General features: G+C 40.4%; 1 protein-coding gene and 1 non-coding gene across 4 annotated transcripts; one reads left to right on the top strand and one right to left on the bottom strand.

Annotated features, from left to right (window-relative positions):
* The first annotated feature begins 55181 nt into the window (after window positions 1-55181).
* On the top strand, window positions 55182-270375 carry ITGA8 (integrin subunit alpha 8). 3 transcript variants are annotated; one of them, XM_033208788.1, is made up of 30 exons: window positions 55182-55467; window positions 56133-56266; window positions 86083-86183; window positions 89976-90099; window positions 95863-95924; window positions 97016-97061; window positions 102144-102269; window positions 103246-103290; window positions 108339-108382; window positions 110209-110265; window positions 114019-114071; window positions 122733-122938; window positions 126929-127120; window positions 155204-155249; window positions 157995-158102; window positions 163147-163202; window positions 163606-163760; window positions 165014-165151; window positions 165645-165712; window positions 167073-167220; window positions 174271-174363; window positions 180556-180635; window positions 186171-186251; window positions 197396-197501; window positions 200612-200770; window positions 215322-215450; window positions 224835-224948; window positions 239552-239653; window positions 250594-250716; window positions 270157-270375. In XM_033208788.1, exons 1-30 carry the CDS (start codon window positions 55259-55261, stop codon window positions 270199-270201), a joined length of 3150 nt encoding a protein of 1049 aa, XP_033064679.1. In that variant the 5' UTR covers window positions 55182-55258; the 3' UTR covers window positions 270202-270375. The 3 variants fall into 3 exon arrangements, with proteins under 3 accessions (XP_033064679.1, XP_033064677.1, XP_033064680.1); XM_033208786.1 differs by lacking the exon at window positions 270157-270375 and adding an exon at window positions 252762-254235; XM_033208789.1 differs by lacking the exons at window positions 250594-250716; window positions 270157-270375 and adding an exon at window positions 246512-246897.
* On the bottom strand, window positions 143348-143511 carry LOC117082931. Its single transcript, XR_004436852.1, has one exon. It is a non-coding gene; the product is annotated as a U1 spliceosomal RNA (small nuclear RNA).
* Window positions 270376-281690: the final 11315 nt, after the last annotated feature.

The raw sequence follows: 281690 nt of genomic DNA, 5'->3' as shown, positions 1-281690 counted from the left end.
ACATTTCAGAACTGAACGTCACCTTCAATAGTATAGTTCCTGTGTAAATTTCTGTTTGGGTTTTGTTTTCTTTCATTCACAATTACAATATAATTAAGCATAGGTAAAGGCATGAGATTTTGTGTATAACTTTCGGTGACATTCTGTTCAGGAGTGTGGTACTACCTACTAAACTTACAGCTTTCAAATGTCAATATTTTGGTCTAGTCTTGGCTACTTCCAAATCTGTATAAAATATATTATGCTTGAATTAGTTTCTCAAAACTCTGGTTTAATAATCCCATATTCCATAAGGATTACACAGAATCATAGATTTTCTCATAAACATCAAGCCTACGAAATAGAATGGTCTTAACGTTGTTACTTAACAAATTATCCCAAAACTTTATGGCATAAAACAACTATGTTATTAAATGTACAAATTCTTTGCTCAGGAATCCAAATGGGGCAAGGTGGGGATGCATGGCTTGTCTGCTTCAGTCAGCAGCCAGGGGCTAGAATTATCTGAAGCTGTCTCTACTCACATGGCAGTCATGACTGGACCTTAGCTTGGTGTCATTGCTATAGAACAGTATATTAAACAACCACAGGGACATTTCCTTTCCACATGCACTTGGGCTGCTTTCCAAACTAGATTATATGCTGGCAGTAAAGTCTAGAAAATCTCAAAAGCTTGGAAATTAAGTGACACACTAATGAATAACCAAAGGGTCAAAGAGAAATGGCAGTGGAAATTAGAACATACTCTCTACTGAGTGTTAATGAAAATATGACATAGCAAAAATAAATATATAGCATTAAATACTATATATTAGAAAAGTAAAACGTTTGAAAATTGGGAACCTAAGCTTTTATCTCAATAACAAACCCAAGATAAGATGAAGTAAATCATAAAAGAATATCCATATACAAAAGAATGAATGTGGACCCTTACCTCACACCATTTGCAAAAAGTAACTTAAAATGATTGATTATTTATCTAATTATAAAAGCTGAAACTATAAAATCCCTAGAAGAAAACAAAGGAGTAAATCTTCATGACCTTGGGTTAGGTAGTGGTTTCTTAGCTAAGATACAAAACACAAATGACAGCAAAGATAAATTGGACTTAAAAACTTGTGTGTCTGGCCGGGCGCGGTGGCTCAAGCCTGTAATCCCAGCACTTTGGGAGGCCGAGACGGGCGGATCACGAGGTCAGGAGATCGAGACCATCCTGGCTAACATGGTGAAACCCCGTCTCTACTAAAAATACAAAAAAAAAACTAGCCGGGCGAGGTGGCAGGCGCCTGTAGTCCCAGCTACTTGGGAGGCTGAGGCAGGAGAATGGCGTAAACCCGGGAGGTGGAGCTTGCAGTGAGCTGAGATCCGGCCACTGCACTCCAGTCCGGGAGACAAAGCGAGACTCCGCCTCAAAAAAAAAAAAAAAAAAAAAAAAAAAAAAACTTGTGTGTGTCAAAGGACACCCTCAAGAAAGTGACATGACAACCCATAGAATGGGGAAAATATTTGTAAATTATATTAAGAAATTTGAATACAGCATATATAAACTGACAACAAAAAAATACTTTTAAATAGACAAATGATATGAAGAGATTTTCCCCCAAAGAAGATTGGTCCTTAGAGAAATACCAATGAAAACCATGAGATATCACATCCTAGTCATTGGGATGACTAAAATAAAAAAAATCTACAAAAGCAAGTGTTGATGAAGATGGGGAGAAATTGGAACTTTCATACATTGCTGGCGGGGATGTAAAATGGTGAAGACATGTCAGATTCAGTTTTGTAGCTGCTCAAAAAAATACAGAGATGGCACATGCCTCACTAATCCCAACTCCTAGGTATATAACCAAGAGAAATGATGAAAATATATTCACGAAACTTTTTGTGAATGTTCATACCTGTATTATTTCATAATAACCACAAAGTGGAAACAACCTGTTGATCAGCTAATAGATGGATAAACAAATGTAGTATAGGTGGTCTCCAACTTACAATGATTCAACTTAGCAATTTTTCAACTCTTACAATGGGTTTATCAGGGTATTAAATGCATTTTTGACATGATATTTTTGACTGATTATGGATTTATCAGGACATAACCCCACAGTAAGTCAAAGAGCATCTGTATATATATACAATGGAACCTTAATTGGCATTTAAAAAGAATGAATTACTGACACAGGCTACAACATAGAAGACCCTTAACAACATCATGCTACGTGGAAGAAGCCAGTCACAAAGGCTGTGTGCCTGATTCCATTTATGTGGAATGTCCAGAATAGGCAAACATAGTGGATTTGCAGGAGCTGGAGGGGGGACAGAGTAGGTTAACAGGATTGAGGAGTGACTGCTAATGGGTATGGAATTCCTTTTTGGGGTAATGCAATGTTCTAAAATTAGATTATAGTGAGAGTTGTACCACTCTGAATATACTAAAAACCACTTAATTGTGAGAATAAAAGATAAATGGGGAAACCAATGAAATAGAAAATAGATACATAATGGAAAAAAAGTCAGCAAATCCAAAACTTAGGTCTCTGAAAAAAATCAATATAATTGATAAATTTAACAAGATAAGAAAAAATGAGAAAGCATTAGCATCAGGAACAAAAAGGGAAATATTAAGTTATCTTTAATATTAAGGGATATTAAAATAATTGGAGGAGATTGTGAGCTGTCTTATGCCAAATTAAATTTAAAAATTCAGATCAGACAATTTGAAAAAAGCAGAAGCAGAACTGACACAAGAAATTCTGTATGTCTTAAAGAAATGTAATCAATAATTTAAAAACTTTCCTCAAAGAAAACTCCCTGGCCTGGATGGCTTCACTAACAAATGCTTTCAAACACTTAAAGAAAAAATAATACCAATTTTAAATGCTCCCAGGAAATAGAAGGAATAACTTTGTAATTCCGGTTATGAATCCAGAATGACCCTAATATAATACTAAAACCTGACGAAGACATTAAAAGAAAGAAAAATTATAGACAAATATTTCCCATGATCATGGGAACAAAAATCCTATACAAATATGAAACATGAATAAATTATATAGACATGTATGTCTGTATATATAATACATCATGACAGTGAGGAGTATGGCAGAAGTGATAAGTTGGTTTAATATTAAAAATAAGCATTTTTCACATTAACAGGAGAAAAGTCATGATTCAACAGAGGCAGAAAAAGCATTTGATATATAATATATTTAAAATTTGTTTATGATTTTTTTAATCTCAGTAAACTTAGACTAGAAGGGAGCTTTTTTAATATGATAAAGAATGTTTAGGAAAAAAACACATTCTTAATGGTAAAATATTAAATGCTTTCTCCCCCAAGTTCAGGATCATGACAACTATGTCATTTCACCTCTTCTGTACAGCACTGTCCTGTGGAAGTTCTGGCCAGTGCAATAAGGCAATCAAAAGAAATAAAATATCAAACAATTAGAAAAATGTTAACGTGTCATCATTGATAGATAACATGATTAATAGATATACATACACAAATGCTTAGAATTCATAAGTAAATTCAGCCAGTTGCTGGATATAAGGTCAATATACAAAAACTATTTTTATAGACATGAAACAGGCAATGAGAAAAAATTGTAACCGTTTTTTGTAGCATCAAAAAACCCCACATACCTAGGAATATGAATTCATACAATGGACAATTACATATTATATAACCACTGCCGAGATAAAGATAGGGAATATTTCCTTCCCTCTCCTAGTCAATATCACCTGAAAAAGTAACACTATTCTGACTGCCATTGTCATAGGTCAATGTCGCTGTTCTTGACTTTCATATAATTAGAATAACACACATACTCTTTTGTATCAGGCTTTTTTGTTTGTTTGTTTTTGGCTTATGTATCTGAAATTCTCCCACCTTTTGCATGCATCAGATTATTTCTTATTAATATGTAGTTATCCATTGTATGAATTCATCATACTATTTGGGATATGTTGATGGATATTTATCATTTCCAGTTTGGGGTTATTATGGAGAAAATAGCCCCAAACATTTGTAATATACGACTTTTGGTGAATGTAGCATTCGTTTGTGTTGATTACAAACTCAGGGGTGAAATTGTTGAGTCATAAGGGAGGTACAGGTGTATTCAACTTCAGCTGATATGACTAAATAAATGTGCCAAAAATATTGCATCAAGTTATGCTCCCATCAGCAATATGAGAGTTCCTGTTTTTCCACATTGTCAGCAACACTTTGTATTATTACTCCTTTTAATTTTAGCTGATTTGGCTGAAGGTGCGGTAATACCTCATTGTAGTTTTAATTTGCATTTCCTTGCTGGATAATTAAGTGCCATTTCAATGCTTACAGATCATATGGATCTCTTTTTTTGTGAAATACTAATTCGAGTCTCTTGCCCATTTTTACATTTGGTTGCCTTTTTCTTTTTGATTGGTAGGAGTTCTTTATATATTCTGAATATAAGTCCTTTGTTTTATATACATGAAGTGGAGATATCTTTTTCTGGTCTCTGTATTGCCTTTTTACTCTCTTAATGTTGTATTTTAATGAACAAATTCTCAATAAGGTCCTATTTATCATCCTTTTATGAATAGTATTTTTGTGTATCTTTTTAAAGAAATCTGACTACTGCAAAGTCACAAATTTTCCTAATTTTTAGAAGCTTATGGTTTTATTTTCACATTAGCTCTATTATCCATTTTAAATTAGATTTCTGTATATGAAATAAGACAAGTCTAGGCTCATTATTTTCAAATAAACACTGATCAACAATATTTATCAACAAGACTAACCTTCTATTTCATTGTAGTGGAGCCTTTGTTAAAAATCAGGTGTGTTTGCGAGTCTGTTCCTGAACCATTTTGTTCCACTGGTTCGTCTCTCCTTGTACACACACCACATATAATTACTGCAACTATACAAAATCTTGAAATCTGACAAATTAATTTCTCCAACTTTGTTTTTCTACTTCAAGATTATCTTGGCTACTTTCAGTCCCTTTCACTGTCTATATAAATTGGAGAATCAGATAATCAAAGCCACCAAAACAAAACAAAACAAAAAAAACACTAATGAGATTCTAATTAGGATTTCATTGAATTTAAATCTCAATTCAGGAAGAACTGACTCTTTGTGATATTGAGTCTTCCAGTCTATGAGCGTGGTGTATTACTCCATTTATTTACTGCTTTGTCCCTTAGCAATGCTCTCTAGTTTTCAGTGTAGAAAGTTGCACATCACTCACTGAATTTATTCCTAATCAGGGTTTCCACTAAACTGCCACTGAGGTGCCTGTTTCTGATTAGTGAACACCTGAAGTGGGGACCTCACTGGCAGTTTAGCAAGGAAGAGTGAGGGCATGGATTTAGGGTAATCATGGCTACAGTGAGCCACAATTGCACCACCGCACTCCAGCCTGGGCAACAGAGCAAGACCCTGTCTCAAAAAAAAAAAAAAAAAAAAACTATATGCAAATTTAAAAGAATTGTAGGGTCAAGAGGTGGTTTCAGGGAGACAACATGTAAAGTGTCGCCTTACACAATCACTGAGAGCAGGTTGCGATAAAGAGATACCTGATGGGCAGGAAGCATAAATCGATGGGGACGGGACAGTCAAAGAAATAGAAAAACACAAAACATAAAAACAAAAAAGGCAATAAAAAAAAGTCACACTGTAATAAATGTCAGCATGAGCTCCCCCAGTTTGTCAAGTATTACTTTCTCAGTCTTTAAGTTATAAGTATAGATACCATTTCTTTCAGTGCCTTTGAGTCAGTAAATAGGTTTGCTCCGTGGCCTTTCCACAAAGGCCCTGTTTTGTAAATGGGGCACCTGAAATGCAGAAAATGAATGCCCATAACCACACAATCAGAACATGGCAGTGCTAAGACGCGAGGCCGGCTGGACGGCCGCTGTGCTCTGACCCCCGGGTTCTTGTGAACCACGGTGTGGTGCCAAGCCATGAGGACAGTCAACGTCACCCATACCTTCAACAATCAGGCAATTTTGCAAGGCACGAAGCAATGAAGACCAGACCAAAGGTGAGACACATCTCACCACTTCCTTCCTAGTATGAATTTAGGTGATTCACTGAACCCTTCCATAAACAGAATGGAGTTGAAAATAGTATTCATCTTCATTCATTCACAAGAATTAATTGAACATGGCTGTATGTACTAAATAAGATATTAAGCATAAATCATGCTAGCTCATATTAGCTGGTCAACAAATGTTTGTTCTGTCTGCCAGTCTCTTCCTCATGAAGTGGATAGAAAGGGGAAGACATGTATGTTACCACATGTACCTAGGAGACACTTCCAACTGCATACAAAATTTACACCAGCTCAATCTATGGAAAATCAGTTTCAATTTAACAGAAGAAAAATACATACGTGGCTCACTGACATGTAACATAGTACTTACCATGTCAGGTTATATAACTTAATTTCCTAAGCATGAAAAAGATCTGCTCTGAAGGAATTTTGATCTGAGTATAAAACCAAAAGTACAAATATTTTTTCACTATGTTCTGAACCAGAGTTAATATTAAACATCTATACTGAAGAACACCAACTCATCCTGTCAACACATTGTTTATACATTTATATATGCAATAATTTTTTTCCTGTCAATTACACTTCTTGTTCGCACTAATGTTACAATATTAAATCAATTGACTAATTATAAACAAATATTTTGAATCAGAAAGCAAATGTGAGCGATTTCCAGCTGCCTTGTGGAATTAAAACATTTTGTCTATAAATATATCTATACTCGTGGTGAAACTTAATAGAAGAAATATGTCCCATTAAAAATCACACTGCTCTGGAAAAGCAACACAACATAATAGTGTTTCTTTTTATTTACTGCAATTCCTATATAGTCTCATTTACTTACTGTCACACCTTTTTAATCCACTTATTTTTACAATTTCAAGAAAATTGATACTATCTTTTCCTAGCTGATAGAGTCCTGAAATCCTAATTGAAATATACAGTATTTCTTTACAAGAGCCTGAGGCTAGAAGTTAGCATAGTAGACGACTCTGAGGTCAGAGTGGATCCCTGACAGACAGAAGTCCTAGCCACGCAGTCTTGGACAAGTAAGTTCCAGAATAAAATATTCAAGCTCTCCAACAATCCAGCATTTTAGGGAATGGGGCAATGAGGGCAACAGTTTCCAGCATATTTCTTCTTTTTTTTTTTTTTTTTTTTTTTTTTTTTTTTTTTTTTTTGAGACAGAGTTTCACTCTTGCCGCCCAGGCTGGAGTCCTATGGTGCGATCTCGGCTCACTGCAACCTCCACCTCCCGGGTTTAAGCGATTCTCCTGCCTCAGCCTCTCGGGTATCTTGGGATTACAGGAACGCACCACCATGCCCGGCTAATTTTGTATTTTTAGTAGAGATGGGGTTTCTCCATGTTGGTCAGGCTGGTCTCGAACTCCTGACCTCAGGTGATCCACCCTTCTTGGCCTCCCAAAGTGCTGGGATTACAGGTGTGAGCCACCACACCCAGCCTCCAGCATATTTCTAAAAATGGGTTTGTGGTCTCACAACATTAACAAGCACTGCAGTAAGTTTGGAGCCTTTCAGATACAGCAACCAGAGCTTTTTACATCTGTAGTTCTAGTAACACTTTATGAAACAAAATTGGGACTCAATAGTGGTGTGTTGAATGGTTATTTAATATTAACACCCACTTGTTATCCATTATAATCTTCATTCACTGAAGGAAATTTTCAGGAACTGATTTTTCTATCAAACTCTGGGGTTATGAGTTTTCCTATCCTGGGTAAATGTAACAGCTGGAATAACCCTGGATAGGAGAAGACATGGAATGAAAGTAACATACTAAGACACAACTGACCCCAGCTCCCATATACCCAAAAATGACAATATTGGGTGATTCAAATGAATCTTCATTGGTGAGATTCTCGGGGTTTGTTGCAAGATTGGTCAAAACGTCTGTCAATGAGATAGGAAAGACTGCTTTAGGTGAAAGGGTGCTGTCTCTCTCCTAATAGCGAGCCAAACCTTGAGACTCTGGTTTGGCTACAGCGGGGTTTGATCACAGTGGAGCAGGATGACTCGGGGCCCATGACCGACTTCCATGGAGGACAGGAGGTGAGCGTGAGCCTAACTGGTACCCAGATGTCTCGGGAGGACACCGAGGAAAGGAGGTGAGGATTGGCAGGAAAGGAAGAGGGAGAAGGCCAAATGCAAACACCTAGTTAAATATTTTTAAGAAGAAACAGTATCATAACCAGGACAGGCAACATCAAAGGTAGTTAGGAGCCAAAACCAGACAGCCCCAAAGAGGTGGAATTGGAGATGGGAGAATTTCCAAGCAGCAGGGAGGAGGGGGCTATCTAGAAAGGGAGACTGAGGGTACCAGGTAGAGCTCATGCTGCATCCCTGCTACACAGATGAGACAGTAAAATCCAGAAGTGAAGGCCCCAGTAAGTAGCAACACTGGACCTACTTGTCCTTGAGCCCAGTGCAAGGCAAGACCAATGAGTAGAGAGTCCACGGTCTTCATAGGCAAAACACGGAGGAGATTATACTTTTCCTTCTGCAGTCAGTTCCCTGCCTCCTGGACGTGCAGTATTCTAACTGGGACAGGGTGAAGTGGCTTACACCTGGAATCCCAGCACTTTCAGAGGCCAAGGTGGGCAGATGGCTTGAGGTCAGGAGTTTGAGACCAACCTGGGCAACATGGCAAAACCCCATCTCTACTAAAATTATAAAAATTAGCTAGGCATGGTGGTGCATGCCTGTAATCCCAGCCACTCAGGAGACTGAGGCAGGAGAATTGCTTGAACCTGGGAGGTGGAGATTGCAGTAAGCAAGATCATGCCATTGCACTCCAGCCTGGGTGACAGAGCGAGGCTCTCTTAAAAAAAAAAAAAGTCCTAATTGGTTTTTTTGATTCAGCTCTGCTTCTTGGTTCATGAGCCAGGGTCCTACCTCCCTTTCTTTGTGTAAGAAAATGAGACAGGAAAAAGGAGGAGCAGAGAGGGCCTTTCTGGGGTTGTCACCTTTGCACAAGTATAATATTCATGGTGAGAGACCACACCTTCCTTCCACATCCTGGGTTTGGGAGCCAGTGGGTTGCCTCCCTTCCCTGAAACTAAGTGAGTGATGCATCAAAAGAAACACTTTTTGAGACAGTGGGTGTTTGCAAGAATAAGAGACCTTCTTAGACAGCAGATAAGGGGGTATGCCCTGCTGAACAGGAAGGAAGAGAATTGGAGAAGGTATGGCATGGCAGTAGGGCAGCCTGCATTTCTACTTTCTAGGGCCCCGGGGAAGGGAACCACGCTTGATTGATCTCCAGGTGGTCCAGCTGGGACAGCAGTCAATCAGAAGTCTAGTACTTCACCTATCGAAAACCTGTGCAGAAGGGAGGCCCCTCAGCACACAAACAACCTGCCCAAGTACCCACCTGAGAGAGCAGCACTTGGGAACCCACTGAACAAAGAACACCAATGGTGGCTCAGTGTTAGCCAGAAAAGAAGAGGCCACCCCCCAAGAGAGGACTACAAGACTTTCTGCTCCCAGAAAGAAGGGTGCATCGCCTTCCCTTTCCTCCCTCCTCGCCCTGGCACCTTGGAATATCAACCATGAGTGTGGGAGGTGGTTTCCTGGACCTACCCCCAGCACTTCCCTCACCCTCAATTCAAGCAGCCAAATTCCCCATTCAGGCCTGTACTAACCCAGGCAGGATGGGATATGGGGAAGCTGAGGTTGACAATGAGTTTGAAACTGATGCTTTAGATTAAATTGATTTTAATAACTTTGAGTGGAAAGGTAGGAAACCTTAGCATCATCTTTAATCTCTCTCTCCGTCCCATAAACCACCAAAAGAGGTTCTCAGTTCTACCTTCAAAGGATATCCACAATCCATCTGCTTCTCACTATCACACTGCTTCCATTCTGGTACAGCCACCTTAGCTATCACCTGAATGACTACATAAAGCCTCCCCCATTTACATTCCAGCTTCCCACCTCGCCCCCCTACGTCTATTTATTACACAGCAGACAGAATGATCCTATTAAACGCAAGTCAGATTGCGTCACTCCCCTGTTCAAAACCCTCCTGTGCTTGTCTGACACATGATCTTCACCCACCCTCATTTCTTCTCTGATTCCATTTCCAGTAACTACCCCACAAAGACATTTATATGTTCCAGCTACAACTGGCCTCTCTGCCGTTCTTCAAATCACCATGCATGTTGCCTCAGGGCCTTTGCACTTGCTTTCCCTCTTCTTAAGACTTTTCAGGTGTTTTTGTTTTTGTTTTGAGACAGAATGTTGTTCTGTCACCCAGGCTGGAATGCAGTGTTGAGATCTCGGTTCACTGCAAACTCTGTCTCCTGGGTTCAAGCGACTCTCGTGGCTCAGCCTCTCGTGTAGCTGGGATTACAGGCGTCCGCTGCCACATCTGGCTATTGAAACTCTTCATTTGGATATTCCAAGGTTCCTCCCTTTACCTCCTTTAGATTGCTTAAATGTCTCCTTCCAAAGAAGTCCACCCTGGCGATGCGATTTAAAATTGAACTTCTTCTCTCCAGGTCTCCTTCTCCTTCTTCTCCTTCTTCATCTTCCTCCTCCTCTTCCTCCTCCTGTTCTTCTTCTTCCTCTTCTTCCTTTCCTCCCCTTCCCCCTCCCCCTTCTTCTCCTTCTCCTTCTTCTCCTCCTCCTCCTTCTTCCTCTTCTTCCTTCTTTCCTCCTCCTCCTCCTCCTCACCCTTATCTACATCTGGCATGTTCTGCTAACTGGTAGAATATACATTCATGCTTTCAACTGTTTGTTTCCCAGTCCAGTCAGGAGTGTTCATATGACATGTTTTGGCCAATTAAATGCCAGAGGAAGTGATGCATGCTACCCCTAAGCAGAAGCTGCAAAGCCATCCTATGGCTTTATCACCTCTCTTCTCCCTCTGCCATCAGACCAGCACATCCCAAGGAGGGCTTTCTCCCTGACCTTGAAGGTGCTACGATGAGAGCTGCAGCCAGCCTACAAAGGCACATAATGTAAACTCATTGCTGTATTTAGGTTGCACCATCCATGAGCATGTGGCCCATCCTCATGGTGGGGAAGGCTCAATAAGAGACTAAATTGCTGGGCGCGGTGGCTCAAGCCTGTAATCCCAGCACTTTGGGAGGCCGAGGCGGGTGGATCATGAGGTCAGGAGATCAAGACCATCCTGGCTAACATGGTGAAACCCCGTCTCTACTAAAAATACAAAAAACTAGCCGGTCGCGGTGGCGGGCGCCTGTAGTCCCAGCTACTAGGAGGCTGAGGCAGGAGAATGGCGTGAACCCGGGAGGCAGAGCTTGCAGTGAGCCGAGATCGTGCCACTGCACTCCAGCCTGGGTGACACAGCGAGACTCCGTCTCAAAAAAAAAAAAAAAAGAGAGACTAAATTACCAGTTGTTTGATGGGAAAAGAATCAGAAAAAAGGAAGCTCTGCATTGTCAAAAGGACATTTACAGCAAGCTATTAATGCTGGGTGTTTTCACCATTCTCTTAAGTCACAGACTATTTCCTGCCAGGTGCAGTGGCTCATGCCTATAATCCCAGCACTTTGGGAGGCCAAGGCAGGTGGCACACTTGAGGTCAGGAGTTTGAGACCAGCCTGGACAACATAGCAAAACCCTGTCTCTACTAAAATATAGATAGATAGATAGATAGATAGATAGATAGATAGATAGATAGATAGATAGATACGCCAGGCATGATGGCGGGTGCCTGTAATCCCAACTACTTGGGAGGGTGAGGCAGGAAAATCATTTGAACCTGGGAGGCTGGGTGTGCAGTGAGCGGAGATCACACCACTGCACTCCAGCCTGGGTGTCAGACGGAGACTCCATCTCAAAAAACAAACACCACCAAAAAAACCCACAAAGAATATTTCCAGTATATAACTAATTCCAAGCTAACTCATCCACTCTTTATTATCTATATTTTCCACTAGGATATAGACTCAGTGAAAGCAAGGATGTTTCCTTGTTTTGTTCAGTACTGTATAAAATGTGTTTAACACGCAGTGGGAATTCAATAAGCATGTGTTGAATGAATTACTCCTGCGAAGAACTGGTCAAAAGAGGGGTAAAGGAAATTTAATCAAGTGTGGTTTAAGTCAGTGACCAAGAAAAAAAAAATACAAGTTAATATTTTTACCACCAGAACTGCGATCACACAATCAACAATGTATCTGTGTGCTTGGGGCAGAGTAAATGCTGCATTCAGGTTTGCTATTATGCCTGTTATCATTATCTGTTATGCCATAATTGAAATTATGGGCCGGGCGCAGTGGCTCAAGCCTGTAATCCCAGCACTTTGGGAGGCCGAGACGGGCGGATCACGAGGTCAGGAGAACGAGACCATCCTGGCTAACACGGTGAAACCCTGTCTCTACTAAAAAATACAAAAAACTAGCTGGGTGAGGTGGCGGGCGCCTGTAGTCCCAGTTACTCGGGAGGCTGAGGCAGGAGAATGGCATAAACCCGGGAGGCGGAGCTTGCAGTGAGCTGAGATCCGGCCACTGCACTCCAGCCTGGGCCACAGAGCAAGACTCCGTCTCAAAAAAAAAAAAAGAAAGAAAGAAATTATGATATAAACATCAATGATATTTTGAGAATGGAGAAGTCTTTGTCAAGGCTGGGTCCCTGTGATGGTGGAAAGTTCCAGACAGCCTTGTTTGCACAGCTGACAGCTGGCCCTGGCTGCTGACTGGGAGTTCAGCTGGCGTTGCATCCAGTGTTCTCAGTTCTTCTTCAGATGGACTTCCCCACAGCACAGAAGCTGGATTCTAGAAGGGGGCAATCCAAGAGGACAAGTCCCAAAGTGTAAGAGCCAAGCACATCTTCACTTGTATAATGTTTGCTGATGTTCCGTTGGCCAACGTTAGACACATGGCCAAGCTCAGCGTCAGTGAGGGAGGTGACCATGCCAGGACATGAGCTCTAGGGAGAACGGGTCACTGTGGGCCGCCAAAGTCACACACAGGCCATCTCGGGGAGCATCTGCACCAAAGACAGATTCAATATCCAAAATCTCAAACTTATCTCTTTACCCAATTGTGAACTAATTCAGGGGGTCCTTTCACACAGACAACTTTGCAAAAGCCAGATTTGTAAATGATAATATAAATTTCTTGAGTTTTGTTAGAAAATATGCCAAAATCTGGGCTGGGCATGTTGACTCACTCCTGTAGTCCCAGCACTTCGGGAGGCTGAGACGGGCAGATCACTTGAGGCCAGGAGTTTGAGATCAACCTGGCCAACGTGGTGAAACATCATCTCCACTAAAAATACAAAAATTAGCCAGGTGTGATAGTGTGCACCTGTAGTCCCAGCTACTCAGGAGGCTGAGGTAGGAGAATTGCTTGAACCTGGGAGGTGGAAGTTGCAGTGAGCTAAGATTGTGACACAGTCTGGGTGATAGAGCAATACTCTGAAGAAAAAAAAGGGAAGGGAAAGGGAAGGAAAATAAAAGAACTGAGAAGAAAGAAGGACAGGAGAAGAGAAGAAAAGGAAGAGAGAAGAGAAAGATAAAGAAAAGAGAGGAAGAAGGGAGGGAGGGAGGGAAAGAAAAGTAAGAAAAGAAAGAAAAAGTAAATATGCCAAGATCAAAACTCAGTACCATCTATGCACACGTGACAGATCTTCACAGTGGGTGAGGGGCAGTAAGACACCAAATTACAGGTTGTTTGGAGAGCAAATAAATAGCAAAAAGGAAACTGTGGTCAAAAGGACACTTACAGCAAGTCAGTGATGCTGGGTGTTTTCACCTTTCCCTAAGTTAAAGAATACTTCCATCTCACTCACTGAAACTCGCAATTAGAGTCGATATAAGGAGCCTCCAGTACAGCAGACAATGAAACCAGGTTTCACCTGCAAAATTTCTTCTGTAAAGATTTCATATGACCTCATGCAATCATTATGCCAGAATTAAATAGCACCAGGTAACCAGGGACACATCTTCTACTAGTTCTAGTTTAAACTGGTGGTTTCTGGAAGAAATTCAAGGATACTGGTTTCAACCACAATATGTACAGAATGCCTCACAGTTGATTAGTGACCCTAATAGCTAATCACATTCAAATCCTGATGCTGCTTCTTCACATCAGCTGCAGGGAGTGATATTTTTGCACGTGCTTCCAATTCCTAAAAGGATTGGACCCTATTCAGGCATAAAATTGAAAACAAGGCAGGGCACAGTGACTCATGCCTGTAATCCCAGCACTTTGGGAGGCTGAGGCAGGCAGATCACCTAAGGCCGGGAGTTCAAGACAAGCCTGACCAATATGGAGAAATCCCATCTCTACTGAAAATACAAAATTAGCTGGGCATGGTGGCACATGGCTGTAATCCAGCTACACGGGAGGCTGAGGCAGGAAAATTGCTTGAAACTGGGAGGTGGAGGTTGCGGTGAGCCGAGATAGTGCCATTGCACTCCAGCCTGGACAACAAGAGCAAAACTCCGTCTCAAAAAAAAAAAAAAAAACTTGAAAACAAGTGTTTAGAAACATCAGTCTGGCATCACTTATCAGATTGTTACGAAAGACCAAAGATGGAAAAATAAATTAATGGTGAGGCCCCTGACTAGGGAAGGGAAAAAGAAAAATGAACAAGCACAGGAAAGAAAGATCAACAGGATGGGGTTTGACGGTTTCACTGGATATGGGGTACAAAGAGAAGGAGGACATAAAGATGATTTCGACTTTTTTATTTCAGGGGTTGAAAATGGAATTAGGGGAAAAAATAATCTGGAATCAGAAGGAGTAGCAGGATAAGTTATTTGAGGGCCACATTCAGTTTTAAATATAGTTATTCATTCAACAGATTTTTTTTTAGCTAACATTAACTGCCAGACACAATTCTAAGCTCTAGGCTCCAGTGGCAAATGAGACAAAGTTTCTGCCTTCAGGCAGCTCATGTTGCACTGGAGAGAGGCATACTGCAACCATCTAAGCAAACAAAATAATTTCTGATAACATATAAATGCTATCAAGAAAATAAACGTTGGAAATACGACAGTGAATGGGATTGATGGGGAGGCGGTAATTGCATGACCTGGGAAAGTCAGGGAAAGCCCGAGACGGGGATGATATGAATGAACTCACTAAGGAAGCATCTCAAGGGGAGGCACTCCAGATAGAAAGAACAGCAAGTAGAAAGGCTCTAAGCTGCGAACTAGGTCTGTATGTTTGTAAGTGGGAAATAGTTTTTATTTTCATAGAAATGGTGTTTCCTGACACTGAGTGCTTCCTCCTTCATAGCGTTTCTTATGCTGCTTCCTCCTTCATAGCGTTTCTTATGCTGCTTCCTCTTTCATAGCGCTTCTTATGCTTATGAGTACCCTGCTTCCCTCAACAGACTCTCAAATGAAAATGCTGAGGGAACCAATGGCCTGAGGAGGTCTGGGGTCAGTCCAAAGACATCTCAGAGTTCAGGAGGACAGAATTCCCCGGAAGGCACCAAGAGGATGCCACACAAGACGTAACATACTTCAGCAGGTCCCTGTGCAGGGTACAAAGTGACCAGGAAGGAGAGGGAGTCTCAGCTCCCCAGAAATTCATGAACTTCTCTTTTCATTCAGGTGACATTGTGGGAAGGATGAGTGGGAGGAAACACCCTGACAGGGAATTTGAAGTTTATTAATTGAATCAATTTACCTGGAAGGAACTATTTTAAAGAGAAAAAGACCATTATCTTTACTTGTCAAATCTAAGTGTCTTTCTGGCATCTATGCGAATGGAGGCTCAAGAGTTATGAATGTTCAAGTAAAAACAATAAGGAAAACTATAATTTGTTTCCATCTTTACATTATAGTCTATTAAATTTGACGCTGTTTTATTAATAGGGCAAATTATCAACTCGAAAAGAAAAGAAAAGAAAAGAAAGTTGGAAATGAAGGAGACAAGGTAGAAGACTAGTTGAAGGATGGCAGGCAGAGGTCTGTTGACATCAGAGTTTTAGGCTACGGTGAGAAGTTTGGATTTCATTCTCATAGTTATGGGGCACCACTGGAGAACATGAAACATGAAAGTGTCAGGATCTGATTTAAAAGATCACTCTGCTCTGTGGCGGGGGGGCAGTGTAATATAAAGCACCAAAAGTGGACCCAAGATGTAAGTTAGAATGCTTCTGCAGGACTTCAGTAAGATCTGCTGGCCTGGATTACGTGCTGGCAGCAGAGGAGCTGAGCACTGTCCAATTGGTAGATAAACTTTGATAGAAGAGCCAATAGGACTTGCTGATGGACTTAAGGTGGGAGGTGAGGAAAAGAAGGTAATCTTACAAGACTGGTACCTGAAGAGCCTAAAGAGAGAGAGAGAGACAGAAAGTGAGAGGCACTGAGGGAGAGGGTAAGAAAAACACATGCAGGAGTTGAGAGACAGCAAGAGAAAGAATAGCAAGATTTTCAAGATGGGAGGGTTCTCTAGGTACCTAGAAATACAGGGATAAAAGTTAGATGAAAGGTTAGAATTGCAGATGTAAACTGGAAACTTATCAGCCTAAATGTGATGGTTCAAATGTTCATACACACTAATAGGCTAAGCGTAGACCAGGAACAGCAATTCATGGGAAGGTGGGTATTCTTATTTAGAAATTAGCAGGATGAAGGAGAGTCATAGGGCCATTCACAGAGACCAATGACCTGAGCAGGGAGAGGCCGAGGTGGACTGAAGCTGTGTAAATACAGGCACTGGGTCTCAGATGACTTCATCCACTAGCAAAGCCCATTGCAGGGCTTTGTTTGTTGGTTTGTTTAATCTGGGACTTTGAAATAACTGAGGATGCTTCAAAGGCCTTACTGATCCAGAAGGACAAGGGCTTGGAAGGGGTCATTTTTAAAAGGAAGGCTTGGCAAACTGAAAGTCTTGACATTGAAATCAATTAACAACAAGACACCAATATACACCTAGTAGAATGGACAAAGTTCAAAACATTGACATCAAATGCTGACAAGACCGTGGAGCAAACAGGAACTCTCATGCATTGCTGGTGGGTATGCAAAATGACACAACCCCTTTAGAAGACAGTTTGGTAGTTTTTTGCAAAACTAAACATACTCTTATGATACACTCCAACAATCGTGCTTCTTAGTATTTACCCAAATGAATTGAAAACTCAGGTCTACACAAAAACCCGCACGAGGATGTTTGTTCATGCTTAATTTATAATTGGCAAAACTTGTAAGCAAGCAAAATGTCTTTCAGTGAGTGAATGAATAAATGAACTCTGGTACATACATACAATTATTCACTGCTAAAGACAAATTAAGTATCAAGCCATGAAAAGATGCAGAGGAAATTTACATTCTTGAAAAGGCAAAACTATGTATACATGAAAAAGATAAGTGGTTGCCAGGAGAAAGGTGTGGGGGGAAGGATGACTAGGTACACAGAGGATTTATAGGGCAGTAAAATTATTCTGTATGATGCTACAGTGGTATAATACATTTGTCCAAATCCATACAATGCACAGCACAGAGTGAACCCTAATGTCAACTCTGGACTTTGGGGGACAATGATGTATCAGGGCAGGTTCATCGGTTGTAGTACATGGCGGATGTCCATTAGTAGGGGAGGTTATATGTGGGTGGGGACAGAGGATATATGGGAACTCTCTGTGCTTTCTGCTCAATTTTGCTATGAACCTAAAACTGCTGTAAAAATTAAATTTCATTAACGTTTTTTAAAGTGAGATGAGCAGAGAAGTAGGGTCTAAGACAAAAGGAAAGAGACCCAGAACCACAACTAGAGCCATCAGTCAGATAAGGATGGTTGCGGCAATTTGTTAGCTCAACCCCACTCTTCCAGTTGCCTAGCCACAAACCATGGCACCATCTTCATTCCTCTTCTCTCTCATATCCCTCATCCAGTCCGTCAGCAAATACCTTTGGCTGTCTTCAAAGTGAATGGAGACGCTAATCACTTCTCCCCATCTCCACCATCCAACCTCCTCCTCTTCCTCGTTTATTACAGTAGCTTCATGATGAGACTCCTGCACCCCACACTCCTTTGACTACCTAGGGTCTATGCTCAATAATGGAGCCCAGGGATCCTATTAAAACTTAGGCCAAGGTCACATCCCCACTCAAAATCCCCCAAAGTCTTCCCTTCTCACTCAGAGAAAAACCAACAACATCCTTTCATGGCCAAAAAGCATCCACAACTGTGTAGTCCTATCTCAGATCATTCCTATCAGCCTCCCCTCGCCTCCCAGCTCTTCCTATACCCCACTCACATCCCCAATTTGCTCCTCCAAGAATTCGCCAGGCATGGCCTTTGTGCTTCTCGGTCTTTCTGTCTGAAATGTTCCTCCTCAGGGCACCTATGTGAGTCACACCCTCGTTTTCTCCAGCTCTTTACACAACGCCTTCTTCTCTACTTCCAATAAAATTGCAATAGAATGCCCCCCTTCCCCCATCCCCCCACTGCCACCCACAACTACTGGCCAGGCATTTGCTATCCCCTTTACCTTGTATTATTTTTCTCCACGGCACTTTTTACTACTTGGCATTTTCTGCCTTGAATGTTTCATTATTTTATTGTGTGTCTCTCCTCCCTAGAATGTAAGTCTCAAGAGGGCAGAGGCTATGATCTACCCACTGCTGTGTCCTCAGCACCTAGTGTCCGGCACACCCCAGGCACTTGAACATTCCTTGTTGAATGAATTACTGACTGTGCAAATAGAAGAAATTTCCAAATGTTTGAAGGTGAATGTGAAAAAGAAATGGAAAAGTGAGCAATGGAGGCTGCCGGAATGTCTCCTAGCACAGTTTTACCATTTTTAGAACAAATGGCACATTCCACTATTTTATTAAGGAAGTTCCTGTCTCTTTTATTATTGTGCACTGATGGCCCAAACTGATACATGTTTTATATCTTTCATTGATATGTGACTTTTAAACCTCATTTGCTTAATGCAGTCTTTACGAACTAAATTACGTTTTTAAGGATGCATGGAGTTGATTACAAGCTCCAGCAAAGCCTGAATCATAGCTGTTTGTCTTTTAGGCTATTTTCAGATGCCTTTGCTTGTAGACTACATCTAAGTGAAAAAGCAAAACAAAACAAAACAAAAAACTCTACCCACTCTCAAAGACTTGAACAGAAAACAACTGTCATGTTTATCAAAACCTGATAAACTTTAAAAACCACTATTATTAGTTCAATAGCCAAAGCAAACTGCAAACAAGCCAGGCATGTTTTTGATAAGACATCAATTTGCTATCACTAAGAAATTATAGCAAAATGAGAACTCACCTGTCTCTTTGCTCAGTGCCTTAAAAATAAAAACAACATGAAATAGCTTCAATTACATTTACTGAACAAATAGAAAGAAAACAGCGTTAGGCTCTTATGAGCACCGCTAAACAAGAAAACCCATCTATCACTACAACTAAGCAGTGTCACTGATATTTTCATTTCTATCTTTTAATAAGTGTTGATACCATAGTTAAGGATGAAAAGGAAAACTGAAGATGAAAAAAGAAAACTGGGAATACTCCATTGAGCCACTCAAAAACAGGACCAGAATCTCAGATTTTGCAATACCCTTAAAACTGCAGCAATTTGTTTTCTGCAGTTTTGGTATCACTGTCCTCATTATCCCTTCAAACCTTCTTATGTAGCCAGAAAATAGAAGGAATCTAAGGGGAAAAAAACAGAAGAGCTCCAAACCTTCGACATGAAAGAACACTGTTCCATCCCTGTGTGGTGCTATGTAGCAATGAAACAGACAGAAGGCTAAACCTTGTCTGTTACAGCAATTAAGAGCTTTACAAGGTTAAATCCTGTTGTAGGTCTCCAAGGCCTGTCTCTATGGGAACTGCAAATCATCAACACATGACTTTGAAACATAGACTGTTTCTCCCATGGAACATCCCCAGACACATACGGTAAGGCTGAGGTGGAGGAAATCTTTCATGGCTAAAATTGTTACCTACAGGTTCATCTTTACTCTCATATTTCCTAGGGTTAAGGTTAATTTTTTAAAAAATGGAGCCTCGCTCTGTTGCCCGGGCTGGAGTGCAGTGGCACGATATTGGCTCACTGCAACCTCCACCTCCTGAGTTCAAGTGATTCTCCCTGCTTCAGCCTCCCAAGTAGCTGGGATTACAGGCGTCTGCCACCATACCCAGCTAATTTTTGTATTTTTACTAGAGACAGGGTTTTGCCGTGTTGGCCAGGCTGGTCTTGAACTCCTGACCTCAGGTGATCTGCCTGCCTTGGCCTCCCAAAGTACTGGGATTACAGGCGTGAGCCACTGCGCCTGGTCAAGTAATACTTCTTCCTCCCATCCTGTCCTTATCCTCGAGCTATAATAATTAGCATAGTGGGATACAGCTTCTGAAATAGACTGATGGAGCAGAATAGAAGGTATAGAAATGTGTTCATGTGTGTACACATGTCTGTGTCTGCATGTGTAAAATACGTGAATTTTAAAGAAAAGGGAAAAGGATTGTCAACCTGTATCCCTATGAGAAAAAAACGTAGTTAAATCCTTACCTTGTATCTTACACTAAAGTATATTCCAAATGCATGTGATACCCTAAGAATTCTGATAAAAAGTTACAAGTGACTTTTTATATGGCCTCAGGAGGGAAAAAGACTTTCTAAAGCGTCACATAAAATAGGAAAATGATATCACGCCTGTAATCCCAGCACTTCAGGAGGCCAAAGCGGGTGGATCGAGATCAGGAGATCGAGACCATCCTGGCCAACATGGTGAAACCCCGTCTCTACTAAAAATACAAAAAACAAATTAGCTGGGCATGGTGGTATGCACCTGGAGGTGTATGGTGGTATGCTACTCAGGAGGCTGAGGCAAGAGAATCACTTGAACCTAGGAGTTGGAGACTGCAGTGAGCCAACATTGCACCACTGCACTCCAGCCTGGGTGACAGAACGAGACTCTCTCATTTAAAAATAAAAATAAAAACACCATTCTAAGCCTTGGTTTCCCTCCTTTTTTATTTTTCCTTAAGAGACAAGGTCTTGCTCTGTCACCCAGGCTGGAGTGCAGTGGTGCAATCACAGCTCACTGCAACCTCAAACGACTGGGCTCAAATGATCCTCCTGCCTCAGCCTTTTGAGTAAGTGGGACTACAGGTGTGTACCACCACACCCAGGTCATTCTTTCTAGAGACTGGTTCTCAAAGACCCAAGCTGGTCTTCAACTCCTGGCCTCAAACAATTGAAGACTTGGCCTCCCAAAGTCCTCAGATTACAGGCATGAGTGCAGCAGCTGGTTTCCCTCTTGAAAACTGAGAATACTAATAAAGCATAGAAAAAGCTTAATGTTCTTTGGCCCTGCCCTTGAGTCCTCAATAAAATAATTTCACGTACTATGGTGTGGGTAAATCTGTGTGTGCACACAAGTCTGTCCATATGATCCAGTTCTCCCAGTTTACCCAACACTGTTTAGTTTTAGATCTGAAAGCCCAGTAACCCAGGACACTCCCCAGTGCTAGGCAGACTGCCACAGTTGGTCACTCTACAACACACATACATAGCCAAGGACCTGGCAAGATGTGCAGCAAGGCTTTAATGGCATTTAATTCTGGGAAAGAAGAGTTATTGATTTTTATTTTTTTATTTTTATTTTTTTGAGACGGAGTCTCACTCTGTCACCCAGGCTGGAGTACAGTGGCACAATCTCAGCTCACTACAACCTCCGCCTCCCCAATTCTCCTACCTCAGCCTTCCCAGTGGCTGGGATTACAGGCGCCCGCCACCATACCCGGCTAATTTTTTGTATTTTTAGTAGAGACGGGGTTTCACCATGTTTTAATCTCCTGGCCTCGTGATCCGTCCACCTCGGCCTCCCAAAGTGCTGGGATTACAGGCGTAAGCCACAGCGCCTGGCCGATTTCTTTTCTTTTTTATGCTTAGTTGTATATTCTAATTTTTCCATAAATATTTGTGATTTTATAATAAAAATACATTTCTCTCAATTGGACCTTAAAAAATGGAATATGGTCAGGCATATTCCAAATACCCAGTCTTGGGTATTTCTTTATAGCAGTGTGAGAACCGACTAATACATCCACATTCCCTTCCCCTGAAAACAATAGTTCTAGGCCAGGCGCGGTGGCTAACGCCTGTAATCCCAGCACTTTGGGAGGCTGAGGTGGGAGGATCACCTTAGGTCAAGAGTTCGAGACCAGCCTGACCAATATGGAGAAATCTGTCTCTACTAAAAATACAAAATTAGCCAGGCACAGTGGCACATGCCTGTAATCCCAGCTACTGGAGAGGCTGAGGCAGAAGAATTGCTTGAACCCAGGAGGCAGAGGTCACAGTGAGCTGAGATCCTACCACTGCATTCCAGCCTGGGAAACAAGAGCAAAACTCTGCTTCAGGGAAAAAAAAAAAAAAAAAAAAAGGAATACGGGTTTGCAACTATTAACATGTGTAGAAAACTTTCCCAAATATTGACTGTTATATTATGTATTATATACTATATTATGTATAATATATATTATATATTGTATATTATATATTACTATATATAACATAATATGGATTATATATATTATATATAATAGCTAATTATGCTAATAGGATATATAATATATAGCATTATAATTAGCTATTATATTAGCAATGCAGCCAATTTGATAAAATCTTCTGCCCCCCAAGACATGACAGGGTCTTAATTTGCCAGTGCTCCAGAAGTTCTACCTGGGCGTATGTTTTGCACTTTCATGCCTTGACAATTGTCATTGGAAATACAATATAAGTGTTTAACGAATAGCGACTCACGGCATTGTATTAGCATATGTTTTTGGTGCTGTCAGTAAAAATGGGAGATTCTCCATGAATCTGTTCCGTTCAGTAGAATTACATGTGTGATGTCACAACTTCAAAGACTTACTGACATGTTTCAAATTTGTCCATTGGCTGCCAAGATTATCTAATTATGGTAGCAAGGTGGCAGCATAATGACAGATGCGATTTATACTTAAATTGAGACTTTTAAACTTTTTATGTATTTCACTTTCTTAAAATATGAACCATTCTTAATTTAAATATACATGTTGAACTGGGAGGGGTCGGGGAAGAAGGGGAGTTGCCGAAGAACTTTAGTGAGAAACAAAGGATGTTTGTTTATTCTTTCAGGACACAGCTCATGAGAGCTGCCAGCTGTGTACAGGACAGATGTGGTGGGGGGGCAAACTGAAGGGCAGGCAGCCTTGTCCTGTGACTAGGAAAACCTTCTCAGTTCACACAAAGATTCACAGTACCACTGAGATTGTCTCTCAATTCCTTATTTTGTGCCAGCAAGCTGTTAACGGCTTGACTAAAGTCTTTCCAGTGACTGTATTTTTGAATGCTTCCACATGAACCCCAGAATGTCTCAGTTGTGAAAAGAAATAACTTATTGGCTGGGCGCGGTGGCTCATGCCTGTAATCCCAGCAAGTAGGTAGGCCGAAGCAGGCGGATCACCTGAGGTCAGGAGTTCAAGACCAGCCTGACCAACATGGTGAAACCCTGTCTCTTCTAAAAGTACAAAATCAGGCGGGCATGGTGGTGCCCACCTGTAATCCCAGTAACTCCGGAGGCGGAGGCAGGAGAATCGATTGAACCCGGGAGGTGGAGCTTGCAGTGAGCTGAGATCACGCCACTGCACTCCAGCCTGGACAACAAGGGCGAAACTCAATCTCAAAAAAAAGAAAAAGAAAAAAAAGAAGAAACTTATTATGTAACACCAAAAGAAAAAAATATAAGACAGGCTCTCATAACCTATCTCTGTCTTAGAACTAAGCTATACACACAAGCAGCTGCTATCCAGAACTTCATGAGAACAGATGTAGCTCAGCCCTATTCAGAACCCAGGACCTCTGATTTCAATGGCTCACCTATCTTACAAGAGACAACTCAGCCATAATTCCAGATGCATTCAAAATCCTATTTTTTTTTTCTTTTGAAACAGGGTCTCACTCTGTTGCCCAGGCTGGAGTACAGTGGCACAATCACAGCCCAGTGCAGTACGGGGCTTAGGTGATCCTCCTGCCTCAGCCTCCTGAGTAGCTGGGGCCACAGGCAGGCACCACCACACTCTGCTAATTTTTGTATTTTTTGTAGGGATGGGATTTTGCCATGTTGCTCAGGCTGCTCTCAAACTCCTGGGCTCAAGTACTTCACCTACCTCATCCTCCCAAAGTACTGGGATTAGTGACATGAGCCACCACCCCCAGCCCCAAATCCCATCTTTTGAATCTAGCACAGTGTTCATTTACCTGTTATGGCCTTGGTCTCCTCTAGAGAACTGTCTTTGCTTCTCATTGTTGGCCTTATTATGCAGGCCACATCAAATATCCGTGATCACGTTACTGCTACAGAAACTCCTCCTCTCTGTCTTCGCTGGAGACAGAGTTTCTTTTCAGCAACCGCAGCTAATCAAAAACAAATTGAGCTTTGGGCTTTATTGCTTTCCAAAACAAAACAAAACAAGGTGGGGTGGGGGCACAGTGGCTCACGCCTGTAATCCCAGCACTTTGGGAGGCCAAGGCAGGCAGATCACTTGAGGTCAGGAGCTTGAGATCAGCCCGTCCAACATGGTGAAACCTTGTCTCTACTAAAAATATAAAAGTTAGCAGGGCATGGTGGTGCATGCCTATAATCCCAGCTACTTGGGAGGCTGAAGCAGGTGAACTGCTTGAATCCAGAAGGCGGAGATTGCAGTGAGCAGGGGTGGCACCTCTGCACTCCAGCCTGGGTAACAGAATGAGCCTCTGTCTCAAAGAAAAGAAAGAAAAGCAAAACAAAACAAACAAAAAAACGCCAAGCCACACACCAGAAAAGCCTCCTCTTCTAATACCAAAAATGCATCTCCTAAGTTGTCCCTTTTTCTCACTTGCTCACCCAGCCTTCAGTCCCCTCCAAATGCAAATGAAAAAGAATGCCACCAGGTAAGATATTTTTTAAGAATTCATGTAAAACTTATTTTCCACCCACTGTTATCATTTTTATAGAGCTGCCTGATATGGAAAAATCACTTCAAGAAAATACAGTCTTCTGATAATAGCGCTACAGGAGAAAGTAAGTCACACAAGTCCTTGAAGATACATACAGGCTGGCAGCAAGCAGACTTCTCCATGAACTGGTGGTAGAAAGTATGGTGGAAAATAAGCAGTCACATGGATCAATCAGTCCATAAAACCTGTACCGACAGGGACGGGCTGGGGCTCAGGCCAAACTCTAGAACCCAAGACGGAGCAATGCACGAGTCCATGAGCATAGTAGTTGACCTCTTATCAAAAAGACTCACAAACTCAGCTCATTAACTCAGAGCCAGCTTCCAACTTCTCAGAGTTTCTGAGTGTTGGCAGTGGTGTCAAGGTTCTTTTGACGGTCACCCAGGTGTGGTGGCTCATGCCTGAAAGCCTAGCACTATCGGAGGTCAAATCAGGAGGATCGCTTGAGCCCATGAGTTTGAGACCAGCCTGGGCCAGATAGCAGGACCCCACCTCTACTTAAAAAAATAAAAATAAAAATAGTGGGGCATGGTGTCGCACCCTTGTAGTCACAGCTACTCGGAGGCTAAGGTGGAAGGATTGCTTGAGCCCAGGAGGTTGAGGCTGTAGTGAGCCATGATCACACCATTGCACTCAAGCCTGGGTGACAGAGTGAGACCTTATCTCAAAAAAAAATAAAGGATCCTTTTGAGGTTCCAGGTACTTAATCTTTCCTCTCTCATTCCTTTCATTTCCAGGTATTTCCTTTCTGTTACATTACGCCACCATAAGACCCAGCTGTCCCACCAACTTTCCTGCCCTCTACCTCCTCCTACACCTGCTACCCTATCTTCACAAACTATTACTGGCTCTGCAGTGATTACATTATATTTATTGTTTTGATCACATGGAATTGATTATGGGTTGTAGAGATATTTTTTATGTACTCTTTATCCTCCTCATCAAACAACCTTAGCCTCTAATTACGAACAGCAGCAGCAACTCTCCTCTTCATCCTCCTGTTAACCACGCCTCCTGCAGGCCTGCCACATAGCCCACAGTGAGTGGATGGTGAGAATACTTCAAACTGTTTCATTCCCGGCCACAGGGAGTATCACAGCAGCATAGAGGAAAATCCATTTTCAACTCAGACTGCAAGCAAGCAGCAGTTGCACCCACCAGAGCTGTGTAAAACAACTGCACACAGTATGTTCACTGGGCAAAGAGATCCTTCTTGTCCACAGAGAATAAAGCTTGTAAAGAGAACCCAAGCAGAAGTTCATCTAGATAGGGAAAGACAGAGAAATGCAACATTCACTTGAAGAGAATATAGCCAGCATTTTGCATAACACCTTGGGAAAAAAATTTTTTCTTGAAAATCAACAGGTAAAGATTCATGACTTATACACTGTGCTAAAAACAATTACATCAGAAAAGACCAGTTCCTTTCTGTGCTTAGTCATGTGGACTTTGAAGGGGGAAAATAAAAGATATCACAGCACAGCTGGTGCAGAACAAAGCCCAGGGCCTGGAGAAAGAAGATTCCACGCAAGAGTCTGAGCCCACTCCAGTGAATACCCTCACAGGTTGATGAATGAGGAAGAACTGAACATGGTTACAGCCATCCAGCAGATGCCTCTTATTGCTTTGAGTGGCAGATCTGGAAAAATCTACAGGAAATTGCATATGGTTCTCATTTGGGATATGAACTCAGTCATTCTCAAGAAATCCTTCCATTGCATTTGTCAGATGCTCTCCCTGATATCCTTTTGCTGTGTCCCCACTCAAGTGTCATCTTGAATCATAGCTCCCATAATTCCCACATGTGATGGGAGGGACCTGGTGGGAGATAATGGAACCATGGGGGCAGTTCTCCCCATATTGTTCTCATGCAGTGAATAAGTCTCATGATATCTGACGGTTTCATAAGGGGAAACCCGTTTCACTCAGTTCTCATTTTCTCTCTTGCTTTCTGCCATGTAAGATGTGTGTTTCGCCTTCTGCCATGATTGTAAGACCTCCTAGCCACGTGGAACTGTGAGTTCATTAAACCTCTTTTTCTCTATAAATTTCCCAGTCTCAGGTATGTCTTTATCAGCAGCATGAAAACAGACTAATATACTCCCCCTCCTGAGGGCTGAGGAGTCCCTCCCTGTCATTGACTCCCTCTAGAAGCCTCTGATTACCCAACCAGCACATCTTACCTAAAAACACAGAAACCCCTGAACCCATCACATTTACCTCTATCTTTGTGTAGAGAGGGCACTAGTGATGTTTGCATATTTCATAGCATCTCTATGTATTGATATTTATTTGATCCCCTATTTGAAGTAAAAGGTTACAGCAGATACTATGAAGAAACAAAGTTTAGGGAGCGCATTGTTGCCATCAAAGATCTAACAATCTGGTCAGATGAAAGAAGATGAAAAGTCATAAATTAAAATGATGCAGCAATTAAGAAAGAGCTCAGGACTGGTGGTCACAGCTTGGGAAATTGAGGGGAAGACTCCCACTGGGATTAAGTGTTCTTCTGTAGCTCCTTCCAAACGTTCAGGAAGGGGTATTAATTTTTCTTACTGAGTCCTTGGGGCTAGCCCCTTCACCTACTCAAAAAATTGGAGTTTGCATACGAGGCCTGAGCCATGATGTTCTTCTACTCCAGGAGGCTAGAAAGGATGTTAGGGGAAAAAGTCGCTTGACCACTGGAGACCCAGGAAGCAGCATCTTTAGATCAGAACCCTGTAGGATGGCCGATGAGAAATGCAATCCCAGGCTAGGATTGGGGACAGAGAGAGAAAATACAGGTGCGAGGGAGGCCACCATCTGGAAGCCAAGGAAACCAGGGTGGGGGCACAGAGTCTGGGAACGTTTTCTAAGTCAGAGAAAATGGCTGCAGTGAGTCGCTTTTATTAAAGGTAATTGCACCCTTGGGTTTTAGTAGGATGAATTACACAAGGGGCTCACTGAATTCAGACACCACCTCCCACCAACCAGAGAGGGATTTAGCTTCCCCCAGGTTTATGCAGGGCAGGCCCTAATGTGCCCCAGAACATTTCTGAAGTGGAAGAAGTGTTTCTTCACCTAGCTCTTTGGCCCAGTGGTTGATTTTAATGTCACTGTGTTCCCAGAACCTCTTCTAACACATACATAAGGGTTCAAGGTAGAGAAGGGAGTCCTGAGTCTTGGATGAGCATAAGTAGAATGCTTGGGGTGTAAAGACCTTGAAGATAGCATCTGTTGTTTCCTTGGAGAGTCAGAAGTTGTGGTCTTCCAGCAGCTGGCTTGGGCAAAATGTGCATTGCATCTGGAATCAAGCCAAGACTCACAAATCTCCCCCTAGTCCCCAGCACTAGTTATTGAATTCCTTATATGTATATGACGACAGCTTAATACTGACCAGCTGTTGTGGTAACAGTGGTGCCAGGGATGGCAGAGGACCAGTAGAAGTGGAAGAGTGATGGACTCCAAAGGGAGTGTTCTGGCCAGTGAACTGTGGTGAGTCATCACAACTGAATTCTGTTGGGAATACATTGAGCATTTGTCTATTTTTTAGTAAGAGGTGCTATTCTGGAGTTACCATTTGAGTATGAATTGATCCATTCCATATGGCTAATGGTGTGTATACAACAGGCAGTGAACATGTGGAACTAGACTTGGAAGTTCTAGAACAGTCGGCCGTTTGTTCTGACAACAAATCATTGGAGTCACGACTACAGACAATTGATCTCATCCTAAGTCTAAAGAATTAGAATATTTGGGTGTCAAATTATGGCACATGTACATTTTTAAAACTCAAGTGATTTTGAGGCACAGGTGAGGACGTAAGTAAGCCTCCACTGTAGAACAATGCTTTCGCAAATTGGGAGGCAAAATGAGGGCTGATTTCTGATATTATGTCGTCCATGAAGCTGAAGCCAGGTCATCCGTGGAAATGTTTTAGGCTTAGGAAATCTGTGGAAGCAGAAGACCAACTTCACAGACAAGGTGGCAGCTGTGACACAGAGATTAGTGAGAGATAAATGTACCTTTGCCATAGGACTAATGGGCAATGACTTCCACTTCTGTTTGAGATTATTTCACTTTAGGAGGTACAAGGGGAGATAAGGACAAATTTTAGTCTGTGCTCAGGTTCTTTCCCAAAGAATATTATTTGGATTATTAATATTTCTGTTGGAAGAGAATTGAGTCACAGTGAATATGTTTAAGCTTAGATATTGATAATATTTTAAAATATATAATCAATCATAGATAACCTTGTTCTGGTCACCTTGACCTAGCCAGATACACCCTGTATTCCTAAGTATTTAATTCACTAAGTTAAATGAAGTGGGATTAATAGCATTTGGATCACTACTGTTCTGACTGGATTTTAATAAGCAGGCCACTGGCTCATAAAGACTTTCTAACTGAACAAGAAGAGCTACCAGTAAAAGTGAGGTTCTGCTCTGATCACAGTGGGAGCGGAGGGACAGAAGGAGGTGAAGCGGTCGCCATGAGAAAGTAGAGTCCTTTGAGAATGGTACCCACTGCAGGGAACATGTTGAAGAGACTCCACTTCTTTAGCAGATTTTCCCATAGGGAAAGCAAGGAAAAACTGATATCCCAGCAGCAATCAAGCCAAGCACAAGGGGATTGTTAACATCATGTGCCAGCCACCTACACCCCACCCATGAAAATATCCTCCTAGGGAGCTTCGGTGAAAGACTGGATCATAGATAGTCCATTGTTGTCTCCACGTCCTTCTTTTGTTACAATTTCCAGTAAGGAGATCACATTTCATTTCAAAGTTCCCAGTGCTGAGTGCTCAATTTGATCAAGAGGAAGATGATCCAAGGGTCCAAATTCCTCTAACTATTCAATCAAGCCACAGACACGTCCACTAGATGGCAGTATGCTGAAATGTCATGACAGATACAAGGTCACCAAAAGTCTCTTTGGATCACATTCAATGTTTTAAATAGGCCCAGTGGTCAGTGGGTGCAGTGCCATGACGCAGGCCAAGTACCTGGGCTGGGGCCTCCTTGGTTGATACCTAGGGACACTCTCCCTGTTATGGTTTAGATGTTTATACCCTCCAAATCACACGCTGAAATATTATTCCCCGTGTTGGAGGTGGGGCCTGCTGGGAGGTGATTGGATCATGGGGGTAAATACCTCATGAATGCTTTGGCACCATACCCTCTTGGTGGTAAGTGAGTTCTTGCCCAATTCACCTGAGATCTGCTTGAAGAGTCTGAGGCCCTCTCCTCTTTCTCTTGCTCCCATTCTCACCATGTGATGTGCCTGCTCGCTGTCACCTTCTGCCATGACTGGAAGCTTCCTGAGGCCCTTACCAGAGGCAGATGCCGACACCATGCTTCCTGTACACCCTGCAGAACCATGACCCAAATAAACCTACTTTATCAATTACCCAGCCTCAGGTATTTCTTTATAGCAATGTAAAAATTGCCTAACACACTCTCCATCCTCTCCTCTGCACTCTCCACTTCCCATGACTGCCTTCTTATTTCAAGGCAGGGTCACTACACCTAAGCAATCTATCTGCTATCCAGAGCTACAACATCACAAAGTTTTGGGACCAAAGGACTCCCTGTGAGGATATCTTGGTGGCCCAGACATCTGTTGACCAAACAATCAGTCTTGGCACTGAGTGGGTGCCCTCATCAGCCCAGAATACCACTAAAAGCACAGGGACTCAGCAACAGGGCTCCAGAGGGATGGCTAAAAGAACTGAGTGCACACAGACCCCTAGTCTATAGGACTACCAATCTGGGCAGAATGGTAGTCATTCCTTGTGTTGGTAAAAACAAGAAAGACCAACAGTGTCATCTGTAGAAAGCCTTTGTCATCTCCAGGGTATGTTAGTCTAGGGGCTTGAATGAGAATAGAGGAACATGTGTGAGGTCTCAAAGCACTGGAGCAAAGTGTAGATTGTATAGGGTGAAGGGAAGTACAGAATCTCACACGGTTAAAACCTCATTCTGATGGCATGTTTACCTTTAAGTGCTTTGAAGCCTGTATTCCATGCTTTTGAAGGAGAAAACTTGCTTCATTTGTTTTCACAGAAATCGAATGAAGATATTTCTGGAAAAAGCCTTAGCAATATGATGAATCACATCCACTTTTATGAGTTTCACAGGAGTACACACGAGTGGGAGACAGCCCCTCTGGTTGGAGAATTTGGCAAAAAAATATATTGTTGTGACTCAATGCAGTGTGGTTAAGGTTACAGCCGTCTCTCTATTGAAAAGTGATCCCACACAGTCAGTGAAATCAGCAGCAACCGCAGACAGGTCATTGTTCGGCAACTGAGGGAGCCACTTGAAGGGGCCTCACCATACCCCAAGGGCTTTGAAATCAGGAGTTCAAGTTTGGTTCTGTTGAGCAAAACAAACCAGCTATTTATAGGACTTATCTGACTTGAAGGAAATTAGACCAGGCCTAAGAGAAATGAGACAGGTAGTGATGGATTAGATCCCGCATATGCTGTCTCCACAGTACATCCCAAATTCTTCAGGGCACAGGTTCTGTCCTGGGCTCTTCTGTGTCCTCAGTGCCTGGAACCTAACAACCTGTGCTCAGTAAACATTTGTTCACTGACTGATGGATTAAAGTCCAAAGCAATCTTCCTCAAAGTATTGATGCATATCCCATTACCGGGTATATACCCAAAGGAACCGAAATCATTCTATTATAAAGACACACACATGCATATGTTCATTGCAGTGCTATTTATAATAGCAAAGACATGGAATCCACCTAAATACTCATCAATGATAGACAGGATAAAGAAAATGTGGTACATAGACACCATGGAATACCATGTAGCCATAAAAAGAAACGAGATCATGTCTTTTGCAGGGCTGTTATCCTTAGCTAACTAAAGCAGGAACAGAGAAACAAATACAACAAGTTCTCACAAGTGCGAACTAAATGATGAGAACACGTGAACACAGAAGGGAACACATGTGGGGCCTTTTGGAGGGTGGGAGGGAGAGGATAAAGAAAAAAACAAACTAATGTGTACTAGGCTTAATGCCTGGGTGGTTAAATAATCTGTACAACAAACCCCCATGACACAAGGTTACCTATGTAACCAACCTGCACCTGTACCCCTGAACTAAATATAAAAGTTAAAACTCTAAAAAATAAAGTGAAAAATAAATAAAAGTATTAATGCATCCTCAAGTGGTTGGCAAGGAATGAGGCTATTTTGGAGGTGGTGGGGGAAATTGGACTATTCTCAGGATGACTGACTTTTAAAAATGAATTTATTTTTAAAATGGTCACCATCTGTGTAGTTTTTTCTTCTGTAACACGAGACTGAGAAATGGCTTATTTAGCACCCACACAAAGGTCAGGGACATCACAGGATAAAATGGCAGAATGGGTGGCACCCAAACTATTCATTTTCAACAGCCCGTTTCCTTCCTTGCTAAGTGACAGGAGGTCCTGGGAGATCTTGCCAGACTGTTTAACCTGCCTGGATTTCAACTCCTGGAGGGTAGAGACTGTGCATCTCATCCCCAGCACCCAGCATATTGCCTGCCACAAACCAGAGTGTGTTGAGGGAATGCTTGTTGAATGCTCATGTTCTTGATCTTCCTTGTCAAGCAAAGACATTGGAGCGTGGGGGAATTCAAGGAGGCCTTTGACAAGAGAAGGCTGGTTAAGTGAGCAAAGATTACAACAGAATATCGGAAAAAAAATTAGAGGAGAATTTAGAGGAGAAGCAGAGGATATTGACAAAGGGAAAAACACCTGAAAAGAATCACTAAGATATTGATTATGTGGAGGCAGGAAGAAGACAGAAAGCAAGCAAGAGAACCAAACCCACAACAAGTACTTATCCTACCTGGCTGTGGAACAGATTATGGAGAATAATAAAAAACGGAGACCAAGACAGTAGGTCTTTAGGGAAATTGAAAGAACAGGGAAGGTAGAGCTCCCAGTCCCAAAGAGCTCACACACCATACTTTTTCATTAACAACAACCTGTACATAGTGTCATAGAAAGAAATAATCATTAAATAATCAGGGCCGGGCATGGTGGCTCATGCCTGTAATCCCAGCACTTTCAGAGGCCAAGGCAGGTGGATTACTTGAGGTCAGGAGTTCAAGATCAGCCTGGCCAACATGGCAAAACTCCATCTCTACTAAAAACCAAAAAATTAGCTGGAAGTGGTGGTGCACACCTGTAATCCCAGCTACTCAGGAGGGTGAGGCAGGAGAATGACTTGAACCTGGGAGGCAGAGGTTGTGGTGAGCTGAGATGACACCACTGCACTCCAGCCTGGGTGACAGAGTAAGACTCCATCTCAAAATAATAATAATAAGGAATTACTATCTGATAACTTATATGTTCACATACCTTTAAATATCTGTAATATAATTATGTATTTATAACCACATTCCCCTTAATAAACTGCAAGATCATGCAATTAAAACCTCACAAGCATCATATTTAAATTTTGCTTTTGTCATCTTAAAACAAATTGAGACATTAGTGCTTTCAAATGAATATGTCCCAAAGTCATCATTATGGATGCTGCTGAAAAATCTCTAGCTTTTCTGAAAAACCATCCATCACTCTCTAACTATAACTGCACCCATAATTAATTACTACTCTGTCTTTGTAGTGAATCTTGGTTTTTCCAGGGTTATTAACATTTTGAAGAGCTGATCAAAAGGTAGGTACTCTCTCAAGAAAAAAATGTTTATATAATTGATTTCATTCTAAATGTGTTTTGCTGACATACACAAATTATACAGAAGAAGTGTACTTATGATTTTCATTAAAAAATTAAGGTGTACTTCCTAAAATAGAAATTGAATTTAGGGGCTGGGCATGGTGGCTGACGCCTGTAATCCCAGAGGCCGAGGCGGGCAGATCACCTGAGGTCAGGAGTTCGAGACCAGCCTGGCCAACATGGGGAAACCCCATCTCTTCTAAAAATACAAAAATTAGCCAGGTGCATGACTGTAATCCCAGCTACTCAGGAGGCTGAGGCAGGAGAATCACTTGAATCTGGGAGAATCACTTGAATCTGGCTGCAGTGAGCTGAGATAGTGCCACTGCACTCCAGCCTGAGAGAGCTAGACTCTGTCTCAAAAAAGAAAAAAAAAAAAAAAAAAAAGGAAGGAACTTAAGATTTATAGAAAATAAAATAAAACATTCTGCTCATATTTTGATAAGAGGATTATTCTACTACACAAAACTCTGTGGTAGTCCCCAGAATCAGAATTCTAAAGCTCACTGTGTCAAGAGTCCGGGCTTATACTCATTGGACATCACCCACAATTCTTTGAGTTGAATACATATCCCATCATTTCCTTTGCCAACGAAGTGACCTGAGGCAAGGTCTGCCTCTCTGATTTTGTCCTTGAAGGTAAGAATTTTTAAAAGGGAGATGAGTCACAAGCAGAGACCTTACAACTTATGCTGTTAGGAGCCACAGACTTTCTTGTCCCCTGACTGGCTCACACTCCCATCCCCCTCAGTGCTAGTTCCCTCCACACCTGAGTCCTTGCCTGTTTCCACTCATCAACAGCCTCCCCCACACTGCTCTAAGTAAGCTCCTGGGGGACTGCCAAGGAACGCCCAAGCTCAGTGCAGCCGGGGCAAACAACAAGCCAAGTGTGAAGTCCGAACCACTTCCCCCCAGAAGCAACCTTGACACACTGTGTTTGGGCTTTGGGCTTTATTTACTGTTTTGCTATTGAAGCCATTCTGAACAAGCAGGCTGACTTTTTGACCATCATACTTGTGCGCATCAGAAGATGTGCTCCAAGTTCCATACAACCCATAAAAACTGACTTTGGGAGAACAGTCTCTCTAGAGTCTGGGCTGTGCTTGCCTACGATGTTTTCATACACACACTCGATGTTTCATCCTCATTAGTTTTAATAGAGTTCCAGATGTATTTTATTCCTAAGGGTATAAATTTATGATTTATGTCTATCCACATCCCAAATGTCAGATACAGTAGTTAATGTTAAAAGAAATAAAAATGGAAAAAACTTCTATCCACTTCTGTTTTTTATTTATTTTTACCACTGTCAGGCCAACTTCTTTTTTGTTTTTTGTTTTTGTTTTTGACAGAGTCTTGCTCTGTTACCCAGGCTGGAGTGCAGTGGCACAATCTCGGCTCAGACTATAGATGCTTGCCACCATGACCAGCTAATTATTATCATTTTGTATTTTTAGTAGAGATGGAGTTTCACCATGTTGGTCAGGCTGGTCTCGAACTCCTGACCTCAGGTGATCTGCCCGCCTTGGCCTCCCAAAGTGACTTCTATTTTCCTAATATTTTGTTCTAGGAACAGAGCGGAAAGCTGCCAGGTTTGAGCCAACAAAGCAGATAATGAAACTGAAAACATAATGGGATGGCTCCGTTAGAGAGCTAACTCCTTGACAGGCTCTGTCTCCCCAGCTGGGTATAAGCTGAGCTTTGTTGTGCTACATCCCAACGATTCTCAATTAGCTTTGGCCTTCTGTCCTGCATAGGCTAAGATCCCATGGAACATTAAATTGGCTGTGGAAGGAATGTCCTTGGACGCGTACAGACTCCAATAGAATGCAACTTCCCATGCATTTTAAAAGCCCAATCACATCACTATTATCTTCACTCTTGATTGCTAGCTATTGAGAATAAAACTATGCTTTTAAATCTAGTGAGTAGTGTGTGATAAACTGAACACAGACAGGCCGATGTCTTCCCTCTCACATTATTATAATCTAATGGTATTCTGTGGTCCCACAAAAAGAACAAATCTTCATCACAGCAATCTGTTTGTGGTGGCAAACCTCCAAAACAGTATTGTTTGGCAAAAACAGGAGTGTTTTTAGCAACAAAATCCAAGACAACTGTACAGGACAATCTGAAACCAGCATGCTGTGGGCCAATTAAGTGAGCATCTGTTACATCTGGCCCCAAACTACTAACTCACAATCTTGATTGTCTTCATATGTGAAGCAAACAAATCACCTGGGCTATGGGTATTTTATTTTCCTTTATTATTTGTATTATTATTATTACTGTTATTGCACATAAGTCAGGGATCCCAATTTATTTGCAAATGTTCCCTGGATATTTGAAGCCCTCTGGATAATTCAGACTTTTTTTTAAAGTTTCTTGTGAGTTTATTTTCTTAAAAACCTACTTCAATATTTATGATGTATATGCTTAAATTACAAGAAATTATTTGTAATCAGATAACATGCTTTGGGGTGAAAGTATAACAAACTCCAAAATGACTTACACAAATACAGTAAAGAGTATGACTCACATAACTGAAGAGTCCAGAAGAGAGGCAGAAATTAGACATGGTTTGGTGACAACGCTGACTCCACTTACTGACACTGCTCTCACGTTCCACGCTCCTCCTGATAGCTACTGGCAGCTACTGGGGTTATGGACTTCCTCTTTCCCAACCAGGAGGAGCGGGAGCCTCACTTCTCACCATCTCTAGTTCCTATTTGAGTCTGAACCAGTCGGGGTGGTGATTTGAATGCCACGCACTGATTGGTTCATTCCTGAGGCACTGATTGGTTCATGCCTGAAGCACTAACCTTAGCCCTACCAATCATTGTGGCCAAAGGAATAGGACAGGTTGTTTGGCTTATGCCAATCAGAGCCCACCCATAGACTTGATGGTGGGTTCATCCCACCTGGATGCTCTGTAAAGGGGCAAGGAGAAAAGACGGGAAGGAGAGCTTCACCATAGAAATGAGAAAGAGAGGTGATGGACGCTACAGAAGCAGCTAGTGAATGCCTACTGCACCATTTTCCTTTAAAAAGAAAGAAAGAAACCTGCTTTTTCTTTTAGAATTTTAATAAGGAAACACTACAGATATATATTTTAAGCATCATACAATGTTTTAAGTGCAAAGAGAAACATAGGATAGTATTTATCATCCCTAAAATAACAATTTTATCAATATTATAGTGATTAGGAATCCTAGTGTTCTGGGATCCAAGTCCTTGACTTCATTTATTTTTATGTATTTGTTTTTATTTTATTATTTTTTGAGACAGAATCTTTTCTCTGTCACCCAGGCTGGAGTGCAGTGGCGTGATCTCGTCTCACTGCAACCTCCACCTCCCAGGTTCAAGCGATTCTCTTGCCTCAGCCTCCTGAGTAGCTGGGATTACGAGCACATCAGTACACCTGGATAATTTTGTATTTTTAGTAGAGATGGTGTTTTTCCATGTTGGCCAGGCTGGTCTCAAACTCCTGACTTCAGGTGATCTGCCCTCCTCAGCCTCCCAAAGTGCTGGGATTACAGGCATGAGCCATTGCGCCCTGCCTGTTTATTTGTATGTACTTGAGACAGGTTCTCACTCTGTCATCCAGACTGGAGTGCAGTGGTGCGATCATGGTTCACTGCAGCATCAATCTCTGGGGCTCAAGCAATCCTCCCACCTTAGCTTCCCAAGTAGTTGGGATTACTGCTGCACACCACCATGCCCAGCTATTTGTTTTTTGTTTTTGGTAGCGACAAGGTCTTGCTACATTTGCTACATTGCCCAGGCTGTGTCCCTGGATTTAAATGGTACCTCCATCACTTACCGATTGCATGACGTTGTGTGAGTCAGTAAACATCTCTGTGTCTCAGTAAATGAGAATAACAGTGCCTATATCATAAGGACCCCATTCAATAATGCACGTATTATTGTAAAATAATAATCCCAGCACTTTGGGAGGCCGAGGTGGGCGGATCACGAGGTCGAGAGATCAAGACCATCCTGGCTAACATGGTGAAACCCTGTCTCTACTAAAAATACAAAAAGTAGCCAGGCATGGTGGCAGATGCCTGTAGTCCCAGCTACTAAGGAGGCTGAGGCAGGAGACTCACTTGAACGTGGGAGGAGGAGGTTGCAGTGAGCTGAGATCATGCCACCGCACTCCAGCCTGGACAACAGAGCGAGACTCTGTCTCAAAAGAACAAACAAACATACAAACAACAATGACAACAACAACAAAAGGATGAACAAAAAGCAAACAAAAATAATAAATGCTCCCTGATTATTACCCATCATTAGAATGTGACCTCTCTATGGATAGGGACTTGGTCTGACTTCTTCACTGCCAGAACTTCAGTGCCTGGCACAGTGTGGCTGCTGTATAATAATGGCTAATAGTTGTGGGAAGAATGAATGAACCTCCTTTCCTCAATCTCTAACTCTCAAAATGAGAGTAAAGAAGAGGAAAGGGTTAAGGAACTCAGAGGGCAGGCGCAGCTGCAACAAGCTCTTGGTAAAAGGCCAGCACTAAAATCCAACAGGAATGGGGTTGGGAGTTGTGGATCTGCTTTGAGTGTGATTGGAATAGTGCAGCTGACAAGATCTGGAAGAGAAGAGGTAGTAGTGTTTGTTAAATCTCCCAGCATGGGCAGGTTTTCTTCTTCTTCTTCTTCTTTTTTTTTTTTTTTAACCTGAGAAGCAAAGGATCAGGATGGATCACCTGGTTTAGTAACATAATCTTAAAGTGAAAAATCTGGGAGTTTCTCTATGGGAAAAGAGAGGTGAGGGTTCAAAGGAAAAAGACAATAGAGGATTTAATTTAAAAATCTAAAAGCAAATATTGTTTTCAGGGATTTTCAGAGATACTCCACAAAAGGAGAAAGAGACTGACTACCAAAGAAGAGAGAGAGACAACCGTGGAGAAGTTTCATATGTGGCCACTGCACGTCCATCTTAAAAGATGCCTACAGGACTTCCTCATTGACACAGATAAACACACTACGTTTTCAGAAGGTCCTGCCCTCCCCCAAGCCTCCCTTTACTACCAGGCTTCTGCCAACATGTGGCAGAATATTGACTACAAGAATGCAAGCCAGGCATGTTGGCTTAAGCCTATAATCTCAGCACTTCGGGAGGCCAAACTGGGAGGATTGCTTGAACCCAGGACTTTAAGGCTAGCCTGGGCAACATCATGAGACTCTGTCTCTACAAAAAATGTTAAAATTAGCCTGGAATGGTGGTGCATGCCTGTAGTCCCAGCCCCTCAGGAGACTAAGGTGGGAGGTTCACTTGAGCTCAGGAGCTTGAGGCTTCAGTGAGCCATAATTATGCTACTACACTCCAGCCTGTGTAACAAAACGAGGCTCTGTCTTGGAGAAAGAAAAAAAAAGGATAGGACCTGCTCAATGAGAAAAAAACAAAAACAAAAACAGAAAAAAAAAAATGCAACTTTGTTCCCAAGATAAAGCAGTAAGTATTCTCTTTGGAATATTCAGAGAAACAATATAAAAGGTAAGTTATCTTGGGAGGCCGAGGTGGGTGAGTCACCTGAGGTTGGGAGTTCGAGACCAGCCTGACCAACATGGAGAAATCCCATCTTTACTAAAAATACAAATTTAGCCAGGCATGGTGACGCATGCCTGTAATCCCAGCTACTTGGGAAGCTGAGGCAAGAATCGCTTGAACCTGGGAGGTAGAGGTTGCGGTAAGCCAAGATTGTGCTATTGCACTCCAGCCTGGGCAACAAGAGCAAAACTCCTTCTCAAAAAATAAAATAAAATAAAATAAAATTTAATTTAATTTAAAAAAGATAAGTTATCTGTAAGATGTAACAACTATATAATTTAGCATCTTGCTGTAGACATTTTGCTTTAAAATCATTTTAGATTTACAGAAAACTTACAAAATATAATATAGATCATTTCTATATGTATCCTGCCTCAATATCCCCTGTTGTTAAGACCTTACATGGGTATGATACATTTGCCACTAGTAATGAACCAGAATTGGCATAGTGTTATTAACCGAAACCCATGCCTTTTCTTATTTCTCATTTCCAGGAGGGTTGGAAAAGCTCATGCCTTACTCAGACGTTGTTAGTCCTTTTTTCTGTTCTAGAATTCCATCCAGGTGACCACATAATATTTAGTCTTTTTGTTTCCTTAAGTTCCTCTGGACTGTGACAGTTTTTCAAACTTCACTTCTTTTTGATGACCTTAGTACTTTTGAAAAATACTGGTCAGATATTTTGCAATGTCTCTCAATTCATGTTTGTCTGATGTTTTTCTCTTGATTGAACTGGGGTGGTAGATTTGGGGGAGGAACACTGCAGAGGTCAAGAGCCATTCTCATCACATCGCATCTAAGGCTACATTATCAATATGACTTCTCACTGGTGATGTTAATATTCATCACATTTAGCCTCTCTCCATGGCACCCTCTTTGGAAGACAGTCCCTACTATGTATAGCTCACATTTAAGCAGTGGGGATTAATTTTCCATCTCCTTGAGGGAAAGCACCTATACAAATTTCCTCAAATTCTTCTATGTGGGAATTTATCTCTTCTCCCCCCATTTATTAATTTTTTAATGACTTATTTATATCAGTATGGATTCATGGATATCTATTTTATATTTTAGGTTACAATCCAGTTCTATATTATTTTTTGTTGTTCAAGCTGTTCCAGCTCTGGCCATTGGGAGCTCCTTTGGTTGACTCCTGTGTCCCTTTGAAATACCCCATCAGTTTGTTTCTTGAGCCCTCCCTTTTTTTCTGCATTACAAGATACACCAGGTTAAACCTGTATATTACATGCCCCAGTCCTAGAATAAGCCATTCCTCCAAGGGACCTGGATCCTGTTTTTGGAGAATGGTATTAGAAACCAAGATCAGGGTCCTGGGTGTGCTTTTTGCTACTGGAGTGTTGTTGTTTCTAGGCCCACTCAGTGGTAGCACTTTTTTTTTTTGAGACAGGGCCTCACTCTGCCATGCAGGCAGGAGTACAGTGGCATGATCATGGCTTACTGCAGCCTCAAACTCCTGGGCTTAAGCAATCCTTCCGCCTCAGCCTCCAGGGTAACTGGGACAATAGGCCAAGCATCACTGCACATGACTAAATGTTTTTCTTTTTATTTTGTGTAGAGATGGGGTTTCACTATGTTGTCCAGTCTGCTCTTGAACTCCTGTGCTCAAGTGACCCTTCCACTTTGGCCTCCCAAATTACTGGGATAATAGGTATGAACCACTGCACCCAGCTGGTAGCACTTGTTTTAATTCCCCTTATTTTGAATTTTCAAGGTCTGATGGTAGCACCTTGTCTCAAACTTACAAAACAGAAATGGAATTATCTAAAACATAGACATTCTGTGATTTACCCTTAGGTGTTGCCACTCATCAGACATGGAACCTCCTGCAAGTTGCTTAACTCCATCAAGCCAAGGGCTTATCATTTTAAAAATGAGAATACTTTAAAACATGTTAAATGATATGAGGTATATAAAGGATAAAATAAAACATCAAGCTCATGACTGATCAATATTAGCAACCCCTTAGTATAAAAGGGTCACTCATTCTTTCTTCACTTTAGACCTTTCACAAGAAATAATTGCTTTGGTAAATATGTTTCTCCACATGTAAAATCTAATGCAAGAGTCAGTTGACTTACTTATTGAGATTCTGTCCTGTATTTCAAACCAACTACAGTTTGATCATCCCAAATCTGAAAATCTGAAATCCAAAATGTTTCAATGAGTATTTCCTGTAAGTGTTGTGTTGTTGCTCAAAATATATTTTATTTTGGAGCCGTTCAGATTTCGGATTTTCAGATTTGGGATGTTCAGTCAATAAGTATAATGCAAATATTCCAAAATCTGAAAAAAACCCAAAATCCAAGACACTTCTTGTCCCAAGCATTTTAGATAAGGAATACTTAACCTGTATGGAACAATGCCACATGGGTGTATAAATGTTACTTCAAATTAAAAACATTTAAAGCTAAATTATTTTTCTAAACCAAGTCTCACATTAGGATTTTACATTTCTAATGGAAGCACAATAATTCATTCATGTTTTTCAGACTTGAAGTCTTTAGCTTTTGGTGATGTCAAACTAGATATTTCAGACTAACACTCTTGCTGTGAACAACTAGAAAATATTCACAAAGTATTTCTTCAGTGTTCTTAAAGATACTAGAGCATTTATTTGTAAGTCACTACAGAACTGTAAGGCCAATGTCCAAAGGAAGAAGGAAATTCAGAGTTAGGAGCCAATATTTGGAGTTATTTTTATCTGTAAGAAGCCTCTATGCTTCTACTGAAATAAAGCACTTGGAGATGGGGGTGGGAAGGGCTTGTGGCATTAAAGGGAGAAAAATTGTAATCCAGGGTCTTGAAAGGATTCGGTGATAAATAGCTCACACTTGGTCTATGGTCTAGGATAAACGATGAATGGGAAATAGACTGGCCCTTCCAGCAACTGAAGTCCACGTTCAAACCATCTCAATCCCTGAATATTGACTAAAGTGGTTGAATAGTATTAGTGTTCATGGCTACTTGCCAGAAATAAGTGTTAAACTCCGTCTGGAAGAAGGTGGCATCATTCTAGGCTTAAATTTTTCATACTTTTTTTCATATATGGGATCTAACATTTAATTTTTAAAATGTTTTTATGTGAAAAACACACAAGACAAGATAATGTGAACAAAACTCAAGAGAAACAAGAGAAAATACAAACATACCCTACCCCAGGATGCGCACAATAGACACAGTAGCAGACATCTTTTTTTTTTTGAGACGGAGTCTCGCTCTGTGGCCCAGCCTGGAGTGCAGTGGCCGGATCTCAACTCACTGCAAGCTCTGCCTCCCGGGTTTACGCCATTCTCCTGCCTCAGCCTCCCGAGTAGCTGGGACTACAGGCATCCGCCACCTTGCCCGGCTAGTTTTTTTGTATTTTTTAGTAGAGACGGGGTTTCACCGTGTTAGCCAGGATAGTCTCAATCTCCTGACCTTGTGATCCGCCCGTCTCAGCCTCCCAAAGTGCTGGAATTACAGGCTTGAGCCACCGCACCGGGCCAGTAGCAGACATATCTTTAGAGTAACTCCAAAAATGTTCAGTGAAATAAAAAACAATGTTTAGAATTTTGACAGAAAATTGGAACTGTAAAAATAAAATAGCCTGTGGAAATTATATTTAGGAAATGCAAACTAAAATTTAGAACTTGATGGACTGATTGAGCAGCACATTAGTCACAATTATAAAGATAAACAGAATTAGTCACAATTATAAAGATCAATCCGAAGAAAATACTGAGATAAAACACATAAATGAAAAATGTTAAAGTCAAAATATGAGCTATACTATGAGGTTGTCTAATATCTCAGTTGGATTCTCAGAAGATCAGAGAGATAATGAGACAGAAACAATGTTTGAAGAAATAATACTTGAGAATTTTTTTTGTTTGTTTTGAGATGGATCTTGCTCTGTCGCCCAGGCTGGAGTGCAGTGGCGTGATTTCAGCTCACTGCAAGCTCTGCCTCCCAGGTTCATGCCATTCTCCTGCCTCAGCCTCCCGAGTAGCTGGGACTACAGGCGCCCACCACCACGCCCGGCTAATTTTTTTTTTTGTATTTTTAGTAGAGATGGGGTTTCACCCTGTTAGCCAGGATGGTCTCCATCTCCTGACCTTATGATCCACCCACCTCGGCCCCCCAAAGTGCTGAGATTACAGGCGTGAGCCACCACGCCCAGCCAAGAGCAGCTTTTAAAAACTATGAAAGATAGTATTATCCCACAGATACAAGAAGTTCTATACCTCAAGAAGAATGAACAAAAGAAAATCACAACTAGGCACATTGTATTAAAATCACTAAACGCCAAGGGCAAAGGGAAATATTAAAAGCAGGCAGTTTTAAAAAAATTGCCTTCAAGGTCACAATTAGACTGACAGTTGACATCTTAACAACAACAACAACAACAAAATAGAAACCAGAAGGCAATAAAATGATAACTTCAAAGTGAAATCAATCAATAAATAAAAATTATCAATCCCAAATTTTATACACAGCAAAAGTGTTCGCCAAGGATGAAAGTGAAATGAAGTCATTTTCAGACAAACCAAAACCAAAGGAATTCATCATCAGTAAACTCCAACAAAGACTAAAGGAAATTCTTCAGGCAGAGGGCAAAAGACCACAAATGGAAACGCAGAAATTCAGGAAAGAATGAACAGCAAAAAAACAGAGTAAATACGCCAACAAATGTAAATAAATATTGTTTGTATAAAGTAATAATAACATCTTATGGAATTACATTTTTTGAGAATTAAAATATATGATTAAAAAAAGCATGTAAGCTGGGAGGGGATAAATGGCCTTAAAGTATTCAAAAGTCTCTGAAATTTTCTGAAAAGAAGTGAAATGTTGATTTATAGTAGAATTTAATATGAAGTAAATTTGCATCTAAAAGACTAGTAAAAAAGTGTGAAATTATAAAGCTAATGGAGGGAAAAATGAAATAATAAAAATGCCAGTATAAAAAAGGCAAGAAAAGAGAACAAAAGAATACAGAGTGAGCAGAACAAACTGAAAGTAAATAGTAAGAGAGTAGATTTAGATTTAAAATCTATTAATAACTATATTAAATGTAAATTCACCAAATAGTCCAATTAAAAGGCAAAGACTAACAGATAGGGTAAAACAATAGAATCTACCTGTTAGTTACCTAGTACAGTCACATCCAGATTAAAAGATTCAACACAAACAGCACTAAACAATACCTTATGACATAGCAATTTCATGCCTAGATATATTTCCAACCAAAATGCATGCAGATGAGTACTATGAGACATATGCATAACTGATCATAGCAGTACTATTTATAGGAATCCCCAAATGGAAACAATCCAAATGTCCATGAATGGATAAATAAATGGATAAGTTACCAAAAGGTAAATGGATAAATAAATCATGGTGTATTTACGCAATGCAGTAGTACTTATCAATATAAAATAATGAACCAGTGATACAAATAATAATATGGATGAACTTCAAAACCATTAAATAAAAGAACCAGGCCTGGTGGGGTGGCTCATGCCTGTAATCTCAACACTTTGGGAGGCCGAGACGGGTGGATCATGAGGTCAGGAGTTCGAGACCAGCCTGGCCAAGATGATGAAACCCTGTCTCTACTAATAATTCAAAAATTAGCCAGGCATGGTGATGGGTGCCTGTAATCCCAGCTACTTGGGAGGCTGAGGCAGAGGATTGCTTGAACCTGGGAGGTGGAGGTTGCAGTGAGCCGAGATTACACCACTGTACTCCAGCCTAGGCGACGGAGTAAGACTCCATCAAAAAAAAAAAAAAAAAAAACAGACACAAAGGAGGTTCATACTGTAGGATTCCATTGATATAAAGTTCAACACAGACTAAACTGAGCTATGCTTTGTATGTCAGCATAATTGAGTTTGAGGAGAAGAGAGGGAGTATGATGGGAAGTGGTAGTAGGGGAGCTTTTGGGATGCAGGGAGTATTCTATTTCTTGATTTGGGTGGTAGTTACAGGGGTATTATGCTTTGTGAGAATCCATTATGCATTATATTTATATTGTGTAATTTTCTTGTATTTGTTGTGCTTCAGGTTTTTTTTTTTTTTAAGTTTAAAATTAAAAGGAAAACACCTCTTGTTTGATCTTCCCTCTCTTTCCTGCCAGCTAGTCACAGAGCTCAGTTAAATCTTCCTTCATGGCCATCTTATCTGCCCATCTCTATTGTATTGCACCATCCTAATTCTGACCTTTATTTTTTCACATACAAATATAAGCATGTAATAACTATTTTCTATTTTTTCCTCATTCACATAACTGTCAGATTAATGTTTTAAAACATTTGTTACCCATCTGTTACCCACCGCCCCAAATACTCAAAATACTGTGGTAACCTCTCTGTAACCTGCTACAGTATTCCACCCTTATCTGCAGAGTACATATTCCAAGACTCCCCCAGTGGATGCCTGAGACCACGGATGGTACTGAACCCTATATACACTATGTTTTTTCCTATACATACACGCCAATGATAAGACTTAATTTAAAAATTAGGCACAGTAAGAGATTAAAAACAATAGTAAACAATAAAATGGGAAAATTATAACAACCTACTGTAATACAAGTTATGTGAATGTGGTCTCTCTCTCAAAATATCAGTATTTCCAAACTGCGGTTGACTGTGGGTAACTGAAACTGCATTACTGCATTACTGAAACTGCAGATAAGGGGGGACTGCTACATTACCAGAGAAGTATTAACTGAGAAGGCTTCACCAAGACAGCAGGGAACTGTACTCAAGAGTATGACAATGTCTAGGCTACGTTCTGGCAAATAGTGAGTGCTTGACCCTGGGGAAGGGCAGGTATGTGTGGACAGTCAAAAGCAAACAATAACATTATGCCATTAGCAATCCATAGCCAATTAGAAAGTTAAGTGATAATACTAGCTAACAAATTGCTTTTCCTATGGATTCTTACATAGATTTATATATTTTAATTCATTTAGTCCTCACAAATCCATGTGATATATTGTTAGCACAGGTTGAGTATCCCTTCTCTAAAATGTTTGAGGCCAGAAGAGCTTCAGATTTTGGAATTTGAGGGGGTTTGGAATATTTGTATATACATAATAAGATATTTCGAGATGAGACCCAAGTTTAAACATAAAATGCATCTATCATATACACCTTATACTCACAACCTAAAAGTGATTGTATTTTTCCTTCAGGAATATTGAATAAGCTGTGTTATACAACTGCGTTTTGACTGTGATCCATCACATGGGGTCGGGTATGGGATTTTCCACTTACAGTGCCATGTTGGGTGCTCAAAAAGTTTTCGATTTTTGAGTATTTCAGATCTGGGATTTTTAGATCAGAAATGTACCTGTAAAATGCAACCTGTGCCTGATTTTTACAAATGGGGAAACTGAGGCATAGAGATGGTAAGTAACTTCCCCAGGTTCTTACAGGTAGGTGGCAAAAGCAGGCCAGGGAATTAGGTATCTGCCTTTAGAATCCATGCTCTTAATGGTCATGCTCTTTTGCCCCTCCAAGGATGACCAGCACTGGTTTCCAAACAGAATTACACCATAACTACACTGGGCGGGATTTAGAGCTCAAGAGAGAAAGGCTCATATGTTTAGAGTTTATCTCTAAATGTAGAAATGTAGATGAGTAAGATCACACAGTGACTAAAAGCCAGACAGACCATCTTGACCTTCCTATAAAAAGAACTACAATTTGGATCTCTTCTGTCTCTGGAATTACCATCATTATGCTGATTTGGTGTGATGATAAGTAGTGGCAAATAGTTTTTCAGGAGTTTTGTAGGAAGTCACTCTAACATTCACTTTGATGAAGTCCTCCTGGCAAATGGAAAAATGGGCTAAGTTCAATCAATGTGGCTTATTTTTTTTCTTCTTCCCATAATGCTACTTGGCATCTTTTTTCTTCATGAGAATATTTTAACTTTCATCTACTGGTTTTAATTTAACTTGTCGTATTTCTATTCTTTTGCACATGAGACCAGAGGCCTTTGGGAAAAGGACCCAGTTTTTAATACATTAACACAATAAAAACAGGGGAGATCAATTTAAGTTAATTAAGTTACGTTTTAGGCAAGCTCAGTAGAAGACAGGAAATTCACTTCCAACTTTCAAGTTGTTCAAAGACTTCTAGCACTAAAAACAGGCTAAGGCATTCTTACAAGGAGAGAATTAAAATGGTCAAGGCCATTGTCCTGAATAACTTAGGAAGATGCCATCGTGGAGACTTTTACATGATAAATAAGAGGCCTTTTTACATGAGTTACACAGAGAACAAAATGCAGATGCCGCGGATGGCATATGGCATTTTATGGGGGCAGTAAATATCTTAACTTATGTATTAGTCTCTTTTCATGCTGCTAATGAAGACATACCTGAGATTGGGTAATTTATAAAGAAAAAGAGGTTTAATGGACTCACAGTTCCACGTGGCTAGGGATCCTCACAATCATGGCAGGTGAAAGGCACATCTTACATGGCGACAGGAAAGAGAGAATGAGAACCAAGTGAATGGGGAAACCCCTTATAAAACCATCAGATCTCATGAGACTTATTAATTACCACGAGAACAGTATGAGGGAAACTGCCCCATGATTCAATTATCTCTCACCGGGTCCCTCCCACGACATATAGGAATTATGAGAGCCACAATTCAAGATGAGATTTGGGTGGGGACAGTCAAACCATATCAATGTGGTTTGATGTGCTCAGATGAATTCTGCTAAGGTTGAACTTTTCTAAATCAGCAGCCCCAGACAAGCCATAGCATTCCTTGTTTTCCAGATCTGGGTAAGGAGTGTTACAATCACATGCATATATTTTTTAAGTCATGCCATGAACAGTTTGTTTTATTCTCTGGCTTATCACATGGCTTTAGTCTTCTCTGATGAAAAATATCTCATAAAGCCTCCCCCATCTTACCTCCAGCCCCATCATTCTCTCACACCACACCCCATTAGTTTCAGTCCTGGCATTTATCCATTTAATTACATTCTGTTCAGGTTGCTTGATTGTTCACCACCTAGCACCTCATTAGACTGTATGCTCCATGAAGGGAGGAACTATATCTTTTTAGTTTAATGCTGCATCACCAGTGCTTGCATGGTACGTAGGACAAAAATAGTGCCCACATTTGTTAAAAGAATAAAAACAATGAATAAGTAAATCAAAAATCAGGAAGACAAGTGAGGTTGAGCAGGACATAGTCTTTGCATGGATGACAGTGACAACTAACTTGGACTTTGTCATTAGTTGGGAAAATGTTATTTTTATTTTCATGGGACACGTTCTCCTTCCCTATCTTCCTTCCTTCCTTCTCCCTTCCTTCTTTTCCCCCTTCCTTCCTTTCCTCCTTTGCTTGCTTCCTCCCTCCCTCTCTCCCTGCCAGTGTTCCTTCATTCTTTCCTTCTTTCATTCGTGCCTGCCTTCCTTTCCTCCCTCCCTCCCTTCCTTCCTTTCTTTGTTTCTTCTTTTTTTCTTTTTCACCTAATGATTTGCAAAGATATAACAAGGAAATAAAAATCTTAATAAGTGTGGAAAAGATTAAATCAATATTTGGAAACTTTTTAATAAAAATATGTTTAAGATCCATTTGCAAGAATTATCAAAATTGTAAGGCTAAATCATTTTTCACAAGGAAGGCTTGTATTATTAATGGAAAATCCCACACACTTAAATAAGATCACAGACACTAGGGGGCAGTCCTAGACACCCTTGCGGTTCTCCTAAAGGCAAACTAAGCACAGCAACTTAGCCTGGGGTTTTAAACACACTCTTATCAATACATCAATTGTTCCAGCCTTCACCGGCTTCTGCAATTGAAGGACATCCCCACTTATTTGTAGGAGGTATAGGGTGTCTCATCTGAGTCCTGTAGCCTCCTCCAGGAGCTGAGTCAAGTGGTGTCTGGCTGCTTTAGAAGGCTATAACTCCCTGATTGTCCAGGAACCACATCTATTGCTGCTGTTGTCTGGGGTCCATGAAGGTGCCTGCAGCCCTGTGTTCACAGAGGCCTACGCTTTCAAGTCCTGGGGTGTGCAGGAGTGGGAAGAATGCCCCACTTTCCATCTTGTCCTTTTTGCCGAGGACCAGGGTGATGCTGCTCTAAACCCTAGCACTTTACGGTGACTTAGTTTTTTTGTAATAAAATAAAAACTTGGAACATTTCTGCAGGTCCCCCCTACCGCCTCCACCCTTTGCACTGGACTCAAACATGAGTCCCTTGGGGAATTGAAATTCTCAATTGCCAGACTCCTAATTTACAGCTTAGATGCTATGAGTTCCCTTCTCCTTTCAAGAGTTTCCTTTAGTCATTTTGACCAGTAGTTACTAAATGATCCAGCCCACCAACCCATCACACATGTGTAGGTCTTTCAGCATTCTGGAGTCAACTGACCCTAACTGAAACGTGTAAATCACTCAAGATCCTGACTACAAATTCAGCCCTCCCCACCCCCAAGGGCTGTGACTGTAAGGAAGATTTATCCTCAAATGTCAATGCTTTGGAAGAACATAGCTTTCCACAGTTACCTTCCCTTTGGAGGAAGAATTCTTTTTCTTTTATTTTTGTTTAAAGCAGAGCTGCTTTTCAAGGCTTGTTCTAAAAAAGAGATCAAATTGGAGTCTGGTTTTGACTAGTGGGAATTTTCCTTCAGCTAAACCAACTGTTGGCTGTGCTTGAACTCCCGCCAATACAGGGGCCAGTGCTCCAGCACTTTTAAGTTAAAAGTGGCTAATAAAATCATGAAGGAAAACCATAAAAGAGAATTACCAACAAAATCATCAAAAAGAAGAAGAAGAAAAAAAAGGTTTTACTATGGTGAAATTCACCCTTCAGGGACCGAATAGAAAATTTGCAGACATAAGCTGATGTCAGCAGAGACACCTGACACATTTAAAAGTCTTTTCCCCTCAGTAAGTTTAACCATCCAGTTTCTACTAATCAGTTGTTTCTAATATTGCAGGAAAGCTGAGTTCAGTTGCGCAAAAGAAAAATCTGAGATAACCTCAAGTATCCATTTTATAAGTAGAGACTGAAAAGCTACCAGAATGCATTTCTGGTGCATTCATTTTTAAAGCTGATGGAGCCTCCGAGCATACATTGCATTCACACTGGCTTATTCTGTAAATAGTTTAGTTAAAATATTTGAAGTGTGGTTATATTAATGAAATAATTATATTGATACTTTCACACTTCTTGATTTTAAGGCATGGTCACATCATATAAATAAATAGATTGAAACACAATCAGAAATAATTGGTCATTAAGTTATACATATTTTTGATTAAAAAGTATGCACTAACTGGTTAAATGGTCTGGCATTTCTATTTTTAAGCACTTTGTACATGGCTACAACTCAGACATCCTTTTTTTCCCCTGTGGTACTCTTTACTTGTTTATTTTTGGAAAGTTTGGGCCAAATCTGTTCCATCTTTGACCTTTGGGTTCTTTCCTTTTCTTTTTAGGGAAAGAACTATGTATACCTTTCCCAGCATGAAGCATACACACATGCTCACGGGGATGATAAACAAGTCCCAGACTTGCTTTTCTGACAAATAAATCAGTGCTGGTAGATCTTTAAAATGTCAAACTTCTCATTCAGCATGAGACCTGTCACTGTCCATGTGTTTCTTTGACAGTTCTCCAGATCTTACCAATTGGCATGGTTCCCATACGTCAGAATGATGAAATGTACAAGACACCTATTCAGACTTATCCCTTCTCTGCAATTATTGCAATTGAGTTTTTTTGGGTTTTTTTTTGTTTTTTATTTTTTCTTGTCCTGGCTTCTTGGAAGGTTTACCACTCTCCCAGGCTTTTGGCCTCCCAGGGAGGTCAAAGAGCTTAGAGTTAGTTTGCTATCTCCAAAATACCAAGGTGCAACCAAACCCTTTTCCACGACCTCTCGGAAAAGTACACAGCAGCTTTATGCCGTCTCTCAAGGACTAGTCATAGGCATGCCCAGAGGGCAGCCCAGAATAGCTTACTGCCTTTGGAAAGGTGGCTTTAAAACCTGATTCCTTATAGACCTCGTAGCATGAGGAACTGGTTTTGGCATTTGATAGGGTTAAAATAGTACCACTTACTTGCCCTGTAAACATGCATATTATTATACCTCCCCAAACTTTAATGTCCTCATCTGTAAAGCAGAAAGTGACCATATTAAGAATATAGACTTGTGTAAGTCAACAGCAAGTGTATTTTAGAACACAGGAACAATTATGTGTTCCTGTGTCAGTAAACTGATTTTTTTTTCCTTATCTACTCTATTTCTGTTGTTGTTGTTGTTGTTGTTGTTTGGAGACAGAGTCTCACTCTGTCACCCAGGCTGGAGTGCACTGGTGTGATCTTGCCTCACTGCAACCCCTACCTCCTGGATTCATGCAATTCTCCTGCCTCAGCCTCCTGAGTAGCTGGGATTACAGGCATGTGCCACCACACCTGGCTAATTTTTGTATTGTTAGTAGAGACAGGATTTCACTGTGTTGGCCAGGCTGGTCTCAAAGTCCTGGCCTCAAGTTGATCCACGTGCCTCTGCCTCCCAAAGTGCTGGGATTACAGGTGTGAACCACCACGCCCAGCCTCTCACTCTATTTTTGAACAAAAAGGCTAAAAAGGTTAAGAAATATGCCAAGGAAGTAAGCAAGTGGGTACAACAGGGGATACCCTGGTGATGTGCTTCCCTGTGCAAATCAAAGCATTGTGTGATATATAGCTAGTTCCACCTAGTAAGTCAGCACACAGGTCAGGTGCATGTCTAGGATCATTCTATCACCTTCTACCTATATAGATATTTCTCATCCACCTCAGGCCAGCTTGCAATAAGACAGATTTCCAAATTTCAGCATGCCAGTGTCAGGAAATGATTGAGTTGAAGTTATTTTTCTGACCTCAGTGTACAACACACTTGTCAACATTCCTATTTGTATGCTGTCCATGAATTCCTCATTGAAATTTACTGAAGGGAACACCACTTTGATGAACAACAGTAACTTGATCAGAGTAGCAGACTCTGCGTTCAAAGTGAATGAACTTTTAAAATGAGAAGCAAGTCTTCTACCATCTGCTCTTAAGTCTTGATCTGGAAAAGGAGTATTCAGTTAGGAAATTATCCAGATGTGACAATTTGCCAGGGAATTTTTTGATAGCTTATTTATTTGCATTATTTTTACAGGGGCAAGACAAGTTAAAGATATAACATTTAAATCAGTCTACTGAGTGGGTTCTGATGTAAGGGAGACAAAAAGTTCAGCTTTTCAGTAAGTTCAGCGATTTTTCTCTGGATAAACCCTCAAATCAATGGACAGACTGACCACTCCCTAAACTGTAATCTATATTGCTAATCCCAGGCTAGTAACTCAAATCAATGAGCCCAGCAGCTAACTTACCTTCTACTTCCCCAACCTGTTGTTCTAACCCCACTGCTACCGTTCATTATTCTTCTTTTCTAGGTAAATACCTTGAGACACCTTGAATTTTTTTTGAGATGGAGTCTCGCTCTGTTGCCCAGACTGCAACACAGTGGTGCGATCTCGGCTCACTGCAACCTCCGCCTCCAGGGATCAAGCGATTCTCCTGCCTCAGCCTCCTGAGTAGCTGGGATTGCAGGCATACACAACCATGTCCAGCTAATTTTGTGTGTGTGTGTGTGTGTGTGTGTGTGTGTGGTGTATATTTAGTACAGACAGGGTTTCACCACATTGATCAGGCTGGTCTCAAACTCCTGACCTCATGATACTCCTGCCTCTGACTCCCAAAATGCTGGGATTACAGGCATGAGCCTGTTCTTTTCTTTAGCATTTGTGTCTCCTTCCCCTGACCTCCCTTCTGTTAACCAGCTTGAGGTCCTAGCCTCCCAGTGCATCTGGGCAACAACTACTTTGCTTTCCCTTCCTTCCAACAACTACCCCCACTCCCCACCCTTAAACTTTGGGAACCCCAGGAGGTATGTCCTGTCTCTGCTCTAGAACTGGCTCCCTTTGCCTTAGTAAATGTTCTTGTTATTAAGATCCTCTTCCTGCAGACCCATCCAACCCTATTTCCCACCACTCCCTAACCCACCCCTTTTATTCCAGTCCCATGTACAACCATTTAATCTCTGTCTTTTCTAAGTATTAATACCTTCCCTGAACTTCTCCCCCCACAATGCCCAAATGTAAGCCCCCTATTCAAAATCCTGCCTAAATCTACATCTGCCACCTACATGAGGAGACTTTTACAATGTTTCAGAAACAACTTAGCTCTTCTGTCTCTAAATGTCATCGCTATTTAACCTCGGCCCCTTCCAGTTTCATGCTGACCTGTTTTGTTTAATGTTAATGAAAGACCATATGTTATGTAAGGGCATCTATACTCCTTTTCTCTTCTGTGTCCTCCCCGCTACTCGACTCTCACTTCCTCTCAGACACAGGAGACATGGGAAGAGATTGACAACACCCATGGATCAGAACTGAAGTCTGAACTCCTGTAGACTGTGAACTACACCTTCTACCCCCACAGAAAGGAAACTATAAATTCCAACATTCTTAACTTCGCCAAACTTGGTCACAATTACCCAGGATGGAGATTTACTACTAAGTCATTTAATATGCCCAAGATGCCTTTAAGAAAGATATGAATAACATCTCAAGGGCTGGGCATGTTGGCTCACCCTGAAATCCCAGCACTGTGGGAGGCTTAGGTGGGCGGATCACTTGAGTTCAGGAGTTCAAGACCAACTTGAATAACATGGTGAGAATCCCATCTCCTTGAAGAAGAAGAAGAAGAAGAAGAAGAGAAGAAGAAGGAGGAGGAGGAGGAGGAGGAGGAGGAGGAGGAGGAGAAAGAAAGAAAGAAAGAAAGAAAGAAAGAAAAGAAAGAAAGAAAGAAAGAAGAAAGAAAGAAAGAAAGAAAGAAAAAGAAAAAAGAGAAACAAAGAAAGAAAAGAAAAGAAATTTTAAAAGTCAACTCGAGGTGGCAGGATGGCTTGAGGCCAGGAGATCGAGACCAGCCTAGGCCACATGAGGAGACTCAGTGTCGTCAACAAAAAAAAATTAGAAAATTAACCAGGTGTGATGAGTCACCTGCAATACCAGCTAATCAGGAGGCTGAGGCAGGAGGATCGCTTGAGCCCAGGAGTTTGAGGTTTCAGTGAGCTATGATAGCACCATTGCACTCCAGCCTAGGTGAGAGACAGACCCTATCTCTAAAAAGAAAAAAATACATAAACAAAACAAAGTAAACCAACCAAAGAAAAACAAATCCCACACGCACACACACACACACACACACACCCAACAACAAAAACAAAAACCCTCCAGGCTTTCTTGTTTATGAGTTAGCTCTGCCAGGAGGTGGTGGACTTGGGGGAGGACAGGGTTCTTGCATTTCAACTTTAACTCTCAGTCACAGACGTGCAAAGCCATGAACGCTGAGGTCAGGCTGCAGAGGTGATGCAGAGATAATTGCTTTGTCCTCCTGGTGGTGGGGTTGCTTTTCACATTCTCCATCCAAGCTGCGCATTTGAGGGAAACTGGAGCAAGCTCTCCCTCCAAATGGGGCATTACTTCTAAAGCAATAAATAGCTTGAGGTGACAGATGCGAAACTGATTGTCCTTGAGATGGGACTGCAATAGAAATCCGGCAGCCCGAACAGGCATCCAGCGCTCCAGCCACCACCAGCGCAGCTGCCGGGGAGTCCCCAGCTCTAGACCAGCCGCGAGGAGGCGCCGCGAGAGCACTGGTCCCCGCCCGCGGCCGGAGGAGGTCTAGAGCGCCTGGGCCAGCCCACGAGCCGGGAGGGCGGCCGGGCGCGAGCAGACGCCGGGCACTGTCACCGCGGGTGCGCCGGGCGCACCGACCCGGGACGCGGGCAGCTGGAGACCGCCAGATTCCACCCGCGCCGCTAGCCCCGACGGGGTCCTCGGCTCGCGCTCCCGGGTAGCAGCCACCGGGGCGGAGGGAGATGTCGCCCGGGGCCAGCCGCGGTCCCCGAGGAAGCCGGACGCCGCTGATCGCGCCTCTCTGCTGCGCTGCGGCCGCTCTGGGGATGATGTTGTGGTCTCCTGCCTCGGAGGCGTTCAACCTGGACGTGGAAAAGCTCACGGTGTACAGCGGCCCCGAGGGCAGCTACTTCGGCTACGCTGTGGACTTCCACATACCCGACGCCCGCAGGTAAGTCTCCCGAGCTGGAGAGGTGCGCGCGGGGGCGAACGCTCTCCGGGGTCCGGTCCCAGCCGCTCTGCCGCGCAGTCCCCGCAGCCTGGGATCCCCGTCCTGCCGCCCGCCCGGGGTCTCGTCTTTCTCCACGCCACCAGCCCCTTCTCTCCCCTGCCATGCTAGATGTGCCTTGTGAACTTTGAGCTAGAGACATGCCACTTGCATAGAACACGCAAGTCCTGGGTGTTCCAGGTACCAAGACGCACGCATCCCACAAAGGAGAGAACGGGACCCAGAAGACCAAAGCCAATTAAAACCGCGACCACAGCGCGGTCTGTTTATGCAGAGCCTGTAACCACTGCGTCTGGGCGCAAGAGCTGTCGGCTACCAGCAGCTGGGCTCTGTCTTTGGCTTCCTCCCACCCCACCCCCTTCTCTCATCTCACTGTACCCACAGAGCTCCACCTAGAGAAGCAGGACCGTTTGCACTCTTGCAAACCAAGCTGCGGACCCCCATAGGTTTCCAAGAGGAAATCAAGTTTGACATTGGGTCCTCATCATAAATACGTTCCTGCCCTCCCCACCTGCCCCAGTGTCCCCGGGCAGGAGGCTACAAAGACTGTAGTGCATGAGCACACTTTTGTGGCGCCCAAAGAGTAACTTTCTCCAACTCTTTTGCAGAGCGAGTGTCTTGGTGGGGGCGCCCAAAGCCAACACCAGCCAGCCCGACATCGTGGAAGGGGGAGCGGTCTATTACTGTCCTTGGCCCGCGGAGGGGTCTGCGCAGTGCAGGCAGATACCGTTTGACACCACCAGTAAGTGACATTTGTCTTTCTAAGCTGCGGGCCTGGGTTTGGAAGAACCAGGGTCATCCCAGAGAAGAGTTCCCGCTGTCTTGGTGCGGTGCTCATTCAGCTTGTCTGATGTGTCCGTGTTGTGGCTGTGTGGGTCTCTAGAGAAATCAGTTTTTTCAACTCTGAGTTAAATGAAGGAAGATGTTTAGTGAACCCTAGAGAAAGGACACTATTTTGACCCTGAGTGTTTGGATGCATCCTGGCAACTCCTGTTTCTTTACCGTTCTGGAATGAGCATTTGCAGGGTGAGTGGATGTTTTGGAGAAATACAAAAGCTACGTCCTAACTTTGACTGTGGAGACAATTTGGTTGCTTTTCAAGGACAGATGTGGAAAAAGAGAGCTCTTTAGCGTTTCCAGTGTTCAAGCTCCGGAGGCAGGACTTAGCTGCCCCAGACCCAGACATCTCTCCGTGTTGCTGTTTAATTCTTTACAGAAAGAAAGAATTTTCTTTCAAAATATTAGACATTGGATGCAAACTAGTCCAGGCAGAGTGTGGATGGATTACATTCATTTCCAAAATCCCTAGACAGATGTTTCTTATTTAATTAAAGGGAAAATACATTTTAAACAATTCAGTCTGGTTATGTTTTCTCTAGTGTTTTCTCTTTAGAGCCTGAGAAAATAATTTAAATGCAATGCTTTCAAAAACATTAACATCGACTGCTTTAATTTTTACCACCAAAACTTTATGAATTCAAAAGGTATATATTATCAGAAAGCAAATATCTCTTTCCAGAAAAACGCGAATATATCAGCTTGAATAATGGTCCTTGATAAATAATCATTTAAAATACCTTTTGCATCACACAACTATTTTATGACATCATACTTGATTTCTTTGATTTTTAATTGTTTGATTAGTGTGTATATAGAATTTATGCAGAATATTTTCACAGAATTTCGATGAAATTGGCTGGCTGATATTTACCTGTTACTATAACTAATTTGTATCTTTTTTGTTAAAGGATAAAACAATTTCAGTCCCATAAATATGAAAATATTTCAAAGCAAAACATACTATGCAAGCATTACCTTGAATTATGACCAAATTAGGAAAGTATTTTATAAAAGCATTGGAAAATTATATTTTTATCATGCCTGTCTCTATATGGTCACAATAGCTTATCATTTTATTAAATAATTCTGTTATTTTATACCAGTTTTTATAAGCTTTTACTTTTAAATTTGAGTATTAGCAACCAGGAAGATTAAACCTTTTGCTGTTAATTTGTGACAGAAATCTTTTAATTAGTTATTTTATCAAGACTTCAGATGCTTTTTAGCTACTGCTCTCTAGTTTAAGAATAAGCTTCCTAAATCAGAAGAATTAAACATTTAAACATAAAATTAATGCCATTTTAATAATTCATACCCAAATCATTTGTATTTTTAAAAGTATTTTAAGCCCAGGCCAAATAAAGACATCATTGACATTATTTGAATTTACATTAAGGAAAGTATTTATATTTTGAGACATGGTTGATGTGTTTTCACCAAGAAGCAATTTATGGTCCTGGAAAAGAATTTAATAGTCTTCTTGTATAGTCTCATAACATATCAAATCAGGATCTGATTAGTATATTTTTCTTTTAATAAAGGAAGAATCAGTGTCTGCCCAGATAAGTTACACCTGACTTACTTTGTAAGTATTCATCCCAATAGATGTCATAGGCCAATAGATTAAAAACCAGAGAATCTAGACGTCAACTATGAATTTTAAAAAAAATTGACCACTCCTACTGAAAAATTTCAATATTAAATTACAAGAGGTAGGCCAGGCACGGTGGCTCATGCCTGTAATTACAGCACTTTGGGAGGCCGAGGCAGGTGGATCACTTGAGGTCAGGCGTTCAAGACCAGCCTGACCAACGTGGTGAAACCCCATCTCTACTAAAAATACAAAATCAGCCGGGTGTAGGGGTGGGTGCCTGTAATCCCAGCTACTTGGGAAGCTGAGGCAGGAGAATCGCTTGAACCCAGGAGGGAGAGGTTGCAGTTAGTCAAGATAGTGCTGTTGCACTCCAGCCTGGGCAACAAGAGTGAAACTCCATCTCAAAAAAAAAAAAAAAAAATTACAATAGGTAATATTTTCCAAGTTCATTCTAAAGCAATTGCTTGAAGCCTTGAATTCACTCTCCCATAGAGAACTAATGCTGAAAGATGTGCTTTAGTTTCCAGAATAGCCCACAGGAATGCACTTAACCCTTATTGTAGCTGAATTATATTTGCAGTAAATCAGTAGGGGACAAACTAGAACAATTTGGCAATTAAATAGAAAAATAATGTACAGAAAAGATCAGTGTTACTTGGAGAAAGACAATGTCCTCTTTTGTGTAGGTTAGGAAAATGTCTGGATATCTCAAAGGGCTTTAGAGATTGAAGCTGCTCATTCCACACTATGTTTTATTTTACTTCCAAATATATAGTGGTTTACTTGATAAATAGATGAATGCACTAATCCTACTATTATACTTATCAACTACAATCATAATAATTTCAGAAATCATAAATGGAACAAAGTGAGGGAAAGAAGGAGGGAGAAAAATAGATGTTCCTGAAATAATTGAACAGGAAATTTAAAAAGCAAGGCAGGAAAGGCTACACAAGTTTGTGAGAAATGAATGGTCCATGACAGAGTGAACAACGCTGTGACCTGTTAAAGACAGGGAGGTTCCACTAGGAGAGGAGAAAGGAATTGTTGGGAAAAGAAAGTTCCCCATGTCGGCCATCAGGGGGTACTGTGGGCCCAGAAACCTTGATTGCCAGTGGGAATGGCCTGAAAACGGGTGTGGGGAAGGAAGCCACCGCCAAGGCTCAGGTGTTTGCTACCAAGTGGTTGCTCACTCTCTACACTTCATCTGTGCCAATTGCTTTATCCTTATACCCTCAGACAGTGGAACTGGCAGTGGCGGCTACTTGACGCAAAGCTGTGCAAGTGAAGAAGGCACAGCAGAAGCCAGAGTAGCTATTTCCAATCAGAACATCAGCTTTGTGGACAACGTGGAATGTTAAAACCAAAGATGAGAGTTGGAAACAGACATCACTGGTTCTGGGTCCTGAAGTCAGTGTTGCCAGAGGCATCCCATTTATACATTGCTATTATGTACCAGACACTATACACACATTGTTTCTACTACATAAAACAAATCAAAACTACTATGTAAAACTCATTCTGTAAGTAAGGAAACCAACATCAAAGGTATACTCAAGACCGTACAGTGGTAAGCAGTAGAGGCAGGACTGGAATAGAGGTCTGCCCAGTTCACAGCCTTCTTCTTCACCCTGCCTTCCTTCCAGAAATCGGGAGAGGATTGACCCTGATACACTGCAAGTTCAGGATTATGACTAAGCCCCCAAGGAGCTCTGGAAGGCTATATTCACCTTCCCTCCCTCTCCTCCATTCCCCTACTCCAACAGTGGCTTTACAATTCCATTTTAAATGATTCTCCAGAGAAGGGTTGAAAAGGATAAACAGTTTTGGCAGAAGCATTGTAGAAGCAGGATTTGTCTTGGTGGGAATGGTGGGTCGCATTTGCGCCTGGTTTGCTCAGACTCCCACAGAATGCCCCTTCACGGTCTCTGATAAGCTGCCTCCTGAGTTACTCTCTGCCCAGTGCCATGAATGTATTGTTCTCCCCCCGAAAAAAGGAAGACAATTTCTCTGCTTAACTGAATAGTGGCCCCAAATTGACATCTGCATAATGGAGTGTGATGTGTCAGGCATAAATATGTATATTGCAAATATTCATCTGTCAAGTCATTGGTGACTTTCCTGGTCTTTTACCCTACTTTTACTACCACATCTGAATTCAAGACATCCTAAGTAAATTTGACCTTTCAATGAAGTTGTTTCAACTTGTTCAGGTTCCCGGGGTGTCTACAATTGGGTATTCTGCTCTGGTAACCAAGTAAATTCTCTCAGCTTAGACTCTGAGGGAGACAGCCCTATAACTGAGTCCCAGAGTCCAGTGAAGATCCTGTTCCTCCATTTATTTAAGGTCAATGTTCATTTTCTAAAAACTGCCTTTCAGTTTTTTTTTTCCATGAAATAATCATGATTTATTTTCTTTATACCTTATCATGTAACTTGATTTTTTTTTTTAACATTTCTCATGATACATACAAAAGCAGAGGAAGCTTGCACTAGCCCAGAATGTGTAATGAATGATTACCAGAAGCATATGCTGGTGGGGGAGGTGAAAAGAGTTGATAATTTTCCTGCTCTGTACAAAATCGAGGGGTTCCAAAAAAAGCACTTCTCTCGTCTCCCTTCTGTCTTTCCCTGTTTACTTCAATAGAAGAAAATTCCTCCTATCACCAAATTGATTTCTTTCACTTTTGTCTCAGGAACTCTTTAAACTATGTGCCATGTCTTAAACAGCTTAAAATACCACATCTGCCTAATTCATGCCTCTCACTTCTGTGTCTACTCCAAGGTTCCCTTTCTTCTTTCTCCTACATTTTCCAAACCAATGCATGGGTTAAAGAATATTAGGTTACAACCCTTCTGCTAAAGGGAGAATGAATGAGACAATGAAAGGGACCCTCACCTTTGGAATAATGAAGAGCGAATTGCAACATAGTTGCAAAGTATAGCACCAAGTATTTGAATGTTTGAAGGGCAAGTTGCAACATAGTTCCAAACTATAGCATACAAGTATTTGATTGTTTTAAATGCTCAAGTAAAATGTTTGAGGGAAAAGGTGATGTGTGCTAATTAATGATGATAATCATCAAAGTACTAATAATGATAGAGAAGCAATACAGCTGGGAACCAGTCACAATGAGGAGCCCACATAAAAAGCAGACAGGAAGAGGTAGGAGGTGCCATTGAGATTTGGAAATCATCTGAGAAAAACTAGCAGAATTTGCCTGGTTTCAACTTAGTAGCCCTGTGTCAAAAAAAGAAAAGAAAAGAAAAGAAAACTTAAAATGGAAGACAGTTTGGTTAGGATATTTCAGAGCTCTGGAATGACAAGGTTTTTGTTGGAATTGCGGGAGACCGGAAGCCTTTGTTTTGGGGGGGTCTGTTTCATTTTGTGTTGAGTGATCCCACAATGAGAAGCAGCTTAAAGCGTCTGGTTCTGCGACTGGCATAGGGTTTTTTTTTGATAGTGCTGGGTGTGCTCTTTTTCTCATGTGAGGGTTGGGAAACATATTGGCTGCATAAGTCTTGCCTTTCTAGCTTCCCCAGAAAGAAATCAGTTTTTGTTCAGGAACAAAGAAAAGAAAAATGTAGGTTAGAGCTACCCAAGTAAATGACACAGGAAATAACATAAATAGGACAGGACTCAGGGACAGGAGAAGTCTGTGCTCAAGTAAGTTCAGTTGGAAGGTTACAAAGGTGGGGGAAGAGGGAAGCCCAAAGATAACCTCCTCTTTTCAAGACTTCACAATGAAAGTAAGTGTTGCTACTCAGAAAAAAAGAAGCAGTGTGTGCACACACGCACACACCACAGTATTTGCAGAAATCTTCCTCTGCTATGTGCTGATCCAATTGAGTCATCAAAGGTAGTTTATAAGCTGGATGTCTTATTTATGATTCTAGAAACAATTCATGATGGCTACTATGCCTGGATATGTTGGCATGACAAAGGCAACCATCATCCCAACATTTATCTCTGTTAGTTCAGACTTCATGCAACAGAACACAACTGAACCTTGGTATGAGACGCGAGGAGGCAGCAGTCCCTACAGCCCATAGCAACTGAGGAAGCAATTAGAAAAAGGAAGTCCTTGAAACTCCAACTAGAAATGGGAAACAGATCTGCTGTATGGCTAGTTGAGCAGTACGAGCATTAGGCGCCCGTTGTTAAATCTGCAAAATTCTTTCAAGAAACTGGAAGTCTGTGTGAGGGAACAGGCTTCCAGGTTCTTGGCAGGAATATTCTATGTAGCCTCTGCAGCATGCTGGGAGAAATGGCTTGAAATTAACTTGAAATAGTCTTGAAATTATTCTGAAAGGAAAAATGCACTTTCACATTTAAGCTGACAGGTTGAGATGTACACATTCAAACTTTACCTGTTAGTGTATAACAAGTCTTGTATCTGGGAATTGCATTGATGGAGAGAGTTGCCAACTTTATAAAAAAGCTCAGCTCAAGGGTGCCCTGATGGATTCCATGCCAGTACATGAACATGGAATTTTTTTTTTTAAGATAGAGTCTGGTTCTGTCACCCAGGCCAGAGTACAGTGGCGCAATCTCAGCTCACTGCAACCTCCACCTCCCAGGTTAAAATGATTCTCCTGCCTCAGCCTCCCAAGTAGCTGGGATTACAGGTGCCCACCGCCATGCCCAGCTAATTGTGTGACTTTTTTGTTTTGTTTTGTTTTTTTTTAGTAGAGACAGGGTTTCACCATGTTGGCCAGGCTGGTCTTGAACTCCTGACCTCAAGTGATCCACCTGCCTTGGCCTCCCAAAGTGCTGGGATTACAGGCATGAGCCTCCATGCCCGGCCATTGAACACTGATTTTTGAGGAAGATAGTTGGAAGACTAATTATTGGTTTTATTAAAAAAACACTCATTCATCCTTTAACCAGCAAGCATGTTCAAAGCATTTTAAAATAATTTTTATTTTTCAAAATTCGGCTTAAATACATGTTTACAAATAACATATTTATTGCATAAAGCAAGGTGTTCCTCCATAATGCAATCCTATAATAGATTAAAGTAGTTTCAATTCTAGGTTACATGATAAGGAGATTTAAGATATGCCAACGAATTGTGACTAAGTGATTTATACTTAAAACCAAATACATTTAATACATCAGCTATGGACTGCTGTAGAATTCAGGTGGGCAGCTCTTAGATGAATGTCATTAGATGGTCTGGAAGGAGTGGAACTCCACCTCAACCCTGCTGAAAGGTCAGAGTTTAGGTCTGTGGTGTTTAGTGTATTGGCCCGCGGTTCTGCCAATTGAGAAACTTTCCTAGACTCATAAACACTGAAGAAAGTGATTCTTTACTCTTTCTTTCTTTCTTTCTTTCTTTTTTTCTTTCTTTTTTTTCTTTCTTTCTTTCTTTCGTAAAATTAAGGTATAGATTATGAAAATAAGTCTTTATAGAAGTGCTTTCCAGGCATTGGGAGTGGAAGACATGAGTTGACTCCAAAGGTGTAATAGAAGGGAATATTTTGGGTGGAGGGTTGATGGAACTTTCTGTATCTCGATTGTGGTGGTGGATACATGACTGCCTGTATTTGTCAAAACCCATGATGCTGTAGATCACCAAAAGTGGATTTTATAAATATATTTTAAAAATCTATATTAATATAATATGTAAATAAATGTATAAATAAATACAAACAAAAGGCGAAGAGAAAAATCCTTTATGGAGAATGCAAGAGAGTTATATATTTGATACGATGATTCAATGTGGTTTTGTGGCTGTTGCTCTGAGCCCGTGGGCAATAAGCTTTTAGGCTATGGGAGGATCTGATAGAACAATACCTGGGGGTGTAAAGTCACATATCCCTGAGAAGCATAGGTCACTGCTCCTAAGTAAGGCTGAATGGTTAGTCAGATCATCATGTAGGAACTTCTTTAACATTCTTTAAATAAAGGATCATACGTTCCGAATGTGTTTGATAAGAAGAGTGCGAATGCAAACACATTGCATAAGAATATCTATGCAATGACTTGTATCATTCCTATATCCTGATGAAATTCAGGCACAAAACTTCCTCACTGGTAGTCACGGAAGAGAGCTCACTTTAAACACCTGATCATAGCTATCAAAATTAGTATAATGGCACCACAGGGCATTTACTTAGAAACATTTGGTCAGTTTTATTCTTCGGCTCTGACATTTGACATATGGACACAGATTTGAATATGATATTGCAAAAAACCCTGTATCAGCCTGCCCTAATTTCCAGGACATACTGACACCAGACAGAAGGGCACACACCACTGCTACAGGAATAGGTTTATTCAAGGACCCGACCCGGCCCACACTATACGCATCTTACCCCAGGTATAGCAGTGGAAGTAAATCTCCTGTGGCCATGTTGTAGCTCTACTCCAGTTGTCTCAGTTGTCAGAGCCTGTGATTTCCCCGGATGTCTCCAGCCTATGCCTGCCCCCTCTTGCCTCACTGATTACACAACTGATCTCTTTATCACAGTGCCACACAGTACAGTACAGCTTGTCTCTCTAGAGCGCAGCAAACAACTCTTGCATACACAAATGTTGCCACACACCCTGCACCATGTCCTCCTGCCTTCTTACCCACCCAGGACATCTGATCTTCCAGAATGATTTTCTGATATTTCTGGCTTCTCTCCTTCTACAGTTCCCACCAGGATACATGTTTCGGAAATTAATTCTAAAGTAGCTACAAATCCTTTTTCAAAAAGAAAGAAAAGGGATACAACCCTAAGTAAATAATGTTTTTGAATAGCCTATATGTGGATAGTCAATCAAATTAGGGCATAAAAGCACACAATTAAATATTATATAACCATTAAAAATGAAGTCTACAAAGAAGATTAATATGAGAAGATGCTTTTGTTTCAATGGTAAATAAAAAACATAAAATTCAAAATTGTGTTTACAACTTCTTAAAGAGTATAAGAAGGAAACTGTAATGAGAAACTGTCTTTGGGAAATGTGATTAAGACTTTTCTTTCTCATGCATTTTTTTTTTCTTGTTGTCAAACCATGAACAAGTATTTATTTATTATCAGGAAAAATAATGAAAAAATTAAACACACAAAAAGTCCAGATGAAATGAGTGAGTTCACTAAAGTGCTGTAAAGATTAACAATAAAAGATCAGGCCGGGCGCAGTGGCTCACGCCTGTAATCCCAGCACTTTGGGAGGCCGAGGCGGGCGGATCACGAGGTCAGGAGATCCAGACCATCTTGGCTAACACGGTGAAACCCCGTCTCTACTAAAAATACAAAAAATCAGCCAGGTGTGGTGGCGGGCACCTGTAGTCCCAGCTACTCGGGAGGCTGAGGCAGGAGAATGGCGTGAATCCGGGAGGCGGAGCTTGCAGTGAGCCGAGATGGCACCACTGCACTCCATCCTGGGTGACAGAGCAAGGCTCCGTCTAAAATAAATAAATAAATAAATAAAAGATCAGAATTAAAGCTCTGGATTGGAAGATGGCAATCTTAGTTCTTCCCTCTCTTGTCTTGGGAGCAGATGCTTGACTGGTTTAGAAAAGCATTCATTTATATAAGGTATAGGTTCTAAAATACTAAAGACCAAGGGTATTTTCAGTAACAATATGTGTAAAAATAAGAAGATGCAGTATAAGTCTCACCTGTTTTCTTTCTAGATTATCTTTAAAGATAGAAATATAGACTTGCTCTGACATGGCAGTTTCAAGAGCTGTTTGTGTGTAGAATAGTTTTGAGTGTGTCTGAATAAGACGAGCTTGCCAGAAGTTAATTCACAATCTATTTATACTGCAATCAGTTCACAAAACTTGTTATAAGAGCCCATAGGAAAGAAATCAAGAGTGACCATAGGTCCAGATAATCCCATAGACCTTAAAATATGGAAGGCATTGGATAGAGTCAAGACATCCAGATAAACTCATGAAGTAGTATCAAAAATCATAGCATGAATTGGTGTTTAGTTCTTGCTCTGTTATGTACAATAATGAGATTTTTCTTTTCTTTAAAACATTATATATGTGTCTAGAGCATGTCTTCTGGGGTGCACCATTCTACTCAGTCCCAAGTAAGGTTTGTAAATGTTCTGTAAAGGTATGTCTGTTTACTAAGTAAAGAGTATGTCAACACACTTGCTTACAATCTCAGCTGAGCAGAGAAAAGTGAGACGTTTCAGGAAAGAGAACTGACAGAATGAAAGCTGGAGCAGTGTTTCTGAAAATCTCTTGCACATTATTCTTTTGTGCAAAAATGAACAAAAAAAAGTTTTATGTCAAATGAGTTTGCAAATGACTGCATTTGCTCCCGTTCTATGACACTTACAATGCATATTCTCTTAGAAAATGCACTAAGAATTCACAAACGAAGGCAACCTATTGGATTCATAGGATGGAACCTTTGTTGACATTCATTAGTTCCCCTCACATTTATGAGGCCAAAGCAGACCCAAATGGCTGTAGAAACACATGACCCTGTATCTTTGGTTTAAAGTATCTAAGGTTTATTTCTTGCTCACACCGTATATTCAGTGTGATTTGATAGGGAGGCTTGGCCAGTTCAAGCCACATAGGGACCCAGCTTCATGGAGATTCCTTATTGGCATGGGTCTGAGATCCCCCTAATTGGAAAAGGGTGTGTCCAATTGCACACTGTCTGTTACAGCTTCCACCTGGAATTGACATTTATTATTTGACATATTTTTTAGGCCAAACCATGCCTAGGAGGTTTGTTAGGCCAATCTGTTTAACTATGGAAAACTTTACTTATCTGCACCTATCAAAATTATATCTACCATTTTTAAAAGAGCCTGAGAAAGGAAACGAACACAAAGAGATTATCTTTGGGAAATGTGATTAAAACTGTGTGGTTTTTTTTTAATTTTATTTCGCAGGACATGTTTTTAGGACACTCAGGTAGTTCAAATACACAGTTATTTGGGGGAGACAGTCTCAACCCCTTCACCTATGAACAGACACATGGCAAGGAGAGGATGTTTTTGTGAATAGATTCAAAGATTTGAGTGAGACTTTTATACCAACACTGAGTCCCCAACCTGTTCCACCTGGTCTCCACTGGGTTTTTTTTTTTTCTCTTTTCTTTTTGTTTCTCTACTCCTGTGATAGATTATCCATTTTTTACCACCAAGATTACCTGGGAGACTGGATGATCTTCTTCCTTTCACTGTGGTTCCGCAGGTGACATATTATTAAATCATAACACACTTTAACACACTTTTACTTATTAAATGTCATCTAAGAGTGAAAAAGAGAGTTGAAAATCAAGCTTAGTGTTAGCAAACGGTAAAATTAAGTTTCAGGAGCTACTATTTGCAACACTGCACAGGCAGATGCTGTTCTTGACGTGGAAGTATGTCCACGAACAAAGCCTAAGGTCTTGCCCCTTTGGACGGGGTTCATAGTAACAGCCAGCGACAAGTGGAGGAAAAGAAAGCAAAGGTCAAGAGGACAGAGAATGGTGTGTGTGTGTGTGTGTGCGCGCGCACATTTATTTTAGCTTGAGCAGGCCATTTGCTTTCCATTGCTACTATAACAAATGACCACATGCTTAGTCGCTTTAAACAACACAAATTGATTATCTTTTTTCTTTCTTTCTTTCTTTCTTTTTTCTTTTCTTTTTTTTAAAGAAGGAATCTTACTCTGTCACGCAGGCCAGAGTGCAGTGGCATGATCTACGCTCACTGCAACCTCCATCTCCCAGGTTCAAGTAATTCTCCTGCCTCAGCCTCCCAAGTAGCTGGGATTATAGGCACCCACCACCAAGCATGGATAATTTTTGTATTTTTAATAGAGACGGGATTTCACTATGTTGGCCAGGCTGCTCTTGAACTCCTGACCTCAGGTGATCCAACTACCTTGGCCTCCCAAAGTGCTAGGATTACAGGTGTGAGCCATTGCACCTAGCCTTGATTATCTTATAGTTCTGGAAGTCAAAGCCTAAAATGGGTCTCCCTGGGCTAGCATCAAGGTGTTGGCAGAGCTGCATTCCTTCTGGAGGCTCTTGGGAGAACCTATTTATTTCCTTGCCTTTTCCAGCTCCTACAGGTGACCCACATTCCTTGGCTCAGGGCTCCTTTCCATTTTCAAAAGTAGCAAAATCTTCCACTGCCATATCTCTGGATCTCCTTTTTTGGCCCCTTCTTCTACCTGATAGTATCCTTATCATTACATCAGATCCACATGTATGATCCAAGATAATCTACCATTTTGAGGTCAGCTGATTAGCAACGTTAATTCTATTTGCAATCTCAGTCCCTCTTTGCCATGTAGCTTAATATTGTCAGTTTTGGGGATTCAGATGTAGCCCTCTTGGGCGGTATTATTTTGTGTACCACAGGTGGTCACAAGAACTTTCACTGAGGAGGTGATATCTGTGCAAGGGCCTAACTTGAGTGAGGAAAGGAGCCAGGTGGTATCCAAGGGAGACATGTTCTAGGTTGTAGGAGTGTCAGTGTTGGAGTGTGGAGATGTGGATGTGCTTGGGAAATGGAGAAAGGTTGCTGAACTAGAGAAAAGCAAGTCAAGGCAAGAGTGATAGAAAATTAGGCCAGAGGGCCAGGTATAAGCAAGATGGTATAGTATCTTCATGGCCAAGGTCAGGACTTGGGATTTTATTCTAAGAGTGGTAGGCAGCCAATAGTGGGTTTTGAGTAAGGAAGTAACATAATTTGAATCATGTTTTTTTAAAGATCAGTTTTGGTCAGCCATGGGGGCTCACATTTGTAATCCCAGCACTTTGGGAGACAAAGGCAGGAGGATCACTTGACACCAAGACTTTGAGACCAGTCTGGGCAGTGTAGCAAGATCCTATCTCTACAAAAAAAGTGTAAAAAAATTAGCAGGGGCAGTAGTGTGCACCTGTTGTCCAACTACTAGGGAGGCTGATGTGTGTGTACCACATGAGCCCAGGAGTTAGAGGCTGCAGTGAGCTCTAATTGTGTTACTGAACTCCAGCCTGACAGAGTGAGTGACAGGAGGGAAAAAAAAAGGATCAGCTTAGCTTTTGTTGAAAAATAGACTACAGACAAGGAAGAGCAGAAGCAAGCAAACAAGGAGACTAGGTAGAAGACCGTTCCCTTTCCAGTGAAAGGCAAGTATGGCTGAGATTGAGTGGTAGCAGTGAGAGCTAAGGAATGGTTGGTTTGGGGATTTATTTGGAAATGCAGTTAGTAGCTTATCATTATGTGTCAGATAAAGAGTGGAAAATAAAGAGGAAATTTTGGCCTAAGTAACTGAAGGAATAGGACTTACAGAACAGTGGGTAAAGAGCATGTCTTAGGTGAAATACCAAGGGTTGAGTCCAGATATGTGAAATTTAAGATGCTTATTAGACCTCCCAGCAGATGTCAAATGGGCACTTGAATAAATAAACCCAGAGCTCAGGCAAGATGTCTGAATACAAAGTTAATATTTAAGGCCATGACTTAGGGAGTAAGTGTGGATGAAGAGAAGACGAGGGAGGCAAAGAGAGGCCAAGAGACAAGAGCAGCAAAGAGATGAGAACAAGCTTGAGATTGAGCCCTGGAGCACCACGACATTTACAGAAACACTGGGGATTTGAGGAGGATGTGTATAAAACACAAGGAAGGAGCCACCAGTTAGGTAAAAGAAAGCCATGAAGCCAGTAAAGAAAGTCCTGTGAGGTGAAGTGAAATGAGGGTGGAAACTTGGAACATGTGATTTGACAATTGAAGGTTACTGATGACTGAAAAATCCAGTTGCAGTGGAGTGTGTCAAGAGAGAATGGGAGATGGCCAATGGAACAGAGTAAGTGTGTGTAGCCATTTTTAAAGTTTGGCTATAAATGGGACCAGAGAAATTTAATCATTAAGAAGGTATTATAGCTTGATCATAGTCTAATAGGTTCAGATGACTGTAAGAGACAGAGAGAGAGCATAGTTAGGAACAAATTTCTGAGTGGAGGGGAATAGAGGGGATTCTTATACAAATGGAAGGATTGGACTTAGAGCAGCAGAAATGCAGTTCATCTGCAGTGGAAGGAGGGCAGGCAGAGCCAGGAAATAACCGAGAATGGGCTGCTGGATTGGATGGCAGGAGGAAGAAAATGATCTTTTCTCATTGCTTACATTTTCTCATTGAAATAAGAAGCAAGGTCACCATCTATGGTTGAGGAGGTCAAAGAGAAGGTTGGGAGAAAAAGGAAATTCAAAGAGTAGTGACAGAATGGCAGAGTAAGTGGAGTCATGAAATAATAGGGATTACCAGGCAGTAAGTTGGATAAGTAACATTTTGCCTCTGCTCAGACTATAGCACGGTTGTTTGGGGTAGGATTTAAGAAGATCTCCCACAGAATAATCTCCTCTTGAGTGTTAATCTTCTCTAAGGATAAATTACAGAAACAGAAGATTTGAATTCTGCAGTGCCTATTTTGTGTAACATTGGGAATGATGACTTTAAAAAAACAAACAAACAGCAACAACAACAACAATAAAACATAATATGAACTGTTCTGTTAGGTGAATGGTTGGAACCCTTTACTATATCTTTTGGCAGCAGACATGAGATTCTCAGAAATATAAGACCATGTAAGAGGAGGTAGTGTAAATACATTTTCAAGTGTTATTGGGAGGCAAATGTATACAGCCTTCATCATGAAACCCAATCATATCCTGTATTTAAAAGCACTCCTTTGAGGTCATCTTGAAGAAATTTATGTCAGTGAGTCACCTTCCTGAGATGCCCGTGCTGAGAGGTTTTCATTACTTCTTGAAGCAAATAAACGATTGGGTACTAAATAGAAGCATGCTGTGTTCCTGGCCATCAGGAGTTGACATTGAAGCCGTACTGAGAGTACTCATTTCCCTGGCTGTACATAACTATGATAAGTGATCCTAGGTAATTATTCCAAGTGTGAAAAAAATATAGAGGTGAAAGAAAGTATGAAAGATTCAAGTATGAAGAAAGTTGAAAGAAAACCACTGTGGTTGAGAGTAGCAAAGATGATACTGGCATGGGAAGGGTTTCTTTGAGAAAGGTTGAGATTTTAGAAACAACTCTGGACAACGTAACAAGATCCTATCTCTACAAAAAAATTAGCAAGTGCAGTAGCGTGCACCTAAGAAATAGGTGCATTTGAGAAACAACTCTGACTTCAGGATAGAGAATGGGTTTGAAGGTGGCAATGCGGGGGAAGGGAGACTGGTCAGGAAGCTGTCACAGCAGTGGAGGCTAAAGAAAATGATGACCATAACTAGGAAAGTGGTGACAAGGATGGAAAGAATTGGATGGATTTGGGAGATAACAAAAGGAAGCATCAACAAGAATTGATGACTCATTGAAATTTGGGAGTGCAAGATCGGGGATCGTCAAGGATGCATTCCAAGATTCTGGCTGCGTTAATGGTGTTACCATTATATTAGGTAAAAATAATGAACAAGACAGACATCCCCTGATCTCACAATATTCAACTTTGATGGGATACTAGTGCCTGGCTCTTCTAATCTGGGCTTAAGTGCTGTAACAGCAGAAAGTGAAGAAGGCTTCAGATGTGCAAAATAAGGACTCCTATGCTTGAATGAATGGGGGACTTTTGTGTGGTAGGGGAGGATTTTCAGAGAGTACAATATGAAAGGTCGGAGCTGAAGAGTGGCTTGTGTGTGTGTGTTTGAGTGCGCCTATGCATGCATGTCTGTCTCTGGGATGGAAAGATGAGAGAAAAAACCTGCTCCAGCCTGTGTGGATGTAGTGAAGTGGGTTGTAGAAGATGAGGTCAAAGTTGTCTCGATCAATAGAATCCACTGTAACCAGCTCTGTGTTTCACACTGTTGTTTCATACTTGGGAGTTTTGTTTTTGTTTTTAGTCTGATCTGGCATAGATAACTTATCTTTTCCCTTGGAAGAGATAATTCTTTCATTTCTCAACTCCCAATTTCCCTTGCATTGTATCCAAAATATTGCTTGCATCGTATAATCCATAGGTATTTCCTGACCAAATCATACATACTACTTAGTCAATTTATATATGAAAAACATTCTGAATGAGAGTATGTGATGTGGAAAACCATTCGTATTTACTACCTAGCAAATGTCTGACGAACACTGGGTAGGCACTATGGGTTATTCAAGACAGGAAGTTAGAAATGTGATCTCTGTTCTTAAGGAAGACAGTCTAGACATGAAAATAATTACAGCGCAACATTTATGTTCTCATCCAGATCAGGAAAACTATACAATAGCCATACTGTAATACAGTCTGTACTGTTGCTGTTACAAACCCATATTTATGAAAATGATTATTAAAACTCTAAAAGTATGCATTTAACTCACTTAGCTTTATTATAGTATTTGATTATATATGAAACTGAATATTTAAATAGTGATATGAACAAATAATTTAAAAGGGAAGTTTCATGATTTCCAGGAAAGAGTAGTTTATTTCACTATGAACTAAAGGAATAGTCTAGAAGCTTCTTAAATTCTGAATGAGTTTACCAAACTGAACAGTGACTAGGTCCAGGGAGTTGGATCCTAATGGCCTTTCACTTGCTACCTTATACAATTATCTATGCAAGTTTTGTTACTTGGCACTATTTGAAAATTTTGAAACAATAATCTCAAAGAATTTCAATTTGAAAAGATAAGAGTTTTGAGCCCTACATTTTAAAACAGTCTTTTAAGGAGTGATTTGAACAAGTTGGCAAACAAGGAAATAAGGAATTTCACAAAATAAATGTCTGAAAGAAGGCCATGGAATGAGACTCAACAGGGAACAGAAAGAAAGTTAAACCAAATGGAAAGGAAGCCCAATCAATACCCAGAGCTCAGGCTGTGGGATCAAGATCTTCAGGTGGGTCGGGCGCAGTGGCTCACGCCTATAGTCCCAGCACTTTGGGAGGCCGAGGCTGGTGGATCACCTGAGGTCAGGAGTTCGAGACTAGCCTGGCCAACATGGTGAAACCCCATCTCTACCAAAAACACAAAAATTAGCTGGGCATGGTGGCGGGCACCTGTAATCCCAGCTACTCGAGAGGCTGAGGCAGGAGAATAGCTTGAACCCGGGAGGTGGAGGTTGCAGTGAGCCAAGATAGCACCATTTGCACACCAGCCTGGGTGATAAGAGTGAAATTCCATCTCAAAAAAAAAAAAAAAAAATCAAGTGTGGAAGGCAGTGTATTTATATTTGATCTTTGAGGTAAAGACAAGAAAATTATTTAATGTGAGTGTAAGCATGAACATATTTTTATATAGTATGCATACATGATAGAAATCATGAAATAATCATTTAATAAAAATAACACATCTCTCAAACATCATAAGGAAAAGTGAATTAGTGTGATATTCTTTAAAAGGTTTTCAGAGTGGTTTTGGAGTATTGGGAGCTATGCATTTGGAAGTTTAATTTTCTGTGATATAAAAATCAATCCAGATCCTTTTCTTGGATTTGTTTCTCATAGACAAGGAGTTCTCTGGCCACGGCTATTTTATTTTGAATTTTACATATGAGTATTCCCTGTTCTCGGATGCTTAGTTCCAATTAGGAACTTTTACAGCATAAATTTGACTATGATAAAAATTATAAACAAATGGTTAAGGATTTCTTTTACCCTTTTCCTGATTAAAAATGTCTGGGTAGCTCCTGCAACTGCTTTAAGAAAATTTCCAAGGAGACAAATTTAAAGTGATGACTGAAGGTTATAGGGAAACCTACTGTTTTCTCTATGGGGTCGAGGGCTTTATAAATAGTTTTTAAAAATTATCCTGTCTGCCAAAATGTTTGGTCACACCTGTGTCAATTGCAACTCTTCCTTTCCTGTCCTAGGGTGATCTCTCTTCACTTGGTGTAATTCCTCTCATTTCACTATGCTAGAAGATTAGAAAAATCTGCTTACAGCACATGTGTGAACCATATTCCACATCCCCTCAGTCCTCCTCTGAAATGCATATTCCCATGGAAAAAAAAAAAAAAGAACCAAAAGCTGCCAGTTTCAGAGAGATCACTTCAAAGGCCAGAAATGGAGGATGTGTCAAATCAATTGTATTGACACCACCCATCTAAACTCCCTGGGTTGACTTACAGATCTTTTCAGTTTATCTTTAGGTTTTCCCTTTTTCAGATCATAGATGTACTAATACTCACAGTGAAAGCTCAAATGATACAGAAATGTATTCCATGGAAATATAAAAGCCAATGACACCTGTATATTCCCTGCTTTCAAGACAACCATGACTCATAGGTTAGGGTCAGTATAGACACACACAAGCACAATAACAATCACACATACACATCCAGGCATAGAATATTTGACTTTTAAATAAAAGTGGGATCATACTGAACAATGTACCCTTGACAAACTTTTGAATGAATAGAGGGGAACTTGGTTATTCATTCAACAAACACTGATGATCTACTATGTTTTAGGCACTGTAAAATGCAGAGGTGAAGCAGACAACATCTCTGTGAAAACTAGGTATATTCTCAAAGGGTAGATGATACCTATATAAAAACATAGATTTTTAACTCCTACATAGTATTGTATACTATTGCAGTAAACATGCCAACATGATCATCTCAGATAGTGATAAGTACTATGAAGAAAATGTAAAGTGGTAATGGGGGAGTGAATGACTATGAGTAGACAGAACCAGTGGCTTAGGGCATGTGTCTCTGAGGATGTGGTACTGGAGCTATTCACGTCCTTAGCCCACTTTTTAATGGGATTGTTTATTTTTTTCTTGATGTTTGTTTGAGTTCTTTGTAGATTCCGGATATTAGTCCTTTGTTGGGTGTATGGATTTTGAAGATTTTCTCCCGCTCTGTGGGTTTTCTGTTAACTCTGCTGATTATTTCTTTTGCTGTGCAGAAGCTTTTTGGTTTAATTAAGTCCCAGCTAACTATCTTTGGTTTGGTTGCATGCTTACTGTATGCAACATCTTATTTGCATGTTTATTGCAATAGCATGCAATACTCTCATCTGAGTAATGCGAAGAAGGCAGCCAAGTGAAGCACTATGGGAAGAGTGTTCCAGGAAGAGGAAATGCAATGGCAAGACTGAAAACGCTGGGGGTGTTCACAGGACAGGAAGTTGGTGTGTCTGCAGGTTGAGGAGCGTGGGAAGGCAGGAGGCACTGAGATTGGAGAAGCAATCAGGGGCCAGACAATGTTGGCCCCTTGGACCAAGTCAGGTTTTATTATTGCAGAGGTGGAACTGCAAATCACTGAGAAGAGATTGATTGTTCAGTAAGTGCTGTGGGAGCAAGTGACTTTTCATATTGAAAGAAGAAAAATATCTCTGCCACTGTATAAACAAGAATAAATTCCGGATGGACAATAATCCCAATTAACAAAGTTAAAAGACTAGAAAAAAATTGGAAGATGATACTTGCAACATTTATGTGGGAAAGAGAATCAGTAGCCAAAAATATATGAATTATGAATCAATAAAACTAATAACTAAACAAGAAAATGAGCAAAGAATATAAAATGACACTTCACAGAAGAAAAAAGTGAATGGTCCACAAACATGAAAAGAAGATCAGCCTTACTAAAAGTCAAGAAAATGCAAATGAAAACAAAATGAGGTATCATTCCATGGTCATCTAGACTGGAAAATATTTAAAAGTCCTCCTATAATAACAAAAGTTGAGAATCCCTTACTCCCACACTGCTAGTGGACATAAAATTGTAGCTACTTTGGAGATCAGTGGGCATGTCTGATCAAATGAGTATGATCGTTCTCTATGACCCAGTAATGTCATTAGTCTGGGTGCCAGAGAGAAACCCTTGTACATAGGCACATGGAGGTGGGTATATGAATATTCAGAGCTCAGAGTAGAAGTGGGAAAAATGAAAAAAAAAAATCCATATATGTTCATATGTAAATAGACTGGATAAATAAAATGTAGACTATTATTCAATAGGATGCAATATTATACAGGAGTTAAAAAGAATGAGGTAGACTGATCTATGTATGTATGTATCTATCTATCATCTCTTTTTCTATGCATTCACTCATCTATGTTTCTACATATCTATGTATCTAGCTAACTAGCCATCTATCTATTCATGGATATTTCTCTCAAACGTAAAACTGAGGGTAAAACACAAATATAGACTGCTAAATACAGAAAATATAATGCCATTTCTTTTCTTTTCTTTTCTTTGAGACACATTGTCACTCTATCTCTCAGGCTACAGTGCAGTGGCGGGATCTCAGCTCACTGCAACCTCTGTCTCCCAGGTTCCAGTGATTCTCCTGCCTCAGCCCCCCAGTAGCTGGGACTACAGGCATGTGCCACCACGCCCAACTAATTTTTGGATTTTTAGTAGAGACAGGGTTTCACCATGTTGGCCAGGCTGGTCTCTAACTCCTGAACTCAGGTGATCTGCCTCCTGGACTCCCAAAGTGCTGGGATTACAGGCACGAGCCACTGTGCCTAGCCAAATACCATTTTTTCTTAGGCAAAAACCTTGTAATCAAGAACCCAAAAGCAAATGCATCCAAAAGAAAGATAGATAGCTGGGACTTAATTAAACTGAAAAGCCTCTGCACAGAAAAAGAAATAATCAGCAGAATTAACAGAAAACCCACAGAGCGGGAGAAAATCTTCACAATCTATACATCTGACAAAGGATTGATATCCAGAATCCACAAAGAATTCAACAAATCAGAAAGAAAAAACAATCCCATCAAAAAGTGGGCTAAAGACATGAATAGACAATTCTCAAAAGAAGATATACAAATGGCCAAGAAGCATATGTAAAAATGTTCAACATCGCTAATGATCAGGGAAATGCAAATCAAAACCACAATGTGATACTACCTCACTCCTGCAAGAATGGCTATAATTTAAAAACTTTAAAAAAATAGATGTTGGCATGGATGCTGTGAAAAGGGAACACTTTTACACTGTTGGTGGAAATGTAAACTAGTACAACCACTACAGAAAACAGTGTGGAGATTCCTTAAAGAAATAAAAGATCTACCATTTGATCCAGCAATGCCAGTACTAGATATCTACCCAGAGGAAAAGAAGCCATTATGTGAAAAAAGATACTTGCATATGTGTGTTTATAGCAGCACAACTTGCAATTGCAAAAATATGGAATCAGCCCAAATGCCCATCAATCAACGAGTGGATAAAGAAAGTATGGTATGTTTATACACCATGGAATACTACTCAGCCATAAAAATGAATGAAATAATGGCATTCTCAGCAACCTGGATGGAATTGGAGACCATTATTCTAAGTGAAGTAACTCGGAAATGGAAAACCAAACATTGTATGTCCTCACTGATAAGTGGGAGCTAAGCTATGAGGATACAAAGGCATAAGAATGATACAATGGATGTTGGGGACTCCGGTGAATGGGTGGCAGTGGGGTGAGGGATAAAAGACTACACACTGGGTACAGTGTACACTGCTTGGGTGATGGGTGTACCAAAATCTCAGAAATCGCCACTGAATAACTTATTGGTGTAACCAAACAACACCTGTTCCCCTAAAACCTATTGAAATAAAAAATAAAATGAAAAAGAAAATATAATACCATTTTTCTTTAGTTTACAAGACTGCACCAAAGACTACGCTATCAATTGTTGGCAAACTACAACTAAAACTGGCCCACCGTCTGTGTGTGCACAGCCTATATGCTGAGAGTAGTTTTTACATTTTTAAATGGCTGGAGAAATGTTTTTAAAGAATAATATTTCATGACACATAAAAGTTATATAAAATTCAATTCAATTTCCGTGTTCCTATATGAAATATGAAATTCTATTGGAACACAGCCAAGTCCAAGCCCATTCTTTCACATATTGTCTATGGGCTGCTTTTGTTACAGGGCAGAATTGAGTAGCTGTGACAAAGATTATACAGTTTGCAAAGCCTAAGACATTTATCTAGTCCTTTACAGGAAAAGCATTGTAGACCATGGCCCTATATTATTCATGGCATTATTTTTTAAATGGCCAGAAACACATACATTTAATTAATGATGGTGGTAACCTCTGGAGGGGGAGGAGGGGAGAGGAATGTAACAGGGGACAGGTGTCAAAAGGTACCATAATGTTTGTGAATCGCAATTCACAAATGTTGTCCATTCTTCACAATTATTGATTCTTCCTAGTGAGAATTACCTGTGTTTCACGTATTAAAGTCCTTATATTTCTCTGTACTTTTAAAAAGCCTCAGAAAAGCTAAAAATACATGTATCGTGTAGGTGTTTTTCTGTATCAGTGAATACAAATCTATCATATGTGTATAACAGTTGAATCTTTGTCTTATAGATAGCAGACGTTTCTTTTTGAGTCTCTTATTTATAAACATTTAAGTTGCTCCAGTTTTTGGTGTCACAAACAGTGTAAAAATATTTTCATACTATATCGTGTGTGTGTGTGCGTGTGTGTGTGTGTGTGTGTTTTAGAGACAGGAGAGTACTTACTCTGAGACTTTAGAGACAGAATACTCTTACTCTGTCACTTAGACTGGAGTACAGTTGCATGATCCTGGCTTACTTCAGACTCTACCTCCTAGGCTCAACTGATCCTCCCACCTCAGGCATGGGCCACTATACCTGGCTAATTTTTTTTTTTTTTTTTTTTTTTTTTTGGCAAGAGTTGGGGTTTTGCCATGTTGTCCAGGCTGGAGTGCAGTGGCGCTATCATAGCTCACTGTAGCCTTGAACTCCTGCCTCAAGCGATCCTCCCACCTTGGTCTCCCAAAGTGCTGGGATTATAAGCATGAGCCACTGTGTTACTATTTCCACTGAACAAAATACTGAAACAATTTTTTGATCAGAAGGAAATATACATTTAAAATTTGGATACATGGTGCCAAATGGCTGTTCCAAACTTCAGCATCAAATTATTGTCTTGAAGTAGAGCAAATATTATTAATTTGGGGCCGGATTGGTAAGTGACAAGTGGCAAATTATATTGCTTTAATTTGAGGCTCAGGTTATTTCTCTGAATTTTCTGGCTAATTTATCTTTACCTGTAATGCCTGTTCGGATCCTTAGAAATTGTTTTCTATTGAATTTTAGTCTTTTTCTCATGGATTTGGGGACTCTGACATATTCCTCCTTTTCTTGAAAAACTTTCACTTTGGTTTTCATTTGTTAGCTTTGTTAATCACCTCCTGCCACTTAGAAAACTTGAGAATGTATGCGGCCCCTATAAAAGCTTTTCTGAGCTTTTGCCTTTGCTTTCTCCATAGTTTGTGATATGCTGAGAGACTCCCTTAGGTAACTAATGGGCTCCATTGTCTCCCGGAACCACTGGTCCTTGTGCGTTCTGTGGGGTTGACAGTCCTCCCAGGGTAACCCGATGCCTTCCTTCTGCTTCAGAGGACATGCGACCCTACCCTAAATGTGTTGTCCCATGTCAGTCAACAGGTTTGGTTAGGAAAACAGAAAGCACATTGAGTGTTACAACTAGGAAGGAATTTCACGCAGAGTCTGGCAGGCTTTCATGGACGTCGGCAAGGATAGGGTGTAAAAGTCTGGAAAGTTGCTACCTGCAGATCAAGGAATGTGGAAGTTCAGGGATCACAGGACTTGATCTCTGCTGTCCAAAGGACCAAAGAGGTGATTGTCAGGAGGATATTTGGGAGCTGCTGGAAGAACATCACATCTGTCACCGCTGATGTCCACATGCTTCCTGTGGCTGTCACCAGAAAACATGGCTTCTCTTTCTTTCCCGGTTCTCAAATCTCTCCTGAGCCTCTCATTCATTCAGAATCCTGCTCATTAGAAAGTCTGAGAAATGTATTTTCCATACGTTCAGTCCTTCCCATAAAGAAAAGAGACTGGAAGGGCTGACACAGTGCTGAGTATTGACAGACATTACTTGGAAGTAGTTTTCACTAAAGGTCAGATCAAATTAAATCAAAAACATCCTCCATGCATCAAAGGTTCATTGAGCACTAGGCTGACACAGTAATGAGCAGTGTGTCAGCTTATTTGGCATGAAAGAACCTTGCTTAGAAAAGGGAAATAAGAAGTTAGGGAAAGCTCACCTTCACAGTCAACCCACACACATCTTACTTATTTGAAATTTGATTCAAATACAATGTTAGGTTCAAAGTCAGATAATTTATCGAAATAATAAAACAGAATTTTAGAAAGGTGATTTGTTGACTTCAAAGGTCAATGAGAGGACGATACACACAGATTAAAAACTCGTCTCAGTACATAGAGACCTGGGACAGTGGAATTCTGCTTTGTTATAATCCTTGGATTGGATATGAAATTAATGAAGCCCATTCATTTGTACCCTTAGTCCAGAAGAAATGTATTACTGAAAAGTAGCCCAGTTGACACTTGCAATCAAGTCATTACACAGTTCACCCTATAATGGCAGAAAAGAGATCTTGGGAATCACACAGGCAGAATTACAGAATTTTAACCAGCAAAGGAAGGTCCGGTTCTTCCTGTGGCTTCTTTTTTTCCCTAGAATTCATTTCCTTCCTCACTGAAGCCGGCTCTTCTGAAGTCCTTTTGGGATCTCCTTTAACTCTCTTTGAATTTTTGAGGCACTGGTCTTCTTTTCATGGCTTTTTTATAGTTTAGTAATTTTAAGACCACTCTAGTACTTTCTCCCTGTGTGTAACCTAAGCCACCTTGACAATGTTGAGGTGTCATAACTTCATTCCTGAGTGCCACAAGTCACTACTAACAACATATTATACTTGTATTTCTGAGAGGTTCTTTTGAATTCTTGGACTTAGGTTGAATTTCTAGGTTCCTAAGATATATATAGATATATAATAGATATAATTATTACATATTATAATATATATTAATAAATATACAAAATATTATATTCACTATATTATATATTATATCTCTATTTTTATATATTTTATAGAGATATATTGTAAATCTATAATATATTAGATATATTTGTATATGTTATAGATATATTTTATATACAATAGATGTATTATAAATATAAATATATTATATATCATATAGATATTATACATATTTTATATATAATATAGATTTTTAAAAATAAGTATATATTAAAGCCATTGACCTTCATGTAGTTGTATTGCTGCAAGATTTCTGTTGTACAACATCAACATCCCAGCTTAAGTGGGGATACCTTAAGCTGGTGATACTAAACTGTGATAACAAAACAACAGACTTATGCTGTCTTAAACTATCTTAAGCTATCTCTAATTAAGAGATTTAAAAAAAAAAAACCCTATGGATCTTCAGCTGTATCGCTACACGATTTCTGTTGTATGACTTCCCAATTTACAAAGAACTTTCATGCTCACTTATCTCACGGAATCTTCCTGACTTTATGATCACCTATGCAGGAGGAGAAGAGGAAGCTATTCTCAGCCCCTTTTTACAGAAGAAATCAAAACTGCAAAAGATTAAATGAATTGCCCAAGGTCACCTAATCATTGACGGCAAGAACCTTCAGCTTCAAATTCTATCAACTTCCAAGCTGCCTAGACATAAATAGAAATGTCTATATTTTCCAGTTTAAGCTATAAACTGTAAGATGCTGTAATGCTTTGTTAGTCATGTGCACTTTGGGTGAGGATTTCCAGAACTTGTTTTTTAAAAACATCTGGAAACATCAAAAGAATAAGATTTTTAAGAGGGAAATTCATGATTTTCTACTGACATGTCAAAATGTAAATTTTAGGTTAAGATTGAGTATGTATAATTTATTCTTTAAACAGTCTGTGATCATAAGTAAACTCCATTGAAAGTTTAATTACATGTTTGTTTTGGCCTCACTTAATAGGAATAAAAAGCTTATTTTGTAATGCATTTTTATAAAGTCAAGGAAGAAAAATAAAATGCATACCACAGGAAACACACAAATAAGATGCCCTAGTACAAATGTCTTTTGAAATTCATTAGCTATTACTGATAAAGCTCTAGTTAAAACTATGCAATTAGAACCACGTGTGAAATAGTTGAATGTGAAATCAAGAGTGAAAGAAAAGATGCATGCTTTGCTTTATTTTGTCTTATTTTATTTTATTTTATTTTATTTTATTTTAGACAGTCTCACTTTGTTGCCCAGACTGGAGTGCAGTGGCACAATCTCAGCTCACTGCAACCTCCACTTCCAGGTTCAACTAATTCTCATGTCTCAGCCTCCTGAGTAGCTGAGACTACAGATGTGCAACACTGCACCCAGCTAATGTTTGTATTGTTAGTAGAGACAGGGTTTCACCATGTTGGTCAGGCTGGTCTCGAACTCCTGGCCTCAAGTGATCCACCTGCCTTGGTCTCCCAAAGTGCTGGGATTACAGGCATGAGCCACTGCACCTGGCCGAGATGCATGCTTTTTATTAAGAACTAAAGTGTGTTATAATTGGGTTGAGTTTCTACCCAGATGGCCCCACTCATGCTGACATCTGCAAAGTGTATGTACAATTGTGTTGGGGTGTTATATACTGTGGCTGTGTAGACATGTGTTATTCAGTTAAAAACCAAGACTTTGGAGTCCTTCCTGCTGGTTCCCGCTAACACATGCTGGGAAGCCTCTGTTCTTCAGAGTAGGCAGAATCCCGTGTGTTTCACTATTGAAAAGATTTGGAAATCTTTAGAGTAGTTATAAATATATGGTCTTCAATATGAAATCAATAACTGAAGTGCAGATTCAAGGATACCAGAGTCTACACTAAGTTTGCAAGACAGTTACCTCTGAAATGCAAATCTTAAGAAAATGCTTCTTTTAAGTTGTGAAATGTCATGGTTGAATACATATTTTCATGTTATATTTATCTAATGGGAGTCATGCTCTAACTTAGACTTAATCAAAGAGAAATCCTCCTCTATATGAAAATTGGTGCTCAAGTTTTTTTTTTTAATTGACAAAAATTGTATAAGGCTGGGTACAGTGGCTCACACCTGTAATCCCAGCACTTTGGTAAGCCAAGGCGGGAAGATTGCTTGAGTTCAGGAGTTCAAGGCAAGCTTGGGCAACACAGCAAAACCCTGCCTCTACCGAAAAACAAACAAACAAACAAACAAAAAGCCCTGCATGGTGGCGTGCACATATTTCCAGCTACCTGAGAGGCTGAGGTGGGAGGATCACTTGAGCCCAGGGAAGTCGAGGCTGCAGTGAACTGTGATCATGCCACTGCATTCTAGCCTGGGTAACAGAGTGAGACTCTGTCTCAAAAAATTGTATATATTTATCGTGTACAATGTAATGTTTTGATCTATTTATACATTGTGAAATAATTAAATCAAGCTAATAAACATATTCATTACCTAGCATGGTTGCCTTTTGTGTATATGTGTGTGTATATTAAGAACATTTAAAATCTATTCTCTTGGTCAACTCTGTACAATAAATCTCTATAATTTATTCATCCCAACTGAAACTTTGTACCTTTTGACAAACATCTCCCCAATCCCTTCTGCCCTTCCCACCCTCTGGTAACTATCATTCTACTCTTTGCTTCTATGAGTCTGACTTTTTTAGATTCCACATGTAAGTGAGATCATGGTTCTGTGCCTGGCTTGTTTCAGGCACAAAATTATCTGTGCCTTAGCACGATATCCTCAGGTTCATCCAGGTTGTGGCAAATGAGACGATTTCCTCTTTTAAGGCTAAATTGTGTTCCATCATATACACACCACATTTTCTTTATTCATCTGTTGAAGGACATCTAAGATGATCCCATACCTTGGTTCTTATGAACAGTGCCACCATGAACATGGGGGTGCAGATATATTTTCAATATACTAATTCCATTTCCTTTGAATATATCCCCAGTAGTGGGATTGCTGGATCATACGGTAGTTCTATGTTTATCTGTGGTTTTGTGCCTGGCTTGTTTCAGGCACAAAATTATTCGTGCCTTAGCATGATATCATCAGGTTCATCCATGTTGTGGCAAATGAGAGGATTTCCACTTTTAAGTCACAGTGTTGACTTTGAACCCTGGAGTGGTGGACACCGGTGGCCCAGGCTCTGTGAGGCCAGGTGCAGTGGCAGCAAAGTCCTATGAATGGTAGGGTGCAGTGGTAGTTTGGACACCAGGGGACAGGGAGCAGTGCAATGTTGGCTTTGCTCCCCAGGGAGTGGGGAGCCTCAGCAGCTCACACTATGGAGGGCTGAACTCTAGCACTTAAGGGAGGTGGGTGCTGCTGCCATTTGGCCCAAAGGTTGGGTAATACAGCTCAGAGAAAGCTATGTTTCCTGGAGAGGGTGGGCAAAACACGGGCTTGAGTGCAGAATCACACCTGCTCCTCTGCACCAAAGCACCAATTCCCTGGGGCCAAAGCACAAGGTTGCTTCTGATGCCAAAGGGGTGCAGCTCCTCTGTGGGTTTGGATTCAGCTTTTCTGCTGGGCCCATGCTCTGAGTAGCTGGCAGCAGGGCACAGCAGCAATTGGGATGGGGAGGTGAAGGGCCCAGGGTGTAGGGAGCTGCAGCAGGCTGACTGGGGATTGGTGCACTGCTGTGCGTGTGTGAGGATAGTGCAATGTTGGCAGAGGCTCAAGGATGGAGGGATGCAGTGGCTAGTGGCCCCCAGAGCAGGATGCACTCTAGTAGTGACTCCTGCTTCCAGATGGCTCAGTGCAGTAACAGCTTGGGTCACAGCAGTGGGGTACAAAGTGAGCTCCATCTCTGAAGTTTCTCCGCTGTGTGAACTGCAGGTAGCTCCACAGCTGGGCTCAGGGCTTTTGAGGACTGCAGAATTCTCCCGAAGCAGACTGCAGGTGTCCATGACAGTGATGGGGCTCAGGAGGCCTCCTGCTCTTCTTTTCCCTCCTAGTTCTGAGTTCATCCTGGCTTGGGAGATGAAATGGTGGAAGCAAGACGTTTTGTTCCCCTCTCTCTGCGGCCATCCAGAGTTTCTATTCTCACAGAGTTTTTGCCATTCCCTTGCTGTACTCCAGTAATCTCCTTAAGTTAGTCTGGTTGCAATGTAGTTGTCTGTTGTTGTTTTGGTCCTTTTTTGTAAGGGAGCAAGTGTTAGGCACCGCTAGTCTTCATCTGGCCAATGCCATCTATCCTAAGTATTTTTTTAAGTGCTATTGTAAATGGGATTTTTGTATGATTTTGTGTCCTGCCATTTTACCGGATTTATCATTTTAAATAGTTTCTTAGTGAAATCTTTGGGGCATTCTATATATAAGATTATGTCATCTGCAAACAGGACAATTTAACTTCTTTTCTGATTTGGATGTCTTTTCTTTTTCTTGACCAACTGCTCTGGTTAGGACTTAGAGTTCTGTGTTGAATGGAAGTGGTGAGAGTGGGCATTTGTTCCTGATCTTAGAGGAAAAGATTTCAGCTTTTCACTGCTAAGTGTAATGTTAGCTGTGGGCATGTGATTTATGATTTTACTGCGTGTAGGTACATTCCTTCTATACTTAACTTTTTAAGAGTTTTTCTGTTGAAAGTATATTGAATTTTGTCAAATGCTTTTTCTGCATCTATTAAAATGATCATATGGTTTTTGTCCTTCATCTTATTAATGTGGGTAGTATATTTATTGATTTGCTATGTTGACATATCCTTGCATTCCAGGGATAAATCCCACTTAAACATGATCACTGATCCTTTTAATGTGCTGTTGGATTTGGGTTGCTAGTATTTTGTTGAAAATTTTTGCATTTATGTTTATTGGGGATATTAGCCTGTAATTTTCTTTTCTTATAATGCCCTTGTCTGGCTTTGGTACCAGGGTAATGCTGGCCCTTGGATTAGTTCCTTCTCTTCAATTTTTTTTTTTTTGAAACAGAGTCTTATTTTGTTGCCCAGGCTGGAGTGTAGTGGCACAATCTGAGTTCACTGCAACCCAACCTCCACCTCCTGGGTTCAAGTGATTTTCTCATCTCAGCCTCCTGAGTAGCTGGGACTACAGGCACAAGCCACCACGCCCAACTGTTTTTTTTGTTTTGTTTTGTTTTGTGGTATTTTTTGGTACAGACAGGGTTTCACCATGTTGCCCAGGCTGGTCTTGAACTCCCGGACTCAAATGATCCTCCCACTTTGGCTTCCCAAATTGCTGGAATTACAGGCGTGAGCCACCGTACCCAGCCTCTCTTCAATTTTTTTGGAGGAGTTTGAGAAGGATTTGTATTAGTTCAAGTATTTTTAATGTACAAATTTATTATGTGTTTTAATTGGCTGCCATGTTTTACAAATTATTAACTATTCATATTTTCTTTGTCAGACAACAGAAAAATCAGAGTTAATGGAACCAAAGAACATATTGAGTTTAAATCCAATCAGTGGTTTGGAGCAACAGTGAAAGCTCACAAGGGAAAAGTTGTGGTGAGTATGAGCCGTGGGCTTGTGCTGCTGCTTTGGAGTACGGTGTGCACTGCAATGTTTTAAAGCTCATGTTTAGGAAAGCTCTTTCCTATAGGAACATGTTAGACTTTCAGTGATAAGCTTGTTGGCATTTTAAAAGAAACTGAATGCTTAAAATTAAGGAATGTATTTTAGTGTTTAAAGTTATCAGAAATAAAGCCTGTTTTCCAGAAAAGCAGTTAATTATTTTCAAATATTTCAAAAACAACTAAGAAAAGTAAAAGCTAAATCTTAAAGTGGTAAAATATTATACTGCTTAAGACTGACTTAGGGACGACTTAAAATCTGACCAGAAAAATAGGACTATTCCCATAAGGAGGCTAAGTTAATCTGCTTTGGTTTCATTGATCCTTTTTCCACCGAAAGGAAAGCTGTCTTTCATAATTTTTAAACGGCTGACTGCATGAGTCTCTGAGTTCATTAATACTTTTTAAAGTAAAAACACTCATTCCCAAATAGATAATCTTTCAGCTTCAAAGTGCTATGACTTTATAATTCTATTATTTTATTGTTCTGAGCAATGATACGTGTCTAAGTTATCAAGAAGCAAATGACTGTTGAAGTAATCTGGAAGTCTTTTTTAGTTTGGGGAACTTTTCAACCTATTGGCTTTAATTTCCTTACAACAATAAAGCAATAACTTTGGCTTTTAGGATTTGTTGAAAGCTACTTGAATTATGATTTAATAAGAATAAGTATCTAAAGGAAATGCCTTACTTTATTTAGTCTGTGGTTAACCCCAAAAAGATTTTGACATAAAACAGGTAATGTATAAAGTGTATATAGTCCCCTCTAGTTAAGAAATCCAACATTTACAACATAGTTTTTGTAGGGTTGTCTTTGCATTAATACAAGTTTTACATTCCAGAATTGGTAAGAACTTTTTAAGGTGGTATATGACTTATGGGACTTGCTGTTGAAAAATTAACTCTGTGTAATAACTGTTTGGGGTTTAAAAAATCTTTTGGATAGTTTTGATTTTTTTGAATGTGTCTTGAAATTTTATCTGTAACACATAATAGTTGCATATTTATTCAGTAATTGTAGAAACCCTCAAAACAATGGAAACTAAAATAATATACCATGTTCATAATAAAAGTGATTAATTTTTGGCATGCATGCATTTTCTAAAATATGTGATGGGAAATAGGATAATACAGAGTATATTTCAAGCTAAATTTTTTCTTTGAACACTGAAACTTAGCAGATTGAACATTTAAATTCTCTCCTATATGGTGCAATTTTATAACTGCAAAATCCTGCCTCGAGAAGTATCATTTTATATATCCAGGTACCATGAGTATACACAGCAGGTTTGGGTCAAAACCTAAATATATCACATCAGTATGTTTCACATCAATGTGAAACTGAGCAGATTGAAAAAGAGTAACTTTTTAGAGCTAACATCAGACAAACACTGGAAAGCATTTTCGTGGCATGAAATGCCTTTTGGTGAAACAGAAGGTGAGGCCAGTTGGATGAGATCAAGCTACACAAGTGAATGCTTCATGATGTAGACTTCCCTGTGCTTTTGCATCCGCACCTTATGCTGAATTTATGAACCAGATAACTTGGGGAACCTAGAAGAGTTACAGAGTTTTGAGGTATTGGCCAAGACTTGACAATAGATAGAGAGGCAAAACCAAACAACTAAAGTTGTAGAAGGGTAATTTATTTGACACTAGGAGTTGTCTTTACTAAAAGTAGTTATGCATTGGTCCAAATTACCAAGGACACATTTGGAAGCACAGACCACTTTCAAACTGGGATTTTTTTTCACTTCTCTGGAATTAAGTGTGACATAATACCATCAAGTTAGAAGGCAGGCTGGCAGCTCTGTGTTCTAGGATTCTGTCTTTAGAGATGAGTATTTGGAGAATCATGTACAATATTTACAGAAGATTCAGGCAAGCAAAACGGAAGTCCAAATCATGCTAATGTTTTATACATGTTTATTTCCTCTCTTCATTCCTAACAAAATGTTATTTCATTTCCTTGAAGAGGATTTCCATACAGTGCTCTTGTTAGAATCTAAACTTCTGCAAAAGCAGCCAGATCATGTTTTTCTTGCTATTGTTTAAATCCATTTTTGCCCATAATATTCCTGATATTAAGCAAACTAATTCAGAAGCAGTTCTCTCTTTTCACCACAATGTATTCCTAAAAAGGGGGTCATAGGCAATGACATAAAGTATGTCTTATTTTCTCTAAAGCAACATTCCGAAAATGAAAAGGCATGGGTGAGGCATCAAATCAGTTTCTGATATGACAAATTATAAATCATAAAAGCAAAGATGTAACAAACAAATGCATCATCATTTGGTATTGTAAAATTATGTTTCAACTTCTATCTGATAGGCATGCATTTAATTCAACATGTTATACATCTATTAATCAAGTTTTATATGCAAACCTTCATATGTAAGTCCTGTAGGCAGTTAAATCAATTCCAAAAAAGGTTCCAAAGTGTGAGCAAATATTTGTACAGTATGCAACATTATTTAATTTACCACTCTATATGTTAGCTGGAAATAAGACCAGGACATTTGGTTTCTAATCCTTTGGTTATTTGCTACCTTAGAATGGAGAGGGCATTTATGAAATAATGTGGATAACTCTCCTTTCTCAAAAAGATTGAGGCCTTTGGCGTTTATCTCAATACATTTCTCCATAACAAGGAGGGCCAGAGACTTGAATTGCTTCACCTGTCGTGTTTCATGCCTTGAAATGCTTGCAGCTCATTAACATGCTCTCTTACTGACTTTCTGATCACCCCTGATAAAATTGCTAAAACAGGCATAAGATGCTTTTACTTTCAGTTTTGCCCTGAATAAAAACCATGAAAGGAAAAACCAAGCCAAAAACACTGTGAAAATGGAGAAGTGCATCCAGATGAAAGTCATTGTTTAAAAGTCATAAGATGCAGCTTCGGTGATAAACTAGGGGGCGTCACAAAACAGAAGTTTACTAGCTTGTTTGCATCCTTTGATTTGAAAGTCATCTTTCAAAAACAATAATTAGACACAGAAAGGAACTTGTTCTCATAAGACATCACACTGATTAATTCACTGTTTACATGATCATTTGCTTTTATGTAGGTCCAATTAAAAAGAAGAAAAGAAATATTAGTTATTTGCTTTTAGGAATCATTTTCTGCTTGCCTTTAGGGGCAGAAAAAATTTAATTTCTATGGGGTCTAGGTGCTGTGGCTCTTCCCTGTAATTCCAGCACTTTGGGAGGCTGAGACAAGAGGATTACTTAAGCCCAGGAGATTGAGACCAGTTGGAGCAACCTAGTGAGACTCTATCTCTGCGAAAAAAAAGAAAGAAAGAAAGAAAGAAAAATTAGCCAGGCATGGTGGTGTGTGCCTGTGGTCCCAGCTACTTGGGAGGCTCAGGCAAGAGGATCACGTAAGCACAGGATATTGTGGCTACAGTGAGCTGTGATCAGGCCTCTGCACTCCAGCCTGGGTGACAGAGCAAGACCTTGTCTCAAAAAAAAAAAAAAAAAAAAAATTGTCAAAAAACTCCTTTTTTTGCATGTATTTAATTTTCACCAATTCTATAGTGTATTAACATAAAAAATTACTTTTGGAAGTAATTACCTCTGATGACCAAGGTACTCATTAGCATGCTAGAGGCCAATTTATTCACCCAATAATGTAACCGTTTGTTATACCAATAAATCAAATAAAACTATAGTATGAGAAACCTACAGCAAAAATGTGTTTTTTTTGTCTTTGATGTTTCCTAGGCCTGTGCTCCTTTATATCACTGGAGAACTCTTAAACCGACACCAGAAAAGGACCCAGTTGGCACCTGCTATGTAGCAATTCAGAACTTCAGCGCCTATGCCGAGTTCTCTCCTTGCCGGAACAGTAAGCAAATTTTATTCCTTGAAAGTGACATTAGCTCAAGCACTTTTTTGTTGTAGACAGGAGTGCAGGTAGGCTCAAAACACCATTGAAAACTTACAGGGTTGCAAGGAAAAAGCTTTGGGGGTAAGTAAAGATTTCTGTCAGCCTTACAGATGTCTTGATGTGACAGCAGGTCAAAGGCGTGGAATTCTACTGATCTTCTGTGTTTTAGAACACTTCTGATTTAAGATATTTTGCAGAATTGATTGGTTCCTTATTTTAGGCCATAAGGTGTCAGTTGCTGTTCAAAATTCACGCCCCGTGTCCTAAAGAATGCTGACTCCCCACTCTACTTGTTTATTGCTGAAATGGTGTTAGCTAGCATGGTTGGACCTGGGCATATGTTCAACTTGAGATTTCTGTCTGGCTTGTGTTCTCAATGGCTGTTTCTTTCTTTACCAGCTGTGTATGCAGATTGTCTGCATGATATGCCTTTCTGCTTAAGAGGTTTAATCCTTTTTTTCAAAATGACCCTGTATACTTAGAGTTCAAGTCTCATATGGCAGTTCCAGGAATCTTGCAGCCAAGTAGTCTTTAAAGCAAACCTGGGAGTGTCATCTTTGGGGTTTTGTGTTTTGATCATTTTATCTCTGTGGAATACCCAAGACTTGGGATAGCATGATGGACGGATGGATGGATGGATGGATGGGTGGATGGATGGATGGATGGGTGGATGGGTGGATGGATAGATGGATTTATCTACTCGGAGTCCTTTAATTAACTCCTCCTCCAGTTTTCAGTGTGCCAGATAGATCACTGGGATTTGTTGATAAGCAACCTATGGATTTTCATTCTTATTCTTGATAATCCACAAGACCATACTGGAAGGAAAATGTACTAGAAAGAACATTCTAGTGACTGATTTCAGGATATTGATTTTAAAAAAAACCACTAAATCCCAAATTAGCTTGATCTCTAAACCTATAAATTTTTCTCCCTTTGCATGATGTTTCTAAAATTCAATATTAATGTAGGGAAGATAATGATCAAATGTCATAAATACATGAGAAAAAACAGATTAGTGATATTAGAGGGTTAACCAACAGGCTACTGAGATTTAGAAACCTAAAGTACTGGGAACGGAACTGTTTTGTTGTTGTTGTTGTTGTTGTTATTGTTATTTGTTTGTTTGTTTTTGAGATAGCGTCTCACTCTGTCACCCAGGCTGGAGTGCAATAGTGTGATCATGGCACAATGTTTGTGATCATGGTTCAGTGTAGCCTTGACTTCCTGGACTCAAGCAGTCGTCCCACCTCAGCCTCCCAAATAGCTGGGACCACAGGCATGTGCCACCATGCCTAGCTAATTTTTGTATTTTTTGTAGAGAAGGGTTTTTGCCTTGTTGTCCAGGGTGATCTTGAATTCCAGAGCTCATGCGATCCATCCATCTCAGCCTTTCAAAGTGCTGGGATTGCAGCCATGTGGCATCGCACCTGGCTTGAACATTTTAACTCTGATGGCTTTTAGTGAGGATTTTTAACAAGGAGAAGATTATTGCTTTCTATTTTAAAATACTGAAGTAAATCAGACACTTCTTCAGATTACAAAAAATGTCAGCTGAATGGATAGTCCATGGAATAAGGGTTTTATTTTAAATAGCTTTAAAGTAGGCGTTTTTTGTAGATCATGGGACTGAAGTATTTATTCAATGCAGGATTTCTTTTTTTTTTTTTTTTCTTTTTTCTTTTTTTTTGAGACGGAGTCTCGTTCTGTGGCCCAGGCTGGAGTGCAGTGGAGGGATCTCGGCTCACTGCAAGCTCCGCCTCCCGGTTCATGCCATTCTCCTGCCTCAGCCTCCCGAGTAGCTGGGTCTACAGGTGCCCGCCACTAGGCCCGGCTAGTTTTTTTTTTTTTTTTTTTTTTTTTTTTGTATTTTTAGTAGAGGCAGGGTTTCACTATGTTAGCCAGGATGGTCTCAATCTCCTGACCTCATGATCCACCCGACTCGGCCTCCCAAAGTGCTGGGATTACAGGCGTGAGCCACCGCACCCGGCCAGGATTTCTTAAAACACACACACACACACACACACACACATTGAGCACTAAACTAACTCTTCTATGTTTAGGGAATACAGCAAAGAACAAGAGGAAAAAAGCCCTCTGTTCAAGGAACTGGCTCTAGACAGCAAAAATGTAAAGAAATGTGTTTATGATACAATGTCAGGCAGTGAAAAGTGCTACAAAAAATACAACAAGACAAGAAAGGAGGGAGAGACCTGTGCTGGGGAAGCCAGGGGAAGAGCAGCGTTTTAGACAAGATGATAAAAAGAGATTCTTCTAGCAAATGATTATTGGAGTAGAGAGGAGAGAAACTCCCCAGACTCAGGCAACAACCAATGTGGGGCCTAGTTCGTGTCGCGTTCCATTCAAAGTGCTGTGCTCTTGGATTTATTAAGAGGTCAGTATTGTTACGCTGAAGATAAAATCCCACAAACAATATCAAAGGAAATCCAAAATATATCAGAAAAAGAATGGGAGTGGAGAGATTCATGACTGAACTTGTTTCATCAATATTTACACCTATCCATATCCTATACTCCATGCCTGTTCTGTGATATTGATCATGCGCTCACCGACAAGCGGGCTCGTTCAACGAACTACAAATAACTCTAACTAAAAAGACGAGACCATCCTTCATATGCCTTTTGCCTTGATAATGTAGGATATTCTTCCAACTGCCATCAAGGATGATCTTTATAAAACTAGTCACTCCTTGTTCTGCCTTTTCACCTGACTACCTGTGTGGGATGTGAGAGCTCACATCAAAATACACCACATGAAATGTAGACTTCTAGGGGAAAAGTTTCAGAGTGAGTTTGAACCATTCTTTTTTTATTTTTATGTTTACTTTTTTGAGGTGGAGTCTCACTCTGTCACCCAGGCTGGAGTGCAGTGGTGTGATCTTGGCTCACTGCAAGCTCTGCCCCCAGGGTTCACGCCATTCTCCTGCCTCAGCCTCCCAAGTAGCTGGGACTACAGGTGCCCGCCACCACGCCTGGCTAATTTTTGCATTTTTTTAGTAGGGACAGGGTTTCACTGTGTTAGCCAGGATGGTCTCAATCTCCTGACCTTATGATCCACCCGCCTCAGCCTCCCAAAGTGCTGGGATTACAGGCGGGAGCCACCGCGCCCGGCCTGAACCATTCTTCAAAAATGTACATTAATGCACATTTGCATCTTAAGCTGCACAGACACAGTAGGCTAATAGCTCAACAAAGATAGAATGGAGCACATGTTGAGCTGCAGAATAGCTCAATAAACTGCCATGAATTCTTTCCTCTCTGCTGTATAGCCACAGTTTTCACATCCTCCTGGTCTCCCTATTCCTACGGGTACTTCTTCCTCCTCAGATCATCTAAGAAGCAGACTTTCCGTCATGGCCAAGAAGTTCACAGATCATTAACACAAAGCCAGCTTCTTCCTGAGCATATGGATGGTCAGTATCCCAGAACAGGAAACATCAGTAGTATTATTTTCAAAAGAAAATTTAAAGAAGCACCTCATGTTACTTTTACACCACAAACCCACTCTATTGATATTGTCAGCCATTACCTGCTCATTCATATTGATCACCTGCCTATGGCTCTTATGGTCATTCATAATTCAGGGGGAGATGGTTCACACACACCCTTCCATTTGTTGGATAAGAAGTCAACAAATAGTAGCAAATTATCCACAGGCTTCCTTGGATTCCTGAGTTCACTCTAGGACGTAATTATCAAGTTCACAGATGCTCTGAAGTCCCAGGAAGAAAGATTCCTTCAACTCTCATAAATTATGATTCAACAAGGAAAAAAAAAAAAAGACTTTGTCATGGAAAGAACCTCATGCTCTATTATAATTACCACTTACAATAAACATTTGGAGCTCATTATTTTCTCAGTGTATTTTGTAAAAAACAAATGTTTTCTCTTAATTGTTTTCAGCCTGCTGTTTTAAAGCAGTACTTTCAAAGAATGGTTGTGTTTCTTCCCTTTTGAATAATTTACAATCTTAAAAATAAAAAGTCAGGGTTGAATTTAAAAGGGATTTTTAAAGGCTTGTGGATGGAAAAATATGTAAGAACATGTATATGAATACATATAGGTTCAGAGTAATATCTCATGCATTCATATATATTTCTAGATGCATATAAATATTTACACTTATGAGCTTCTAGAAAATTGCTACTCAGACATTCCAGATTATAGAGATGAGCTTTTAGGAAACTTTATAGGATTCATGACCATAAATCATGAAATGTAGTTGTGAAATAAGGAACAAATTTTGTTAAAATACAGTGCATGAGGTCAAAAAGTGTTTTTAAAAATAAAGGGAGCATCTGTAAAAAATTGATGATGACAGTGCTAAAATTAGCTAAGTAATGACCAAAGGAAAGAAAAAACCAGGAGACATTCTAAGGGAAGCTGGAAAGGCCAGGTCCATCTCAAAAAGCTTCTGAATAGGCACATGCCCAGTCATCAGTACTTCTTGTGATGACGTGTTTCCCTTCCCATCCTCTTATTTCAGTTTCCACTGAGGAATATCCTTGATAAGAAATGATTTACATGTCCAAATCTATGCAGGATTGAAATTCCCTCTACTTAATTCACTACATTTTGGCTATTTTAGGCATGTTAGGAGTTGTAGAAACTCTTTTAAAGTACAGGTTACAAGTAGTAAATTCCTGGTCCTAATGCCCTACAGACTTTTGATAATAGCCTTGAAATCATGGTGTTGGTCTGCCTATACTTTACAACTGTACCATGAGGTCCTATTGGACAATGAGTTAGTCAGTCATATTGGATGGAAAGCAAGATAAGCTACTACTAGAATTTTGTCTTTTGTGAACACTAGCATTGCAATGTCCAGTGAGACTGTGACCAGAAATGCAATTTCCCAATTTACCTAGCTTATTATAACAGGATAATTTATTTTATTATTATTTTTGTTTGAGATGGAGTCTTGCTCTGTCACCCAGGCTGGAGTGCAGTGACATGATCTCTGCTCACTGCAACCTCTGCCTCCTGGGTTCAAGCGATTCTCCTGGCTCAGTCTCCCAAGTAGCTGGGACTGCAGACATGCGCCACCATGCCCAGCTAATTTTTGTATTTTTAGTGGAGACAGGGTTTCACCATGTTTGCCAGGATGATCTCGATCTCTTGACCTCATGATCTGCCTGCCTTGGCCTCCCAAAGTGCTGGGATTACAGGTGTGAGCCACCGCGCCTGGCCATAATAGGATAATTTAAAATTAAGTTCCTATTAAAGAGCATAACAATGGAAACGCTTATTGGCGGCCCAGAAGATGACATCCACAAAGGTCATCTTGCACTGCTCCTTCTTCCTCAAGGTGTCACCTGTTGGGAATGACAGACCTGCCTTCACTCAGCACGAGGGGGCAAAGGAGAGACACATTATTGCCTCATGGGAAATTTGGAATATAGTCAAAGATAGAGATTTCTTCAAATGAACATGAGTCATAAGACCCAATATAGTAGCCAAAAGGGATGTTATTCCTGTTGATCTTACTAGAGAATCACAATGATATTTGGGGTAAGAAAATAGATGGAAATTTTTTTAATAAATTACTTGGAATACATTTAAAAAATACACATAAAACACATATTGATCATTTTTAATTTAGAAGGTTCTAGAGGAAATAACATAATATCCTGAATTGGTTATTAAAAAAATATTTCAGGAATGATGACATTATAACATGTATGTATTTTGATCATTCTAGGCAATGCTGATCCGGAAGGGCAGGGTTACTGCCAAGCAGGATTTAGTCTGGATTTTTATAAGGTGAATTATTTTGGTCTTGCAGCTTCTAATATTTAATCTGATTGCTTTTTTTTTACCCTCTGCCTCTCACTCCCACACCCCAAAGCCACCACCACCACCAAAGAAACAAAGAATCTTAAGGAACATACCTAGCTGTTTGGGCAAATTCTTTCCAAAAATATTTTCTGTTCACTTTTTATTTTCATGTAAATAACTTATGCACATAGCAGCCTATTAAATAGTAGAGAAATAGACATGATGAAAAGCAACAGCCTTTCTTCTTACCCTTTGTGGCAATAATTTTTTAAATGAAAATCCAAAAAACTCAGTAAAGAAATGTTTCTTAAAAAGATCACAGGAATCTATTCATTGTTTTTTTAACTGTAATTGACCAGTTACATTTAATATTAATATTAAAATTCACATATCATTCACAAAATTAAACAGAGATGTTCAGTAAGAATGTAGAGGGAACAGATTCTGTGGTTTTGAAAATAGTATAGAAAAATTTCATCAATGTATAAACTGTTTACTGTCTTTTATCATATTTTTTATCATTACTTTTTTGTTTTGGTATTTTCCACTGAGAGTTAAAAATATGAGGCATGAAAGGTGAGGATGTAAATTCATGAGAAAATGTTTGTATTTGCTAGTCTGGAGTGTTTGCTCTTTCTCCTGAGAAGGAGGAGGCATTGAGGATGTATGGAAAAAAATAGGCATTACTATGGCCTTGAAATAAATTGGAACAGAATTTTTTTTTTATCACTGAGCCTCAAAAGACCATGTCTGCAGAACTGCACAGCATTAAACATGTTGATATTTTGCTTGTCAGAGGCAATGCCCAAAACCAGAATTTATCTCTCTTAAGGGAGAGAGTTCAACTTACTTGAGTGAAATTAAAATTATTTAATGTGATAATACACTAAATAATTGAAAACAAAAGAGGAAGAAAATGAACTGCAGGCTTCAGATAGAAGGGTCTCTTTTAAAAATTGCTTTTTATGTGTAACAAATTGTTAGAGCAATGCTTATTAACAATGATATATCACCCTTTAAAAATGTTCAGTGTTTCTTTTCTGATTATGGTTGCTGTTGCTGTTTCTGTTTTATAGAATGGAGACCTTATTGTGGGAGGACCTGGGAGTTTCTACTGGCAAGGTATGTTCTGTTGGCAGAGCAGAAAAGCACATTTACTGTTACTAACAGAAGGATAGGCCCAGAAGTAATGTTAAATGTTTACTTTCTGTTACCTTAATTTTATATCCTTATTCATAGTTTCTCAAATGAAGCATTATTTGTTGTTTTTGCTTTTAATATTTTATTTTAATTGACAAAACAATTGCACATGTTTATGGGGAACATGTGATATTTTCATACATGTATATGATGTGTAATGATCAAATCAAGGTAATTAGCATAACCATCATCTCAAACATTGATCATTTGTGTTAGGAACATTTTTTGTTGTTGTTGTTGTTGAGACGGAGTCTGGCTCTGTCGCCCAGGCTGGAGTGCAGTGGCCAGATCTCAGCTCACTGCAAGCTCCGCCTCCCGGGTTTACGCCATTCTCCTGCCTCAGCCTCCCGAGTAGCTGGGACTACAGGCGCCTGCCACCTCGCCCGGCTAGTTTTTTGGTTTTTTTTTTGTATTTTTAGTAGAGACGGGGTTTCACCGTGTTAGCCAGGATGGTCTCGATCTCCTGACCTCATGATCCGCCCATCTCGGCCTCCCAAAGTGCTGGGATTACAGGCTTGAGCCACCGCGCCAAGGAACATTTTAAATCTCTTCTAGCTATTTGAAAATATGCAATAAATTATTGTTAACTGTAGTCACCTTATAGTGCTATAGAACATAAGAACTTATTCCCCCTACCAGGCTGTACTTTTGTGTCTGTTAACCCATCTCTGGCTATACCTGAATCTCTATTCATCCTTTCCTCTAGGAACCACTTTTCCACACTCTACTTCAGTGAAATCAATTTGTTTAGCTTCCATGTATGAGTAAGAACAAAAGCATCATTTCGATTTGTATTCTCATTTGTTTTGTTTTTGTTTTTTCTGATACAGAGTTTTGCTCTTGTTGCCCAGGATGGAGTGCAACAGCATGATCTTGACTCACTGCAACCTCCACCTCCCAGGTTCAGGCAATTCTCCTGCCTCAGCCTCCTGAGTAGCTGAAAATACAGGTGCACGCCACCATGCCCAGCTAATTTTTGAATTTTTAGTAGAGATGGGGTTTCACCATGTTGGTCAGGCTGGTCTCGAACTCTTGACCTCAGGTGATCCACCTGCCTTGGCCTCCCAAAGTGCTAGGATTACAGGCATAAACCACTGTGCCCAGCCTGTACTCTGTAATGTAAATGATATTTTTAAATACTCTTGCAACTTAACAATTCATTTCTCCATCAAGAATGTGTTGAGGCTCTGCCAAGCTCTGTGGTAGATGCTGGGGATACATTAATGAGTAAAAACACATTATTCTTACTGTCATGGAGGTTAATATCTAGAGAATAACAGGCATTAATCAAACACTCACAGGGGTACCCGAGAACCCCCAACTGTGATACACACTCCAAAGCAAAGGTATTTGGTGATGGGGCTGGGAGAAATTAGGAGGCTTTTCCAGGGTGGCTGTGGATAGGTGTGTGTTGTCCTCTGACCACTGGCTGACAGGGACCACTGGCTGACAGGGAGTGGAATACAACCTGTGCTCTGCTTACAGAGCCATGAACCCAGGTGCAGACAGCATCTGCCCAGAGAAAATGACGTCTTCTAATTCTTGCTAAGGTGCTGCATAGGCCAGCGGCAGCGCAAAGGTTAACGAACTTGGAAAGCAAGCAACCCTGAACTGAGATCTGGACCTTACGTAGGAGTTACATAGGTGAAGAGAGGAGGGACCATGTGCAGATGTTCTGTGGGAGGCAGGAGGGCAGTGTGGGTGAGAACAGAGGAAAGTCAAGGTGACCAGAGTTAAGAGAGTGAGGGAAGAAGTGCTTGGATGGTATGGAGTCCCTAATGTCACAAAAGAATGGATGATATGAAATTAACACAATAATGTTAATAGATGTTAATTTCACATCATCCATTCTTTAAGTTGAAAAAACGTTGGATACAAAGGATTTGCTGAAAATTTTCCATAGCAATGGCACATAGAAGCATTTTGTCTGAGACATAGAAATTTAAAATTTTATTCAAGTTTCACATTGCAGGCTTGCAGTCCATGCTAAGCTGTCTTGTCTTCATTCTACAAACTATGGGAAACCACTGGGAGATTTTAAGAGTTTAAATAGATGGCTTAGGCTAGAGTAAGAAGGTGTTGTTTGTCCTGAGTATAGTGACAAATTACGCAATGAGTTTAAGCATGGAGTGCTACAACTGAATTTATGTTTTGAAAAGATCATTCTGGCTGCGTTACAGAAAACAGATTGAAAGTTGGCCAAGGTAAACTATCAGCAAAGTAGTTACAAGGATATAAACTACTTTTAAGTTGATCAGGTAAACAAGCTGTATAAGTTTCAGGTAAAGATGTCTGTTTCTTAGAGCGACGATGGTACAGACTGAAAAAGAAGAGAAATTTGAGAAACACTTTGGAGGCAAACGAAGCAGCCTAAATGATGGGTTGGATATAGGGCGGTAAGGGAAGAGAGGTGGTGAGGGAATGTTTCTGATGCCTGCTACTGAATGGCTGTAGGTGGGTGCCGTTCACTGAGATAGAGAACACTGGAAGAGGACAGGTTTGGAGCGGGCTGGAGAGGGAAGAAGATGAGTTTACTTTTTGTTCTGTTGGGTATGAAAATGTTTGAAATACCTAAAGAGTTTCACATAAGTATTTCGGGCTTAAGCTCAGAAGACATCTAAAGTGAAATATAAATTTTCATCACTTGCGTACTGATTTTAACGAGGCCAGGGTATAGATGGGAGGCCTAGAGAGAGAATACCGAGAAGATTCTGTAATTTGGGCTGTAAAGTTTAGGATAGAGTAGAATCTGAGATTAATAGTTGAGGGAGGAATTTTTTTAATGGAAGAAACTTGATCATGTTTAAAAGTCATTGAGAAAGATCCAGGAGAGATAGATTTATGAAATTTTTTTTTTTTTTTTGGTGACAAGTCTCACTTTGTCACCCAGGTTGGAGTGCAGTGGTGCAATCTTGACTCACTGCAACCTCTGCCTCCTAGGTTTAAGCGATTCTCCTGCCTCAGCCTCCTGAGTAGCTGGGACTACAGGTGCATGCCACACCTGGCTAATTTTTGTATTTTTAGTAGAGACAGGGGTTCACCATGTTGGTCAGGCTGGTCTCAAACTCCTGACCTCATGATCTGCCCACCTCGGCCTCCCAAAGTTCTGGGATTACAGGTGTGAGCTACCGCACCCAGCCGATTTATGATAAAATTATATATAAACTTAATGTTAAGCTCAATTCATGCATATACAATTATAAACATCAAATAATTAACATTTTGGTATTTAAAAATTACTTCGCAAACTGTAAAACTATATCTTTTGCACAACAGATGGCTACAAAATGAAAATTATATTTATGGAAGGTTTTCTAATTCACTTGGTTTATTTCACATAATCTATTCTTTTCCTTAAACTGAAAAAATGTCTGAGACAAATGATTTGTTAAAAATTTGCCATAGCAATGGCTTATAGAAACACATGTTTGAGACATAGAATTTAAAATTTTATTCAGTTTTAACATGATAATGTTTATAGACACAGCTAAAGGAAACAGCAAAGACAGTGTGTATGTGGGATGGAGGAAAGAGAGTCTTTAGCTCTTACCCAGAGACAATTGGCAAATTCTACAGTGTTCAGAAACTCATGTGTAAATACCATTGTCTTAATAGCAGAATAGTCATTTCAGTCCCAGTCACTTGACAATATTTATGATCTGGTTTGACAGTTTTATTCTTTTGTGGTCCTCCAACAGAAAGACTGTGGGAATTATGTGTGAAATCCCAAAGACTAATTGGCTTTCAAATTGATGTTAAATGATAGTCTTTTGAAAGCATTTCTTCAGCTTTCTCCCTAAGAGCATGATCTCACACTTTTGCCTTAGATGTCCATTGTAAACATGGGAATGCATAGAAATTGCAGCGGAAATTGCTGGCTGTCTTTTAGATACTTGTCTACCCCAATGCCATATTTCAAGACTTCTGAGAGTGACTTTTGAGAGAGATTAGTCAAAGTTCTTATCATATCAATGTTGGTACCCATGGATTTCTCTTTTGCTGAATTTTGGATCTCATTGGACCTAGCTGCTTCCCATTGTTGTAATTTTATGCTCTCTCTATATTTTAGCAAGAAAAGCAGATGGCTCAAAGATTTTGTAATTCCTTCATTTAACTTAGCTGATATATTTTATTATCTATTAATCGGATACATGATTTAGATTGAACACAGTATCTATACTTTGCAAGAATACCAAAAGTTTTATTAGAATGCCAAAGGAAATGTTGGTTATAATGCCTGATATCCTACTAGCAAAACCATATGACCTTAGAGAATGCACTCTACTCTTTGGGCCTCAGTTTCTCCACCTAGAAGAAGCCGTATTTGACTAAATGATCTCAAACCTTCCTTCCAGCTGAAATATTTCAGAATAAAAATTACATCATGGCTGGGCGCCATGGCTCACACCTGTAATCCCAGCACTTTGTGAGGCTGAGGCGGGCAGATCACAAAGTCAGGAGTTTGAGACCAGCCTTGCCAATATAGTGAAACCCCGTCTCTACTATAAATACAAAAAATTAGCCATGCGTGGGGACAGGCGCCTATAGTCCCAGCTACTCAGGAGGCTGAGGCAGGATAATCGCTTGAACCTGGGAGGTGGAGGTTGCAGTGAGCTGAGATCATGCCACTGCACTCCAGCCCAGGCGACAGTGCAAGACTCTGTCTCCATGCTAAAAAAAAAAAAAAAAATTACATCACATAAATTTGGCCTACAAATTTGGCCTCCACTCTTAGATATTTTTATTATTTGGAGGTGGAATGTGTATGTTGAAAGCAGCAGGAAGACCAACAAAATATTGTAGTTCATCTCGGGTCTTCGGTCAGAATGGAAAGTTCTACCTAACCGTAACTAACTCTGCCTTGGAGTTCGAGTGGCAGGCAGGAAAATTCATCATCAAAAAAGCAAGCAATTCCACCATAGCTTTCAAGGGAATGTGTGTTTGCCCAGGGAAGGCCTGCCTCTTGCATTCATTCAGTTAATGTATTAATTTGTTTAAACACAGGGCAAGTGATCACTGCCAGTGTTGCAGATATCATTGCAAATTACTCATTCAAGGATATCCTCAGAAAACTGGCAGGAGAAAAGCAGACAGAAGTGGCTCCAGCTTCCTATGATGACAGTTACCTTGGTAAGACCCATTGCCCAAGACATTTGTGGTTTTTCAAAAGACAAGCATAGTAAATGCAGATCCAAGTTTTATCCCTGGCTTATCCGATGTTATTTGGCATCTTATACAAATGTTCTTTTATTAGAGTAGACTCGATTTTTCTTTTCTTTTTAATACTGCTATTTTTTCCAGCCACGATGTGTAATACATAACTTAAGCAGCTGTTTTCTTGGCTCCATAGCAGTCTCTTCCACGTGAACTATTTCACCAGTAGTAGAGACTACATATTAGCAAGGCTGCTACCGGTGTGACAGGGACAGCATGATAGCAGCCTTCTCTAGTTAACAGAGCCACGTAAAAGAAGTTTGAGTTGCTGAAATATTCTCAAACTGTATTATGTACAAACCACACAATGTCATTTTACCACTACTGTTTCCCACCGTTGGTATCCTAGTGGCCTATTGATTGCTTGATGAATTTGAAAAAGAAATGTAGCTATGTTTTGTCAGTGTAGCCAGCACCTCACTTTAGAGCTAAATGAAATTGTGGAAAACCATCATGAGAGGTATTAGAAAGTAGGTCTTGCTGGTGACCAAAAATAGCAAAACCTGAGCCCAAAGGAAATTTTTCAGAGTATTCTGTCTGATTATTTTCAATCAGCAGCTCTTAAAATGCAACAGCCACCATTTACACTCAAGGTGGATGATGAAGTGTCTATGCTTTTAAAAATTGACCTCAGAATCTCTCTCTTTTTTTTTTTTTTTTTTGCTATGCTACTACTTAAGTAGTAGATAATCTATTATGCATTCAAGATTTAGTATAAAAGTATTCCTTTCGGTGTGATTCATTTTTCCTTTATAGAATCTTTAATCTTTATCATATTTGTAGAGATTTCTAAATAAAGCAGTACCATAGTAGCCCTTTCACCTTTTTCTAGATATAACTAATTTGGTTAAGTCATTAAGTGTGATGAGTTTGTTTCTTTTCTTTAAAACAGGATACTCAGTTGCTGCTGGGGAGTTTACTGGGGATTCTCAGCAAGGTGAGAGACACTGTTGAGTTTAAATCACTTATAAAGCATGGGGAAATGGTAAAATGACAAAACATTTTTCTATCAATGTGATTTTATTTGCCATACAAAAGGTATGTTAATGGAATCCCAGAGTGCCTATAATATTTTGTAGAAAAAATACTTTGGTACAGCATTTTAAGTCTCAAATAATTTCATAAGAATATCAACTGTATAAAATCTAGTTAAGCAATAAAATATTAGGGCCATAGACCCATGTTATGAATGAACAATATAGATGATTAAAAGCCATGCTGTTAGTGACAGATCAAATTTGTGAAATTAAGATCCCATTTTAACTTTCATTTCTAGTGCCTCTCATATTGGACATGTCCAAAATTACTCTCCCCAGCCAACTCCAATCCAACACCCCAACCTTACTTCCTTTTTCCTCTTTGAACATACCCAAACCCCAAATAGCGAAACAAACGAATCCCTATCTCCTATATATCCCTTCTGTCCTGCCTTCTCTACTTTGCTGTGACTGTTGTCTACTGGGGCTGATGAACATGAAATAATTAACACAGAATACCTAATTAAATTATGATAAGTGCTAGAATAAAATTCTAAACATAGAGTAAGGAAAGCTTCGGTGTTAAGAAAACATTTGAATAGAGCCTGGGATGATGAGGGCGGGGTGTCAGACAGACATAGGCCAATTTCTATAGTCTAAGGTGTGTAGAAAATGGGGGTGTTCAAGGACCTCAGTTTGACTGCCATACTTTAATAGTGAAATGAGATTGGCTTCAAGAAAGGTCTGGGCTCAGATTATGACCAGTTTTACAGGTCATGGAAAGGATTCTGGGATCTATTCAACATGCAGGGGAGAAGACATGAAAGGTTTCAGCTGAGGAGTAAATATAATCCAATTATGCTTGTAATCTAAAAGAAAAAAAGAGAACAAATCACACTGGCTCCCTATGTAGATTTGATTGAGAGGAGAGTAAGGAAAAATGGTATCATATATATCACTTCTCTTCATGTCTACCTCCTTGAAGGCAAATCTATGTATTGTTATGTATTGTTCTTATTGATCTCCTTTACAAAGACTAGACCATGTGTTGCTCATATTAGACTCATATGGGAAACAGCCTGACAGAAATAAGTAGAATCTTTGGAGTCAAGATCCACATAGGTTCAAGTTCTGACTTCACAGACTCTCTATTCCTTAGGATATGACAACCTCTCTGGTTCTTATTTGCTCATCTTTAAATAACACTAATACTAACTAACTCAAAATAATGTTCTGAAGATTGCATGAGCGAATGCATGAGAAATACTTAGATGCAAGGCAATAAATGAGAACTTTTACTTAACTGGTAATATTTATTGAATGAGTCAATCATCAATCAGTATTTACCATTTTCCATCTTGTTTCATGTAAACACTGACTGCATTTCACTCACACAAGTGGTTTAATTCACAAATAATTAAGAGTAAATGAAATACGGTCACCTCTAGGAATCATCACAGATCTTTTCATAGTTTTGTGTTAAGGTATACAAAGCAGAAAATCATAAAGTTTTGCAGTTCAGGTTGAAGATCATCAGGTTTTTATTTTTCCCTTTGAAAGAACATTTTTCTTTTAGGTACAAACTAATTCATAAAGGACTTGTCCTTTCATTATGTCTTCTTCAAGGTATTAAAAGGCAGTATATTGTAATGCTTAAGAGCCTGGACTCTGGAGCCAGACCTCTTGGGTTTAAACCCTGACCTCGCTACTTACTATCTCTGTGACCTGGGAGAAGTTACTGAGCATCTTAGTGCCTCCAACTTTTTTCATTCCTAAAATAAGGATGATGATGCTAATAGTATTGTCTACTTCATAGGATTCTTGTGAGAATTAAATGAGTTAACTCTGTGTATCCATAAAACAGTGCAAGGCCTGATATCTAAAAAGCGCTGTTGGCTGTCACAAGAACCATTGAATTAGGAACCATCAAAGATAGTATTGAGTAACTAGTGCCTTAAGAACAGGTCAAATCTAAAAATCACTGAAAATTTTACAAAGGAAACTGTAAAACATGCTAAATGATTATTTCTTTAATATGGCATTAGGAGTATTGTTGGACTGGGTGTGGTGGCTCACATGCCTGTCATTCCACCACTTTGGGAGGCCAAGGTGAGAGAATTGCTTGAGCTCAGGAGTTCTATACTAGCCTGGGCAACATAGTGAGACCTCCTCTCAAAAATACAAAAATTAGCTGGGCATGGTGGCATGCACCTGTAATCCCAGCTTGGGAGGCTGGGAGGCTGAGGCAGGAGGATCGCTTGACCCTGTGAGGTCAAGGTTGAAGTAAGTCATGATTGCACCACCGCACTCCAGCCTTGGGTGACAGATTGAGACTTTGTCTAAAAAACAAAAGAGTCTTGTTGGAAAGCTCTCCAGAATAGCATTCAGTTTTGATCCAATAAAATAAATAATGATGCACAAGAGTACATTGTAGGGAAAGATGGTAGAAAACAGTAGTGATTTTCCATCAGATTGCAGAAATGGATTGGGTTTTAAGTGTTTTGAGGATATCTAAAAGGATATTTTGTATTTTGAGGATATCTAAAATATCTAAAATAAAATAAAAAGTGTTTTGAGGATATCTAAACTATTTAAAATAAAGTATCTAAAATAAAATGTCTGAAAATGGATTGTGTTTTAAGTGTTTTGAGGATATCTAAAATAAAAGCGCTATCGAGGAACATCGCAATCAGCTCACCAGATCACTACGAATCCAGGACTGTGCGTGTTCAAGATTTACTTAATTAGACAACAGGGAATAAGAATTCTATTTAAAAAAAACAGTGAGCACTTCAATGTCCTCAAGATGATGGGCTCTTAACATGGATCCTCCCACTGCTGGGTGGGACATGGATGGGCTTCACTGGATCGGAACCCCTAAAAATTACATGCAAGATTTGATTGTGTATAATTTTTCTGGTGAGAGGATCCATAGCTTTCTTCCAATTTTCATACATGTTCATGACTCAAAAAAGGTTAAGAGCCTTTGTTATCACCTTAGAGTGAGATGTAGTGAACTAAAACCCAAGAAAGTAATCTGTCCCTAAGCAAGTCCAGGAATGTAATTTGACGTGTTGGAAAGAATGTTGACTTTGCTGTCAATTTTCAACTTGTACTACTCACCAACTATGAGTTCAACAGTGATAGAACCTTTCTAAGCTGCAAATGAAGGAAATAGTTTTGCTTCTCACTAGTCAGTATGCTACTCAAGTCATGTGTTCCCAGGCCAAGGATCTAAATTTTTCCTGATTATATTGATTATTAAAAATCTTCTGGCCATGTACAGTGGCTCAGGCCTATAATCGCAACACTCTAGGAGGCCAAAGCAGACAGATGACTTGAGCGCAGGAGCTTGAGACCAGCCTGGGCACCATAGTGAGACCCTGTCTCTACAAAATAGACAAAAATTAGCCAGGCGTGGTGGCATGCACCTGTGATCCCAGCTATTCAGGAAGCTGAGGTAGGAGGATGGCTTGAGCCCAGGAGGTTGAGGCTGCAGTGAGCCATGATGATTATGCCACTACACTCCAGGCTGAGCAACAGAGTGAGACCCTGTTTAAAAAAAAAAAAAAAAAAAAAAAGTCCTTCTGAAGATTTCACCTTGAATTATCGAAAAAGAAGTCTCCTATTTTTCCTTCCAACTGAATAGTTTTTGTAGTTGAGTGACAGTTCAGACTTGCGTTAGACCCCAAGCAATTAAGCTGTCCTGATCATTTATTAAAAAATTAGGAGCATCTTTACTCAATGTTACATTTAATAACTCCTTAGAGTTGTGGTCATATGAGATTGCAGACTTCACCGTTACTGGGTGGGATGACTGATATTTTAAAAACAAAATTCCCGATGTTTGTGGGATGGGAGAAGTCATGGTTGCCATGTTTCTCAAATGGCCCAATCCTCTAGAATCTGTCCTCACCCACAGGCCTGACTCTGAAATCATTCAACCCTATTATATCTGATTGTGGTTTGCTTTTAGTGTCAGGAGAACTTAATTTATACCAAATAAAGATTATTGAAAACTGGACAGGGTACTACCAGTTCCGTCAACTTTCTGGCAGTCTATCCAGATTGCTTAGTTTTTCTGAACCCTGTTTTATGATTCAAGAGCGTGCTTCCCCTGTTCTCCTGCTGCTGTAGATGAATCATCCACGTTCCTGTCCAAGGCTCCCCTCTCTGCTTCACACCTGATCCCATTCCCTCCCTTGACTCTGAGATGGAATCAGAACTGTAATGTTTATACTAGTACAAAAGATGTCACTATAGTAAAAGCTGGAAGAATCACAGTAAGAGGTCTAACTTATAAATCGCATGCAGACCCAAGAAGCCAGGTTCATGATCTAGAGACCAAAGTGCAGAGAGACTCCCAATGAAGACATAAATGTCAAAGTATGACAAAGGGGTATGACCTCTGTTTTTCTGTTTTCTATTATCTGGAGAAGAAACAAAAGTAAACGCAAAGCCCTGGCTTCAAATTTCCAACCCTCTACACCAGCAATCTGCAATCTTTTTGGTACCAGGGACCGGTTTCACGGAAGACTATTTTTCCACAGATGTAGGGGTGAGGGATGGTTTTGGGATGAAACTGTTTCACCTCAGATCGTCAGGCATTAGTTAGATTCTGAAGAGGAGCGTGCAACCTAGATCCCTCACGTGCACAGTTCACAATAGGGTTCGCGCTCTTGTGAGAATGTAATGCCACGGCTGATCTGACAGGAGGCAGGGCTCAGGCTATAATGTGAGCAATGGGGAGTGGCTGTAAATACAGATGAAGCTTTGTTCTGGCTCACCTGAGGCTCACCTCCTACTGTGTGTGTGGCCAGGCTCCTAGCACACCACAGACAGGTACTGGTTGATGGCCTCGTGCTTGGGGACCCCTGCTCTGTTATGATAGCCACTCATTTAAAAAGCACTGTCTTTACCACTTATTTATTATATGGTGTGTGTGTGTGTGTGTGTGTGTGTGTGTGTGTGTGTAATTCCCCTTCTGAATGACTATTTTCATCCCCAGAATTGGTTGCTGGAGTTCCAAGAGGATCACAGAATTTTGGATATGTGAGTACTGAGAATGCATTATAGGAATAGGATATTTTCTTGTACAGATGTTCCTTGATGGAATTACGTTCCAATAAACCCATCATTTAAAAATCCTGTAAGTTGAGAACACATTTAATACACCTAACCCACCGAACATCATAGCTTACCTAACCTACCTTAAACATGCTCAGAACACTTACATTAGCCCACGCGTGGGCAAAAGCCTATTGTATAATAAAGTGTTCATATCTCAAGTAAGAGTATCATATCGCATATTGCTAGTCTGGGAAAAGATCAAAACTCAAAATTCAAAGTATGATTATTACAGAATGTGTATCACTTTTGAACCATTGTCAGTTGAAACATCATAATTTAAGGACCATCTGTATATGCAAAGAAATGTTTCATTTTATGCAACTTTTAAGTCTTTTAACACTTCCTTTATTAAGGAGTTCCTCCTCCCAATTCATCCTGCTTGCTTACCAATAAGGAAGGAAAACAAGCCAGATTAGATTTGTTCTCATCCATGTGCAAGACCAGCTAGGCAACTGACGGACCTAGTACAAAATGAAAACACAGGCCCCTTGTTCAAAAATTATCAAAAATTTCAGGACAGCAACAGCAGAGCATTAAACCAAGTGTGGGACCCATCTAAGCACAGGGTCCTGTGTGACTGCACAAGTCACATACCCACAAGGCTTGTCCTACCTGTGGGTATAATCTGAGAATAATTGTGGAGGATGCCATGGTTATGATCAACACCTTAATATGTCTCATACAGTAGAAATAAAAGCAATTGTTATTTCAGTTATTTTCATTAATTGCATTATTTAATTTTATTGTAAATTTAACTAATTGTAAATTTATTATTTGTTTCCTACGACTGCTATAACATAGAATCACAAACTGGCTGGCTTTAAACAACATAAATTTATTCACTCACAGTTCTAGAGGCCAGAAATCTGACATCAAATTGTGGGCAGGAAGATATTCTCACCAGAGCATCTATGATAGGAGGGTTCTCCTTGCCCCCTTGCAGCCTCTGACAGTCCCTGGCATACCTTGGCTTGTGGCAACATCCCACCAGTCTCTGCCTCCATCCTCGTGTGGCCTTCTGCCCTCTGTGTCTACATGTGTCTTCTCCTCTTTTTATAAGGACATCAGTCATCAGATTTAGAGCCTATCAAGATGATTTCATCTTGAGATCCTTAACTAATTTCATCTGCAAAGACCCTATTTCCAAATAAAGTCTTACTCTGATGTTCTGGGTAGATATGAAATTTTGGGGTGATACTATTCAAACCCGTTACTGTGAAATTAGGAAAAGCAAATAAATAAATCTGAAAGAAAACTGTATTTTAAATAAAGTTCATCTTTTGCAAAAGTATCTAGAAAGCGTCATGTTTGGCTAAGTAGAATTAAAAGGAATACTTTTGCCTTGTGGATAGCATTTTAAAACCTAATTTTTCTTGCAAAGAACCATAATGATCGATTTATAGTAGCACAAGAACAGAAATGGATTTAGACAAAAATCCTGGTTAAATCAACTGATCATCAAGTTAATTGCTCTCAATATTCTTGAATTCAACTTTTATTTCTCCAGCTCAGATTAATAAGCATGCGTTTTGTCTGAAAGCATCCTAGACTTAACCATAAAGAAAAACTTCAATTGGCTTTTTTTTTTTTTTAATAAGATCATTCTGTGGGCTTTCATTTTTGTTTTACATTTAGCTAACCATTTATCACACTTTACAAAAAAGTTTAAATGATTCAAGTTGTAGTTTTAAAAAAGGGCTCCAATTCTATGTCAAATGGTGTGACCTGTTTAATTTCTATGATTCCAGGTTTCCATCATTAACTCTACAGATATGACGTTTATTCAGAATTTCACTGGCGAACAGGTAGAGACATTTTAATATCAAATAAATAAAATCACTCTGGGTTACCAGTAGACTATAATATTGATATCAGTTATTCATCCATTCAACAAATATTTAATGAGCAGCTACTATGTACTGGAAACTGTCCTAGGCACTGAGGATGCAATCGTATGCATCAGACAGTCAGATCCCACCCAGCTCTCAGGCAGCAGTGAGGTGGCAGGGGATGGAGAGAGACAGTTCATTAACAAGCAAATAAATGTTCATAATTTCAGATTGTGAACCATGATTTAAAGAAAATAAAGCTGAGTGATATACGACGGGAGGGAGGTGGCAAGGAAGCCCTTGGATGGGGTGATCAGGGAGGCCTCTGAGGTGCCAATGTCTGGGCTGAGATGTGAATGACAAGACAGAGCCAACTATGCCATCTTATCTAGAACCTTCCAGGCAAGGGAAGGCTAACACGAAGGCTTTCAAACAAGAACTAGCCGGACATGTGTGAAGAGCAGAGTGAAGACCACAGTCTCTGTAAGCAAGAGAGATGTAGGAGCTGAGGACGGAGGGGATGGGGACTACTCATAGAAGACTGGTGGGGGAGGTGGGCGGTGTTTGGGATTAGGAATTTTTTTCTAAGAAACCGGGAAGTGGTTTTATATTAACATGAATCTTTCAATAGTCTATAAATGCCTGAAGCTTTTGATGTAAGATATGGGAAGAATGTCTCTGTAAAAAGGGCCTGAACTTCTGCAGTTGACAGATGAGACTTCCAGTTTCCACTGCACCACTCATGAACCGTGTGAGACCACAGGAAAATTACCTGACCTCTTTGAGCCGCTTTGCAAAATAAGAATAAAATGTTTCTCTTCCAAGCTCCTTTTAAGAATGAAATAAATCAAGGATTATAGATTACTTAGAAGATTCCTTGGCACATAACTCTTCAAGAAATGTTAATTCCTTTCCATCCCACTTCCGTCTCCTGTCTTTTGACTAAACAAAAGCCACTAAATTCCCATGTGCCATTAAATCTTCTATAATTTGAGATGCATGTGAATACGTGTGCTTATGATGATCACAAATGATTGCATCTCTATGTCTGTAAGATATAGATTCAGGCCTCCATGTTTGAATGCAGGACAAACCTAAAATGAACTCCTTGTGTTTGTAACTTATATGTGACTATTTACGAACAGAACTACACACTTAATTTTAAACTAAATATGAACAAACTGTGGAAGTAATACATTTAAAATTAACCATGTTAATTTAATTTGAAGAGGAGAGAAAAATCGACTGTCTGGAGAAACAAATTCCGTTCACAACTGGCTTCCCTTAGATGAAAGTACCAACTCGGTATTTAAAGAAATGTGGCTCACACCTGTAATCCCAGCAGTTTTTTTTGTTTGTTTGTTTTTGTTTGTTTGTTTTTGTTTTTTTTTTTTGTATTTTTTTAGTAGAGACGGGGTTTCACCGTGTTAGCCAGGATGGTCTCGATCTCCTGACCTTGTGATCCGCCCGTCTTGGCCTCCCAAAGTGCTGGGATTACAGGCTTGAGCTACCACACCCGGCCTGTAATCCCAGCAGTTTGGAAAGCCAAGGCAGGAGGATCGCTGAGGCCAGGAGTTCACGACCAGCCTGGGCAACATAGTGAGACCACTGTCTCTGTTGAAAAAAATATGAAGGAAGAGAAATCAGCAGATTCAAAAATAAACACAAAATGATTTTGACATCGTTTTGCTATAATTTGGGGCTTTAGTCTATTACTCTGACATTTTCAACAAAGCATTTTACATCTCCTGATGTTCTTTTGGAAGGTTTAGAGAAGTAAGACTGAGATGAGCAGGAAGTTGAATAGATATTGAACAACTATTTCAAACAACTATTCCTAAGTGTTGGTAATTAATAAGTGAATGAGAATCTAGCAATGCTTCTCCTTTGCCCAGATTTGTTTACTTTTTATCATTAGAAACTTTTTAAACATTGCTAAATTTAGCCTTTCTGTAACTTCTTCTCCTCAATACTACCTAGTTCTGTAATCCTGAACCTCAGAAGGTGATAAATGATGAAATTTCATAAATGATGAAATTCCTCTGAGTGAAGGCCACACACTGCCACATAAAGAGGAAGAATTTCACGATCTATGTTTGGAACAGAGAAAAGAGGTGCAAGAATTGAGTTGTTAATTCAATTAATGCCACTTGTTAACTCGTATATTCATTTTCTCTGCAAAGAGCATTTGGCACTTGGCACCTACTTTGGTCCAGACACTGCTCGGGAAGTTCAGATAGAACAGTAAACAGACCAAAGTCTCTGTCTCCTGGGGCACGTGCCTTCTAAGGGATTGCGTGTTCATTAAATGAGGGCATGATAGGAAGCTACGTCACCTCAAACAATGCATGGCACACTATGGAAGCAAAATTGGCAAGCTAAAACTATGGGTCAAATCTGATGAGAGTATAAATCCTGAAAAGATTATAAATCCAAAAACAGGTTTAAAAAGAAAAACTGCAGAGATAAAATAGGGGGAGGCTGGGCGCAGTGGCTCATGCCTGTAATCCCAGCACTTTGGAGGCCGAGTGGATGGATCACTGAGGTCAGGAGTTTGAGACCAGCCCGGACAACATGGTGAAACCCCATCTCTACTGAAAATACAAAAATTAGCTGGGCATGGTGGTGGGTACCTGTAATCCCAGCTACTTGGGAGGCGAAGGCAACAGAATTTCCTGAATCCAGGAGTGGAGGGGGGGTTGTAGTGAGCCAAGATCGCGCCACTGCACTCCAGCCTGGGCAACAGAGCGAGACTCTCTCTCAAAAAAAAGAAAAAAAATTAAAAATAATGTGGAGAGACTGCAGTATACTAGGTACACTCACGGAAAGGATTTCGGAGCTTTTGTTGACTATGAGTACAATACAAACTGACACCAAGATGTGGGTTCCCCCAACATGAAAACATTTTATGCTTCCTCTGAAGCAGGAAGCGTAAATCCTACCTAACTCTTCTCTTGTCGTCAGCACACTCACAAGTGTCATCTGTTTTGGTACCACATATTGTATCTCTAACACAGAGAGGTTGGATGGTGAGCCAAGTGAAAATATTTTATTTTGAGACAGGGTCTCTCTCTGTCACCCAGGTTGGAGTGCAGTTATGTGATCTCAGATCACTGCAGCCTTGAACTCCCCAGGCTCAGGAGATCCTCCCACCTCAGCCTCCCAGTTAGCTGGAACTACACATGCCACCATGCCCTGCTAATTCTGTTTTATTTTTCATAGGATGTGGTCTCACCACATTGCCAGGGTTGGTCTTGAACCCCTGGACTCAAGTGACCCTCCTGCCTAGGCCTCCCAGAGTGCTGGGATTACAGGCATGAGTTGCCGCACCTGGCCTGAAAATATTTTCATACAACATCACATGGAAGTGGAATTAGATTTCTTCTGTGAGATCTGAGATTGCAGAACTTGGTGGGATTAAGTGCTACAAGTGATGGAAGAGCCAGATTTAGCAGTGAACATTCCGACAGCTGTGTCCACCAATTAAATGGGCTGATTGTTGAACATCCCCAGAGGGTGTCCAAGCAGATGTCAGGGTTATTATGGGGAAAATTATTCATTGGGTCAGGGGTTAGGCTAAATGAGGCAAAAGGACCCTGGCAACTTCCAAGAGTCTACAAATTTAAATGCAAAAATGTACCACAATGAGATGAATCTTTCAGGAATAATGGAGACATGACTACAAAACTGACTGGACACAGAATGTCATCTCCTGATTTTCCTTTGCAGATGGCATCTTATTTTGGATATACCATTGTCGTATCAGATGTTAACAGTGATGGGTAAGTTTATAGACCTCTGTCATATACAATATGTTACAGTCATTCATAAAGATGTTATATTTTCCCTTCACAAAATATATCCTTCCTTACTGCCTCAACAAGATAGAGGCTCTCTTGTTCTCAACTTACTTGGTTCAGGACAAGGAGAAGCATCTATTAAATAATTCTCTGTCATCTGATTTTGTCCTTACGGAGATTTTCCACATCTGCTGCTTCTAGAAAAGGATTATTTTATTTCGTTTTATTTTTAATTTTATAAAGTCTTCAGTCATTCAAAATTCATAGCCATTGAGGACATTCATCTATTTCTCTTTACTCCTAGACTTTTCACCTAGCGTGTGATACGTTCACAAAACATTTGCACATAAATGGATTTTTTAATTGCTTTAAAAATGTACTATACTAGTAACAGCCATGGAGAAGATGAAATTGTTATTTTTCAGATTACAGTAGTAAATTACAGTTGAACATGGACCAAACAGCACGGTGAATTTTGGTTGTGTTCAAGTCATTACTTCAAAAATAAATAATGATTAAACAACCCTTTGACTCACTAAAAGGACCTGACAGGTAAATTAATGAATCGTTAAATTAAAAAACCATTAGATTGAGATGTATTGATTATCCACCCAAAAATATTATTGGATCATCCACCATGTTCCAAGCTTTGTTCCTGGTGCCCAGAATACACAGGTGAATAAGACAGGTAGAGTCTCTCAGGGAGCTCACGTTTTCACAGAAAGCAAATATCTGAAGAATACTTACTTTGTTCTGGGCAATGTGCTAAGCACTTTAGCTATACCTTTGCTAGATATTTTCTGTGACCTTCATATAGCTATCAATGGACTTTGTATTAATTGTGTCAAGGCATTTGACTGGAGATAAATTTCATACCTTTTGTACCTGTTGGGAAATATCTTTCTATTATTCTTTCATTGAACATAAACTTGTCGAGCATCTACTATGCACTAACAGGCACTGTTCTAGGTGCAGAGAAATCCATAACTTCATAAGATTATAGTAGAGTTAGGAAGGTTCATGTTACAGACAAAAATTAAATGAGTAATGACTACGTGAGATGGTTATAAGTACTATGGAGACAACAAAAACAAAAGGGTCGAAAGCAACCAAGTAGCTGAATACATAAACAAACTCTGGTACATCCTGATAATTTTTATTCAGTGCTAAAAAGAAATGAGCTATCAAGCCATGAAAACACACAGAGGGGCCAGGTGTGGTGGCTCATGCCTATAATCACAGCACTTTGGGAGGCTGAGGCAGGTGGATTCCTGAGGTAGGAAGGTCGAGGCCAGCCTGGCCATTGTCGTGAAACCCTGTCTCTACTAAGAATACAAAAAATTAGCCAGGCATGGTGGCGGGTGCCTGTAATCCCAGCTACTTGAGGGGCTGAGGCAGGAGAATCCCTTGAACTTGGGAGGCTGATGTTGCAGTGAGCTGTGATTGCACCATTGCACTCCAGCCTGGGCAACAGAGTGAGACTCTAACACACACACACACACACACACACACACAAAGGAACTTTAACTGAATATTGCTAAGTGAAAGATGCCAGTCTGAAACATCTACATTCTATATGATTCCAATTCTATGACATTCTGGAAGAGGCAACACTACAGCAACAGGAACAAGGCAGTGTTTCCCAGGGGTTCTGATGGAGGGAGTTATGAACAGGTGAAGAATAGGATTTTTAGGGCAGTGAAACAACTCTGTATGATACAGTAATAGTGGATATGTGTCCTCACATATTTGTTAAAACCCATGGAAGGTTTGATACCAACAGTGAATTCAATGTAAACCATGGCCTTTGGTTGATAATGACGTATGAATGTAGGCTTACTGACTGGAACGAATGTGCCCCTCTGACATGATGGTGTGGGAGGTTGCAGGTTAGGGAGAGCGTAATGGGAGAATTCTGTACTTTCTGCTCAAATTTGCTTTGAATCTAAACAATCTAAAACTGCCCTAAAAAATAAAGTCTATTCATTAAACTTGTTAAAATAGAAAGAGAGGGGAGATAGGGAGTACTTGAAGGGATGCAGTCCCCAACTGGGTAGATCATGACGGTCTTGGGGTTAAGATTCCAACTAAGGAAACACCTAAGGGAGGTGAGGACCAGCCATGGTGATCTAAGGGGGAGGGAGGAAGGAGTGTTCCCTGTGGAAGAACAAAAGGTGTGTATTCCCTGAGGCGGGAGCTCCAGGCATATTCAAGAACCAGTGGAGAGCTGTGGAGCGAGAACCCCAGGGAACTGGATCGTGAAGGTGTGCGGGTTACTGCATTTACTCCAAACCACTGCACACAGTGCACACAAACTCTGCCATGGACTAGAACAAGTCCATTTCCAACTTGTTACAACGTCCTGTGAGCCATGGGGATTCCAGGTGAGCAGTACCTGCTCAGGCTTTGTGTTATCAGCTGTGCTCTGTCTACCAGCTCTAGATGGTCACAGAGCCTTCTGGAACCCTACTACCATGCACCAGGGGAGGCAGGACAGCGGCTTGGAGGGCAGTGAAATGACTCTGTCTAAGCAACAGCAGTGGAGGGAGATGGCAGTGCTTGCACTCTGCATGTATTTCAAAGTTAGAGTTGAATGCCAATCTTATCCTGAAAGAAGTTAATTTAAAAATAAATTGCCTTCATCTTCAGTTATTTAAGTTGTAAAAATAGCTGACTTGGGAGGCCAACGTAGGCAGATCATGAGGTCAGGAAACCAAGACCATCCTGGCTAACACAGTGAAACCCCTTCTCTACTAAAAATATAAAAAATTAGCTGGGCGTGGTAGCGGGCACCTGTAGTCGCAGCTACTCGGGAGGCTAAGGCAAGAGAATGGTGTGAACCCGGGAGGCGGAGCTTTCAATGAGCTGAGATGGCACCACTGCACTCCAGCCTGGGTGACAGAGCGAGACTCCATCTCAAAAAAATAAAAAATTAAAAAAAAATTTTTAAAGTAGCTATTAGGACTGCCATTCAAGATTTCCAACTTAGGTGGACTGTAATTGTAATCACAGCCTTTTAGTCGTTTGGAAAGAAAATAGCTAAAGAACTTGAAGGCCAGACATAGCATGCCATCCAGTTTTTGTAATGATTACAAAAACAAGGTTTCTAAAAAAGCTTCAAAATCTCAAAATCAGGGCAAAAAAAAAAAAAAAAAATCCCACTGTGGCCTTTCATATATGCACAGACACATTTCTCCCCACTGACGGTCACACAAGCAGCAGGGGCTCTTCCCGTGCTGTACGGATTCACTCCGTGTGTTCTCTTCCACGGGCCACTCCTGTTTTGAATCCTCAGGACTTTGCCCAAGTTGTGCCTTATGCCCTGCAGGGCACCGTCCTTCCTGGAAACATGCGCATTCTAGTCTATAGTGAAGTTTTGTGACAATGTTTATAGTACTTTTTTTTTTTTGCCATGTGAAGGAAAAAAAATATTGTGAGAAAAGGACCTCATTGGCTTCCTGTTGATCAAAATAATATGGTAGTAACAAACACATAACTGTTTTAAAGTAATAATTTCCTTCTTGATGTTCTTAAAAATTGCTATGCATACTATTTTTTTGTTACATAGTATTTTCTGAATTCTTTAGAGCACATTGAAGGATATTTGCATTAATTTACTAACGCCATTCATAAAGGTAAAGTGTCCACAGATTCTCAGTATATCATTTGCTGTTTTTTTTTTGGTTTTTTTTGTTTTTTTTTGAGACGGAGTCTCGCTCTGTCGCCCGGGCTGGAGTGCAGTGGCCGGGTCTCAGCTCACTGCAAGCTCTGCCTCCCTGGTTTACGCCATTCTCCTGCTTCAGCCTCCCGAGTAGCTGGGACTACAGGTGACCGCCACCTCGCCCGGCTAGTTTTTTTTGTATTTTTTTAGTAGAGATGGGGTTTCACCATGTTAGCCAGGATGATCTCGATCTCCTGACCTCGTGATCCGCCCATCTCGGCCCCCCAAAGTGCTGGGATTACAGGCTTGAGCCACCGCGCCCGGCCTCATTTGCTGTTTTTAATTACTTAGATGTTATGTAAATTCAAGGTCCTGGTATATATAAGTATGCTCTGGAAGTAATTGAGACTGGCCAAAGAAAGGTGAAAGATAGACAACTCAAGTGAAGTCTGAAATTACAACAAGGATGATATATATATAATATATTTCATAGGGTTTAAAAAATCACTTGGCTAGGTCATTGCTCATGGTTCAGGAGTCAGGACTTCCCTGCAAACACACATTTATGGGATTGAACCAGACTCTCCTTTCCCCAAGCTGGAGATAGTTAAGTACATTTGTGCACAAGGCTATCTAGTGAACATTGTTGGAAAACATATATTCTTTGAAAACTAGGCAACAAAAACAAGGTCCCTAAAAGAGCTCCAAAATCTCAACATCAGGAAAAAAAAAAAAAAAAAAAAAAGACAGCGTCAGTAAGTGACCAAATAAATTAACTGGTAGAAATTTTCCCCAATACTTTTCTATTAAGAAAAATTCTCCCAGTATGATTGAATGGACAGCAAACATTTAGACTTAACAGTTGTGTGCATGCTGGTTGATGGTTAATACTATCAAGCCTGTGACAGTTTTGAAAATATAAACAAGCTGTGGAAATTATCTTCAGTTTCGCTATCTTAAGACTTCCATTACTATGAACTCTGTCAATGTAAGCTTTGTTAGGAATTTCTGAACAAACTTGTTAACAACAAATGGAGATAGTATTTTTCATCTCGTGCCTAAACAAGCAAATATGTTTTCATTTCTTATGGCTTTTGAGCCTTATAGTAGTTATACTACTTCAGAAATTCACTGAATTACAATTTAATCCATTGGATACTTTCTATACTACCATTGTTTCTAACCTCTGCAGGACCAAAAGGAGCCAAATTTAAACAGATTCTTAGTGGTTAACTTGAGAATAATTTACAGAAAAATCCAGTTGAAAGGAAACAGCTTAGGGAACTATATTTTTATGCTAGATTTAGTGCAAGTATGTTCATTCATACAGGACATATTATTATGATTGAATTAGGTAGAAAAATCTAAAAAATTAAACCATAAAGAGTTTGTAAATTAATTTCTGTAATGTAACTGAAGTGACATTAGTTACATGACTAATGTAACTATCAAACAATTAGGTTGATTTGATATCTACTATCTAGTCCACTACTCTGTATTCTTTTAATAAATAACTAAATTCTGAATATTAGTCATGAGCATTAGCATGCAACGTGTACTACTGGGGAAAATAAAGAAACAGAAAAGTTTCTATGTTAAACCAATACATGGCTTAGCCTGTTTTTTGTTGCTATAACTGAGTACCGGAGACTGGACGATTTATAAAGAAAAGAAATGTATTTCTTATACTTCTGGAGTCTGGAAGTCCTAGGTCAAGGGGCCGTCTCTGGTGAGGGCCTTCTTGCTGCTGGCAACCCTCTGCAAAGTCCTGAGGAAGTGCCAGACATCACATGTTGACAGGGGCAAGAGGTTCCAGCTCTGTATTCCATTCCTCTTCTTATAAATTCACAAGTCCATATTAGGGCTCTGCCTTGATGGCCTTACCTAATCCTAATTACCTTCTAAAAGTTTCACCTCCAAATGCCATTAATACATGCATCTGAAGATTAAGTGTCCAATACATGAAATTTGGGGGACACATTGAAAGCATAGTAACTTATGCACACTGTTGGGTTGCCTATAACATGAACCCAAGTGTGTGATTTTTTTTTGCTGCCTTCATAGTTGTGTCTTTTCCAGAGTGTCATGCAATTAGAATCATACAGGAGGTAGCCTCTTCAGATTGGTTTAACTTAACAATGTACATTTAAGGTTCCTCCATGTCTTTTGATGGCTTGATAGCTTATTTCTTTTCATTGCTGAATATTATTACATTGTGTGATGTACCACGATTTGCTTATCCAGTCACCTATTGAAGACGGTCTTGGTTGCCTCCAAGTTTGGGCAATTATTCTATGCACATTTTTGTGCATATTTTTGTTTGTATATGTTTTAAATGCATTTGAGTAACTGCCAAGGAGTATAATTTTGTGATTGTGTGGTAAGCCTTTGTTTAGCTTTGTAAGAAACTGCTAGACTCTCTTCCAAAGTGACTGTATCATTTTATATTCCCATTAGCAATTAATTACAGTTGTTCTACATCCTTGCCAATGTTTGGTGCCATCAGCATTTTGGATTTTAGCCATTCGAAGAGATGTGTAGTTGTATCTCATTGTGATTTTAATTCACAATTCCTAATGACATATTATATTGAGTGTCTACTCATAAGCTTGCTTGCCATCTATCTTTTTTGATGAGGTACCCATTCACATCTTTTGCCCAATTTTTTTTTTTTTTAAGATGGAGTCTCACTCTGTTGCCCAGGTTGGAGTCCAGTGGTGCAATCTCGGCTCACTGCAAACTCCGCCTCCTGGGTTCAAGTGATTTTCCTGCCTCAGCCTCCTGAGTAACTAGGACTACAGGCACGCACAACCATGCCTAGCTACTTTTTGTGTTTTTAGTAGAGACGGGAGTTTCACTGTATTGGCCAGGCTGGTCTCAAACTCCTGACCTCATGATCTGCCCACCTCGGCCTCCCAAAGTGCTGGGATCACAGGCATGAGCCACTGTGCCTGGCCTTGCCCAATTTTTAATTGGCTTATTTCCTTATTGTATATGACGTACATATAATATTGATTGTAACAACATATAGTATATAGTATGTGATAATGATATATGTTATTGTTACATATTTTTTCTTCATGGGGTTAATTTTTAAGAATTCTTTGTACATTTTACTTTTACAATTAAATTTGTTGGAATGCCCCTGGCACCAAGCATGTCTAGACACTCACTGTACCCTCACTCTACTCAGGGACACTTGGTTTGGCTCACACCTCCACCTGGAGAGCCCACCTCAGGATCCCACCCAGGTTCAAAGCCATCTCCTCCATGGAACCTTCCTTAGTTTCCTCCAAGCACCCAGGCTCTCCCTGGTCCAGGTTACCCAGAATTAATTTCATTGTCTCATATTATTTTTCCCAATCTGCCTTGTTTATAGTAAGATGGGTAATCATTTAACCTCATTTGTAAGTTATTAGGGAATGAATTGGTTGACCTAATAGTCATCATTGCATTAAAGCCACTTATCAAAGTACCTTAAACATAGGAAGAACACAGGATGTCTTTTGATTCAGACTGAAGACAATAGATAAATACCACAAGGAAGGCCAGAAATTGGAGAGAGGGTAGGTCAGAGTGATGTTGGAGTGTCTTGTAGACTGCTCAGATCTTAAAGAAAGTTTCTTGTTCTCAGTAACTGTTCCCACCTCATCCCTGACTTTTGATATAAACTATATTAAAGATGTATATGAGCCATTTGATATGGAATCTGTTATTAATGTATGTTATTTATACATATTACTGATTTTATGTTATTAATGTTATTGATATATCTTAATTTTTAGGTATTAATATATTGCATATGAATATAGTATTGTTTCTTGACCTTTATATTTATATAATATACTCAATTTATATAATTAATTTTATATATTTCATACATTAATGTATTAATATACATTGTTATATATCATTCATATACATGAATTATTATAACTAAATTATATTAATAACATTTTAATCAGTTTGGCAAACTTCAGCATATTACCTAATCTACATGGGCATAAAAGTCAAATGCAAATATATGTTCCTGCCTCAGGTCACTCTTGAGATTACTGCATCTGCCAAGACATTGCATCTGTAGACAAACTTTAGTAGAGGCCATTAATTTAGGTCAAATTATATATATATATATATATATATAATATATATATATATAAAAATTTTGGTTGGTGTGACTTTTAAAATTTTAAAATACAAATCATACATTATACATTTTTTAAAAATCAAAACACTTAGAAGGCTTATAGTGAAGTTTCCCGTTCTAGTCCTCTTCCTGCCCACCTGGCTCTCTGAAGGAAACACCTGTAACCACTGTTTTATTTTTTCTCCAGGTGGTTATATCTTTATCTCTAAATAATTTGCTTGAATATCTCTTGAAATTTTTTTAACCTTAAAAATTACGTATTAGGCTTTTGCTATAATCTACGTATGCAAAGAATATAAATTTTTATTTGGGCTGAGAAGTTGTTTGCTACCTTTCTAACCAGCTTGATACACCTCTCTAATCTCTGTTTTATTTAAATTGAGCTAACAAAAGGAAAGGGAAGGACAAAATTGATTTTAAACATTGCTGCATAAAAACTGAATAATTTAAATGTACAGTTATATTAATTGCAGACAAACTCTATTTTTACAAAAAGCTATTTTGTTCTTTCTCGATATGTTTTCTTTGTGTAAGTACAGGTTCTGGAAATGCACTAAAAAGCTGAAAATGGTGAAATATCTGCGGTTTTTTTTTTTAAGTAGACATTTTTAACATAGCTAAAATGTTCAGTGTGATCATTCAACAACTCTTATTTTCTTACAGCATGCGATTCCATAGACGTAACAAAACAGTGAAAGCAATCTGATGACTGTAAAATAACCCTCAGAGAAGGAAAAGTACCAATGGAAATGTACTAGTCTAGTTGATTACAAATACACCCAAAATGACTCTCCTCTCTGCCAGTGCAGTGAGCTGCTTTCTTTGTTCCTTACAGACTGGATGATGTCCTGGTTGGGGCACCTCTCTTTATGGAACGTGAATTTGAGAGCAACCCCAGAGAAGTAGGGCAAATCTACCTGTATTTGCAAGTGAGCTCCCTCCTCTTCAGAGACCCCCAGATCCTTACTGGCACTGAGACATTTGGGAGATTCGGAAGTGCTATGGCGCACTTAGGAGACCTGAACCAAGATGGATACAATGGTAATGTAAACCAAAGCGTGGAAGTCATTTATGTGTCGTCACCACTGCATAAAGGAAGCCATGCCGGTTTTAAAGTATTCAGTATGGTGTGTGTGGGTACAGTTATTATTATGACTGATTTTTAATAAACTATCACAAATCTCAAGGCAGCTTTAAGTTTATACATTTTGACTAATATAAATATTACATGGAAATTTCCCTTCTCACCTTTCTGAAAATTTTTATTTCAAATCTCACAAGATTACAATGCGACACAGAGGGAAAATCTGTAACATAATTTGCTTCAATCCTAAATGTAGTATCATTGATCTCCTTGTAGAAGACACATTCAGTTATCAGAAACTTCAGAAAAACCTCGTTAAGCACTGTCAAAACCATACTACCTCAGAGCTCAGTCTTCAGAGCTCCGAGTAATGGTTTGAGGGTATTACTACATTTTGAAAACCTCTAAATGGATTTTAAGAGACATTGGAAGGCTACAGGCACTCCAGGTTACAATAAAAATAAGTACCTTTAGGTGTCTGCGAACTTCAAAATAACATCTCAAATGTTCGACCTTAGACTTCTCTACTTATAAGTGCTGTTTACTCACAGAAATATTTCTTATTAAATTTTAAGAATTAAAACTTTAAAGCCAAAGTTAATACAGAAATAGTCCCTGCTCTGAAGTCCAAGCGATTTTCTCACGTTTGATGTTGGCGATCCTGTAATAGTTCTCAGTAGTGGCAGGAATTATTTTTAAAATTGATGTTTGGATTTGGCGACTTAAAGATAGCTAGGAAACCTTCTATATGTCAAGACAAATAAACACATGTTGATATATTAGCAAGTATCCTGGCTTCTGATTAGCCTATATGGGTTATATATAGGTTATGCTGAATTTTAATTGGCATGTAAGCTTCACCTTAGTTTCAATATTTGCAACAAAGTAGTGTTAAACTCCTAGCTTAGGCTTTAGTTTAGAATTTATGAAACCCCTCCAAGTACCCTCTCTTCAGAAAAACATACACCTTCACACAAAATTTTGCATACATTTTCAGGACTTTTAAGTTAAGAACCAAGTATAGTGAGTTTCTTGATTGAAGTCAAGGAAGTAAGAGGAACTTGCTCTAACAAAGTAGCCTTGGAAGTATTCACATCAGATTAGTATTCATTAGTATATTTGGCAAATGTTACTGTACTCACACATTCTTTGAAAAAAGTTCTCAGCAACATATGGTTAGTAATTTTTAAAGTACCATAAAACAAAGTACATGTAAAAAGCGTATGGTTGCAGGGAAATTTTTGTAAAGACAAGCTTACCTTTAAGTGACTTGCTGCTTTCTGAAGCTGCTCTATTCCTGATCACTCAAGTAAAATAAACAGTGCTAAATTATCTATGGAGTTGTCTTTTAAAATCATAGTTTCTTCTATTTGTCTTTTCTCTCAAACCTTTAATAGTATTTTTAAAAGATGAAAGAAGCATTCTAAATGACATAAATGGAGGTCCTAGCTTCTCTGAGCTTTGGTGTCCTTGAGTATATAAAGCAGGTAAAATAATGTCAAATTCACTGAGAGTAAACAAGGGGATGGGAGTCAAGGCACTGACTTAGAGAAAGTTAAGAAAGTGGTCCTTTTCACCTGACACGGGACAATATCTTTATTTTCTACAAAAATCTGAATTTTTAGATTTTTTTTTTTTTTTGAGACAGAGTCTTTCTCTGTCACCCAGGCTAGAGTACAGTGGCATGATCTTGGCTCACTGCAGCCTCACCTCCCAGGTTCAAGTAATTCTCTGCCTCAGCCTCCCGAGTAGCTGGGATTACAGGTGCCCACCACCATGCCTGGCTAATTTTTGTGTTTTTTAGTAGAGACGGGGTTTCACCATCTTGGCTAGGCTGGTCTCGAACTCCTGATCTCGTGATCCACCCACCTTGGCCTCCCAAAGTGCTGGGATTACAGGTGTGAGCTACTGTATCTGGTCTAGATAGTCTCTCTTTACTTGTTCAGAAAAAGTGGATTTATCAGTCTCATTAACGTCATGAAGACTGAGTCTCGATTTATTCAGTCTTATCCACATGTACCCAGGAAGAAAGAGGAACGGAGCGAAAAATGAAAACACATGCTGCAACCCACCGTGGGGACTAAGATGCGAATGGTGTTATTAGAACTCTTCTTCAAATACAACTGGGTACTCACGTTTATTGTTCAGGAACAATCCTGACAAAACATGTGGAAGGTAAATAGCATATCGATGTGAGTCAGGTGACACTCTCCAGGTTTCCCACTGTCCTCAACTACAGAAAGGGTCTTGCCTATTCATTCATGGGACGAAGTAATCATTAAATGAAATAATCTTTCAAAATGAGTTTTTTTCCTTTCTTTTGGAAAAAGGATCTCCTAATTACCCAGCAAACCTACCTCACCTGGTCCACCCAGCCCCAGGATCTGTGATCTGATCTGGCTCTGTCACTCACTGAGTTTCTATGTGGAACGCCTCTGGCTGTTTCTCCAATGGACGACACTCCTTCTGCCTTTGGGCCTTTGTGCAGCAGTTGCTTGGATGCTTTTCTGTCTGACTTTCACACTGTTGGTTGCTTCCTGTTTCTAGACTTCAGTTTCAGTGCCAGTCACAGAGACACATATTCTGACCACCTAATCTAAAAACAACAATCTGACCACTCTCCATCAAATCATTAGTTTTAAGACTCTTGTTCGGGCGTTATGGCTCACACCCATAATCCCAGCACTTTGGGAGGCCAAGGTGGACGGATCACTTGAGGTCAGGAGTTCGAGACCAGCCTGGACAACACGGTGAAACCCTGTTTCTACTAAAAATACAAAAATTAGCTGGGCATGGTGGAGCGTGCCTGTAGTCCCAGCTACTTGGGAGGCTGAGGCAGGAAAATCACTTGAACCTGGGAGGCGGAGTCTGCAGTGAACCAAGATCGTACCACTGCACTCCAACCTGGGCAACAGAGTGAGACTTCATCTAAAAAAAAGAAAAAAGATTCTCTACATAGCATTTATTGCTTTTGATAATTTGATTATTTTTCTCTATGCAAATTGTCTATTACCTGTACTAGAATATAAGTTTTCTAAAAGCAGGAGCTTTGAGTGTCTAATTTGCTGTTGTATTCACTACATTCAGCACATTGTAGGCTCTTTTTTTTTTTTTTTTGAGATGGAGTCTCTCTCTGTCACCCAGGCTGGAGTGCAGTGGTGTGATCTCGGCTCACTGCAAACTCTGCCTCCCCGGTACACACCGTTCTCCTGCCTCAGCCTCCCGAGGAGCTGGGACTACAGGCGCCCGGCTAATTTTTTGTATTTTTAGTAGAGATGGGGTTTTACTGTGTTAGCCAGGATGGTCTCAATCTCCTGACCTTGTGATCCACCTGCCTCGGCCTCCCAAAGTGCTGGGATTACAGGCGTGAGCCACCGCACCAGGCCCTGGAGGCTCTTAATAAATATTTGTTGGATAGATAAAAGGCAACAAATAATTTGTCATTGCAGCAGTACTACAGAATTTTCATGGAAAACATTATAAGCTCTTTAGAGTTTGATACTGCTCTTTGAGTATACTAAACTCTATTTCTGAACCATTCTTCTGTACTTAAGAAAATAAATGTCTCTATGGCCAGGCACAGTGGCTCATGCCTTTAATCCTAACATTTTGGGAGGCTGAGGTGGGGTGATCGCTTGAGACCAGGAATTCCAGACCATCCTGGGCAACAAAGCAAAGACCCATTCCTAAAAAAAAAAAAAAAAAAAAACAAAACCAACTATATATATATATTAGCCGAACACGGTGGTACGTACCTGTGGTCCCAGCTCCTAGGGAAGTTGAGGCAGGAGGATCACTTGAGTCTAGGAGTTTGGGGCTGCAGTGAGCCGTGATCCCACCACTGCACTCCAGCTTGGGTGACAGAGTGAGGTCCTGTCTCTAAAATGAATAAATGAAGAATTAAATACATATACACATAAAATATGTTTTTATGTCTGTTTTTTTAGACATTGCCATCGGCGTGCCTTTTGCAGGCAAGGATCAAAGAGGCAAAGTGCTCATTTATAATGGGAACAAAGAAGGCTTAAACACCAAGCCTTCCCAAGTTCTGCAAGGAGTGTGGGCCTCACACGCTGTCCCTTCTGGATTTGGCTTTACTTTAAGAGGAGATTCAGACATAGACAAGAATGATTACCCAGGTAAGGTTTTCTTTCTTTTCCCACGTGAGAGTCTACATCCTGAAAAGAGTCCAATTTCTGGAAAATGCATCATGCAAAGGCAGTTTTCTTCTACAGATGAGGCTGAAGCTTAAGTGTGCTACAGCCTTTTTAAAAGTATGATTCCAGAGCGACTTTCATGAGAATTTGAAGAAAGACAAACACACACTTCCTTCTCCTGTCAAGAGACAATGATAGAAAGGCAAAATGACTTAAAAATCTGCATGGTACATAAAACCTGTCAACTTCACAACCCAAGTTTTCATTTGAAACTCCTCAATACCGCAGCTTGCACTGACACAGACAGCTTGCATCCTTTCTGGAACAAACTATTTTAACCCTTTTGAGCTCATAGTTCCTATTATAGTAAGAACCTCAACATTTCTGTCATGAAGCTCATGTTTTTAAAGCATAAATATCTTCCAGCTTGGCCCATCATGGTGGCTCATGCCTGTAATCCCAGTATTTAGGAGGCCGAGGTGGGTGGATCAGTTGAGGTCAGGAGTTCGAGACCAGCCTGGTCAACATAGTAAAACCCCCGTCTCTACTAATAATACAAAAATTAGCTGGGCATGGTGGTGCATGCCTGTAGTCCCAGTTGCTCGAGAGGCTGAGATACGAGAATCACTTGAACCTGGGAGGCAGAGGTTGCAGTGAGCCGAGATCACGCCACTGCACTCCAGCCTGGGCGACAGAGTGAGACTGTGTCTCAAAAATATGTTTCTCTTCCAGCCGTATTTTGTGGTTTTCCAAAGATAGACTGAACGTTTTAAAGTGGAGAAAAAACTGATTTATGATAGGAATCGTAAACTATTCTCGATTTACCTAATTCCCCCATATTGAAGGCACATGGAAAGCCATAAGGCACAGATAATTTATGTTTTGTGCATGCTATATGAAGGTACTGATTTGTCTTAAAAGATTATTTCACTGTCCAGATTATTTAGCAGAGAACATCAGACTTCTTGGTTTTATGGTTTGATTTTCACTTTTATGTTTAAGATGGTTTCAATAACTATTTAGAAGTCATTAATAGTTAAATGACAGCTTCAATTACTTACAAAAATCTTGTCTTTTCCACCAGCCCCTCCCGTAATTGGGAATTTTCCATATGTAGAGCTATTTTTTGGTTTGGGGCAGCATTCAGTAAGCTGACTGCCTAAATATACATCATTAATTTCAGGACTTTGGCTTTCTTCTCTCCTCTGGGGTTAGACAGAAAGGATACCACAGCATAGTCTTATAAATTTGCCATAAACCTTTTATAACACTAATGGAGACGTTGTAGTGGGCTCAAAGTGGATATGGTATTATACTGTATACTAATGCTTTCTACCTGTGGCAATTTCAAGAATATCTAGTTAAATTTATTTTCTTAGGTTATATTATGCTAATCAATGGTAGTTAGTTGTTATTACTGGGGGAGGTTTGTATATAAAATATATCCAAATTTAAAATAATTCAAAAATCTAAGTCACTTATGTAATCCTACCCCAAAAATGTCAGGGTGATTAATGAAATTCAACTCCTGGGTTGCATTTTAGGTAAACAATTAGAAAGTTATTGCTATTTATTATGGTAGTCATAGATTTCCTTCCCATCCTTAGTACCAGGGAAATTGACAGAAAGGCTGTGCCTTCAATGAGGCAAAGGAAATAGAGGATGTATCCATCACATAGCCGGCCCTTCGACTTCCTTTGAAGGCTAAACATGTCCCAAATGAGAGCCAGGAAGGAGAGTAGCATGAGTCAACTTTTTTCCCCAGGAATATTCCCTTCAGGGAGAAAAAAATTAAGAGCAGCAGGAAAGGAAAAGAAAGCTCAAGTCTATGCAATGTTAGTAATCAATTACCTCTTTTTTTCTTTTTCTTTCTTTTTTTTTTTTTCTGAGACAGAGTCTCACTCTTTCCTTAGGCTGGAGTGCAGTGGCATGATCTCAGCTCACTGCAACCTCCACCTCCTGGGTTCCAGTGATCCTCCTGCCTCAGCCTCCTGAGTAGCTGGGACTACAGGCGTGCACCACCACGATCAGCTCATTTTTGTAGTTTTAATAGAGATGGCATTTTACCATGTTGGCCAAGATGGTCTCAATCTCTTGACCTCATGATCTGCCCACCTCGGCCTCCCAAAATGCTGGGATTATAGGCGGGAGCCACTGCACCCAGCCGATTACCTAATTATGTCTTTTTCTTCCCTTAACAATCAGAAATATTCACTTGAGGCCATTTGCTAGTCAACAACTTTATCTGCTCAGTCTGATGCAAATTATAATAATCAGACATGTCAGTGCAGTGCTTCTTGTCTCTGAAGTAAATGTTCTTTACTAAGGCAGTCCTGTCCATGCTGCTTGGTTGAATTCATCCGTCAAGAGAGTCTTAAGGCTTTCAGAGTTCATCTATGCATCTTAGTAGACGTATGTTCTAGCCCTAATTCTGTCTCTCAAATAGGAATATGGATGTCTTGTGATTCATGATTCTACAATATTTTTCCCTGACCTTCATCCTTTAGCAAAAAGAATGCCAGTCAAAGAAGCCTTTTTAACTTGATAGCAAGATCCCAGGACCTATAGAGAAGAAACTGCCTTATAGGCAGGTGACTAGATTCCCTTAACTAGTACAGTTGATTGAAAGCTACAGGCGTAATTCAGGAATCAGACATGTAACTCTCTTCATTTTTCTAGAAATGAATTCCACTTAGCTTTCAAAGCCTCCATTTCCACCATGGTAGAGAATGTTAATCTTGCAATCACTTCTAGGTTTAGACTTAGTCTTATTTAGGTAAATATTTACTCAGATTCAAGACCCCTTAGCCAGGCATGGTGGCATGCACCTGTAGTCCCAGCTACTCAGAGAGCTGAGGCAGGAGAACTGCTTGAACCCAGGAGGCGGAGGTTGCAGTGAGCCAATATCGTGCCACTGCACTCTAGCCTGGGCAATAGAGCGAGACTCCATCTCAGAAAAAAAAAAAAAGACTCTTTTTCTCCACCCTGTGTAGCCACCCTCTCAAGGAATGGAATAGAAAGGGGTTTACCTGTTGTCCAGTGATTGGGAAGAGCTATCTGGCTCACACCCATCATCTACTATTATTGGCTTCAGACTAAAGGGTAGCTCAGTCCCTTGTGGTCTTTGGGGCATTGCTCAAGCTTCTGTCGCTAGTTCCATTGTCTCTGTAGTGACCTCTGCTCAAAAGTTCCCTGTATCCTGGGCCCTCTTCATCTTCTGTTAGCCTCTTCAGTCCCCTTTTAACAAATGCTTCTGAGCCACTGTTAGGACTCAGACATGCACGGGTTGGGTATGCAGGTTCCCGTGATTTCCCTCAGGCTTATCTACCTAGATTTTCATTAGCTGTTGCCAGTTTCCACCCAGGCATCTCACGGCTCCAGCCCGATTGAGCTGCAGTCTTTGTTATGTTTTGCCTGGGAAGTAACAAAAGCCCTCTTTCCCCTAAAGGTAATTGGGTGGCATGCTTTCTAAACTCTCTAGTTTATTTGATAAACTCCATGTTCTAGGCCTCCATGATTGGTTTTGTGAATTTCCAAACCAGTGCTTTTTAGAACTTAAAAAGAAACAACTTTCTTTCACTCTGGGGTCCTGCTTTTTCAAATCAAAAGCACTTTGCCTTTCAATTGTGAAGTAAATGCACCTGAGAGCAATAATGTCAGCATACCCCAAAATGACCCTGGGTAGCACACACACTCCAATGTGGTTGGTAAATCCGAGCTAGGGAATCTGGGAGTGGCCATCCCAGAGATCCATTCCTTGTCTATGAGGAAGACCTGAGACCGGCGTCTGTCCCATTGAATGCGGGCCGTGGAGGGGATCGAGGTCCTTTGTTTTTGGATTAATGAAGGTTGCCAGGTGGAGGTCGTCAGTGGGAGGGTAGTAAGTGAAGATGCTTTACAAACTGCATGCCTTTTGCAAGTGGTTGCAGTTCTCTTGCCCAGCCTTCTACCCCTGGACTCTCTCCCCTGTACGTGGATCCTCAGTGAAACCTTGTGTCTCACTTGCTGGCTCTGTTTTTCAGCCTCTTGAACATGCTGCCATCCCCACTGGAGTTGATGAGGTTTGCTACAACATAGATTACTGTGCCTTCTGAGTTTCACAATCTCTTCAACAAATTGACTTCCTCCATCTGAAATCTATCTCATCATCCTTTATAAACAGGGGTTTGCAACCTTGGCTGCACATTAAAATCACCTGGAAAGCTTTAAAAAATTCTGAATGCTCAGGCCACCTTCCAAACCACTAAATTAGCCTCTCCGGGCTGGAGCACAGACTACAGTGATAGGTTTTAAGTGACCCTGGTGATTCTGGTGTGCAGCACTTTTGGAATGAGTCCTCTAGAGCAGTGTTTCCCTGCCAAGTGTGCAAACAGCTCACCTGGGTGTGTTTATCAATTGCAGATCCTGATGCAGAGATCGAGTGTGTGGGGTGAGATTCCTCACTTAAGGTGCGGCCCTTACTGCTGCCCTTCACACCACACCATGCAATGAGTTGTAGGGTGCTGAGCTTTTCCACTGGGGCTCTGAGACTCAGTGTGCATGCATGTTATCTGTGGGGCTTGTTAATAATGGCTGAATGCACAGCACCCCTTCAGATACTGTGATGACTGAGATGGGGCTGAGGGATCTGTGCCTTTACCCTGCACCCCATTTTGGGCAATACCACCCTATAATCTTGGTGGCTCTGCTTCCGGGTCTACAGCAGTCAGATGTGCTTTTCTCTTTTGCCAAGAACCAGTGTGCTAAGCCCTAGCATTTTATTTATTCTTTACAAGGGTGTCAAACCCACCAGCCGCTCTTTTCCCCAATATTACCTCTGTGTGGCTCCTGCTATGGTGATGCTTGGGCACACCCCACTCAGGAAGGGGCAGGAGCAACTTTTTTTTTTTTTTTTTAGAGATAGGATCCTTGCGCTGTCACCCAGGTTGTAGTGCAAAGGCACAAGTCATAGCTCACTGCAGCCTCAAACTCCTGGGCTCCTGTGATACTCCTACCTCAGCCTCTTAAGTAACTGGGACCACAGGTGCATACCACCATACCTGGCTAATTCTTTTATTTATTTATTTATTTATTTTTGAGACAGAGTCTGACTCTGTCACCCAGGCTGGAGTGCAGTGGCGCAATCTCGGCTCACTGCAACCTCCGCCTCCCAGGTTCAGGTCATTCTCCTGCCTCAGCCTCCCGAGTAGCTGGGACTACAGGCGCCCGTCACTACACCCGGCTAATTTTTTGTATTTTTTAATAGAGACGGGGTTTCACCGTGTTAGCCAGGATGGTCTCGATCTCCTGACCTCGTGATCCACCCGCCTTGGCCTCCCAAAGTGCTGGGATTACAGGCGTGAACCACTGTGCCCAGCCACCTGGCTAATTTTTTAATTTTTTGTAGAGACAGCGTCTTGCTATGTTGCCCAGGCTGGTCTCAAACTCCTGCCCTCAAGCAATCCTCCTGCCTCAGCCTCCCGAGGAGTTGGGATTACAAACATGAGCCACCATGCCCAGGATCCTTTTAAAATTCACTCACAGACCTGTAGGCTTTCAGCCGCCCTGTTTCAAATTCTCCATCCTAAATAGATCAGCAGCAAAATTCCAAACTTTGTCACTTTAACTGGCTACCTGCAGAATTTATGAGAAAACAAATGCAAAGGCAAACATTTAAAATGCTGAATGGAAACAAGTCAAACTACTTGGCATGATTAGGGAATGGAGCACCCCTGAGAAGCCAGGCTTACTGACAGCAATGCTTTCTGATGGGGTTATGATGGGGTTGGTTTTCACACTCTTGAGATGAACACTTCCTCCTCATTTCAGGAGCCAAAATGTTTACCAGCTCTATCTAAAAGCATGGGCAGTGTTGGCTTCCCCCAGTTTTCACTGTCTGCTGTAAAACCTTTCCTGTGCAGCCTATTAAGAAATCTACCTTTAGTAATGGCAGGGCATATACATTGCCCCATTCATAGATAGCAGCAAACACTCTTTACGTATTCTTAACACAACCTTGCTGCCTTTCACAAACAGAGGAGGGCTGATTGTGATGTTTTATGTGTACTTTTTGTGCATTATAGCTGTTTCATCTTCCAAACTGACTCAGAATAAAGGAACACAGCACCTCAAATAACCGAAAACACAGACATGTAAAAGGTGGTTTGGTCTGTATTTGTTGTCACATGATCTGTTCTGCACATTACAGATGTTCTGTATACAATCAGGACTACTTAAGTTTTCTTGTCTTCGGAGGAATGCTAGCAAAGTGCAGGCATAGAGTCTGTTATGTTGGTAATGTTTTTGCAATTATACTAATTGTTACTACTAATAATTAGGAGCCCAAAGCATGCCAGCTGCTGCACAGAGGGTAAATACAGTGTGTATTGTAATATATTATTTTGGAATCTCTCTCATGCACAGATACATATACTCAAACATCTATGTATGTGTGCATTTTTTATATGTACGATATATGTATGTACACAGAGTTTATAGGGTAAGATTGGATGACACCGCACTTCTTTTTGGAAAACATCAAACCAATTTTTAAAAAACTATATTAAAGTTAGCCGATGGGCATGGTGGCTCACACTGGTAATCCCAACACTTTGGCAGGCCGGGACAGGTGGATAACTTGAACCCAAGAGTTTGAGACCAGCCTAGGTAATGTGGCGAAACTCATGGTGGAGTATGCCTGCAGTCCCAGCTACTTGGGAGGCTGAGGTGGGAGAATCACCTGAGCCTGGGAAGTGTAGGCTATAGTGAGCTAAGATCGCACTACTGCACTCCAGCCTGGGCAACAGGAGTGAGACCCTGTCTCAAAAAAAAAAAAAAAAAGTTAAAGAGTCTGTGAGAACAGGGGAAGGAAATCTGAGTTCAGATTCCCATTGAACATTGAACACTGATTAGCGTAACACTTGAACAGTGATTTGCTTTCAGCTTTTCTTTCTTTATCTGGTGTGATGGGGCTAATAATACCTACTTCACTGAGTTGCGTGTCCATGCACTTTCTAGGGTGGCAGAGGATTTTTACAAAATGCTGTCAAATGGCTCAGAATAGGAAAGGAAACCAATTTGCTGATCATGAACAGAATATGAGCTACTTTGCCTCACAGTCACATGGAGTCCCATAAGATTTTGAGAAACTGCATTCTACGATGGTGGAAAGGGACAGCCTCTGTTTAAAATCTGATTTAGAGATAGAGTCTCACTCTATTGCCCAGGCTGGAGTACAGCATCATGATCTCGGATCACTGCAACCTCCGCCTCCCAAGTTCAAGGGATTCTCCTGCCTCAGCCTCCCAAGTAGCTGGGATTACAGGCATGCGCCACCATGCCCAGCTAATTTTTGTATTTTTCATAGAGATGGGGTTTCACCATGTTGGCCAGGCTGGTCTTGAACTGCTGACTTCAAGTGATCCACTCGCCTCGACCTTCCAAAGTGCTGGGATTACAGGTGTGAGCCACCGTGGCCAACCTCTCATTTTTCACTGTTGTGACTTACTGGTTACCAAAGGAACACTCTGCTCCCTTGCTGCCCCTTAGCCATTTAAATATATTGAAATTCATCTAAATTCGGCCTGAAGTATGGTGATGACAGTGGAAATTGAAAGGAAGGAACTAACACAACAGTGTAAATGAAAAATAGTCAAGGCTTGATAATAACTAGCAGTGATGCAAGGGAGAGGAGGTGGCAGGAGGTAAGGAAAAGGTGGATGTAAAAGATGACTCAGATTTGAATGCAGTGTACCCAAGAAAAGGATGGTCTCATGGACAGATTGGGGGATTTTGTTATGGAATATACAGATCTGATTGCAGAAATAATGTGTGGAATAATTTTCCTAACATCTACGTCAACTACCCAATACGTTCTTAGGCTTTTTACAACAAATATTGTCACTGGCACACATACATACATAGAGTCATAAGTATTTTCATTTCTAGCATCAAAATTCATTTTCTGATTCAAAATGTAGATGTGTTCAGGTCTCTATGTTGGGGTTCATTGGGAAAGTAGGATTGACCAGAGGAGTAGCCTGCATACATTAATTGAGTGAAAGCATTTTAGAGGAGAAACAGCTGTGATAGTCAGGAATTCTGAAATCCAGTGATCTGCTCTAATCCCTTTAAACGTGATTGTATAACAACACCATCTGTTAAACACATAGCCCAGGCATTGGAAGGTGGAGGAGGGGAGATACAGATTTTGTCGAGGAGCAGAAATCCTACAGGCAAGAAAAACTGAAGGAAAACATGGGCAGAAGGCCAAGACTATCACTGCCTCATCTAGGCCCCTAATATATGATTATATCATGAAGCCATTTCAGACAATTACACTCAATGAAACAAAATAACCCATTCTCTTTTCAATGAGTGCTGTGTGTGTGTGTGTGTGTGTGTTTAGTATAAGCAAACAAGTAACTCAGAACCTGCGCATGGAAGGAGGCTTTATCCAAAGGGAATAATGCATTTTAATTAAACTTTGAGCTCTTTGAAATTGTTAATTTGAAGTTTAGTTGAACTAGGTTCAAATACTATAGTCAAAGTTTATTTTTACTTCTCAAACTGCTACTCAAGTTTTATGTGAAAAGCAAAACATTACGTTCTTATTGACTAAGATATTCGTAGTTTCATGATAAACACATTAGAAATTAGAATATTAACTTTTGGGGTAAAAATATCTCATGCATGTAGATCAAATTGAAGTAATCCAACTGGGAGAGCTCTTGGACTTGAATTGAGGAGTGCTGTCAAGTAGAAACGAAAATGAGTGGAAAGTGAAAGGGCCTGAGTTCTAGAACCAGTTCTCCCACGTGTGATTTTAGTAACTCCACCTCTCTGGGTCTTGCCTTCCTCATCAAGAAGTGACAAAGGTGCAGGGAGTGCTCCTCCCAGGGTCTTTTTAACTCTACACTTCTCTGATACTATCATCCCAGATCGAGGTTTCCTGCCTTTACACAGTGCTCGGTAATATTGGGTAGATTATTAAGGATCTATATTTAAAAAGAGTTAGTGAAGGCCGGGCGCAGCGGCATACCCCTGTAATCCCAGCACTTTTGGAGGCTGAGGCGGGCAGATTATGAAGTCAAGAGATCAAGACAATCGTGGCCAATATGGTGAAACCCTGTCTCTACTAAAAATACAAAAATTAGCTGGGCATGGTGGCGCGTGCCTGTAGTACCAGCTACTCAGGAGACTGAGGTAGGAGAATCTCTTGAACCTGGGAAGTGGAGGTTGCAGTGAACCCAGATTGCACCACTGCACTCCAGCCTGGTGACAGAGCAAGACTCCGTCTCCAAAAAAAAAAAAAAAAAAAAAAAGATTTAGTGAAATTATACAAGACTTTTTTTCTCAATGTTTTCTTGGAAATCCTTTTAGACTCACAGAAAAGTTGCAAAAAAAATTGTAGACCCATATAAACTGTTCCCCCAGCCCTCCAATGATAAACATCTTATATAAACATATTACAGTGAACTATTAATGAATCAATGGACCTATTTGAAATTCTATGGAATTTCACGTTTGTTCCTCTACAGTTCTTTTTTCTAGTCCCATGATTCGATCTGGGATCCCACGTTGCACTTAGTTATATTTCCTTACTCTCTTCCAATCTGTGACCATTGATGCTGATGGTAGAATATTTGCTGATTATATGGTATTCAAGAGATTGTACTTTCAGAAATGCCATTATCCGTATACCCAACAAGTATGTGTTAAGTGCCTTCCATGTGCCTGGCACTATTCTAGATGTTGAGGATACAGCACTGAATTAAACAAAGATCCTCCTCTCATGGGCCTGAATTAAATCGAATTATAGCTCTAACACTGGCTGGATGTGTAACCTTGCCAAGTTCATCAACTTTCTGGAGTCTCAGTTTTCTCGGTGATAAAACAGGTATAATAATACCTAATAATAGTTTTTTCCTTTAAAGTTGGAGTTTGGAGGTTAAGCTAGATAATATGTATAAAGCAGTTAATGCTGTGAATAGCATCTAGTAGCAGCCACTAAATATTAGTTACAAATGACACATTGTTACTATATGCACATAACACATGCCTTTAAGGAGCAATGTAATCGTGGAGAGAAAACATCCAACAATGAACTGTAATGTAAGCAGCGGATGAGAAGGGCTTTAAGAAGGTAAAAAATAATGAAACAGTTAAAAAGAGAGAGTGCTTCTTGCTAAAGTGATAAGAGAAAGTTTCCTGAGGGAGATAAGTAGGATCCTGAGATAGGTATGACTGTGAGTGGTTATAGGGAAAAGACATCTCAGAAAGGGAACACGGCATGAGCTAAGACCCTGAGATTACATGTCAAGTGTATTCTTGCCACAATAAAAAAAAAGCAAGACTTCGCAGAACAGGGAGCACTGAATCCGGAAACAGAAGGAGTAGATGAGAAAACTGCAGGAGGCCATACGTATTCAATGTCTTATGATCATCCTCTGACCCAGATAATTTCCTACTTTTGACAAGCCTTTGTATTATCAAGGGATACAACATTGTGAATTAATGATTTGACTTAGTGATATGTGAGTGAGGGAGGAAAAAAGGGATCCACAGATTTCTAGGACTATATAATACAGGTAGAATTTAAAAGGAATTTGGTGGCTGGGCATGGTGGTTCATGCCTGTAATCTCAGCATTTTGGAAGGCCGCGGTGGGCAGATCACCTGAGGTCAAGAATTCAAGACCCCTCTGGCCAAGATGGTAAAACCCTGTCTCTACTAAAAATACAAAAATTAGCCGGGTGTGGAGGCACGCACCTGTCATCCCAGCTACTTGGAAAATTGCTTGAACCTGAGAGGCAGAGGTTGCAGTGAGCTGAGATTGTGTACCACTGCACTCCAGCCTGGGTGACAGAGCAAGAATTCATCTCAAAAAAAAGCTAAACAAAGGAATTTGGCATAAAATAATTAATGTTGACTGTTTCGGTTTTGTGTAATGAACATGTTGCCTAGTTTGTCTTTGTTAGTATGTACTGCAGAATTTTTTAACCATAACTTCTTGTATTTTTTTGATCATGCTAAAAAAGAAATTCTATATATAAGTTAAAGGAAATGCTTCCTAGTTTTTTCAAAAAGACAATTTGGAAGTGAATTTGTCCAAAATGATGGAAGCACACATGGAGAGAGGTAAAAGTGAAAGGAAGATTGGGGACAGGTAACAAAGGGCCTTGAATAGCATGTTAAGTAATTAGTTATTAGTAAAGTAATGGAAAAAGATATATGCTCTATATTCCAAAATGGTGCTTTGAGGACCTCATTCCTTAGCAATGAGCAGAATGAGTAATAATGAAAAAGAAACATGAAATCAAAAGTCATTAAAGTATCCCAGGGGAGGATAATGTGCTGAAGCAGCAAGGCCAGGGCAGCTGGAGGTGTCTGGAGAAAGGAGCCTAAAGGAGGAGGACCAGCAGGGACTATCCAGCCTCCCATCCTTCATAAGACAGCCTGGGAGCTGCTGTGCATACATCTCAAGAGATCTCACTGTCTATATATCGTTAACCTTGAAATATGCCTTTATATTCAGAGGTGTGTTAAAAATGGTTAACAACCAGCTCCCAAGGGAGAGAAGAAAAAAAAAAAAAGGCCCAGATTTGTAGCATTTACCAATTTCCGTGGTATAAATAGCCTCACCATGATTGATTTCAAGCTGTAGTGACTTCCATGTGATAAGAGTCCTACAATTGCTATCCATATCACTGAATGAACCTGAGATACCGACCTGCTTCTGCCCAGCCACTTACAAATACACTAATCTCCTGTTCGTGGGATGTCTTTCCAAGAGGGAATTACTCTTTTCAGAAATTCACAGATCCAGATTGAGAATGACCGTTGTCTACACTCACAGCTGCATTTATGAAAGCCCAAAACAAAGATTGGCTGTAGTCATTTTCAAGTCCAATTGCATAATATCTGACTTTTTTCCAGCTTTAGATTAAGATATGAAAATGTAGGAACTATCATCTCTCTCAAACAGATATTTCTATTTTGCTTAGTGTGTTGTGAAAACCTGCGATTACTTCCATCTGCCTTATTTCTGACTCACCTTTGAAAAGGCAAAATCCTACTGAAAAAGTGGGCCTTATGTACACAGCTATGTCAATGATCTTAAACGTGAAGCCAGGACTCCCTCACACACCTGAACTACATCCCTCCCCATGCTTGAATCAGGTTCTCAGATAAAACCTTTCACAAATAATAAATCCTTCTTATTTCACAATAAAATATCCTTCAGAATCCAGATTCTGTCCCAAAGCAGGCTTAAATCATGTCCCACTCACAGGTAGTAAATACAGCAAATTTCCCTCACCAGATAAAAGAGATCTAACTATATGGCTATTAGATTTTATATGCCACAAATCATTTGTCAGTTTAAGTTTGAACTAACTTCCTTCCAAATAATCAGAGACTGGGTTCTTTCTGAAACCCAGTGAATATGATAGGATATGATTTATACTTGATCTTGCTTGTAAAGATACAGTTAATAGAAATTTGCTGCTTAGCCATGGCTTTTTTTTGGAGGGGCGGCGGGGCTAGAAGTCCCATGTGCTATTAATTGTGCCACAGAGCCCACTTGGCCATGGCGGCGGCCCCTTCTTCTTCCTCCTCCTCTTCTTCTTCTTCTCCTTCTCCTTCTCCTTCTCCTTCTCCTTCTCCTTCTCCTCCTCCTCCTCCTCCTCCTCCTCCTCCTCCTCCTCCTCCTCCTCCTTCTTCTTCTTCTTCTTCTTCTTCTTCTTCTCCTCCTTCTTCTTCTTCTTCCTCCTCCTCTTCTGGGATACATGTGCAGAACATGCAGGTTTATTACATAGCTATACATGTGCCATGGTGGTTTGCTGCACCTATCAACCCATCATCTACATTAAGTATTTCTCCTAATGCTATCCCTTCCCTAGCCTCCCACCCACCAAAAGGCCCTGGTGTGTGATTTTCCCCTCTCTATGTCCACATGTTCTCATTGTTCAATTCTCACCTATGAATGAAACATGTGGTGTTTGGTTTTCTGTTCCTGTGTTAGTTTGCTGAGAATGATGACTTCCAGCTTCATCCATGTCCCTGCAAAGGACATGAACTCATCCTTTTTTATGGCTGCATAGTATTCCATGGCATATATGTGCCACATTTTATTTATCCAGTCTATCATTGATGGGCTTTTGGGTTGGTTCCAAGTCTTTGCTATTGTGAAAAGTGCCACAATAAACATATGTGTGCTTGTGTCTTTATAGTAGAATGATTTATAATCCTTTGGGTATGTACCCAGTAAAGGGATTGCTGGGTCAAATGGTATTTCTGGTTCTAGATCCTTGAAGAATCACCACACTTCCTCCACAATAGTTAAACTAATTTACACTCCTACCAACAGTGTAAAAACGTTCCTATTTCTCCACATCCTCTCCAGCATAATATTCAGAATCTATAAGGAACTTAAATAAATTTACAAGAAAAGAACAACCCCATCAAAAAGTGGGTGAAGGATATGAACAGACATATGTCTCAAAAGAAGACATTTATGCAGCTAACAAACATATGAAGAAAAACTCATTATCATGGGTCATTAGAGAAATGCCAATCAATACCACAATGAGATACCAACTCATGTCAGTTAGAATGGTGATCATTAAAAAGTCAGGCTTTTTTTTTTTTAAATAGGATATGAGGAATGGAGTATGAATTAGTTGGAGTAAATTTCTCCTGTGCTTAGAACCTCACATTATTTCTTCCCTCCCTCAGCATGTTTTTTAATATGTCACTTTAAATTTATTAATATATAAATTGAAATCCACATTTTCATATCATTCACCTGATGCATCCCTTCTGCCTCAAAGTCTCTATGTGCCCTGGCCATTTTCCCAGGAGATCACTTCCCACTTAGACCCTCAGGTCAAATGTCACTTCCTCAGGAAGCCTTCCCTGAACTGTTGTCCTTCCCCTGAAAACCAGTGATCTCAGATGGAAATTACACATGTGTGCAATTCTTTGATTTGAAGTCCTTTCTGTTCCACTAGACTGGACACTGTATTAGTTGAGACTGGGACTGGATTTGGTGTTACTCACTGCAAAATCCTAATGCCCAAGGCAGCAGCTGGCACAAAAGGCAACTTGTCGATATTTATTAAGTGAATAATTGAATGAATATGAATAAAAGAATAAATAAATAAACCAGCTTCCTTCCAGCTGCACACCTTGTATGTACATTGTTGCTCACATCTTTAACTTGCCACTGTGTTTCAGCTCTATTTAAAATCCAGTCAACTATTTTATATTTGTGCAGAATGAGAATGGAAAGATAAGCAGAGATGATGATGATGCCCTTTAAAATAAATGTTGGCATCTGTCTCCTGTTACTCCAAGTGGCAGACTGATCCTCGGTTAGCATTTAACCCTTAGCCCTAGTTCTGCCTTCACCAGTGTGAATCGAGAAAAATGACAAGTCTCAATTATTTTAAAAGGTTTATTTGCCAAAGTTAAGGATGCATTCCTGGGGACAGGTCTATGTCTCTCTCCAAACATGTTTTTTGTTTATTTGTTTTGTTTTGTTGTTGTTGTTTGTTTGAGATGAATCTTGCTGTGTCGCCAAGACTGGGGTGCAGTGGCACAATCTTGGCTCACTGCAACCTCCACCTCATGGGTTCAAGCGATTCTCCCTGCCTCAGCCTCCCAAGTAGCTGGGATTACAGGCGCACGCCACCACACCCAGCTAATTTTTGTATTTTTAGCAGAGATGGGGTTTTGCCATGTTGGCCAGGCTGATCTCAAACTCCTGACCTCAGGGGATCCACCCGCCTTGGCCTCCCAGAATGCTGGGATTCCAGGCATGAGCCACCACACCCGACGTCTGAAGACAATTTTAAGGGCTCCAAATTTAAAGGGGCAAGGGCAGAATATTGAGAAATACACAATTTTCATGTAAGAGGAGGGTAGGGAAAAAATATTCATTACTGCCTTTGTCTGGCTCAGTGAATCTGCATTTTTTTACGTGATGACATAGACAAGTGGGGCAGAGGAAAAATGCAGGGAGCCTGACTTTTACATAAGATAACATAGACGAAATGGAGCAGAAGGTGTGACAAAGACTAAATGGGCAGTGGGGGTGAATGCACCTATAAAAATAAGCTATCAATTTACATTGCCGCAGTGAAATATTAACAGAAACACCTTAGAGTGAAGATCTTGCAGCTCACTAGGAATTTCCTTGTGGGCAAAATATGGGGGAGACATGTAGCTTTTCATCTTGTTCAGAAACCAAAACGGGAGAGGCAGGTTTGTGTGACCCAGTTCCCAGCTTGACTTCTCCCTTTGGTTTCATGAGTTTGGGGTCCCAAGATTTAATTTCCTTTCTCACTGGGCCTTCAGATGCCGCTGCTGTTCAGGCTCCAAGACCAGGAGAACGAGTAGGCAGTGTGATGGAAAGAGCGCCAGAAGTCAAGAGACCCAAATTCTCTTTTGTTACCAGCTCTGCAGCCTTGCCCACACTTGCAGCTCCTTCACCTTAGCCTATCTAGCCACAAAAGAAAGGTGATCAGACCAATCCCCACCACTCAGGATTGTTGTAGAGACGATTTGCACACTGGAAAGTACTCTGCACAGTTAATTGATCCTTTTTAATTTTGAAATTTTTTGATACATAGTTATGGGGTACATGCGATATTTTGATACACACATAAAATGTGCAATGAGCAAGTCAAGGTATTTAGGATATCCATCGCCTTGAGCACGTCAGTTGTTCTTATTTTTAAACACCAATGGCCAAATGGAAGTAGTGTTACTGAGGGTCCTGATCCAGACCCCAGGAGAGGGTTCTTGGATCTCATGCAAGAATTAGAGGCGAATCCATAAAGTGAACGCAATTGTTAAGAAGCTAAAAAGAATAAAAAATGGCTACTCCATAGGCACAGCAGCAGCATATGGGCCGCTCAGCTGTTTATACTTACTGTTACTTCTTGATTATATGCTAAACAAGGGGTGGATTATTCATGAGTTTTCTGTGAAAGGAGTGGGTAATTCCCAGAACTGAGGGTTCCTCCCCTTTTTAGACCATATAGGGTAATTTTCTTACATTGCCATGGCATTTGCAAACTGTCGTAGGGCTGGTGAGAGTGTCTTAGCATGCTAATGCATTTCATTATAATTAGCATAGAATATGCGGTGAGCAGGACCAGAGGTCACTCCCATCACCATCTTGGTTTTGGTGATTTTGACCGACTTCTTTTTTTTTTTTTTTACATCAGGGAAAGTGCGAACACAGTCCCCCACTACCACAAATTATGCAGTCGAGTTTCCCACATTTGGGGAAATCGCAGGGGTCAGCACATCCGGAGTGCAATGGATAAGCCTCGCCCTGGGAAAACCACCTTCGTGATCATGGTATCTCTCCTGTTTTATCAGCAAGGTCTTGGTGACCTGTATCTTGTGCTGACCTCCCATCTCATCCTGTGTCTAAGAATGACCAACCTGGGAAAGCAGTCCAGTAGGTCTCAGCCTTATTTTACCCAGCCCCTATTCAAGATGGAGTTGCTCTGGTTCAAATGCCTCTGACAGTATGAGGCATGTAAACAAGCTCCAAGGGTGAGGGTCCAGGTTCTGCACCCCAGACCCAGGACTGTGCCATCAGATGTTGACTTGGGGAATCTGTCTCAAGCCTCCTCTGGGATGACAGATGGGAGGTTTTCAAAACAACTAATACAGCAACAAAGCCCTCTTTCATCTCTTTTGTCCTTCCTATTTGCAAGTATTGTTCATGTAATGCTCTTCTTTCTATATGCCAACCCTTTTAGATTTTCTTACTGATGTTTTCCTGCAATGACATTAATAGCTGGTTACGTGAAAACTGTCAATCCTAAGAGAAGTTCACAAGAGAGCCAGCGTAAGCCAGAAAGCTGGCGGACCAACCAGACCACAGACTAAAGAGTGAAGCAAGAGAAGCCTATTTGTGGGATGCTCAGCCCCTTTCATCCTGTTTCCTTTCTTTTCTGTACTTGAGGGCTGCTGCATACCAATTGCAGAAACTTACACTATTTCCTCTTCTCAAACATGTGAAAGGGAAGGATCTAATGACCTTATTCTCATCAGAATGTGAGTGATCCAGGGAAAGCAGGTCCCACGCAGGGACTTCAATTCAGTGAATCCTGGCCTGTGTTTGTAATATGACCCCTCAGTGAGTTGATTGATAGACTCTAAGGAGCTGGTAGGCAGGGGAGTGTCTGTGTTAAAGCCCTCTGCTGAATCCTGAGCAGTTAGGGTGGGACCTGGCTCATGCTGGAGGTTCACTGATGAGTTGTTAGATGAGGGTGCCCAGTATAGGGAACCACCAGTGTAACTGTTCTTGCCTTCCTCTTCCACCTCCCTTGCAACTCCGTCAATCGCAAGGCTGCCATCACACATCGCCACAGACTGGAGGGCTCAAACGGGGATATATTTCCTCCCAGTTCTGTAGGCTGCAAGTCCAAGATCAAGGCATCAGCAAGGTTGGTTTCCTCTAAGTCTCTCTCTTTGGCTTGTAGATGGCCATCTTCTTCCTACGTCTTCACATTGACTTCTCTCTGTGCATATGTCTGTATCTTAGCTTCCTCTTCGTATAAGGACACTGGTCCTATTGGATTAGGGCCCACCCAGATGATCTCATTTTAAACTAATTACCTCTTTAAGGACCCTACTGAAGCGGCATTGTTGTCTGGGGTCAATACCTGAGGTTCATTGTTTCATGACAAGGGAATCCAGGATGCAGATACACACAAGAACTGGATTTAGGAGCAGAGATTTGACAGGCAAAAGAAAGAGAAAGGAGACCAGACGCGATGGCTCATGCCTGTAATCCCAGCACTTTGGGAGGCCAAGGAGAGTGGATCACAAGGTCAGGAGTTTGAGACCAGCCTGGCCAACATGGTGAAAACCCGTCTCTACTAAAAACACAAAAATTAGCTAGGCATGGTGGTGAGTGCCTATAATCCCAGCTACTTAGGAGGCTGAGGCAGGAGAATCGCTTGAACCCAGGAGGCGGAGGTTGCCGTGAGCCATTGCATTCCAGCCTGGGCAACAAAGTGAGATTCTGTCTCAAAAAAAAAACAAAGAAAGAAAGAAAGAAAGAAAAGAAAAGAAAGAAAGGAGAACAGCTCTCTCTCTGGAGTGCACTGGATTTTATAGACAGGCTTGAGGAGGCAGTGTCTGATTTACATCGCGCCCAAAGATCGATTGGCCCAGGTATGATGTTTATATAAAATGCAAGGAAGCTGGCTGCCCCACCCTAATCTTATCACGCAAATGGGGTTTTTGCCTGGCTGGTGCCATGTTGCCTGTTCCTTACTGTATACCTGGCTGGCAAAGATGGAGCCACCATTTTGAACATGCCTAGTCCCAGGTAGCCTATTCCTATCGGCACAGATGCCCGCATTCACCCGTGCAAGCTTCCGGCTTGCTTGTCTATGTCCGCAGCTCGATTTTATAGGCTGTTCTTTGAAAAGAAAATGATTTGGGGGCTGCTTTTCATTAAAAGGAAAACCTTACTAAGGACTCCCGAACCTTCATATCTGCCTAAATAATTTCTTCTTAACTCCTATATCACTATCTCCTAATATAGTCACATTGTGAGGTGCTGGCAGTTAGGACTTCAACATAGGGCTTTTTGGGGGGACACAGTTCTGCCTAAAACACTCAGCGAAAGCGTCAAGTCCCATTAGATTTTTATCAATAGGAGTTTATCTGTCAGACTGGGTGTCAGGGAAGCATCTTTGTGAGCTGTCAGGCTCTTCTGGAGACTGTGAAACCCTTTCCAATAGGTAGCTACATATAAGTGACACTGGTACTGAAGAAATCTTCCTCTGGGGCTTTCAGCAATTGCACAGACGGCACACATGTTGTGATTCAGTGTGGCCATGACAAGGATAAAGTTAAATGCCTTTGATACACTGACATGAAATGTAGCAAGTGGAGGATCAAACAATTGAAAGCGGAAGGATCATTCTTGTAACCACAGGATGATAATAATATACAGAAAACTATTTTCATAAGGCAGACTCATCATTTGATATTCTGCTGTTATTTTCTGTGGGATTTTTTTTTAAAGGAAAACAATCCCCCAGTAAATGAGAATGTTGCAACATAATACCACGTTCCAACTCATAAAAGTTTTTCTTCAGAGTTCATTTGGAAGCATTTCAGACAGATTGTTAGGATTATTACTTTCTGGGATAAAATCATGATTTTTTTTTTTCAGACATTTCTTCCTCAACTCATAACCTTCCTCGCAATAATATTTTGCATGTTGCAATAAAAAAGCAAGGCAGACAGGCAACCTCTATTTTTAGATTAACACATTTGCCAAAGTCAAGGAGACTTATCTAAATGCTGAATTCCCACAGACATGAGCTGCGTTTGCAATGCCAGACACTTAAGCCAATTTCATAGCCCACTTACAAGTGAACATTGCCAGATGGATCCACCATCTGTGACCCCACCATTGGACACATTATCTCGAATCCTCTTATTTCTCTTAATATCATTGTTGTATGAAAGTGAGCCAACCTTGGATTGGTTTATGTAAACAACTATACTTGATGGCCTTAGTTTGTCTTTAAAAGATTTGGGTGCTGTGGGAAGAGGATTGGCAGGATGGGACCTGGGCAGTGATGGACAGTTCCTGGAGGAGATTCTGTAAGCTGTGGGCAGTGGTATTGCCAAGACAGGAGTCAGGCGTCTGTAGAGCTGCGTTATGAAGCTGAATGGGAGGAAGTCCAGTCTGGTGAAGCCAGGGAGAAAGCCAGAAACTGGCTGTCTCTCAGTGGAGGCACAAGGAGTCCCTAAATCTGCAGGGACAAAGCTGAGTCCAAAAGCAAAGCAGAGACCTGGATTGTACATCAAAGTGCCCAGAATGGAGTCATCAGACTCCAACAAATGTTACTGAGCTCTTGGCCTTCTCATCTAGAGAAACGTAAAGACCACCAGGGATTCAGCGATGAAGATTGACTTGTCCAATGCCATTTAGAAGCCAGTAGCAAAGTGAACTGGAGTTGAGAATTGCTAATTTTTCAGCCTCCACTTGGTAATTTTCCACCTGACATACAACACTGTGTTTCAAAGAAGTCTTCAAAGATTTTAGAGAGATTCAAAGAGAGACAATGGGCAAGTAAAAATTGGCCTGTTGAGGCACAAACTCCTGTACACATATGTTTATAGTGACTTTGCAAAAACTAAAAACAGCTCAGGGATCCCTAAGCCAGAGATGGATGAATAAACTGTGGGCCATCTACACAGTGGAATACCACTCAGCAATAAAAAATGAACTCCTGGTACACACAGCATTGTGGATGAATCTCAAATGCACTGAGCTGACTGCAAGAAGCTAGACCCAAAACGCTGTATGACTCCATTTATATGACATTCTGGAAATAGATTAGTGGAGTCCAGGGGTTAGGAGACAGGTCAGGCTTGGCTACAGAACAGCATGGGTGACACTGGGGCACTGTTGGAACTGTTCTCTGTGTTGTTGTGGAAGTAGTTACAGGTCTAGGTGCATTTATCAAAGCTCTTAACTCTGCTTACTAAAAAGGATGAAATTTATCATAGTAAAATGTATCTTTATTTATTTATTTTTATATTTATTTATTTATTGAGAGTCTCACTCTGCCGCCCTGGCTGGAGTGCAGTGCTACAATCTCGGCTCACTGCAACCTCCACCTCCTGGGTTCAAGCGATTCCCCTGCCTCAGCCTCCTGAGTAGCTGGGATTACAGGCACCTGCCACCACACCAGGCTAATTTTTGTATTTTTTGTAGAGATGGGGTTTTCCCATGTTGGTCAGGCAGGTCTTGAACTTCTGACCTCAAGTGATCCACTCACCTTGGCCTTTCAAAGTGCTGGGATTACAGGCGTGAGCCACCGTGCCTGGCCATATCTTTAATTTTTTTTTTAAAGGCTTAAGGAGAGAATAAAAACAGCAATAGATGTGCTCCTAGAAGGCAGTGGTAAAAAGGATCCCAGTGTGGGCTCAGTAGCCAGCCTGCCTGGGTTTAAACTTTGGTCTTGTGACTTTACTGTATTCGGACTCTGTACCTCATTTTTCTCATTCTAAGATGGGAATAATAAAAGTATCTTTCTCATAGGATTGTTGTATCACTTAAAGGAGGCAATTATATTGAAAATGTTTAGAATATTAGCTTTTCTTTGATCGATCTTTACGCAACTGTCCAACACATCCTCAGGATAAATTCCTAGAAGTAGAAACTAGGTCAGAGGTACACAGTCATACGTATCAACAAACTGCCTGCCAAGAAAATAATGCCCATTTATACTTCCTCAAACAGCCTATAAGTATACCTCTGCTCTCTGTCCAACAATGCCTAGTATTAATCTTTTCCAATTTACAAGGTTAAAAAATGATATTTTTATGTTTCTTTCATTTGGATTTCTTTGGTGACTAGTGAGGTTGAAGTCTTTTCATATATTTATTAGTCACAGGTATTTATTTTTATGTGAAATGCCTGTTTGTAATCTTTCTATTAGAATGTTTATAGTTTTATTATTTATTTGTATGAATTTGTTACAGATTAGGCATAATAATTAATGTTAACTTTTTTTTTTTTAACCAAGTGCCAAACATTCTTCTAGGCATTGAAAAATATTAACATTTGATCAGGCATATACATTATAAACATTTCACCCTGTGGCTTTTGTTTCTCTTTCAACCTTGCTCATGTGTTTTTTTGTTTTGTTTTGTTTTTTGCTATAGAAGTAGTTTAGATTTTAAAATTCCTTTGTGATTTCTACATTTTTGATCATGTTTAAGGAGGTCTTCTCTTTTGATTAATCATAATGTTTTTATACAACTATAAAATAAACACTTGCAAGTTTCACATTTGTTTGGAAATTCCTGGTGGCCGTTCTCATTGTCTGGAATTATTCTAAAATAGTAAATGTTTTTTAATTCCAACAACAACAACAACAAAAAAACAGGAGATGTCTGACGGCATTTTTGGCAACAGATATAAACATTAGTGTATCTATCAAGAAGATGAGGGTGAGAGGTGAGAAGAAGGAAGCAGGAAGAAGGTGACTTAGCTTAGGAAGTGTAGGTGCTTGGGTGGCCACAGAGACTGCTCCCCTGAATTGATTCTGGGTGATTCTTTTTTTGCTTTTTTTCTGTTGTTGCTTGTTTGTTTGAGATGGAGTCTTGCTCTGTCGCCCAGGATGGAGTGCAGTGGTGCAATCTCAGCTGACTGCAACCTCCACCTCCTGGGTTCAAGTGATTCTCCTGTCTCTGCCTCCCAAGTAGCTGGGATTACAGGCATGCACCACCACACCCGGCTAATTTCTGTATTTTTAGTAGAGATGGGTTTCACCACGTTGGCCAGGCTGGTCTCGAACTCCTGACCTCAGGTGATCTGCCCGCCTCGGCCTCCCAAAGTGCTGGGATTACAGGCATAAGCCACCGTGCCCAGCTATTGTTTTTTTAGTGGGGTCTCGCTGTGTTGCCTAGGCTGGAGTGCAGTGGCGCCATCATAGCTCACTGCAATCTCAAACTCCTGGGCTCAAGCGAGCCTCCTACTTCAGCCTCGGAAGTAGCTGGGACTACAGGTTGTATACCACCATGCCTGGCTGATCCTTTAATCTGATACTGTCAACTCTTCCTCATCTTCTCCTTTAACCTGACTCTTCCCTAGGAGGGTTCCACTCTCTCTCCCTTCACTGTTTCCTGCCCACCTAATCCAAACCTCAGATCCACACTCAAAACAAAGCTGATGTTTTCAAATAGAACTTCTTCCAACACTAAAATTTCCTTCCCAAATTAGTGAAATCAGACCCTGCAAACCAAACACCACTTAAAAGGCTTGGCTTTTCTTCCTCATTTAAAAATAACCATTTGCAAGAAATAAAATACGAAACTTAGGTGTAATGCATCTCCTATGACCTCACATTCTTAGGGTATTTTTTTTTTTCTTGCCAACTGATCCTGCATTCATGCTAATGTCCCCTTTTTGTTTCCTTAAAAGTACTCAGTTGTTCCATCAAAAGCCAAAAAGAAAATAAACTATGTTTCTCAGGCAATGTGAGGCAACAGCAAAGGCCTCCAGCACTTTGGGAATAGTTTTTGATTGAAAGAAAAGAACCAATTTTAATTGCCAGTTATTTCCTCCAGAAAAAAAAAAAAAAAGCCAGCTTAAGTATCTATGTATAGAGAAAGGCAAAGTTTTTTATTTGTTTGTTTTCAATTTGCCCTTAAGGCATTTATAGAAAGGAAGTAAACATAGATAATGGTATCAGACCCGTTATCTCAAGGGAGAAAAAAATCTTCCAAGTTTTAGAAATTCAAATATCAGCCCTGAAATTACTCTGTGTCCAGATTATCATTTAAATGCCTAAGCACAGAATTATGCAATATTTTAAAAATATTATTTCTGAGTATTATTTAAATATTATTTCACATGCACATATAAATATACACACTCCAGCATAAATATAAATGTATGTGTATATAAATAGAACACATATATAATAGATATGCTACATACACAAACTTCTATACTTATGTATGTATAGATGGAAGCAGTGTAGTGCTTTCCAAAACCAACCACATATTTTGAAAAGAGAAATTCATTCAAAACACAAACTAGCCAATCAATTCTGCTCCCCTGGAGAAATCTGACAATTTTAAGCTCCCGAGCATAAGTACTTCTGGCTCTTTCTAGCAGGCATAGTTCCAAGGTAGTGTCTAAAGGCAAGCATACTTTTGTGGTAGGTAACTGTTTTCTTGGCCTCTGAATAACTGTGACCACATTCTCATGGAGAAAATTGTGGCCTGTGTTGCCAGTTATTTTATTTTTCCAGAGTAGGAAAAATTCCCACCCTAAGGCACAGGAATTAAAGTTCCTAAAGGAAAAGCCCATGTCTCATTACCGTTGGGAAAGTGTCCCTCAAATTCTCACCTGTAATAACAATCTAGTTTTGATGGAGACTTTATATTACTTTCTAGGATCTGGAACGTGTGTGTGTGTGTGTGTGTGTGTGTGTGTGTATCTCAACACCTTCAAATACACATGCAAAACTCCAGCAGAATTTAGCTGCAGCTGACAGTAGTCAGTTTTAATTAATTGTCTCATTTTCTTCATCTCTAGTATCTTAATTTATTATTACTTATCCTCCCTATTTAATCAGGCATTTATGAAGTATCTGTTCTGTATCTGGCACTGTGCCTGGTAACATGCATGCCAAGGTTATTTCTTTCTTCATTTATTTCAACCCATACCATTCCGTGAGTATTTGAGGATGTGCACACATAAAGATTCCTGCCCTGGAAGGGCTTACAGTCTTATTTTCTTTGCCATTTCCAGAGAATCAATTCTTAAAATTTGCCTATTACTTATAAAATGTCTAATCTTATTAAATAAATATTTCACCTTATTTGGAGCCAAGAACAAAGTACATAATTCCTCGTGAATCAGTTTTCATAAAAGAGCTCTCCTATCTGGTGTCATGTCAACAGATATGGATTCAGGCCAGGGCCACCTGTGTTACACTTGTCTAAATATTGGGGTTTGTAATTACACAGGAAGAACAGAGCTCATGTTTCTTCAAATCAGTAGCTCTTTTTTTCTCCGATTTAGAAAAAAAAATGCACTGATTTGCTAGAAGAGACAAATGTAACAGAAAGAATACATGTAAAAATAGTTGAAAAATTGGAATTCTAATATAATTTATCATTATAATTTTAATAACTGATAAACTTAGAAATTTTGGCATCTGGCTTCAGAGATTTAAACGCTGACAAAAGAATATTTTATTCCATGAGTCATAGGTGGCCAAGGTGTACCCCTTCGCTTAACGCGTTCTTTAATTTCATGAATACAGAACTCTTTACATGACATCTGTTCGACTTATTTGAACATCAGCATGCACATGTTTTTAAATATGGAGCTCTGGAGTCAAATTCCAAGTCTAATAACTGAATCTGATTCTGTATCCATAAAACCTAAGACATCTGACAGTGGTTTTGACCTGGAGAACTTTCAGATCATTTTTTCTTTTTAAACAAGTATTATTGTGTCTTAGGTTGGGTTGCCCCAGAGCAGGCATTAAGATAAGGATGAGAAAACAAGCAGTGTATTTAAGAAATCCTGAGAAACACTGGTAAAGGTAGAGAAGAGAAACATGGAAAAGAAGAATGGAATAAAGATCATCATCAAGCTAGTTGCCACTGTGGGCAATCAGGGCCTCATCTGGCTGGGGAAAGCAAAGTCAGAGAACAGATCTCAACTATCTCACTTGACTGAGAAGGCAGCTGGGCCACTCACTTTCCAATTCCTACCTGTAATTGACTGAAAGCTCTTCCCAGAGACACTAAGCCCTCAGGGGGAGAATCATCTGCAGTCTGTCTCTGTTCACTTGTACGTGTATTAGTCAGGGTTCTCTAGAGGGACAGAACTAGTAGCATTGCTGAACATATAAAGGGGAGTTTATTAAGGAGAATTGACTCACATGATCACAAGGTGAGGCCCCACAATAGGCCGTCTGCAAGCTGAGGAGCAAGGAAGCCAGTCCGAGACCCAAAGCTGAAGAACTTGGTGTCCGATGTTCGAAGGCAGGAAGCATCCAGCATGGGAGAAAGATGGAGGCCAGAAGACTAAACCAGTCTAGTCCTTCCTTGTTCCTCTGCCTGCTTTTATGCTGGCCGTGCTGGCAGCTGCTTAGATGGTGCCCACCAGATTCAGGGTGGGTCTGCCTTTCCCAGCCCACTAACTCAAACGTTAATCTCCTTTGGCAACACCCTCACAGACACACCCAGGAACAGTACTTTGCATCCTTCAATCTGATCAAGTTGACACTCAACATCACATGTGCAAAAGGTGGATGCCAAGGGAATATGGCTATAAATCATTTTTCTATACAAATTCCATTATACCAATTTAATTCCTGAATTAGTTTCCATATGGAGTGGTCAAATAGGACCTCCTTCCACCTTTGTTTTTTGTTTTTCTATTTTCATTCCCGTTCTGCTAGAATTAACCAATTATAGTTTCAACTGTTGTGAGTTTTCTTCTGTGGCCCTGATTTCTACCAAGTTCAGTTTTCTTTTTCTCTTTTTAAATTTATTTTAGATTCAGGGGATACGTGTGCATGTTTGTCACATGAGTAGATTGCATAAACGGGTTTAGGCTTCTAGTGTACTCATCGCTCAGATATTGAACATTGGACTCTGGGTAATTCTTCAAACGTTATCTCCCTTCCTCCTTTCCCGCTTTTGGAGTCCCCAGTGGCTATCATTAGCATCTTTATGTCTATGTGTACTCATTGTTTTAGCTCCCACTTATAAGTGAGAGCATGCAATATCTGATTTTCTGTTTCTGAGTTCACTTAGGATAATGGCATCTGGTTCCATCCATGTTGCTGCAAAGGGCATGATTTCATTCACTTTTATGGCTACATAGTAATCCATGGTGTTTATGTACCATATTCTTTATCCAATCCACTGTTGATGGACACTTGGGTTGGTTCCATGGAGGCCCAGTTTGCTTATATCTAAATTTTACTCTGCAGATTTAGCCATTGTCATTTTTATTTGTGTTTGATTGCTTCTACCAGGGACAGCCATTGTAAATGAGATTGAGAAAAGTCCGCTGGGCGCGGTGGTTCACGCTTGTAATCCCAGCACTTTGGGAGGCCGAGGCAGGTGGATCACAAGGTCAAGAGATGGAGACCATCCTGGCCAACGTGGTGAAACCCCGTCTCTACAAAAAATACAAAAAATCAGCCGGACGTGGTGGCGGGCGCCTGTAATCCCAGCTATCAGGAGGATGAGGCAGGAGAATGGCGTGAACCCGGGAGGTGGAGCTTGCAGTGAGCTGAGATCGCGCCACTGCACACCAGCCTGGGCGACACAGGGAGACTCCATCTCAAAGAAAAAGAAGAAAGAAAAATTAGCAGAGCGTGCTGGCAGGCGCCTGTAGTCTCAGATACTCGGGAGGTTGAGGCAGGAGAACGGCGTGAACCCGGGAGGCAGAGCTTGCAGTGAGCCGAGATCACACCACAGCACTCCAGCCTGGGCCACACAGCAAGACTCCGTCTCAAAAAAAAAAAAAAAAAGAATAGCCAGGCATGGTGGTGTGTGCCTGTAGTACCTGCTACTCAGGAGGCTAAGGCAGCAGAATCACTTGAACCCTGGAAGCGGAGCTTGCAGTGAACCGAGATCGCGCCACTGCACTCCAGACTAGGCGACAGAGTGAGACTCCGTCTCAAAAAAAAAAAAAAAAAGAGCCAACAGTTTGACCTCTATGTTAGCCAGTCACTGAAATAATTTTGAGCATTTCCCCTTACCTAGTCTAGGATTGCTCGACCGCAGTCACCCAGGTCCACCACTTACCTACTTGTGTGAATGATGTTAGGAAATTTACAGTTTAGCCTTCTTAAGTCTCAGTTGACTCATTTGCAAAACTGTGCTACTAATAAAGACCTCCTACCTTCTTGTTAGGAATCATTCAAAGGAAATCCTTTAAAAGGACTCCTGGCATGCAGTGTTGTTCCATGTGCTATTTATTAGGATTGCTGTTGTTACTTTAGATCGTTATAATATGTTACTTATTTTATGTAGTACTGATTGCTTTGCCAGAAGTATACTCACCACCCACACTATTTGTAAAGAGCAAACGTTTGTCAAAATGGCAATCAGAATGTTCCACTTCTGGGCTAACAATCCTTCCTCATAGGGTATTTGCTGGTGAGAGTGATAACAGGAAATGTACAGTGAGCCTGGTACCTAGCAGACACTCACCACCTGACTTTCCCCTTTTCCTTCCCTGGGGGTATGTGCCTTGAACCTGGAGGATAGGAAAAGTGATGCAATAATGAGTTTCTAGAAATTGACCTTCCTAAGCACAGAGGGGTTTGAGATCTACTGATGGACGTTTTATCAAGTTGGTTATAGTGAAGCTCCAACATCCTTTCCAAAATGTCTTATGAAAGGTGTGACTTCTCTTCTAGTTTTGTGGCTCTCGTACCATCAGCATGTAGGGGTATTCTATGTGCTATTTACGATTTTGAACTTAGTAAATTTTTTCTGTACGACTCATGCATGTGTTCTGTGTTTTTGTCTTTTTAAGATTTGATTGTGGGTGCATTTGGAACAGGAAAAGTCGCTGTTTACAGGTACGTTTTTGATAGTATTCAAATGTTTTTCTCATTGTTTCAAATACATTTTCTTGTTAGTTTTACCTTAAGGAGCACATTCCAGTGATTTATTCTGGTGAATACTTAGATGCTCTTTTTAAAGTCTAGAGATATTTTTTGCCCTCACTCTTTCTTTTCTTTGCATTTTTACTCTCATACTTCATGACCAAACTTCCAGATTTTAAGAATATAATGTTAAATAAGATATGAAAATGAAGCAGATCGTATAAAATGACCCACTTTTTAGATCTTACTGTATTTGATTTATTCTCTTTGCTTTGGAAATGTATTGAAATGTTCACTTATAAATAAGCAGTGCAGGGTAGAAGAATGTTACTGTTTATCCTGGCTTCTATAATCAAACTGGACACTAAGTTAGGAAATAGAACATTCCAGGAGTTGGTAGCCTCCAAAGGCAAGTATTGAAAACAGTTCAAATACAACAGCTATGGATTCCAAGCCTGGATATTCCATATACTCACTGATTTGTAATCTTGGGCAAGTTCTTATCACTTTCAGAGTTTCAGATTTCTGATCTGTAAAAGAAGGATAAAAACAATATTTATAAGGTTACCTTTGTTCAAAGGATTCAGTGAGAATATGCATGTGGCGTACACAGAATAGTAACTGGGAGAGAGGTGGTGCTCAACTTTAGCTTCTTTAAAAAAAAAAAAAGTTTTATTGCAGGACACGGTGCCTCACGCCTATAATCCCAGCATTTTGGGCAGCCTACGTGGGCAGATCACTTGAGGTCAGGCGTTTGAGACCGGCCTAACCAACACAGCAAAACTCCATCTCTACTTAAAATACAAAAATTAGCCAGGCATGGTGGTGCACGCCTATAATCTCAGCTACTCGAGAGGCTGAGGCATGAGAATCACTTGAACCCGGGAGATGGAGGCTGTAGTGAGTAGACATTGTGCCACTGCATTCCAGCCTGGGAGACAGAGTGAGAGACTCCATCTCAAAAAAAAAAGAAAAAAAAAGGTTTTATGAGAATTCAAGACACTAGGTCAGAATATCAAGACAAAAGGCTGAGGGCTTACCTGGGTCTGCTAGGTGCGTAGTGCTAACGTAGTCGGCTCCCAGAGAGATTCTAAAGTTAGGTTTCCTCAAATAGGCAAGATTTTCTTCTTCATCAGTCCCAAGACAAACTCAAAGAGGGTTGATTTGTACCAACCATGTCCCACTTTAGGTTCTAGAGAATCAGACAGTCGAAACCCTCAAGGTGTCTGAAGTATGGGGCTTGGGTTTGCGGTGGCCGTGGAGTACACCACTCAGAGCTGCTGGAGCAGAATGGGCATAGGGCTCAGCTGCTCTGCTTCCAATCTGCCACTTTCATGCCAAGACCGTATTTTCCATGAGCTGCTCCCAGCCAACTAGCCGACACACCAAGAACACAAATGCAGGCCTGTTTTTGCAAGACATGGAACTCCTGTCATGGGCAAATTTGGATCAAGGACTCTCAATTGCCCAGGCCAGAACTTTCTTATCCAGTCCTCTGTCCTTCCCTTGATCCTCCCAGGGATCAGAACTCCCAGCCCCCTCCACTCTCTCCCCACTTTTCGTCATAGATGTTTGACCCCAGTACATCTCTTGCATATCTAGTTCCGTTTTATCATCTGCTTTTCCAAGGAGTGGAACTAACACAGTATTGAAAGCAAAATTACGTAACAAAATACAGAGAAGTGCATGAAGGAACTTAGGAGAAATCCCAGCAGGCCCATTGCTTATTGTTTAAAGCAGTGCTGTAAACCCATTCTGCCCTGAGACACAGCCCTTCCTCTTGTGGGGGGGAAACTTACCCAACATGGCTTCATTTCTCCCTGTCATTTGGGGACTTTGGCTTCCAATGATCATATCTTGGAACCAAGCTTTAAAATCTGCTCCATTTCCTTCCCCCATGATTTATTAATACTTTTTTGTTTTGTTATTCTCATCTGGGTGGCTGCAATTGAATTACTTATGCTCTATTAGTCTCTCTCCTCAAATTTGGCTACATATTAGAATTACCTGGAGAGTTTGTTTAAAATTCCGATGACTGATCCTTATCCCATAAGTTCTGGTTCAGTTGGTGTGGCAGGGCCTGGGCATAGAATTTGTTTTAAAGCCCTTTAGGTGATAATATTGTGCAGTCAGGATGGAGAACCACTTTTCTGGCTGATGTACAGAATTATTCTGCAAACCCACCTTCGTGTATTTAGCCAAATTTGGAAAGCTCAGCTTGAAAACTATCAATGGAAATTTAGAAATTATCAATGATAATTTGCAAACTTCAAGTACTCACAAAATTAAAATTACCAGTGAAAAGTTGCAGACTTCGAGTACTCACAAACACGAATGGCTGTAAGATGATGTATTTCATCAGATACGGATGTAGATATGCTAGCAGATGGCAAGCAATATTTCACAGCAATATTGCCATAATACTGGGGACCCACTTCATCAAGAAATTAGATTTGTGTATGCGACTTGGCCTGATAGACCCACAGCACTCTTTATTTGTGTTTGTGTGCCTCCAGATGTGTTTTGAGGTAATTAGCTGAGTGTGGTACCCACCTGTTCATGCAGTGGGCACAATTCTTGGCACAAATGCTGAGAATGTTGGCAATGGCCTCTGAAGTATTCTGTCTACTACTGAGTTCAGTATGCAGTGAAGTGGGCTTCTGCCTGCCTATCACCTTTGTGGTTTATTCAAACAAACCCTGCATTTTCTCCCTGCAGAGCAAGACCGGTTGTGACTGTAGATGCCCAGCTTCTGCTGCACCCAATGATTGTCAATCTTGAAAATAAAACTTGCCAGGTTCCAGACTCTATGACTTCTGCAGCCTGGTGAGTTAGTCCAGTGCTTCTCAAACTCCAATGTGAATTCACATCACCCGGGTATCTTGTGAAAAACACAGATTTGGATTCAGTAAGTCTGGGGTGGGGCCTAGATTTTGCATTTCTCGAAAAAAGCTTCAAGAGATGCTACTGCGGCTGGTCTGTGGCCCAAGTTTGAGTACCAAGGAGTTTGTCTTTCAAGAGAACCTATGATATGGTGCTGATCTTTGGCTATTGACTTACCATTCAAAGGCTACTTCTCTAATCTGCAGGCTCTAGGTGAGAGGAGAAGTGTAAAAACATTTGGAGAAATTCCCAGTGAAACAAATCTTGGAAATTGCTCTTAGATTCTTGGTGTACTAAAATAAACACTAACCAAGGTAAAAATATAACAAAATACCTACACTCTTACATTTTTGGCATATGCTTATAGATACTGCTTTTCGGGCTCATATAATGTCTTATTTATTTATTTACTTTTTGAGATGGAGTCTCGCTTTGTCACCCAGGTTGGAGGGCAGTGGCACAATCTCGGCTCACTGCAACCTCCACCTCCCAGGTTCAAGCTATTCTCATGTCTCAGCCTCCTGAGTAGCTGGGATTACAGGCACCCACCACCATGCCTGGCTAATTTTTGTATTTTTAGTAGAGACGGAGTTTCACTATGTTAGTCTGGCTGATCTCGAACTCCTGACCTCAGGTGATCTGCCTGCCTCGGCCTCCCAAAGTCCTGGGATTACAGGCATGGACCACCATGCCCAGCCGATGCCCCTTTTCTAACTAGTCAATTTACTGGGTTTTCTATGCTGACAACAGATGCCAGTTTTGTAATTCAGCATGGAACACATTATACAAGTAAAGATTTTTGTGCCATAGACTGTATTTTTGTGTCCATCATTAAGAATAGCGATTGAATTATTCCTTTTGCCTGGATGATGGAGGCTTTGCTTGGACTTTCGGAAGCTGGCTGATACAGCTTCTGAAAGTGTTCCTTCTGAATTTTGTCAGCCGTCTGATGGGAGTACAAGATGGAACTTGACTGTAACACAGTTTAAGAAAAGACCACTTAGTTTCTCAATACGTAGGTTCTCCAGGGTTAGAAGTCACTATGTTGGTTAATACCTTCAGGGTATACCCTCTGAAGGATCAACAAATCCTTGAGGTGTTTAATATTTTGCCCTTATTTTTCAGGAGACGTGGTCTAACTCAGACAGTGTTTTTGGTTTCTGAGAATGTCAGAATTGCAGAACTAACCACTCTTGACCCAGAGAAGTTATTTCCAGCCGATTTTAACATGTTGTTGATGGCCTTTTGACAGGAGTTCATACTGGAGTCAAAGCTTTTAAGGGTGGAGGGTGGGGACTTAGAGGACCCTGAAGAATTCTTTGAAAAACATCCTATTGCTGGGAGCTGGGGAGTGTGGCGGGAGAGCATCCTCTTTAACTGCTTTTGAAAAGAGTTGGAAAATGCCTTGGGCACATTTTAAAATGGTTTAAAGTCGTAAAATAGTATAATGAAAACCTGATCTGAAAAAATATGTCGGAGAGCCAGCATTTATCCTTACCCATGCATGATTAAATGAAAATGAACTCTGAGAGTTGCTACTTGTTCATGAGTATTAAAACTTCAGTATTTCCCCCAAAGAGGCTCATGTTCACACCTTCATAACAGAATGGACTTCCAAGCTGAATTCTTTTAAGCACATGTGGTACACTCTGATATAGAATGTTGTTGTTTTGAAAGAGATAATTGCTTCTAAGGGTTTTTAGTTTAATGGATATTTTTATGAGATTGAAGTTTTGGTGTTTTGTTTTGTTTTTCACCAGATTAATAGTTCTGTTTGGTTTTATGGAAAGAATATTACTTTTTAGCAAGAAAATGTCTGTCTAAATGTCTGTCTTTTCATGAGCCATTTTCTTATTGCATTTAATCATATTATTAAGTTAAAGTGCAGTTTGTTATGTGGACAAATGTATATCCCTTTACAATTATATTTGTTTCTATTGCATACATTTTTCTGGAAGAGATCTTATTTTCACATGCAAAATTTGTGAATGGTGCCTCAGAGTCTCAGAAGACAGAAAGTTAACAGCTGATTCAGTCTAGAATGTGTTTCTTTGATTCTCTTTTTTCTTTATTTTAGGAACTTAATTTAGTTTTTCCAAAATGATTGAAAGGTCTCTGTTGATTTTCTCTGCTGTTATTTGTGTCTGTATGTGATATAATCTTATGTCACACATCTGAAAACTATCACATAAACTCTACTTGGCAAACAGTTCTTCACTTCCATCGATGTGCATTTCTGTGTCTTTCAAACAGCAGTGTAGTTTTATAAAGTGACTGTCTTTAATTGGCATTTCTAAGTTAGAAAAAGTGGGGGAAAGCCAGCTCAATAAATATTAATATAATTGGCGACTAACCATTTATAAAAAGGAAAAACTAGCGCAATATTTCATTTTGGAAATGTAAATGTGAGCAATTACCCGCTTGTCCAACCTGATTTAAAAAACTTGTCAGATATGAGTGACTATGTGAAACCTGCTATTTGTTATCACTGAAATAGGATTGAAAACTGAAGAGAATGTAAAATGAATTGCTTTGTGCTTTTAAATCATGTTTCACCTTTATCTCATTTTCTCTTCATCATAGACAGCTATGAGCACAGTCACATTGCAGAACCATTATTCCAACCATGCTTGGGTTGGGACTAGCCTCAGAAGATCATGTAGTATATCACCCTGCCTTCTGGCCATATCAAAAGCACTGTCCATAAACAGTTTAATTTAGAACTTATGTAATAAGGGACCTGGGTTGATTTCATGGGTTTTTTTGCTCCAATCAGACCTATTTAGACTAACGGGCCATAGTGAAAATGACCAATATTTCTAGTTTGAAATTTTAATTCTAATTTAATCATAGTTTACAGCTTTCCCTAATGACCCAAGTATACTTTGTAATTAGCTGTAGACCTGCAAGTGATCCTAATTCTATACTCTATATGACCCATGATGTATGTGTGCTTATATATAATATAGTATATATGTTTTTCTAAATTCAGAATGAGCACATCAACGCACTACTGTAAAATCTTGAAATTTTCTTTATCGATCAGAACAGAGTGTTTGAAAAATTATGACTTGACAGACTCTTTTCCACTAAAGTGATCTATGAACTGGCAGGTTTAGATTGGAGTACTATTATTGAGAATTCAGCACATTGTAGAAGTGATATTACACTTGTATGAAAAAATGTTTAAGTCATCCAGTTGCTAATGATATTCAGATAACAGAAAGAGAGCTGAGAAAGAAACAGATTTATACTGACATGTAACTCATAAATAAATAGTAACCCTTTAGCTGATAACATCATTTATCAACCATACACCATCTCATAAGAAAAAAAAAAAAGATGTTCATTTGCATAACTTTATTCCTTTTTAAAAATTTGTTATTGCTTTTGAATTGTTTGTATTAAAAATTCTATATCTAAAATGATTTTAATATATATGTTGATAATTTCATTACAAATAGGAGTATATTTTATTGTCCTATGTCCACACAGTTAATGATGAATAGAAAAAAAGATCATTGGCCGATTTGAACATACACTCAAATACTTTCAAAAAGATTGGACACAGAAAAATTCTAATTTTGAAAGCCAGGTTTACCACAAAATTGAAAGATGTGATTAATTCTTCGTCTTTCTTGAATAATTCTAATTGAAGCAGAAGCGAGTTGGAATCAGTGATTTCTCTGGGGAAGCGGAATAAACACTTGTAATAGCATAGACATTTCAGGAAACTTTTGGCTTAATGGTATGTGGCAAATTATTTACCCTGAGGGGAGACATTGACTGAGGTCACGGTAGATAGATGAATCCCAGATGTGACACTTTTTCATTGTATTTGACACAGGAAGCTGACACAGAATTAAAGTATGATTGGGGATTATTTACTCCCTTTGAATTCTGTAGAAATACCCAAATCATACGATAGTATTTTACTGGTAAAAAGTTTATGATTGTCATTAAACCCTACTTAAGTATTTTCTTATATTTTCACTTTCCTAGAAATGAGAAAAGGCCCCATCTCTAGTGATGGCTGTTAGGGCTTGGAATTTTTCAGGGAGAGGTGAGCACATTCATTCAGCAAAGGCAGCCAGAGAGTCAGACATCTCTCATTCCATCTGTAGCCACAGACCAAAGCCAAGTGCAGATCAACCTACAAGCCAGTGCAGACATTGCCTTGAATGACAGTCATCACGCGTTCAAGGCGCAACTCCAAAGTGTCTCTCATGGACATCTGCCCTCTCTTGATTGTCTTTATTCCTGTATCATTGTGCCTACCTAGCTTGAGACAGCCATGCTAAGCTTCCTATTTCTCTTTCTCCCCTTCCTCTTCTCATCTCTACCTCCAGTCTTAGCCCAACTGTAGCAAGGTTCTGCCAAATTCCATCTCCCTCCAAGCAGAGTGAGTCTTTTAAGTTAAGCATACCATGTGCTCCATGCTTCTGAAGATTAAATCTGCATTTTTTTAGCATGACTTGCAAAGTCCTGTTCCTCACCGGTCCACCAAGCCAGCCTTGTCTCCTACAACTTTGCCATCTTGCTCAGTGCCCCGACTACACTGAATTTCTTCAGTTTTCTCAAATGGGTCTAGATTCTTACCTCCAGATTTTACCTCTAGCTATCTTCTTGCTGTGCTGCCTAATTCTTCCCTCCCTGGCACATGGAAGATACTCACTTGTATTCATTGAATAAAAGCAACAAGTAATTGATTAATTGAGCAATTGATTAAATCAGTTAACCTCCTGTACTACTTTCCAGTATTACCTTCCATGTAATGATAATGTCACTTGTCTTAATTGTATTAGTATTGAGACCAACTGGTAGAAGGGGTGGGTGTGTGTGTGCGTGTGTGTGTGTGTGTGCGTGCGCGTAATTAGAAATATATAGAGAAAATGATATTCATTATCTGGGATGAGGTAAAGGAAGGCTTCTACTTTAGATTCAAAACTTTATTAACCAATAAATTACTGACTATTATTTTCTATAGCTTTTCTTTAAGAGTATGTGCATCTGTCGCAGGCCAGAGCATTTCAAACACAATAGGTAAGCACGTTTTCATTTTTACATTCTTATACTATACTAAGAAAGTTGAACAGTAACCATTTCTCTGCACAGACCATATAAAATGAAAGAACCCTTGAGGAATACCAAGATGTCTGTTGCATATATGGAATCTTCTACATAAATATTACCTCAGTACTTGGTAATACTATTATGTATAAGAACACGTAATTATAGGGAGAATGGCAACTTTTATAAAACCATTATAAAACATTTTTAGCTTGGAGAGTATGTTATAAAATTTTTCTAGCTCATTTATCATGCTTGATCTCAACTATGAAAAATAAATGTTTCTTGAATAAGCAACTTGAAATGGAAATTCATCTCTCTGATTGAGCATTGTGTTCACTGAATACTTTTTCTCTACTTTACTTCTGTTCTTTAGTCTTAATGGCAGACGTGCAATTAGATTCCCTGAAACAGAAAGGAGCCATTAAACGAACGCTCTTCCTTGATAACCATCAGGCTCATCGTGTCTTCCCTCTTGTGATAAAACGGCAGAAATCCCACCAGTGCCAGGATTTCATCGTTTACCTTCGAGTAAGTATGCCAGAAAGACTTCTCTAGCCTCTCACCTTCATATCCGAATTCCAACCATTTTTCTCCATTTAACCATCATAGTTGTCTGCATAGACCCCCATCCGTCTGTTTTCATTTTCATAGCAGGAAACTTTATTTTAGGGTCAAATACTCTCCTCTTGACCCTGACTTCAACTAACCTGATGATGTGTTGCTATTAATTTCTAAGGCTTCTTTTCATTTTGAACAAAATCTTTATAATGGCATCGGCTCACATGGTTTTCATTTCTACCCACCTCCTCCCCAAAAAACATAAAAGTGCAACATAATTTATATGAATTTTTCTCCTATGTGAGTATGTCTTGTTAGATTTTATCAATGCACATTTCAGAGCCAACTCAGGAAAGCATTTAGACATTCAAAGCTTTTATTAGAAGTAATTTATAATTATCTTCTTTAAAGTAATGTATTTTTACAATGACTTCAAAACCTACCGAAATTTAAAAAGTAAAATTATTTATAACACAATTACCTATCTTCACCTTGCCAGTTGTGAGGTTGTGATAACTGTCTCAATTTCTCTTTTGCATTGGGGGGCTTAGTTAGCAAGGACCGTCCTAGGGAAGATCACAGATTACAATCACACTCAAGAATGAAAAGTTGGATACCTGACCCTTGATTGGCACACAATTGAAGGGTGGCATATCCACCGTGTGTTTAGTGCTTGCTATTTGGCGCTTACCCCTCCCTACTAAAGGAGTTCTGTTTCTTTTTCCAAGAGAACTTCAAATGTCCTGAAGGTGTTCTGCAGTTCATGCAGGCAAGGGCTTAAAAAGATGATGAGAGGAAGAGAATCAAGATGTTTTCTTCTTCTGAGCCCCAAGAGAGAACTCATAAATTCTGGCAACCTCACAAAAACAAAAGTCCAAATTCATGGTGGTTTTTGTGACATTTATGGTATACAACTGTAATCTTTTACTTTGCAACTTGACCAATTCTGCATGAGTTGTCGAAGGTCTGGAGAACCCAAAAATTGGCTCCAGAAGCATCTTTCAATGAAGCCGCAGCTCTAAATGATTTCATCACTGCACATATATTAGGTATGCTGGCAACTATATACCACATAAATCAGCCTGCATCTAAGCCTGCTGCAAAGATAATTATTTCATCATTCACTTTCATTGAGTAAATTCCAGTGTTGCCTGACTTTTGCAGACTGACACTTTGCAGCTATTTCATGGAGCCTCTGTTGAGTTTGTGATTATTTTTCCTAGGATGAAACTGAATTCCGAGATAAATTATCTCCAATCAACATTACTTTGAATTACAGTTTGGACGAATCCACCTTTAAGGAAGGCCTGGAAGTGAGACCAATATTGAACTACTACAGGGAAAACGTTGTTAGTGAACAGGTAAGTCCTTTGCGGTCTTTGATGGCATTTTCTCAAGCAGACTCTCTGGGATGTTGTTCTTATGGCTTTAAGATTAAAACCAGCTCCTTTCATTTTTATTTCTGCATGCAGACATGGAATATTTGGGAGTTTTCCTACCATGTTTCCTGAAACACTGCATGATTGTGTTTTTCGGAAGCCTTTCCTCTTGTGCAACCAAGATTTAATTTGTTCAAAATGTGGCTGTAATGGAAGCAATACAGCTTGTAATCCTCAAGCCATTGCCAGAGTTGCATTCTTTACAGATATTTCGGAGGGCATTGGAATTGGGCTATTATGTAAAGTGGCCTATATTGGGAGATCGCCATGAAATGTGGGCTATTGGCTTGGGTAGAGTCATGCATAGTGAGAGGAAAGCTCTGGTTCTGTTTGTGGCACCGTTCAGAATTTTCAAGAAAAAGGGTGTGATTCAGATTTTCCTGGATTGTTCCTGATGTGTGTTTATACAACACAGGCTCACATTCTGGTAGACTGTGGAGAAGACAATCTGTGTGTTCCTGACTTGAAGCTGTCAGCTAGACCGTAAGTTTAAATAACTAAACGTGTGCATTCTATGTAATGGAATTAGAGGTATTTATTTAAAGGTTCTCTGGAGAAAGTATACACTTCCAATGACCACCAAAAGTATGCTGCGTGAAATTCTTGAGCTTGGCTACACTTTGGGTTAGTCTGTGGTTTGGGTCAGTTATTTGGCATTGGTGTCAAATGACACACCCTAAGATTTTGCCTGGGCCATTTCATCTTTCAGCAAAACTGAAAAAAAAAAGTTTTTGTTGAAAGTAAACTTATTGATGGGGTGACTCGGGTTATATTTACTTGCCTCAGTCAAGTAGACAAAGGATTCGGACAGGCAGGTTCCATCTACACTTTCAACCAAACTTTTTTTTCAGCACCCCATGAGTCAAAGTCATCCTTAAAACTGTCAGAACAAAATTAATGTTAACTTACTGAACAAATAAACTTAAATAGTACTCTATGGAGTAAAGCAGAAGGTGTCACAAAATCGAAAAGAATCAAAGGGCTTCACAGTTGCCAGTAATGGACGCCCCCATTCCAGCACTGGAAATTGCACTGCATTCTGTTATGGGAAGACATAGACTAGGATGTAAAACATCCTGTGGTCAAGAAACAGATTTGTGTTCCTTTCCCTCCCGGGCACTATCTCACTGCCAGTGTTTGGAATGTACTTGGTAACTTCTCAGAGGGATTTCCCCCAGATTTCATAATTTACCAACTTCAAATGCAATCGCTTTGAGTAAGGTTAAAAAGTGCAATAGGTATTTCCAAATGTTGGTTTGATTTGCAGTTCTAAGTGAACTATGTTTCTTCAAAATACTTTGAAATCCTCTATCGGTGATTTAAGATCTTATCGTATCTGCCTACTTTTTTCCCCTCTCATTATTTCCTTTGCATTAATCTCTCCCTCTTACTTTCTAAACCACCTCTCTTCCTTTTATTCCATTGTCTGTTTTCTTCCTAATGTATGTTTTCAGTGAAGTGCTGAAGCTGCTTCATTTTGGCTTGTAAGTGAAATGTTAAATTTGCAGGAATTTTGTTGGTAGATTGTTAAATATGTTGGTAGCTTGAAACTGACCACAGTGCATGGATTTACATCACTGGAATCTGAAAATGTTATAAATCAATACTTTTTTTTTTTTTGAGAAATGGTTGTTAAACATTTACCAACACACTACTAGATGTTTTCCTGCCCTTTTTACCCAGAGATGATTATCTTGCCTCTTCCTACCATCTCTTCATGATGGTCCATCTTCTTTTTTTGCATTTACCATTTTTCTTTTCCTCCTTAATAAATCCTTAAATAAAATATTCATGAAGCCAAGAAGTAGAGTGCCTAATACTTCTTTTTAAACTGCATTTTTAGAGATAAGCATCAGGTAATCATTGGAGATGAAAATCACCTTATGCTCATAATAAATGCAAGAAATGAAGGGGAAGGAGCATATGAAGCTGAACTCTTTGTAATGATACCAGAAGAGGCAGATTATGTTGGGATCGAACGCAACAACAAGGTAATGCCTGCAAATTATTTGAAGTCAAGAGCTAGGTATATTTTTGAAGTCACGTAAATGTTAAGAAGGGCCATCTTAGCTGAGAGTTTCTTCCTCAGTAAAAGACAGTAAAATGATACCTTCTTTTGTTAAATCATCACAGCAATGAGCCATGGAGGTGGGGGGAGGCTTACACAGTGTTAATATCTTCTTTGCCGTAGTGCAAAGATAAATTGGCCAAAGATTGAGAGCTAAGGCAAAAAAGAGAACAAGACTGACTGAATGAAGAAGCTCACCAATGCGATCAAAAAGCTAAACTCCCAAGCTAATTCCCTGTCTTCACTGGCTTTTCTAGCCTTGCGTTGAGTTCTTTCAGTTGCAAGCACATGTCAGGAAGCCTGGTTTTCTTTACTGGTTAGGGAAGAAGGTCCAACCAATCCCTGCTCAGCACTGATAACAGCCTGGACTGGCACCGGAAGGGGAACAAGGTCCTTCCCCTTTCTTCTTGGTCCACCTTGTCAGAATTATGACCAGGAACAGCCTGGTCTTCCTCATTTGCCATTCCTCAATGCCACTATTTGTTTAAATGACAACAATGCTATTTATAGTCTTCCCTTTCCTTATCAGAACATGAATCTTCCCATTCAAAGCATCCTCCAGTTCTGCAGTGTCCTTAATCACTTGGTCTAGAAAACCATTATAAATACATTGTAGAATAACAGAGAAAGCTCCTCAGTGTCGAAAATATACAAACTCACAATTAAGGGTAAATCCCAAGTGTGACGTTTCCTTCACAGGGTGAGGTGTAGCGTAGGTGCTCCTTAAATACTTGCTGATAGCGTTGTTCATTTAGCTTAAATGTATTAAATGTCTACTAGTTTCCAAATACCACACCCCCTGAGGACCGCATCCATTTGAATGATTGAATAATTTGTATTGAAAACTAATTCTTCTAAAGAGATGTTAACAAACTGTTGTTGTGATGTTGGTATTTTAAAGACATTTAAAAACTTAGGGAATATAAAATTCTCTATTCACATTTCTAGTCTCATGATTTCTTTTTGTTTTAGTTGAATCCTTCTTAGTAAAAAACAAAAAATTAAAAAATCCAGATGGGTAATGATAGAGCATCTTTAACACTGGTTTAAAATCCTTATGTGTTTCTGTTGAAGAAATGTATAGGAAAAAAGAAGCTCCAAAGTCATCAGATGTTATACATTAACTATGTCCTGCTGTTTTATGTATGTTAGTCATATCTTAATAAAGTAGTTTTTTAAAAAATAGTCCTAAATTATTCTTAACTCTTCCATGTTAACAGTGAGGTTGGATAGATAGAAAAAATCATTCCATTTCTTTTCAAGAGTATTTGCAACTCTCCATTCAGCTTTCATTTCCCTGCTATTTCAAACATGAAAATCAATATAAACCCTAATTTCTCCAGTAAGTAGTTCTTATAATTAGCCCATATTCTTCTTTCTTGAATTAATTGTGTTTTTGTTTGTTTGTTTGTTTTTTGTTGTGTGTGTATGTGATTTATTTATTTATTTATTTATTTATTTATTTATTTAGAGACAGGGTCTTGCTCTGTTGCCCAGGATGGAGTGGAGCAGTGTGATCATAGCTCACAACAACCTCCAATTCCTGGGCTCAAGCAAAACCCTCATCTCAGCCTCCTGAGTAGCTAGGACTACAGGTGTGCACCACCACGCCTGGCCAATTTTTGTATTTTCTGTAGAGAGGGAATTTTGCCATGTGGCCCAGGCTGGTCTTGAACACATGAGGTCAAACGATTCACCCACCTTGGCCTTCCAAAGTGCTGATATTATAGGCACGAGCCACCCTTGCCCAGCCAATTATGTGATTTTTTTTTTAATCTTCTTCATTTCTCTATTAAAGTCACTTTAAGATAAAAATAAATAAATAAGAATAAATGAAGTAATTATATACACAACTTATAAAAATGGTGTTTAATAACCACTTTGATTTGAAGATGTCATTTCATAATAAAATCTCTACAAGCAAAAACAGAAAAATGTCGCCTACAGATACTTACATGCAGATAATGTATTAAACAAACAAAAACGAAGTTTGAGAGTGTTTTGTTTTTAATATTCTGTTTTATTTCAGTTCCCTTCTTGTCACTCCACCCCCGACTTTGCTTAACAAAGGACCTATTCTAAAGTGTTCTTTTAGCAAAACATCCAGTTTACTGTTGGTTTGGTTGCATAGAAAACACAGGAGAGCACTTAGGATTCTATCTTCGGCTGTAAACATTACAAGGGACATTATCTGTAATCTCGAATGATCCCTTCACTACTTTTTTCTCCGTCAATTTCCCTTTGGCAGAGACTTCCCTCGGTCTTTGAATTATACGTGACTAAGCCACATTCTAATTTCTTCCTTGTTTTGAAACAGTTTGAGGTTTGTGTACCTTTTGATTTCAACTCAGTTCAACTTTTTTTTTTTTTTTTTTTTTTTGAGACGGAGTCTTGCTCTGTCTCCCAGGCTGGAGTGCAGTGGCCGGATCTCAGCTCACTGCAAGCTCCGCCTCCCGGGTTCACGCCATTCTCCTGCCTCAGCCTCCCGAGAAGCTGGAACTACAGGCGCCCACCACCTCGCCCGGCTAGTTTTTTGTATTTTTAGTAGAGACGGGGTTTCACCGTGTTAGCCAGGATGGTCTCGATCTCCTGACCTTGTGATCCGCCCGTCTCGGCCTCCCAAAGTGCTGGGATTACAGGCTTGAGCCACCGTGCCCGGCCAGTTCAACATATTTTAACCATTTCTTCCTCAAGGGGAAAAGTATTAGGCATTATCTGATTGTAAGGTTGGCTATTCTTTTGTTGAAAACATTTGTCTTTTTGGAAAATGTAAATGCTTATTATCTCTTGCTCCAGAAACCTTAGTTGAGCCAGCCTTTATATTTCCTTTGGGTGATTTTTCTCCTTAATTTTTCTGTGAAAAAGGTGTATGTGTTTTACATTTATCATCATGATCATCATTATGATTGTAGTAAGATACACATAAGATATAATTTATCATTGTAGCCATTTTCAAATGTACAGTTCAGTGATATTATATTTACATGGTAGTGCCACCATCACCACTGTCCACCTCCAGACCTTTTTCATCATCCCAAACTGAACCTCTGCAACCCTTAAAAATAATTCCCCATTGTTCCTTTCCCCAAGCCCTGGTAAGCACCATTCTACTTCCTGTCTCTGTGAATTTGGTGATTCTAGGGACCTGTTATCATCTCTTCTTCAATCTCTCACAGCTGCCTCACCTTCAACATGTCTGTATCTAGACTTTTGGTCTTCCCACTCACACCCCTCTTCCTTTTTTTTTTTTTTTAGTTGAAATCTTGCTCTGTTGCCCAGGCTGGAGTGCAGTGGCATGATCTTGGCTCACTACAACCTCTGCCTCCCTGGTTCAAGTGATTCTCCGGCCTCAGCCTCCCAGCTAGCTGGGATTACAGGTGCCCACCACCACGCCTGACTAATTTTAATATTTTTAGTAGAGATCAGTTTCACCATGTTGGCTAGACTGATCTTGAACTCCTAACCTCAAGTGATCCCCCAGCCTTGGCCTCCCAAAGTGCTGAGATTACAGGTGTGAGCCACCACATCCAGTTTCCCTTTCATTTTCTGTGTATGAGAATGACACCAGCATTCCCTGGCTTCTAACACCTAAAGTGATGCCAGCCTGGATGAGGGTGATGACAGTGGCAGTTGGATGGAGAGAAGGATATGAACTAAAGAGATTCTGGACTCAGTCCATCCAACAGCCACCGTCACCACCTTCATCCAGGCTGGCATGATCTTTTGCCCAGATTATTGCAACAGTCTTCCTAGTTCATCTTGCCAACTTGTTACCTCTAACCTAGAAAAAAAATCCATCTTTCTAAATCGCGAATCTGAGCATGGCACTCTCTTCAAATCCTCACTAGCTCCCCATTGCTTTGAGGATAAGATCCAAATCCTTCAGATGACGCATGAGGCCCTTGATCATATCACTCCCACTTGCCTCCTCAGCCTCATCGCTAAATGCTGACGCTTCCAGCCAGCTTGAATTCCTTTTCCATACCTGTAATGACACGGAGAGCTTGTTCCAGCCATTTCTCCTTCCAACACACTAACTCTGCTCCCTTATCCTCTTTATCTATCTTACTTATTTTCACTTCTTTTCACTCAACCTTCAAATAATAATTGAGACAATAAAAATTGAGGCTTATTAATAACTGAGACAATAATAATTGAGGTGGCTAACATTTATTGAACAACTGCTATGAGCTGAGTAATCTTCTGAGTCCTTGAATGTATTTCATTCTTATAACAGCCTTATAGAGAAGCTGCTGTCACTATCCCTGTTTTATAGATAAGAATAAATTAAGTAACATGCCCAAGGTTATACAGCTATTATGTAGTAGAAGCAAGTTCAAAAATCAAACGTTAAGTCCAGGTCCCTGTTTGTTTTGTTTTTTGTTTTTGTTTTGTTTTGTTTTTTTGAGATGGTGTCTCGCTCTGTCATCCAGGCTGGAGTGCAGTGGCGTGATCTCAGCTCACTGCAACCTCTGCCTCCTGGGTTCAAGCAATTCTCCTGCCTCAGCCTCCCTAGTAGCTGGGATTACAGGCGCCGGCCACCATGCCTGGCTAAATTTTGTATTTTTAGCCATGTTGGCCAGGCTGCTCTCAAACTGTTGACCTCAGGTGATCCACCTGCCTCGGCCTCCCAAAGTGCTGGGATTACAGACGTCAGCCACCACCCCCGGCTGGAACCCTGTTCTTAACCACTGATATGCACTGCCCCCATCAGCTTAGATGCCACTTCCTCCAGGATGCCTTCTCTGATTGCTTGGATCTATGTGCAGGTCCTCCTTTGTCACACTATTTATTTATCCTATCGTAAAATCTCCCCAACTCTACTGCAACTGTGTGTTTCCATTGCTGTTACAATTGCTTAGAATTACTTGTTCCAGTTGTTAAAATAACTAAGAATTCAATGAGGACAAGGGGTCTTATGTGTCAGGCCTGATAAATAGTGGGTACACAGTTAATATTTTCAGTGAAAGAAGAACACTGTAAGAGCTATAAATGGATTTAAAAAAGAATGTCCCTGGAACTGCAGAGGAAAATCATCTAGAAATGTTCAGAAAAAGTTCATTGTTCCTCTTATTAAAGAGAGGAAATAACCCTTAAAAAAAGAAAAAGGGTGGAGGGGATGTGAAAGGGAGAAAAAAATTCTCTGGTTGATGTCAAAGAACTATTTCCAGAAAGCTGGGGAAAAAACTGTACATATAACTTTTAACCTTTAGGTGAGATAAAAAAAAATATATTTACTATAGAAACTAAATCCTTGAATTACATTCAAGGGACATTTGAGCAGTTATGAAAGATTTTTCTGGGTTTTGTTTTTTCTGTTTTCATGACTGAGTTAATAATCCCCACACAAAGCCTCTCTGTGTGATTAGGGGTTAGATATGGATCCTTAAGAAACTGAATACATAGTAAACCTATCTTTGAGAAGAAAGAATGTTACCACTTTTAACATAACTGTCTTTCAGGATATTTGAAGAGAGGATGTATTAAATTGTGCCTCCAAATATTAGTGATCCATTCCTTTCTCAACAACTAGGACAGATGTTTCCATGTGTCTATCTGGGGAATTCTGGGAGCAGGGTTATATACTTAGTTGCATATTTGTCTGTTTCATTGTAGCCTTCTCTTTTACAAGAAGGTGTCAGTTGTCTCTACTCTGTTGTTCCTGAACCGTCACTTACTTTGTGTCCAAGGGTGCTCTAGACATTAGGACTAGAACAGACACAAAAATCTCTCTGCCTTCTTGAAGCTTATATTCTCAAAGTGTGTGGTTTACCTACAGAATTCTTTAGCTAGATGCCTGGGGAATGTTTCATGTTTTTTGCTTGGGTTTTGGGTTTGGGTTTTTGTTAATAAAATAGAAGGAAATGGAGGATCGTTTCTGAAACTTTACATTATTTTCTTATATAAAATTTCGATAACAGAAAAAGGATAAAAAAATAAAATAAAATTTCAATAGAGCTGACAGATGGATAAATGGTCATTATATTGGGAACCCTCTTCCAAACCTATCACAGGGACTGAAATTCCCCCAAAATTTGCTCCTTTATGAAAGTCCTCGTACTGCAAGCTTATGTTTGGGAACAAGGGTGACAGATAATATACTGATGGCATATAATAAGTTAGAATGAAACAATGGAGAAGTGTAAGTAGCTATGGCTACATGCAGAATGGGACCATAGGGTTTGAGGTATGGAAAAAGAATAGGGTAGAGAGTGAGGAGTGGGTTTCTAAGCAGCTGGGAATAGCATGTGGACATGAAGAGGAGCTGGAAACCAAGGGCAACCATTCCAGAACAAATCTGTATTTCCCCTCTCATCTGCTCAACCTTGAGAATTTGACCAGTAGATAGCTCCCAGAACCTCTTCTAACTTCAGTTTGTATGAACTCTACTTGGAATAGGATATAGGGGTAGGAAAGGAAATAGGAAGTACTGCTAAATATGAAGGCATTCTCTTTACATCTGAAATAATGAAGAACGGAAGAAAGTCAATTGCATGATCTCAAAATGGGACCATAGTGTATAGAAATTGGTGTTCAAGGCAATTCTCTGGCAAATGATGATTGAATCTTATGATAATCTATACATATTACGATCATTTTGTTTTTGTAAAGCTTAATAGAATAAACTTATTTACTCATGTTTAATAATTTGTGATTTTCATGCTCTGAGTTTCCCATTAACATTAGTGAAGATATTGTCTAAACTATTTATATAAATACATATTATGCGTTGTCTTCCTTAATGAAACACAATAAATATGCTTACCCACCCAATACATTTATTTCTAAAATTTAACTTTTACTTTTCTCTCTCTACTTTCTCTTCTGAGTTAAGAGTCATCAATTACTTTTTTTGCACTGTCACCCTCCTGGGTGTTTGAGATCCAGGGGAGCTCCCAGGCCCCCAGCATGGCTTTTGTGTCAAGATGTCATTTATGCTGCCCCCTAAATCCCCTGTTCTTTCCCATTGTAGGGATTTCGACCACTGAGCTGTGAGTACAAAATGGAAAATGTAACCAGGATGGTGGTGTGTGACCTTGGGAACCCTATGGTGTCTGGAACAAATGTAAGAGAGAACCAGAAATACTGACCGATTTCCTTCTAACTGGACTTTACAGGGAACAAATGGAAAGCTCTCCGATTACCACTCAGCAACTCAGCACCTAGCAGCAACAACAAATTAGGCAGGAAATTGCCAGAGTAGTGGGATTTCACATTACAGCTTACACAGAGTGAATCGTCTCAGGCTACAAACATAGAAAGAGGCAGGCTATTCTATGCTTTCTCTTTAGACATAACTCTTGCGTGTCGTTTAGTTGCAACAAATCTATGCAGACTTTGTTTTTACTACAGATATTTTCTTTAAATACTTTTTATTTGAATTTCAAAAGAAATGCAATGTAAGTTAAAGACTTTAAAAATAACCAACTTAGGACAAAGATTTTAGCAATGGCAATTACATTAACTTTTATTTCGAATATACCTCCTATATAAATATCATTCAGAGTATCTTCACATTTAAAAAGTTATCATAACCCAGTTTTTTAATCAGCTTCACCAAGTTTATATTTTCCATTATCTTACTTTAAGAATTACACAGAAAATTGTAGTTTTATAGCAAGGAGAAAAAATAAAGATTAATAATGATCTCCAACGTGCATGTGAAAAAATAGTTCTTTGTTCTCCTCCTCCTCATCCTTTTTCTTGTACTTCTCCTTTTTGTTTCCAGGTTTAGGAAATTTCCATTTGGGATTACTTGTGGACAATAAATAAATAAATAATTATACATATTTTTTGGAGATGGAGTCTTGCTCTGTCACCTATGCTTGAGTTCAGTGGCACGATCTCAGCTCACTGCAACCTCTGCCTCCTGGGCTCAAGCGATTCTCCTGCCTCAGCCTCCTGAATAGCTGGGATTACAGGTGTCCAACAATACGCCTGGCTAATTTTTGTATTTTTAATAGAGACGGGGGTTTCACCATGTTGGCCTGGCTGGTCTCAAACTCTTGACCTCGTGATCCACCTGCCTCAACCTCCCAAAGTGCTGGGATCACAGGCCAATATGTTCATTTTATCCCATTACAGTTAAGTATATGCATGGTAACTGGTAATAAATATTACAGTAAGCAATTATTTTATGAAGTAAAGTCAGAAAAAGAATTCTGAACCCTGAAAGTATTAACAAAGCTTACATAAATTGAACATACATAGTCCTCTATACAAAATTAGATGTTTATGATTACCAGTGAAATAGCCTGTTTGAAAAAAACTTCAAGGAAAGTTATCATTATGTAGGTTTGTATTAAAACAACTTCCCAAAGTTTATTCCAAAGAGTGCTAGTCCCCTGAGAGCAGCCTTGAAAAGGGAATTCTATGGTCACTGTTGAATGTCACGTCCTTCCTTGGAAGATTCAGGTATGTATTTACATTTTTAAAGATGCTGATAAGTCTTTCAGTTAATAAACCTTTTAGCCTGATGTTTCATACTTTTGCTTGAGCATTTGAAACTTTTCTCGAGTTACAATATTATGCTAGAATGATATTTTTGCTCTTTTATGCTATAATGTTGCCTCAATCTTGGGTATTCAAAAATGTGCTGAAAGTATGGCCGGGCGCGGTGGCTCAAGCCTGTAATCCCAGCACTTTGGGAGGCCGAGACGGGCGGATCACGAGGTCAGGAGATCGAGACCATCCTGGCTAACACGGTGAAACCTCGTCTCTACTAAAAATACAAAAACTAGCCGGGCGAGGTGGCGGGCGCCTGTAGTCCCAGCTACTCAGGAGGCTGAGGCAGGAGAATGGCGTAAACCCGGGAGGCGGAGCTTGCAGTGAGCTGAGATCTGGCCACTGCACTCCAGTCCGGGCGACAGAGCGAGACTCCGCCTCAAAAAAAAAAAAAAAAAAAAAAAAGAAAGTATAGTAAACTCGCTTCATGGGGCAAAAGTAAATACATTTGTCAATGACAAGTGCATTCCTATGACAGATTATTATTGGTGATCATGGATTGATTGTCCTCTAGGTTATAAACTCAGCAGTGGGACGAGGGGAGCTTTTTAATGTTATTTTATTGAATTTTCTAAACAACCCTGTGAGTCAAGTATTTATTTTACGGATGAGGAAATTGAAGCTCAGAGAAGTTGAATGAATTGGTCAAAGCCTCACAGAGGGTAAAGGTTAGAACCAAGATTCAAACCAAGCCTTACCGCAAAGCCCGTGTTCTATCTGGTCTGCAACATGGTGAAGAGCCCTTGGATAAAAACGAATGAGTAACAGATGAGACTTTAAAATGAAGCATTGAAAGAGAGAATGGGATGTCTACACTGAGATATTAGAACATTTTTCACTATCATAGTCCTTTTATCTGGAAGCTAATGAATCGTTTTGCTAGTTTTTGAGAAAAATCCAACCACCTATTTTATTTTATTTTATTTTATTTTATTTTGAGATGGAGTTTCACACTTGTTGCCCAGGCTGAAGTGCAATGGCACGATCTTGGCTCACCACAACCTCTGCCTCCCGGGTTCAAGCGATTCTTCTGCCTCAGCCTCCCGGACAGCTGGGATTACAGGTGCATGCCAACGTGCCAGGCTAATTTTGTATTTTTAGTAGAGATGGGGTTTCTCCATGTTGGCCAGGCTGGTCTCGAACTCCTGGCCTCAGGTGATCCACCTGCCTTGGCCTTCGAAAATGCTGGAATTACAGACGTGTCCCACCAAGCCCAGCATCAATGGCCTAATTTAATATGAAGAGGGTTACCTAAGACAAAAGAGAAATGAATTGAGGTGGTAGCTAACAGTGTTAGCATTTGTAGATGATGGACCACTCATTCCTTTTTCGGTATTAGAAGTGTCACAGCTAGACCAGAGGTCATCTAAGGTTAGTCTTGAACAAAACTGGCCACCAGTATCATTCAAAGTGGAGGAAAAATGGCAGTGGTCTTAACCACAAATGTGTTTATGTGAAAGGATGTCAATTCATTTTACCAGCAAATAATCTTTACAGGGAAGTAAATTGTTTATATTCGTTTATCTCTGAGGTCTATAGAGGAAACCTAATAGCTTTCTTATCTCATTCTTTAATGCCATTAAACACATCAAATTTTATTGCATTCTGTTTTGTTATAAAACACTTTGATTTATATTCTTCTTCATTTTGCACTTTAAAAAGAATACTCTCAGTGGGTTGTGGTAAAATTCCAAATGGAAAAACAGTGCTAAAGATTTTAAAAGCATCATAAATTGCCAGGAATGTTTAGTTCTATCTAATATCTTTTGAAAATCATTTTCAAGTGACTTTGTATTTTAACTTAAGAAAATATTCAAGGTAGTATTCAGAAGTTTTACTTCTGATTTTTAAATAGTAAAGTCATTTCCATAGAGTAGCTATAGTAATATAAGATATTTATATGCCAATAAGATTCATAACAAGTTGCAAATTTTCTCATGGGAAAACTTTTTTTAAATGGTGGGGTCAATGAAAGTGCTTTAAAATCAATGCCATGAGATCTGGTGTTTGGTACTAGTTAAGGACACATGCACCTCTTACCAATATGAAATTGTCACATCTTCAATGGTCTTTGTCCCAGGCTGATTGTTCTATAATGAAAACCAACATTAGGTAGCCTCTATCGCAATACAGTAAGTTTTCTGTCACTAGAAATAAGCAAACAAAAACAAACTCTCATCTTTTGGCAATTTTGGCAATTTTTTTTTGTTTTGTTTTGAGATGGAGTCTCACTCTATTGCCCAGGCTGGAGTGCAATGGCACAATCTCGGCTCACTGCAACCTCCACCTCCCGGGTTCAAGCGATTCTCCTGCCTCTGTCTCCCGAGTAGCTGGGATTACAGGCACTTACCACTACACTCGGCTAATTTTTGTATTTTAGTAGAGACGGGGTTTCATAATGTTGGCCAGGCTGGTCTTGAACTCCTGACCTTGTGATCCACCCACCTTTGCCTCCCAAAGTGCTGGGATTACAGGAGTTAGCCACCCTTGCGCCTGGCGTCTTTTGGCAATTTTTATTGCACTGCTCCTATAAGCCAGATTCTAAGCTAGAGTCTGGCAATATAAAGATAAAAACATACAACCTTCACTCAATAAGAAACTCAAAATTAGCAGTGTCATAAGTTGAGTGGTGGAAGAGTGGTAAAAAAGGAGACAGAGTATAAAAAGGAGGACAATTTTGCCTGGTCCAGCCCATAGAATCAGAGAATGTACTGCAGGAGATATCTCCTGTCCCGAGCTTTGAGGCGTGATTTAGGAGTTCTTCAAGTAGAAAAGGCAAGTAAAAGCTAAAAGTCTTCTGAAAAAGAGAGAGGAGGCTAATAGAAAATTGCTCCTTTGGAATTATTAAAAACTTCATCTGGCCAGGTACGTTGGCTTATGCCTATAATCTCAGCACTTGGAGAGGCCAAGGCGGGTGGATCACGAGGTCAGGAGTATGAGATCAGCCTGGCCAACATGATGAAACCCCGTCTCTACTAAAAATACTGGCGTGGTGGTGCACACCTATAATCCCAGCTACTCAGGAGGATGAGGCAGGAGAATCACTTGAACCCGGGAGGTGGAGGTTGCAGTGAGCTGAGATCATGCCACTGCACTCCAACCTGGGTGACAGAGCAAGACTCTGTCTCAAAACGGTAAATAAATAAATAAATAAAATAAATAAATAAATAAAATAAATAAAATAATTCTTGCTGGGGCATAATGCCTTATAATTAAGACACAACTGGGTTTCATTACGGGCTATACCTTTTATCAACTGTGATATTTTGAGCAAGTCACACTGAAATGAGAAAATACATACCTATAGGAGTGTTTGGAGCAATGAATGATATGACAAATGTAAAGCCATTAGGACGGTACGTGATTTGAAGCACATTCGGCAAAGGCTGGTGAACTGGTGCTACTGATTTATGACAAAAGAGATGATTTATTATTAGTTCAAATTATTAGTGATTCATGTGAATGTGAGTTTTTGTTAATGGTTTGATTCTGATACTATAGTGGCTGTGACAACAGATTTGAAAGTTAGCTTGCAGGGATTTAAATTCTAGCTCTGTGGTTTATTTGCACTGCACCTGGAGCAAGGTACTTCATCTCTCTAATCCTCAGGTTGCTGCTCAATTGTATAATGTCAGCAACAACAGCCCCTACCCCAGAGTGCTTTTTGGGATTACATGAGATCACGTGTGTAAGGCATAGTACAGTGCTTGGAAGAGTAAGTAACACAATATTACAGATGTGTTAACTATTATTTTTACTTCCTTATTTATATCACCATTGAATTTATTTTCCCCATGTTTTTATCTATTTACAGGTTATGAAAATAATAAAAGCAGTTTTAAAAATTTGGAAAAATTTAAAAGGAAAAAATAATCCGTATAACTGTAACCTCAACTAGAACATATTATTCTGAAACATTTTCCTATAATACATCCACGCTCCTGTACTGTAGAAGAATTTTGTAATTTGTAGACTTTTAAAACCATAGCTGAGGAGCATTGCACATAAACATTGTAACCTTCATTCATTGTTAATCGTTATTACATTAGAAGCATTTTCCATATTGTTGCATTGACTTCACAGCTATAATTTCAATGACTACATAAATGTCCGTTAAATAGAAGCATCATAGTTTTCTAAGTCAATTTCTGGCCAGGTGTGATGGTTCATGCTTGTAATCCCAGCACTTTGGGAGGCCAAGGCAGGAGGACTGTGTGAAATCAGGAGTTCAAGACCAGACTAGACTCTGTCTCTACAAATAACAAAAAAGTTAACCAGGTGTGGTGGTGTGCACCTGTAGCCCTTGCTACTTGGGAGGCTAAGGAAGGAGGATCACTCGAGCCCAGAAGTTGAGGCTGCAGTGAGCCATGCTCACACTACTGCACTCCAGCCTGGGTGATGGAGCGAGACCCTGTCTCAGTCAATCAATCAATCAATCAATCAGTGTCTTCTCGTGTATTTGGATTATTTTCAATTTAACACACAAAAAGGTGGCAGGAGAAGAGGCAATACACAACTAAATGGAGAAAGAGAACCAATCTATACTGTAACCTGAATCTTCTGGGGCCTGCAGTTCATTGCATGACTTCTCTCGGCTCTCAGCCACCTGGGTTAGAAGCAGAACAAAGGAGAGAGTTACAGTGATCCAGGGTGGGGTTTTGCAGTAATGAATTAACAAAATATTTTGATGTTGTGTACAAGCTACTCTCATGTAATAACTTTGTGTCCTGTGTGATTTTATTTTATTTTTTAGTATTCCCTGGGCCTCCGATTTGCAGTTCCACGTCTCGAGAAAACAAACATGAGCATTAACTTCGATCTCCAAATCAGAAGGTTAGACCTTTACCTGCCTGTATTATTGACAGCACTCAACAGAAAAGAGATCTACAGTGAAATGATGCCACCTGTCAAGGTCCTTGGCCTTAAAAGCTCATCTGAAATTAGAACCCAGACTTTCACAGCTCATTTATTCTTTGTTTTCCTCAATTATTTCAGTAATTTCAACATTTTAGGGGTTTTGAAAAAGAGATTAAATTATATAGACCAAGTTATGAGATAGCAAAATTTTGTCCTGGGCACCCTCCCACCTGCTTTACTTCCACTTTTCCTCATTCCGAAGCGCATGCCTTTCCCCACCCTAACTCCATGCTCTCAGCTGGGCATCAGCTAGTCCCTGAGAACAAAATCTGTGCAAAAAAGCATAGATTTTGCATTGGCAATCCTGAAATCTCTTCAATTTCCAAGAATGAATGAATCTCTGATGGCTTACCTGTGAGCACTGTGGCAGGATGCAGGTGAGATACTCTATTTTGAGGGCAAACCCTTCTCTAGCAATGATAAGCCTAGCCATATAGGTAGCTGCCTCTCTTTTCTAAGGCTGACACTGTTTGAGAATTCAACTGTGACTTCACCTTCTTACCACCTATTCTGTTTGCTCCTTCGTGGCTGAAAGTAATATTTTGTGAAAAAGAAGACCTGAAGAAAGTAATGTGGCATTTGGACTGGGGCTTCCAGCTGTGAACTTAAACCCATTAACTGGGTGATGGAATCAGTTGAATGGCTCTAGACCCATATTAAAAGGAAATTGAATGGAAAGTAACATACAATATAATATAATATAGTATAGTATATACTAGTACAGCTTATGAAATGTTCCTTTCAATAAGTATAAATATGTGTAGTAAGATGTCTAGTGAGATGTAAATATTTTTTGTGGTCTGCAGCTTTAAAAGTTTGAAAAACACTGATATAAACAGGACATGCAAGCCTTCTGTATTTATTTATACCATGCCTGGCATGTTGAACCCTTACTCTATTAAATGAATATGAAGTCAGTATCTACAATTTGAGTCTCAAACACTAGTGTGCAAGATGGTTAATTTCTAAGTTTATCTTAATATCTTGCAAGAAGTATCATTAGGGTGTGATAACTTTTAGAATAATGACTCCATGCAATGGATTACTTTTTAAATAACTACTTCAGCAAAAGGCTTAAGATTTTTAAAAAATATATAAAGTCTGTAAGAATGTAACAGATTTGTAAAATCCACAACCCATGTCACAAATTACTCTCCCACCCCAAACTTTGTGATAGATTTCTAGGGAGGAAGGTTTTCTCAACTTACCTTAGGTGTTCATTTCTGACCTTAATGAAATCTTTCTTGAATTTAACTTAGACATTTTCTGCTGAATTTTGGGTTTTTTAAAACTAGGTAAAATTTAGTGATGGGGTATAGATGGAATGAACTCTTCCATAATATTCCTTCATTTTACCAAAAGCATGTTAAATTATTTCTTTGTATCTATAAAAATATATTAAAGGTTTAGGAAGCCCTAAATATTTTTACTTTGGAAATCTTCTGTTGATATTTCTAAGTATCTTAAGAAAATGCAACAAAAACAGAAACAAAAAAAACAGAAAACATGTCTTGGCAAAGTACCACCATCCCTCCAGACAGTAACCTGAAGTTTCTATTCCTCTCCATCATTGTCTGCGCCATTGATCCTCCACTGACATGAAGCTTTGTGTCACCTGGGGAAAGATACATCTCTCATAAAATACACAACCTTTGTATAGAAAGGAAGTCTGGTACAAAGCAAATTCATTGATATTTCCTCCTCACTCTTGGTTGAAGTTACCAAAGAGGATGGATGCAATTAGTAGTTCATCTAAGAAGCAAAAGACACTAGGTAGTGTTCTAGAGGCCTTCGCCAAGTCCATCCTGTAGATCATCATTTAAATAATGAATTCAGTAATGAAGTGTCGAATTTGCTGTAAAATAGAAATGACCACATTCTTAACATTCCCCTTCATCTAAAACAAAGGGTCATGACTGATTACATTCCATTTCTACTCATGACTATTTTAACATTACCCTAAAAAAATATAAAAATGCAGAAATGCAGAAAGAATTGAAATATACATATAGCATTAAATTCCCAAAACATACATTATAGGTATAAAAGCAAGAATACAGTGTTTGAGGCCGGGCACGGTGGATCACGTCTATAATCCCAGCATTTTGGGAGTCCAAGGCAGATGGATCACTTGAGGTCAGGAGTTCGAGACCAGCCTAGCCAACATGGTGAAACCTTTTCTCTAATTAAAGTACAGGGGCAAGCCTGTAGTCCCAGCTTCTCTGGAGGCTGAGGCTGGGGAATCGCTCGAACCCAGGAGGAGGAGGTTGCAGTGAGTCAAGATTGCGCCACTGCACTCCAGCCTGGGTGATAAGAGTGAGACCCCATCTTAAAAAAAAAAAAAGAATACAGTGTTTGAGTAACACACTGTAAAAATTCAGTTACTAGGGTATTTGAGAGCTAAGCATTTATCTGCATGGTTTGCTGGCTGACTCCAAAGCTGTAAATAAGTATGTAGATGGATGGTTTTGCATTTGGTTTAAATGTGTTTAAACCAAAAATAAATTAAACCAAATGTTCTGAAGTCTAAACTCTTACAGGCATATATTGACTGCCATGACCTGCATTTAATGAATCCCTTTTCCACAAATAGAAGTCAAGAGAGAAATGGGCTTTATATGTTAATAAACTTAAAGTATTTCCTGTTACCAAATATTTGCATTAAGCGATCTCTCCATGCCCTCACTCTACATGACATAAACATTTTCCTCCCTGTGTCCAACAGGTCTCAGATTGCAATTGCCACATACAAACAGGTCTTGGTAACCATCTCAGAGTTGCTTCCTTAGTAATGGTGAGATGAATACTGTGTTATCTTTGCTGACATTCCAAAGACCGCAGAAAGCATAGAGGGAATGTTAGAATATAGGAAATAGGAAATAGTAAGGAAAAAGAAAATAGCATCTGAGTAATAACGTGAAAAACAAGTCTATCCATAGTATATAACATAGGGTGCAGTTGTAGAGAGGAAATTCATCATTCCTTGTGTAGAACCAGCACCAACAGTTTAAATAGTTCAGCTTCCATGGCGGTGATGGATGGCTTGTTTGGATGTAGCAGTGGTATTAGTGAGGGAGCTTTCCTTTCAGGAAAGAGGTCAAGGAAGCATCCAAGTTATTTATCAAGACTGGTTCCTTTCTTACCAGGAGATTTTGCTGACACCACTGGTATGCAGTAGCGAGTGTCATGGCAAGTCTGTGTGACAAAAGATGATTTTGATTAGCCGACCAGAAGGTCTGGACTCAGAGTCTGCTGCTGTTCTTGCCGCATTTCAAAACAGCCTCTAAAAGCCTAGTGTTAGACTTGTTTTCAAGGATGATTTCAATGTTCAATGTCTATTTACATATTCACGGTATTGTGGGTAATGGGAAGTGTGTTATTTAAACCACTTGGGAAGAAAATACAATAGAATTATGCAATAACTTATATGAAACTTTGTTTTTTCATAATTCTAATTTCCACAGCTGCCAAGCAGTAGTGAACTAGAAATAGAAAAAAGTCTGGTTAATCTGTGGCACAAATATATTTAAATTTCCAAACTAAAGAATTACTCATAATATATTTGGAACCATAAAGTCTACAATAAGTAAAATTACTTAATTACTTCTTAGTGGTTAGAATTCAGAATACTGCCTTAAAAACACACACAGACATTTTTTTAGTTGACTGATCCTCCCCAGATGTGATCTTAATAAAATGGCCTGGAAACTGGGGTTCAGCCTCTGGAACAAGTCCCTTAAGCTCAGTCACGGGTTTAGTGGCGATGCTCCATTCCAGGAAATGAGCCTGACATTTGCCTGTTTATATCTTTTATGTGTGGTTGCAGTTTAAGTTGTCTTATCAGTATACACAATCGGCCAGGACTTTTCAAAAGCATCATGGGAACAATTCTGCCTCCTCCTGCTTTGAAAGCAGAATTTTATCATATCCTTTCCAGCTTTCACATTTGGAAAGCTTCAAAAGCTAGTCAGAACCTATCCCATTACCATCCTCTTGGTGCTAGAGCTTGTCCATCGAATCAGAGTGAGATTTGATGACAAAAAAAGAGGACGCCTTCTCTTCCTAACAACACCTGAGTATAAACATGACCTGTTAGTGATGATGTGGCTGTGTCTCGGTTTGCTAAAAGCTGCCTAAGTTTTTAGTGACTTCAGTAAAAGCATAATTAGGATTATAAAATGCAGATGGAAGCTGCCTTCAAAACCCAGTTACTGGTTGAGACTCTTTGTGAAGTATGTTTTATTTTCCTCATAGCACATGCATTTTGAAACCCATGCATTTTTAAAAGTTGTTTCATATCTAATTATATTTGCTGGAGAGAAAAAACCCCAGCAAACTTAAAAAATAATTTTGCCACTGTTCAAAGAAGTATTGTTAAACACACACCTTCTATCTAGACACTCTTAATGCATTTTGTAAATATCCATGTCATCTCCTAATTGCCTGTTTACGAACTGCCCAACTTCCTTCGGTCTATATTCAGGGCATTGTGGGTAATGAAAAGTGTGTAATTTAAACCGGTCTTTTAAAATACCCTCCAACTCCTTGTCCTAGTTATCTGGTGAGTATGCAGTGAATATATGCTTATTTTAATACTAACTTAAGAAATAACCCGTAAGGAAGATAAAATTGCTGCCAAGCCAATGTATGGTATGATGCATCCCAGAGCCAAACACAAATGCTGTTTTGATTATGTATTTCTCTGCATTATTCATGCCAGCTCTTCTCTTTATTAGCAAGGAAAATCAGGAGTTGGCTGTGCTGTCACTTCCTATTTAATGGGCAATGAACATGATATGCACAGAGTTGTTAAGGAATTTGTCCAAGGTAGAAGTTGCAAAATGAACTCAGTTCAATACCTTTTTGGTTTAGCCATTTTAAAAAGTGTTAGTTTTGGCCAGGCATGGTGGATCGCGCCTGTAATCCCAGCACTTTGGGAGGCTGAGGTAGGCGGATCATGAGGTAGAGAGATTGAGACCACCCTGGCCAACATGGTGAAACCCCGTCTCTACTACAAATACAAAAATTAACTGGGCGTAGTGGCATATGCCTGTAGTTCCAGCTACCTGGGAGGCTGAGGTAGGAGAATCGCTTGAACTGGGGAGTCAGAGGTTGCAGTGAGCTGAGACTGAGCCACTGCACTCCAGCCTGGCAACAGAGGGAGACTCCATCTCAAAAAAAAAAAAAAGAAGTGTTAGTGTCTCCAGATATCTATTGTATTTCCAGATAAAGTGTCTCTTCATAGACAATTGTTACATTACTATTGATCCTCAAAGATCTTAGCATTTCTCTGTAAAAATGGTTACGATTTTGGAGAATGAATACACTTGTTTCCTGAATGATCAGGTTAGTAATGTATGTTGCTCCTGTCATATACAGAATGTTTATGATCATATATTGTAATAATACATCTGAGCAGATAGATTTAAATCACATGTCCCTGTGTTTTAGTTCCAACAAGGACAATCCAGACAGCAATTTTGTGAGCCTGCAAATCAACATCACTGCTGTAACGCAGGTGGAAATAAGAGGGTAAGTAGTAAGCAACGCATTGTAATAGTATATAGCCTTCTGTATGTAGGATTAAGATAAAATACTAGTGAAAATGATGTGGAATTTTCCTGATGCATTAGAGATCACAGTTCATTTTGGATATTAATTTTCACTCTTTTCTACTGATTGTTATTAGCTTTCCATTTGAAAGCAGAGTAAACCCTAAATAATAATTAACTCCAAGAATATTAAAACAAGAAATCACTTTATGCCGGGTGTGGTGGCTCATGACTGTTATCCCAGCACTTTGGGAGGCCGAAGTGAGCAGATCACCTGAGATTAGGAGTTTGAGACCAGCCTAGCCAACATCGTGAAACCCTGTCTCTCCTAAAAATACAAAAATTAGCCAAGCGTGGTTGTGGGTACCCGTAATCCCAGCTAATCAGGGGGCTGAGGCAGGAGAATCACTTGAACCCGGGAGGCAGAGATTGCAGTGAGCCACTTCAGCCTAGGTGACAAGAGTGAAACTCCGTCTCAAACAAAAAAAAAAAAAGGAAGAAATCACTTTATTCCCCAAATTGACAGTGTAGTAATCAAACTATAAAAACCAGTTGATAAGAAGCCAGATAAAATAGACAACCATGTGATTCCCTGAAAAAAAGTCTCAATTCTCCAATAATTATTTTAGCATAATGACATTTTAGCCTTACCACGCCACATCTGGAGTTTAATAAATGACTTACTCTCAGATGCAAGGGTCGATTGGATCTATATTTTATATCTTCTTTCTTTGGTCCTATTCTTTAAGGAAGGTGCCAATAAGCAATCAATTGAGAGACAGGGGGAAAAGGGTCAAGGAAATGACAACCAGCTGCAAAATCCATGCCTGGGGAAAAAAGAAATCAGAAATGGGTTGTGTGTAGTTCTTATCTTGAATGAAGTTGGACTTCGTTGATTTTTTTTTTTTTTTCTGATGATTCTGGTTTTTCAGAACAATCACGGATTTGGCTAAAAATGTCAACTGGTATTTTGGACCAAGTTGTCACTGGGGTTCCAGAATCCTGGTTTCCTTCCTTTTCCACGGTGGTTTACAAGCTTCCGTGATGACAGCTGGTATTTCTTCAGGCAGAGCCAGTGCTGCCATGGGTCCTGCCCTGCTGTCCTGGTGCCGCTGGGGCGCCCCCTATCGGATTAGAGAATAATAGCAATGTCTAACATGTACCGTTCCTTTCTGGGTGCTACTCCAAGTTAGCCCATCTTAAAATGAACTAGTATTCTCCTTGTATAGGTGAGGGAATTGTGGCCCAAGGAGTTGAAGGTTAAACTAGAAAATGCCAAAATGTAAATATAGGCAACTGTCTCCAGAGCTCATGCTTTGAAATGATCATGCTATCTATCCTGCCTGGGATATTGTTTTTTGAAACTTATCTACATAAAATCATATTCTATGTATGTTTCTGACTTTTTTCCATTCAAACCAATGTTTTTGAGATTCATTTTAGTGCACATGCCTGTAAGTCATTCATGTCAACTGCCTGAGTGTTACATTGTAAAACTATATCATAGTTTATCTTATTTTACTTTATTTTGAGACTGGGCCTCACTCTGTCACCCAGGCTGATCTTGGCTCACTGCAACCTCCACCTCTTGGATTCAAGTGATTCTTGGGCCTCAGCCTCCTCAGTAGCTGGGATTACAGGCATGCACCATGCTTGACTAATTTTTGTATTGTTAGTAGAGACAGGGTTTCACCATGTTGACCAGGCTGGTCTCGAACTCCTGCCTTCAGGTGAATCTGCCCGCCTCAGCCTCCCAAAGTGCTAGGATGATTATAGGCCTGAGCCACCGTGCCTGGAAAAAATATACCATAATTTATTTATCTATTCTACTCTTAATGAAAATGCAAGGCTTTCATTATTTACCTTTTTGCAATTGTTTTTTGTACATATCTTCCAGTACACATGGAGAAGAATGTCAGCAGACGATATGCTTAGAAGTGGAAATTCAGGATGAGAGAATAGGCGCTATTTAACTTTATGACATAATACCAAAGTCTTTTTCAAAATGCTTATGCCAAATTACACTCCTGTAAGAAGTGGGTAAAGTTTCCGTTTCCCCACACTGTCAGCTAACTCTCAACATGATCAGGTTTTTGAGCCAGAATGGTGGATCAGAAATGGTACCTTACTTTAACTTGTAGTCCCCTGGTACCCAATACCAAAAAGAGTTTGGTGTTACATATTTTTAGTAGAGATGGGGTTTCGCCATGTTGGCCAGGCTGGTCTCGAACTCTGGACCTCAGGTGATCCACCTGCCTTGGTCTCCCAAAGTGCTGGGATTACAGGCATGAGCCACCACACCCAGCCTTTTTTGCACATAGTTCTACTAAAAGAGTTGACTTTTTCTCATTAGTGTACAGAAATTCTTTTCTATTCTAGAGTTTAGGCACTAATCCTTTATCAGTTACAAAGATTGCCAGTATCTTTCAACAGTTTATGGAGTTTGTGGGGTTTTTGAAAAGTCAGATTTATGGGAAAATAAATTACATAAAGTAAAATTCATCCTTTTTAGGTGTCTAGTTGAAGAAGTTATGACATCAAAAGAACATACAATGTAGAACAGTACCATCACTCCACATAGTTCTTTTGGACTACTTTATAATCAACCCTTCCCCACCCCGAGACCCTGGCAACCTTGGCCTATTTTCTGTCACTATAGTTTTGCCTTTTTCCATCTATAATGTCATGTAAGTCATTGAGAATGATGCTGGTTTCTTTCACCTAACCTAATGCACTTGAGAAACATCTATGTTCTTGGATGTATCAGTAGACAATTTCTTTATATATATATATATACTTTTTTTATTATTATACTTTAAGTTCTGGGATACATGTGCAGAATGTGCAGGTTTGTTACGTAGGTATACACGTGCCATAATGGCTTGCTGCACTCGTCAACCCGTCATCTACATTAGGTATTTCTCCTAACGTTCTCCTAACTCTCCACCCTCTGACAGGCCCCGCTCTGTGATGTTCCCTTCCCTATGTGCATGTGTTCTCATTGTTCAACTCCCACTTAGGAGTGAGAACATGTGGTGTTTGGTTTTCTGTTCCTGTGTTAGTTTGCTAAGAATGATGGTTTCCAGCTTCATCCATGTCCCTGCAAAAGACATGAAATCCTTTTTTTATGACTACATAGTATTCCATGGTGTATATGTGCCACATTTTCTTTATCCAGTCTATCATTGATGGGCATTTCGGTTGGTTCCAAGTCTTTGCTATGATGGTTTCTCTTTCCTGCTGAGAAGTATTCCATTGTATGGATGGACGTCCAGTGAATTGTTCATTCATTCACTCATTCGTGAACATTTGAGTTGTCTCCAGTTTGAGCTACAAAGAATAAAGCTGCTATAAGTATTCATGTGCAGATCTTTGTTGGACTATTTGCTTTCACAAATGTAATTACTGAGTTGTATGATAAGTGTATCTTTACAGGAAACTGTGCAACTGTTTTCCAGAAAGGCTATACTGTTTCCATTATTCACTCCCATCAGTCATGCATGAGAGTTGTAGTCATGCACCATTTTTGCCAGCATGTGCTTTATGTTGGTTTGTATTTTTGCCAGCATGTGCTTTATGTTGGTTTGTATTTAGTCATTCTAGTAAGCTTATAGTGTACTGCTGAGTTTTAGTTTTTAGTTTTCATTTACTTAATGACTAGCTACATTGGGCAAATTTTCAGTGCTTATTTGCCATCAATATCTCATTTTTGGTGAAGTGTCCCTTCAAATCTTTTACCCATTTATTGGGTTTTCTGTCTCCTTATTATTGAGTTGTAGAAGTTCTTTGTATATTCTGGATACAAAGCCATTTACCAAATATGTGTCCTGTGATTATTTTCTCCCAGTATACAGTTTGGATTTATATTTCCTTAATAGCGATGTTTAAGGAGCAAAAGTTTGATGAAATCCAGTTGATTAATTTTTTAATGGTTTGTGTTCTTTGTGTCCTAATTTGAAATAATGCTGTTCCAAAGTCACAAAGATTTTCACCTGTATTTTCTTCTAGGAGTTGTATGATTTCAGGTTTTACACTTGGAGCTATAATTATAAGCTAATTGTTGTATGTGGTGTGAGGTGAGGGCCCAGGGTCTTTTTTTTTTTTTTTTTTTTTTTTTTTTGAGACAAGGTGTCTCACTCTATCTCCCAGGCTGGAGTGCAGTGGTGCAATCAAAGCTCACTGCAGCCTCCAACTCCTGGGTTCAAGTGATCCTCCCACTGCAGCCTTCCAAGCAGCTGGGACTGCAGGCATGCACCACCATGCCAAGTTAATGTTTAAAAGTTTTGTGGAGATGAGCTCCCACTATATTGCCCACTCTGGTCTTGAATTCCTGGCCTCAAGCAATCTTCGTGCCTCAGCCTCCCAAAATGCTAGGATTACAGGCATGAGCCACTGTACCTGGCGCACTTTTACACATGAATACCTAATGCCATTTATTGAAAAGACCATTTTTACCCCCACTGAATTACTTTGGCACCTTTGTTGAAAATCCATTATTATATGTGAGAGTCTATTTCTGGATTTGCTATTCTCTTCTATTGATGTATGTATGTATGTATGTATGTATGTACATCTATCTTTCTAATCTATATAATAAGGCTTGAAATATAGGAATGTATCCTGAGATTTTGACAAATTCATTTGTAAATTCTAGTAGCTTTTTGTTTGCATATTTCCTAGTATCTTCTATAAAATTATGTTGTCTGCAAATAAAGACTTTTTTCTTATTTTCCCATCTGCATATGCAAAAGTTTATCCAATTATAAAGTTAGAGGGGACAGTCCCCACACAAGATCATTTGCATTTTAACTGCAAATTCAGGTGATTCCCAAAACCACCCTCAGTGTCAAAAATTCAGTAGAAGTATGCAGAACTCATTGAAAGCTATTACACTTACAGAGATTATTACAGAGAGAAGAGACATTAAAATCAGTCAAGGGAAGAAATACATACTGTGGAATCTGGAAAAGGACCAAACACAGGGCTTCCATGGTTCTCCCCTGCAGAGTTAAGGGATGTTACTTTTCTGCTATTGACATGTGACAATATGCATGGAGTATCACCTACCAGGGAAGCTCACCCAAGCCTCAGTGGTCAGAGTTTTTACTGCGGTTCTACGACATAGGCATGATTGATTGATCATCTGCCCATGTGATTGATCATCTGCCCATATAATTGATCTTAGTCTCCAAGTTGATTGACATGATGTGACCAAAGCTGCCACTCTATATCACATTGTTGGTCTTTCTGGTATGAACAACCCCCACTCTAAATCATATTGTTGGGATATCTATTGTTATTCAAGGCCCCAGGCAAGCAAAGCTATTCCTAACAGGCATACAATTCCAAGAGCTTAGGCATTACCCCCCAGAAGCTGAGGGCCAAGGCCAGACCTCTTCTTGGACAAGATTACATTATTTGTTACATAGTTATGCCTTTCTTTTTTTTTTCTTCCCTTATAGCATAGACTAGGAAAATCAGTGCACGATCAATAGAAGTGGTAAAAAGAGATATCCTTGCCTTGTTCAATTTTATAAGAACACCATTCAGCCTTTTACTATCAAGTTTGATGCCAACTGCAGGGATTTTGTAGACACCCTTGATCAAGTTGAGGATGTTCTCTCTTATTTCTACTTTTCTTGAGAATTTTTAACATGAATGTATGTTCAGTTTTTTCAAATGTTTTTTCTGTGTATATGAAGATGGTTAAATTGTTTTCCTTTTTTATCCATTAAAGTGGTGAACTGATTAATTTTTGGTTTTGAATTTTAAACCAAACTTGCATTCTGGAGAAGAAACACATTTAGTCTTGATGATTATCCTTTTTAGATATTCTGGGATTCGACTTGCTAAAATTTTATTAGTGACTTTTACATCTATGTTCCTAAGAAGTACTGATCTGTAGTTTTCCTTTCTCACAATATCTTTTGCTAATTTGGGTGTCAGGTGAGAGCTAGCTCCATAAAATGATTTGTAAGTATTCCTTCATCTGCTTTATTTTCTGGAGTAATTCATGTAGAGTTGGTATTATTTATTCCTCAAATATTTGGTAAAATTCAATGAAGACTTCTGAGTCTGGAGGGTTTTGTGGGGATTTTTTTGTAGGAAGGTTTTGAACAAGTCAACTTCATTCTTAGACATAAGGTTATTTATAATATATATTTCTATTTGAATGGGCTATAGCAGTTTCTCATTAAAGGAATTTGTCTATTTCATGTAAGTTGTTACATGTATTGACATAATGTTGTTCATAATATTCTCTCACTGCCCTTTTAATAGCTGTGGGATTTCTAGTGATGTCTTCTCCATCATTATTGAAATGGGTAGTTTATATCTTCTCCTTTTTTCTTTCTTTTTTTTTTTAACATTTTCTGATCAGTCTGGCTAGAGTTTAGTGATCTTTTCAAAGAATCCTTTTTTTGTTTTATTAATTTTTCTTTGTTTTCTTTATTTTTTCTTTTTTTTCTATTTTATTGGTTTCAGTTTTTCTTGTTATCCTTTCTCGTGCTTTCTTTGGATTTGACTTTCTCTCCCATTTCTAGTTCTTCTACGCAGAAATTTTATGTTTGACTGGAGACTTTTTTTGTATATACGCATTTAGAGGTATAAATTTAGCAGCATACCAAAATGTTGATATGTTGGGTTTTTTGTTATAACTCAGCTTAAAATATTGTCTAGTTTTCTTTGTGACTCCTTCCTTAGTCATGAGTTGACTCACTGGAAGTGACTTGTTTGGTTTACAGATATTTGGAGCTAATCTAGATGTTTTATTTTTGTTGACTTCTAATTTCATTCTCTTATCTTTTTCGATGAGAAAATTGCTATTTTTAAAAATCAGAGAAAAAAACACAAGTATTATTTTTTACTATCTTATTTTTACATCTTTTCAAAGCTTATAATTAATGTATATGAACTTTTGTCTCCTTCTTTAGGCTTAGTGTATCTTAGTTTTTCTAGCCAAAAATAAGTTGAAACTGTTTCTTAATTCCAAAATAAATTTAAAAATTGGGAAATATTTCTATTTGTTAGGACATAACTAAATCCAAGACAAGTAATGGCTGAATATAACTGTCTTTATTCTCAATATCCATTTTATGAGATTACTATTTTCAATATTACTGTCATTACTTACAGTAAAAAAAGAAGGAAATTTCTATTCACTTTTGCCAATAATCAAAATAGATCATTAAAGTTGGGTTTCTCATATGAATGTGGTTACTTTAATAGCTAGATTAATGTCCAACAATTGGCCACAGTTTATTCACTAAGACTGTGTTAAAATCCTTTTTAGCCATTTACATAGTAAAACTCTTTCCTGCAAATATGCAGCAAAACATTGGTTTCAATGTTTAATATATCAAAGAACAAACAGCTACTGTTTGAAAATCTTCCATGTTCTCTCCCGGAAATTTCTTTTTTTTTGGTCCGTGGTGTTTATTCTGATGTAATTTATCATGCTTTATTTTAAGCAGTTTTTTATCTACTTTTTCTATAATTAAAAAACAAACAAAAATGGATTTATTTATTTGAGTGGGAAAAAAATACTGAGAATTTTTCCATTTCTTTCAAAGCTAGATAACATCATCTTTAAGCAGATCTGTATGCATTTCGTGGTACAAAGGATCAGTTTAGCACATGTCTGTGAGAAGTAAACTTGGCCACAAGAGACAGCACCACATACACTGAGTTCATGAAGAGTAGTAAGATTGCAGATTTTGTAAAATAATCAAGGTTGAATGGGTATGTACTAAGAGAGACCACAAACATGAACAACTGAGGTTTGCATAGGATACTGTCCACAGCAGGTAGGGTCAAGACTGTTCCATACAATACGTGGTAGTCTTTGCTATTTGGGAATGATAGCGTTTGAAAACAAGGATTTGAAACAGGATTCACAACACACTACCAAATCCTCAGATTTGAATTTCCTGATTGTGTACATACTTCAACTTACTGAAAACCTAATTCCTTTATTCCAGAGAAATGAAAACTTAAGTTCACACAAGAATCCACAAATAGGAAGGGGGGGAGGGGTGGCATTGGGAGTTATACCTGATGTAAATGATGAGTTGATGGGTGCTGACAAGTTGATGGGTGCAGCACACCAACATGGCACAAGTATACATATGTAACAAACCTGCACGTTGTGCACATGTACCCTAGAACTTAAAGTATAATAATAATAAAAAAAGGCATCATAAGGAAAAAGAGATTAAGAAAGATGATATTCAGGCTGCAAACCTTAAAGAAAAAAAAAAAAAGAATCCATAAATAAATCTTTATAGCAGCTTTGTTAATAATGGCCAGACATTGCAAACAGCCCAAATGTCCTTTGACGGGCTGATAGTTAAACAAATTATGGTACATCCATCCCATAGAGTATCACTCAACAATAAACAGGAATGAATAATCGACAGAAGGACCTTTAGGGAAGTATGCAGAGTCAAAAAAGCCAATACCAAAAGATTGCATCCTGTATGATTCCAATTATATAACATTCTTGAAATGACAGAATTATATAAACGAGGAACAGATTAGTGGTTGCCAAGAAATATGGAGGAGATAGGGACAGAGGGAAGTGGATGTTCCTGTAAAAGGGGGTCTTTGTGGTGATAGAAGTGTTCTTGACTATGTCAATGACAATATTCTGGTTGTGATATTACATACAATATCACATTTTGGTTTTGCAAGCTGTTACAATTGGGGAAACTGCTAAATAGTACATGGAATCTCTCCATATTATTTCTTACAACTACATATGAATCTACAATTATCTCAAAATAACATTTAATTAAAAAAAAAAACTAATTCCTTGCTTCTCCCAAAATGCAGTTCTCATGTTTGTTGTTACCATTAACAGTACCCCAGTCTTCTTCCTATCTGAGGGTCTCACTGGGGTAATGTTCTAGCTTCCATCTTAGGATGGAAGGGTATGCAGTGAGGGTTGTAAGATTACCACATTGGCTGTTCATCCTAGGCAAATTACTTCAATATATTCTGTGTTGCTTGCTTTCTTCCTTCTTTCCAAAAAATTCACTTTGAAAACCATGAACACTGATTTAGTTGAGATCTTTAGAGAACCATTCTTTACCATGGTTTCTCTGGATGTGAAGTAGTCTTCAGTGGGTAAATAACTGAGTTTTGTGACCTATGCTTTTTAAATAATTTTGATATGATGTTTTGATAGATTATGTGTTTCTTCATAGACTTCTATTTGATTTTTTGTTGCAGAACTATGGCAGGAAATTTAAGTCATCTTCACTAAATACCACTGCAGCTTAGGAGCCCCGAAGGTGCATTTTATATTAGAAATAGAGTAGATGGTACTTAGGATCCGAGTTCTAGATCTCACCTGCAACTAACCCTCTACTTTCCTGTACAACAGTCTTCCTTTCATGTATAAAATGAAGGGTTTTGATGATATCATCTCCATGGTACTGGTCCAGATTCAAATACATATAATTCTATGAACCTAGGGAATTTATGACCAGTCCTGTGGATTGATAACCATAAAAACAAAAGTTTTCAGAGAAAATGTGTTCAGCTTCTGTGCTGTGTTTGTTCTCTCTGCAAAATAAATAAATAAATAAAAGTTTCCCTAGAACCTCACAATAGACAATGGATTGTGAACACAAACTGAACTCTCTGTTGCCAAGCTGAAAGCAAACTCCAGCTTTGGGTGGTGAGATTGTCAAGACAGTAATAGAAACCCAGGCTCTCTGGGCTTCTCTCTGATGAAAGGAGTCTGTCATGATTTAATCAAACCAAGTAAGAAAAGGGAACATAGCATAATGACAAACCAATATAAAGGTAGAAATGTTTGTGGTATCAGTCCAGCAAAGTTGTGCCCTGTTCTTCTCATTTAACATTGCACAGTAAGGACATATGCAAAGAGCTATGCAATTTAGCAACATTTCTGTGGGTTGTCTGTTTTTAAAATGTAGTCATTCCTAGAAAACAATGTAGTCAAATTAACTTTGACCAAAAGCATTTGAGATGTTTTCCAATCATTTGTGGTACACAGACCAAAGAGTTTATCATAATTTTCCAGATGAAGAAAGAGAGATATACAGAAATTAAATTACTTGCCCTAGGGTCAGAATATAACCCAATAAATTTTGCTAACATTTGAAGTTGCCAGAGGCCATGTTAATTATTGGATACCTTCAAAAGGGCACTATGACATCTGATTGCCAAAAGAGATGTTTTCTGTTGAGGTTACTTTTAGTTGAAAGTCTAGGAATTCTTTTAAAGACACATTTTACCTAAAAACTGCTAGAAGATATTGGTTTGTTTTGAGGACTGCCTTTCTTAAGATTTTGTAAAAATAACAACTTAGTTTGTAATCAGCTTTTTATATGAAATAATGCCATGTATTGTGTGTCATTTGTCCAATGCTCATTTTCTAGGTATAAGTTGCAGGAAAAAAAATAATCATATGTCAAGTTAATATCCTACTTCCTTGATTACACCATTTAACTCTCTGTCTCTCTCTCACACTTGAGATATCTATAAGACCACTCTATAACTCAATCACACTTTATTTTGTTCTGGCTCTGGGCCTGGCTTTCCCGGGAAGCCAAAGAAATATAGGAAGGAGGAATGTACAATGACCGCTTTTCCACTCTGGTGACTTCAACCAGAAACTGTACTTTTTCATCACTGGACATTTAACACAACACACAGCATCCTAGACTTTTTTTATCTGCAAAAAAGAGTCCCATTTCTTGATATGGCTTAAAGCAGAGATTAAATAACCGCCCCCCACCCCCACCCCACCACACACACACACACGTTCTCACATGTGAAATAGATGGATATATAGGTTTGGTTATTCATCTCAACTCAGGAACACTCTCCACTCTCTTCTTTAGTGCCCACGAGATGAGATACTATAAAATAGTTGCCCTCTGGGTTGGAGAGCCTGCAGTAGCAGTTTCAGATCCTTCACCGTGGCTGTAGTCATTCTACTGGATGTCACTTTCAATATTTTTCCCTGTAGGGAATATCTACTCAAATAAATTGAAAGCCACTTTCTTCTGCTTCTGTTAGTGTACTGTCCACTAGTAAAACATTCTTTACCTTGGCCACTGCCAGCAATTAACAGGACATTTCATGTTGCAGAGTGTCACACCCTCCGCAGATTGTTCTACCCATTCATAACTGGGAGCCAGAAGAGGAGCCCCACAAAGAGGAAGAGGTTGGACCATTGGTGGAACATATTTATGAGGTAGCCATTGTCTATGTTAAAGTTGTGTTAGGGCTTTATTCTTAAGCCCTGTGCAAATAAATTCTATGTAGCATGATTACTATTATTATTATTTTGAGACAGGGTCTTGCTGTGTCTCCCAGATTGGAGTACAGTGGTTCAGTCACAGCTCACTGCAGCCTCGACCTTCTGGGCTCAAGCAATCCTCCCATCTCAGCTTTCTGGGTAGCTGGGACTACAGGTGGACAACACCACACCTGGCTAATTTTTGTATTTTTTTCTAGAGACAGGGTTTCGCCATGTTGCCCAGGCTAGTCTCGAACTCCTGAGCTCAAGCGATCCACCCACCTGAGCCCCTCACAGTGCTAGGACTACAGTAGATAGCATTTTGAAAGACATCAACCCAAGTTCCGAGCTGTATATACCGCCTAGGTTTGTGCTGTGATGCTATCATATTGTAGTGGGGTGTAGTGGAGTGTTCTGTTGATTAATCCTAGATATAATCACTTGTTCCTTAGTATGAGAGCCATTACCTGGTGAAAATACTTTATCTTCTTATTGTTGTTATTGTTGTTGTCATTGTTGTTTTTAATTATTTCCGTTTTTAAAAATATTTGGGCAACCTAGACATAAAAATGGCTAGCTTCCTAGACATTACTTCATTTTTTCCTATATTTCAGGTATCCTTAAAACCCACCCATCTTTTAAACTGAAGGTCACCAACTAGAAGGTACCAGACAGAAAATGTTAAGAACTATTCACTATTGTGCTAATATATATAGATAGATAGATATAGATAAATATATATAGATATATAGATATAAAAGTGGCCAGGTGTGGTGGCTCATGCCTGTAATCCCAGCACTTTGGGAGGCCAAGGTAGGTGGATCATGAGGTCAAGAGATCAAGACCATCCTGGCCAACATGGTGAAACCCTATCTCTACTAAAACTACAAAAATTAACTGGGCATGGTGGCATAAGCCTGTAGTCCCAGCTACTCGAGACGCTGAGGGAGGAGAATCGCTTGACCCCGGGAGGCAGAAGTTGCAGTCAGCCGAGATCATGCCACTGCACTCCAGCCTGGCGACAGAGTGAGACTATGTCTCTAAAATAAAATAAAATAAAATAAAAGCATACATAATATATGAGATGGGAATATGGTACATAGATAAAAATAATTTTACTTTTCATCCAAAGAACCCAAATTGGAAATGAATATCTTATTCTGAGATTTTAAATAGTTCGTTGATTAGTAAAATATTTTCCAGAAGTGAACCAGTGATGCATAAAAAGGAGTTGATGTTCTTTTCCCATTTCAGGCACTAAGTTGTGAACAGGGAGAGGATCTGTTGACCCATCACCTGAAACATTTAAACTTTTTTTCAGTTAGAAGCCAACATAGATGGCTGGGCACAGTGGTCCAAGCCTGTAATCCCAGCACTTTGGGAGGCTGAGGTAGGAGAAGCACTTGAGGCCAGAAGCTCAAGACCAGCCTGGCCAACATAGCAAGGCCCAATCTCTAAAAATAATAATAAAAAAATAAATAATTTTCTAAAAAGAAACCAACATATAGCAAAGGGTTAGTTTAGTAGTTGTTCAGGTTTTTGTTTGGTATTGCTCTGCTTTTTTTTTTTTTTTTTTAAATAAAGTCAATGCTAGCAGTAAAGAGTAGTTATTCCTATTTGTTTTCAAGGAACCAGGCATGGAATTTTGGTAAAACCATGTTCCAAGGCATTCCGTTTGAGGTTCCTTCTCGACTAATGCCTTCTGTTCCTTTCCTATGTAACTCATGCCTCTAATCTAGTAATTCTGACCATGACTTTCATCTTGAGCTACAAGGGACATGAATAACATCCTCTAAGATTAACAATAAAGCCTTTTCAAAAGGGATGAACTGTTTACAAACGTGGGGAAGACGCTTCAACTCCTGGCAGCGTCAGCATGAAACGCTCCGTCATCCTCCCAACCTGTGGCCCAGATTCAGGAGTCTTGTCCAAAGCTGGATCAAAGCTTTGCTTTAAGCTCTTTTGATAGCAAAAGGATAACACAGTCTCCAAGGCCATTCTGATTAAGAACCTCACTGGAAAAAAGAAAAAAAAAAGCCGTCAAATAATAAAGTTGTGTGCGCTGGTTTCTGCTCAAGAATGGTATGAAGTATGAAAATATATTCAGACTCAATCATTCTCAGGGCAGTTCTGCTTCAAATCTTAGCATAAATGTGGATCATAAAAGTTTAGGGTAGTTACTGGTAGTGCTAAAAGCAATCATCAAATATTCCGTACACTGCTAATCCCATGACTCAAAATATACTATATCAACAGTTGCCAAACTTCTTTGATAAGATGAATTAAATAGGTCATCTAATAAGCAAAAGCAATTATCCATTGTTTTATAGATCACTATAATTTTCAGAACTGAGAAAAAAAGAAAAAGACAGAAGAAAATCCCTGCTGACTTTAAAAAGACTGTAATAAATGTAAATGCACTCGGTGTTTTGGGCAAACCATTTTGTGTCCTCCAAGTACAGGATTCACGTGTTAAAAAACGTTCATCTCTTTATGAGATGTGGCCTTTCTTGCCTTGATATTTGCTGATGGAAACAGAAGGAGCTCAGCTTTGAAACGTGCACTTGAAATGAACTGTGGTGATCATGGACCCGCCTTGTCTCTTAATGGATGGACATTGTTCCAGAGGGTGAAAGAGAGTGCATCACATATGGTTGCAATTGACAGTCAGTAGTCAAGAAAGCGGAGGCAGATTTCAATGTAAAGAGAGAATCACTAAGTTTTGAAGGCATATAATCAAAATTAAAATTTCTAGCACTACGATTACATGAACATAAATTTAAAGCCAGCATCACAGTTATCGGACGAGGGTAGTATGGTCCTCACTGAGGAAATCCACTCTTAGAGCTTCACAGATTGAAGAGTTTTCTCTAAACACCAGCCCATGATGCTTTCAGAGTGCTTCTTGCCATTTCGACTCTGAATTTCTTATTTTCCATAGTCATAGTCCAGATGAGTTAAAACCAATAATACATGCTTTTTAAAATGGGTATAGAGTATATGGAGTTTGATTTCATCTCTCTGCCTTCTGCTGTGTCATTAGATAACATGTCACTTGTTTACAGCTGCACAATATTGGACCCAGCACCATCAGTGCCGCCATCCTGGAGGTGGGCTGGCCTTTCTCTGCCCGGGATGAATTTCTTCTCTACATTTTCCATATTCAAACTCTGGGACCTCTGCAGTGCCAAACAAATCCTAATATCAATCCACAGGATATAAAGGTAGGAGTCTGGTCTAATCAGTGGTTTTGCTGATTTTATTTTTATGATATAGAAAAAATACAAACTGGGATTGTTTAAAAAAAGAACAATGAAATCATTTTAAGTTGCTTCAATGATCATTGATCAGACCTTTTCATTTTATAGTTAAAACACCAAGCTTAATTTAAAGTATTACTCCTAAAAAACTTAAATGTCTTTTAGTTTTATTGCTCATGGTGACTTGTCATTTATTTCACCCATTTTAATAGGCACCTTTTATTTTTGGCTCAATTAGCAGCACACCCAAACCAAAATCATAAATAGACATGTCATGTCTGGGAGAATTAGTATAAAAATACTATCTTTAAAGTCTTTTTGGTCTATTGCCAAATTTCGTAAGGGTCTTTGCCAAAAGAGGCTCTTCCAGCTGTAGCCCATAGCAAGTGGTGAACTGTGATAATTTGCCAAGAGCCATGAGAACTCCCAGAATGGAATGTTCTGGACCCTATTATTTAATTGAAGTTTAAAGCCGAGAGCAGTGCTTTTCAAACTTCCTTTGAATCACCTGGCTGTCTGTTAAAATGCAGGGGCTGGGGCTGGACCTCAGATTCTGCCTCTCTGCAAGCTCCCACCTCCTGTACCTGATGCCAGTCTGTGGGCCCAACTTTCATTAACAAGGAGCAAGGAGCTGATCCCATCCAGATTAACATCCAAATTTGGCTTTCATGTTTTTCTGGGAAAGAAAGAAATTAATTAGCATAAGCCCTTGAAAATGCCACATTTGTACAAAGAAAAACAAAAGACAACAACCTCTTGTAGTCAGATATTGTCCTTAGGAGAGAACTTCATGTAAGAACGAATGTTCTCCTAGTAGCTACCAGGACACGGTGTCTCTATTAAAAATGGCACAGCACAGGCTTCATGGAATGCCAATGCCACCAGCCATAACACAGCAGGTCTGCCCCTACCTCGGCCAGTGGCACTGGGTCATTGCTCATTCTGAAAGGCATTCTTTTTCAACCCAACATGCCTTCTATTCAAAGGGAAGACTAAAGGGGTTCATTAGTAAAGGACTTACAAGACAACAGCCTCCTTTATGTGAAAATAATACATAAGGCCACTTGTATTACACAAGATTCTTTAAAATACTTGCTTCCTGGAATTTTTTTTTCTCATTTCCTCTCTGCTCTTCATTGAGATGATTTAAAATTCTTTAAGGACAGCAGTTTATTGTAAAATAATATCTGCAAATGCAAATGTGTAACATTTAAATAATTAACAATTTTACATATCCTGCACTGCATTTAACATGTACTTTCAGTCATAGATTCCTTGAGCACATGATTCTGCAGAGACCTCTAACTCTTTTTTAATGTAATGTTTAGTTTATATCTGACACTATTTATATATGTTTGTATATATTATGTAACTGGTTCAATGTACACCATGTTGGTTGTGAGTTATTTGTTTTTTTGTGGCATACTGTGACTGGGATAGTACTAATAGATGACTTGTCTTAAATGTTGACAGATTCTTGCAAACCAAGCCATAGTATATACTAAGCACCTGGCGTTCCCTACTCCCCACTTATTCTTTTTTTTTTTTTCTTTGAGACGGAGTTTTGCTCTTGTTGCCCAAGCTGGAGTGCAATGGCGCCATCTTGGCTCACTGCAACGTCCGCCTCCTGTGTTCAGGCAATTCTGCTGCCTCAGTCTCCCGAGTAGCTGGGATTACAGGCACGTACCACCACGCCTGACTAATTTTTTGTATTTTTAGTGGAAATGGGGTTTCACCATGTTAGCCAGGCTGGTCTCAAACTCCTGACCTCAGGTGATCCGCCCGCCTCAGCCTCCCAAAGTGCTGGGATTACGGTTGTGAAGCACCGCACCCGGCCCGCACTTATTCTTTAATGTATAGGCTTGGAGTAAAATTCTGTCTGAGGCTAATAAATTCTGTCTGAGGCTAATAATTTCTAAAATGCAATTCAATTATTTTCCTAAAACTTTCAATCTGTGGAAATTGAATGTAAGATTTAAATACAATTTAAAGTAATATCTCCCTTAAATAACTAATCATAGCAATTTGTGAATTTTTGAAATTCTAAATTCATAGAGAAGTTGAAATGTTACTGCTTTCAGGTTCTCAAAGTACTTTCACCTATACTTAATAAATGCTCCAGAAAGTCTAAGGGAGCTTTTATTAATAGACATTAAAAAACAGATAATCAAGAGAGTTTATATTAGTGGCTATAAATAATTGAGAGCACTGGAAATTATTCTCCTCTTATGACGCTAAATAACTTTTTGGTGAAGTTGCTATTAACTTACCTGGCAATTTAATTTTTCCTAGAGAATGCAAAGATTGTCTTTTCTTGATGTGACTTGGACTTTAGTGAAAAACAAATAATCTCTTCCCCATTGTTGTCTTCAACAGAATAGACCTGAGAAATTTTTAATTTTAATAAACATTTTAGATTCAAATTAGCATGAAAATGAATTGCTGTTAAAAAAAAAATTGTGCCATAGCCAGGCACAGTGATGTGTATCTGTAGCTACTCAGAAGGCTGAGGTTGGAGGATCACGTAAGGCCAGGAGTTTGAGGTCAGCCTGGGCAACATCACAAGACTCCATCTCTTTAAAAAAATTGTATAGTTAGTTTTATTTTTAGTAAGAAGCAGACAGAGGATGGGCTTACAAAAAGGAACAGGGAGGTGGCGGAAATAACATCTGTCAAGGCAAGAATTCAATTCCAGTATCCAATCTTACTTACCGGGGAAGTGAACTGAGGTTCAATTCCTGATTATTTGGTTCTACAGTTTCTTTATAAGAAGAGTCATATAGGAGCAAGTGTCTCATAAAACAGCTGCATCTGTGAGTAGTACATGTCTACAAGTTCTTCTCCCTTTCTGAAGATGGTCCAGTCCCCACTGCACTAGCCCCCAAAATGTTGCAGGCCACCGTGGACCTGTAAGAGAGGAGCTCTCTCCCCAGCTTTCTCAAGCTGAGGGATTGGCCATTTCCTTCTTATGTTTTCCTCTTTAATCATTCCACTGATTTCCTTTCAGCAAAATCCCTTCCCCTTGTGTTCAGATACACTTTGTAGTGAACATCCCCCTTCCTTATGTGTCCTTTTTTTTTTTGAGATGGAATCTCGCTCTGTCGCCCAGGCTGGAGTGCAGTGGCGCAATCTCTGCTCACTGCAAGCTCCGCCGCCTCCCGGATTCACTCCATTCTCCTGCCTCAGCCTCCCTAGAAGCTGGGACTACAGGTGCCTGCCACCACGCCTGGCTAATTTTTTTGTATTTTTAGTAGAGACGGGGTTTCACCGTGTTCGCCAGGATGGTCTTGATCTCCTGACCTCGTGATCCGCCCGCCTCGGCCTCCCAAAGTGCTGGGATTACAGGCGTGAGCCACCGTGCCCGGCCCCTTATGTGTTCTTAAGTTGCCCACTTTCCACTGGAAAAATGCTCTCTTCTTCATTACCTCTCCCTGACCCCTCACAGATCTCTAGGGAAACTTGTGAAAAATAAGCCAAACTTCCTAAGAAACATTTTAGAGGTCACATACTACAGGGATCCATTGCCACTAACTCTACAGCCTTCAGAACTTCCCAGATACGCCCTGAGAATCCCTATAAGCTCCCACATACTTCCTAATTTCTCTCAATTAAATCGATTTCCACCTAAATATCAGTGTTTAATGTAATGTACTTAACAAATGGATTTTCTTCTTTTTTTTTTTTTTTTTGAGACGGAGTCTCGCTCTGTGGCCCAGGCTGGAGTGCAGTGGTGAGATCTCAGCTCACTGCAAGCTCCGCCTCCTGGGCTTACGCCATTCTCCTGCCTCAGCCTCCCGAGTAGCTGGGACTACAGGCGCCCGCTACCTTGCCTGGCTAGTTTTTTTTGTATTTTTTTAGTAGACACGGCGTTTCACCATGTTAGCCAGGCTGGTCTCGATCTCCTGACCTAGTGATCCGCCCGTCTCGGCCTCCCAAAGTGCTGGGATTACAGGCTTGAGCCACCGCGCCTGGCCTATTTTTTAAATTACTCATATGGCAGCAGTCCTGGACATTGTTATTTTTTTTTACAAACACATACTTTGACGGCATCAAAGCCCTATTGAGGATTAAGTTGGGGTTTTGTGGACTGGCTTGAGAACTGAAACACCATTTAAAACATCATTTCTAAAGAGAAATGCATTCTGAATGCCAAACATCTAGCCTAAAACCTTCTGAAATACAACCAGTCTATAACCTGGATATGCACTGCAAGTACAACATATCCCTGAAAGTCTTCACACATAAGTCTCAGCATGTGATAAGACCCAAATAAGGTTCAGGTTTTTTTCACAGTAGAAACTGGTTACAGTTTGGTTATCCCAGCAAGTTACCCTAATGTCCCCAAAGTCAGGAGGAGACATTGACGGCTTTTGTAAGCTACCACTGGGATCATCCTGTAACCTTTGGCTGCTTTAAAAAATAGTGTTGAAAAGTTCTCACCCACAACCATCTCACTTGTTGCCCAAACACAGAGCATTAGCAACTAAATTGGGGTGGGGTAGGGGCAACCACACACAAATGCTTCTAGAAGCCAGTGAGTTCTTATTCTGAATATTTGTCTTGGACCAGGCACATGGCTCGTGCCTACGATCCCAACTCTTTGGGAGGCTGAAGTGGGAGGATCACTTGAGGCCAGGAGTTTGAGAGCAGCCTGGACAACGTAGCAAGACCCCATTTCTACAAAAAATAAAAATAAGTTAGCCAGGCATGATGACACATGCCTATAGTCCCTGGAGTCCCAGCTGCTCAGGGGGCTGAGGAAGAAGAATTACTTGAGCCCGGAAGTTGGAGCCTGCAGTGAGCTATGATCATACTACTGTACTCCAGCTTTGGCAACAGCATGACATCCTGCCTCTAAACAAATAAATAAGTAAATACTTGCCTCATATCAGGATTTATGGGATTCACTCAGCTTGTTTTGTCCATACTTTCGAACCTTAGGCCGTGAGGGAAGGTAGAATCAGGGATAGGCAACGGGGTGGGGGGCTGGAGGGGATCAGGAAAGGCTGGGTGAGCTGCACAACTGGGGTTTCCCCTGTGAGTTGGCCCCAGGGCCCAGCTGAGGTCAGCGTAGGGACATGGAAGTACCTTGGGGACGTCCCTTCCCACTTTCTCTTTTGCCTCCCAATGACAATGCCTCTGCCTTTGAGTTTCTGTTTCTCCGTGAACAGTTTCTGCTTCACCAGGTTCCACTGGTGTTTTCTGTAAACTTAGGGGCATAAGCAGATGCCCGGGAAGTCTCCCTCCAGGCTTCAGGGTCTAGGTCAGAGACAGAGGATTTTAACACCGCACTCTATTCACATCGTACCATCTACAACGTTTTGAAATGTTCAACTGTCTGCAGCATCCAAAGCAATCCATTAGAGCTAATTTTTTCCAGATCTTTCTTGGAAGAAAATTTTAGAGTTGAGTCAAGTATTTCTCAACTAATCTAAAGCCAGTACAATAATTATTTCAAACTATCAATTTTCTTATTTGATGGGCTTTATCCTAGGGTTTGGAGAGTCCTGCACACAGATTGTGATCTTTAGATAAGATGAGGTTGAAAAAGTAAAACCTATTGAGGAGCCAAAAGTTTCATAATGAGTAAAGGATTCTTCTTTTTCTTTCTTTTTTTTTTTTTTTTTTTTTTTTTGAGATGGGGCCTGACTCTGACAGTCAGTCTAGAGTTCAGAGGTGAAATCTCAGCTCACTGCAACCTCTGCCCCTGAGTTCAAGTGATTCTCCTGCCTCAAACTCCTGAGTAGCTGGGATTGGCACCCACCACCATACCCGACTACTTTTTGTATTTTTAGTAGAGATGGGTTTTCACCATGTTGGCCAGGCTGGTCTCAAACACTTGACCTCAGGTGATCCGCCTTCCTCAGCCTGCCAGAGTGCTGGGATTGCAGGCGTAAGCCACTGCTCCTGGCTTCTTTTTTTTTTTTTTTTTTTTTTTTAAGACAGGGTCTCACTCTGTTGCATGGGCTGGAGTGCAGTGGCTCTATCTCTGCTCACTGCAACAACCTCTGCCTCCCAGGCTCAAGCAGTCCTCCCATTTCAGTCTCCCAAGTAGCTGGGACTATAGGTATTTACCACCCCGCCTTGCTGATTTTTGCATTTTTTTGTATAGATGGGGTTTCACCATGTTGCCAAGGCTGGTCTCAAACTCCTGAGCTCAGGCAATTCACCCACCTCAACCTCCCAAAGTGCTGGGATTACAGGCGTGAGTCACCATGCCTGGCCTAGGATTTTTCTTTAATTGGCAAGACCTTGTAATAGACAGCTAAGTGTGAGATGCAGAGGGAAAAGGCTTAGATGTGAGACCGTACCTAGGAAAGGAAGACCGATAAGATGCCCACATATAACCTATGTTAAGACTATGGAACGTTTGGGGCCCAAGTTCAAGAAAATAATCCTGAGATAAAAGTGGCCTGAAAGACTCTGTAGACTAAGAAGAGCTTAACATGAGCGAAAGCCAATGCTGTTTGTAAAAACTGCTGTGAGAGCCATGGAAAGTTGGAGGTTGCCACCGAGAATGTCTCCTGAACCAGACCGGTCCCATGGGAAGTCCAAATTATAACCAGATAGTACAAACATGGAAAGCAGAGACACCGAAACTGTCCGTTCATTAGGGATGAGAGTTTTGGAGTTATGTTTTGGAATGAGTGGGCCCGCAGACAGTGGCTTGGCAAATTTGCATAGTTTTGTGTTATCCTTAAGGGTACTTTCTTCTTCCTGACTGCCTTCATGTACCAGTTTTCCTTAATTCAGAATGCAGGCGCTCTTGTTACTTCCTGGCACAACAGTTCTTGGTTCTCTTTGCCTCTCTCTCTCTCACTCACGCGCACACACACACACCCTTAAAAACCAAGACATATGGCTAGGCACAGTGGCTCATGCCTGTAATCCCAGCACTTTGGGAGGCCAAGGCAGGAGGATCGCTTGAAGTCAGGAGTTCAAGACCAGTCTGGCAACCATGGCAAAACCCCATCTCTACTAAAAGTACAAAAATTAGCTGGGCATGGTGGTGGGCACCTGCAATCCCAGCTACTCAGGAGGCTGAGGCAGGAGAATCGCTTGAACCCAGGAGGCGGAGGTTGCAGTGAGCTGAGATCGTGTCACTACATTCCAGCCTCAGTGACAGAGCAAGACTGTCTCAAAAAAAAAAAAAAAATCAAGACATGAAAGGAAGAAGATTATTCAGTATATCTTTGCCATTAACTCCTGATTTCTTTGTGGAATCATTTTGACAGCCTTGACCACAGGAACCGTAATCTATGTCCTAGCTAAAGCATTATTTGATGGCCGTTACTTGCCCCTTCGACACTCAGCTGTCTTCTACAAACTCTCCTCCCAGGAAAAAAAAATTAACTGTTTATTATTTTAGAAGGTCTGATCAGGAGAACAGTAGTCAATTTTAATTTACTTCCTCTCCAATTGTGACGTGCTAGTGACATCTATGGCTTACCCCTAGACCTGGTCAGTCTGTCCTAAGTATGCATTCTCTTTCTTATGGGAATGCTACCTCTGATAGAAGAATTGTATTCGCCTTTTTAAGAGTGCCTGAAGATCCAATTCTCGACCACCAAAAAGAATTATACAGTCTGAGATTTTCACCTTCTCTTTGAGATGGTCTTCAGGTTTGCATATATATTTTGGAATGTAAAAACACCACGTTCAAATACTAACAAAAGCTTCAACATCACCAGCAGAGTGAGTTGATTCTTTTAGTTATGCTTTGCATGAACTTTTCAGGAGGTTAAAAAAGTGGGGTTTTTCTTTCCCTACAAACCCTCAACATTCATGTCTTTTTTTTTTTTAATTTTTTTTTATTATACTTTAAGTTCTAGGGTACATGTGCATGACGTTTATATCATGTACATTCATGTCTTAAAGAAAATTACATGGTGGACTGCCCCCCCAGGCTTGTCTCCACTTCGGTTTAATTATAGGCAAAGTACATGAGAGTTGTCTGTTGTTTTTTGTGTGCTAGGAATATCTGAAATCCAAAAACAAATTACAAACAAGAAAAAGATAGTGTGCATTGCTTTTGTTTGGGTTCACAGGGCCCTTAATCTAATTTCACCCAACTACCTTTCTTCAAATGCCGCATTTCCGACTGTATTGCACATTCTGGCTGCATAGTATCCCTTTAATCCATAAATTTAAACTTATGACACAGTGAAGAGTTTGGTAAAGATTATGAAAATAGAAAATTCCTGTTGGGCTAAATTCTGAGTAGCAGCTGTAGAAAGAAACATGTTTACCAACAATTATTTCCTTATGCAGAAAGAAGTCATTTTCATTTGCTCTGCAGAAGACACTTTAGTGGTTACCATCAGCTTCTCCTAGCACTTAACAAATTGTCCTGGGAACTGTCTGCCTATCATGGATGCTAAGAGGCCAGCATCCTCCACCCTCAGTGGAAAACCATGGCCTGGAGGTTCATTGTCAACTGTGAAAGAGGCTCCAAATGTTCATGTAGAAAATGGGCTTCAACTGTTGTTTAGATTTCTTGGGTAACTTCTTCCTTTTTGTTTTGTTTTGTTTTGTTTTTAAATAATTTCTGGAATGTCATTTCAGAAAGCTGGTTTGCAAGCTATTTGGAGACCTTTTGACTATGGTGTGTAAGAGTGGCATTCCTCTATTTGTAAAACAGTGTCGCAAAATACAGAGATGTGTTCCATCAACCCCCGCCACACGATGCTGTCATTCTCTAGCTCAAAGTAAGCCCTGTATCTTATTGAGAGACCACTTACAAATGTTTGTGAATGACGATTTACCCCAATAGGACATGTTCTTTATTTGTACACAAGATACATCTGATGAAACCACACCGGAAGTTAAAGAGTTTTCTTCGGGGTATTGGTTTTTGTTTTTGTTTTTTCTGGAGACAGCCTCACTCTGTCGCCCAGGTTGCTGGAGTACAGTGGCACTATCTCGGCTCACAGCAGCCTCTGCCTCCCAGGTTCAAGCAACTATCCTGCCTCAGCATCCTGACTAGCTGGAATTACAGGTGTGCACCACCAGCAGCCCAGCTAATTTTTATGTTTTTGGTAGAAATGGGGTTCTGCCATGTTGGCCAGGCTGGTTTTGAACTCCTGGCCTCAAGTGATCTGCCTGCCTCGGCCTCCCAAAGCGCTGGGATTACAGACGTGAGCCACTGCACCTGGCTGTTTGGGCTATTGTTTTACCACTACCACTACTATTACTGCTTACTGCTAATAATAATAATAATAGGCTATAGCTTGGGAATAAAGAGTCAGTCTCTCATTTTTTATAGTGCCTCTTCTCTGTAGTTTGGTTAACTACAGAGTTAACCTCTGTAACATAATTGTCAATGACCTATAAAAGAATTCACATGATTCATCTCAAAGCACAATCTACATTGCACACCCACATAGTATATGATAGAAAACATATGAGAGAATTTTAGCTAGCGATTTCCACAATTCTTAATTTTCTGTCTAAGCTCACATTTTATCTTATGCCATAAAAACTGTTCTATCAGATCCTGGATCACTGAGTATCTGTATTAGGCCATTCTTGCCTGGCTAAAAATACCTAACACTGGGTAATTCATAAAGAAAAGAGGTTTGATTGGCTCACGGTTCTGCAGGCTGTACAGGAAGCATGAGCTGGCACCTGCCTGGCTTCTGGGAGGCCTAAAGGAACTTTTATTCATGGAGAAGGCAGAATGAGGAGCAGGCACTTCACATGGTGAAAGCAGAAGCAACAGAGAGTGGATGGGTGGGGCAGGGAGTGCTGCACACTTTTAAACTCACAGTGGAAGCTCACTTAGCACCAATGCGATGGCCAAGCCATTCATGAAGGATCCATCCTCGTGACCCCAGCATCTTCCACAAGGCTCCACCTCCCTCATTGGCAATTAAAACTCGACATGAGATTTGGGAGGACAAATATCCAAACCATAACAGCAACCTCGATCAACTGTGGGGCTTCCCCTCCTCCTCATTGTGCCAGGCTCTTCCATGGTTCTGGGATGTCCCAACGCCCATAGCGCTGGGATATCCAAGGCCTCCCCGCAGGTCCACGCACTCCACCTCCCAGGGTTTCTGCCACTGGTCTTCAACCACACCTCAAACTACCCTGCCTCCAAGACATTCAACTCAACTTTCCTTTCTCCTCCAATTCAATCTCCTATTTTTATGATGGTCTCACTTGTTCTCGTCAAGAAACTTTTTCTTCCCTGGTATAAATGCTTTCTCTGACACAGTTACCCCATCCCACTTTCAGGACTTCCTCTGGCCATACCTTCTTTTCTGCCAAGCCTGGACTCCACGATGAGTTACTTGAAACATGCTTTTACAAGCCCCCATAACCTCCTGATCCTCATATCCTTCCAAGCCCCTGCCCTGAAAATCTCAGTCATGCATGCACAGTCCCACAGCCTGGCTTCTCTACCCCATAGCCTGATGGCACCATGACAGATTGATGTCGGCGCACATTCACGGAGCCACCAGCTTCGCAGGTGGTGATCGCTCCTCCCCATCCTCCTCGTTGCCTTGTCTAAACCTTCACCACGCTCTCTGTCCTTCCTAGGCAATAGCTCTATCATTACTGTTAGGAATGATCTATTTCCCTATCCCAAACCCCTCCCCACCTGCTAGGGTTAGGCTAATCTCATCTTGAATTACAATCCCCATAATCCCCGCGTGTCATGGGAGAGACCAGGTGGAGGTAATTGGATCATGGGGATGGTTTCCGCCGTGTTATTCTCGTGATAGTGAGTTCTCACGAGATTTGATGTTTTTGTAAGTGTTTGGTGGTTTCTCCTGTGTTCATTCTCCCTCCCGCCACCTTGTGAAGAAGGTGCCTTGCTTCCCCTTCATCTTCTACTATGATTGTAAGTTTCCTGAGGCCTTGCCAGCCAGGCAGAACTGTGAGTCAATTAAACCTCTTTCCTTTATAAATTACCCAGTCTTGGGCAGTTCTTTATAGAGGTGTGTGAATGGACTAACACACCACCCCAGCCTTCCACACACCTACTAATCATCTCTCTTCCATCCTCAATTTCTTTCCAACATTTCCAGAGAAAGGATGATTATTCCTCCAGCTCCATGAATTAACTTTGCTACATCAAGTATCCCCATTTCCCATGTCTTCAACCTCTTCTCTCCTTGGGCATTCCTTGGGTTCTATAAACTTTGTTAAATTTCTCCCATCTTCAAAACAAACAGCAAATGCAGTAATTTCACTCTATATTCTCTTCCAAGAACGGACCTCTTTCCCCTTCCATTTACAGCCAAGCTGTGCTTGCTATCCCTACTTTTTAATTTCTCATTTACTTTTTACACAATTTTACTTTTTTGTACATTGTTCATAATTTTTATGTTAAAAATGCTAAATGTTCATCATAAGAATATATCAGGTAATATGTAAAAACATAAAGAAGAGCATTTTAAATATCTAATAGTGTTACCATCTGTTTACTGTTATTTTTTCCATTTATTTATGCATTAACTTATTTTTCCACTTCACCATACACATTTTACTATTATATATATTGCCAACGAATAAGGAGGCTTGGCCAGGCACAGTGGCTCACACCTGTAGTCTCAATGTTTTGGGAGGCTGAGGCAGGAGGATCACTTGAGCCCAGGGGTTCAGGACCAGCCTTGGCAACACAGCAAGATGCTGTCTTTACAAAATTGAAATTCACTAGGTGTGGCAGGATGTGCCTGCAGTCCTAGCTATTTGGGAGGCTAAAGCAGGAGGATCAGTCTGCGTAATGAGCTTCGATTGTACCCACTGGGCTCCAGCCTGACCGACTGACACAGCCTGACAGAGTGAGACCCTGTCTATAAAAATGAAAAATAAGGAGACCCTTTTAAAATCTATAACATTATTATCATACCTAAAAAGAAATAAGCAAAACTCCCTTAGTATCATCAGATCTCTACCACTGTAACACTTTCAGGACCGCCCTTCCAGATTATTTCTATTTATAGATCTGCAATATCAGATACATCCATTTTTATTAAAAATACAATCTTACTACATATGCTGTTGTAAACCTGTCTTTTCCCCTTACAAATATATTGTATCTTTCTAAATTCCAATGGAGCTTCATGTCATCATTTTTAAAACCTGTCCAGTAGTCTTCTGTATAAATATATCATAACTTATTTAATCAGTAATCTGTATATGCCTACAAAGTGCTAAGCTACTGTTTTTCTTCTCTATTATAAATAGTGTTGCTACAAACAGCAATATTTTGTTTTCATGCCTTATTTGGGGGACAAGGCTCATCTTGTCTCTGAGCCATAGGGAATTTAAATAAAAACAACAGAAGGATTTAATTTCATATCTTTTAAAATAATTATCCATTTGTTAAAATCCATTCACTCTTGAGCTACTGCAGTTAAATTTCTACCTCCACCAATCTCTTCTGATAAAATGACATCTATAATTTTGTTCTTTTGTATTTTTACTTTTTTGGGAGCAGGGCCTCACTCTGTTGCTCAGGCTGAGAATTCAGTGGCGTGATCATAGCTCCCTGCAGCCTTGAACTCCTGGGCTTAGATGATCCCCTTGTCTCAGCCTCCCGAGTGTCTGGGACTACAGGCTTGTACCACTACACTGGCTATTTTTTTTTTTTAATTAGCAATGAAGTATCACTATGTTGCCTAATGTGTTCTCAAACACCTGGCCGCAAGCCAAGATCTTCTTGACTCGGCCTCCCAAAGTGGTGGGATTATAGGTGTAAGCCTGGCCCATAATTTTTTTTTTAATTTAATTTTATTTTAAGTTCCAGGGTACTTGTGAAGGATGTGCATGTTTATTACATAGGTAAACATGTGCCATGGTGGTTTGCTGCACCTGTCAACCCATCACCTAAGTATTAAGCCCAACATGCATTAGCTATTTTTCCTGATGTTCTCCCTCCCCCTACCCCCCTACCCCGACAGGCCCCAGTGTGTGATGTACCCCTCCCTGTGTCCATGTGTTCTCATTGTTCAACTCCCACTTATAAGTGAGAACATGCGGTGTTTGGTTTTTCTGTTCCTGTGTTAGTTTGCTGAGGATAATGGCTTCCAGTTCCATCCATGTCCCTGCAAAGGCCGTGACAAAATTGCCAAGTTCAGTGCATAAAGGTCTTTGCCCTTTACTCCTCTGCAGGATTTGGCATTCTTTGTCACTGTCTTATTTTTGCAAACTTTCTTTTCCTTGGGCTTCTATAAAAGCCACACTTCCCTGGATTACCTCCTACATCTGATCTCCCTACCTTAGCTTTCCTCTCCAGATTATCTTCGTCTCCCTGTTTCCTAGGAGGCTCTAAGTGACTCTCTGCTTTGTGTTTTGCATTTTCTCATCTGGCAATGCAGACCAGCTAGCAGGCAGTTGAGGTGCAGCTGGATAGGCACAGATGGGCCCCAGACCAGGCATGCAGAACATCAGAGGCTTGGCGAGTGTGCCGGTGGCTGTCAGGATTGGAAAGCAGGTTAGCATGCTGGAGTGGGGGACCTAGGGTTCTTGGTCAGAGAAGAGGCTGGAGAAACCAGCCGAGACCAGCATGTGAGGACCTGTGTATGCCACGCTAGGGAGTCTGGACTCCATTCTTCTGTTTGTCTGGTAGGTTTTTCCAGGTTTTTATGACATACCGAGCACTCTTATTTTGTCTTTTGTGGTGCAGTCTACATCTGCAATGTAGAAATTTCTTTTTATCATTCCATAGAGATGGGCATACTATTATTGCTCCTGTGACTACAAAGAGAAACTGTGTAAGAGAAATCATAATTCTCAAGGGTGGGAGTGGGGTGCAGAAAATTAGGTTTTTGTATTCAGTGGGTCCAAAGTAAAGAATGTCAGTGGGATATTCTGTGTGATTTACTGGAAGTCTCAAAATATTTATCCAGCCAGCAGATGGACCCAGCATGGAATCTGAGATAAAAAAGTAAGTTCTAGGACATTTGCAAAACAAACTCGGGGCTGAAAACAGACTCCACTGCAGCACAGTGAGCACGTAGCATGCTTTGGAAAAGTCATTTTCATCAGGGCAGAGTTTTCACCTAAAGGAGCGCAGGAACGTGGGGTTCAGCCATGTGGATGTTGGGTCCTTGACCACATCAGGCTGTTTCCTCAAATGAGGTTGGCACCTCACTTTTCTATCACCTCAGGATTCATCTCCCCATACAGAACATTCATCAGTTTAACTGGCCCTACTCTACAATGAGAAGAAAGTAATGAGGGAAGGATGGCTCATGTCTGAAATGTCTGAAATATCCTTATGGGGAAATGACTTCTGCTTCAAATCTTCTTCTTGTAAGATAAACTTCCCAGGAATGCATTCCTCATGCTTCATGAATTCTTGTCATCAAAGAGTGGAAAAGCTTGTTCCTTGTGCGTGCAGGTCACGTCACTGTCAACACACTGCTGGTAATCACATGACTGGATTCTCATGTGAATCATATTCCACTGAGAAAAAAAAAATTGCCTGGAGTTCAAGGCTGATGAAAATGTAGCAATTGTTCACGCATTTGTGTGTGGTATCTCCCACTTTCTTTTGCAGCCTGCTGCCTCCCCAGAGGACACCCCTGAGCTCAGCGCCTTTTTGCGAAACTCTACCATTCCTCATCTTGTCAGGAAGAGGGATGTGCCCGTGGTCGAATTCCACAGACAGAGCCCTGCAAAAATACTGGTGAGTTATGCCATTGTGCATAGAACTGAGGGAAATGAGTGGATTGGATAGAACTCCCAAATACAGATGGTTTTAACTTCAAGGATTGTTCTTAGTCTCCTTCACAGTTCGGATATTCCTAACATTTTTTGGCAGTATTTATCTCGAGAATGAAAAGCAACGTTTCTGTAAGAATTAAGGAGCACTTGTAATATAACCTTTTCACTTTTCTAAAGCTGCCATGGAGGCCACTTTGGGGAATAATGATGAAAACATCAACTGTGGCCTTTAATCCATTTCAGGAACATACAGTTTCCATTGTTAGTCCGTGCATAGATGCTGGGCTGCGGTAGTTTGAAGTGAGCGTGGACCCTTGGGGTTTTGCACCTGTCCCAGAATCTCAGAGTCTTCTGCTTATCTGGAAGAGGCAAGAATGGTGTGTTCAGGGCTGGGTATTTTGGCTCACACCTGTAATCCCAGCACTTTGGGAAGCTGAGCAGGGAGGATCCCTTGAGGCCAAGAGTTTGGTACCAGCCTGGACAACATAGCAAGACGCAGCCTCTACTTTTTAAAAAAGAATGCTGTGTTCAGGTTTCCTGGGCCAAAACTCCTGCTGAGTCTTAGCACTGGGGTCTGTGGCAGCTTAAGCCTGAGCTTAGTCAGCCCTTGGCAATACTATCTTCAGTGTTCATGAGGCAGCACTTTTTTTTTTTTTTTTTTTTGAGACAGAGAGTTTCACTCTGTCACTCAGGCTGGAGTACAGTGGTGCAATCTCAGCTCACTGCAACCTCTGCTTCTAGAGTTCAAGCAATCCTCCTGCCTCAGTCTCCCAAGTAGCTGGGACTATAGGCACATGCCACCACGCCCAGCTATTTTTTGCATTTTTGTAGAGACGAGGTTTCCCAATGTTGGCCAGGCTGGTCTCAAACTCCTGACCTCAAGTGATCTGCCCACCTTGGCTTCCCAAAGTGCTGGAATTACAGGCGTGAGCCACCACGCCTGGTCAGAGTCACCATTTTTTATTTTATTCTCCCACTCATCGTATTACGGCAGCTTCTAGTGCTTTATGTTTTCGTGTGAATATACATCCTCTTCCCTGACCATTCACCCTCAAAGTGAATGCCAGGGTTTATCTGTCCTCTGTAGACCATCTCCATGGAAAGTAGGAAGCTACATGCACATTCGCCAGCTATGCAGAAGTAACCAGAGATCACCTCAGAAGCTAATACCCTTCTCAAAAGCAAGCAAACAAGGGAAGTGGGGATGATGAACAGGTACAAAATATAGTTAGATAGAATGAATAAGATCTATTGTTTGATAGCATAACAGAGTGACTATAGTCAACAATTTATTGTACATTTAAAAATAACTAAAAGAGCATAATTGGAACATTTGTAACACAAAGAAATGAATGCTTGAAGTGCTGGTACCTCATTTACCCTGATGTGATCATTACACATTGTATACCTATATCAAAATATCTCATAAACCCTATAAATATATACACCTACTACATAACCATAAAAATTAAAATATACATATATATAGTAAAGATAAAACAAGAAAACAAACATTCCGTGCTTAGAGCAGGGACAGGCTGGGAACACTGGGTCTGGTATGGGGGAGACAGACCAAGGAGGTACTTCTTGCCCCAAAGCTGCAGTTCAGAAGCTCAGTCCAAGATGTAGTGATTTGTGGTGATACTGAATCAAAGGCCACAGTGATAAGTCCAGGGTTGTCCATCCAAAGAAGCAAGCCAAAGAGAGAGACATGGCTGGGCGTTGTGGCTCAGCCTATAATCCCAGCACTTTGGGAGGTTAAGGTGGATGGATCACCTGAAGTCAGGAGTTCCAGACCCGCCTGACCAACATGATGAAACCTGTCTCCACTAAAAATACAAAAGAAAATTATCCAGGCTTGGTGGCAGGCACTTGTAATCCCAGCTACTCAGGAGACTGAGGCAGGAGAATCGCTTGAATGCTTGAACTCGGGAGGTGGAGGTTGCAGTGAGTTGAGATCATGCCACTGCACTCCAGCCTGGGAGACAAGAGTGAGACTTGATCTCAAAAAAAAAAAAAAAAAAAATAGAGAGAGAGAGAGAAACCCTTGGCAGAAGGCCTCAGGGCAAATGAGTAATAAGAAAGGGAAGGTGGAGGTAGAACTGGAAAAGCCTGAACCAAGGAGGGTGATAGAGTTCTTTCTACAGGGCCAGCAGTCACAGTCCTGGCTGTGTTGAAAGCCTTCAGACACCTAACCTACCTATGCTGCCGACCCTCTCCAGAGTGGCTTCATCCCAGAAACTTTGAATAGCTCCTAGACTTGTCCAGGTGCCATAGTGCACTGGCCTAAAGGAGCATCCTCCTTCCCTCCCTGTCCTCAGTCCTGACAGCCCATTAGGTTAGGTAGCATGTTTTGGTTTCTCAGTATTGTTTTCTCAACATGTAGCATAATACCAGCTCATCTGTTGAGCAAACATGTGAATGACACAGTAAATGAACTCATCACAGACAGTACTAATAGCTTTTGGAATCACCGTCTAAAATGCTCCATGGTGTGCCCTTCTACGTGTTCTTAACCTAAGCGCTCTTAATCCTAAATCCAATTATAAGCCAATGATATATTGCAAGCCATTTAAAAGATAGTGTTGGTAGTGACTAAATTCATTAGCCACCGGACCTGCTGAATTCAAAATAAAATGTTATGACATAAATAAATACAAGCAGCCATTTTTTATGACAATGTTCAAGGATGCTTTGAGGACTAGAACTGCTCCAGCCAGTTATGACACTGAAATAATTCAAAGTAGCTATCACTGAAGAAAGGAAATCAGTGCTCAAGAAATTGAATCCCCGATTTTCTCGTCTGTAGAATGGAAATCCATAGGCTTGATTTACATAACTGAAAAATTAAAGTTTAAGAGAGGATTTGCAATTCCCCCTTTGCTCTCTGTCTCCCTGTCTGCCATGCGAAGAAGGTTTTTGCTTTTCCTTCACCCTTTCCCCGTGCTTGTAAGTTTCCTGAGGCCTCCCAGTCCTGCTTCCTGTACAGCCTGTGGAAGTCTGAGTCAATTAAACGTCTTTTCGAAAGAAAGAAAGAGAGAGAGAGGAAGGAAGGAAGGAAGAAGGAAGGAAGGAAGGAAGGAAGGAAGGAAGGAAGGAAGGAAGGAAGGAAGGAAGGAAGGAAGGATTTGCGAAAGATAAAATGTAATGACAGTATGAGTGAATGTTAACAATCAGTTGCCCCTTCAACTAAAGTGGAAAATGCACTGGGGATAAATAGTCTTCTACTCTCTCAGCCAATTTAGTGGCATCTGTGGGACCTGTGTGCATATGCATATGTGCAAGTGTGTGGGTGCACACATGGTGGGAAGGACAGATGCAGAGGTTCCAATACAGGAGACAAGATTCAGGAAGGATGATGCAAGGGGTGGATCTGGGCAGCCCCGAGGCAGCCATGCGTCCATGGCTTCATGCCAGAGAGGCACTAGCCCAAAAGAATAGTGCATTATTTTTTGTAATCCATAGACTTAGGGTACAAGGAGCCAGATGAACAGCCCCTCCTCCCCACAGGCTCTGCCTCTCCTTCAGTTCTGAATTCAGGGCAATTCATCAGGGGGTCCCGGTCAGAGTTATCAGATGATGCAGAGAAGGCTCATGAGTTTTTAAGGAAAACAAATGGGTGGCAAGTTGAGACCTAGGGAAGTCCTAAATTAACTTCCTTTCCATTCCTACACTCCTGTATTTACCTTGAATTAACTATTTTTTAAAAACAAAAGCATAGCAACATATTTTAAAACTCTGATAATCATTTATGTCAGTCCAATAAAGTAGGATAATGCCATATTAAATTAATCATACTCCTGAAAATCCCAAATGTGTTACCCATCACATGAATAATTTTTTTTGTTGTTGTTGTTTGTTTTTTGTTTTTGAGACAGAGTTTCACTCTCGTTGCCCAGGCCAGAGTGCAGTGGCGCCATCTCGGCTCACTGCAGCCTCCGCCTCCTGGGTTCAAGTGATTCTCCTGCCTCAGCCTCCTAAGTAGCTGGGATTACAGGTGCCCGCTACCACACCTGGCTAATTTTTTGTAGGGACAGAGTTTCACCATGTTGGCCAGGCTGGTCTCGAACTCCTGACCTCAGCTGATCCACCTGCCTCGGCCTCCCAAAGTGCTGGGATTACAGGTGTGAACCACCATGCCCAGCCGGATAACTTCTTTTAGTTATAGTAGAGAGCCCTCAAAGAGGATATTAGGATAAAAGACATGTAAACAAATCCTAGTTCTGTGTCTCATTAATGCAAAAGTTTTCAGGAGTTTTAGTCTGGGATGATGAAAAAGCTTTGGAGTTGGATGGAGGTGATGGTGGTTCAACATTGTGAATATACTTAATACCACTGAACTGCACACTTGAAAATGGTTAAAATGGCTTTAAAATGTGTGTCTTAAACACTCTTTGACATTCATTTATTTCATCTTGACAGTAGAAAATGTTTGAACTATGGAAATGGACAGAAAAATGTAATGAGCAAATCTCACTTAAATAATCAGTTAAACTTAAGTCAAACGAAGCATTTATTATGATAGAAGTACCTGAAGTTACATGACAAAAAAAAAAAAACTATGGCAATTGGAAGATTGTAATTCAAATAATTTTTTTTTTCTTGAGATAGAGTCTCGCTCTGTCACCACTGGAGTGCAGTGATGCAATCTCAGCTCACTGCAACCTCAGCCTCTCAGATTCAAGTGATCCTCCCACCTCTGTCCTGAGTAGCTGGGAGTACAGGTGACCACCAACATGCCCAGCTAATTTTTGTGTTTTTTTGAAGAGATGGGGTTTCACCACATTGGCCAGGCTGGTCTGAAACTCCTGACCTCAAGTGAATGTCTCGTCTTGGCCTCTCACAGTGCTGGGGTTATAGGTATTAGCCACTGCACCCAGCCTCAAGTAAATGTTTATGACACGGTAATGTTTAAGAAACATAACAATAGGGAATCCATATACTATTCCTTTTAGGATAAATTAATAAAGCTTTGCATATTATCATTTTTAAAAAGCTTCCATGGTGTACAATAGAACAGAAAACAATTGATATCATTCTCAGCAAACTAACACAGGAAACAGAAAATGGAACACCACATGTTCTCACTCGTAAGTGGGAATTGAACAATGAGAACACATGGACACAGGGAGGGGAACATCACACACCAGGGCCTGTCAGAGGGTGAGGGGATAGGGGAGGGATGGCATTAGGAGAAATACCTAATGTAGATGACAGGTTGATGGGTGCAACAAACCACCATGGCACGTGTATACCTATGTAACAAACCTGCACATTCTGTACATGTATCCCAGAACTTAAAGTATAATAAAAAAGAGACATCTACAGAATTCTAATATGCACTACCAATGGGAAAATCCTTCTGAAAAACCAATGTCCAAACCTATGCAGTATTAATGATTTGAAAAAATCAAAGTTTGACCGGGCACAGTGGCTCACGCCTGTAATCCCAGAACTTTGGGAGGCTGAGGCGGGCAGATCACAAGGTAAGGAGACCATCCTGGCTAACACGGTGAAACCCCGCCTCTACTAAAAATACAAAAATGTAGCCAGGCGTGGTGGCGGGCGCCTGTAGTCCCAGCTACTTGGGAGACTGAGGCAGGAGAATGGTGTGAACCCAGGAGAATGTTGTGAACCCAGGAGGCAGAGCTTGCAGTGAGCCGAGATCACGCCACTGCACTCCAGCCTGGGTGACAGAGCGAGACTTCATCTCAAAAAATAAAAAAGAAAAAGAAAAGAAAAATCAAAGTTCAAGTATGTTTTTAAATTTCCACTTCAGGGTATGTCTCATGAGTACACTGAGACAGTAGAGATCAATAACTAAATTGTTTTTGAAAATTGTATGTATTGTGTTGCAGGGCCCATTTTTTTCCTTCTATTGTTTCTCTTTAAATATTGTTGATGTAAGATAATTTTAAACTCCCGAATATCATAGAAACTCTCAGATGAAGGCCAAGGCAGTTCTTAATTTCCATATCTGGTTTTGTTAACACATATATTACTCTCTTTCTCTTATTGGTTCAAAAATTGCAAATCCTATGCCTCCCCATGTCCTGGAGTCAAAACAACTCTGGATAGAAAGTGATTATGCAAAGTTTATTCTAAAATCAAAAGCAAAATGAGACCTCCTATGTTTTTTGTTTAGTTAAAAACAACTTACTGAATCACATTTCTGATGAGGAATTTGAAAGTGCAAAATGCCAGCATCCTGTGTTGGGATCATAATTTCCAATTTGCATAGGAAAAATTTGTATCTACAACACTGAAAAATAATTTCTCCTCCACCCCCAGAATACCCTTCCCTTTCTCATCGTGGGCCCCTGCTGCTTCTGTAGCTATCACCTCCATCTCCTCCTCTCCAAACTTTCCTGTCTTCCCTTTCATTGCCCAGCTTCCAGCCACCTTGCCTTTCTTAATGCATCTCCAGCATTTGATACTATTGGCCACTTCCTGAAACTATCACATCTCTTGAATTCCCCCCGGAACATCCCCTCCTGGTTCTCTTTCTGCCATTTGGATGGCTCCTTCTTAGAAAGTCTCTTCTAAGATTTCTCTCTGCCCTTCCTTTCAATGCCCCTGTGCCCCAGGATTCCATCCCAGCCCTCTTCTCTTCTCTCCCATCCATTTAATTTTTTTGGATGATCATATTTCCAGTCCTTCCTAAGTGTCTTCTGTCATCTCAGACCTCCCTTACTGCATTCAAGCCTTAAAGGCCTGATCCGGGTGTCTAAGAGCCACCCCCCTCCTCATATACCCAAAACCCTTGTCTCCATGACTTCTCAAATGTATCTCCTCTCTAGAATCCCCAGTCTCAGTGTTACCAGCACCCATCCACCCCGTTCTTCTCCAAAGAGCATTCTCCATGCAACCTCTGTGTAGTCATCATGTCTTTATTCTATTTTCTAAACTTCTCCAAAATGTATCTTCCTCTCTCCATTTCTACTGCTTCAGTTCAGGGCTTCAGACTCACTCACCGGGGACTCTTGCAATGGGCCCCTATCACCCTTCTGCCCCCCACTCTTCCCTCTCTCTTCTCTTTTCTCATGTTACCCATGCCTCTAAAATACAGACTTGATCAATACCCCCTGGATATAAAAGCATGACAGGCTCCCCAGTACCTTCTGAATAAAATCTAAACTCCTTAGCACGCATAGGAAGACTCTTCATATAGACTTTCTCTCATTGCTATCCTACTTCCATCTGTCCATTTCACCCTCATATACCCTGCCCTTCCCTTTCTCGAGCATGCCCCAGTCTAGTACAACAGAATCATGGGCCAGGTCTCCCATTCTGCTAGGTGACCTCCCATTCACACCTTCATGGCTCATTCCAAGCATCATCTTCTCCAGAATCTTCTAGCAGAGCTGGCTAACTGGGATCCCCATCTGCAGTGAGTCTACAGCTCCTGACCTTGACACCCCTCTTCCCTCTGAAGGGCGGGGTTAAAGGTACACAGCACATCAGCCGTGGAGCACAGGTCAACATGAGAGTCCTTGAAAGGGCCACAAACCACAGAGTTTTGAGAATTCCTGTTCTTGCTGAGGGCACCTGTGTTAGTCCATTTTCAAGCTGCTGATAAAGACATACCCGAGACTGGGTCATTTATAAAGAAAAAGAGGCTTAATGGGCTCACAGTCCACAAGGTTGGGGAGTCCTCACAATCATGGTGGAAGGCAGAAGGCACATCTTACATGGTGGCAGGCAAGCAGAGAATGAGAACCAAGTGAAAGAAGGAACCCCTTGTAAAACAATCAGATCCCGTGAGACTTATTCACTACCGTGAGAACAGTATGTGGGAAACCGTCCCCATGATCCAATTATCCCCCACCTGGTCCCTTCCACAACACATGGGAGTTATGGGAGCTAAAATTAAAGGTGAGATTTGGGTGGGGACACAGCCAAACAACATCAGCACCTCAGCACCCAACTCTAGTAGCCCAAGGACAGTCCACCCACCTGCCTTTGGGAGCGTCCTGTAGGAAATGAACCTCACTGCAGTTTATCGGACAATATATTACTAACCCCTTTGCAGAGAATTCTGAGGATCTTGAAAAAGGTTCTCAAAAAAGGTTCTCATGGTAATATGTTCCTTGGATTATTCTGTGTTATATCAATTTCATTAAAGTGAAATGTCTCAGTCAACTACTTCACATAATATCCAGTACTTTGATTTTTATTGAGTACTAACAGGCCAATGTTGAGTGCTTGAGATATGAAAAATGAATACACATGGGCCACAGTATAAATTTAAACCCATGAGGGAGTACAGTTAGAGAAGTATCATTCTGTGCATGGCACACAGAAAATGGATTATGATTTTCTGTGTGAAATTATGATTGTTCATTTATTTCCAAGCTGGAATCTGATTAGAAAATCTGATTTGAGGCTGGGCATGGTGGCTCATGCCTGTAATCCCAACACTTTGGGAGGCCGAGGTAGGTGGATCACCTGAGATCAGGAGTTTGAGACCAGTCTGGCCAACATGGTGAAACCCCATCTCTACTAAAAATACAAAAATTAGCCAGGCATGATGGCAGGTGCCTATAATTCCAGCTATTCAGGAGGCTGAGGCAGGAGAATTGCTTGAACCCAGAAGGCAGAGGTTGCAGTGAGCCAAGATCACACCATTTCACTCCAGCCTGGGCAACAAGAGCAAAACTCTGTCTCAAAAAAAAAAAAGAAAGAAAGAAAAAGAAAAGAAAACAGAAAGAAAATCTGATTTGATAGATAGAATGTCATTATAAGGAATCCTTTTCAGGAACATGCATTTCATATATTAAAGGTTATCCAATATACGCTGGGCAATTCTAGAAACCAATTAAAAAATAGCCTAATGAATGAAAATCGTAGAAAAACCTCCTTTATAACCAGAAAATAATTTAGACAGAAGAACGTTATGGAATAAATGTATGTTAATGGGTCAGTAACTGCAGGTTTTTGAGATAATATGGGCTCAGGGGTCTTCCTCTGCAATCCCTTCCAGACTTGCTGAACCCAGCAGTGGGTATTGTGAGTATCTATGAGCAATGCCTCCCCCAGGTCGGAGAAAGTGAAACAGAACAATTCAATTGCTGCTGCAGAAAGATTGTCTTAAAGTAGTTCGAAAAGAGCTTAAATTTTATGTTGTATTTTGTGTTCCATTTTACCTCTACATTACTGCTAAAGTTGATTCATCCTTGCCACTAAACTGTGTTTTCTTGGTTGTTGCAGTATGTTGTTCTCTATTTAAATTAATAATTTATGATAAGGCGATGACTTCCAAGGGAATAAAATGTCGATAAGCTAACTTCATTGTCTCTACCGTGATTTAAAGACTCTGACGTGTTCCCACTGCTATTGTTTGCAGAATTGTACAAATATCGAGTGTTTACAAATCTCCTGTGCAGTGGGACGACTCGAAGGAGGAGAAAGCGCAGTCCTGAAAGTCAGGTCACGATTATGGGCCCACACCTTCCTCCAGGTAATAAACAACCACAGAAGCACATTCACACTGCTCACTGGGAGCTGCTTCGCAAAAGCTCAGTAGGAAGTCTTTTCATAGAGATTTCTAATTTAACACTTCGAGAGTCCGAGGCAGATGGATTATTTGAGGCCAGGAGTTTGAGACCAGCCTGGCCCACATGGTAAAAACCCATCTCTACTAAAAATACAAAAATTAGCCGGTCATGGCAGTAAACACCAGTGGTCCCAGCTACTTGGGAGGCTGAGGTATGAGAATCCCTTGAACCCAGGAGGCAGAGGTTGCAGTGAGCCAAGAATGTACCACTGTACTCCAGCCTGGGTGACAGAGTGAGATGCTGCCAAAAAAAAAAAGAGAAAAAAGTAGAGAGAGAGAGAAATTAAAAAGAATTTTAAACTTAAAAAAATTTTTTTTTCATTTTTCAATGTAAAGTTTCCATTTTAAAAAATATTTCAATTAAAATTTATGTGGAGGAGTTGAGCAAGGTGAACTGGCCATTTTACCCAGCAGGTGAAGACAGTTTATCCTGATTCTCTAAGTCTTTGAAGAGTAGATTCAGAAAATGTACTTAGTTCACTGTTATATACCCAGTGTTGGGCACAGTAACTATTAGTCAGTGGCAGCATGATGAGTATGAGAACATAATTATTCAAGACATATATGTCCAGAGAAGTTAAAATAGAAATCAATTTAGAAGGGAAAAGGGAGATTGTTCTAGAAGGTTCCTCTTAGCAGCATGGGCTCCAACCAGGACAGCACCTCAGCCAGGCTCCAAGTACATGAGTGTGATTTACAGATTACACACCACTCACGTGATCGGCTCTGCATCCCACAATAGCCAGGGATCATTCCATTGATTTGAGCACATTTTTTTTTTCCTGAGATGGAGTCTCGCTCTGTCACCCAGGTTGGAGTGCAGTGGTGCGATCTTGGCTAACTGCAACCTCCACCTCCTGGGTTCAAGCATTTCCCCTGCCTGAGTCTGGGACTCAAGTGGCTGGGACTACAGGCGTAGGCCACCAGGCCCGGCTAATTTTTGTGTTTTTAGTAGACATAGGGTTTCGCCACACTGGCCAGGCTGGTCTCAAACTCCTGGCCTCAAGTGATCCACCTGCTTCAGTCTCCTGAAGTGCTGGGATTACAGGCATGAGCCATTGATCCTGGCTGATTGTGTGCATTTTAAAAGTTTAAAATCTCTTTTATGCTAAGAACATGAGAGTTTCATTTTGGAAAGTGCTACTTAAATAATACTACTGTGTTACAACCTTATTGTTTGGGGGGGTTTTTTTTTTTAATCCTAAATTAACTCTTACCACGTCTATGCATTCTTGCTCACATTTTAACTACTAAACAAACTCATTTGGTTTATTGTGCCGTGAAAAATCAAAGGGTCAAATCCCTTTGAGTCTAGTTATAAATATAGAATTTTTGTCTCTAGATTTTTATGTTTTCTATGATTTAATATGCTTCTATAGTCTTGCCAATCTTATTTTTGTTTTTAAAATAAAAACGAGGAAAATTAAAGTTTTATTTTAAAGGTCATTGTGAAGCCGTCTTCCTTTCTTCCTTTCCCTTCCCTTCCCTTCATTTCCCTTCCCTTTCCTTCTCTCCCTTTCTTACCTTCCTTCCTTTCTCTTTCCTGTCTTTCTTTATTTTTTTCATTTCTTTCTTTCTGTGTCTCTTTTCTTTCTTTCTCTTTTTCTTTCTCTCTCTTTCCTTCCTTTTTTTTCCTTTCTTTCTATCTTCCTTCCCTCCTTCTTTTCTTACTTCATTTTCTTTCTTTCCTTCCTTTCTTTCCTTTCTTCTAAGGCAGAGTTTCTCAATCTCTGCACTATTAACATTTTGAAACAGATCATGCTGTGTTGTTGGGAGCCACCCTGGGCATTATAGAATACTTAGCAGCATCCCTGCCTCTACCTAGTAGGTGCTGGTAGCACTCTTACCCCAAGTGTGACAACCAAAATTGTCTCCAGATATTGCCAGTGTCCTCGGGGGACAACATCATCCCATTTTGAACCACTGACCTAAGGAGAGGCACAGTGCCCAATTTATTTGACTTTATTTTTAAATCAAACCATTATGTATTCATTCACTCAACGAATATGTAGGAAGGACCTACTATATGCCAAGGGCTGCTTCAGGGTCTAGTTATAGGAGAAATAGCTGTGAACACAACAGACCTAACACCTGCCCTTCCCAGGGCTGTTAATCTCAGTGGAGGCAGTCAGAAACTGAGCAGGCAAACAGATGGATCAGTGCCAGGAAGAAAGTAGAACTGGGTAGTGAGATCAGGGTAGTAGGATAAAGAGTAGGGAGCAGGGCTGCTGCTGCAGGTAGGATGGTCACTTTCTTTTATTTCCACAATGTCCTATCATTTGCACATATCAGTCGTATTCATTCAGTAGGTGAGGCACCCATACAAGGGTGTGAATACCAGGAGGGAAGAATCCCTGGTGGCCATCTAATACCACAGATCACTAGCCCTTGAATTTGCTACTTTTAGATGCAATTTGTCTGAAAGCCTAAGCTGTAAATCCTGTTTTTCTCTAGTCAAATGAAAGCTGGGAGTAAACTATATTATTGTGATCGATAGATTCATTTCTTAGGGATGACGCAACAAATGACCACAAACTAAATGGCTTAAAACAACAGAAATTTATTCTCTCAAAGTCCAAAACCAGAAGCCTGAAACCAATGTGTCAGCAGGGTTGGTTCTTCCTGGGAGCTCGGAGGAATAAACTACCCCGTGCCTCCCTTCAAGTTATTTTTGGTTTTTGTGGAGTTTTGTTTTTTTATTTTTTTTATTTTTAATTTTTTTGTAGAGACAGGGTCTCACAATGTCACCCAAGCTGGAGTGAAGTGGTGCAGTCATAACTCACTGCAGGCTTGAACTTCTGGGCTCAAACAACCCTCCCACCTCAGCCTCCTCAGTAGCTGGGACTACAGGTGCCTGGCACCATGCCATGCTCCGTTTTTCATTATTTTTGTAGAGATTATATCTTGCTCTATTGCCTAGGCTGGTCTCAAACTCCTGGCTTCAAGTGATCCTCCTTCCTTGGCCTCCTGAAGCACTGGGCTTAGAGGTGTGAACCACCAGGCCTGGCCCCTCCTAGCTTCTGGTGGTTGCCAGTAATCCTGGGCATTCAGTGGCTTGTAGACCATCACTCTACTCTCCTTCCATCTCCCATCACCTTCCCTTCTGTGTCTCTGTGTCACTGTGTCTTCTATTTCTTATAAGGACATTGGATTTAGAACCCACCCTAATCCCAGTGCAATCTCATCTCAAACTTTACCTTAATTAATTCTGCAAAGACCATTATTCCAAACAAGGTCATATTATGAGATTCTAAGCTAATATGAATTTGGGGAAGACATTATTCAACCTCTTAAAATCAATAATCTTCTATCCCCACTAGCAAAGCCTGACTCTATTTGCCACAGTATTGCACCAATTTCTTTAATATAGTAAATATGCTCCTTAAACTACTTCACCAACATTACTAGTATGAGAAGAAAGTAATTAATTAGGGTTTGAATTGTTTTTGTTATGACTGTGTTCACTACACACATTTTTCATCTACTCTTAGACATTATCACTAAATGGGCAAAATTTTGAACCAGAACAGTTGGGGCTGAAGTCATCTGAAGGCTTGAGTGGGGCTGGAGATGCAGCGTAGGTGCTCTTGCAGTTTGGGTAAATATTGGCAAAAGTGTGTGAGTAAACACAGGGGTGAGCCTGTTTTTGAATTTCATATGTGAAAACTTCCTATTAGCAAAGTGATGTGCAAAAAACCACAGACATCCGTTAAATTCAAGTTCTAGGAGGAATGACCCTGACTAACATCAGACAGTCTATTTTCTCTATACTGGGTCAGGATGCAGGAGCTCAGTTCCATTCCTGCTTGGTTGTGTTCAAAGCACTTAACTTTCATTGGGCTCAAGTTCCTTATTTGTGAAATGAAGAGATTGGACTAAAGTCTCCTTTCATGCCTGAAAATTCACTGATTCGATAGGTAGCTTACAAGTAATTTATGGTGTTTATTCTACTTGGCGTAAGCCAGCGATAACTCTGTATGCTGTCTTAATAGCCTACTTTTTTATTGTGTTGATGTTTGGATTGACCAAGAACAGACTACATCTAAATGGCTCTTTACACTTAAGGAACAGCCTGCCAATCTTTCCAAAGAGGGCTGTTTATCTGCAAATAGTCAGGTTACTATTGAGTGACTGCCATGTAGCTAAGTACCATGATACATGCTTGTATATGAATGACTCATTTAATCCTTACAGCAATCCCGTGGGACATGTATTATTATTGTCAGCTGCCTTTTACAGATGGACAAACTGAGAAATAGATATTATATGGCCTTCCCAAGGCACATAGATAGTAAGGGGGAGAATCTTGAGCTTTTACCCCATGTATGTCACTACACTAGACTGCTGAACTAAACTGTAACAGCCTCTGTAGATTTTATATTTTGATCACTGTACTACAGATGGCTAAACTATAACTCTTATATTATGAATAACTTTACTATAACTACTATATAAATGTTTTAAATGCCATGCATTAAACTTTTTCAAGATATTTACATTGTATAGCATGCTATTTCAGAATCCAATAAAGAAAACATCTTATGATTATTGAATTATAGTGTCCAGCACAGTAGTAATAGTCATGTATGGCTACTCAAAGTACTTCAATTTGACTAAAATTTAAAATTCATTTCCCCAGTCTCACTAATCACATCTTAAGTATTTAAGAGTCACAGCTCGTGGCTAATGCATTAGTCTGTGCAGATTAAGAGCATTTCTCTTATTGAAGAAAGTTCTATGGGGCAGCACTGTTCTAAAATGTTAGGAAAGTATATTTCCATTCAAAATTGTAAGATTTGATCATATAATCAATTATTATATCTATGAATGTAGACCTCGATTGTGTTTAATAATAGCTTTGTGATTTCCCTTATATCCCCTCATAAAGTAAGAATTAGGGCCCCTTTGCCCTATAACAATGTCATTCACCACCCCAAAAGGCAAAATCTTGATCAGGAATCTACTTTTCCTAAGTGTAATGTTACAAGGTTTGAATAAACACAACAGCCTCCTGCTCGCTCTCCTGAGTGGTGAGCAAAGACAGCAAAAGAGGTGAACTTAGACCAAGGGGTTGAATGTACTGGCTTTACTTCAAAGCTTAGATATAAGCATGAACCATGCAAGTAAACTTTTGGATTCGGATCTGCTGAGTGAGTAAAATATTGAAATTCTGCAATATGCAATGAAAAAACAAAAACTTGTGAGGTTGTATTAAGAAGTTGTTTTGGGGAGGGAAATGGAGGAATCTTCCCAAAAATATATCTGTAGTTGATACCAGAGGGTAAGCTCCTCAAGAGCAGGAGGAATGTTTTCTTGTCTTTGAATTTTCTTCCCAGCCCTTGCATCACCTGACACAGGATGCTACTCATAATGCTTTAACGAATGAAACATCTCAGGCCAAATGCTAGGCTTGGCTGGTACACAAGTCCTTGTCTATTTAGAATGAAACCAGTCAAATTAACCAGCAAATGAGATCACAACAAATTATCCCTCATGGCGTAAAGCAAGTAGCCCAGGAAGCAGCAGATATTCTAGAAATGTAAAAACTTGTGATACCTTTGAACAAAATGAACAAGAAGCGATTTTTGATGCCTTTCTCTGGGGTCTCTGGAAATACCACCTGGATGACTTGGTTTGAGATGCAAAAGTGATGCAGGGCAGGTGAACCCCAAAATTGGGGCTTAGCCCATGAGCATTCTTGGCTTTGTTCAGAAAAGAATTCAAGCAACCTTAATTGCCTTTTCAGGTGACAGGTGACACTGCTTTGTGGGAAAAAGGGCTTCATTCTTACTTTGTGAGAGGATGTAAGGAAAGTCACAGTCTTGAACAGCCTTTTATTGAACTGAACCTGCTCCCTGAGGAGCAGGCTAACTCCTAGACAGCACACGCAGAGCTGGACTTGATGGGCTTTTGGCAACTCTCTTTATATCCACTTATACCCATGTTCAATTATATGCAACTTAAGGGGTGAGTGAATGCAAATTGAAGGGCAGGTTATTCAGAACTCTCTAGGAAAGGGGCAATAACTTCCAGTCATTGCCATAGAAAGGAGCAGTAACTTCTGGGCTGTTGCCATGGCATTTGTAAACTGTCATGGTGCTGGTGGGAGTGTCTTATGCTGATGAGCAATGAGGGCAGCTAGGGATTGCTTTAGTAGCTGTTGGCTGCCTTCAGCCAGTTTCTTCCCTTCATGCTGTCTGTACCAGGTCTTGTTTTAGTCATCAGGGTTGTGACCAGAAAACAAGTCCTGCCAGTCCCATACCTCAAAAGCCCAGGTGCAGCCAAGAATGCACCTATGCTGACATCTGTGCCCAGCCAGCCCGTTCACCAGAAGAATCTTCCATGAGGAGCTTGGGCTCATGTTTGTTATCACATTTGGCTTTTCTCCCAAATCCTCACACCTCATCCTCCCTCAAGCCACAGGCTGTTCTGATTTAGTGAGTTTAGCAAAGACTTCTTGCATTTTGGGCAGAGGCAACCATCTCATTTTCTTACATCTTTCAAATTGAAACCCTCCAGATTGAGATGAGAAAGCTTCCAAACTGAGGAGAGAGCATGGATGGAACTGGAGGCTGCTATGTTAAATGAAATAAGCCAGGCACAGAATTACAAATATCACATGTTCTCACTCCTATGTGGGAACTAAAAGGGTGGATCTCATGGAGGCAGAGAGCAGATTCATCATTACCAGAGGCCTGGAAGGGAAGGTGGCGAACAGGGATGAAGAGAGGTTGGTTAAAGGGTACAAAAATACAGTCAGAAGGAATAAATTCTGAGAGTCAGTAGTAGAGTGGGGAGATTATAGTTAATAATAATTTCTTGTCTATTTCAAAGTAGCTAGAAGGAAGATTTGTAATTGTATTAGTCTGTTTTCACACTGCTAATAAAGACATACCTGAGACTGGGTCATTTGTAAAGGAAAGAGGTTGAATGGACTCACAGTTCCACATGGCTGGGGAGGCCTCACAATCATAGCAGAAGGCAAAGGAGAAACAAAGGCATGTCTTACATGGCGGCAGGCAAGAGAGCGTGTACAGGGGAACTGCCCTTTATAAAACCATCAGATCTTGCGAGACTTCTTCACTACCACAAGAACAGTATGGGAGAAATCGCCCATGAGTCAGTTATCTCCACCTGGCCCCACACTTGACACTGGGGATTATTACAATTCAAGGTGAGATTTGGGTGGGGACACAGCCAAATCATATCAGTGATGTTCCCAATGCTAAATGTTTGAGGTGACAGATATCCCAATTACCCTGAGTTGATCATTACACATGGCATACAGGTACCAAAATATCACATGTACCTCCAAAATGCATGCAACTAATAGATATCAGTAAAAATAAATAAGAATTAGGCTGCCTTTCATCTTTGAGCCACACCCTAATTTGATTCTTTTCAGTTCCATAAGGTAGACAATTCAGGATCTCAGGGAACAGAGACAAGTCCAAAGAGTCATGATTGTTCTTTTATTTCCTGCCCAAAATGATGACCAGCAGTATTAGATCGTACTGGCTCAGCTTCTGGTCCACTTCCAAAGGGGAGATAGTGTCAAATGTCTGAGTAGTACAAAATGCTGACATAATTTATCTAGACTTAACCTGGGGGAGAGACATGGTGATGAATAATGTTGGCTGCAACTCACCATGCTTCTTGGACACAACTAGGGGACAGATTCAGAGGGATGAGGTGTTTTGATACCTTTTATTTCATCTACTGAGACAGAGACCAGAGACCCTTAGTGACATTCAATCAGATTTCTGTTGCCTCGTTTGAGGTAGGTTCCATGATCAGAGCCAGTCACAAACTCCTTCTCACTTTAAGGAAAAGAGAGGCAAGATTCCCTCTATTTTATAGTTGAAATGTAAGAAGCAAGCACACACCCCACAGAAGCTTTGCAAAATATCCTATATATTTGAGTGCAACACATCTTCCAGAAATGCTGCACATAGATCTTTGTATAGTTTATAACCAGTCTGTCCGTTCCCTGTTCTTCTAAGGAAATGTTTAAAAAAACTTTACCTGGAAATGTGAGTCCAAAGAAAAGCTAATTCTAAATTTAATAATTCAGAGAATCCACGTGTTAGCCTCCTCATGATAAATTGCCATCGGAGTCTTTTATCATTTAATTATTTTGTTGGCACACATTTATTATCACTACAGTTTCTTTAAAGACTGAACAACAAAAATGATGCCATTTTAACACCTTAACAATTTGTCATAAACTTGAAAATTGTCATTGGTCTTTTCGAATTAGATTCCACTTTTCTTAAGTGACATAGGCTTCCCTAGAGTGCCAATTTTCATAACTATAGATTTTTTTTTTTTTTTTTGAGGTGGAGTCTTACTCAGCCGCCCAGGCTGGAGTACAGTGGCATGATCTCGGCTCACGGCAACCATCGTCTCCTGGGTTCAAGAGATTCTCCTGTCTCAGCCTCCTGAGTAGCTGGGATTGCAGCCACCCGCTATCATGCCTGGCTAATTTTTGTATTTTAGTAGAGACGGGGTTTCACCATGTTGACCAGGCTAGTCTTGAACTCCTGACCTCAGGTGATCTGCCTGCCTTGGCCTCCCAAAGTGCTAAGATTACAGGTGTGAGCCACTGCACCCGGCCAGCTATAGAACTTTTTAACTGAATACCCAGGATGACTGAACCACTTGCATTTAGTTGATTTGCTTATAATCACTCTATTGCTTGGCTGTTGCTTTTTATTTTTTTCTTAGAAACAAGCTCTCACTCTGTTGAAGTGCAGTGGTGCAATCGTAGCTCATGGCAGCCTCAAACTTCCAGGTTCCTCCCACCTCAGCCTTCTGATTGTCTGGGACTACAGACACATGCCACCACACCTGGCTAATTTTTGTATTTTTTGTAGAGATGAGGTCTCACTATGTTACCCAGGCTAGTCTCAAACTGCTGGGTTCAAGTGATCCTCCTGCCTTGGCCTTCCAAGGCGCTGGGATTACAGGCATGATACACTGTGCCCAGCCAATTGTTACTTTTTATCCAAGAGTTGGAAGAGAGGTGCTTTAACGAATTCCCAAGTCTATACAATCTAGATGACAACAACACATTCCTCCTTTACTTTGAGCACCACATCCTACCGAAATGAGGGAGAACAACTTTTCAATGAGGCAGGACTCCTATCATTACGACACTAGAGTCTAGGGGAAAGTTACTATTTTAGCCCACACACTTCAGTTCCATGCACGACATTCTACTGTGGTAGGAGGCCGATCGAGTGAAAATTACATCTTCATTTTTCTGTTAAAGAAGACCCAGTATCTGCAAAAAGTCAGTAGTAATTGAGGGGCTTTGGGAACAATAAATATTTAGCACAAGCAGAGTCAGAAAAGAAGAATCTGTAGCAACATTTTGCAGTCCTAGGGAAAAGCATCACTTCCAGAGATATGGGAAAGACGGGTACAAGTCACTGTGTGCTCATCCTTAGCCCAGATTTCTGCACTGCCACGGTTTCTGCTTATGTCAGTGTCAGGTGCCAAATGCTAAAGAGGAATGCATTATTATAACCTTTCTCTCTCCAAGAAGAGACTGTACACTGGGGCCTATTAACAGTTTTGTCATACAACCCAGGAAGAGGGAAACGTTTTCCACCCTCCTAACCCAGGCTAGAAAGTTTACAATTCTTGGTTGACATGACTTGCTGCATTATGTTGGTTTCTGTCCATGTAACGAACATGCAAATTGGTCAGAAACAGACTGTATGTAGGTTAATCCTAAATGGTCCCCTGTTCTGTGATTGTTGCTTGAAATAGAAATTTCCTTTACAGGTGAAAGTTTTGCCAGTAATTCCTTAGGTTTTGTCACCTCAAAGGATTTGGTTTCTGGTGAATATTGAGTGTTTCAAAATGGGCTACATAAAATGGATATGTGCTTTAAAATAATTATTGGGAAGAAACTAAGCAGCTGGAAGTTGGGAGTGGGAGAGGTTGTGTCGTTGCCCGACACACTAGGTCGCTAACTCCTCCATTTGTTACCAACTCTTACATTTATTGGTACCATGCCTATAAGCAAATCACTGTGCAAAAGCGCATCGTAGAGACAGCCAGTGAGCTACAAACCACAGTTTAAATGATGCGGTAATGACAGAGGAGCAAGGCATTTTCTGGGGATTAATAGCCAGCTGGGGCAAGACGAAGGTCCTCAGTGTTGCCAAGGGTTATTAACCCCAGCTGGTTTTTCAATCCTAAATTGCCTACAATATGGCAGTGATTGCTATTACATGAGTAGATTGCTGTATGGGAGAGATTATTTTGAACATAAGAATAATACTATTGTTATATAAAGAGCATGACTGGAAGCATTTAACTTTGGATGTGGAATCACTATTATAACTCTGCCCATAATTGTTTTTCATAAGTTATTAAATACTCACCTGTGCCATGCCTCTGACCTATAGCGCAGGACTTGGGTATCTTTGATGCTGACTCTGCTCATCAGTCTAATAAACCACGTCTTCCATTCCTTGGAACTCCAGAGCATTCTTCAAAAGTGAGGAAGATGCATTTTTTTCTTTCCAAAAAGAGTGGAAGAAACCTTGCTTTTGGGGAATGCATTTAAAACAAAGAACAGACTGATCTAGGCGAGGTGGTGTTACATGCTGTTTGCTTACCTTATGATTTGCTAGCGCCCCAGGCTACATCCGTGCACACAGCTAATTCGATTGAGGAGGTAAGAGCGTGTCAATATCCCCTTCACAAGAACTGTAGCCCTCATTTTATATCACTACCACGCTTTACAACTTCCTGAACTGCTTACTCTAGTTAAAGGGAGAAAAGAAAGGGTGTCCAATTCAATAATGGAAAGATCTTTCATAATTGCCATCAAATGGATGGTACTTGGAGCGAGAGGGTCGTCAAATTGACCAAAGCATTAGACGTTTTCATTCACCCTTCATTCATGTGGTCAGACATCCAGTATTGATTAAGCTCTCCTGAGCACATTGTTCTAGGTTCTGTAGAAGATACAGACATTATATTCCATGGAATATGCCTTCCATATTTGTATCATATAGTTGGGGAGAAAAGCAATAGAGAAAAATTAAACAACAATGTGAACCTTCCAAAAAATATGTCAGATACAGTTTCATCTCAGTCTCGCTGAATCAGAATCTCTGAGCCTGATCTCAGGTATGTCTGAAGTTCAGCAACCACCAGAAATGACAGTCAAGATTGGTGATGAGGCTGAGCATGGTGGCGCATGCCTGTGATGCCAGCACCTTGGGAGGCTGAGGCAGGAGAATCACTTGAGGTCAAGAGTTCAAGACCTGTCTGGCCAACATGGAGATACCCTGACTCTACTAAAAAAATACAAAAATTAGCTGGACATGGTGGTGCTTGCCTGTAGTCCCAGCTACTTGGGAGGCTGAGGCAGGAGAATCACTTGAACCCGGGAGGTGGAGGTTGCAGTGAGCCAAGATGGCATTATTGGACTCTAGCCGGGGCAACAGAGTGAGACTCCATCTCAAAAAAAAGATTGGTAATATGATGAATGGAAAATATGAGAAATCAAACTGCAGCCAACAGCAGGAAGGGCAAAGGAAGGAAGTGAAAGAAAATTCCCTTAAAGAAACATGTTAATCCACATTTTACATCCCAGAGTTCAAATGCTATCTATGATGCATTAAGAAACTTGCGTATTTATAAATGCAGAATCTGTAAGAGAGAAGCATTCCATCTAGAAAAATTTTGATGCAGAGATGCAGTTTTCAAACTATTTATCAAAGACATGACTTCAAGAGTGGTAATATTTTCTATCAATTTTTTATTGAACTTGGAGATTAAAGAAAACTTCTTCATTGGAGGTTTGGGAGCATGGAAACGCATTTGAGAATATAATTATAATCCTTACACACAGGATCTCACTACTAGAATTTCTCTTGTTTCTACCAGTGAGGATGGCAAGGAAATTAGATTGAAATCACCAGGTACACCCATGATTTTATGAGCAAAATTTTCTGAATTGTATAAAAACACTTCTCAAACAAACAAAAATCCAACTTTTAGTTAAAATGGAAATGCTAAGAGAGAAGAGATCATTAGAATAACACCCAAAAAAGAGTTTTCCCAAATAAGTAGAGTTGTTTATTCTGGACGGTAGGAGTAGAAAGAGAGAAATGTTCAAAGATATTGTAACTTTAAGTATATAAAAGTTACATACATATAAAAGCTACATACTATATCCTGCCCTTACCATGTAGAGAAAAAAAGGGTTTATCTAATAGAGAAAAAAATTCTGCCACAGGGGAAAAAGAACTTTGTAAAAAATATTTAAGCAAAATTATTACAGTCCAACCTGTTGGACTGGACTCATGAGGCCCAGCATTGGATTATAGACAGTGATGTACTGGTAGATTTTTACTAACTACTCTCTGGGAAGGAAAAAGAGCCCCGATGCATAGCATCTGCCACTGATTTCAAGTCACCACCACGATTGTCACGGAATACAGAGCTGGGAAGAGATGAGGTCCCACACCATTATGTAGAGTTTCCTCTTGCAGATACAATAGGCATAAATCACATCCTGAGCACAGATCATAGTCAAATGTAATAAAATAGCAAGCATGTGGTTTTGAGTATTTATTACGCTTTTTTTAGAAATACAATTTACTTAAGTTTACATTTGTATAATTTAAGTTGTAATAATGGCTCTGTTTGACAACCGGCACTGAAAAGTCTTGAAATCATTAACATTTGGGTCTCAAGAGCCATCAGGAGCCAGTTAGGACCCAGCACTGGGTAGAGCTAACCATTGTATCCAATAGAAGAGAGCCACAGAAGCTTCAGTTCTCCCAGCAGCCTTCCTGAGTCACTCTTAAATGTTTTAACGTTGACTTTTATCAACAGTTAATATGAGATCCAATTAAACAAAGAGAGCTTTGGCTGAGAAGCTCTGTTAAAAACACTGTTTGGCTGTAGGTCAGTGGTTCTTAACTGGGGTGATTTTGTTCCCCTGGGGACACTTGGCCGTAACGACAGGCTCTTTTCTTTTCTTTCTTTTTTTTTTTGAGATGGAGTCTCACTCGATTGCCCAGGCTGGAATGCAGCGGCATGATCTCGGCTCACTGCAACCTCCGCCTCCCAGGTTCAAGCAACTCTCCTGCCTCAGCCTCCTGTGTAGCTGGGATTATAGGCACCCGCCACCAAGCCCGGCTAATTTTTTGTATTTTTAGTAGAGGCCGGGTTTCACTCAGTTGGCCAGGCTGGTCTTGAACTCCTGACCTCATGATCTGCTCGCCTTGGCCTCCCAAAGTGCTGGGATTACAGGCGTGAGACACCACACCTGGCCGGCATCTTCGATTGTCACAACTGAGAGAGGGTGCTATTGGCATCTAGCCAGGGGCCAGGGACTCTGGCCAAACATCCTACAATGCAGAGGACAGGCCCCCCCACCCCCACCCCAACTCAGAATGTTGACAGTGCTTAGGCCGAGAAACCCTGCTGGGAGTCTTGTGTAATCTGTGAAATGTAATACAATTGTTTTTTTCTTTTTGAGACAGAGTTTCGATCCTGTTGCCCAGGTTGGAGTGCAGTGGCGTGCTCTCGGCTCACTGCAACCTGTGCCTCCCGGGTTCAAGCCACTTTCCTGCCTCATCCTCCTGAATAGCTGGGATTACAGGCACCTACCACTATGCCCAGCTAATTTTTATTTTTTTTAGGATTTTTAGTAGAGACAGGGTTTCACCATGTTGGCCAGGCTGGTCTCAACTCCTGATCTCAGGTGATCTGCCTGCCTCGGCCTCCCAAAGTGCTGGGATGACAAGCATGAGCCACCACGCCCGGCCAATACATTTCTTTATAACTTACTACCAGTTTCTCTCCTAAAACATTTCCCTCTATCTGATAAAAGTTTTGTAATCCATCATGTTTCTCCTTTGTCCTTCACTAGCAGTAACTATATCAATTCTTTGCTTGCTCCTTTTTAGGACTCTGATTTTTTGTTTTTGTTTTAACCTTATTATACACAGTCTTTTATTAATGAGACAAATTCTCCTTAGAAATAGGAAGAAGATAAATGGATGGATGGATGAATGCTTGGATAGATGGATGGATGGATGCTTGGATAGATGGAAGGATTGATGGATGCCTGGATGGATAGATGGACGGATGGATGGATGCTTGGATGGACGGATGGATGGATGCTTGGATGGACGGATGGATGGATGCTTGGATAGATGGATGTCTGGAAGGATGGATGGATGGATGCTTGGATGATGGATGGATGGATGGATGGATGGATGGATGTGGATGGATGCTTGGATGGATGGATGGATTCATGCTTAGATGCTTGGATGCATGGATGCATGGATGTGGGTAGATGGATGAATGCTTGGATGGGAGGAAAAAGTTAAAAGAAAGAGAAAATTAAAAAGTAAGGATGAAATTTTGCCTTGAAATGCAAAACACGGAAAATAATTGGGTGGCTGCCAGTATAACTCTTAAAAACTTTATATGAAATATATTTAAATAAATACTTTTACTTTCAGAGAAAAAATGATCCCTATGCTCTTGCATCCCTGGTGTCCTTTGAAGTTAAGAAGATGCCTTATAAAGACCAGCCAGCAAAACTCCCAGAAGGAAGCATAGCAGTGAGTATCTTTAAATATATATAGGCACAAATAATTTAATTGAAATAATTGTTTTGATCACTGTCTAGCTTGTGCTAGGCTTTAGTGTTTACATTGAGTTGACAAAAATTTTCCTCTTTAGCTCACCAATTTCTTAACATTAGTCTGGAAATTTCCTAGTGCCTTTTGATCTGGTTTTTGAAATTTCAATATAAATATCTACCCCAGAAAATTAAAGGGCAGAACTAATACCATTTTTAAATGAAGATATTTTGTTCAGAGAAATTCAGATAGCAGTTATCATTACAATTAAATGGTACTGATTCTTTCATTTTAAACAGCACGGTGAGTCAAGTAAGAAGAAGAAATTCCTTCTTAGGGAGAGTAGGCCACGGAGCAGTTGCATGGCTTTGGACAGTCATTTTTTCTTGCTATGCAAAGAACCTTAATTTTGACCTAGAAGGGAATAAAAAAGTCTGCTCTGATCTTCAATTGAATGAAATGTCCTTTTTCTTTTTTTTTTTTTTTGAGAAGGAGTCTCGTTCTGTTGCCCAGGCTGGAGTGCAGTGGTATGATTTGGCTCACTGCAACCATTGCCTCCCGGGTTCAAGTGATTCTTCTGCCTCAGCCTCCTGAGTAGCTGGGACTACAGGCACCTGCCACCACACCCAGCTACTTTTTGTATTTTTCATAGAGACGGGGGGGAGGGGTCACCATGTTGGCCAGGCTGGTCTCGAACTCCTGACCTTGTGATCTGCCCACCTCAGCCTCCCAAAGTGCTGGGATTACAGGCATGAGCCAGTGTGCCCGGCCGAAATGTCTTTATTAAAAACTGAAACTACTAAACATTACTGACACCCAAATATCTGCCACAGAACAACTCTGATCATCCTCTGCAACCCGGCAAGGCCATGCAAAGGGGATGAAGGAATGAATGACGAGACCAGCAGGCACCATCACCAAAGCTCTGCCTTTTCAGTTATTTGTGAAGGTGGTCAGAGACTTTTGAAAAACATAGTGCTCCAAAAAAACAGTGTTAGAATTCCACCTTCATCCCTTGGTAGCCAGTGGCTATTTCCCATCCACAGCTTAAACTCTTGGTCCCCCAGACCTTGTTACTCAAAATGTGATTGCAGATCAATGGCATCAGCATCACCTGGGAGGTTCTTAGAACCGCAGAAACAGACCTCTCCAGATCCACTGAGTCAGAGTCTGCATTTCATCAAAATCATCAGGGCATTCCTAGGCATTGCCAAGTTTGAGAAGCACTGCTTTGGATGGTAGATGAGTTGATACTATTGTCATCTCTTTCTAGCCTAGATCATAAGCTTAATTGTAACACTGAATCTTTCTAACCTAGTCTACTTTCAGTTATCCAAATTAACCACTTGATTTGTGATTCTCTATGCTGAGTATGCAGCAGAATCATCACTCATGCAACTTAAAAAGTACATACATGCTAAGACCTCCCCGCAAATATTCAGTAGGTCTGGGATGGGACCCTGACACTGTGCTTTAAAAGTCTTATGAGGGGCAATTCTGCAGCGGAGCCAGGGTTGAGAGCTTCTAGCACAGGCAGGTGGCCTAGAGGAAAATCCAAGGTTTTCAACATAGAGTCACCTGGGCTTGATCCTGGCCCTGCCTTGCTCTAATTAGGAAACCTTTGGGAAGTCACTTTGCCTCTCTGAGACAGTCCACCACATCCACCTGATGGAATCGTTAACAAGCTCAGTAAGATTATCTGTATAAAGCTCTAGCACTGTACCTGGAACAAGTTAGTCTCAAATCTCAATAAATGAGAGTAACCTCTCAAAATGTCTCCCCTTCTCTGGCTAAGTCCGGTAAGTCCAAATTGAAAACGGCAATTAAGATTTGCACAGTTGTGGGAAGATCACTTGAGCTCCGGAGTTCAAGGCTACAGTGAGCTGTGATCGTGCCCATTGCACTCAACCTGGGCAACAAAGCAAGACCTTGTCTCAAAAAAAAAAAGAAAAAAAAAAAGGAAAGGAAAAAGAAAAGAGATAGATATGTGCATAGTCAAAATATTTCAGTAAACTTCGGTGGTATTTAAAGCAAGCACAGCCACATCTTTCTTCATTTACACCACCTCTCTTTCTTTCCAGCGATGTCCTCTGTATTTTGGATTTATGTTCAACCTAGAAAACAGGCTTTGGGATTTTAATATAGAAGTGTCATCTAAAAATGTTCAAAGGCTTATAGCTCTAAGGGAAATAAATCTAAGTCATTTTGTTTTTTCCAAGCACCTGTTCCCTAACAGAAACACATGTTACGGTTGATTCCATCAACAGGATTGCGTCTTTCAGCGCTGGCCATAGGTGACAGCCTGCTGTTCTCAACTCATCTCAAAATATCCACAAAATAATCTGATACATGCTTTCCCCGGCCCTGCCACCCTATTATTGAATTGCCAAAAAAAAAAAAAAAAAGACTTTTTATCTGATGTAGGTGATTTACCACACCAGTTATGTAAAGGTTATTGGAAAAAGATCCAGGAATGGAAACACTTTCAAGTCTCCCATAGCTGACCAACTGGAGAAGACCTTGCCAGTGCAAAGTTAGCTATGCAGCACACAGGGAACTGCTGCCTTACTGTGGCTTGATGTGAGAGAAGAACTCTGAGTGGAGCTGGCAGACGTTGTTTTATAGTGAGCTCTTTTCAAAGGTCTTGTCATTCTTCTCTCGAAGGGAGCCCAGCAGGACCAAGAGGGTGGCTCACACCTGTAATCCCAGCACTTTGGGAGGCCAAAGCAGGCAGATTGCTTCAACTCAGGAGTTTGAGATTAGTCTAGGCAACATAGTGAGACACTGCCTCTACAAACAAACAAACAACAGCAACAACAACAACAACAAAAACATAAAATTAGCAAGGCGTGGTGATGCTCGCCTATAATCCCAACTACTCAGGAGGCTGAGGCAGGAGGATTGCTTGAGCCTGAGAGGCGGAGGTTGCCATGAGCCGAGATCGCACCACTGCACTCCAGCCTGGGCAACAAAGCAAGACCCTGTCTCAAAAAAGGAAAAAAAAAAAAAAGCCCAGCAGAAAGGGAATTGCTTTAAGGTGGCAGAATCCATTGGAACTGGTGGTTTGAGAAGCATCAGAGCTCTGATCTGCCCCTGAGGAAAGTCACTCTTTGTTCCTTCTTCTAAATGAGACTAACTACTAATTGCTTGTTTTCCTAGACCTTTTTGTGTGATGATTAGTTTGTTCCTACTCCCTTTTCAGCATAGTCATAATTCAGCCATCTCTTCAGGCCTGTATTAGCTTTACTTATGGAAGAAAATCACAGTTCCCATTTGCTGCTTGCATAGTATCTGTGTTTGTAACAAATAAAATTCCTCATGTCATATGATGCTTGTCATGTCCAGAGATAAGGGAAAGATTGCATGATTCAAAGAAATACACCTGAACACTGAATCATTATACTGCAACAGAAGAAATTGAAATTCAATTATTTGAACACTTTTTTGGCTCACCAGGGAACTTTGGCCTTTGCATGCCATACAAGTAACCCCCAATTCTATAATTTACATCTAGCAGAAAGTGGGATTGTCTAGTGTAATTCCAAAGGTGGTTATTACAAAATATTTCATGAAAATATTTGTTTAAAAACTCATATATAAACTGTGAACCCATTTGGTTTTCAGAATTGTTAGCAAAACTTCAGTACCTTAATATAGAACTCTTATATTAAACAATTATTTGGAGTTGAAAGTTATGATGGGAACTGCTTGTCTCACAGGGAAGCTGTTTAAATGTTGTCAAAATGTGGGCTCAGCTAGTCCACTTCATGTGATTATTTTGTTCTAAATGGCAGTGCAGGTAGGGTGTCTTCGTATGTTTATTTAAAACATTCTTCTGACCCCACTGAAGTATGTTTACACAAGATTTTGTGATACATAAATAGAGATGTCAACGTTAATTACCGTTGCAAATACAAGGGAGCTTTTTCCTTATACCTTGGTATTTTTTGTCAAAATATACAAAAACATATCATAAATGTCCACAATAAAATGTAGGCGTATTAAAGGTTTATTTATGGTCTTTCTTCCATAATAAAAAGCAACAAGATTTACGACATGATGAAGGTAAGATTAAATGTTCCCTACTTAGAATCATTTTAAGAAAATCTAAACCACTTACAATTTGTGAATACTACTTTCTAAAATTGCAGATAATTATAATAAAGTGATTTGTTAAACTTACTTAAAGCTATTTTTAAAATAGCTAGAAGTTCTTGATAAATAAAACTGTATTAAAATATTTTATTGACTAGCTGGCACAAGATTGAATAGTTTTTCCTAAATTTAAGTACTCCAATTACTCAACATGAAACTTCTTTCTTAAAGCAATTGAAATACTTCATCACAAGCCCCTGTGCCGAAAGTAAACCTTTAGTCCTAAATATGCTTTGTCTTCTGCCCTGAGTCTACCAAGAATCTTATGATGGGCCAGATGTGGTGGCTCATACCTGTAATCCCAGCACTTTGGGAGGCCAAGGTGGGTGGATCACCTGAGGTTGGGAGTTTGAGACCAGCCTCACCAACATGGTGAAAGCCCATCTCTACTAAAAACACAAAATTAGCCGGGCACGGTGGCTCATGCCTGTAATCCCAGCTACTCAGGAGGCTGAGGCAGGAGAATCTCTTGAACCTGGGAGACGGAGGCTGCGATAAGCCGAGATCACAAGATTGCACTCCAGCCTGGGCAAGAAGAGCAAAACTCCGTCTCAGGAAAAAAAAAAAAAAAAAAATCTTATAATGAAAGACTTGGGTAGTTCAGGCCATCTCACCATTGTGTGAAATTATACAGAATGTTCTAGAACTATGCAGTCCAAGATGGTAGCTACTTGGCTAGTGGAACTGAAGAACTTGTGATTTTATTTCATTTTCACACATTTCAATGTAAACTTAAGAACTGAAGCAGTAGATAGTATTTTTTCCATTAAACACAGTTGTACTACTTTCATAGGACTACATTTCACTTTAACCATTAAAAATTTAGTAATTGTTATGTGCTGCAAATGTGAAATACACATTGATTTTGGAGACTTAGTAAAAAAATGTAAATTATGAGTATTTTCATATGAATTACATATTAAAATGATAATAGTTTCATCATTAATAAATAATTAGATGATTCATAATAAATAACCAATTACATGTTGAAAGGATAATAGTTTTATCATTAATAAATAATAGTTGATATTTAGGGTTAGATAAAATATGTTATTAAAATTAACATCCTCTGCTTGTTTTCACTCCTTTTTTTTTTTTTGAGACAGAGTTTCGATCTTGTCACCCAAGTTGGAGTGCAGTGGCACTATGATGTCAGCTCACTGCAACCTCCGCTTCCCAGGTTCAAGTGATTCTCCTACCTCAGCCTCCCAAGTAGGTGGGATTACAGATGTGCACCACCACACCTGGCTAATTTTATATTTTTAGTAGAGATGAGGTTTCATCATGTTGGCCAGGCTGGTCTCGAATTCCTGACCTCAGGTGATCCGCTCGCCTAGGCCTCCCAAAGTGCTGGGATTATAGGCATGAGTCACTGTGCCTGGACCTTTACTCCTTGTAATGTGACTATTAGAACATTTTATATTACGCTTGTGACTTGCAGTGTATTTCTATTGGGCAGTGCTGATTAAGGGCAAGGTTACATCTTGAAGCTGATAATACCTACAGAACTTCAGAGAACATAGGGTGTTTAATAAATATTATTTGAAATGAGCCAGGCGGCCGGGCGCGGTGGCTCAAGCCTGTAATCCCAGCACTTTGGGAGGCCGAGACGGGCGGATCACGAGGTCAGGAGATCGAGACCATCCTGGCTAACACGGTGAAACCCCGTCTCTACTAAAAAAAAAAAAAAAAAACTAGCCGGGCGAGGTGGCGGGCGCCTGTAGTCCCAGCTACTCTGGAGGCTGAGGCAGGAGAATGGCGTAAACCCGGGAGGCGGGGCTTGCAGTGAGCTGAGATCTGGCCACTGCACTCCAGCCTGGGCGACAGAGCGAGACCCCGTCTCAACAACAACAACAACAACAAAAAAAAGAAATGAGCCAGGCATGGTGGTACATGCCTGTAGTCCCAGCTACTCAAGAGGCTGAGGCAGGAGGATTGCTTGAGCCCAGAAGTTGGAGGCTGCAGTGAGCTATGATCATGCTACTGCACTCCAGTTTAGGCAACAGAGTGAGACCCTGTCTCCAAAAATAAATAAATATTATTTGAAATGAATGAAAGATTCTTTGTATATGTCAGTGTTTAGTCATGAGAAACTCTACCATTTGTGACTTATTTTTCCTCATTATTTATTATCTAATGGCTACTTCTATCTAAGCTTCCTGTAGGCTTGTCAAAATGAGCTGTGAGACAAATATAGATATTAGAAATAACAAAGTTTTGGTGTTTGTCAACATTTTCTTTCTTGCCCAAGCTTTCCCCAGAACTAGACTGCAATCCCACAGCACTAACACATATTTTAAAAAACTTTGTTCCTGTAAAAGTGATCAGTTAAGTCATCTTCTCTTAAGCTTGCCTGTGCGGTCAAGTCTCTAGTTTATACAGAGCATGGAGTTTCAGGAAAAGCTTTGCTTTACTGGTTTCCACCTGCACATGGGATTCCCCACTGCCATTTACTGATTTAGAGACATGACCATGTCACATGACTCCCCATCGCTCCATTCCCAGAAGAACCTCTCTTGCCGAGACATATACGTGACTCTTCTAATGATGTGTGCAGAGGCAAGGACAAGGTTGCCTGATTCGGAGAAATATGTCTGAACACTGAATCATTTCAGTGCAGCAAAAAAAAATTATTCAGTTATTTGAATAATTACCTTTGGCTCCTTGTCTAACTCTTTCCAGTAAGAATCAGCATCTCCTCTGCACTGGACACCAGATGAAATGCCCTGGGTTGCTGTTGTTGGTTTTCTATATTTCCACTGTTGTTACTGTAGTGACTTCTGGACTACGCTGCAAAAGCCTACATAAGTTTAGCAAAGCATCAAGGGTGAAGGAAGGTCTCTGCAGCTGCACCCATTTTAGACTGAGAAGATTGGGCAGTCTCGGTATCATATGGACATCCTACAGCTAAAAGAACCAGGAAAGCAGAAAGCAGGCATGGGAGGAGAGTCACTCAGAGGTTGCCTTCTTTTAAAACTCTGTGTATTCCTTTCTGCTAATGAATTGCATAGGATGACATGTAGGAAATGTATATGGTATTCATAATCGTAACATCAGAGAAAAGGTATGAAGTGTTTTTTGTTTTTTTGTTTTGTTTTGTTTGAGACAGAGTCTGCTCTGTTGCTCAGACTGGAGTGCAGTGGTGCGATCTTGGTTCACTGCAACCTCTGCCTCCCGGGTTCAAGTGATTATCCTGCCTCAGCCTCCTGAGTAGCTGGGACTACAGGTGTGCACCACCACCACCACCACAACTGACTAATTTTTTTTTTCTTTTTTTTTGTATTTTTAGTAGAGACAGGGTTTCACCATGTTGGCCAGGCTGGTCTCGAACTCCTGACCTCAAGTGATCCACCTGTCTCAGCCTCCCAAAGTGCGGGGATTACAGGCATGAGCCACCGCGCCTGGCCCAAAGTGGTATTTTTTTTAAAACAAATTTAATGTTACTGGAAGCAGACCGGCAACAGTTTTGATGATGAGAATTTCAGAATTTGGGAACTGAAAGGGAATTTCCGAATTTGTGATCACTGCATGGGGATCATCTTCCCACAGACTTTTTAAAGACCCTGTTTTCAGGCTCTTTGGGAGCGAATGTAAACAAAAAGCCAGTAAGTTCTGTAACTATCCCTATAAAGTTGTTCTCTGCTTCAAAAGACCCTAAGAAGCATATCCTCATCAATTTCACATTTTCATTGTACTTTTTCATCACTGCTACAAAAAAAAAACAACAACTTCAAATGTCTTTACTAGCTCTTTGTAAGTGACCTTCTCTGCTTATTTCTATAGATACACCAGTTTTATAGATGATACATCAAAACCTGCAATAACCAAGTGGCAAAGTCACCTAGCAAAGTACTCAGTGGGTATCCACTAAGCCCATTCCATTTCTTTTTATTAAGCTAACGATTTGAAGAGCCTCTATTTCAACTCCTTTAGCATGTTTTGTGTTTTCTCTAACTTATAAAACTTGAACTCTTTTCTGTTTAACATAAAATAGTAAGCAGCATATTAAGATACTAATTATTTTTTTTCTGAGACTGAGCCTGGCTCTGTCACCCAGGCTGGAGTGCAGTGGCACCATCTTGGCTCACTGCAATGCAACCTCCACCTCCCGGGTTCAGGCGATTCTCCTGCCTCATCCTCCCGAGTGGCTGAGACTACAGGCACCTGCCACCACACCTGGCTAATTTTCATATTTTTAGGAGAGACGGGGTTTCACATTGCCCAGGCTGGTCTCAAACTCCTGACTTCAGGTGACCCACCTGCCTTGGCCTCCCAAAGTGCTGGGATTACAGGCATAAGCCACTGTGCCCAGCCTTAAGGTATTAATTAGGTAAACCAGGAGAGGAAAGATCCATTGCCTGTCTCACCCTGAATTGCCTATTAGAAATTTTTGGTGAGCTCTGACACATGCTCAACATAGGGACTAAAGCTATATTGTGTCCTCAATGGACTTGGGGGTTATGAGAAAGTAACATTCACATGAAACCTCGGAAGTTTCCATGGCTCCAGATTTCTCTCTCTTGGGGTCATTATAACTGGCCTGTGAGTAGATGATCACTACTGTCCCTTTCAGTTCCAAAATTCTGAAATTCTCATTATCAAAACTGTGTAAGTCCACTTCAAGCAATGTTAAGTTCATCTTGAAATACCACTTCATACCCCTTCTCTGAGTACAGTAAAATATTTGGATTCAGCAGTAATTTCATACATGTCATCAGGTGTAATTAAAGAATGGTATATAAAAAGAGAAATAATCTAGTTCTTGATTTGCTCATGTAGCTGTGTACATGCAAAGAATTATTTTCAATTGAAAAATAATTATACAAATTTGTGGAGTACATGGGATATTTTGAAACACACATGAACATAATGTATAGTGATCAAATCAGGGTATTTAGGATATCTATTGTCTCAACCATTTATTGTTTCTTTGTATTGGGAACATTTCAAATTTCTTCTAACTATTTTGAAATAGACAATAAATTATTGTTAATTAGAATCACCCCACTGTGTTACTGAACACTAGAATGTATCCCTTCTACCTGACTGTATGTTTGTCAGTCAACCTCTCTTCATCCAGCCCTCCCCACCCTATGCCAGCTTCTGGTTACCGCAATTCTACTCTCTACCTCCATGAGATCCACTTTTTTAGCTCCCATGTATGAATGAGAATGTGTAATATTTGTCTTAGATCATTTCAGAATAAATTATTTAGGCTGCAGCATCCAGGTGGCATTGCAACCACGGTGGGTCTTTGAAATGGATTTCTTCAACATATGAACTATGTGTCTTGTCTTTAAACAGCGGTGAGCAGGGTGTACGTAATGTCACCGTGGTGATGGACTGTCATGCTTCACACTGATGTGTCAGATAAAATAAGGATAAGATGAAATAATGCCTAGCGAGGAAAATTAACAGGCATAGGAAGAAAATGTAATGATGAGTAGATTGAGGCCAGCCTTTTTCTCATGAAGAACATCTGTCACATCCTTGGCATGTTCCTGTCAAGGTGGAATGACTCCCTCCCTATCTTATTCCTCTGTCGATTCCTTTATTAGTGTAGATATAAATGACATTTGGGGCTGGAGAATCAAATGAATTGAGTCATCAGTGTCTGCTGCATGGGGGATGCACATCAAGAAGGAAGGAGCAATAAAAACCAAGACAAGCTGAGAAGGGCACCATCAGGGTGCTCAACTCTAGTTAAGAAGACAGAAGCGTAATCCCAGTACTTTGGGAGGCCGAGGTGGGCGGATCACGAGGTCAGGAGATCAAGACCATCCTGGCTAACCCGGTGAAACCCCGTCTCTACTAAAAAAAAATACAAAAAACTAGCCGGGCAAGGTGGCGGGTGCCTGTAGTCCCAGCTACTCGGGAGGCTGAGGCAGGAGAATGGCGTGAACCCGGGAGGCGGAGCTTGCAGTGAGCTGAGATCCGGCCACTGCACTCCAGCCCGGGCGACAGAGCGAGACTCCGTCTCAAAAAAAAAAAAAAAAAAAAAAAGACAGAAGCGGCTGGGCACAGTGGCTCACACCTGTAATCCCAGCACTTTGGGAGGCCCAGGCGGGTGGATCACTTGAGGTCAGTTCTAGACCAGCCTGGCCAGAATGGTGAAACCACGTCTCTACTAAAAATAAATAAAATAAAATAAAATAAAACAGTCGGGTGTGGTGGCACGTGCCTATAACCCCAGCTACTGGGGAGGCTGAGGCACAAGAATCACTTGAATCTGGGAGGTGGAAGTTGCAGTGAGCCAAGATCATGCCACTGCACTCCAGCCTGGGAGACAGAGTGTCACTCCATTCCAAGTGTCACCTCTCCAAGGATTCATGGTTATTCACAAGCTTACCTCTCTCAGTGAGGCTAGCTGAGTTCTAAGGAGACACATGGTAGACAGACTCATTCAGTTTTTTAGTGAGTCTACTTTTTGCCATTGTTCCCGTAAAAGGTACAACCCAAATTATGGCCATTCCTTTCCAACTTGTTGATTCCTGACCCACTCAATTCTATTCTAGGGTTTCTGTGACTTGAAGCCACCCACCCACCAAATCTCTCATTAGAATTTTACAGAACGAAGCAGATCTGAGAACGCGCTAGCTTTTAAGAGTTCATGTTCTAGTGCTACTTTTCAAATATCCACTAGATAATTTCAGTTGTCATATGGATCCTTTCAGATCAACTTCCAGTATTGTATTGGTAATTACTATTTTATTTCACCAAATAGTTTCCCCATTAGAGCTCATTTGCTTTGTTTTCCATTTCAGATTAAGACATTAGTTATTTGGGCAACTCCGAATGTTTCCTTCTCAATCCCATTATGGGTAATAATACTAGCAATACTTCTTGGATTGTTGGTTCTGGCCATTTTAACCTTAGCTTTATGGAAGGTAAGTTGATTTACTTTATTTTCCTTTTAAACTAGAGGGGCTGTTGAGGGAATTTAGGGGGATATAGTTAGGGATTTTAAAAGACAATTATGGAGGCATTTTTGGAAATTTTGAACAGTCTGAAGGATATAAAGGGAAAATCATGTCTTGTTTGCTTTGGCATACTTAATGTGTTTATATAGCTGACATTTAAGATGACTGGAGGTGCTTAGTGTTGCTTTCAGCTTGAGATTTCTTGTAAATAAATATATAGAGAGTCAGGCTGTATTAACTAAGACCTGTGATCTTTTTTCCAGTATGCTTAGAGTGATAATATTCTAATGGAGACTTCTTTTTCTTGTTTAATTAACCAAGATCATAAGCTTTATATTGACATGGCCCTATCATAAATCCTTTGAGATTTTTTATAAGCACTATGCAGATGCAATTAATATAGGTCAATTCTGATTTTTTATTTCAGCTATTAACGAGGCCAAATAGATCATGCATATCATAGGATGCTTGTGCTTGGTTTTTAATCTTGCCAATTAGTTTGTCTCCATTGGGAAGCCTGAACTTAGTCTTTGATGTGTTTTACTGAGGTTTGTTCTAAAAGCCCACAATAGGAATTAATTTCTGGCCCCTAAACAATTGCCAGGTTTCACAGAGCCTTCCATTCCAAAATGGAAATGACGTCCCAGTTACATGACTATAGAGTAATTAACCCAGTCACATCTTTTATAACTGTGTGGTGTTCCCTAAAATCATAGTGCATTTTTATTTTGAAACAATATGCAGCATGGCTAATAGACATATAAACTGAGAAAACCTTGACTTTGAGTTAAGTAATAGCGTTTCTGATCATTATCAGCTGTTTGTGCCGTTCTACACCCACGTGGTCTATGACATACCTTTAGAATGGACTTTTGTGTTGTTCTGTCACTCATAGTAACTGTATTTCCAATGAGTATAAGACACAATCATGTGTGCCAATTGACAGGATATTCCAGTAGCTCTGGGAAAGAGAGATGACTCAATGTCTATAAGCCAAACCCAGTTAATTGGCTTCCAACATGAGAAACAGAAGAAAAAATTGAGGTTCCAGGTGTCTAGAAAAAAATATAGTTTGCTTGGCAAAGTACTAATTTGACACTGAAGAGGAGGAAAATTCTAGAGTCACCTCCTCCTTGAGTTGCTGGCTAATCTTTGGAAAGTCACGAAGATTCTGTGCCTACCTGGTTCTGGCATTGAAATAAATGACAAATCAATTCTCCCTCTATATATGCTTTCTGTTCCACCAAGCACGGAGGGATGTGTGGCCATCTCTTCACTTCTTCCTATAATCCATCCCAAAGCAGCCGACAGGATTCTTTAGGAGACAATCTCCCTTTCCTGGTCAATAGTTAGTGCTTCTGCTCCAGTAAGCATGTGGGAAATCCTTGGGACACATTCCTGTGATCTCGGGAAAGTATCCAAGGTCCATAAGTGGTTTGTATGAAAGGGACATCTTCTACTGCAACTGCAGGGCAGGAGAAAGGGTGTGAGCACTCTGCCCTCCTGCTCACCTTGCCCTATGCAATAAACTCTCTACAAGTAACAAACACTCTGCTCACGCCTCCTAATTTGGAGAAATGAACTGATTATATGCACAGAGCTCCAGGCTCCTTCGAAAATACATAAAGGGCCAGGCATGGTGGCTCACGCCTATAATCCCAGCACTTTGGGAAGTCGAGGCAGATGGATCACTTGAGGTCAGGAGTTCAACACCAGCCTGGCCAACATAGCAAAACCTTGTCTCTCCTAAAACTACAGAAATTAGCTGGGTGTGGTGGTGCAGGCCTGTAATCCCAGCTACTCTGGAGGCTGAGGCAGGAGAATCGCTTGAACCAGGAGGTGGAGGTTGCAGTGAGCCAAGATCACGCCACTGCACTCCAGCTTGGGGGATAGAGAGCAAGACTCTGTTTCAAAAAAAAGAAAAAAAATACATAAAGTGAAAATTCTTTGAATGAGGGGTTTCACAGGTTCCCAGAATGACGTGATTTTATAGCCCATCTTTCCCTTTATAGTGTGGATTCTTTGACAGAGCCAGACCTCCTCAGGAGGACATGACCGACAGGGAACAGCTGACAAATGGCAAGACCCCCGAGGCATGACAAGAAAAAAAAAGAAAAAAAAAGACCAAAGACCTCAAACACGGGTCCTGTTCAAAGAAAAAGAACATGAAGGTTAAAAATCAAGGCTTTCTGTTACCTGACAGTCACCCAGGAAATGGAGGGGACCCTGGAAACATCACCTCATCTACACCACACTTTGGAGAAATTGTCATGGGTGCCCACTGAGCCCTGCTGGAAAAGGAAACACCAACGCTGGAGAAGCCATCGGCAATTGTGGAAGATTTTCTTTTGCTTTAATCATTCTGTACTTGGCAGACACTTTGAAATGGGTATGGGAACGTAAGTTGCAGTTCAGATCAATCCAGCATAAATTGCAGAGATGAAATGTCTGAATCACGATAGAATTTACAAGGTGAACTAAGACCACACCGTCCAACACTACTGTATCCAATGGAACATTTGACACCTCCCTATGGAAAAGAAACATTTCTAAGGACATTATGGCTCAGGGAGACAAGTAATATGTTGTTGGTACTGTGAAAGTACTTTTGAAAGGACAAAAATAATCTTGTGAGTGAGGGTGAAAATTTATTTATTTATTCTCCATATCTCTAGGTTGAGAATCTGTCATCTAGAGAATTTGGAAATTAAGATTTGGTTGGCTAGTTTTCAAAATCACTCACTCAGTTTCCTCCTAACAACCACCGTGTGCAGATAACTCATTTAGCAGAGCTTCTTCAGAATTTAGACAGTGCTAAGGAAAGGAAGACTGGCATTAGGAATCAGTTCTATTTAATACCTTGCTGCCTTCGATCTGAAATTCCTTTCATTCACATTATCCAGAGACTCACATCTGCTTAATTTAGCTTTGCAAGATGTTGCATTTATATTTCCTTGTATATCTTTCCATTGACTTTGTTAATATATGAATTTCATGACTTAGTTAATACATGAACTCTCTACCCTTTGGAGTGTTTAAAAGTAATGGTAAAATGTCTAGAGTTCATTAATTAAAAAGGAATTTAACAATATGGGTAAACATTATTTTTAATGTCTGTAAGAAGCAACACTTCTTACAGATATTTAGCTTGGGATTAAATACCTATTTTTCCTGCTATGCCTTGTACTTGTATACACAGAGAAAATATGTTGAATATAACTTAGACAAAACATAAAATTATACAGGCATGAGCCAAACTGGGAAAACTGATTCCTAAAGATTTTATTTAAAATTGCTTATTTCAACTTTATTACTTATTTTTACTGCTAATCCTTATAATATGTAACTTTGGAGAATAATCTTTTATCTAAGCTATTTTCCCATCATCTTGAATTTAACCATCACTTTTTTTTATGTTTAAAACTCTTGTAAAAAATTCATAATCGTGTAATATTATCATTTTTGAAGTAAAATTGACCAGCCAAATGTATAGGTAGTCTGCACAATTTTGTATCCTTTTTTAATAATGAAAAATTACTATGAAGAAATACTGAACAAATTTTTATGTGCAATATTTTATAGACCTATGTATCTGAAGCATGTTTACACTGGCGTTATTTTTTTAAATTAATTTCCTAAACGTTAAGTATGATAGAACAAGCTGACCCAAATCCTTAAGTTTACAAAGCTGTTGGAAAACTTTGTGTCCCGATTTCAACAATCACGCTTTATTTGAAAGATGAGCCAAGCTCACAGACACTAAATTTTATGTCATGCCATAACCTGGAGAGGAGCCATTTGGCTACAGCTGCGGAACTTCATTGAGGAGCAAATGAAAGGCACATGGACGAGCGCACTGGTGCAGTTCATGTTCTTCCTGCCTTTGAATTGAATACTGTCCTGGTAGCAGTTTCGGGTCTGTCAGGAGCTCAAAGCTGGTTTGTGTGGCTGACTATGGATGAGCACTGAACTTGCCTCAAAGAATTTTTTTTTTTTTTTTTTTTTTTTTTTTGAGACGGAGTCTCGCTCTGTCGCCCGGGCTGGAGTGCAGTGGCCGGATCTCAGCTCACTGCAAGCTCCGCCTCCCGGGTTTACGCCATTCTCCTGCCTCAGCCTCCCGAGTAGCTGGGACTACAGGCGCCGCCACCTCGCCCGGCTAGTTTTTTGTATTTTTTAGTAGAGACGGGGTTTCACCATGTTAGCCAGGATGGTCTCGATCTCCTGACCTCGTGATCCGCCCGTCTCGGCCTCCCAAAGTGCTGGGATTACAGGCTTGAGCCACCGCGCCCGGCCAAGAATTTAAGGGGTGTCCACACCAGCCTCTGGGGGTCTTTGGTGTTAGTCCTCCAGGTAGAGCCAGTTTTACAAGTAGGTGGCCATCTATAGGATATGATATGAGCGATGGCAGACGGCTTTCTCTGTCTCCAGGTAATGCCTTGACTCTGGTGATCCTGGCTGATCTGTGACCAATAAAGATTAGCTCCTCGGGATTTGGGGTCCTAAAAGATCCCTGAAAAAATGCACCCCTTGTCTTTAAGCCAGTATTTGTGAAGGAACTGAGAACTCTTAGGGCTCCATAAACAGAGACCCCTGTTGAGATAGTTTATGCGGATACCTGGGAGGAACTAGAGATGCCGGGAGGAAGACTGAGACGCAGAATGAAGCAAGGCACGAAGGCTCCAAAGTGAACTGCACCATCCCAGAGTCTCAGCCAAGATGGCCCCTTTCCAGGGGGACGGGCACCTTCCACCTGAATTGCAGAAGGCTGCTGCGCACATGCGCGTGCGCGCAATGGCCCTCTGCCCTTTAGAATATGGAAGCAAAGTCCTGGCGCGGTGGCTCGCGACTGTAATCCCAACACTTTGGGAAGCCGAGATGGGCAGATCACCTGAGGTCAGGAGTTCGAGACCAGCCTGGCCAACATGGCGAAAACCCGTCTCTACTAAATATACAAAAATTAGCTGGGCATGGTGGCAGTTGCCTGTAATCCCAGCTACCTGGGAGGCTGAGGCAGAGAGAGAATCACTTGAACCCAGGAGGCGGAGGTTGCAGTGAGCTGAGATTGCGCCACCGCACTCCAGCCTGGGTGACAGAGCAAGACTCTGTCTCAAAAAAAAAAAAATAATAATATGGAAGCAAATGGAGGAGGGGAGGAAACTGAGGTCAGGCAAAACTTCCAGCAATCACTTCTGCCCGGAGAACATACTGACGACAGAAAACACACAGAGTTTATCTGCTTCTAGTTAGAGCATTGCCGATTGCCTTCATAATTCATAACGTGCTGTTCTCCTCTGAGGGTCTATCTGTATTCCTCTTCAAATAATTCCCTTTTTAAATTCTTGTCGCTGGCTTTTAAGACACAAGAATAGGGGCAAATTAAGTGTTATAAACTTGGAGATTTTTATACAAAAAATAATATGTACTAGTCACCACTGAAACTGCATTCTTAGAACTCAACTCTTGTTTTATTTAAATATATGTGTAGATATCTGTGAAGATTTTCATGTACCTATTTACCTTGTCACTAATAAAATTAAAACTGAAAGATACAATGGCATAATTCTGGTTTATTTCACATGCGACATAAGCTTCCCTATTGTGGCCAGACATCAGAGGTTTCTGTCTCTACATCTTAATTCCTTATTAGAAAAACATTTAACATTGGGAGAAATTTAATAGAGCAAAAATGCAGTGCTCCCTGAGAGGATGAAAACGTTCTGCTTAGATTTCAGTGATGTTTGTATTAGACTACGTGAGTGGCCAGATGCAGTGGCTCACACCTGTATTCCCAGCACTTTGGGAGGCCAAGGCGGTGAATCATGAGGTCAGGAGTTTGAGACCAGCCTGACCATGGTGAAACCCCGTCTCTACTAAAAATACAAAAATTAGCCAAGGGTGGTGGCGCACATCTGTAATCCCAGCTACTCAGGAGGCTGAAGCAGGAGAATCGCTTGAACCCAGGAGGCGGAGGTTGCAGTGAGCCAAGATCGCACCACTGTACTCCAGCCTGGGTAACAAAGCAAGACTCCATCTCAAAAAACAAACAAACAATAACAACAACAAAAAAAAAACACACAAACCACATACACACAGAAACAACTCCGTGAGTATAGTAAAAATTATATTAAAGTGTATGTTTTAAATGAGCACGTTTAAGATATGAGAATTATATCTCAATAAAGACATTAAGAATGTTTAAGTACTTTCTAGTACCACCCTTATGCAAGTGATTTCTCCACTGTAGATACATGTTAGCTCCTTTACGAAGCCTTCCCTTCATCTTTGCCTAACTGTCCTCCATTAGCGTTTTGTGAATTTCCGTACTTTTCCATTTGTTCCCATAGCTACCTTGCGGCTGAGTGACCATCAATGAGAGCAGAAACCATATCATTTCCTCGGTATGTTTCCTGTACCTGGCACCAACACCTGTTATACAATCAGTGATCAAAACAATTGCTAGAATGAATGCATGACTATATACACGCATAGTCATAATCATAAGAACAGGTGCTTTTGTCATTCCCTTCATTACTAAGCACCAGCTATAGACAAATGTGTGTGCATCCTCCTATTTACAATATTCATACAATGTGATGATAATAGTAAATGTTCTATTCAGTTAGTGAACCATGGCTCATTTAACCATCCCCCTCTTATTGGGAATAGCTGGTCACAGATTCTTATATTAAGAACAGTGTTACGAGTCCCACACAGTGGCTCCGGCCTTAATCCTAGCGCTCTGGAAGGCCGAGGTGGGCAGATTGCTTGAGTCCAGGAGTTTGAGACCAGCCTGGGGAACATGCCGAAACCCCGTCTCTCCAAAAAATACAAAACATTTGCAGGGCATGGTGGCGCGTGCCTATAATTCCAGCTACTCAGGAGGCTGAGGTGGGAGGATAGCTTGAGCCCAGGAGGTTGAGATTGCAGTGAGCCCCACTGCACCCCAGCCTGGGTGACAGCATGAGACGGCCTCGAAGAAGAAGAAGAAGAAGAAGAAGAAGAAGAAAGAAGAAGAAGAAGAAAGAAGAGAAGAGAAGAAGAGAAGAGAAGAAGAGAAGAGAAGAGAAGAGAAGAGAAGAGAAGAGAAGAGAAGAGAAGAGAAGAGGAAGAAGAAGAAGAAGAAGAAGAAGAAGAGGAGGAGGAGGAGGAGGAGGAAGAAGAAGGGCATTAAATTGAATACTTACATACTTAGGGCTTCTTTTTTGTTTATTCCAATGAATGAATTTCTGAAGAATGAGATTGCTTGGTCAAAGCATATGAAGAGTTTTGTAGCTCTCAATAACATGTTGTTCTTAAAAGGACTAAGTTAATTTGCATTAACCTAAGTGTGCCACTTCCTTCCCAATTCTTTCAGCATGGTTTAAATAGTTGGATAATTGTTTTCCAATGTTACTTTATATTAATTTATATTTTATTAGAATTTAGTAAATTTAATGTACACATTTAATTTTGAGTTCTAATATTTATCAGCCACTCAATATAAACCAATTTATTGCTCATAACCCATAAGATATTTAAATACTTGCCACTTCTCTGATATTCATGAATCCTGGTGAGAACAATTTATCTGGGTATTTTCCCTGTACCCCACAGCAAGCAGTAGGATGAATCCTTCACTTTGTATTATATACCACTCATGCTTCAAAACCTACACTTGGCCAGGCACAGTGGCTCACGCCTGTAATCCCAAAACTTTGGGAGACTGAGGCAGGAGGAATGCTTGAGGCCATGAGTTTGAGAGCAGCCTGGGCAAAATGGTGAGACCCCATCTCTACTGGAAAAAAACATTAAAAATTAGCCTAGTGTGGTGGCGCATACCTGTAGTCCCCGCTACTCAGGAGGCTCAGGTAGGAGGATTGCTTGAGCCCATGAGTTTGAGGTTGCAGTGAGCTATGATCATTCCACTTTCGGTTTACTGCAACCTCTGCCTCCCAGGTTCAAGCGATTCTCGTGTCTCAGCCTCCAGAGTAGCTGGGACTACAGGCACATGCCACCATGCCCAGCTATTTTTAGCAGAGACAGGATTTCACCATGTTGGCCAGGCTGGTCTCAAACTCCTGGCCTCAAGTGATCCACCTACCTTGGCTTCCCAAACTGCTGGGATTACAGGCGTGAGTCACCATGCCTGGCCTGATGCTGAAGAGCAAAGCATTCAACCCAGTATAAACTAGCCTATGTGATGCAAGACTTGCCTGAGACATACACAAGAAGGCTCCACCTTGGCCAGGCCCACTGATTAAAGACTGCACATATTCATCGCAAAGAGGAAGAGGAACTCCTATGAGGTCTTCCATCGTAGTCAGATGCTCTGTAGCTGGACAAATGAGGTGGGAGCTCAGTCTTCTCAATGAATTCTGTTGATCTCTTTGCCACGTCCCATCACTTTATATGTAGGCGCTTAACTGTGGCAATACTTCCTAAATGTTGAGTTGAGATTTGGGTGCCTAGACTGGGCGAAATGAGATAACATCACTCCTTGCAGAATTCTAACAAGGTAAAATTCTCTTGTGGGTTGCACACTTCCTCTGAAAAAGTTGCACCATCCTCACAGATTACCTGTAGAGAAAAGAGAGTTCATTCTGGTGCCCATAGGAAGATCTAGAGCATGAAAACCTTTGGTTGATGTCTATAAATGCTAAGACAGTACCCCCCTAGGGTCTAATGTTCTTTTTCCCAAATATAGCAGATCTTCTTCTCCAGAACTCTGATTACATTAAAATGTTGATTTCTTTAGCATGAGAAGTTTAAAGCATTGAAACTTTAGGCTCATTCTGGGAGCCAAGTAAAACGATAACTCCCCCAGTGATGCATAAGTCAATGGCACATTCAGGATAGCCAGCATGCATTAAGTATAACTCTGCTTGCCATTTTAAACTCTCCCAACCCCCCAAATATCATCTACCTTTGGAATTGTTAATGAGCAAGTTCTCCATTATTTGTGATTATGGGCCAAAATCCATATAGAAATGTAGCCTGACACTAGGACCTCCTGACAATAAAAAGTCTTGGATTTAACTTTTTTTTTTTTTTTTTTTGAGACGGAGTCTTGCTCTGTCACCCAGGCTGGAATGCAGTGGCGCGTGAGCTCTCGGCTCACTGCAACCTCCACCTTGCGGATTCAGGCAATTCTCCTGCCTCAGCCCCCTTAGTAGCTGGGATTACAGGTGTGCACAACCATACCTGGCTAATTATTGTATTTTTAGAAGAGACGGGGTTTCACCATGTTGGCCAGGCTGGTTTCGAACTCCTGACCTCAGGTGATCCACACGCCTCGGCCTCCCAAACTGCTGGGATTACAGGCATGAGCCACTGTGCCTGACCGGATTTAATTTCTATTGGTGACATGATATGACACAGTAAGAATGGCTCCCCATCCTTCTGTGCTATGGCTTATTTTGATTGTGGTTTGTGTTGTAGAAACAACTAAGTCATTAGCAAATCGTCCTGCAAGCCAGCCTTTAGGTGGGATTGATTTTTAAGCAGTAACAGTGGACTTTCCTGGATTTAAAGTTAAGTATTTCCACTTTCATTCACTTCATTGATTGAAAGGTACATGTATAACTATAATTTTTATTTCTATAAGGGTTTTTAATTTCTCAAGACTCCGTAGTTTTCTTCTGTGTTAGTTTTCTAGGGCTCCAAGTTCCACCAACTGTATGACTTAAAACAACAGAAATGTATTGTCTCACAGTTCTGGAAATCAGAAGCCCAAAATCAAGGTACTGGGGGAGCTGTGTTCTTTCTGAAGGGACTAGGGAAGCACCTGTTTCCAGGCGTCTCTCCTAGCTTCTGGGAGTCTCAGGCATTCCTTGGCTTGTAAACGCAGCACATGGATACTCCCTCATCACATCACGTTCCCATGTGTCCTCACATCATCTTGCCTCTGTGAGGACCTGGGTCCATGTTTCTCCGTTTTTATAAGGACATATAAATCATATTAAATTATGGTCACCACTAAATTTTCTCATTTCAACTTGACTACTTCTATAAAGACCTTCTTTCCAAATTGTGGTCCCATTCTGAGATACCAGAAGGTAGGACTCCAACATGTCTTTTGGAGGGCACACAATTCAACTCACAACATCCCCCTTCAAAAGTGTCTGTTCTAGGCTGGACATGGTGACTCCTGCCTATAATCCCAGAGCTTTGGGAGGCTGAGGCAGGAGGATCACCTGAGCCCAGGAGTTCAAGGCTGCAGTGAGCTGTGATTGCACCACTGCACTCCAGCCTGGGCAACAGAGCAAGACCCTGTTTCTAACAGTAATAATAAAATTCCTAAGCATGTGAATTAAGGACAGGCTGAAGATTTTAAAGAGGATATCTTTACATCAGTCTTTTGAAAAGCTACCCTTTTCTCTTGCTTCCACCCCACCTATCTGCTCTTCCCACTGCCTTCTTTCTAGTTATTGGGGGATTTCCATTGATTTATATGTAAAGAGTGGCTCCAGCTCCAGGTGGAGGGCACTGAATATTTCCCTTTGGCCAGTGGCCTTTCCCCCCATCCTCAGGTTGAGGAGTCTCTCTGGGTCCATGAGCCCCAGGCATCAGTGATACTGGCTGCATTTGATCATTGAGAGAAAAACAACGAAAATAGGAGATGCCTCAACCACACCACTCAGGGAATAGCCGAGTCATCTGGGGTTGATTAACCTGAAGAGGAGAATGTCTGGGGGAAACACTGACCCTAGGTCTCTAACGGATTGTTCTGAGGAAGAGGAAGTAAAGTAGGAAGGAGTTGAGGATGGCATCATAAAAGCAACATTAAGAGCAATAAGAATGAAAATGCATTAGGCATCCATGCTGTATGAAGCCCTCCACTAAGTAATTTATGTGCATCTTCCTTTTAATCCTTAACACAACCATACAAGACAGATACTGCCGAAGAAAAACTTATTCTGACACTTATTAAGATGGTAAGGCAGACTTTATTCAGGACCATCGCCATGGGTGTAGGGGCCACAGCAATGGAGTTTTGCAGTAGGGAAAATGATTGGGCTCAACTTTGAATACAGCAAGGAAAAGTGGAGATTATAGGCAAGGAGCAGGGTGGGGGTTGGTGGACTGAAAATCACAAAGAGGAAACATCAGGGTCAGGGGCGATTCTGGCTAAGGCCGAGACAGATTAAGGTAATCAGACATCACCTGGGGCATGGTGATGGGGAGGAATTTGGTCAGATGTAAAGGGTGGGAGCTCTTTCCAAATGAACTTAGGATTCTTGCTAAAACGGGATACTACGAAGACAAAGATGAAAGCCCATGTTTGGCTCTGGTCAAGGAGAGGGCTCAGAGGAGCCTGATAAAAGTTTGGCCAAGGAAGGAATTTTTGCCAGTATGGAATTGATCCCTGTTTTGCTGATGAATCGCAGGCTAGACGGACTCCATAGCTTCCTCTGCTGGTTTGCCCTATAGCAAATGGTAGAAATGACATTCAAATCTAGGTCTGCCTAATTGCAGAGCCAGGATCCTACAACCTGCCACAGGTAACAAATATGGAGAACTCCTACTAGATTCATGTTGAAAGCAGGGGAAGAACCGTTTAAAATAATGAGGTTGAAATCGTTTGCCATGACTTCCATGATCCCCTTTAAATTCTCCCAAAATCAGAGAATAAAAAGAGCTAAGATCTGTGAAAGGCTCCTAGATACGGAAGTACAAAGCTGAATCCTTCCTTTAGTTTACAAAGAGTTGGGAATGAGAACCACAGACATTTTGTCCCCTTCTATTTTCAGAATTCTATTTAGATTCATGCACATGATTAAACATTCTCAACATTCTCTGACACCTAAAAATTTTGATATATGCTTATATGGTTCGGCTGTGTCCCCACCCAAATCTGATCTTGCATGGTAGCTCCCATAATTTCCACGTGTCATGGTAGTGACCCGGTGGGAGGCAGGTCTTTTCCCTGTTGTTCTCATGATAGCGAGTAAGTTTCATGAGATCTGAAGGTTTTATAAAGGGGAGTTCCCTAGCACATGCTCCCCTTGCCTGCCACCATGTAAGATGTGACTTTGCTCCTCATTTGCCTTCTGCTATGATTGTGAGGCCTCCCCAGCCATGTAGAACTGTGAGTTCATTAAACCTCTTTCCTTTATAAATTACCCAATCTCAGGTATGTCTTTATTAGCAGCATGAGAACAGGTTAATACATATCCTATTTAATTTTAACACACTTCAGTAGAGAAATCCCTTCTTTAGGTCATCTGTGAAGGTTGGAACTGACTCCCAAGGCCATGGGGTTTCAGAATTTTAGAACAATGTATTTTAAATCATTTTCCTTACACCAAAAAGCTACATCTTAGAAGCCTAAATGGCAGAATAAACTTCCTTTGTCAAATCAAAAAATCTTGCTTTTCTCTGCTTCATTTTAGGAAACCACAACCTCATATAACTGGGCTGCAATGGCCCCAAACAATTGCTGTCTAAAGATCTCCTTACTTGGGGGATTAATCTAATAGTTTTTCTAATCTTCTCTAAACTGGAAGTTATTAAGGATTAACCCAGACAAATAGAATTCAAATTTAGTCCTTGACCTAGTAGGTCTGTTAATTGCATCAACAGCAATCTCTGTTCATGTGTAATTCAGGCTATGTGATGTTGAAATGCTATACATTTTTTTTTGAATGGAGATGCTGTGTGTAGAATTAGAAGAATGAATTTCTCCTAACTCCCCTATAGAATGGAGAGAGGGAAAAGATAATCATCATTTCTGGCTTGAATACCGGGTCAGAGAAAGAAAGGTGATGGTGTGGTTTTACCTGATGTGGGATGTGAAGCCATCTTGGAACTGGCAGCATTTCATTATGGTTGGACAGAAAGAGAGGGAAACACAGACAATATTCTTCTTTCTCTTTATAAAGACCTGACTGTCTTCAAGAATTAATATTTATCCTTAGGACTTAAGAGGAATATGTGTGAAGGGTGTGTGTGTGTGTGTATGTATGTGTATGTGTGTGTGTATATAAGACAGGGAATAACATATGTGGAGAAAGAAGCAAGTTTGTGATGCATGCTCATGGAAAAACCTCAAAGGGTCACATGGGGAATCAAAACATACCATCAAGCATCCTAAGGAACATTCTACCAGCCTAGATGCTCAGGTGTGAGGAAACGTAGTGCTTTGGAGAGGAATGGACTGGCTCTAAGGAGAGGTCTGTTGAGAGAGGAGGGAGTTTCCCTTAATGCAGATGAGATTTACAGCATGGAGACTGGAAAAAGGTAGGTTTATACAGGGACAGAGTCAAGGACAGGAGAGCCATGAAGAAGAGAAATCCCTGCAAAGAGCTTCATCCCACGGACAATGGGGAAGTCATATGTAGCATGAAAGTTAGAACTTTTCTTCCTCCTGTGTTGTGATGGCTTTCAATGATCTCATCTGGGAGAACTGGATCTGCCCCTAAATGGTAGGTTGTATTAGCAGACCCAATCCTTCACTCTCCCCTATATCTAAGCCCTTGGCCACATGGCTTTGCTCTTCCTCCCATCAAAAGGCCAACTAGCTTTCCCTGACCCTTGCTTCTGAGTTCAGCCACATGGCATGCTCTGACCAGTGGGACATTAGCAAATGGAAAGCAAATATGTGGAAAAAGCACATGCACGATGAAGCCTGGTCTCCTTCACCTCTATCATCACCATGAGAAGGACATGCCAGGGCTATGCTGCTTGTCCTAGGAGGAGAATAAAAGTTAGAGGTACAAGGAGCAGAGCCACCTCCTCCCAAGTCCAGTGTAGATTAGCTGATCCCCTGGCAGCCCGTAGACTCCACATGAGTTATGATTTTTAAAATCTAGCCTTTTTGACCCATCTCTGTTAGGTTGGTTTTTTTTTTTTTTTCCTCATAATGCCATTACCCTTATATGTACATCCCAGGGTTGGGAGATAAAGCCCACTCTATCAAGTACTTATCACCAAACTTGCAATTCAGTCTCTCCTACTTTTGAGTCCACATAAGAAAAAAAAAAAAAAAAAAAAACCTCCTTTAGTAGTTTCACTCAAGACAAAAATTACGAGGAGGTGGGAGGAATGAAGGGTTACATCTGGAGAGAGTTAAGTTGCGTGGCTGCAAAAGCAGCTGAGAAGATGTCATGCGGCGATTTCCCTTGTGTGACCATTTTGCTTTTGCTTGGGAATGGGCATGTTTTCTAATGGTTGTGGGTTTTATTGTAACAGAAGGAAAATACTGCATGTTCGGAGAGGAAATTCGGCAGTTTATTTAGGCTGTTAAACCACATTTGCCTTAAATTTATTGACCAGGAAGATCCTGTTAACTAAAATTGGGAGATCTTAGGAAAACTCTAAATCTTGTGCAGCCGTTAGTTACTGGGCACTCACAGAGCTTTTGATGAGATTTCGTGGAGAATATCTTTTTAAGTGCTTGAAAATGTAAGTCTTCATATATCATTCCCCTGTGATGTCTGCTTTGATAATCCAGGCTGATGTCATAAAGAGATGGTGACTAACAGTCTTGAGTGTTGCCAGTTGACTGTCATCCCCCAGCCTCTGTGCCTTTATTAAAATCATCAGAATTTGTCATTCTTTCTCTTCTTATCTGTCTACCTGCACCATTTGATTAATGAAAAATAATACTTCTGGCACATAAAATCATTTTGATTTTATACTCCCATTAGAGTATAAAACAGTACTTAATTCCCATCAGAGTATAAAATAGTATTTTGCCTATGCTGAAACATGAACTGCTATGCAAATCACTGCCCCAAGTTGCCTCAGAGGAAAAAAAAATGCTAAAATGTTTTAAACTCTTTTTTAGGCTTGACCAAAGATTGTTTAGGGACAGTCTTTTATTTAGAAATAAGTTAGGATCGTCTGTAATCCCAGCACTTAGGGAGCTGAGGTGGGAGGATGACTTGAGCCCATGAGTTCGAGACCAGCCTGGGCAACACAGCAAGATCCCATCTCTATTAAAATGTTTTGTTTTGTTTTGTTTTTAATTTCTAAAGGTAATAAGTTAGACTCCAAGAAGCCAATGGCTATCTTTTTTTCCTCTTCCCAGTTCCACACAGGATTCAGCTCAGCCAGTCATTTGGTCATTCTGGAAATATTCTCATCTCTTGGCTTTTACATCAGCACATTCACCTTCTGCTCACTGTTCTGCCTGGGTCTCTTTGTTGGTCTCCTTCTCCACTGGTCAGTTTCCAAATGTGAGGCTCTGTCATGCTCATCTTAGGCTCTCTCATTGAATATGTTTATATTCTCTCTGGATTACCGCTGCAGGTCCATGGACTTAGATACCATCTCGATGACAATGACTCCAATTCTCTACCTCCAGTCATGCTACGGTAGGTACATCTGTCACCCCACTGTCCCCTCAACATCTGCACTTGGACACGTAATAGGCATTTCAGATTTTTTTTTTTTTTTTTGACAGAGTCTTGCTCTGTTGCCCAGGGTGGGGTGCGGTGGCATAATCTCGGCTCACTGCAACCTCCGCCTCCCGGGTTCAAGCAATTCTCCTGCCTCAGCCTCCTGAGTAGCTGGGATTACAGGCACCCACCACCATGCCTGGCTAATTTTTGTATTTTTAGTAGAGACGGGGTTTCACTATGTTAGTCAGGCTGGTCTAGAACTCCTGACCTCAGGTGATCTGCCTGCCTTGGCCTCCCAAAGTCCTGGGATTACAGGCATGAGCCCACCGTGCCTGGCCACAAACATCTTCAATAAGTCAAATAGTGTATGATTCCACTTACATGAAATACCTAAATTGGTCAAATTCATAAAGACAGTAAAAGAAAACGGTAGTTACCCGGGGCTGGGAGAGGGAGAATAGGAAGGTAGTATTTAGTACATGCAGAGTTTCAGTTGAGGCTGATGAAAAATTTCTGGGGGTGGATGGTGATGATGGTTGCACAGCAATGCAGGTGTACTTAATGCCATTGAACTGTGTAGTTAAACATGATTAAAATGGTAAATGTTATATATTTTTTACCACAATTTTTAAAAATCTTCATCAATATTGAAAATCTGCTGAGGCAAATAAATCTCTTCATTGGTGACATCCATAAAGATCGCAGAAAACTCCTTAATAGCTCCAATATTCATAATTTTACTACCTCATCACCAAAATAGACCTTGATCAATGGACATAACCACAGGTTGCCATAAAAATTATAGCGGCAGGACTTTCAAGGTATTAATAATTTTTAAGTTCTTCAACAAATTGCTAGCCTTCTGAATTAATGTTAGGTTACTAGACATCTGTTTTTTAGACTAAACCTTCTAGTCAAGCACTCTTTAATTTTAATTTTCTCAATCACTCTTCTTCTTTTCTTGCTAATTTTGTAGATTGCATGGGCATGAACTTGTCAAATATTATAGGATTCTCTTTCTCCTTCAGAATCATGCCAGCTCCCTATTGATTCATCCAGTATGTGTGTGCAACTTTGGTCCTTTCCTCACCATTTTCTTGCAGTTTTTTTTTTCTCTAGAATATTCTTCCATCATAAATGTATGCCTTTCCTCACTAGTGTCCTCAACAATAGTAGCCTTTGTACGTATTGAGCATGTCAGGATTAATAATGTCCCAACACACCCGAAAATGAAGCCAGAGTGCAATAAATACAATTAGACAAACGATCAAAGTGAGACTCACACTTCGGATGCACAGATGGGTCAATGTATTCTGGAAGAACAAACTGGTGGCCTGGGGCCACAATAAAGCCAATGAGCATGACTTTTGTTGTTTGTTTAGGATTTATTTCACCCACATGGTATTTTTTTAATTTTAATTTGAATCCTATAGGTAAAGCTTCAGAGCTGTACATAAATACGTGTATTTCTGGCCTCTGCTGAAAATCTGAAAGATCAGCAATGGATTTTACATTCTGTAAGAACAAGCACTGGTCCTGAGTGGCAGGAGCCCTAGACAGGTATGGGCTTTCTGATCAACCACAGTCCCCATCCAACCCACTTCACTCGTTACCTGCCTGGCCGTGGTGGGCACTTGAGTTGGTGAGTCTGGCCTTTGAAAGGGAATGACAGCCTTAAACCTAGAATGAAGTCTCCTGCAAGAGGCTCCCACACACACGATCAGAGAGAAAAATGTTACTCTTTGATGCTGAATAACTCAGTGATGAGATAAGCCTCAACTAAAAAAAGGCCACTGGTGTGTCAAAATGCAAGTTGGTGAGTTTTAAAGAAATAGATTAGTTAAATATTGAGAAAATCAAGTGAAATTACTTAATGAAGACAAACCATTAAAAAATTATTACACTTAAAAAATGGCCTCCTGGTAATACTTAAAACTTTTCATAGCTAATGTTTTCAAATGATGAAGAGTTTCATTATGTTATGCAAGATTATAATGTGGAACATTCAAAGACAGGATTAAGATGTGTTGCAGCATACTTCCATAATAGGGTACTGTCTTTCTGATACAGTCTTGATGTTAATAGTCAGGTAATGTCAAGCAGAGAACCTGACTCTATAGAGCTATAACTGATGGTGTTGGGGTTGGAAGTATTTAACTCAGATTTTTACAAAGATGAAAAAGTAACTGAGAATGGCTATGATGAGAATATATACAGTGTATTATACACACATATCTACAAACACAAATTGTATTAGTCCATTATCACATTGCTTTAAGGAAATACCTGAGACTGGGTAATTTATAAAGAAGACAGGTTTCATTGGCTCGGGGTTCTGCAGGCTGTGCAGGAAGCATAGCGATATCTGCTTCTGGGAGACCTCAGGAAGCTTCCAATCAAGGTGGAAGGTGAAGCGGGAGGAGGCACGTCACATGGTGAAAGAAAGAGCAAGAGAGAAAGAAGGCGAGGGGGCCACAGTTTTAAACAGCCAGGTCTTGTGAGAGGTCACTTACTATTGTGAGGACAGTACCAAGAGGATAATGCTCAATCATTCATGAGAAATCCACCCCCGTGATCCACTCACCTCCCACCAGGCCCCACCTCCAACATGGCAGATTACAATTCGACATGAGATTTGGGTGGGGTAAATATCCAAACTATATCACACACACATATCTAAACGTGCACTATAAAAGACATAGAGTTGTTTCTATCACTTCCTATGCCTCCTCACTAGGACTTGATGATAGAATTGGAAAAGCAAAAGTTAACTGGTTTATGCAGAAGAAGGAATTTATTGGCTCATGTAATAGAAAAATTCAAGAGCGGCTTTGTCTAAAGACCCAATCTGTCATCCTCTCTTGGCTCTGAGGTCCTCCATGTTGCCTTCAGTTTTAGGTGCTCCATGGTGGTGGGATGGCTCCCCACATCTCCAGAGTTCAAGCCTACAAGCCTTGCTCCCCAAGATCCCAGAGAAAAACACTTTTACTTTTGAAGGACACAAATCTAACCAACCCTTAACTAACAACTTTGACCAGGCAAATACAACATTCCCAGGGGCCACGTCTGAATCACCTGCTCACATCCAATATGAAGAAGGAAACTGACTTTACACAAAGTACCTGGAGGGTTGAGAAAGGGAGTTCCCCAAAGAATAATGTGGGCACTGTTCACAGGAGATAGGTGAAAATTAACAAATATCGACTACATAGGGGGATTACTACTGCTGTAACAAATCACCACAAAGGTCGTGACTTAAGACAACACAGATTTATTATCTCCCAGCTCTACAGGTCAGAAGTCCGCAATGAGTCTCACTGGGGTACAGTCAAGGTGTTCGCAGAACTGGGTTCCTTTTGGAAGCTCCACAAGAGAGCTGTTTCCTTGCCTTTCCACAAGCCAGGGGCTGCCTGAATTCCTTGGCTTGTAGCCTCTTCCTTCATTTTCAAAGCCAGCAAAACTTCAAATCTCTCTCTGACTCTGACCCCCTCCTCTGCCTCCCTTGGTTAATTTAAAGGACTTTTATGATTACATTGGGCTTATCAGGAAAATCTAGGATAAACTCTTTAATGTAAGATCAGCTGATTAGCAACCTTAGTTCCATCTGCAACTGTAATTCCCTCTTGACACAGATATCTTTAGTAGACCATTATTTTGTCTACCACAAGGTACAAACTGAATTAATTACCTTCTGTAATCTCGGGGCAATCTAACTAACCCTACAGTGTGTGCTCAGGATTCCTTCATTTTTTTCAGAGTCCTTTGTGCTAAATCCTTGCTCATGAATTCATTCACTCATTCATTTAATAAATAGCCAATGAGTAACTACCACAGGCCAAGCACTGCTTAGGAACTAAACATAGACTGCTAAAGAAGATGTTCCCTGCTCTCATAGAGTTTACAATTTCGTGGATGAACAAACCATAAATAAGCTAACCAGTAACTAATATTTAAATACTTCATTATTATTTATTTCTATGGAGGCTTTATTTTTCTCCTAATTGGCTTGACAGATATTGGCTATGTCTTGGAACTTCTATTGCTCTTTGTTCTTCTAACTGAACTCTCTGTACATTCCCTGTAGGTGATCAGGACACCGAAGGAGGAAACGGCCTTTGCTAAGACATGATGGATGGGAAATGGCACCTTCTGCCTAGAGTCCGGCAGGAACAGATTTCCGTGGCACAGAATTCAGTGTCTCATGACTCTCCACATAAATCCCTAAATGACAACACCTCCCCCGTCTCATGCTTCCCGCCTCCCACCAGAGCAGCCGATCAAGGGTATTTACATTTTGTTTTTTGATTTTTGTGTTTTTTTTGGGACGGAGCCTTGCTCTGTCACCCAAGCTGGAGTTCGGTGGTACAATCTCGGCTCATTGCAAACTCTGCCTCCCAGGTTCAAATGATTTTCCTGCCTCAGCCTCCTGAGTAGCTGAGACCACAGGCATGCACCACCACGCCCAGCTAATATTTGTATTTTTAGTAGAGACGGGGTTTCACCAGTTGGCCAGGCTGGTCTCGAACTTCTGACCTCAAGTGATCCACCTGCCTCGACCTCCCAAAGTGCTAGGATTACAGACGTGAACCACCGCGCCTGGCCGGTATTCACATTTTAATTACTTCCTGCTAAGTTCATGGTAGTTGAATCAGCAGGAAGTACCAAACCGCCCAAAACAAATTAGAGGGCGAAATGGACAGTTTTTATAAGTCAGTTAAATGAGAAATAAGGAGATAATCACAATTGTGTAGGATGGATTTCTACTCCTTAACTATTATCCATCTATAATTAATATACCATAACAGAAGGTGTACTAAGTTGCTAATTCAGTGTTTCTACTGTTTTATCTTGACCAGCTCTACAGCGTGGTGTCCTGATTTGTAGGAGGTAGGTAAAAACATGGCCATCCTTCACACAGCTGTAACGAGGCTATTTTTAAAGGAGTTTAAAGCATGGGGCAAATCTCAGGACCCAGGTCAAAGGGTTTTGTATACAATCACTAAAAATTCTCCCAAAGCTTCTATAGTTCAAGCCACATTTTATTCTTGTTATCGCACTAGAATCATAGGTTCCTGAAACACAGGACCTTGAAAAACTTCTTTTAATTATATGTTGACAGTAGCACCATCCACTCCCTCCTTCTCCAGGATTCTTTCCTCCTCCCCCCAACACAAATATTCATCCTGGGAGATCATGTTGTGTTATAACACATGGCCACAAACTTTAAATCTCAGCTAAACACTCCATAGTGCCAGAACAACTAGCAATTGCTGAAACAATTAACTTTCTCCCCAAATGGCTGAAAAAATTAGAGTGGCCATCAACTAGGGATTTCATTCAGTATTTCCTTGTCATTCACAGATTTTTGGCTGAATTGATATCAAATTCTATTGTATGTGTCAGCCTTGCCTGCTTTCCTTCCATCTGAAACCTTGCCGTTTCACATTTTCATTCATTTCATTCCTACTGCTCTATGAATCAAAGTCTCTGCAGGACACTTAGAGAACATTCAAAAGATTGGACTGAAGTGAGTTAAAAGAAGGATTATTTACAGAGAACACATCTGTGACCAGTCAGGGAAAGAGCAAGCGGAATCAACACTCTGACTTTTCTTTCATTCTGTCTTCTGATATCCCACCAATACCTGTCATTGGTCAGACTCAAGCAGATGACAGAGGCCAACATAGGCCAACGTCATCAGCTGCCTGGGGCACAGAACATAGTATGTGCAATGGTCGACAGGGCGCAGAGTGGAAGCCATTCACCAGCTCAACAACATTGACCTTCCCTCCCTAAGACTGACCAGGCTACCACCCAGTGGGCAGAGTGCCCACCCAGCCAACAGAGACCAAGCCAAACCCCTGACATGGCAACATTCCGGAGGGGGACCAGCCAGCCTGCAGGTAGACACAGTACATTGGATGCCTCTTTCATGGAGTGGGTAGAGTTCTGTTCCACACTACACACAGAAATGAATTCTAAATGGATTAAGCAGAAGGAAAATGCAACATAGGTAGTAAAATAAACAGAATTTGTTCATAAATAAACTTAAGACAGAGAAGTCCTCCTTTGGAAAAGACATGACATTCGGAAGCTTTGAAGAGAAAGATTGATGGATTTTACTATTTAAAAATTTCATACTTACAGCCAGGAGCAGTGCGTCAGACCTATAATCCAAGTATGCGGGAGGCTTGTTTGTGGTCAGGAGCTCAAGATAAGCCTGGGCAACATAATAAGAACCCATCTTTACAAAAAAAAAAACTTAAATTTTCCTGATACAATATTGCACACCTGTTATCCCAGCTACTCAGGAGGCTGGGGCAGGAGAATTGCTTGGGTCCAGAAGTTGGAGGCTATGGTGAGCTATGAACATGCCACTGCACTGTAGCCTGGGCAACAGAGACAGACCCTGTCTCAAATAAATAAATAAATAAATAAATAAATAAATAAATGTGTGTGTGTATATACACATATATGTATATATATATGCTTAAACTTAAACTTGCTTAATACTAAAGGCAGCACAAAGTTGAAAACAAACAGCAGATAGGAAGATATTTACAACAAGTAACAATAATACAATAATAACTGATTCAAATGCTGCTAATTATGTGCCAGATGCCAATCTAATGTGTCCTTATTCATTTACACCTACAACAGGGTGAAGTAGGCACTATTATTATCCTTTTCAGGCTAGGAAACTGAGATACAGAGAGGTTGAGTCACTTGGGCAAGATCACACAGCTAGTAAGTAGCACAACCAAGATTGGAATCCAGACAGCCTCACTTCATGGACTGTGCTCATAACCCATACCCGATGTCACCTCTCATTTTTTTGGTGGGGAGGATGAATGGAGTCTCACTCTGTTGCCCAAGCTGGAGTGCAGTGGCTCGATCTTGGCTCACTGCAGCCTCTGCCTCTCAGATTCAAGCCATCCTTCTGCCTCAGACTCCCAAGTAGTAGTTACTACGGGCATGAGCCACCACACCCAGCATTTTTATATTTTTAGTGGGGACAGGGTTTCACCATTTTGGCCAGCTTGGTCTCAAACTCCTGACCTCAAGTGATCTGCTCCCCTCAGCCTCCCAAAGAACTGGGATTACAGGCATGAGCCACCACTCCTGGCCCCCTCTCATTTTTTTAATGCTACCTAAAAGAGACCATGAATTTATATCCACAATATATAAAGAAATCCCAAAATCAATAAGAAAAAACAACTCAATAGAAAACTCAGCAAAGATTCTTAGTGGACAATACACAGAAGAGAAAATTTAAATGAAGATACAAAATTTCACTAGTAATTAAGCATATGCAAATTTTTTTAATGAGACATCTTTTTTTTTACCCACTACATAATTAAAAGAATGGGCCAGACGTGGTGGCTCACGCCTGTAATCCCAGCACTTTGGGAGACCGAGACGGGCAGATCATGAGGTCAGGAGATGGAGATCACCCTGGCTAACACGGTGAAACCCCGTCTCTACTAAAAATACGAAAAAATTAGCCAGGTGTGGTGGCAGGCGCCTGTAGTCCCAGCTATTTGGGAGGCTGAGGCAGGAGAATGGTGTGAACCCGGGAGGCGGAGCTTGCAGTGAGCCGAGATCAAGCCACTGCACTCCAGCCTGGGTGACAGAGCGAGACTCTGTCTCAAAAAAAAAAAAAAAAAAAAATTGAAAGAATGTTATCATGCATTGGCAAGGAAATAGTCACTCTCATAGACTGTGGGTTGGAATACAAATTGGTAGAGCTTTTGTGGTAGTATATAATAAAATGTTAACTATCTATTAGCTGGTGACTCAGCAGAGCCCATTGCCTACTATCTAATCTACAGAAATATGGGCGTGTGTATACCAAGATATCTCTGTCATCTTACTTCTAATAATAAGATTTTGGAACCACCTAAAGTCAATTAGTGTTGATAGATTTTTTAAAACGTGGTACAGTTTTTAAGAGGGGATTACTTAGCAAAGTTTCCACACCCACACATCCACAGCTCACTTGCTCAATGCAGCCTTGAGACGTGTTTTGTTTGACCATGGTATTTAACACAATTTCAAATTTGAAAGCCTTTACTGCGACACACAATCTCCATTTTCTCATGGGTCCCATCGTTTCTATATGTCTTTTATTTACCATGCCTCCCTAGCCTCTGCATGCACTTGAGCTTGCAGTGCCCAATTAAACCCTAAGTACAGGCCGGGCGCGGTGGCTCAAGCCTGTAATCCCAGCACTTTGGGAGGCCGAGGCGGGCGGATCACGAGGTCAGGAGATCGAGACCATCCTGGCTAACATGGTGAAACCCCATCTCTATTAAAAAAATACAAAAAACTAGCCGGGCGAGGTGGCGGGCTCCTGTAGTCCCAGCTACTCCGGAGGCTGAGGCAGGAGAATGGCGTAAATCCGGGAGGCGGAGCTTGTAGTGAGCTGAGATCCGGCCACTGGACTCCAGCCTGGGCGACAGAGCGAGACTCCGTCTCAAAAAAAAAAAAAAAACCCTAAGTACATAACCAAAAAGGAGCTTAAAATTCTTTAAGAGTCTTGGATTCAATATAAACATCCTGCAATAGTTCGGAAGCCTGAGAGGCAGTACCACATGGTATTCATAGACGCTTAACCTCATAGACTCTGAAACTCATAGACTCTTAAGCTCATAGACTCTGAAGTCAGACTGGCAGGCCTCAGATCCCAACTGCACCACTTACTGTCTGTGTCACTGGCAACCCCTGAATCTCTCTGTGCCTCAGTGTCATCTGAAAGGCAGAATTAACAACAGCCTCTTTGTTGTGAGAATCGAATAAGTAGCACACGTGAAGTTCTCAGAACAGTGCCCTACACATACACAAAGTGTTCAATAAATGTTAGCTGTGGCTACTATGGTTGTTACAAGTAACAACATGGAAAGATTTCTGAAACACACGTTTAAAAAAATGCATGCAAACACTGTCAAGAGCATGCAGAATATGATTGCTATTATAAGTACATGTAGGACAGGCGCACTGGCTCACGCTTGTAATCCCAGCACTTTCGGAGGCCGAGGCAGGTGGATCACCCGAGGTCAGAAATTCAAGACCAACCTAGCCAACATGGTGAAACTTCATCTCTACTGAAAAATACAAAAATTAGCCCGGCGTGGTGGCACATGCCTGTAGTCCCTGTTACTCAAGAGGCTGAATAGGGGCCAGACACGGTGGCTCACACCTGTAATCCCAGCACTTTGGGAGGCCGAGACGGGTGGATCATGAGGTCAGGAGATGGAGACCAGCCTGGCCAACACGGTGAAACCCCGTCTCTACTAAAAATACAAAAAATTAGCCGGGCGTGGTGGCAGGCGCCTGTAATCCCAGCTACTTGGGAGGCTGAGGCAGGAGAATGGAGTGAACCCGGGAGGCAGAGCTTGCAGTGAGCTAAGATCTGGCCACTGCACTCCAGCCTGGGCAACAGAGTGAGACTCCGTCTCAAAAAAAAAAAAAAAGATGCTGAAGCAGGAGAATTGCCTGAACCCGGGAAGCAGAGGTTGGGTTGCAGTGAGCTGAGACTGGGTACAAGAGTGAGACTCCATCTCAAAAAAAAAAACAAAAAAAAGTGTACATGTACATATACATGTTTGCATAAATATATGGGAACATAATGGATCACTTACTCTTCAATAATAGTCTTTAATCCTTTATGGAATGAGGTATAGTTAGAAAAATAAGTTATTGGCTAGGCACGGTGCCTCACGCCTATAATCCCAGCACTTTGGGCAGCTAAGTTGGGTAGATCACTTGAGCCCAGGAGTTCAAGACCAGCCTGTGCAACATGAGTAAGTCTTGTCTCTAGTGAAAATACAAAAAATTAGCTGGGCGTGGCGGCACACACCTGTGGTTCCAGCTACTTGGGAGGCTGAGGTGGAAGGATCACCCGAGCCTGGGAAGTCCAGTCTGCAGTAAACCATGATCGCACCATTACACTCCAGTCTGGGTGATGCGATTCAGACCCTCTCTAAAAAACAAAATAAAAATAAATTATGTTCAAACTTTATATAGAAAAAAAGAACTGGAAAAAATACATCAAAATGTTCACCAAAGGATGAGTTAATTTTGCTTACTTTTTTCTTTTTCTTTTCCAATTATTATTTTAGACTTCTATTAATATATTAGCTTCGTAACACAAAAAATTAAATATCCTTTTTTAAACAAACACACTGATAACATATAGTAATAATGACATTTCAAAACAAAGAACTTTTCTCAGCCCTGATTGTTTTCATGCTATAAAATCAACTTTTGCAGACCTTCCTCCTTTACCTCTTTAAAAATGTGGCAGAAAGGTCTAAAAACAATAACAAAAATGCCTGCTCATGAATAAAGATTAAAGAACTAAGAATCGTTTTGTTTGGAAGGAGGCAGAAATTACTAAGCAAAGGTCCTAAACCCACGGTTCTACTTGCTCGATACAGCTTTCAGACATGTGTTTTGTTTGACCATGGTATTTACCACAGTTTCGAATTTGGAAGCCTTTACTGGAGCACACAATCTCCATTTTCTCATGGGTGCCATCATTTCTAATTGTCTTTTATTTACAATGCCAGCCTATCTTCTGAATATATTTGAGCTTGCAATACCCAATTAAACCCTAAGTACATAACCAAAAAGAAGCCTTGAGTTCTTCAAGAATCTTGGATTCAATATAAAGAAATAGTATACAGTTCTAAACCAATGAAAGCCTTCAAAGTCCCATTCTTGGCAACTTTTTTTTTTTTTTTTTTTTTTTTGAGACAAAGTCTCACTCTGTTGCCCAGGCTGGAGTACAGTGGTAAGATCTCAGCTCATTGAAACCTCCTCCACCTCCCGAATTCGAGTGATTCTCCTGCCTCATCCTCCCAAGCAGCAGGGATTACAGGCTCCTGCCTCCACACCTGGCTAATTTTTGTATTTTTAGTAGAGACGGGATTTCACGCTGTTGGCCAGGCTGGTCTCAAACCTCAAGAGATCCATCCATCTCGGCCTCCCAAAGTGCTGGGATTACAGACATGAGCCACCATGCCCAGCCCTCTGGCAACTTTTAATAATAGCATTTTTAACTTTCTGTCTCGGATGAATTTTTTTTTTTTTTTTTTTTTTTTTTTTGAGACAGAGTCTTGCTCTGTCACCAGGCTGGAATGCAATCTCTGCTCACTGCAAGCTCCGCCTCCTGGGTTCAAGTGATTCCCCTGCCTCAGTCCCCCAAGGAGCTGGGACTACAGGTGCATGCCACCAAGCCCAGCTAATTTTTTGTATTTTAGTAGAGATGGAGTTTCACCATGTTGGCCAGGATGGTCTCGATCTCCTGACCTTGTAAGAAGCCTTGGCCTCCCAAAGTGCTGGGATTATAGGCGTGAGCCACCACACCTGGCTCTCAGATTATTTTTATACAAACTTTCATCAACATCAGGCCAAATAGGGCTCTCAATATTTGTTGAGAGCCCTATAAGATAGTAGTTCTCAACTTCAGTGTGGACAGAATGGGCAGTACCTGGAGAGCTTGTAAAAATGCAGAATTCTGGAGCCACACCCACCCACTCCCAGGACCCTGGTTTGTTAGGTGATGACAAATCAGAGAAACCTTAGACCACATTGCAAGAAGCTATATTGTAGTAGAGACCTCCAGGGGTGCCCTTTAGGTCCCCAACTCTCCCCCCATGGGATGGGCTGACGATTGAAAGCTAATGAAGTACTTGTTTTTACGTGCCCTGGCCTTGCTTCTACATGGGAGTAATTCTGTTTACGTATCCAGAAAAAAATCTGGGTTTCATTTTGCAAACTCAAGGCAGAAATCAGCTGCCTGAAGACATCCTTAAACACAATCACAGCATTTTAGGGAAATTCCGTGTGTTGCATAGTTTTTGTGACACCACCATGCAAAAATGTGTTGTTTCCCAACAAAGGAAGGAGAAACTGTACCCTGACCATAATTTGAGAAGTCACCTATGAAAGCTGAGTTTAGGGCCTGTTTGCTCCTAATTCCTAGAAGAACAAAGTCATGCAAGTTCTATTTATAGGTTGAATCTGGTCACCACAAAAACGTACAATAACAAAAGATGGCTGTACCCTAAAGAGAAAACCTACTTAAGGAAAACTATTGATCAGTAGGAAAATGCAGATCATCATAGATTTTGCCCAAGTCTTACCTCAGTGGAATTTGACCTGTGTAACCATTTCCCCCTCCTCAGAGGCTTAATCTGAACCTTACTTCTTGTTGTTTTTCCTGATCTGTTTCTGCCAAGTGGTATTTACGGGGACTGGATTGAGTTAAAATAGCCAGACAGTTTCAGTGGCTGGAAACGCAAATGTATGAATGAACCCATGGTGAACTCACGTGCACTCTCCTCAAGAAAGGGTAGGAACGAGACCCATGTAAGGGACTAGGGTAAAGTCCCTTTTCTCTTGGTCCTAGAAATATTAAAAGAATTACATGGTGTGCACCAACAATACCTCATTCCTTCTGAAAATGAATATTTCACACTGTGTCTGAGTCACCAGCATTCACATTTGCAATCAGTCATTTCTCACGTTCTTATTTTAAGAGTAATTGAACAGCTTAGGTATACCAATATTTTATGAATGTAGAAATTTTCCTTTTTTAGAAAGCAGGCTGGTACTGAGTATAAATCAGAATGAAACAGAGGTCAAAAGCCCATCACTCTTTCTCTGGCCCTCTCTCACCACCATTCTTGCCCTCAGCAAGGCATGGCAATCAGTCCTCAGAAAGGACATACCTAATCCCTAGAACCTTCCCTGCTACAGAACAGTCCAGACCTGCACAGACATCCCCAGAGGTCGGAGCCAGCACTAGACCCAGGGTCTCTGCGAGTTTCCTCAAATCTGAGGCCATCCCCCAAAGCCTGGGGATTTCTAAAAGAACACACGAATCCAGGCCATGCAGTCTGTTCAGGTCACCAGCATCTCCAGAATCCCAGGCATCTCCTGGGACTGCAGATGGATGAGTCTTTATCTCAATCCCAGTAACAAGGGCAGGGGTATAAGAACATTTGAGAAAATGAGACTGTGGAGAGGATTAACTTGCCAGATATCAAAATATGGTAATTAATGCCACATTTAATAAATACCACATTTAACTAGGTTGGTGCAAAAGTAATTGAAGTTTTTGTCATTAAAACCACAGTTACTTTTGCACCAACCTAATGGTATAAAACTCATGTAGAAATAGAAAAATAGGCCAATAGGCCGGGCTCAGTGGCTCATACCTGTAATCTCAGCACTTTGGGAGGCCGAGGTGGGAGGATCACTTGATGCCAGGAGTTCGAGACCAGTCTGGCCAACATGGCAAAACCCCGTCTCTACTAAAAATACAAAAATTAGCCGGGCATGGTGGCGGGCGCCTGTAATCCCAGCTACTTGGAGGCTGAGGCACTAGAATTGCTTGAACTTGGGAAGTAGAGGTTGCAGTGAGCTGAGATCGCACCACTGCACTACAGCCTGGGTAACAGAGTGAGAAAAAAAAAGGAACGAACAGAAAAGAGAGCAATGGAAAGGAATGAAGAGTCCAGGAACTAGAGGCAAACAGCACCGGTGCATACGCAAAAATTTATTGTATGATTTGAATATATTCATGGAGAAAGAACTGCTCTCCAATACTATTGAAACAATGGACTACCAGTTTTGGGGAGAACTGAAGGCTGATCCTTACCTTACATCCTATAACCAAATAAGTTCTAAATAGATTGAGGTTTAAATATTTTTTAAATAATAGTTAGAGGCTAAGACTAAAGGACTGCTGGAAGCCAAGAGCCCAACACCAGCCTGGGCAACATAGCCAGACCTCATCTCTACAAAACAATTAAAAAATTAGCCATGTCTGGTGGCATGTGCCGGTAGTCCCAGCTACCCGAGAGGCTGAGATGGGAAGATTGTTTAAGCCCAGGAGTTCAAGGCTGCAGTGAGCTATGGTGGTGCCACTGCACTCCAGCACTCCAGCCTGGGTGACAGAGCGAGGCTCCATTTCTAAAATATAATCATCCCATCATCATCATCATCATCATAATCTCTTAAAAATATTTGAAGAAAAATGAGTAGGGTATTATAATCCTAGCATGAGGGACGTCTTTTTAAGTAAGAAAAAATACTCTGATTTTGAAAAGGAAAAATAGAAATAAGTTCAACAATGTAAAAGTTTTACACTTCCCTACCGCAAAAATAAATAAAAGACCTATGATATAAAGGTAAATAATAAGATAGGAGAAATATTTGCAATGCACCTTTTTAAAGGCGAATATAGAAGAGCATCTTACAAATCAAACCCCACTAGAAAAACGGGCAAAAGGCAGAGGCAATTCACAAAGGCGAAAATATAGGTACCATGAAACGCTGTTAAAAATCAAAGAAAATCATCTTAAACAACAATGGTGGATCATATTTCAGCTATCAGATTGGCGAAGACTAAAAAGAGTGACCCTACTGAGCGTTAAGAAGGTGTGAGAAAATGAGCTCCTTTTATCCACTGCTTGTGGGAGTGGAAATTGACACTCCCTTTTAGACAGTGATATGGCACTGGGTGTCCAAACTCAAAATACACCTATCCTTGGACCAGCAATTTCACTTCTGGGAATTTATCCTAGAGAAATAGTCAGCCAGGTGTGGAAAGACGAAGGCACACAACATTGCAAGGGTGGTACCAGGTGGGATGGGAACACTGATACTCAGTAAGTCCTGGGGACAGGAGTGCAGAGAAAAGGATACCAGCAGATTTCCAAGAGGCAGGGATGCTGGAGGCCCATTTCAGAGGCAGGTGGAAGGAGTAACAGAAAAGGATGAGAGGATGAGAGGATAAAGGCCAAGAGAGAACATTCTGCAGTTGCCAACAAAAACTGGGGCAGGGATCGTATAAGAATGGGTGAGGAGAAATGCTGGAGAGAAAACAGTGATAAGAATATTAGTGGCTGGGCCTGGTGGCTCCCACCTGTAATCCCAGCAATTTGGGAGGCCGAGGTAGGCCGATCACTTGAGGTCAGTTCAAGACCAGCCTGACCAACATGGTGAAACTCCATCTCTTCTAAAGATACAAAAATTAGCTGGGCATGATGGCGGGCACCTGTAATCCCAGCTACTCGGAAGGCTGAGGCAGGAGAACGGTTTGAACCCGGGAGGCAGAGGTTGCAGTGAGCTGAGTTCGCGCCACTGCATTCCAGCCTGGGGGACAAAGCAAGACTGTCTCAAAAAAAAGAAAGAAAGTAAAAAGAAAAAGAATATTAGTGATGGCTACTAATAATGATGCCCACTTTATAGATGATAAAACTGAGGTCAGGCCTCACAAGTTAACACAGCTGATCATATAACTTATAACAACAGAGCTGGAATTTGAGTGCAGACCCATCTAACTACAGAGCCCAGGCCACGGTAAGGAGTCTGGACTCACCTCTGGTGGCCATGGGCTGCTGTGTGAATACTCAGGTTTGCCTTAGAGGAGTTTTCTCTGGTGGTAGTGTAGAGAGTTTACCAGAGGCCACACAGGCAGGGAAAAGGAGAAATCAGTAGGCGTCAATGACAGGAAGGCGGGCTAGAAAAGATGAAATGGGGCGGAGTGCGGTGGCTAACATCTGTAATCCCAGCACTTTGGGAGGCTGAAGCAGGCCAATCACA

The sequence above is a fragment of the Trachypithecus francoisi genome, unplaced genomic scaffold, assembly GCF_009764315.1.
Source record: "Trachypithecus francoisi isolate TF-2019V2 unplaced genomic scaffold, Tfra_2.0 Lachesis_group9, whole genome shotgun sequence".
NCBI lineage: Eukaryota > Metazoa > Chordata > Mammalia > Primates > Cercopithecidae > Trachypithecus > Trachypithecus francoisi.
The sequence above is the reverse complement of the archived record's forward strand: the minus strand, read 5'-3'. Positions and strand labels throughout refer to the sequence as shown.

Coding starts and splice junctions, on each gene's coding strand:
- ITGA8 (XM_033208786.1), top strand. CDS start 55,259: ATGTCGCCCGGGGCCAGCCGCGGTCCCCGAGGAAGCCGGACGCCGCTG. Junction 110,266..114,018: donor AGAATTTCACTGGCGAACAG/GTAGAGACATTT, acceptor TTTCCTTTGCAG/ATGGCATCTTATTTTGGATA. Junction 224,949..239,551: donor GGGCCCACACCTTCCTCCAG/GTAATAAACAAC, acceptor TTTTACTTTCAG/AGAAAAAATGATCCCTATGC.